Source organism: Anolis carolinensis, chromosome 6 (genome assembly GCF_035594765.1).
Source record: "Anolis carolinensis isolate JA03-04 chromosome 6, rAnoCar3.1.pri, whole genome shotgun sequence".
In the NCBI taxonomy this organism is placed as follows: Eukaryota; Metazoa; Chordata; class Lepidosauria; order Squamata; family Dactyloidae; genus Anolis; species Anolis carolinensis.
The window spans coordinates 38535510-38739238 of NC_085846.1; the positions used below are offsets into that span (position 1 = coordinate 38535510).

Genomic DNA, 203729 nt, shown 5'->3' on the forward strand with positions numbered 1-203729 from the left:
AAAAATGGCATTTGGCCAGAACAAGACCAGTATTGTAATAGACTCTGAGAGCAGTAGGTCTCCAAGGATTAAAGCATCAGAAGAGCCTAGGATATGAATTCAATGTAAGTCAGTGGTGAGTTCTTAAAGCTTTTCTAAAGCAATAAAAACATTAACCATTTAATGCCTGTATAGTTCTCAGCATCAAATTCTTCTACTCTAGTTTGAATAGGCCCTGGAGCGTAATCTTACCAGGGCTCTGTTACAAATGGCTTCAGCATACTTTTTCCTTCATTGTCCTTAAAATTAAGTTTCCTAGAGGAACACAGCTCAGGATGAGAGTATACAAATAGGACCAAAAACCAGAAAATACAAGTGGAACTATAGAGATCCAATTTCAGGAAAGATTTTATTGGCAGGTAACAGCACTCAGCTACGCATTTATTTTTTTTGTTCTAAGCGTTTAATAAAGCCCTGGAAACTCAATTTCTTCTACAGTCTACGATTGCCCCAACCAGACCTGAAGCTTCCCCACCACTTGTATCTATAGTAAACATTAAGAAGAGCTCTCTAGCATTTTGTCTAGTTTGATCCTTAATTTTCAGTGACTAAATGTACACAAGAGGGGAGTCGTGTAATTTATTTTCCCAGCCAGGGTCATCCTGTATGTATCTTCATTGCTTTCTCCTATGTACTCAAGGCAGATATTGCCAAGCATTGCTGCAAGAGGGAAGTCCACAGTGCTGCAAGTGGAGACTCAGCAGTGGTGTGTCTCTTGTTCCCCTATTACAGTAGAGTCTCACTTATCCAACACTCGCTTATCCAACATTCTGGATTATCCAACGCATTTTTGGAGTCAATGTTTTCAATATATTGTGATATTTTGGTGCTAAATTCATAAATACAGTAATTACTACATAGCATTACTGCGTATAGAACTACTTTTTCTGCCAAATTTGTTGTCTAACATGATGTTTTGGTGCTTAATTTGTAAAATCATAACCTTATTTGATGTTTAATAGGCTTTTCCTTAATGCCTCCTTATTATCCAACATATTTGCTTATCCAACATTCTGCCGGCCCGTTTATGTTGGATAAGTGAGACTCTACTGTACTTAAAATTGTCTTTCACATTCTCTCTCTTTAATGGTGAACCTAGGAGGTTTGTTCTTGAAGAAAAGGAGTTAAAACATGACCACTGAAAAGCAAGAGGGAGGTTGCCATGCTGAGATGTGCTCCTCAGGGGAATTCAAGATTTGCAAACAACAACAACAACAACACCCCACTTGCATAAACAAGAAACAGGATTAAAAAATATTTTGTACCTACAGAATGTGGCACAGTGAGTTAAACCGCTGAGTTGCTGAACGTATTGACCGGAAGGTCAGAGGTTCAAATCTGTGGGATGGGGTGAAGTCCCAATGATAGCCCCAGCTTCTGCCAACCTAGCAGTTCGAAAACATGCAAAGGTGAGTAGATTAATAGGTACTGCATCGGCAGGAAGGTCATTCCAGCCACATTGACCTAGGAGGTATTTACAGACCATGCCAGCTCTTTGGCTTAGAAAATGAGATGAGCACCACCCCACAAAGTCAGAATCGACTAGATTTAATGTCGAGGGGAAACTTTTACCTTTACCTCAGTTTGTTGGGGGCAGTTACATGCCCTGCACGAGCTCTTTGCCAGACCTTGGACAATTTATTCCAGGAGACTAGAGCTAACCAGGAGTTTTTGGAGTTGTAATAAAAAAGAAACTTCTCCAAATGTTGTTCCTAACATTGTATGTTATCCCGGGGAGTGCACAGCTGGCTGTTATGAAACCTTAACTAGAAAACTTTTTCTAGGACGTAATACAAAATATGTCCTCTTAATACAAATTACTTCCTAATAATTATTAGCACCACTAAGAAGTGGGCAATATAGCAACATACAATATACAAACTTTCTTAACTTTCATTCTCACCAATGTACACATACTTTGTCACAAAAATGAACATTTTGCTAGTAAAAACAGTAACAGATAATCTATTTTTTAATTTTACCCCAAGGCAAATTGAATTGGCTTGTCATGTGCCTACATCCAGCTGATAGTAATTATTGCCAATTTGCTCTTGTACAATTTGGATGTAACTGAATCTACCCGACCCCCACTCTCAAGTATTGCCTCCAGGCCCCAACTCATTCTCCGCAGCTGGAAGTGAGCCCCTATGCTGACCAAAATTATTTGGAAAATGTAAGCACATCCCTCCCCTATGAATTATAAATTGATTGTAGCCAGAATTCAATGGGTCTTAACTCCCAGATAAGAACTACTCTGCTGGTTTTCTTTTATCTGGATTAAATGTACCTTTTCCTTACAGACTAGAATACTTCACATGTTTCTTTCAATTTTTCATGTGTTCTAGAGTTGCAAATTTTGAGTTGTAGTTTTCTTGTATTAACTTTCTTATATTAACCTTCATGTACCAGGAAGAGGAAAAAGGATACACTGTGCCTAAATTTGGCTTATAAAACCTACACAGCCTGACCAACACCTATCTAATGCCTCGTGAGGTTTCCCCATGTATATCAAATTTAAAATGTATGAATAACATCCAGCTTCAGGGTCTATTGTGATCTGGAACAATGGAATATTATCCCATTTTCTTTATTGACTGCAATTTAAAAGCAGGTAAAATCTTTACTGCTCTGAGTCCCTTTGGGGAGATAGGACGAGATACAAATACAGTACTATCATCATCATAATCATCTTTAGGATTTTGCATTCTTTGGGAATGATTATGGGGATGGGCTTTCTATTTTTCTTAAGCCGGCTTCATTTTCTGTTTTATTTTAAAACGTAACTTCTTGCAAAACTGACAATCTGGAAATACTGTTTGTGAATAAACAAGCAAACAAATCAAGGCAGCTGATCTGGCTAATTAACCTTTGGAACATGTCTAAGAATCTTGAGGATCAAGCTGAGCTGCCCAAAGTCCAGAAGCCAGTTTCAAGTCCAATTGTTATGCAGGGAGGCAGAGAGCCCATGTGGCACGGTCCTGGGCTTGGGTAAACCAGACCCTTGGCTGTGAACTTGTTGTGCTGCATAAAATTAGCAACCTTTTCCCAGACACAGCCCATAAAGAGAAATACTTGTGTCAGTGTTTATATGTATGTTATGTATGTGTTTATGTGGCAGTTTTCTGATTAGATCCCACTTCCACAGGCCACTGGGACCGCCAGGAAATATGGACCTGGCCCAAACTTGGCACCCATAACCCCCATGACCCACTTTACGGCCTGGTGCAGTTTGTGGGATGATGGACCACGGATGATAGGATCTACAGTACTTTCAATAACTTCAGCTCCCACAGACCACTGTGACGCCCACCAGTGAAGGAACTGGACCAAACTTGGCACACAGAACCTCCATGACCCCCTTTACATCCTGGTGCAGATTGGGGGAGGATGTACCATGGATGATGGGATTTGCAGTACCTTCACTCACTTCCTGAGACCACTGCAACTGCCAGGAATGACAGAACTGGACCAAACTTGGCACACATTTCTCAAATGACACACTTTACATGCTGCAGAAGTTTTTGGGAAGATGGACAAAGGATTATGGGATTTTCAGCTCCTTCACCCGATTCACCTCCCACAGACCATTGCGATGCCCACGAATGATGAAACTGGACCAAACTTGGCACACAGATGCAATATGGCCCACTTTATGCCCTGTTGTAGTATGGAGCAGGATGGACCATGGATGATGGGATTTTCAATACCTTCACCCGATACGGCACCCACAGGGCACTATGTCCCCCATGAATGATGGACCTGGACCACATTTGGAACACAGACACCCCATGATCCATTCTACATCCTGGTGCAGTTTGGAGGATGGACCATGGACAATGGGACTTGCACTACCTTCACTCACTTCCTGTGACCACCAATGGCTGATGAAGACCAAACTTGGCACACAGAGCCCCCATGACCCACTCTATACCCTGGTATGGATGGACCATGGACAGTGGGGCTTGTAACACCTTCACTCACTTCCTCAGAGCACTGCGACTCCCACCAATGATGAATGAGTACCAAACTTGGAACATAGAGCACCCATGACTGACTCTAAAGCCTAGCGCTGTTCAAAGGGGGAGTGGACCATGGATGATTTATTTCCGGTATTTCTACCCCGCCCTTCTCCCCTGGGGGACTCAGGGCGGCTGAGTCCCTCAGGGGACTTTCAGTATCTTCACTCACTTCCTGAGACCACTGGGACCCCCAGCAATGACTGATCAAGACCAAACCTGGCACATAGAGCGCCCATGACCAACTCTACATCCTGGCGCTGTTTGAAGGGGGATGGACCATGGATGATGGGACTTGCATATGGGAGTTGTAGTTCACCTGCACCCACTGAACCCAGATGACATTGGATCTAGACTACACTTGGAACACAGGAAAACAATGCCTTTCTCAAATAACCCGGGTACCGCCGGGGCCCCAAGCTAGTTGTTTATAAAGGTAAAGGTTTTCCCCTGACATTAAGTCTAGTTGTTTCTGACTCTGGGGGTTGCTGCTCATCTCCACTTCTAAGCCTAAGAGCCGGCATTGACCGTAGACACCTCCAAGGTCATGTGGTTGGCATGATTGGATGGAGTGCCGTTACCTTCCCACCAGAGTGGTACCAATTGATCTACTCACATTTGTATGTTTTTGAACTGCTAGTTTGGCAGAAGCTGGGGTGAACAGCGAGAGCTCACCCCGCTCCCCAGATTCAAACCACTGACTTTTCGGTCAGCAAGTTCAGCAGCTCAGCGGTTTAACCCGCTGTGCCACTAGGGGCTCCACTGTTTATACCTTTGCAAATGCATTGTTTATTGCTTAAATGGGGAACAGCAAGAAAGTTTGGAGTGGTCAGTCAAGGATAGTGTGTGTGGCTACATGTAAGTTTTGCTATATGGGTTGGACCTCATATAGAACTTGCCTTTGGGAATTGTTCAGTGCTTTTTACTGTGACAAATTAAAGAAAGGACACGAGCCAAGAGGAATCATAGCAGGAAGCTAGGCTGAAAATAAAGACTGGACACAAATCTAAAGTATTGATTTTTAAATACTTCTAGCACCATCTGCTGTCCATTTAGATCCACAACCTATGTGTTTCTACAAAACTTTGTTAATTTCCCGTAGATTTGGAGAAGATAATAAGTGGATACGTATGCATAAAAATAACCCCCTAAAATCAGTTTAACACAATCTAAGCAAACCACCACCCAAATTTATTGTAATACTAGTGTGATCCTCTGATAGATTTTATGCTCTGCATAAGGATAAAGCAGCACTCATAGAAGTCATAAAAGAACGTCTGAAGATGGAGAAAGAATTTGGGATAAACTAGAAAGATGGCAGAAAGAGTCAAGATATGATGAAAATGCACCACTATCACACACACACACACACACAAACACACACACACACACAAAACCTTGACCCAGACATATGCCAGATAGTTGGGGATGAAATCTCTCCTGAGTCTCCCTGAGGCAGAAAATGCAAAAGATTTATTGGTAGGCATTAAGGTAGATTACAATGGTGCATTATATGAGGGGCTGCCTTCTTGGAAACATCATTTAATATAAATCAGATTCCTCCACTTGGGTTACATACTGGGAACAACTGCACCTATCTTATCCATTCCTAGTCGGTTACACATACTGAAGGGCTGTTTCTGGGCACAATTCCAAGTGCTATAAAAATCTAAATGGCTAAGAATCTAAGCATCCAAACGACTATCTCCTTTAGGCGCTTAATTGGCCAGATCATGCACCTACCTCCTTTGTGTGCATTATCTTTCCAGAACATGGCATTCATCATTGGGTTCTGCTTTGACTGAAATTAGATGGCTAACTTCAGCCAAATCAGAAAGAGGTCCTTGGTAATTGCATTGCTCTATTCCGAAATGTTCTCATGAGGAAGGCTTGTTTGTTATCAAATGTTTTTGGATTGGTGAGTACCAAGTTAATGTTATCTACTCAACTGAATTTGTGTGTGTTATACTATTTTTCTGCTTTTGCTAATTTTAATTGCAGCATATTAATATTTGGATTATTATGTAGCTTTATTTGGCACTTTCTTGATATTTTCCCCTCAAGGGCAGCCTGACCATCTTTCTGTTGGGAGTTCAACCCCACACTGCCCAGGTCTCTAGTCCTCAATGAGAAGTAGTTAGTTCACTTAGAATAAGGTAAAGGTTTCCCCTGACGTTAAGTCCAGTTCAGAGCCGGCCCTAGGTATTTTTCAAGTATAGGTGAACAGAATTTTGCCCCCCCCCCCCCCCCAAACCAATCACTGAAAAATAAAAGGGTTCGATAAGCGAAAATGTTGGATAATAAGGAGGGATTAAGGAAAAGCCTATTAAACATCGAATTACATTAAGATTTTACAAATTAAGCACCAGAACATCATGTTTTAGAACAAATCAACAGAAAAAACAGTCTCAACTGTGCCCCTGTATGTTTTGCGCCCGAAGCGACCGCTTAATTGTTGGACCGGCTCTGAGTCCAGTCATGTCTGACTCTGAGGGTTGGTGCTCATCTCCATTTCTAAACCAAAGAGAAAGTTGTCTGTAGACACCTCCAAGGTCACGTGGCCGGCATGACTGCATGGAGCGCCGTTACCTTCCTGCCGGAGCAGTACCTATTGATCTACTCACATTGGCATGTTTTCGAACTGCTAGGTTGGCAGAAGCTAGAGCTAACAGCGGGCGCTCACTCCGCTCCCGGGATTTGAACCTGGGACCTTTCGGTCTGCAAGTTCAGCAGCTCAGTGCTTTAACACACTTCGCCACCGGGGCACTTAGAATAGGTAAAGGTCAAGGTTTCCCCTGACGTTAACTCCAGTCGTGTCCGACTCTGGGGGTTGGTGCTCATCTCCATTTCTAAGCCGAAGAGCCGGCGTTGTCCGTAGACACCTCCAAGGTCATGTGGTCGGCATGACTGCATGGAGCGCTGTTACCTTCCCACCGGAGTGGTACCTATTGATCTACTCACATTTGCATGTTTTCGAACTGCGAGGTTGGCAGAAGCTGGAGCTAACAGCAGGTGCTCACTCCGCTCCCGGGATTTGAACCTGGGACCATTTGGTCTGCAAGTTCAGCAGCTCAGCGCTTTAACACACTGAGCCACTGGAGGCTCCACTTAGAATAGGCTGAGGGAAATCCTTTCTCATCTGTCCCCTGAATGACAGTTGGAATGTATCTATTTCTTGTCTTCTGTTTTTGCTTTCATTCTTATTGGTTGTGTAGCATGGATACTTTGCAGGTGCATGCCTTTTGTCTTTGACTTTCTACATTTACATCTTGGTGTGTGCTGTGTGTATTGAGATCTCTTTCTGCTTGTGAGTCAGGAGAGATGTAATGCCTGGATATTTTTCCCTCTCTTTTGAACCCTAGAAGAGATGGAGTTTAGAGTAGCTAGGACCCAGATCTTTACTATTAAGAAATGTAGATATTATTTTTGTAAAATAAATCTTTTGTGATTTTAAAGACAGACCTCTGCGTTTTTGTATCCTAAGCTCTAAATTCTTTACAGCCACATGGCACTTCACACCCTGCTTGCTGTGAACTGAATACTCAACTAGAAGTTTCCTGTGTGTTTGCATATTTATGGATGCTCTGCTTTTTTGGGGTAGTTTTTCCCTAACACCTAGAAAATCTTAATACTTTCAAATGCAAATCAATAACTATATTTTTCAACAAAGTTAGCCAAAACATGAGATAACTTGGACAACAGGTCACTAAATAACTTGAGTTATTTGAGTTAACAATGAAAAACTTGCTTTGTACAGATAATGTGACTGGGAGTTTAGACAGCTATAGCAGCAAAAGAAACAGGATATGAGAAAACATAAGATATTGATGAGTTTCATTTTAAGTCATCATCATTCTGCACTGGGCAAAACAGTCTTAGAAAAGTATGAATGGATGTGGGATGGCTTTGGAGGATCACTGCACACCCCACACTAATTTAAAGAGAATACAAAAGTGGTAATAAAAAGTTTGCCACTCTTGCCTTAAGCACAACACAGTTTTAATCTCTTTGTTGTTTTCCTTCCTTGGATTAGAAAATACCTTGCTGTAGGGTTGCCAGAGTTGTCAATGACAAAGCTATTGAAAAAATAAATAAAAGTTTAGGCTGAGCTCCAAAAGTGTACTACAGTGTGCCCTCGCTACTTTGTGGTTCACGTTTCACTCCCTCGCTGTTTTGCGGGTTTTTAGTTAATATTAATGTACACATTTATTGTGGAATTTTCATTGTTTCACGGGTTTTTGCAGTGTGCAAAGGGTTTTGGAAGCGGGGGAAAGGGAGAAATAAAGGGGGAGGGGGAGAGGATGGGGAAGGGTTGGAAATAAAAAAGGGTTATTTAGCTTCCATTCTTCTTCTCTGCGGGGGTACTGTATATTGCAACTGCTAAAATTAAGTACAGACTGCATTGTAGTAAGTGGTCTGTGGTTTGCTCTCCACCACACATATAATAAATATACCATAGTACCCCTACTTCGGGGATTTTCACTTATTGCGGGTGATCCTGGAACGTAACCCTCGCGGTAAGTGAGGGAACACTGTATACAAAATTTACATCGTATTTCAAAAATAATTTTCTGAACCTTCTACACCGTCTTCAATTCATGACCAGCCCCACACCTTAAAAACCTTTTGATTTAGCCCACAGAGTAAAGCTTAAAATACCTCTGTGAAGAAAAAGTGAATTGGTAGAATTAATGCCATTTGATACCACTTAACAACCATGCTCAATGCTATGAAATCCCAGGAGTTGTAGTTTTACAAGGTCTTTAGCCTTCTGGTTTGCCTTGCCAAATTACAACACCCAGGATTTCACAGAATTATGTCTGTTCAAGTGGTGTCAAACTGCATTAAGTCTATAATATAGATGCACCCAGAGACAGAATACTATATATCATCCTCTTTGCTTTATCTTTCACTGTTTTAGTATTGACAAGAATCATTCCACGTGAGCTGAAATAAACTCTGCAAATACTAGAGGCATCTTTTTTGTCATTATTACTTTGTCCTTAGAGCTCGGTGATGCCTCTGGCACCTTCCACACAGCCATATAAAATCCCACATTATCTGCTTTGAACTGGATTATATGGCAGTGTAGATTCATATAATTAAGTTTGAATTAGGGTCCTTCCGCACAACCACATAACCCAGAATATCAAGGCAGATAACCCACAATATCTGCTTTGAACTAAGTTATCTGAGTCCACACTGCCATATATTCCAGTTCAAAGGAGATAATGTGGGATTTTATTCAGTTGTGTGGAAGGGACCTCAGATTGATAATCTGGATTATATAGCAGTGTAGATCCGGCCTCAGTTAATGAAAACTTGCAAATGTTCAGAAGTATGTTAGACCCCATCTACACTGCCATAGACAATCCAGATTATCTGCTTTGAACTGCATAATATGTCAGTGTAGACCTAGGCCCCTTCTACACTGCCATATAATCCAATTTATCAAAGATAATCCACATTATCTTTGAACTGGAATATATGAGTCTACACTGCCATATAATCTAGTTCAAAGTAGATAATCTGGATTTTATATGGAAGTGTAGAAGGGGCCTCATATAATCCTGTTCAAATCTGGATTATATGGCAGTGTTGATCCAGCCTTAGGCTCCTTCTACACTGCCATAGAAAATTACCTGCTTTGAACTGGATTATATGACAGTGTAGACTCATATAATCCAGTTCAAAACAGATAATGTGAATTATTTGCTTTGATAATCTAGATTATACGTAGGGTTTGTGTGCTCTTCTACACTGCCATATAATCTGGTTCAAAGCAGAAACTGGATTATACAGGAGTGTAGATGGGGCCTCATATAATGCAGATCGAACCACATTTAACTGGATTATATGAGTCTACACTGCCATATCATCCAGTTCAACACATACAATCTGAGTTCAGAAACTAGATGATATGGCAGTGTAGGTGGAGCCTTTCTCTTAATTTTGCAAAAGGCCTACATGCTGTTGATACTCCTGAAACTGAGGAATGGTCTACCTTTAAGATGTGAAAGATTCTGAAGCTACATTGTTTCAAAGGGTATTGAAAGGTCACCAGTTCTGCGTCTTTTGCTATCAGCCTTATCGCACCACTTTAAATCTGGTTTCCTGCCTCCTGCAGCATTCTGGGGTTTGTAGTTTAGTGAGTTGAGTAGTTTTAAGGCCCCGCCCTAAACGACAAGCTCCAGAATTCTGCAGGAGGCACAAACTGGATTTAAAGTGGATCCATACTCTAGTGCAGGCATGGGCAAACTTCAGCACTCCAGGTGTTTTGGAGTACAACTCCCACAACCCCTAACTGCATTGATCTGGGTTGTTTCAGTCTGCACCACTTTATAATCCAGATCAATGTAGTTAATCCACATTCTGAAACTGGGGCCCTTTGTACACTGCCATATAATCCAGATTATCAAACCAGATAATCCACATTATCTGCTTTGAACTAGATTATATGAGTCTACATTGCCATATAATCCAGTTCAAAGCAGATAATCTGGATTCAGAAACTGGATTATATGGCAAGGTAGATGAGGCCTCAAACTAGGGTTTAGCACTGAAAAAAAGTTTACGGGGTTTGATTTTAGTCCATTTCATCCTCTCAGGCTCCTTGTACACTGCCGCATAAAATCCAGATTATCTGCTTTGAACTGGATTATATGGCAGTGTAGACTCATAATCCAGTTCAAAGCCTACATGGATTATCTGATTTGATAATCTGGATTATATAACAGTGTAGAAGGAGCCAAAGTAGAATTGACTCTTGATATCTTGGTTTCCTACACTGCCATATAAAATCCAGATTATCTGCATCAAAACTTGATTATATGGCAGTGTAAACCCAGGCCCCTTCTACACTGACATATAATCCAGATTAACACATCAGATAATCCACATTATCTGCCTTTAACTGGATTATATGAGGCCCCTTCTATTGGCCCTTCTACACAGCCATATAACGCAGAATATCAAGGCAGACAATACACAATATCTGCTTTGAACTGGATTATCAGAGTCCACACTGTCATATAATCCAGTTCAATGCGCATTTTATACAGCTGTGTGGAAGGGGGCCTCATAGGAAAAGAAATTCTCCTCAGAACCACCCTTAGTCTCCCCGTCAGCGTTGTCAGAAGAGCTATTTCTTCCCTTTGTGTTGAAAGGATTTTCAAGGTTTTGTTTCTGTATTTTTTTAATTAATTTCTCCTTTTAGAAATCCATTCGGTCTCCACCCCGCCCATGTTTAGGGCTCTTATGGTGTTTCGGGCGGGAAAAGGCTCAGAAAGCCACCGCAACCGCCCTTTTGCTTATCACCGGGGGAATAACCCCTTCCCCCACACCTGATTGGGCAGGAGGCATGATGCCCAACTGCGGGGCTTGCAGAGTCGCCCCAGCCCTTATAAACAAGTGGGCGGGGAACAAGAGCAAAGACAGGTTACGATTGGGCGCGCGAGTCTGATTGGCACAAGACAAGGCACCGTAGGAGTTTCCCATTGGCCCATCCCTATCGAGACGGGAGGCGATATCTCCGACCAATGGGCGTGGACGGAGGCGCGCTGAGGAGAATAGATTAGGTGTTCTGAGGCGAGGCTTGTCCTCTCGAGACTTGAGAGTCTGGGGGAAAACCGTCGGTTCTCATTGGCTGCCTTGCGAAGAGCGCTGTCCAACCGTAGGGCGGCATGAGCGAGAGGGGCACTCCCCTCCCCCCTGTCAAGCCTGGTAACGGCCGCCTTGGTCTTTCCTCCTCCTCCCCCTCCCCTCCTGTCAGAGCCAGCCTTGGCTCCCTCAGTGATGGCGGGGACCCTGCGACGCCTCTCTGTGCTTTCCCTTGGCGAGAGGGAGTGAGAGGCACCTTTAGAGCTGTGTAGGGACAGGGATGGAGGTGAGGGGGGTGGGAGAACGAGGGGAAGGAGGAATAAGGGCGAGGGGAAGGGGGAAGAGGGCATGAGGCAGGCAAATGCAGCTGCTGAGGGAAAAAAGGTCTTCCAGTGGGGCTGTTTCAATTCCTAGCCCATCTCCCCCCCCCCCCCCCCCCCCCCAGTGAGGCACTGTCTTGATTCTCATGGCCCTTCCACACAGCCATATAACCCAGAGTGTCAAAGCAAAAAAAATAATAATAAAAATCCCACAATATCTGCTTTAAACTAGAGTCCACACTATCATATATCCCAGTTCAAAGCAGAAAATGGGATTTTATTCAGCTGTGTGGAAGGGGCCTCACAGCAATTTTATGAGGCAGGTCAGAAAAGGGGAAGGGTTATGAGTCAGAACCAGTAGTCTCTCAGGGCTCTTCCACATAGCTCTATATCCCAGAATATCAAATAATATAATAATAATAACTTTATTCTTATACCCCGCCTCTTATCTCCCCAAAGGGGACTCAGGGCGGCTTACATGGGGCCAAGCCCGAATAAAAACAATAGCAATATAAAACACAACAATAGACAAAAGACATGCACAATTATAAAAATTTAAACATTAGCCAATAAAAACAAATGACAAGAACTAATAAAAACATGGATTAAATCAAAGCAGAAAATCTCACATTATCTGAGTGTGGACTCAGATAACCCACTCCAAAGCAGATATTGTGGGATTTTCTGCCCTGATATTCTGCGATATAGGACTGTGTGGAAGGGCCCTGAGTTTACACTACCACATATTCCAGTTCAAAGCAAATACAGTAGAGTCTCACTTATAAACAGGTCGGCAGAATGTTGGATAAGCGAAAATGTTAGATAATAAGGAGGAATTAAGGAAAAGTCAATTAAATGTTAAATTATGTTATCATTTTACAAATTAAGCACCAAAACATAATGTTTTACAATAAATCAACAGAAAAAGCAGTTCAGTACATGGCAACATTATGTAGTAATTACTGTATTTACAAATTTAGCACCAAAACATCGCAATGTATTGAAAAGATTGACTGCAAAAACATTGGCTATTGACAAATTGATTACAAAGTAAGATAGAATTGCATAAAATGAACTTATAGAACAACATTGTTGAGAGTTAAATCCATAAGAAGGACCCTAGGAGATATGGAAATGTACACAAATTGTAATAACTATGTATGGGGACACAAAATCTTTCATTTTCTATTTTAATTTTTTTATTGCTTATTTCACATAGGGATCTTCCACACAGACGTATAACCCAGAATATCAAGGCAGAAAACCCCACACTATCTGCTTTGAACTGGGTTTTCTGAGTCCACACTGTCATATATTTCAGTTCAAAGCAGATAATGTGGAATTTTATTCAGCTTTGTGGAAGGGGCTATAGACTCAGAGATTTTTTGTGTTTTCGTGACATGCCTACACACTGCAGCTGACACACTAACATGTCGCAACACAGAGTTTGGAAAGCTCTGGTATATAGAGAGTAAAAAGGGGCAAAACACACTGTGGCTCATGGATTATAAAATCTAAGCAAACAAGAGTATGCAGGGTGTAAAATTACAAGGAATTACTTTTGCATCTTTTGCATCCCCACAGTACTAGAATTTGGCTTGGTTGTATGCATCTTTGAGACAATGCAGTTGGCAGCATACACTTTCATAAACTCACACTATTTCATTAGAAGTACAGGCAGTCCCCGGGTTACAAACATGATAAGTTTTGAACGTTTGTTCTTGAATGTGCATGTAAGTCATAAAAAGGTACATTTTTAAGTGTAATTCCAATTTTTTAAAGTTTTTGATAGAATAAGGAAGGGTTAAAACCCCCTGTAATGTTTGTTTTGCTGCCTATCTCTGTTCAGAAGATTTCACCACACTTTCTGTCCTTGTGTCAATTGGATGTTGAAAATTTTGGGTTGTCGTGGAAACAAGATTAGTGAGAAAGCTTCAGTGGAGGCTCCTTTTCTTTATGATAGCTCTTACAGGAGTGAATTTCCCTTCTGGGGTAGATTTCATCACATTTAATGTTGTCTCAGGTCCCTTCCACACAGCTGTATAAAATCCACATTGAAGGACTATATGGCAGTGTAGATTCAGATAACCCAGTTCAAAGCAGATATTATGGATTATCTCCCTTGAAATTCTGGGTTATATGGCTGTGTGGATCCCTTACCCTGTTTGTAACTAGGATTGAGGGCAGTCTCCAAGTTACGAACATGATAGGTTCTGTAGGTTTGTTGTTACAGTAGAGTCTCATTTATCCAATCTAAACGGGCTGGCAGAAGCTTGGATAAGCGAATATCTTGGGTAATAAGGAGGGATTAAGGAAAAGCCTATTAAACATCAAATTAGGTTATGATTTTACAAATTAAGCACCAAAACTTCATGTTATACAACCAATTTGACAGAAAAAGTAGTTCAATATGCAGTAATGTTATGTTGTAATTACTGTATTTACGAATTTAGCACCAAAATATCACGATATATTGAAAACATTGACGACAAAAATGGCTTGGATTATCCAGAGGCTTGGATAAGCGAGGCTTGGATAAGTGAGACTCTACTGTAATTTGAATTTATGGAAGTCTGAACAGGTACTTTTAAAGTTTAATGATAGATATAGATAGCATAGAGAAGAGTTAACACCTCAGTGATGTTTCTTTTGCTGCCTGTTCCTCTGTTTAGAAGATTTCTCCTCACTTTCTGTCCCTGTGATAATTGGATTTTGAAAAATGTGGCTGGATGTGGAAATAAGGATTAGGAATAAAGCTTCAGTGAATACCCCTTTTTCCCATGACAACTCTTTCAGGAGTGAAATTGTCTTCCTAGGGGTAGATTTCTCTTATTTTCATGTTGTCTCACCCCGGTTCTTAACAATGAGTAGTTTGTAAGTCGGATGTTTTTAATTCGGGACTGCCTGTACTTGTTTTGAACCAACCTTTTATTACACTTTCCTTATTTGGTCTTTTCAGTGGGTGTTTCATTGTGATGTTTACTGTACCTTCTGAGATTATATGAGTATTTGAACAAAGGTTTGATTTTTGAAAAAGTACAGTTCACTCTGTGAAATACTCTCAGACTACTTATCAAGTCTCATAGAGTTTGTGCAGTCTGGATGATGTGAAGACCAGTCTGTAATTTTTAGTCCATTATTCATGGACATTACTATATAATATACAGGTTTTTCACTTAATAAACTAGCTCCTGAAAATGTAATATATTGCTGTGGCCTGTCAGGCAACTCTAAATATATATATACAAGTTTCACTGTAAGGCATGCAGTTTAGATGCAGTTAACTCTGTCTTTCTACTCTTATTGTTTTGTCTTAGCCTAAAGTAACTTTCAGAGGCACCAGCCGCTATTTGAATAGCGCAGAGCCCAGTGGAAGACTGACGGATGTGTTCAATAACATTATCATGACAGGTTGCAGCTCCTTCTATGATTGCTACAAATTGCAGGTTCAGTCAGATTTTTTAAATAAGAGTTAATTTTCTCGTGGAAATACGCTAGAGAGTAAGCATAATGAAACAATGCATAACCAATATGGTTTATTTGGTAATGTTGTCTTTATATAGTACACACACTTGATTTGAAATGCATTAGCAGTTCTCATACAATTTCTATGTCAGAACAGGTTGCATTTGCATTTAGCCATATTTCGAGTAGATCTGTTGAAATCAATGGAACTCACATGAGCTGTTATTAACCTAAAACTATTGATTTCATTCAGTCTACTCTAAATATGACCAAAATTGGATGCAACCTCAGGGTAATGTATAAAGTAGCCTTCCACAGCATGATGCCCGTGAGATGTCTTAGAACAGTGGTTCTCAACCTGTAGGTCCCCAGGTATATGGCCTATAATTTCCAGAAACCCCAGCCAGTTTAGCAGATGTTAGGATTTCTGGGAAAGCCAAAACATCTGGGGACCCACAGGTTGAGAACCATTGTCTTAGAAGGTTTCATGGTGATCTAAAATACCACATTTTTGTTTGTTGACACAGTTCCTACAAAATGAGTTTATGACCTACATTTGTATGTGATGCTATCCCAGAAAGCAGTACTCTGTGTACAATCTGGTTTTTTGTATGTAGAAATGCTAGGAATGAACCTACATGAAATGCCTCCTCTCTATTTTACCATTCTTCTACTAAAGTTTTATTCTTAGAAGAAGAAGAATTTCTCAGAGAATTTGAAAGAGATTCAGCAGACTTGAACTTGAAACATAGTTTATTATTCTTGAAGAAAAAATAGATGTAAAAGTTATTTGGGCTTTAATATGGGAGATAAATGAGCATGTGAGCAATGAGCATCTCTTCTCCTGTTTGAAGAGAACATAACTTCACTGACAGGTTACTTCTGCAAAAATTTTACAGTTGTTTGTATTGTTTACCAAAGTACCCAGAACTGTTGAAGGCCAGTCCTCACAAGGCATCAATAGTAGAAGTAGCAAATATTTTAGCAAATACTTGTTTTGCTTTTGGCCTTTACATTTCAGTGAGCTACTTCACCAGAAGTTGCTGTTTTATTGTTTCATGTCCTCTGCTATAATGAGACACATAGGCTAATGCTAATAATAATAATAATAATAATAATAATAATAATAATAGTAATAATAATAATTATTCTGCAGTTTGAGGCAATATGCAACTGAGTATTGGTGTCTAGACACAGGTCACAACACTAAGGAAGTATTATTGCTTTTCTTCCCCAATTGCGGACTTACTTGGCACATCTAGTCAACCACTGCATAAAATTGGACATTTCCGGGCTGTATTACCGTATTCTAGAAGCATTTTCTCCTGACGTTTCGCCTGCATCTATGGCTGGCATTTTCAGAGGATCCTCTGAAGATGCCAGCCACAGATGCTGGCAAAACATCAAGAGAAAATGCTGCTAGAATACGGCCATATAGCACAGAAACCACACAACATCCCAGTGATTCTGGCTGTGAAAGCCTTCGACAATACATTCATAGGGACTTTATTATACCCTATTCTACCATTGGGTTGGAACTGTGTAGTTTTCCTGATACATGGAACTGTAATCCCCAGCATTCTTCACAAGAATGTGCTGACTAGGTCTGCTGGAACTGCAAGCTGGTGACCTCCAAAGGACCATACAGTTCCCATCCCTGTTTTACAACAATAACAGCTGTCACAATATACTGTATTTCTTCCATTCTAAGAAGTACAGTAGAGTCTCACTTATCCAACATAAATATCACGATGTATTGAAAACATTGACTACAAAAATGCGTTGGATAATCCAGAACATTGGATAAGCGAGTGTTGGATAAGTGAGAGTCTACTGTACTTTTCTCCCATATATACATCTCTAAACATTGGGTGCATCTTAGATTGTAGATGCATGTATGTATGCGTATATATATTTCTGTTGATGACAGTGAAATTAGTGTGTGTCTTACAATCAACAAAGTCTTAGAATCAAAGAAATGTATAATTACACTAAGCATTCAAAAATAAAGCAATAGAGCTGGAAGAAAGGTATATGTATGTGATAATTGCAGTTTCTTGACTACAGAGCCTTTCTTTAAACATGACGCTTCAGGAGAACTAACATTAATGCTTCATAATCTGTTTTACAAATTGTCATACAGTTCTGGTGAAACACTCTTTGTCTCCTAACTTTTGAAGAGATCTTTTAAAAAGTACTGGTCTAATAAATCAATTGTTCGCACAGTCAGTGACATGAAAATACTAGCATGCTCACATGTTGTAATAGTTAGAACGTACATAATGTGGATGGAGCAAGTAGATCTATGGCAGTGGTTCTCAACCTGTGGGTCCCCAGATGTTTTGGCCTCCAACTCCCAGAAATCCTGACAGATGGTAAGCTGGCTGGGGTTTCTGGGACTTGTATTTATTTATTTATTATTTACTACATTTATATCCCTTCCTTCTCACCCCGAAGGGGACTCAGAGCAGCTTACAAATCATGTACATACAATATATTATTAGCATAGCACAATATTAGCATTAAATTACTATATTGTGCTACATCACTATACTGTAATATTACATGTAATATATATTATATAATTAATATTATTATATTGTATTATTATTAGTATAATATTGTATTACATTATATTTTTATATATTATTGTATATTATATTGTATATTATAATATATTATTAGCATAGCGTGTTACTGGGGAGAGGTGCCCCCAGCTGATGGCACAGGAGACAAGATGGAACTATCTTCCTGGCTCCCCTCTTCGTTCTGGTCCTAGAGCATCAGTTGGTGATAGGGGGAGGGGTCCCCAGCTGATGGCAAAGGAGACAAGATGAAACTGCCTCCCTGGCTCTCCTTGTTGCTCTGGTCTTAGGACATCCGTTGGTGATGGGGGAGGGGGCCTCCAGCTGATGGCAAGGGAGACAAGATGGAACTGCCTGCCTGGCTCTCCTCGTTGCTCTCAGATATACCCCATCTGCACAGAGTCTTAATTGACCACCTCTAGTTCAAAGTCTAGTGTAGGCCAAAAACACCTGTGGACCCCAGGTTGAGAACCACTGATCTATGGTATATTTGTACCTTTTGCCAGATGTTGACCATATAACCACACTGGAAGAGCTACAAATGCCTAGAGCAGTGTTTCTCAAATTGTGCTCCTCCAGGTATCTTTGACTTCAGCTCCCAGAAATCTCAGTCAGCTTCTCAGCTGTTAGGAATGGTGGGAGCTGAAGTCCATGACATGTGGGGAAGCACAACTTGAGAAACTGGCCTAGAGAAATGTTTTCTTCAGGAAGTTCTAGGGGTGCATCTACATTGTAGAATTAAGGTAGTTTGAGACCACTTTAACTGCCATGGCTCAATGCTGTAGAATTATGGGAATTGTACTTTGGTGATGCACCTGCTCTCTGTGGGAGGGAAAGCTAAAGACCTTGTAAAACTGTAACTCTTATAATTCCAACACATTAAGCTGGACAGTTAAAGTGGAGTACAGTATAGATGCATCCTGTGTTTTTCAGCACAACTCAATGGTGGAAATTGATCATAGAGTCATGATGAAGGACCTGTTGTCTTTGCATTATGGCATTTGTGCAGAATTTTCCCACGGAGGTCTTGTGAATATCGATTCAGCCCTCCTTAAGCCAAATGCCATAATGTAAAAACCTTGCATTTGCTCAGGAGACAATATTGATGTCCAGAACTAAAGCACTGTGTTAAAGAATATGTTCACAATGCCCAGTTTGTGCTATGGCTAAGAGAGGGTAGGAGGTAAGCCATCAGGATTGATAATAGCCACTAAAGAGTCCCCCTAAACCATTATGGAGCATACTCTTTATATATACATACATACATACATACATACATACATACATACATACATACGTATATACACACACACACACACACACCATAAGCATAAGGACATACTGAGTATAAAAGCATAACAGGTCCTAAGCATAGAATCCTGATACCTAGAGATTCTTCAAGAGAGCATATTAATAAAATCTACATATGTGAAGAGCCAACTGTCATCCAAAATGCTATGTAATGTACTTTAGGCCAATGGTATACAATCTATGACCCTTCAGATGTTTTGAACTTCAGCTCCCAGAATTCCTGAACTTTGAACAAACTGGCTAGGGCTTCTGGAAGTTGGTGTTTCACAGGGTGTGCACCATTGCTCTAAGCAAGCCATTCATGTTCTCTGCCACTATGCAACCTTTTGCTAAACTGGAAATTGTTAACTACGAAAGCTATTCAACTATCAGAACTAATTACTTACTCAGAAAACAATTTGAAAACTAATTATATTTTCCTCTTACGTCCTTTTGAGAGAAAAAGAAAATCAAAATTTGTAAAACATTGGAATATTGTCCATGGAATTGTGGGTATAAATAACAAACCGTTCTAAAGTAAGAGTTTCATTCACTGAAGACTGGTGAGTTAATGTGAACCATTAAGATCAGGAAATAATTATTTGATTTGAGTTCTCTTCCATTCGCGGTATCTGACAATGTATTTGCACCAGTCACGATCAGATGGTTTTATTTTAGGAAACAAGGTGTGACATTGGTGTAATGAAATAAATAACGATTTTGAAATTTCTTATTGCATTTAAAATACAGACTGAAGAGAATTTAGACTTGCGTCAGACATACAGTACTTCATTTTCTCCAGCTTCTGAATGTTCCAACCATGCTGACTCTTCACTTTTTTATGTGCCATGGTCTACATATGCAGATGATATTAAACAACCCACTAGTTCTCAGGTTACTGTAAAGAGCAGGTACATGATTTTGCTGTTAAAGGGAAAGGGGAATTTATGTGATAAATTAGTTGTTTGTTTTGATTGTGTCACTAGTAATCCTCAGAATAAAGAGCTTAATTAAAAAAACACCTAAGGATAAAAAAGATTTTTTTCTCGAACCACTTTGCGGATTGTTTTTCTTCTTTAGAAATCACTCTATATTTGAAAGTAGTATGCCGTTCTTTCTTAGGCTACACTGACCACCATTTTGAAAGGTTTTGTTTGTTTTCCACCTAGCAATACAGAATGTGGCTCTATCCAGTTCCTTTTGTTGTCAGTTACTTTTGTTACCAAATTTTGGTTTTATCAACATTTTCCTTACATTGTGCAGATTATAGATGAGCCAATTTGCCATGTTCGTGTCAATCTTGTACTGCTAGATCAGCTGTGAGGTACAGAGATGGACGAACTCTGCCAATGAATTTAGTATTTTCCTTGGCTGTTCAGGAAGAAACAGGAGAATCTAGACTTTAAGCAAGGTTCAGAAAGCTATTGTGCCATTATTCTGCAAAAATGTATTATCACTCACCTTCCCTTTTCATTGGCACACAAAAGTAGTGGTGCAGATAAAATTGGAAGGTTTCTTATATATACACACATTTATGGAATGTGTTTCCAAAAGGTACCAAATTTCCCATTTTTTTAAAAAAAAGAGTTATAGGTAGCAGCACAGCTTTTGGCTAGGAGAAGATATTATGTACAAATCAAAACAATCAAAATGTATCAAATCACTTTAGTACAAGGCTTGGAAAACTGCATTTAAAGCAAAATAATGCATATCCTTGACATGTTTTTTTCAATTGCTTTGTTCAATTCCTTTGTTTCAATTCATTTGTTGAACTTTGTTCAAATGGATTTGGTACTGGGTTGTTGTATGCCTTTTGGGCTGTGTGGCCATGTTCCAGAAGTATTCTCTCCTGACGTTTTGCCCACATCTATGGCAGGCATCCTCAGAGGTTGTGAGGCATGGATAAACTAGGCAAGGAAAGGAAAAAATATATATCTGTGGAGAGTCCAGGGTGTGACAAGAGTCCTTTGTCAGTTGGAAGCAAGCATTAATCAGTTAATCACCCTAATTAGCATTGGTCAAAAAAGAAGCACAATCAAAGCCCTGACAGACCGTGCACAAAGAATCTGTGAACCTCACCTCCTCCAAGGTGAATGTTTCAGTTAATCACCCTAATTAGCATTGGAAAGGTTTGTCTCTTGCCTGGGGGGCATCCTTTGTTCAGTCATTAGCTATCCTTGGGGCTCCTCTGCCCTTAGAGTGTTGCTTCCCATCTACTGTTTTGATTTTTTAATACTGGTAGCCAGATTTTGTTCATTTTCATGGTTTCCTCCTTTCTGGTGAAGTTGTCCACATGCTTGTGGGTTTCAATGGCTTCCCTGTGTAGTCTGACATGATAGTTGTTGGAGTGGTCCAGCATTTCTGTGTTCTCAAATAATATACTGTGTCCAGGCTGGTTCATCAAGTGCTTTGCTGTGGCTGATTTCTCTGGTTGAATTAGTCTGCAGTGCCTTTCATGTTCTTTGACTCTTGTTTGGGTGCTGCGTTTGGTGGTCCCTTTGTATACTTGTCCACAGCTGTATGGTATCCGGTAGACTCCTGCAGAGGAGAGAAAATCCCTCTAGTCTTTTGCTGACCGTAGCATTTGTTGGATTTTCTTTGTGGGTCTGTAGATAGTTTGTGAGTTGTGCTTCTTCATTAGTTTGCCTATTCAGTCAGTGGTTCCCTTGATGTATGGTAAGAACACCTTTCCTCTGGATGGATCTTTGTCTTGACTCTCATGGCTTGTTCTTGGCCTTGCAGCTCTTCTGATGTCTGTGGTGGAGTATCAGAACTGTAGAGCCCAGTTTAGGTGGTTTAGTTCACCTTGGAGGAAGTAAGGTTCACAGATTCTTTGTGCACGGTCTGTCAGGGCTTTGATTGTGCTTCTTTTTTGACCAATGCTAATTAGGGTGATTAACTGGACTCTCTATAGATATATATTTTTTCCTTTTCTTGCCTAGTTTATCCATGCCTCACAACCTCTGAGGATGCCTGCCATAGATGTGGGCAAAACGTCAGGAGAGAATACTTCTGGAACATGGCCACACAGCCCGAAAGACATACAACAACCCTGTGATCCCGGCCATGAAAGCCTTCGACAACACGGATTTGGTAGTTTTGGTACTTTTTGGAAACAAAACCCACATTTGTGTGCAACTAAAGTTCTTCTGTTGCTCTGACACTTTCTTTTGTATTTTGTATCATTAATACGTATATACTTTTAAGATATATTTTATCACAATCACTCTGTTTGCTTATTGGCTATTGATACAAGACAATTTTGTTATTACTGCTGCAATTCACAAAGTGATTGTAGATGTAGTCATATTAGTTGTAATGAGGTACCTTGCAATTTAAGAAAATTGTGTTTGTTTAGGCACATTACCTTTGGAACTTTTTTTGGAAAATAAAAATAGAAGGGGCATTCTTACTCTTGGAGTATAAGCGCATTCATTTTATACAATCATAAACTTGGAAGAGACCACAAGGGCCATCCAGTCCAACTCCCATGCAAGAAAATAAAATAAAATCACTCCTGACAATGGCCATCCAGTCTCTGTTTGAAAACCTCCAGAGGAGACTCCACTAGACTCCAAGGCAGTGTATTCTACTTCCAAACAGATTTTATCATTAGGAAGTTCTTCCTAACGTTTAGGCAGAATTCCTTTTGCTACCATTTGAATATGTTGTTCTATGTTCTAGTCTCCAGAGAAGCAGCCTTCCTGCTGGTGGTGTCACCCAGATGTTTGAATTACAGTTTTCATCTTCCCATCTCTTAAGCACATTGGTGAAGCATCATGATGTTTAAAACGTCTGTGAGAATTTTGAGATTGGGGAAGCTAATTTTTTTTAAAGAGCTGGATTACCATTGCTGTGATTTCTCAAGACATATCTTTTCCAAAATCTCTGAATTCTTCCAGAGATTTGCCTATAAAAGAGATGAATATGTAATATGGACTCAAACTCTAGTTGTAGTCAGACAAATATGAGGTGGAACATGTAAATTATTTAACCATTTGTGAATTTTGTTCATGAACAAATGTTGACATTCATACTAGTCTGGAAACTAGTATAACTTGAGGTGACAAAATGCTTCTTGGTGTCCAACATATTATAAATATTGAGAATTTCCAATTATGGTTGTGAAGAGGGTCTTTGGTTTATAGGGAGCAAGGTCAGTCAAGTGGAAAAAAGCACTTTGTATCTTGTTTCTTCATTCTTTTTTTACTAGTTGGACATATCCTCATAATCCACACCAGTATTTTTAAACATCTTACAAACCTGTGAGATATTATGAAAAGCTGTAGTTCCAGAATATATGCTTATATACTTTATGCAAATATAGCCAAAAAGATTTGGAAAAGTAAATCCTTGAATGTAGACAAAAAATCTTTACAAAATCTTTGTTTATTTATCTTAGGATTCAAGCAGAAAGAAGTGACTATGGTAGTGAAACAGACTTATATGGACTTGTATCTAACATCTTGGAAGAACAAGATAAATCACAATCATATTTTGCTGAAGGGTTAGTACATTAGATATAGATTGTACTGACATATTACACACACACACACACACAAACACGGTATATATCCATTTTCCATTGCTCTTGTGCAAAGATGTGGTTTTCCAAATGTTTTCATAGAATCATAGAATAGTAGAGTTGGAAGAGACCACATGGGCCATCCAGTCCAACCCCCTGCTAAGAAGCAGGAAATCGCATTCAAAGCACCCCCGACAGATGGCCATCCAGCCTCTGCTTAAAAGCCTCCAAAGAAGGAGCCTCCACCACGGCCCCGGGGAGAGAGTTCCACTGTCGAACAGCTCTCACAGTGAGGAAGTTCTTCCTGATGTTCAGGTGGAATCTCCTTTCCTGTAGTTTGAAGCCATTGTTCCGTGTCCTAGTCTGCAGGTCAGCAGAAAACAAGCTTGCTCCCTCCTCCCTATGACTTCCCTTCACGTATTTGTACATGGCTATCATGTCTCCTCTCAGCCTTCTCTTCTGCAGGCTAAACATGCCCAGCTCTTTAAGCCGCTCCTCATAGGGCTTGTTCTCCAGACCCTTAATCATTTTAGTCGCCCTCCTCTGGACGCTTTCCAGCTTGTCAGCATCTCCCTTCAACTGTGGTGCCCAAAATTGGACACGGTATTCCAGGTGTGGTCTGACCAAGTCAGAATAGAGGGGGAGCAGGACTTCCCTGGATCTAGACGCTATTCCCCTATTGATGCAGGCCAGAATCCCATTGGCTTTTTTAGCAGCCGCATCACATTGTTGGCTCATGTTTAACTTGTTGTCCACAAGGACTCCAAGGTCTTTTTCGCACACACTGCTGTCAAGCCAGGCGTCCCCCATTCTGTATCTTTGATTTCCATTTTTTCTGCCGAAGTGAAGTATCTTGCATTTGTCCCTGTTGAACTTCATTTTGTTAGTTTTGGCCATCTCTCTAGTCTGTCAAGATCGTTTTGAATTCTGCTCCTGTCTTCTGGAGTGTTAGCTATCCCTCCCAGTTTGGTGTCGTCTGCAAACTTGATGATCGTGCCTTCTAACCCTTCGTCTAAGTCGTTAATAAAGATGTTGAACAGAACCGGGCCCAGGACGGAGCCCTGCGGCACTCCACTTGTCACTTCTTTCCATGATGAAGACGACGCATTGGTGAGCACCCTTTGGGTTTGTTCGCTTAGCCAATTACAGATCCACCTAACCGTAGTTTTGTCTAGCCCACATTTTACTAGTTTGTTTGCCAGAAGGTCGTGGGGGACTTTGTCGAAGGCCTTACTGAAATCCAGGTACGCTACATCCACAGCATTCCCTGTATCGACCCAACTCGTAACTCTATCGAAAAAAGAGATCAGATTAGTCTGGCATGACTTGTTTTTGGTAAATCCGTGTTGACTATTAGCAATGACCGCATTTGTTTCTAAGTGTTCGCAGACCACTTCCTTAATGATCTTTTCCAGAATTTTGCCTGGTATTGATGTGAGGCTGACCGGACGGTAATTGTTTGGGTCGTTCTTTTTTCCCTTCTTGAAGATAGGGACCACATTCGCCCTCCTCCAATCTGCTGGGACTTCTCCCGTTCTCCAAGAACTCTCGAAGATAATTGCCAGTGGTTCTGAAATAACTTCCGCTAGTTCCTTCAGTACTCTTGGATGTAGCTGATCTGGCCCTGGGGACTTGAATTCGTTTAGAGTGGCCAGGTGTTCCTGGACAACTTGTTTCCCTATTTGGGGTTGGATTTCCCCCAATCCTTCGTCCATTCCATGTTGCTGAGGTTGAAGATGGCTTTCTTTTTGTGAGAAGACCGAGGCAAAGAAGGCATTAAGTAGTTCTGCCTTTTCCCTGTCCCCTGTCGCCATCACCCCATCTTCTCCTTGCAATGGCCCTATCGCCTCCTTTTTCTTCCTTTTTCTACCAACGTAAGCAAAAAAGCCTTTTTTGTTGTTTTTTATGTCCCTGGCAAGCCTGAGCTCATTTTGTGCTTTAGCCTTGCGAACCTTTTCCCTACAGGTGTTGGCTATACGTTTGAATTCTTCTTTGGTGATTTCTCCCCTTTTCCACTTCTTGTGCATGTCACTTTTGAGCTTTAGCTCAGTTAGAAGTTCTTTGGACATCCATTCTGGCTTCTTTGCACTTGTCTTATTTTTCTTCTTTGTTGGCACTGTTTGCATTTGCGCCTTGAGTATTTCACTTTTGAAAAACTCCCATCCATCCTTAACTCCCTTGTTTTTTAATATCGGCGTCCATGGAATGCCGCTCAGTGATTCCTTCATTTTTTGGAAGTCAGCTCTCTTAAAGTCCAGAATGCGTGTTTGACTTGTCTTAGTTTCAGCATTCCTTTGTATTGCAAACTGCAGGAGCACATGGTCACTTGCCCCTAAGGATCCAACCACTTCAACTGTATTGATCAGGTCTTCCACATTTGTTAAGATTAGATCAAGAGTTGCTGATCCCCTTGTTGCCTCTTCTACCTTCTGGACCATAAAATTATCTGCAAGGCAAGTGAGGAATTTGTTGGACTTTGTACTCTTGGCTGAGTTTGTTTTCCAGCAGATATCGGGATAATTGAAATCGCCCATGACTACTATATCTCTTCTTTGTGCCTGTTTTGGCCTACAAATTCTATCAGTCCTACCCAGCATGACTCAGTGATAAATAAATGTAACTTGTATTGCAAAATATCTGCAGGGTCAAAGACTTTACACCCTTCAGTAAAACAATATTGCATCTACCAATGATAGAAGCCTGCAAAGACAATGATGTACATTTTTCTGAAAGTTAAATTTTTGACTGTTGTATTTTAGACAGAGTATTACATCATTCAAAACATTATATTAAGCATATTAAATAATACATATCAACAATATAGAGTTTTCAAGGATTTTTTAAAAGCCTGTCATCCTGAATATATCTGATCTGAACTAGCTTGTCAGGAGCAACGAGAAACTGCAAGTTTGAGAGAATTGGCCATCTGCAAGGACGTTGCCCAGGGGAGGCCCAGATGTTTGATGTTTTTACTATCCTGTGGGAGGCTTCTCTCATGTCCCCCTATGGGGAGTGGGAGCTGACAGAGGGGAGATCACCACGCTCTCCCTGGACTCAAACCACTGACCGGTTGGTCAGTAGTCCTGCCAGCACAACGGTTTAACCCATTGCGCCACTAGGGGCTCCAACTAGCTTGATAAGTATATGTGAGTCTCAGTTTCTGATTTAAATGACACTAAAGTGGGCTTTAGAGAGTGCTGGTGATAAAGTATTTCAACAGTAAAAGAATAATGGGATATAAACCAAGTAAGAAATTGCACAACTATTTGTTTTTCATTCTTGTAGGGCGTGTGCCTCCAATTTAAAATCTGTATGGCCTGTGAACACAACCAGATTTGCAGAGCATCCTGACTTGTCAGAAACAAAGAGGCCAGTAGATGGAGTCATTCCTCAACAAGCTTTTTATGGAGGAGAAACCTTACCAGTATCTGAAAAGCAGTATTTACATACTGGTACTATAAGTTTGCAACAGAAAGTGGATGACCTTTACAATGGGCTCACTAATATAGACCTTGATGAGCAATGGCTGTACCCTTCCAGGAATGATCATGTCAGCTGTTACAATATTCAGACCAATGAGAATTCAAAAGCATCACAATTTCAAGACTACTCATATGCAAAACCATGTTTTACCCCACAAACCAATCTTCTGGAAACAATAAAAGAATCAGGAGCAGATACTTATCCTTATGGAAGAGATAAGGTGAGCCCGAAAGGACATGATGCGCAGATGCAACAAAAAAGAGCTGAAATGCTTCTTTCACAATTTACTAGATATGGTGAAAGTGCTGATTTTGGTAGATACCTGGATTATTCTCATTGCAATAAAGGGAAACATAGTAAAAATGCAACTTACAGCATCCAAGAGAATAAAAAATTACCAGCTGGAACGCCTGAACTACCAGCATTAGACGCAGATAGTTATAGCAAACTTTTTCAGAATAAAACAGCTATCCAGAAGAAAATGGAAGATGTCTCCTCTGAACAGCAGAATTTTACATTTCCAAAAACCCCAGGACTCATTTCAGAAAAGCAATTTGTGAATGAAAATTCATTTACCCCCGACTTTGGTTTAAAAGCAGATTTTCCCCTAAAGTCTCACACAGTTTCAGGGAGTGGCGATTTTACAAATGCTACAGAAAATTCAGAGTATTTCAAATCACTGAATATCTTATCAAGTAATCCTATATCGACTTCATCAGGCACAAATATAAGACCAACATGGATCAACATACAGACTAAAAACAATTCATCTGTCCCTGTTCGGAATCAAGGTACCTTGATAAAGTTGAATAATCATTTATCTACTTCAAAAGGTTCCAGTCATTATGATTTTTCTCAGTTGCCACCAACCAATGTTACTTTAAATAATAATTTATTGCTTCAGAAATATTGTCAAGAACCCCCCACAGTATTTTCCAGTTTTGATTTCAACGATGGCAGTACTACAGACCAAGTTCAGTCCACCAGCCATACAGAAGGACTGAGTAAGGTAGGAGAAGAAAGCCTTTTTGAGTCCATTATTGACAAAAAAATGAAGACAGCAAATGGCTTTTGTGATAATTATTCACAGCAATATGGTATCATAGAAAATGTAAGCAAGCACAATTTTCCAATTAAGCCACATAATGGACATTATGATGCAGATGAAGGGCAAAAACATGAAGGACTGTCACAGAATACTTACCAAGACTTATTGGAGACTCAAGGCCACTTCACTAGTCACAGGCAAGGAAGTGGAGACAATAATATTGTCAGCAATCGCGTGAATCGTGCTCAGACTTCTTGCTTATCAAACAGCTTCATGATGGGTGACTTGAGACACAGCCCAAGTGTTCCCCAACTTAATTCAAATCGATTTCCTTTGAAATCCACCCATCCTTTTGGACATTCTGTCATTCCTATGATGGATTCCTATGATTTGTTCTCCTATGATGATTTAAGCCACCTTTATCCTTATTTTAATGATATGATGTATGGAGATAATTCTTTCACTGGCTTCATGCCAACATTTGGATTTCAAAGACCAATGAAATCTCGGAGTGGGTCAGCCAGTGAGCTTCATATTAGATTGGAAGAATGTTATGAACAATGGAGAGCCTTGGAAAAAGAACGGAAGAAGGTAAGAGGGAAGAGTTGTGCAGGTTAGAAGGGGATTAATTAGAAAATGTATTGTGACTTTATTTTGACAGCTTCAAAGGTTTTATTATGCTGAGTGGGCTATGACACGGAACCCAGAATGAGGTTCTGCTAATAGCACAGGCTTCATTATCAGTGAGTGGCCTCAGCAGATAAAAGGAGCACAATTGAACTGTTAACAATTGCTCTTATACACATCTGGAAATAACATTAATTAAACTTATATTTCAGAGTAAGCATTTATAATATGCTGCTGCTATCATCCACCCTATCATCATCAATTTCCTTTACTTTGTGGAAATGGATGGTACCGGTGAAGTAGGGATCAGTAAAGTATTGATCGTGGAATAATGTGATGAATCCAACACATGCTTTTCACTAAGACGTTTGTCCATAGCACCAGCAAAAATCCTTCAGGAAATTGAAAACATGCACTGGTGTGTGTGTGTGTGTACACACACACACACACACACACACACACACACACACACACACACAGAGAACTGCCGTTACAGTGAGTCAGATAGCTGACCCCATCCAGGTCTGCATTATTGATTTTGATTGTTTAGAAATAAATCTCTTAGATAGGAGATGTAAAATTTCTAGAAATGTTAAATTCATGGAGAGGAAATGCCAGAGGCTGTGGATAGCTTGTGGAAAAATAATCCAAAAATAAAAGTTCGGGTGGGGATGTTTTGATTTTTCTCTCAGTTGAAGACCAGCTGCCTCCCTCTGTCCTGTCTTTAAAGTGTCTGATTTGTTTTAATTATTTTCTTAATGTTATTTCTGATATGCTTCACCCTGGTTTTTAAAAACCCATTAACTTTATCCTGTTGTACAATATTTTATTGGAAGGTTTCAGAGATAATTGTTAAAAAGAGGACAGAACACTGAAAATAGGGAGACCTCCCACTTTATTCTGTGCACTTGTGAAATATTGTGGACTGGACATCTGCCACGAACAGCTGCACAATTTGACAGGAATCCTGTTCATATTTTTTCATTAAAATATTACATTAGTTTTAAATGCCATCACTCTGTTAGTTATGTCAGCTAACTGATGTTCTATAAGTAGGACCTTCCATAAGTACTAAGAAAGTTATCCGATCATTTTAAAATAATTAGTGGCCATCTATGGAGGTATATAATCTTATCTTCTTTTCCTGTAGCAGGTGTCTTTCATTTTTAGAAGTATTTGTATTGAAGCAATGGTGAAGGTAGTGATCAGGAAGGAACTCATTTCATCTTGTGAAGTATACATAGAAGGACAGATTTTATCTTTGAGATGGAGCATGAACAACAACTCTCCGACTATTGAAAGTACCTAGCACTTTAGAATCTCATATGCATGATCATATGATTGCCCAAGAAGTAGCAAGAACAAATTAAATACCAGTAACCTATTTTTTAAAAAGCGAAATAAATAATCAAATTAAAACCATAGTTAAAAGCTTCAGAATTCAGCTTCTTTGGAAAGATTCAGAGCTTGCATGTGGGGTCTGGTGAAGAACACAATATCTAGATGCAGAAAAGATTACTGCCTTCCATGTTGCCCTTACTAATGTTAACTGCTATAAAGTTGACTTCAATTTAGAGCAGTCCCATGAATGAGACTTCCTAGTCATACTATCATCAACAGCCCTGCCCAACTCTTGTAGATTCAGGGCTTCCTTGAGTTTGTCTAGAACAGGAATCCTCAAACTAAGGCTTGTGGACCAGATGCAGCTCTCTTGGGTCATTTACTTGGCCTCTGCTCTAAACTTTAGACTTAGGGTTTCTCCAAGTCTGAAACAACTTGAAGGCACACAACAACAACCCTAATTAACTATTTCATCAGCCAAAAGCAGGACCATACTTCCCATTGAAATACTAGTAAGTTTATGTTGATTAAAAATGTTCCTCATTTTAAATATTGTATTGTTTTGTAATGGTCTTTTTTTGCACTATACATAAGATATGTGCAGTGTGCAGTGTGCATATTTATGTTTTCTTCAAACTATAGTTCGACCCCTCAACAGTCTGAGCGACAGTGAACTGGCCCTCGGCTTAAAAAGTTTGAAGACTCCTGATCTGGAACGTGGTCTTTCTCTTTTCCTGTTGCCTTCTACCTTACTAAGAATTACTGTATTTTCTCGCGAGTCATGTCTTGCCAAAGTATGGCAGTCTCATTTTACTCATCTTGGCTTCCAGTAGAGTTCAAGCTTGATTTTGCTTTAGTATTCCTTTGTGGAACATGTTTTACAAAAAGGTACCAAATCCATCTGAATCAGTTTATTTAGCATCATCAAAAAGATGAAGTACTTTGGACACATAATGAGAAGACAGGAAAGCTTGGAGAAGATAATGATGCTGGGGAAAAAGGGAAAAGGAAGAGGGGCCGACCAAGGGCAAGGTGGATGGATGGAGTCCTTGAAATAACTGGCTTGACCTTGAAGGAGCTGGGGGTGCTGACTGGGAACTCTGGCGTGGGCTGGTCCATGAGGTCACGAAGAGCTGGAAGCGACTGAACGACTAAACAACAAGCATCATCTAAATTCAAGAACAGAGTGGATTATTTTTGTATAAGACTAACATTTTACCATAAAAATGATTGCTTTCTTTTTCAGACTGAATCAGCTCTTGCCAAGAACTACCCAGGGAAGAAGGTATCCAGTACTAATAACACTCCAATTCCAAGACTGACATCAAATCCATCCAGAGTTGATCGTTTGATTGTAGATCAGTTACGAGAACAAGCCAGAGTGAGTTATTAAATATCAAATATTATTAAAAATATTTTCTTGACAGTTTTTAAAACCCTTCCAGATCCAAGTTTTATCTGGCTGTTCTGCAAACTGCCATATGTGTGCATCTATGCCTGCTTCTCCTGGACATCAGAGGTCTGAATCTGAGACATCTCAAACAGAGCAGAAAGTGTTTTTCATACCATGGAGCAAGGAATCTTTGCAGTGGTTGTTCCTCTCCTTCACTTCTGTAAATGCACCAAACCTGTTGTGTATATTTCATTCTGGTTTCAATCCTGCCTAAATCCCAAGGAACAGGACCTTAGTGGACTTCTACCAATTCCCTTTAAGACAGGCTGACACTTTTTCTTTCACTTCCTCCTTTGCGTTAGTCAGCAGCAGAGAAGGGATTAGGAGAAAGGCATTTGCCTTCTTCATGACACCTCAGAAAGGTCTGTTTTTGTTTTTGTTGTTTTTTAAAAAAACCTAGGAGACATTAACAGGACCCTTTAAATCTTTTTGAGAGAAATTGATCATATCCACACACACAAAAATTGATTACACACAGTATTTTGTGCCTTGAATGTTTAGGCTGTCGGAGAGAGAAATGAAATGTGGTATAAGACGAATTGACAGCGGGAAAAGATTACACAGAAGAACTGAATTAAAAAAAGGCCAAACATCATTGTACAATACATACATGAAATGTAAACCTTTTTCCTTTTTTTTTTTAACATGAAAAGCTGTCTGGTAGAGAGGGATTGTTTAATACTTCCCATGGTTGTTTAGCTAGTTCAAATTACAGGGCGTTTCAAAATGATGGATCCTGTTTCAAAGCATATTTCACGATGGCAACATATTATATTTACACCAAGAATTACAAACAGGTTAATGAGTTATCAAGTTTTACTAATCACTTTTGAGCCACAGACAAATCTAAAGAATAACTCTGCAAAAGAAGAATATGTCATTAGCCTCATGTTGTGGAGTTGCCATCTTGTGAGTGACTGAGGAAAGGGGCTGTTTATGCGCTGGGAAAGGCATCTAGTGATAATCGCAGCTCTACGCCTCACCCTTTCAAGGGATAAGAGTTTCATTCATGAACGGATCATAGTTGCAGAGATATAGCGATTTCAAATCGGGCCCTTCTTTTTAATGCATGCTGTACATTTCCAAACAAAATTGGTCACTCACATTTTTGTGATTGTATCATGTCCTCTACTGTTTGATAGCCTTTCATCCTCCTCTTCTGATTCATGTGGACCATTTTGCCAGCAAAAAAAGGGTATATGAATGGCTTCTGGAAGCTTCCAGGAACAGTGCTTTGGCCCATTTTTGACAGTATAAGCAGGCCTGAAGGATTATGAGGCAAAAAATGGGTTCCAGACCCAGTAAAGTAAAAATAATTATCCACTAGTTAAACTATGAATCAATGCAACTAAATTAAGATTCTGTGCTGTATTATATTGCTTGGGATAACCTAAAATCTCAAATATTTATAAGGGTTCAGTTCAGTCAAAATCAAATTTAGGTTGTCATTTTCCAGTTTAGGAAGAAATTAGTAAACTCTAGGTATGCATTTAAATAATTATAGTTTGACGTTTTTAAACAATAACTGATTACAGGAAAAGTAAATATGGATAGAATTAATGGAAATCATTCTTATTCAATAATTTAGTTACTATCCATTTTTCTGTGTTCATTTAGAAGTCAATTCCATCTAAGCCATTTTATAAACTATTATGAAATTCTTCCTAGATAAATAATTCCCTCTGAGAAATATAATCAGCCCTCTACATTAATGGGTGTCACTTTTGTAGATTTGATTAACATGGAACCTCTAGATCTTCCAGTGAGACTCTATTGTCAGCTTCCAGGGAAATATTCTTAAGGGAACATTTCTCTAGGTCTTTGTAGGGTCACACTGGAAGACCTCGAGATGTCTTCTCTCACATAAAAATAAAGTGGTGTATTTTATTTATTCATTTACAGTTTTTCCACTTTTGTGGGAAGGCCCACTGTACAAATTCAAGAGCTCATGTGGCCCCACTGACATATTTTGTATATTACTTTAAATAAGTATTTCTAGTTGCAGATTTATAGCGAGGTGCTTTAGCAATACCTGCATATTACAGCTACCTTGGAAGAGCCATCTCTTTTCCATGACAAGAGTAAAACCGCAAACATTTTGTCTTTTAATATTTTCAGGTTGTGACTCTGTTGGGAAAGATGGAACGTCTTCGAAGTTCTCCCCTTCATGCCAATATCTCTACTGCTCTTGATAAGCACTTGGAAGCAATTCATGTTGTACAATCCCGTAGAAAAGATGAAATCGTCAATGCTTCACATCGGCAAAGACAAGGAGCCCCCCGGTGTCAAGATGACAGAGGTGCACTATTCTTTTAATACTTGTCCCTCAAACAGTGGTACTCAACCTGTGGGTCCCCAGATGTTTTAGCCTCAACTCCCAGAAATCCTAACTGGCTGGGATTTCTGAGAGTTGTAGTCCAAATACCTGGGGACCCACAGGTTGAGAACCACTGCTCTAATAGCAAAAAAACAAACAAACAAAAAAAAACCCCGTTTTTCTTTTTTCAAAAAAGCTTATGCCCATCCATACTTCGAAATCACAGATCAGTCCTATTGTGTACAACTGTTGTGCAACATAGCTAACCAACTGGCAACAGAATAAATAGCAAACAGAAGGAGATCCCCCAAGTGGTGCCTTTGATCTTTTGAAGTATAGGGATGCCATTTTGCGAGGATAAATCACAGGGTTTGCACAAGTTATAAAACTCAAATAAATTGATGTTGAGTGTCATAAAACTATTAGCAGCTATATACTGAAAAGGGGACTATGGTTTGCACCAGACTAGAAAAAGGGGTCTGTGGTACCAAAAGAAAAGGGGACTAAGGACCCCATTTTCAGGGTACAGCCTTACTGAAATGGATCAGAATCAATTGTATTCCATGTACTATAGAATAGAAGTTCTGTGTATTTACTAACAGCTTTATGAAGAAGTGTTAGATTACAGCAGCATGTTGGCCTCTTTGGAGCAGATGGTTTGAAGTCTGCTGGGCAACTGTGTAAGGCTTGCTGTGCTAGCAAACAAATTATTTTGGCTAGCTTATACCACCTGATTACTGAATCAGTTCATCATCACAAACCACAAGACCTTGATGACATTTCAGGGATTTCACCAACTGGATTGATGCAAAGTCCACTGTCGAAGTGCCGCCATTACTTGCCATAACAATTTCATCTGGATTTTGTATGGAATTAGAATGAACATATAATGTTGCATCATATAGCTTGTTACACATAGACTGGTAGTTCCTTGCTTGTGCCTTTCTGATCCATTTTTGGAAACAATTTAATTTTTTTTTTAATTAGAAAAAAATGAGACAATCAAGTGTCTCTAAGATGCTTATTCTATGAGACAAGATAGCTAATGCAGGGTGGGGGACATTTGCTGAAGACTTTTTAAAATGTGACATTCAGAATTCAGATATTTTATAGTTCTGATCCAGCATCCATTCTGGTAGGGATTCTTGAATGAGAGTCACTGGACTTAACAAAAAATTATGCATCTTTGTCTCCCAAATGACATAGTTCATAAAATGTCTTTTTCTCCCATCTCACAGATGTTTTTGCTCTAGCAATGGCTATTAAAGAGATGTGTATAGCAACACGCAAAGCTCGCACTACACTGTGGTGCGCTCTACAAATGACCTTGCCAAAAACAACCCCTACACCAGGACCAACTGAGATGGAGAAAACTTTACAGGAGGTTGTCAAGCCTGAAGATAGGACCTATGAACATATGAGTAACAGCTATACTATGATCCAGAAATTAGAATCCAAAAAACACTAAGGAAAAATAAAGATAAGACAACAGTGTTCCAGAACACTGTGAAATATAGTAATTGAACTTTCAAAGCTTGTTGTCCAAATTTAAAAAGAAGAGACATAAAAGTAACAGTCTGCTTGTTTTCAATGCAGCAGCAGCTAATTGATAAATAGCTGTTAACATCATTGGCTTTTTAGCCTGTGTTAACAGCTGTCCCAATTGCTATACTGATGAGGTTAATCTAATGTTAGGTTAAAAATTGAAATATTTTGAACTTCTAAAAATAGCACTTAAATCCATTCCGCAACGCAAGTATATGCAATGAGAATTTTGCCTGTGTGATATGTTTTTAGATTATATTAGTAAATGTTTTCAAATAATGAATTTGAATTACTGTCACACAGTACTGTGTGCAGTCTATTAAGACAGTTTTGATTGCAATAGAGGGAAGGTTCTCTTTACACAATGAGTACCTGGAGATAGGAAGAAAACAGCTGAATGTACCCAATAAGAAATATTAAAAAATGAACATATTTAAAAATGCTTATTTATGGATTTGAAATCTTAAACTAAATTTAAATAAATAAATTGACCAGATTTTCCTAAATTAGTGATATTATTGTAAAGCCATTATCCAACCATGCATGTCTGGGAATATAAAAACCTTCTGAAATCATTTGTGCCTATTATTTTAAATAATATCAATAAAATATTGTCAGTTTCAAAGTATTTAAGTGTAAGCAAAATTATAATTATATAATCCGAGCCTTTTAACAATTGTCTTACAAACTGAAATAATGAATATTATTTTAATACCCTTAAGTTTCCTACTTTTAAAGGAGGGTATCAAGTAGTTCTCAAGCATACTTCCTTTGACGTTTAGCCAGTTTGGTTTGAGATTGTTTGGTATATATTTTGTTTTCTTAGTTTGCTTCTGCATACTTAAGCATGCACTGTTGGATGCTTGGTTTTTTCCCTTAAATCTTATTAATTTTTATTGGCTGTGGGTAATTTATTAAATCAGCATGTTATTATGTGGCTTAGGAGATCTTGGGTTTTAACAATCTAGCATGAAAATAAACTGTATAATGTCTGGATAAAATTTACTGATCTGCCTTTGGCTAGGTACACAGATATTTCAAATATCTATGTTCTTCCAGCTTTTAGAATGTTGGTATGCTACAATGTGTAATCAAACCACATAAATTGTCTTTAGATGATGTAAGAGACTGATTGAGATTTCAGGAACTGTAGGGACCATTTTGATCACTGATACGACTTTCTTTGCTGCCGAAATACACTGCATAGGGCAGCAGATTCATACCATCATACCATAGTAGCCACTGCACAAAGATGCGCTGAGGTTTGACATTGATATGTTTCATGTTATGAAAACAAACATTATACTAATTTTACTCTCTCTTAATAAACTAATTTTTGTTGAAAAAAAAAGATTTCGAGTATACTTGCTACCCAGTACAGTTGCACAGCCATTATATTCCTTCAGAGTATCTTACAAGTCTTGTCATAGCTTCTCTTGACACAGTGAAATCCTGTTGACTCTTGCGTGCACAACTACTAGGTGTTTGCAGAGTATATTGACTGATAATGGAGTGCCAGACATTCACTTTTTTTTTGGAATAGATGCAGTTTCTTCAGCATTTTACCTGATGATGTTTAACTGGAAGACAGTGTCAAAATGTTATCTGAACCTTTAGGAAGGATATGGTTACAATCTAAACATCTATTTGAAGCTATAGACTGCAACATAATACCTTTTGCAGATATTTGTCCAGAAGAGTTAAATTGCCCCCTCAAGGCACTAAATATCAGTTTCTCAAATTGAATGTCTTTGACAGAATGTATGTCCAACCTTCCTTGAAAAAGCCATGTTTTCAAGAGAGAAATAAATATGTATTTTTTGAACAAAACAAATCTTCAAGTTTTCCATAAAACAGAATGTAAGTGGAGATTCCTTCACTATTTAAATAATTTGTGCCACCATAGAATCTCACTTCAGTCCTTTTCTTTCATATTTATTGGCCCATTCCTGAATTTACAGCAACTTGCAGTTCTTCAGACATTTGTTCGAATTCTATCAGCCTTTAGCCAGCATAGCTAATGGTGAGGGATCATGGGAGAAATAGTCCAAAATTATATGGCCATAAGGTTCTCATCCCATGTTTACAGGAATCTAATCCACTGGGGCCTGTGGGCACATCTAAAGTTTAGAAAGTACTACTGGCAATAACACAAAATTACTGCAATGGGACACAAAGGCAAGGTATTGGCAGCACCACTTCAAGCGTAGAGAATACCGTTTAAAATTATTTTAACCTCCTACGTTTATAAAAATAAGATCTATTAGGACATCACTCTTAGCACTGTTCCAGCACATCATTCCATCATAATTCTATGTAGGGACAAAACTAGAAAGGAGAGGTGGAAAACAGATTTTGCCAAACAAGTTTCTGAGAGAGTACGAAGACAATGGGAAAATGATATTTGCAGACAGCATTTTCAAAGGCACATAAGAGGAAGAGTTAAGGCAGATGCAGAGTAATTATCAGGAAAAAGCAAAGATACAACCATTTAAAAGAAAAAAAAGCAAAGGGCTAAACGGCCTATCATCAAATGGAAACTCAAATTGAACAATCATTCAAGTCTCACCGATAATCGGATGCATCATGTTATCCACAAACATCCAACAGAAACCAAATTATGGATGACAGCCTGTTAAAGAGGAACAAGGGTCTCCCATTCTAGAAAATGCAATTACAAAAAACAACTTGAGAGATCATTGAGGAAATTTGCCTCTCTTGAGATCCTTATACAAAGATAAGGCAACAGAACTGGGAAAAGGAAAGAAGCTGGCTGTATTTTGGAAACACTGGCTTAAACTTCCATGAAGATTTTAGGAAGCCATTCTTGCTTTGGCTGAAATGAGCAAAACACTGGCTTCAAGCTGCTTTCTTCCACAGCGATGCACAGGTTTTGACAGGAATCAAATAACTAAGGCTGCAACTCCAATGCTGAGACTAGGCACATGTTGGTCTTTTGAGTACCTGAAGGAATAGACTGAGCTTTTCTGTGGCTGAGCAGCACTGCTGACAATGACATTGTCTATATATAGCACATTACTTCAGAGAGGGCAAAACAATAGGAAAATTAACACAAGTATCAGGAAACACGACAATATCACTATGATTTGCCACCAAACTGAAACAAATCATAGCTGTGACAGCACATGCCACCATAGCCATATATTTGACTTTTGAGTTGATATAAAAATGATGTAAAAAGTCAAGAGGTCACACAGAGGACTTATTTGTTTTTTATGGACGTCATTCAGTCTCCCAAACACAGGAAGTAGGGATGATACAGAATGTGATCCACACAAATGGGGTGCAGTGAACGCAAGAACAGATGTAAGCATGGTGGAAAGAACTGGCATCCAACACAGTTAACAGAGATGAAGCAATAGTTTCATGCTGCAAGCTGGTTCAGAGATGACATGCCACATCATGTGGCCCATTACATCAATTCCAGAATCAAAGAAACCAACATCTTTGTTGACAGAGAAGACAAAACCGAGGTTGTAAGGGAGTCATTGGGTGGGAAGCAGAAAACAAAAACAGATGGCTGGGATCAGCTCCTGCATGAAGAAAAGCACAGGCAACTGCTGAGTAGCTGATAAGAGGAGTCATGTCAACAGAGACATCAATCTCTGTACAGAGCAGAACAATCCCAGCCGGTCAGCCGGATGAGGATGGTTCCTATAGGGAAGCTTCCCTATTAACTGTGAAGGCTACAGTAGCAAGTGTGGATGGAGGGGGAAGGGTTTTGCCCCTTCAACAATCAGTATTCCAGCCTTGATCACAACTCAGAAACATATTCCCCACATCCTGCTCTTCTGAATTCCACAGAACAGCAGGGATGTGGAGGAGAAATGTGAATAACTGCAATAAGGTGGATTGTTTAAAAGATGTTTTTCTGTCTCAGTGCTGAGATGCAAGGAAGACGAGGGAACCTGAAGCAGTACTAGAGGTAGGCAATCCATTTATAACCAACTAAACAGTCCTCAAATTCAGTGCTGACTATTCATTTGGAAGCTGGACCCCAGCCAGGGGAAAAGAGTCCAAAATAACAGAACATCATATTGGACAGCTCAACTACAGAAGAAATCCAGATCTTTTCCTATTGGATAGCATGTTCTGAGTCTGTTTAGTGAATTGCAGAAAGTGAGTCCAAGAAAGCAGTATTCGTGACTGCTAGGAGACTTTTGCACCCACAAACAAACATTCTTTTGCACAACAACTCCCGCCAATATCAACTCCTGCCAATATGACTCTTATGCTAGCTGTCAATTCGAGAAGTGGTGAGATAAAAATGAACAGGCTCTACAAAAACAGTATTTCTCCTCTCTCTTTTGTCCTGCCCAAAAGGTAAAGAGACTGGAAATATAAGAAACTGCATTACACTCAATTGTATCAATGGTCTATGTAGTTCAGCACTCACTACATTTCACCGCAGCTCTGCAGGACTACTGACTGAAATCTTTCCTAGCCTTTCATGGAGATTACTTAGAAAAATAAACCAGTGAAAAGATACACAAAATTTCAAACAATTGTTTTTTTGGGATTACCAGAAAAACCCCTTAATCTTGTTTATTTACAGTTTAAGCCCAGTTGAATTTACCCACTTTTGTCTTTATGGAACAAAAAATACAGGTGATTTTTCCTATTAATCCATGGTCCCCCAAGCATTTTCCTTTGCCCCATCCATATACCGCATTTCTGTCATTTTCACTTAGCTTCCCAGCCCTGGATGTAATTCACCTTGGCTTCACTATCTCCTGAAAACTCCCACCCAATCAGGTTTTCAGTATTTAGCCTGCTCTAGGAAGTCCTCCTTCAAATCAAACCTGTTGTATATACTGTTCCACAAAGAGTTGTGGATGTGAGTTTTTTGTTGGCAACAGCTTTTGTCCTTAAGTGGCTTCTCCACCGACACATGATAAAGAATTGCATATAGATGAAAGGCTCAAACATGGCTCAGATTGAACTAAGTCAACAGAGCTTTATTTAAATGGCAGTTAATGTCCACAAGTAGAGCATAGATTGAATGGGAATTTTGAAGCCACCTGACTAAGGCCCCTCCCAAGTAACAGAGTAGGGAAAGAAAATAAAAAAATATCTTAGTAACTACCATGAGAAGTAGGAAGAAAAACTAAAGAGGAAATGAAAGCGAAAGGAAGTGCTGATAAAAAAACTCAGCTACTGAGAACGTTCCTAGAGGTGAAAGAAGTATGGCAAAAAGAACTGAGGAGAGGAGCTGATATACAGTGATGCAGGCACAGCGAGGGTCTGGGCAGGATTCTTGCCAAAAATCATTCCGCTGTAGAATGTTTCAAAATGCCAAGACCCAACTATGAATTCCCAGACAACCATTCAATTCAAAAAACCACTGTTACAGGCAACCTGTCCTTCCTTGTTCCATTTCAGCCAGTGGCTTCCCCATCATACTTTATAAAGAACTGCATAGACCAAAAAGTCAACGATGCCTCAGACTGAATTAAATTCACAGAACTTTACTTAAATGGCAACAGCACAGCCTTGTGAAGAGTACACAGAGATGCATTAGCCCAATCCCAACAAGCAGCAGTAACTCTGGGGTCAATTTTAGCTGTGGAAGATGAAGTGTGTGGTGCACTTAGTTCATCTTCATAAGCTTGTCAAGGGGTGTTTCCTCCCTGTACCTTGCATATATGAGAAACCAGATTTTGCTCTAATAACTCCTCCAACCAAAAGCAACCTTTGGGCAGAGTTTATATACTGAGGCATAAGACAACTTCCCCTTGAGTGGTTAATAAAGGTAGAAAGTGTCAAAAAAGTGGGGAAGGTGAGAGGGGAAAGAGCTATCATACAGTTCTTTGGTTACAGAGGTTGGCCACAATTACTCAGTCCAACAATTGGACAATAAAAGGATACAGCACTGTTTTCTTTCAGGGGAACAGTAAAGAGGATTCACCCATCATGCTCTCCCCCAACCCTTGCCTAAGTCATACTGCTGAAGGATTAAAAAAAAAGACTCCTTCTGCTGAGCAATCTGTGTGTCTGCATGCTGTGCCATATCTTAGATGAGGGAGAAGGGTCCAACTACACTCCCTGGCTACCGCTTTCTCTCGCCTTTTTGTGTCCTCTTCTTCTCTTTCTCCTTGCGCTCTTGCTTTGTCAATTTGTCCTTCTCCCGCTGGAGTTTATCTTGTTCTTTCTTACGCTGCGACTCATCCCGCTGGTGCTCCCTCTCCAATTTCCGGGCATTCACCAAGTCTTCTAGATTGGTGTTTTTGAATAAAGCTGGGAGGGAGTTGAGGACAATGGAGAACAAATACAAAGAGGCTGCCAGCTTGAAAGGGGCATATGTAGGCATAGGGCCACGTTACATCCCATATCTTTTTTGTTGTCGTCGGTATTCTCTTCAACTCTTTACAATGACCAAAGCCCCATCCCACTGACTTACTATCAAACCAACAGTCTCCCCAACAGCTGGCAGATGGAGAGCAAAAGAATTAAAGAAGGTTCTAGTTATGTCCTCATAGCTAGATTTTAATTTTTCATTAAAATCATTGGAGGATCCCAGTAAATCACTATCGATGCTGTAATCATTATTAATCTAGGTACAGGAACACAGTCAGGCACTATTCTGACCCCCCCGCCCGCTCTCTACCCACAATGTAGTGGCTGCGGAGGTGGGCTGCAGCGGCTCAATAGTGAGTACCATTAAAATTGTTCTGAGGAGACATATACTGTTTTCAAATACGAGGGTACTATATAAATGATCACAACCAGCATCCCTTCTTGTGTGTTCATCTAATTTAACTTATCATGGAGGGATATAACAAAGTTTTCTACAACAGTGTATATCAGTGGTTCTCAACCTGTGGCTCCCCAGGTGCTTTGGCCTACAACTCCCAGAAATCCTAGCCAATTTACCAGCTGTTAGGATTTCTGGGAGATGAAGGCCAAAACATCTAGGGACTAACAAGTTAAGAACCACTGGTGTATATGAAAGAGGGCCCCACAACTCAAAATCCAAGATAAAGCAGTGAGACTGTATTTCTTCTCAGCCCCACCTTTAGGATTCTATCCAACACATGATAACCCTATTTTTTGGTCTTGAAAGGACCCAACATCCTCTTTCTCACATTGCTAATCAAGAGAAGTCTCAAAAGGATACTTCTTTCAGAGCTGACAGGCACTGCTGCTGCTCCAGCATCGTCTTGAACATCTACTTCAGTGTACTGAGTTAAGGGTATTTGAATATTTTGTATATCAGGGCTTTCTGAAACACTTATTTTTCTTTTTCCATTTGGTATCAAGTTGAACAAGATGAAGATATCCACTCCCTGCATGTTCCCAGCATCTGGCAATCATATATGCACTACCTCTGAATGTAGAGAATTTTCTTTCCTAACCATCCCAGTTAATAGGCTACAACATACCTGTCCGTTGTGACTGTGACTGAGTATTAGCATATCTCTCTTAATATACACCAGAACACCTAGCCAGCCCACCAGCATTCCAAAGGACCATTGATGTTATCATACTTGTTTCAAGATAATGAAACACTATCTGTTTCAACATAATAAAACATGTTATTTAGCTGATAGAGAAGTGGGACAGTAATCTTTTCTGATTTAGGGGAAGATTCAGAACTTTAGATTTCCCTTGAGAACTCATTATATACATACATTTGCTCTAATTCCATGAAGACTTTTGTATGTAGGCCCTGAACAACATTACAGCAATGGCAGCTTCTCTAAAAAAATAAGCATGCCCCCTGAGATCAACCCAAAGTCCATGGAAAAAAGAGCACACTATAAATAAACAGGAATCCTTTGCAGTCCCCCCAGTGAGATGAACATAATCTATATTTAACTGAATCTCAAAACCTGCAACATAGAAAGGATATTCTTCCTCATCAGTCACATTGGCATATTGTGCCAAGAGGGCAGCCTTCTGCAGTGTGTCCTCCTTGGAAACCTCCTTTGGCTTCACCACAATCTGTGCCTGCTTTTCAATTATGCTGGCAATGGCCTGCACCTCATCTGGAGAAGGAAAGGAACAGACCAAGGATATCCATGAGCAAATAAACAAGAGAAATCACGGCTCACCCTACATCTTATCCATCCTGGCTACAGCCCAGCTTCAGAGTGCAGCCTCAGGCTATTTTGCTTGTGTTTTTGTGGGAGGGACATTTATGGCTATTTTGAACTCCAGAGTGAAGTTGAGTTTTAATCAGACTGAACATTAGAAGAGATAAGAACTCCTAGTTCATCTCATTTTTTGCCCAAATAAACTCCTTGTCTAGATAACAAAAGATAGCGTGCCACGTTCAAAATATGGTCCCTGATAATATGCAGAGTGTATCTCTGAGATGCTGTTCAGTCAAAGTTTTAGAGACTGTCAAAAAGGGAAGTTCACACTTGAGAAAGAGCATCCCCCCTTTAAAAAAGATGTAAATATTGTTACATACAGTTAAGTACAACACAGAACAAAATTGACGTTGAACCAGTAAATTAAATACCTGTTTTGATAGCTCCTTAACTTACAGCTTATTAATGCAGCAGGGAATCAAATAGTGAGAGATCAAGGATAGAAGCACCATTATGTACTCATGTATAAAATATCCTCATCTACATAGAGAGGACAGTTTTGAGGGCAAAATTATGGATTTTGCTCCTACTAGTTAATAAATTAAGTGACAAGTAGTAGAGGTGAGAAGCTTTTTGGCATGGTGGGTATGGAAGCAGCCCTCCCATCTCATTACCCTGGCCTCCCTCTTCCCCTGCCTTCTTTTTAGGTCTGAGAGGCATTGAGCAGCAATGTGAGAGCGCCTGAAGAATATGGCGCACCAGCCATTTCAGACATTTGAGGTGGAGCACAGGAAGCCATTTTTAATAGGAACTTACTGCTTAAGCATCACGAGGCTTCATAGTGTCTCTGCAAGTTTAGTGATACGTGGGTAAGTTGATTTTTTGTATCAATGTTTTTGTCAAAAATAATTATACACAGGTATAAGCAGTATAAGTAGTTTAATTAAGAGAAAGAAAAAATATACAGAATAAAACCCTTAAAGCTTCAAAATAGGAATGTATAAGTAAGAAAGCACCCATAAGTTACTGCAGTGCTGCCAAAATGGAATGGAATACCTTCTTTTTTCTCAGCAGCCCCAGCATTTTGGGCCTCTGACCACTTTTCAATTATTTCCCTGCAAACATCTTGGAGAATATCTTCATCCTGAAAAAGTGAAGAGATATATAATTTTTTTAGTTGATGAATGTTTCTCCATAATCATGAAAGATAGCTCTAGGTACTTTTTATAGGGATTTGCTATAATTTAGGAGGAGCCCCCGATGGCGCAGCAGATTAAACCTCTGAGCTGCTGAACTTGCTGACCAAAAGGTCAGCGGTTCGAATCCAGGGAGCGATGTGAGCTCCTGCTGTCAGCCCCAGCTTCTGCCAGCCTAGCAGTTCAAAAACATGCAAATATGAGTAGATCAACAGGCATTGCTTCAACGGGAAGGTGACAGCGCTCGATGCAATCATGTCTGCCACATGACCTTGGAGGTGTCTACGGACAACGCCGGCTCTTCGGCTTAGAAATGGAGATGAGCACCAACCCCCAGAGTCAGACACGACTGGACTTAACATCAGGGGAAACCTTTACCTTTACCTACCTTTATCAGTAGTAATTATATTTAACATATTAGTAAATATTTCTAAGCCGAAGAGCCGGCGTTGTCCGTAGACACCTCCAAGGTCATGTGGCCAGCATGACTGCATGGAATGCCGTTACCTTCCCGCCGAAACAGTACTTATTGATCTACTCACATTGGCATGTTTTCGAACTGCTAGGTTGGCAGAAGCTGGAGCTAACCGCGGGCGCTCACTCTGCTCCCTGGGTTTGAACCTGGGACCTTTCGGTCTGCAAATTCAGCAGCTCAGCGCTTTAACACACTGAGCCACCGGAGGCTCCTACGGATAAAATATAATAATATATAATGATATACTATTTTATTATTGTATATTTGTATACTTGAAGTTTTAATGTTTCTGATTGTGAGCCGCTTTGAGTCCCTGTATGGAAAGATAAAGTGGGATATAAACAAATATATAAATAATCTAGTTCAAAGCTGATAATGTGAATTATCTGCTTTGAAAATCTGGATTACATAGCAGTGTTGAAGAGGCCATGGTTTTGAGATTGTTCCTTCTTTAGCAGTGTACTTCTTGAAAAGTGTTGTTTTAATAAACAGGCATTCAGATGTCCTGAAACCAGGAGGGAGGCCTGATCCCAGCCTGAGGCCCCTTCCACACAGCTGAGTAAAACCTCACATGATCTGCTTTGAACTGGAATATATAGCAGTGTAGACTCAGATAACGCAGTTCACAGCAGATATTGTGGGATTTTCGGCCTTGGTATTCTGGGTGACATGGCTGTGTGGAAGGGCCTTGTGGCCCCTGGTGCTGCAATGCAGGGCAAGGAAACAAGGAGAAGAGTCGGCTACGGGGGCCGACCAGGGCTAATTGCGAAGCGTTCGCCATTCTCACCGGTTCCCCCGCCGCCAGCGCCCCCGCCAGCCCTTCCAGCCGCTCGGCGTCGCATTCGGCTTCCCTCAAGACGCCTCGGATGTATCCCCCGTAGACGTCCCCGTCGAGGCCCAGGGCCTCCAGGCGCCCCTCCAGCCAGGGCTCGAACGCGCAGGGCGCCGCCATCTTAGGTCACGCCGAGCCCCGGCTCCAGGGCGGTGTTCCACGCGCATGCGCAGTTTGTACTCAGGCAACCTGAAGGTGCGAGGGAGGGACAGAACACACTCTGTCATCAGTATGAATGCAGTTGGGCCTCATGGCTCAGTGCTATGGAATTCTGGGAGTTGGAGTTTCGCAAAGTCTGAGTCCCCTCGGGGAGATAGGTGCGCGATAGAAATAAAGTTTTTATTATTATTATTATTATTGTTGTTGTTATTTAGACTTCTCTACCAAAGCCCCCTGGTGGCACAGTGTGTTAAAGCGCTGAGCCTCTGAACTTGCGGACCAAAAGGTCCCAGGTTCAAATTCCAGGAGCGGAATGAGCGCCTGCTGTTAGCCCCAGCTCCTGCCAACCTAGCAGTTCGAAAACATGCAAATGTGAGTAGATCAATAGGTACCGCTCCGGCGGGAAGGTAACGGCGCTCCATGCAGTCATGCCGGCCACATGACCTTGGAGATGTCTATGGACAACGCCGGCTCTTCGGCTTAGAAATGGAGATGAGCACCAACCCCCAGAGTGAGACACGACTGGACTTAACGTCAGGGGAAACCTTTACCTTTACCTACCAAAGAAGGCCTCACCAAACTACAAATCCCAGTATTCTGTAGCATTGAGCCATGGTAGTTAAAGTGATGCCCAACTGCATTCATTCTAGTGTCGCTGCACTTTAAGGCTGGATCTTCACTACCCTATATCCCAGGATCTGATACCAGATTTGCTTTGAACTGGGTTATCTGAGTCCACACTGCCATATAATCCAGTTCAGTGTGGATTTTATACACCTGTGGAAGGGGGGCTCATAGGACAAAAAAAAATCCTGAATACCACCCTTATTTTCCCCTCCAGCATTGTCAAAGGAGCTATTTTTTCCCCTTTATGTTGAAAAAGGATTTTCAGAGATTTGTTTCTGAATTTTTAAAATTACTTTGTTCAATGTGGATTTTATACAATTGTGCGGAAGGGTCCTCAGGCCTCATCTACCACGGCATATAAAATCCAGATTATTTTTGAAATGGATTTTGTAACAGTGTACTCATATAATGCAGTTCAAAGAATATAATCTGGATTATCTGCTTTGTTAATCTGATTATATAGCAGTGCAGATCCAGCCTCAGGCCCCTTCTACACTGCTATATAAAATCCAGATTATCTGCTTTGAACTTAATTATATGGCAGTGTAGACTCAGGCCCCTTCTACGCTGCCATATCAGGCAGATTATCAAAGCAGATAATCCACATTATCTGCTCTGAACTGGTATATATGAGTCTGCGCTGCCATATAATCCAGTTCAAACCAGATAATCTGGATTTTATATAGCAGTGTAGAAGGGGGTGTCATATAATCCAGTTCAAAGCAGATAATCTGCGATCAGATCCTGGGATATAGGGCAGTGTAGCTCCAACCTAAGTCTCCTTCTACACTGCCATATAGTCCAGATTATCAAAACAGATAATCCACATTATCTGCTTGAACTGGATTATGCTGCCATATAATCCAGTTCAAAGCAGATAATTTGGATTTTATATGACAGAAGGGTCCAAGGCAGATAATCCACAATATCTGCTTTGAACTGCATTATCTTGGAGCTCTTCCAAACAGGCCCTATATACCAGATCTGATCCCAGGTTTTCTGCTTATCTCAGATTATCTGGCAATGAGGACCCATATAATTCTGTTTAAAGCAGAAAAACTGGGATATAGGGCCTGTCTGGAAGGGTGGAGAATCCACATTGCCGTATAATCCAGTTCAGTGTGGATTTTATACAGCTGGGTGGAAGGGGCTTCATATTATCCAGTACAAAGCAGATAATCAGGGTCCAGATCTGGAGATATATAGCTATGTAGATTCAGACTAAGGAAGGTAGTCAACTTCACAGACCAGGCTGTCCTACTTTTACCAATCTTTTCCCAAGAATGCTGGCACCTCACCAAACTACAATTCCCAGGGGTTTTTTTTCCGTGTCAGGAGTGACTTGAGAAACTGCAGATTGCTTCTGGTGTGAGAGAATTGGCCGTCTGCAAGGACGTTGCCCAGGGGATGACTGGATGTTTTTGATGTTTTTACCATCCTTGTGGGAGGCTTCTCTCATGTCCCGCGTGGAGCTGGAGCTGATAGAGGGAGCTCATCTGCACTCTCACCGGGTTGGATTCGAAGCAGCAACTTTCAGGTCAGCAACCCAACCTTCAAATCATCAGTCCTGGAGGCACAAGGGTTTAACTCACTGTACCATTGGGGGCTCCTTGGCAGTTAAAGTGACATCAAACTGCTTTAATTCTGCAGTGTAGACACACTCACTATTTGTACAGAAAAAAGAGCAATGTGGTCAATTAGATAACGACATAGGTGCCCTACAGTATAGGTAAAGGTAAAGGTTTTCCCCTGATATTAAGTCCAGTCATGTCTGACTCTGGAGGTTGCTGCTCATCTCCATTTCTAAGCTGAAGAGCTGGTGTTGTACATAGGTTATGTGGCCAGCATGACTGCATGGAGCACCGTTACCTTCCCGCTGGAGCGGTACCTATTGATCTACTCACATTTTTTAACTTCTAAATTTGCAGAAGCTGGGACTAACAATGGGAACTCACCCTCGCTCCCTGGATTCGAACTGACTACCTTTTGGTCAGCAAGTTCAGCAGCTCAGCAGTTTAATCCTTTAATCTGTTGCACCATCTAGGGCTCCATCCTACTGTATGTGGCCTTCTAATTGATGGTACAGTAGTCTCACTTTTCCAACACAAACGAGTCAGCAGAACATTGGATAAGCGAAAATGTTGGATAATAAGGAGGGATTAAGGAAAATCCTATTAAACATCAAATTAGGTTATGATTTTACAAATTAAGCATCAAAACATCATGTTATACAACAAATTTGTCAGTAGTTCAATACACAGTAATGCTATGTAGTAATTACTGTATTTTCGAATTTAGCACCAAAGTACCACAATGTATTGAAAACATTGACTACAAAAATATTGACTACTAAAAGGCAGACTGCATTGGATAATCCAGAACATTGGATAAGGGAATGTTGGATAAGTGAGACTCTACTGTATAATGAATGCAGATTGACACCCCTTTAAACTCAATGCTATTGAATCATGGGAGTTGTAGTCTGATGAAGGCACCAGCACTCTGGCAGAAAATAGATCATGTAAAATTACAAACTCCCATGATTGCTTAACACTGAGCCATAGTGGTTCAAGTGGTGTCAAATGGCATTCATTCTTCTACAATGTCGATGCAGGCTTCACCCCTTCTGCAGGGAACAGAAAGAAAGGTATACTTCCCCATTTCGAAACACCTCCCTCCCACGCCACTGTTTTGGTCCCTCCTGCTTACCGTAGCTCCCAACCTCTTTGGCTGTAATCATTGGCAGAAAATTTAAACTGGGTTCTTTGGCAGTTTCAAGGAAACCCGAGGAGTTGCGGCTCGGCACCAGAAGCTGAGGGAAAAGGTTTTATGTGTAAGTAGAGATTTTGAAGTTGTGTAAAAGGATACTTGATTATCAATAGTTGCTCAGTTCTTAATTCAATTCAGTCCAGTTATATCTCATTCTTTTCAGTTCTTAATTCAATTCAGTTCAGTTGAAGAAGGTGTTTGTTCACTTCCTGAGAGTCTAGGGGTCCTTCCAGGCAGGTTCTATCCCAGATTATCTGGCAATGGGGACTCATATACAATAGAGTCTCACTTATCCAACATAAACGGGCCAGCAGAACGTTGGATAAGCGAATATGTTGGATAATAAGGAGAGATTAAGAAAAGCCTATTAAACATCAAAATAGGTTATGATTTTACAAATTAAGCACCAAAACATCATGTTATACAACAAATTTGACAGAAAAAGTAGTTCATTACACATTAATGCTATGTAGTAATTACTGTATTTACAAATTTAGCACCAAAATATCACAATGCATTGAAAACATTGACTACAAAAATGTGTTGGATAATCCAGAACGTTGGATAAGTGAGACTCTACTATAATCCAGTTTAAAGCAGAAAACCTGAGTTCAGATCCTGGGATATAGGGCCTGTTTGGAAGGGCCCTAAATTTTCCACACAGCCCTTCTTTCACATTCACATTGTGGACTTTTAAAAGAATAATCTAAAATATTACAGTTCTGCTTGAAATTGTTTACTTTTGAGTTTGAAGTTCCTGTGTTTGACCAACCTTCTTTTGTGTTTAAAAGAGAATCTTGCAAATGTGAGAAATAAACCATAGGTGTCATTTGTGTTTGGAGGGGGTGGGGGAGGAATGGCATTTGGGGACCTTCCACACAGCTATATAACCCTGGATATCAAGGCAGAAAATCCTACATACAGTAGAGTCTCGCTTATCCAACATAAACAGACCGGCAGTACGTTGGATAAGTGAAAATGTTGGATAATAAGGAGGGATTAAGGAAAAGCCTATTAAACATCAAATTAAGTTATAATTTTGCAAATTAAGCACCAAAACATCATGTTTTACAATAAACTGACTGAAAAAGCAGTTCAATACATGGTAGCGTTATGTAGTAATTACTGTATTTATGAACTTAGCACCAAAACATTGCAATGTATTGAAAACACTGCCTACAAAAACATTTATTAATAAAAATTGAATACAAATAAAGATAGAATTGCATAAAATGAACTTACAGTAACAAAATTGTCAGAAGTTAAATCTGTAAAAAGTTCAGTCCTTGCTGCTTAGAGAAACAGCTGTGGATCCAGGTGGGAGGCAGACTGCGTTGGATAATCCAGAACGTTGGATAAGCGAAGGTTGGATAAGCAAGACTCTAATGTATCTGCCTTGAACTGAGTTGTCTGGGGCTTTTTCCACACAGCTGAATAAAATCCCACATTATCTGCTTTGAATTGGAACATATGGCAGTATGGACTCGGATAACCCAGCTCAAAACAAATATTGTGGGATTTTCTGCCTTGAAATTCTGGGTTATACAGCTGTGGAAGGGCCCTGAGTCCACACTGCCATATTCAGCTTAGCTGAAACAATTGGAGGCCATTGAGGTAGAATTGCCCAAGGATTAATCAATCTCTTTCTAGAATGGGCTTTGCTTATATTTGTAGGTAAATAATATTTAAAAACAAGATGTATCTCTATAGCATATACTCATCCAATGAAAATAAAGCTCTCTAGTTCCACATGCCCCACGGGGGGCTCATTTTATTTTTAAGGGGGGGCATACAAGAATGAGTTATTAGCAGTGAATATTTTGCATTTCTTATGGTTCTAGGGACTTCCTATACAGTATATAATTATATATTGTGACATACACATTTTAAAAATTAAAATCAGAATGTACACGGTGGTCAGTTCTGACAATGGAGAAGGGGAAACTTTCTCATAGATAGGAGTGGAGGGAGCATTGAGTTAACTAGAAAGTGCATGAGCACAGCAAAGGGGGACACTTTCCATCCAAACACCCTGCTCCTCACAGTTTTCTTTTCACATTACAAACTACAAAATACATAAAATGAGAGGAACAGGTTGTTTTTGCTGCAAGGTTCTGTTTTAACAACAACAACAACAAAGGTTCAACGATATATCCATCCTGGAAGTTGTAGTTTGGGGAGGCACCAGTACTCATTGGCAGAGCAGATTTACAACTGCTACAATTCCACAACATGGCAGTTAAAGTGGGGTCAAATTGCATTAATTCTACAGTGCAGATGCACTCAATGTATGTCTCCTCATATGTAAGAGGATGCTTGCTGGCACAAACCAAAGATCCAATCCAATATCCTGTTTTCCAGAGTGGCCATCAAAATGTCTCTGGGAAGCCACAAGCAAGGCAATGACAATAACATGCTCTTGTTGCTGTATCTCAGCAAATGAAGGAAAATTATAGCCCTTATAACCATAGTAGTAGTTAACTGGTTATATTCTTCATTAATTGATCTAGTTTCCTAGTTATAAAGACATCTTCGGATAACAAATTCTGTATGCTAGTTGTGACCTTTCTTCACAGGGCAGTTGCCATCCTCTACACCAGCCATGGGCAAATTTTGGCCCTCCAGGTGTTTTGAACTTCAACTCCCACAATTCCTAACAGCCGATAGATCCAAAGTATCTGGATAAGTCCAAAACACCTTGAGGGCTAAAATTTGCCCATGCCTGCTCTACACTTTCTACAACTCTGTCATGTCCTTCTTGAACTTTGGTAGTCAGTGGTGCATACATTATTACAAGTATAGTTCCATATAGTTTCATGTCATAGCATAAAAGCATTGGTAATTTCAGCCCTTTCCCTAAGTCATTAACATGAGATCTGCCTTTTTTCTTAGATCAACATTTGTGGGTGTGATATTGGCACCCATAACTATTTTTTCGAGGAGTTTACCCTATCTCAGATTGTTTAGGTATGTATAATGCTATGTTGTGATATACATAGTGACAACAACCCAGAAATATTCCTTGTATCCTATTGGTTCTCTCCCATTCACAAAGTTCCTCTATGCCTGCTTAAAAAAAAAAGCACACCCCTCCTCTAATCGTGACTCAGAGAATTCTGCTATTACTATACAACAATTATACATGGCGTATCTCTTCTAAAAGCTCTAACAGGTACATTTGCCCGCATAATCCTTTGATCTTTTTGATTGGTTGCCATGCTTCTCTGTAACACTCGCTGCCTAGTTCTAGACAAGCCTCCTTTGGATAATCAGTGTTTTCACACAATTCTTCTAGGGATGAGTCATCTCAAGCTGGCTACTTCCCAGCTCATGTCAGTGGTTCTGCTACCTTGTTGATATTAAAATTCAGCAGCCCTTCGGTTTAGATTTTTCTGGATCTTGCCTCTTCTTTAGCTTTGTGTCTCTCAAACCCAATCCCTTGTGTTGACATTATTATCTCACTGATACATCGAAACCTCTTGGCGCCTCTTAGGGGGCTGCAGTGCATCCTTAGGCCCTATTGCTCACTACTGCACCAAATTATAATTTAGCAACCTACATGGTGTTTCCAAGAGCAAATGCGGTCACTATATTTCGCTGCATTCTGGCATACTTTGTGATTGCTGACCTTGATCCCAAAGTGTCTGCTAGCCTCTCTAAACAAACCTTTGTAGCAGGTAGACACAAGCTGATCAATGTACAATTGTATCTCAGTAAACACAAATTCAAGTAGCCATGGCTTAAAATGTATTAGGCTGCTGGTATTGGCTGGAGTTCAGTTCCAGGCCCCTCCATGGATATCAAATTCTGTTGATGCTCAAGACCCATGATATATAATGGTGTAATAAAATGATACCAGTTATATAAAATGGCAACATCAAGGTTTGATTTTTAGTTTTTTGGGGGCAGCAGGAATGGGATATCTTCAAACAGGAAATTTCATGGATGCAGAATCTGTAGATACAGAAGGCTCCCAAATTCCAAAAAGTAAACACTGATTTTCTATTTTATATAAGGCACACCATTTCACTGTGTATTATATAATGGAACCTAAGCACCCAAATTTTTGGTATTTGTGGGAATCCAGGCTCCAAATCCCAGTGGATACTAATGGACCACTTACTTATCCCAAACTAGTTTTTCTGCATCTTTTAATGACCAACTTGGCCTCTTCTAGGAGCTTCCTGCACTACCTTAGAGATTACCAGAAATACAAGAGGATACAAAAATGCCTCCTCACAGTATTCCTTTCTGCCTTAGAGTGACATCCTCAAGAGGAGTCATTATCTTGGGGCAGGGACACCACTGTTAGATCCTTAAAGATCTATCAACTCTGTGCCTCTCTCAGCTTCTCCAGATCTGCTATCTTGGCACCCAGAAAACTAATTACCCAAGAACTAACTAACAGTAATGCAGTTTGATTCCACTTTAGCTGCCATGAACTGTTATGGAGGCCTGGGAATAGTAGTTTTATGAGGTATTTAGCTTTCTCTGACAAATAGTGCTGGTGCCTCACCGAACGACAGCTCCCAGAATTCCACAACATTGAGCCAGGCAGTTAATCTGGAGTCAAACTGAATTAATTTTCCAGTGTAGATGCATCTCTGGCCTCTGCTACAAAGCTTTCACTTGAGAGACTACATTTTACTATATGTTCCTAGCTGTTCTTTCCCTTAGCCTGCTGAACTACATTAGCAAAAAGATGCTTGCAGTTAGCATGTAATAAAATTTAGAACTGCGCTTGTCTTCTGTGTTTGTTTAAGTGGTGGAAACTAGGGAACCAGGTGAGCAAATATTATAGAGAATCAATAGCTCATAAATTTCTAGCTTTTATTTTGTATTTGCTAAAATAATTTTGCTTGTATTTTAGGAGCAACAATTTTGGTTGAGAATCCTTTGGTTCAGTCCTTCTAAAATGGCTGGCTGGGAACTTTGTCACAATCTTGGTGAGTATATGAATCCAGGATTTCTAGGTGACACGGAGTATCTTTGCCAAGTGAGAAAGACTGCTCTGTTCTAAAAATGGAAACTTGTTCATAAGATCTTTCTGTTGCTCAATTAGTCCTTGGCAGTTGTTCTCTAACTGTGTTCTAGGACATGTTAATGTGACATGACAGAAATGATAAAATGATTTTTAAAAATGAATTTCAAGCTCTTGTGAGTTTCTTTTAATTATATCTCTTATCTCATATTCTTAACTTGTTCCAGAACATTTAAAAAAAAACCCTGAATATATGTTATAGGTTATTATTAGAAACAGTTACATTTGTACATTTAACTTAATATGTAATGGCAATACATATCTTTTAAAATGCATGACAAAGACAAATAGCTCTAGTTGAATCTAATTTATGTTAAGAATTGTGTCCAAGGTGACCATATCGCATATGCTTTATTGGTTTCCTATTTTCCTTCATTCTCAGATAACTTATATATTTAGACATTTGGGTTACTTTGGATGAACCTTTAACACTCTTCGGCTCTTAGAGAGTATCATCTTATGTCTATTTTTGGCATGCGATATCCACACCGCAGAAGTCTGTGAGATGAAAGTACTGGCTGATAGAGGAGGCTAGCTGCAGCATGACTGACCCCTTTGGCCTTGCTCCTTTCAATTTATCTTTATTGTGCTTGTTAATTTTCCTTTTATCTTTATCTATTGTGCTTGAATAATTTGCTCCTGTTGCAGAAACAAAGCAGAATTCTCTGTTGGCTTGTTGCAACTCAAAAGAAATGGCTTCTTTTTGGTCTCATCTCAGTTGAATTTCATCAAAAGTGAGATAATGCCTTCTCAATTTTTGGCACCCACATTCTTTCTGATTTATTTGCAGCCTTTTGCTACTGCCCGTTGCAAAATGTTCCCTGGGTGGTTCAAGCAACAGACATCTAAAACCATGAAGTATAAAAATAAACCTGACTGTGGGTGGGCATGGTGGCGTTGCAAAAGGAGACAGTGTTTTTCCCAATCATAGCCACCAGATTATCACACAAACAAATTCTGGTTACTGGAACGAAAGCAAACACTGCAGAAAGTTATCATCAGAAAAGTGAATCAGGATCCCTTGGGAACCAAAGATACCCTAGTGGGAATCTATTTTGGGTAAAAAGCGGGGGCTGGTGAACAACATTGACAGTCTGATAATGGAAGAAAAATGACAGATGGGCTCCAAAGGCAATACCGACCGAAAGGATGAAGTGGCTGAACAGATCAGATGGCTAAAGCAAGAGTTGTTGAAAATGAGTGGCCCACTCAAGGTTAAGGAAATGAAATATCAGGGAAATGGGTTAAGATTAGCAGAAATTGTTAATTTGTATTCTGTATTTTGTATTGTATTTTTAAAGTCCTTAAAAATATGGATGCACCATCCACTCGATTTGCTGACATGTCTCAAGCAGCTCACGAATGGAAATAGAAAGGTGAACCTCAGGACCAGAGATGCTGAAATCAAAATAAAAATAGCCATTTTACAGAAAAGCAGCAGAATAAAACCTGCAATGAAAAACAATGCTACAAGGAACTGTAAAAGTAAAAGACCTGGAAAAATAAAGTAGTCTATGCCAAGTGCCTCAAAAGGCTACAGACTACATCAGGAAGTAATTTTGGTCCTTGGGTTCCAAAAACATACTTTTAATGCAGTGGGCAGCTTTTAGTCCTTGAGACATTGCTGGATTCAGCTCTTTTCAAAACTTATCTAGTCTGAAGACACCTGGAGGGCCAAAGTTTGCCCATGCCTGATCTAGAGTAACCAATGATGAGGAATCATGGAGATTTGAGGCCACCAACATCTATAGGGCCACATTTTGTATTTTATATTGGTATTGTTTAGTGATTTGTTATTCTATGATGCTGGCTTTGGCTTGTGCATATGTTCAACATAGAAAGGTAGGGATTTATTTACAGATAATGTAAATACAGCATGATCTATTTTGTTTTTATTTTTTCCATAAAATTTCACAGATAAAATACCGGAATAGAAAAAGTACTATATGGCATGTCTAGAATTGTTATTAAAACTGATGGGCCCTTCCACATAGCCCAGTGGTTCTCCATGTGTGGGTCCCCAGGTGTTTTGGCCTACAACTCCCAGAAATCCCAGCCAGTTTACCAGCTGTTAGGATTTCTGGGAGTTAAAGGCCAAAACATCTGGGGACCCACAGGTTGAGAAACACTGACATAGCCATATAATATCAAGGCAGATAATCCACAATATCTGATGTGAACTGGATTATCTGAGTCCCCACTTCCATATAACCCAGTTCAAAGCAGATAACGTGGGATTTTATACAGCTATGTGGAAGGTGCCAATGATGTGTTTATAGGGCAGTTGAGGACATCAAAGATTTGGAGTGCCTTTTTTGTATAGTAAAGCTGAAGTGTCTAGACCAGTTTTTCTCAAACTCTGCTCCTCCAGGTGTTTTGGACTTCAACTCCCATAATTCCTAACATCTGGTAAGATTACTGGGATTTGTGGGAGCTGAAGTCCAAAACACCTAGAGGAGCAGAGTTTGAGAAACACTGGTCTAGGGCATTTTAGTTCTGAGACTATGACTCTGAAGAGAAATAAGTTAAACTGGTTGTTGCAGAACTACAGATTTGAACAATATAAATGAATCACATTCTACTAACTTATATAATCAAAAGGGGAGAATTACTAAGGTGGTCAGACTTATTCTTAGAGAGTGATTGGATTCATTACATTGTGTACCATGTTTGATTGTTCTTGGGTTATAAATGTCATTTTCTAATTGGTTCTGTCATAAAAACATGGAAAAAGTTTATTAAACTGCAAAAACCTTGTTTTTGTGGGACATCCTGCAGCACATTTTGCTATAGTTTTTCCGTGAATACCTCATCGAGTCTCAACCAATTTAACATAGCTTGTGGCAGCCACAAAAATGAAGTTTCTGGAGTATAACAACTACTTTCAAAGTAAATACCGCACAGTTAAACACAATTATGGTAAACATATTCTAACCAGGAACAATTTTTTTTAAAAAAAATGTTACATAGTGTTATCTAGAACTTAGAAATATATAACAAATAAGTTTGAAGATGAATTGGGTTGATGTTGAACTTGAAAAGTTGAACAATTGTTTGTCTTGTTACGAATTAAGAATTTATGGTGATTCCTTATTGCCAATATTAGAGAGGGGTAAAATACACTATAAAACAAATGTTTGAGACAGTATCTGTATGTTTTTTCCAAAGGGGCAACATCTCTCTTACATTGAAAGAACATAGAGGAGCCAGATCAAACCTACAACAAAACGACCAAGCTATGAGTTCACATAGAAGCGTTCCCTTGGTTGGGAAATCTTTCTACTTGGACATCCCCAGTGGCAAAAACTTGGATTATTTGTCAGAAAATGTGAAACGTCTTGGAGGGGTGAGTAAGGGGAATTGTTCCTCTTGTAGGTTTCTCATGAATGGAAACTGCAATTATGGTCCACAAAACATCCCATAACAAAGTGGTAATGATTGTGGTTTTCCTTGAACTAGAGCCAGTTTAAGAGAGAATGTCTCAGCTTAAGAATATATGAAGTTGAGATCAACAGTAGCTAATGATAATTTACCCAATCTTGACAATTATTATTTATTAATTTTAAAGTGTTTCTTCTGCATCGCCTTACAGTCCATAGGCAAATAAAAATTAATTCAAACAATATTTTAAAAACATATTTAAATGCAATCTAAAATAATCCTAAAATTCAATTTTAAAACAACAGTTTCAAACCTAGTCACAACTTAAGCACAGGAAGAGCTGGGATGTACAGTTTTCTTTGAGGCCTGTTTTAATTCAGTATGCTTTTGGAAGTGGAAGGGAGATAGTTCTACAAGAGTGTCAGCTGTCCCAAATATGATGAAAACTGTGTCTCTCTGCTTGCAGTTACTGCAGCTGCCAAATCTCCTGGTGAAGGAATCTACTTGTTCTTAAATGAATGGCGTGATGTGTGTTTTGCTGCTTTCCTTGGACAGGCGGAACAATTCAATTCTTTTTTTTTTTTTATTTCACCCAAATCGCTTAGATAGCTTGCTGGCAAAGTTGTATCTTTCTGAAAGAAATGGCTACCATAAATAATAATAATAATAATAATAATAATAATAATAATAATAATTAATATCTCTCTTTTCTTCCTCACGAGACCTAAAGTGGCTTACAACATATTAAAAAAGCATAAACAGCAATAAGAATACATCAATAATAAATATAAGCATCATAAAATAAACAAATTAAGAAAAACAACTACAATATACATTCACATTCATGTGGTATCATATCGAGATATATATTACACTTTGCCTCAGTCCATAACATATGATATTCCTGTCACTCCTGATTAATTTTCTTTGCTATAAGCTTGTTTAAACAGGAATGTTTTTAGCTGGTTCTTTAAAAAACCACTCAAACATCTGTATATAGGGGTGGAGTGGGAGCAATATGTTCTCTACATGTTTTAAAAAAACGTACCTGTTTTGCAGAGCTTGGAAGAGTTACTGTTTGTGACTGCACCTCGGAGAACCCCCATAAACTAGGCTGCTAGAGGGAGTAAGGAAGCTGTAGTTCAAATGCTGTATATATATATAAGATCAGGGCAAGTTTTGGAGTCAAAATTATGAATTTTAATATGACGAGTGGATAAGTTGAAGGTCATTCTGTGGAAAGGGGAAAGCACCAGTACAATTTCAGTAAGCCAGCCACCTTTGGCCACCTCTGCCACCATTTCTCTACCCAGGCATTTTAAAAAGCCAGAAGCAGCACCACAGCAGAGAGAGTAGAGGGGGTTGGTGTTTCTTTTCGCTTCTCCCAGGATGGACTAAGCTCTCAGCTTTTGCCACTACTCAAGAGATGAGGATAGTTCATTTCTTGACAAGAGTTAAGGGCCCATACTCACATTGATCCCAGGATTTTTGGGTTCATTATTTGACTAAAAAATTCTACATTTTCCATGAGCATGTAGCAGGCATCGGCAAAACTTCGGCCGTTCAGGTGTTTTGCACTTCAACTCCCACAATTCCTAACAGCCGGTAAGCTGGCAAGGATTTCTGGGAGATAAAGTCCAAAATACTTGGAGCGCCAAAGTTGGCCCATGCCTGGAATATAAGATATGGACATTTCCTATTTCAGCTAATTTATACATCTCATACTAATACACAAAACAAGATATGGCTGTCCTTTGATAGTTGATACTCGTCATACTTTCCAGTTGTAGTTATCATGTTGTAAATATGTGTAAAGGTGTGCATATTTCAGGAATGTTTGCACAAAATTGATACATCTATGAAAATAAGATATAGCAGTGCATTATTAGCCAAAATGGTGGGGAACTGCTTATCATAGGATTAATATTCACCAGAAAGCACAAGAAAGATATTTTCTTGAAATAATTGCAGACAAATCCAGAAACAGCAAAATAACAGTCAAAAAAATCATTTTCTGTTTTTCTTTCTTTGTTTCCCATTCCAGGTTATAGAAAGTTTTCTGAGTAAGGAAGTGACCTATGTTGTTTCCAGCAGCCAAGAGGCCAGACGGGAGATATGGGCAGGGAAGCACGTGAACAGTGTGTTGAGGGATACACACACCGGAGCCCTACCTTCTGCAAAACCCCAGCAGGATCGTAGACGTCCCTTGCCAAAGCCAATAGACACGGTAAGCGTCACAAATCTTGAATTGCGGAAAACGTATCCCCTTCTTTAACAAGGAATGACTTATCATTGGGGGGCCATTGAGATAATGGGGGTTGCAGCCAAAGATTAAACTTTCTTTTTCCTTCTGCCGACATCATATTGTCCAGATACTTTCATTTTATGACATGAAAAAGAATAGACCAAGTGCTTAATCTTTGCCTTTATATCCTCCCATCTCCACCCTCATGCTGGTAGCTTTCAGATACCTGCTGTGTCGAAAAACCCTGCCCAATAAAATATAGTTACCCATGCCAAACTTCCCTAACCATGTTTACTTCATAGCATCTCCAATTAGAAATTGCAGTTATGCATGAAGTGGGAAAAGCATGGTCAGGAAGAGTAAATGGGGAAGACAACCACTTATTCCTTACAAGAGATAGGTAATCTGCTAGAGGAGTACCCTATATACCTATGTATAAATCTAGAAACGTTAGGCTTTTTGGGTTGGTTTTTTGACTATTTTGAATTATCCATGGGTCATGTGAGTACTCTACCTGAACTCTAACCAACAAAGGAATCCAGAGTAGAGGGATAAAAGGCAAGAGATTAGCACATCCCGGGAGAACCTAAAGGAAGCACCAACTCTCTCTACTCCACCTCTTATGTGAATATGTGCTGGCTAGGAAGAATAGCTGCAGCTGCTAAAAAGGATAATAAAGTATTCTGTTGGTGTTGGTCCAGATATTCTCACTCCAAATCACCATTTTGGTAGATCAGGGTTCCTGATATTGCACAGCATATCATAAAAACCAACCTATATGATTATGATATCTGATCAAGAACGTTGGATCAGGAGTCCAGTTATTAGATAGGAGACTTATGCTCCATCTTTCATCATAGCTCCGGCTCTCTTTCCGTGTGCATTCATAATTCTTCCTCTATCATTACTGATTTAAAATCTCAAAACTGAATACAAAGACGCCTATCTAAATAAGAACATATGTGTAACTTTTATGGGGAATTCTTCAATGATTGTGAATATCCTTTCTCATATCAGATGCTGTGAAGGTTTTATATATTTGCTGGCCCTTCTTTCTGTGCTCAACTTTAAAAGGGCCCTTTTCACTTTGTCTCCCTTTCTGCAGTTGCTTGTGCTTCAGCTTTCCTTCCAGGACAAGGATGGGGAACCCCTGGCCCTTCAGATATATGGGCTACAATTTCATCAGATTCAGTTGATCAGTGAAAAAGAGCTGCTGGAGTCTTAGCCCCATTAAAGACCAGGGGTTCTTTAGTCCTGCTAAAGACATTACCAGGACTAAATTGACATTTTGAGTTTCTAAGCAGCACAGGAAAAATCAAACCCAAGAAGAATCCCAAAGAAAAGTTACCAGGCCACTTGGCTTCTCTTGACTTGACAATAATAATTGAGGCAGAAAGAAATCTATACTAGAAAACTCCATTAGTGTATTTGGAAGATGATTATAGTTTGGCACAAATGTCCTGAATCTGGTTTCATTCATTTTTGCACAAATTGGGAATGAAAGGGACTGGCTCGATAGAACGAAAGAGACTGGCTCGATAAGGTGGCAGGAAGTCAATGAAAGAATTTGTTCATAAGAAGTAGTGCCTATGGAGTGATAATGAATGGAAACCTCCTGGGCCCAATGCCAAGGCCAATAAAACCTGATTCTCCATCTCCTCCTGTTTTGATATTGTCTGTGCTCTGTCCTGATCTCAACTCACCCTTCTTTTCGCAGGCCTTGAACAGTCGTGGGAAAAAGCTTTTGCATAAAGCTATTGGCAGTCAGGTGAGCAAACATGTTATCAGTTTGCTGATCCTGTGGAGTGTGTGTGTGTAATTGAACATGGGTGTGTGTAAAAACAATTGAGTCGACATTAGCACTTCGAGATCAGCTAGTCCATCGCTGTCTTAGAAAGTATAATCTCCCAGGCAATCCAGAGAGCAAGGACACTGAACACAAACAACAAACAGTGAAAGCTACAACTAATCAGCAAGAAGCATCAAGGCAGGAAGTATCCTTTAAAGGAGATGGGAAGGCTTGGCATTTTATCCAAAAACAATCTTGTAGGTGTGCATATGAATTAAACATCAATCAGCTGATACTCCATAAAAGTGGGGAGTGAATGCAGATGGTTTTGTGGGATAACAGAATATAATTGACAAAATTCATGATTTTTTTGTGTTTTCTATTTTGAAATCTAGATGGTTATCTTAATCCCTCAACTGTTCCATGAGAGCTAGACTTCTCCCCCAAGTAAGCTGTTTTAGCAATTGCAATGAGTAGCGTCAATCTTTTTTATTTCTCTACCATTTTTTTTCTTTCAGGATAACATCCCTGGAAACAGCATCCTTGCCAGCGCACGATTGTGGGGGATACAGGTTGTACATGCAGATGGTATCCTTTTAAAAATGTTGTTGCCATTGCCGTGAGTAAACTTTGTCTTGAAAGGTAGAATATCAATTCTTTATCAAAATAAATAATTTAAATTGGCCTCCTTTCTACATGACTTAAGTTGCCTGATGTTTTCATTCCTTGCATTCTGCACTAACAAGCAACCTCTTTTCTGTCAAAACAGTGTAGTACGTCAGTCTTGCTGGAAGGTGGCAGACCAGAGCAATGGATCGAGGGTCTTCATGAGTATGCATGGTTGCCAGCAGAGATTCACACTTCTGCATGAGTCTTGATTATAATATTGCAGACTCTTTTGTTAGCCCTAATCTCTATGCCTTTAACAGCAGCATAGCATGTAGACATTACTATGTAATAATGCTCATCTGACATAGAAAACCTTACTGTTTTTTTAATTGGAGAAGACTCCTATTAAACCTACAGAGATGTGTTCTCTTATTTGGCCTCCTTAAACTTAATTGGATGGGCAAATCCATTTTTAAAATATACTCTTCTTTGCCAGAGAGGGTGCAGTCCCATGAATATAAGAAATTGGATATTTCTGTAATTATATGAAGGAGTATATATAGTTGGCCCTCCATAGCCATAGATTCTGCATCCATTGATCTGGAAAATACTATTTTTTAAAAAATTGCAGAAGACAAACTTTGCCATTTTATATTAGGGTCATCATTTTTCTATACAATTGTATATAATGGGACTCAAGCATCCTTTGATTTTGGTATCCATGGGAGGTCCTGGAACCAAACCTCAGTGGACACCAAAAGCCCAGTGTACTTCAATTTCATACTGCATATGTACAATACATGAACACAGCATTTTAAAACTATAGAATATAGGACTGCAGCTACAGATGCTTCTCAAAAAGCCAGTAACTTAATGGGGCTCAAAGAAAGGGTAGCCATGAACCTGCTCTCTTCCTTTCCCTTAGTGTCCCCACAAGTAGAAATTTGCTTCTCTTGTTTCATCCATCTACTGCTTTCTAGAACACATAATGTAATATTGATTCCTTAATGGTCCTCCTTCCTCAGAAATGCTGACCTATATACGACGGTTATCTAAGAAGTATCCTTCCAAGGCAAAGGTTGGTACTGCTAGTGGGACTTTGAGGTACAGAGTAAAGCTTATAAAGCATGGCTGGGAAACACCGTACCTAAGATATGCTGTTTATTATGATCTCCTGCCTTCAAGTAAAAGAGGCATTTTGGAATTCTCACTAACTGGCTGTTTGGCACAATGTGGTTTGAAGACAGAGTCCCTATATAAATAAATGATCTCGATTTGTTTCCCACAAATGGATCTACTAATGCTCAGCTCATAGATCTTTTTTGTTCTGCTTGGAGGCAGGGAGCTTAACTGAAAGGACTCCTGAGGATCTCTTCCAGCTGCACAATATTACATTATTTACTATCAGCTGGCAAGGAGATTCTCTAATGAACATGGTTTAGTCTAGTAGACACACACTTAATTTATTCTCCTTTTCCAGTTTACATAATTTGCCAGAAGTGCAAGCTCATTCTCAGCATTGGAGGCAGGGGAACACCAATGGTACAGGTCAGCTCCAACTTTGCCCACCATTGGCATGACTCTTTTGTCAGGCAAAGCCAGGATCAAATTGCCCCCATCTATGACAACCTTGGGAGATTCTGGGACTTGCAGCCCACACAAAGTTATCTTTGCCCTAAATTATGGGATTAATTTCCATTTTTGTGGCCTGATGGATGTTTACATTTATGTGCCTGATCCTTTGTTCTCTCAATTCTTGCCCTTCATGATAGATTTGAGTGTGCTAAGCAGAACTGACCAGGTGGATTCTTGGTATGGCATATGCATCCTTATGGGGGGAAAAGCATTTTGAAAGATGCAGTGGTGAAACGGCTCCTTTAGAAGCCTGTTTTGGACCTGGTGGTTTTTGCCAAGCCCTAGTTACCTCCTTTCCAGAAGTTCTAAAGAGTGGTGGTAGGGAAATGGCTAACATTCTTGGCTCAGGTACAGGCATTCTGAACACTTGTATCTCTACATAAGCCTGCTCAAGGTCTTAAAATCTTCAAAGACAAATCTCAATCCCACATTTGGTGGGACCAAGGAGGAAGAGCATCTCAGTCGCTTCTCCAAAAATTTGGTGCTCTTCTTCTTAGTGAGGTTAGAATGAGTTTCTTCTTGCTGTCCTTCCACCAGCAAGTGAAAACAGTTTTTATTTAGATAGGTTTTGACAAAATAACTGTCATGGACTTTTAATGGTGTGCTGTTTTGCTTGATTTGTATCTTTTGTCATTTAATGGATTTGAAGTTGTTTTAATTCTATAGCAGGTATGGGCAAACTTTGGCCCTCCAGGCATTTTCGACTTCAACTGCCACAATTCCTAACAGCCTACTGGCTGTTAGGAATTGTGGCAGTTGAAGTCCAAAACACCTGGAGGGTTAAAGTTTGCCTATGCCTCTTCTATAGACTATTTAATTGCATTTTAAATGAACTTTTCTTTATGTTTACTGATGTTTTTTGTAAGATGTAATTGAGGAAAGACAAGATACAAACAAATGCATATGTAGCAGCAGCAGCAATAATAATAATAACAATAATAATTTTAATATAGATTATCCAGAGACATTTCATTCTAACTTCAGATTACTGTTGTTATTTTGCTTACTCTGATAGATCGTCTTTGCTGAGAAATGTACAAATTAGACATCTTGGATTTTTTTTGTATCTATTGCCAAATTCCTTGTTTCAGCAATCTTTACAAGAAAGATTACTTTGTTTTGATTCCATGTCACTTTAACGGATTGTACTGTGTTTTAACTGATTCTACTTAGAAATGATATAATTTAATATATATTTAAAATAAATAGTGAAAGATTTTCTTTCTTTCTTAATGAATATTTGAAGGTGCAATAGCTTGTTCTTTCTCATTGTGTTTTTTGATTGATCTAGATGAAATTGTGTGTTTCTGGGTATCAGCCTCAAAAAGGTGAGTATGGTATTCCAGCTAGGTTTAGACTGCTGGCCACTTGTTTGTCTCTATTGCCCTCTATTTTACTGCTTTGTGTTATATCATTTCCAACTTCATATTGTGCCTTACTAACATATCCTTATGTTCAGTGTGTACCATAGGCTCTAATGAGAGTGAAAGCAAAGGGTTAACCAGTGATGGGTGCCTCACTTGAACATACACCATATTTCATCACACAAAGTCACCACCGCATAATAGTCGCACTCCCATTTTTGGAGTGCCTAAATTATATTTTTGTTTTCCTCGCATAATAGTTGCACCCCCATTTTGGACTTATTTTCCCTTCCTTCTTTCTCTGAAGGCACGGCAGTTTAAAAACTATAAAACTGAGGTCTCTGGAGCTGCACTCTTCCCTCCTTGAAGCTTCAAGAAAGGAAAAATTAGCCCCAAGTGACTTCAGTTTTTTAAAAAACAAACAAAAACTGAGCTGTTTATTTGAGGCTGTATCATCCCTCCTCCCCCCCCCCCTTTTCAGAGGTAAAATATTTAATTTAAAAACAGATACTGGAGAATAAATGCAGGTTTTCTTGTGTAATATTCACACCTCCTTTTTTGATTAAAAGAATTGGGGGAGTGCACTATTATGTGATGAAATATGTCTTTAACTTCAAACAAGGACAAATGTTTGGCTGCAGACAACAAAGTGGGAGAAACATGGTGTATTTTCTTATAAAATGTTGGGTAGCCTTCTTTTACTGTGAAGGGTCTGCATGTTTCCAAGCTCTCCTTGAGGTAATGTTGACGTTTAGGAATTTTGCACTCTGTTTTGCTATTGGAAATTTCAGCATGGACCTTGCATAACTAAGTGTGTGAAGTTTTTTCTTCTTCTTCCACACCCCCACCCTTCCAGGGGAACCTTAATTGTTTTTGGATATTCGAAACTGCTGATAGATTGTGTGTGTGTATCTCCAACAAGGTCCAAGCCCCATCTCTTGTTCCCCGGAAATGTGCTCTCACGGCTGTCAGCCCTGGACGCTTTCCCATTTGCTAACAATGCAGCCTTGGCACAGTGCTGGCATTATGCCTGTTCATGAGGAGGGCTGTTGTTCTAATATAATAATCGCCTTGTTGCACGATGTTTAAATAACAGTCACCTGCAACAGCTTGCTCAGCCTTTTTTTTTTTTTTAAGCTGGCTGCTTAATAGTAATTCTTTCTCCTCCTCCCCACCTTACCCTCCTATCTGTCATGGCAGTGTTTAACTTATAAAGAGAGGTGCTGGAGAGATCCAGGCTGCCTGGCTTCCTTTGACCTTTCTGTTTATCCCAAATCAGTGATGGCAATTGCTGTGTCTCTGTTTTCTCTGATACTTAAATAATGATCACTGTTGAAATTTTTTTTAATACCTCTACTTTTCATTTCTAGTAGTCAAGCTGAGACCACATTTCCTAAAAATTGAAGATAAAAGAAGGTAAGAAACGTAATGTACCATCACTTACTTCTTATATTGGGAAACAAAAAAGGGGATGCAAGGGATCAGAACACTAAAGTAGCTAAGAAGACCCCAGAATGTGTGAAATATGTTGAAAATGTTTGCACACAATGAGATATTTTTGAGTGAGTGCAACCATGCAAGGTCTGCATCTCCCTAGCCTTCCACAGTTGCCCTATGATAGATGCTGAAACACAGTGTAAGAACCTCATGGGTTTACATGATATAGATTTGAAAGGCTTGAGGAAAGAATAAGACATTTGCTTGGCAGCAAAATGACATTGATGTAGTTGTTAAGTGAGGCTTGTTAGGGAGAGCATTCCATATTGGAACATTGCTATTGAAAGATGTTACCTTTCCTTCATAAGCATCTGCTTTATCTTAGGGCCAGCCTAGGGCCAGCTTATTCAGGCAGGTACCAAATAATATTTAGTTCTCTCTACTCAAGTTCAGAAATTCACTTCTTAAAAGTTTAAAGCCAGGATCTTAGTTTTGCTTCTGGGTCCAAGGTTATAATAAGAACAACAAACAAAGAATCACAGTTTAGAGGTACAGTAGAGTCTCACTTATCCAACCTTCATTTATCCAGCGTTCTGTATTATCCAACGCAGTCTGCCTTTTAGTAGTCAATGTTTTATAGTCAGTGTTTTCAATACATTGCGATGTTTTGGTGCTAGATTTGTAAATAACAGTAATTACTACATAACGTTACCATGTTTTGAACTGTTTTTTCCCTGTCAATTTGTTGTAAAACATGATATTTTGGTGATTAATTTGTAAAATCATAAGGTAATTTGATGTTTAGTAGGCTTTTCCTTAATTCCTCATTATCCAATATTTTTGCTTATCCAACGTTATGCTGGTCCATTTATGTTGGATAAGCGAGACTCTACTGTAGCACAAAGTTTTTCCACTCTGGTATGATCTTGGTTAGTTTAGCCCAGAACTAGGGAAACTGGCCTCCAGGTTTTAACATAGTTGAGATCCTCCACCATCAGTTGGAGTTGATAAGAATTGAAGGCCAGAAATGATTGGTAGACTCTAGGTACTTCTGTCTGAGATAGACTCAAACGGAGTCACAAGCAGAGCACAAAGGCGAAGTTCAGCATTATGCTTTTCATAAACAGTCCAAGTTTCTGAAGAACTATGGCATAGTGCTTTGTAGATCTCGTCTTCCCAAAGTTCTCCCATTCTTCTCAAGATTGAGACAGACTGTTTTTCTTCTGTCTAGGCAACTTCGTCCATTTTTTAAACTCTTCAGTTATTTTCCTCAACTATATTTCCTACCTCAGCGAAGACAGAGCCCCTTTAAACCTCCACAGAAATCCTCCATCTCAAAGTAAGTATGTACTTGTGTGTGTGTAAAATGATAGCTAGCTAGCTGATAGTGGCCATGATAATTTTTGCGGCTTGGAAAGCTCCGCAAATAATGTTGAGTGTCTTCAAGTCATTTCAAACCAGTGGCGACAATAAGGCAAGATTTGCTCAGAGGGGATTTGCCTTTGACATCCTCTGATAGCGAGAAAGCATGACTTGCCCAATGTTACCCAGTGGGTTTCTGTGGCTGAGCAAGAACTCTGACACTGGTCTGTAAAATCAGTCCCAGTGCTCAAACCATGACAATATATTTGCTCTGCTTAATAACAGTACAGTGTTCCCTCACTACTTTGCGGTTCACTTTTTGTGGATTCGCTGTTTTGCGGTTTTTCAATAAACTCTAAAAGACTATTATAAATCATAAAAAATTACAATTTACAGCCTAAGGAAGGGAGGAAGGAGAAGCCAAAGGGAATGAAAAGGAGCCCAAGAGGCAACGGGATGAGTACAAGGTGATTTATCAACACATGATTCGTTGATAAAGACTTAAAATAGTGTATAACTAGTAAAATAATGTATATATATTAAAAATATATATAGTGTCCCTACTTTGCGGATTTTCACTTATTGTGGGTGGTCCTGGGACCTAACCCACGCGATAAGTGAGGGATCACTGCATACAAGACTAGAAATCTGTCTGTGTGGTGAGGAAGCCAGGTAGACAGCTGGAATCCTGCCAGAGATTTTCACAGTATGCTAACAGGAAAAAGCCACAAAATATTGATATACGAGCCATTCTCTTTTTACGTTTAGAAACCAAAGGCCAGCATTTAGATAGTGGGGAAGATTGGAATGGGGATAATGGATTGTAACACTCTCCTTGCTGGTTTAGGATTTGGGAATTATAGTCCAAAACATAATTTTTTTCCAAAAGGAGGCCAAGATGGCATTCCAGCATGATCCAATTGTATCATTATGTTTTGAGTTGGAGAATAAGTACAGTCAGACTTCTGAATTTGCTGAGATAAGGGGCACAGCATGCCTGTGAAAAATTTTAAAATGCAAATAAAAAAATGGGTTTTTAAAAACTCTAGGAATTTCTTGATTCTCCTTCATAACTCTTATGGTCACCTTACGCTGGAAGCTGACAATAGAATTTCCCTGGGGGACCTACAGAGAATCACTAGGTTCCCCCAATGTGACTCCATGATCAACTTCTGGAGGAGGTTGACCATGGAACTTCATTAGAGAAGTGAGAGATTCCTATAGATGACATTTTAATCACATCCATGAATGATCACATCTGCAAAAGTCAAACCTGAAAATGTGGAGAGCCAACTGTAGAAGATTTTTGCAAGAAATAATGGAAGATTCAGAAAATATTTGTGCTGGTTCCATTCTGCAGGGAATCTAATAGCCGCGGTCTAGCCAATGGAGCAAGCCCCCTCTCTGATGGCTGTTTCGTGCCCCAGATGCAGAAAGGCTACTGCGAATGTTGTGATAGACCCTTTGCAGAACTGTGGATGGTAAGGAAGTTCTTCACCTTAGCCCTGTTAAAATGTCTAGGTTTTCCTTGAGAAAAAAGCAGAATTTCTGATAGGGTTGAGTTATGTATCTAATTTCTCATTTTCATATGCTGTGCTACACCAGATTGCCTGTAATCTTGTTTGGGGGGGGGGGATATAAACATGATGTCACCACAGCTGGATAGTTGAAATTTGGTACAGTCATACTTCTAGCTTCAGTACTACCAGCTACACTAAAAATATAAAGCATTTTTTTTTACTTTTTAAGTAAACTGAACTGGCCAGAAAGGTGGATCCTATGACTTTCTGTACATTCTTCTGTACTCCTATAAAATGTTTGTATATTCTCATCTTTGGGCATCAAGTTCTGCTGGATTCTGTATGCAAACACCACTGACGTACAACTGCATGCAGTGCCTCAGAGACCTCAGGGGAGTTCCATGACTGTGTTTGCTTCTTCTGTAGAGACTACAGAACTCATCAACTTCCACTAGAATTCCATGGCTTTCTGAATAGACAGGGCATATTGTTGAACCTTATGGCTATGGAATGAAACTTGGAAAGAAGACCTTTGCTGAATAGCTACTTAAGCAAATTCATTTGTATAGCTTTCTTAGCATTAGGGGAAAACCTACTTTTACATAATAAGTTGACCTTATTGGGTACGCTCCTGAAATCATTGGAAGGCACTTGACTCATAAGCAGGAGATCTTGCTGTTCTTTGGGAGACAGAAAAGCTGTAAGACAATCAATGATGTTTACCGGATTGCCATCTTTGCCATCTTCACATTTCTCTCACTGTTTAATATCATCTAATGTAGTTGTCTTGTCCTCACAGCATCTTCACAGCCCACAACATAAGGAATTTGTGTCAGATCCTTCCCACTATGCTGTTGTGGATAGCATCATTTCCCAGCTGACAAATGAGTATGTTTTCTTGGGCACTCCATCTCCAAGGTAAAATTTTAAAATTTCCCCCATGGGCTTTGGACTGGGCAAAGATGAATTAAAAGTATTCCATTCTCTCCAAAATGTGAAGTTAAATGTAAATTGAATATAGCATGTATAGAAGATACTTTGTCATATTTTGGCTTTCCTTTTTGTCTTCTTCCAATATGATTAAGAGAGGAAGCCCAGAGCATGGCTACCTAGATATTGGTTATGTTTGCATTGTTATTGTTTGGCATATATCCATCCTACCCTTCACCTCACAAAGCGGCTCACCATATGTCTAGCATCATGTAAATGCAGTGTGAAAACAAAATGATTCAACGTAATAGCAATCAAATCAAAACTTCCTCAATTCAAAGCAGAGGTCCAACAACAGATAGTCACAAAACGCCTCCAAATTTAGGGATGATATTTCCAAGTACATCTAAAATTCAGAATTAAAGCTTGATCAATCCCTGGGGCAAAAGGAAGGACATTGTCCCCCAAGTAAATATTCTGCCCACCCATTAAATTTGCTTTCATTCCACACTTCAGTTCAACATTTAGAAATACAGATTAGGCATCCAAAGGAAAGAGGCAGGCAAAGTTCCACAGGGGAAACCTGAAAAGTTGTACCCCTATCACATCCTCCCTTGTAAGGAAATCACATCTTTTTACTTCCAAGTGCTCCCTAATGCATCTTTTCTTATAGGCCCAGGAGAGAACATTATTACAACTGGAAGTAACATCCTAGTTACTTTTTGTATTTCAGTAAAAAGACCCCCCGGATGTAACATCTCCAAAACATGAAAAAATGCCCCTAAAAAGCATTTGGAAGCAACATTTTGTTATCCACTGAGGCCACAAAAACTGCTTTCTTGATGTAGAGGATTCTATTCCATTGCCAGGATTCTGGTGGCAACTTGTTATGCAAGCATTGTGCCTTGGATTAGGCTCACAAAGACCACTGCTACTGCAAGGTGTTGGCACAGTAAAGCTTGCAGTTGTATGTACATATGTAGGCAAAAGCTTCATTCAGCAGAGGGGAAATAAATCTGCTTAGAACTGTACAGTAGGAGTTATAAAATGTCAGCAAATAAAGCCATGAGCTTTCACGGGTGATGATACATGACTTAAATCCTATGTGAACAGAACTTTCTTGGTGTGGGAGGTATAGTGGTGAAGAGTCTGAGCTATGATTCTTGTCTCTGTCATAAACTAATGTTACCAGTGTCACCAAGATCGTAGGCAAGGCACTCTTTCTCCACTTGCAAAGTTGTTATATTACATCCAAATTATATATGCAAAGCACTCAGCTTTTGAAAGTGTTACCTTTCTATCTGTTTTTTTTTCCCCCAGGGTGCCTCCAGCTGCTGGTGATGGAGAGTCCTTTGGATTGCTAAAGGAGGTGAATGAGAATGCGATAGTACCACCTTTAGATCAAGCACTTCAATTTTGCATGTCTGCTGAGGGCTCATCAGGACAGTTTGGTACCCCAAAGGACTCAACCCACTTCTTTGAGGACCAAGGCTTTCTTCAGTTAACAGCTCTGTCCCTGGAGGTGTTTGACAGCACTTTGCCCTTTGCCTTGCAGTCTCCAGGATCAGCTTCTAACCTGCACGAAGAGGCCAGCATGGTGGCAAACAGTGGCTCACAGGCCATTGGCCCTGCTGAAGACAAATGCATTGCTGCACCTGAAAAGGAGAGGATCTTAGCAAAGCCCGCTGCACTGTCTCACAAACGGAAAAAGTCCTGGAGCCCGTTAAGGCCAGCGAAAAAGAAACAAGCACTTACATCAGACAAGAAGCAGTCAAGTTCAGACTTGGCCACTAAGGAGCAGCAGGTTGGCACACCACAATATGCTTTCCCAAATTTGAGTGACAGCCAGGCAGCTCCCAGACGGCCTGGCCTGTGTGCAGCTCCATCACATACCCCCATCTGTCTTTGTGCTCACCCACATTTGCCTTTGGAAAACTGTTCCTGTCACTTGTCTGAGTCCGTTGCTATAGACACTGAATATCTCAAAAGCCCAATGCAGCAGCTAGACCAGGAGGAGGAGGAATCTATTCTAAGGAATGGGACATGTGCTGCCTCACTCCCTTGCAACTCTTCCATTCCTAATATTGGATTTAGAAGCCCACTTGACTTCCCCCCAGGCAAGCAAATAGCCCCTACACTACAAGGATCAGTGGTCCAGCACTCTCTACCTGAAATAACTGAACTAGCTCAGCCTGTGTTGCCACAGCAACCAGGCCTAGGACCTAGCCCTTGCTTGTGTCTGCCTTCCAATCAACTGACTTGTATTTCAGCTGAAAAAAAGAGCTCTTCCTTCCTTTCAGAATGGGATGGACCACTTCTTTGTGCCATGGCCGCGGCCTCCCACCTCCCTTCTGAGGCGCTGGTGGATACTGCGCTGCTGGGGACCTGTGTCAGTATGCAAGACAGCAACTATGAAGCCCATCTTTACTCTGTGCTTTGGCAGACACCCCAGCAAAACTTGCCCTGCGAGGAAAACAATTCAGATTTTCAGAACAGCTGCACAGAATTGACAAGAGCTCCTTTTGCTACTGTGAGTGCATGGATGAGCTAGGCTGTTCCTGTAAACATCCAATTGTTTGCCTCTCTCTGCTTCCTTCACCAGTCCTATCCGTTAAGAGAACTGTGTTCTTTTCCATGTTGGGTGATAGACTGGGTCATTTGCTTTCATCTGCTGTAAAAATGAACTGTGGAGGGTGCACTTTTTGGAGATGTTAAGTAAGCATTCAATGACCCCAGTGAAACTGCTGCATTCCATTGGGCCTGAGATGAAAAATATACCTTGGGGCACAGGGAGGCAGCAGTAGAAGTCATTTTCAGTATCTAATAGAATATATATTTCCACCGGAACATCTGCCTAACAAAAAGTGGGGAAGGGAATACTTTAGAACGGGAACCAGTCTAAATATTTCTTATGTGGTGGATTGGCTCTTTGGGTAATGAGAGATACAGATGGGGAATGTGACCTTTCTGCTTTCCAGACTTCAAACAAGGTTGTTCCTTTCTTTGGCAACCGGCGGTGGTTCATCTTCCGGAGGTGCAGGAAAAGGCTCACTCTTGTGCGGAGGAGTTCGGGTGATGGAATTCTTTGGCTGGAAGATCTCTTGGTAATCCTCTGCATTCTGGATTTCGGCGGTGGATTCCTTCTCTTCCCGGTCGTCTTCGCTGCTGGGGCTGCGCCTCTCGCTCTCCGAGTTGTGTTTGACTCGCTGAGGTTTGCTGCATGCAGCGGAGGGCCGTTCGTAGATGTGCCGCAGGGAGGATCCGGTTGCTGGGAGCTGCTGTGCGAGGGGTCGGTCATCCCGGATCAGGCCCTGGAGGCCGGAGCCAGATCTGGTGACGCGGTTGAGGTCCACCACGAAGGAGGAGACCACGCTTTGCGAGAAGGAGACACCGATCAGCTGGTTGTTGCAGATGGAGAGGTCGGCCACTTTGCCCCAGCTGATGGGCACTACGTCAAAGCAGCGCTCCGGTTCCCAGCCGTAAACCCGCAGGGTGTCCTGGCAGCCGGCAAAGAGGCAGCAGCCGTCTGGGTTGAAGAGGACGCACCTGGCAGGTGTGGCTTCTTCCTCGATGCAGCTCACCACCTGGAACTTCTCCAAGTCCCAGAACCTGATCATTCTGTCGGAGCTCCCCGAGGCCAAAAGGTATTCGTTGGGATGGAATTCCACCATGTTCACTGGCCCCATGTGTCCCGCGAACTCAAACATGATCTTCCCAGCAGCCAAGTCCCAGAGCTTCACCGTGTGATTGTCCGAGGAAGACGCCAGCCATTTCCCATCTGGGCTGAAGCGGAGGCAGCGGACGGCCTGCGAGTGGCCTTTGTACCTGAAGATGCAGCCTTTCCTTCTCACATCCCAAAGCTTAATGTTGGTGTCCATGGATCCCGAGGCCACGAAACCCCCGAACGCATGGAAGTCCAGGCTGCAGATGTTGGCTTTGTGGCCCATTAAGGTGCGGAGAATTTTGGCAGCCTCCAGGTCCCAGATGCAAATAGAGCCGGACTGAGACCCGGCAACGATCAGCTCTTCATTGGTGTTGATCTTCATGCTCTCCACCAGCGTTGTTCCTTTCTGTATATTCATGATCCAAATTCTTACACTTCCCCTAAAGAGCAACACATGGACATGAATTTATATAGAGGGACACTTAAACCATAATATTTGCTGTTTGTTTACTTTTCCCTTGTGAGAAGTAAATCTAGATTAGGGTGGTCAGAAGAATGTGGGTCTCTTGAGTAACTGAAAATTGTGGATTACATTTCTGGCTTGTTAGCACTTGCTTGTTAAGAAGCCTACAGTGACCCATCTCTGCTGATGAATATCTCTGTAGACCTTTTAACAATGGGATAGTACTGACTTCTTGGCCTAATCATTATTATCTGATCCTTGTTTTAACTCCCATTGTGTCCCAGGTTTCCCTATGTGTGTTTTTTTAAGTTAGTGCGTGAATCTACAGAAATTTGTAGTGGTATATATTTTGATTGCTTTAAAAAATAAATATGTTTCTTGACATTTGCCTAGGAAAGAGGATATGATTTAAAAATTCCATGGTGTGAGCATACCTGCTATGTGTGCAAGGTAGTGATGATGATCATTATTCCCAGGTGCTGTACAAAAATGTAAAAGCAAGATAGCAGCTCCATGTAGGCATTCAGTTTAATCCAGGCTTGATGGATGATGGGAGTGGTAGTCTGTTACTTCTAGAAAACACGGGGCTGGGGATGAGTGATTGGTTGGATACAAAGATGGTGGGCAGGCAAAAGTGACACAACTAAACACAAGTACCTACCAAATAATTTAAATTCCTGAGTCTTACCAACCAAACATCTTTTTGTAGCCTGCCTAGGAAATTCAAAACACCTATTCTGTGAGCCTTAGGTGCCTGTATATTGTTCTGTTTGCTCCATAGTGGAAAGGGCGGTTTCCAACCTTTTGCAATTCACCAGGCCTGCTCCACAGCCCTGCTGGGAGAGTGAGAACCTAGTGAGTTTATTTTGTCCTGCAGTCGTAAAGGTAAAACTAGTGATTAATGGAGAGACGGAAACACATCAGACTGGTGAAAGAAAAAGGGCAAAAAGCAACTGAACTGATTCCAGTGAAGGTTGAAAGAAGGTTAATAAAAATGTTGAGGGTGCAGAAAGAGTGGAGGGAAGGTCAATTGATGAAATGCAGGGGCTGTGAAACTTGTGGCTGGATAAGAAGGGTGTTCAGAGATGGTAGTGAGTCTTTTATGGCTTTTGTCTGATGCCAGAGAGTGGCTAGTACCTGGAAGAGGGCTACAAAAGAAAGCCAAGTACTGCAGGTTGTATTTCAAAGGAAGGCAATGGCAAACCATCCCGGAATATTCCTAGTTGAAGAAAATCCTATAAAATTTAAGAGATTGCCACATGGTGTCAGGTGAGTTGAAGGGAGAAACGTGTGTGCATAAATATATATATGCACAAATATGCACACATATATACACATAAACACACACTCACTGGTGGAGTCTGTGAGTTGTATTTTAAACAGTTTTCCAAAACGAATAAGAAAAATTTAGTACAGTCAGCCTTCCATATTTACTGGGGTCAGGGGCAGATGACCCCAGCGAAAGCGAAACAACAAATGAAAAAAATTGTTTTCTTGTATGCTGGAATTATATGAATCTCAATAAATATATATTTTATTTTATTTTTGAAAAACATAACATGAGAGAACAGTTCTCTAAAAATTTCTAGGTCCTCCAGCAAAACACTGGTCATCTTCCGTTGCAGGCTAAGCTGAAAAGTGCGCTGGAGAACCTAGAATAGGCTATGCATTGGCTAGAGAAAAGGATCAATAGGGAGCCCATGTACAAAGACAGAAACCTCAATGAGCAATGTTCTAAAGCCATTGAGATTTAAAAGACTTCTGACAGCATTTTACTAGTCCACCTGATCACCCTGCTGAAACCAGAATTGCATTTTGAAGTGTGTGGTTTTTTTTACTTTGTTTTTTGTTTTTTGTATGGGGCGCTGTTACCTTCCTGCTGGAGCGATACCTATTGAGCTATTCACATTTGCATGTTTTCAAACTGCTAGGTTGGCAGAAGCTGGGGCTAACAGCAGGAGCTCACCCCACTCCCCAGATTTGAACTGCCGACCTTTCAGTTAGCAAATTCAGCAGCTCAGTGGTTTAACCTGCTGTGCCATCTGGGGCTCCATAGATATATATATCCTCAGGAGGATGCTTGCCATAGATGTGGGCAAAACATCAGGAAGGAATGCTTCTAGAACATTGCCATACAGCCCGGAAAACTCACAACAGCCCTGTGATTCCAGTCATGAAAGCCTTTAACAACACAGCAACAAAAAAGGTTTTTCAGTTTCAGTATAGGCAAGAGGAGACAGTGTGGCCACTATTAAATAAGAATGGCAAAATGCTAATGAAGATGACTGTTCTGGGACCATCACACTGTAACATTTTTATTAATGACTCTTAGATGAAAGGGTGGAAGGAATCCTTATCAAGTTTGCAGATGACTCAACTCTGGGAGTGGTGGCTCAAACATTGGAAGATAGGAATAGCATTTAAAAGGCTCTAGATAAGCCAGAAAGGCAGAAATTAATGACATTTAATAGAGGCAACTGCAAAAGTCTACATGTTGACCACAAAAACTAAATGCAGAGGTATAGGATGGCTGAGGAGTACTGCATGTGAAAAGAACCTTGAGATTATTGAACAAGAACTAAAGGGGGAATGCTGCACTTTGTGAAGAGAAGATTGTGGTAGTTAAAGAGTTCAAATACCTCAAGAACTGGCACACAGAAAAGGGTAGAAGTAGAACCAGGTCTAGTGGTTTCACGTTACAGGAGAGTAGACTGATTGAATATTGGAAGGAACTTCTTGACAATGAAATCGGATCGGGAATGGAATCAATTACTTATAAAGTTATTACGGCCTCCTCTGGACGCTTTCTAAAAGAGTCTGGATAGCTATCTGCTGGCGATGCTTTAGCTGGAGATCCTCCATTAAGCAAAGAATTGGACTAGATGGCTCATAAGACCTATTCCAGCTCTATACACATAATAAAAGTTAAAGTGTGTATGTGGCACGGGTATCTGTTCACACTGGCAGTCTCCAGCCTCCACAAACAGGCTATAGTTCCCAGTGCTGAGGAGCCACCAAATCACTCTCTCACAGGACATTGCAGATTACAGCGGGCACATCCCAGTGTTCCTTTCTCCACTTGCATGACTCCACCCACTGCCTCCCCGAACCGTTTCCTACCATTTTCTATGGCACACAGCAAACAGAGGAATTGATCAGCAACTGAACACACTAGAGAGAGTGGTTTGGGGAGAATTCACCATGATTTCTAGGAGTAGTAGGGACTGGGATGTATAGTTCACTTTCAGTCTAAGAGCCCTCTGAACCCCACCAACAATGGATCTGGAACTAACTTGGCACACAGGCCCAAGGTGGCCAACTATAAATACTGGCAGGCTTTGCGGGTGATTGACCTTGGAATCAGAGACTTATATTTTACCCATATTTAGAGAACACTGAACCCAACAGATGATGGAGCTGGACACACAAACCTAACATGGCCAACTGTGAATACTGGCAGATACTGACCCAAGATTTTTGGGAATTGTTCTAATTTTCACCCACATTCTTATGCATTTTCTAATGGGAACATTCATAAAAAAACAAAAGCAAAGACTGAGTTTTTTCAAAGAAATAGCTTAACATGTGACCAAACTGATATTACCTAACATCCAAAAACAAACAATGCCTTTTCAAATAATCCAGGCATCGCCGGGGTACCCAAGCTAATAATTATAATAAAGGCGAGTTCTTGCACTTGAATTTTCTGGCTTTTGCATATTTCAATTCCCTGCTAAACTTGCTTGAAACTAGGTGAACATTGGATTTAATCCCAAAATGACACTAGAAGACATCTAAGGATTTTAGTTCATTCCTTAATCTCTATGCCTACACTGAAAGACAGAATCATCCAGCTGTTAATATACACAGACAATAAAATCTCATAAATCCAATTCCTGACTATGATATATTGCAAGTTGATATCTTCCAGAAAAAAGTACACTTCAGGGCAAAAAGCTCCCAATTACTCAAGCAAGCAAGGAAGCAAAGCTTTAGGCTGCAAGAGTTTACGTACATACTCCCAGTATCTGTCTAGCTAGCCAATTTGACTTGGCACAGACAAACATAAATAGCATCAACACAAGATCACTCCTAACATAATTGGCCGGGAATACCTTGCAACAACGGCAACCAATTTCTCCTATATGGGCTAGCCTTGCTCCTTAATCCTATAAATGGAGTTTAATCCCATAAACAGGTGCATTAAAGCACAAGGTATGAGTTATCCAGTACAATAATGGACTTTTTGGGTTCTTAGAGATATTTTTTACTCTTCTGCACTTTTCAGGGAAAAACACAATGCCTAGTAACACTGACACCCTGCCCTATGTTATCCAAGTGAATTAGATAATGTTCCATTATCTGGGTGGAGACCACTAGGAGGTGATAGAGAGAGAAGGAAAGTCCATTTTATGGGACGGTGGTTATCCCCCCTCCCCACTTCCCATTTCATAAAGGAAGGTTGTTTCCACAATGGCGACATGAGTGGGGGGAATAACAGGAAAACAGGGGAAAATGGTTTTCCTCCTTCAACCCACCCTCCACCCCCATAAAATGGACTATCCTTCTCTCTCTAGCACTACCTTGTGGCCTTTGCCCAGATAATGGAGCGGTACTATTAATTATTCTAAGTATATTGATAAATACATTTTTAAAAAGCTTATTTTATGTGTATGTTAATGTGTCTTCAAGTAAGATGGGTAAGTGCCAATGAATACCAGGTGCTGGAGGCTATATTTCAGAAGAAGGAACCGACAAAACCACCTCTGAGTATTCCTTGACTACCAAAAGTGTGCTTGTTAGAGCAGACAAAAATCAACATCAGACCTCGTGGCTGCTTCAATGGACAAAACACATTAGAAGTTGTGGAATTCCAATTCTATGTCCTTCTGGGAAAGAGGTCTAGAAATTAATAATAATGATAATAATAATAATAATAATTACTTTCATCCAAATCTCCCAGAAGAATTAAATCAAAAAATTGTTGCACAACGAATACTGGATATAGGTAAAGATAAAGGTTTTCCTCTGACATTAAGTCTAGTCATATTCAACTCTGGGGGTTGGTGCTCATCTCCATCTCTAAACTGAAGCGCCAGCGTTGTCCATAGACATCTCCAAGGTCATGTGATCGGCATGACTGCATGGAGCACCGTTACCTTCCTGCCAGAGCAGTACCTATTAATCTCACATTTGCATGTTTTCGAACTGCTAGGTTGGCAGAAGCCGGGGCTAACAGTAGGAGCTCATTCCACTCCTTGAATATGAACCACCAACCTTTAGGTTAGCAAGTTCAGCAGCTCAGTGGTTTAACCCACTGCACAACCAGGGGCACTGGATATAAAAGCTCAGAAATACATTGCTACCCTCGGTAAAGCCAGCTCATTAAAATTGCTAAGTCGTTGTAAACATACTTTTCCAATAGCCCAAAATCTGAAGACAGAAATTCCTAAACACCCCAGGAGGGCATTTTCCAGAACTGGAATTGAACAGCTGGATACAATGGTCAAACATGGAAGGTTTAACCAAGTCCCATATAATGAACGATTTTGTATCTGTGAAACATCAGGGGCAGAAGATAGCACACATGTACTGTTTAGTTGTAACTTGTATAAGAAAGAAACCAATACCTCGGACCATAAATTATACAAAAGACACACTAATATCCTTATATTAAAACGACATTTTAATTGGCTGGCCAGAAGGCTAAAATAACATACAAAACAGCCCTTTTTCTATATAAAGCAGTGGTTCTCAACCTGTAGATTCCCAGGTGTTTTGGCCAACAACTCCCAGAAATCCCAGCCAGTTTACCAGCTGTTAGAATTTCTGGTAATTGAAGGCCAAAACACCTGGGAACCCACAGGTTGAGAACCACTGATATAAAGCAACTCATTTGAGGACTGCATATTTGGAGTTGATTGGGGTAAACTGTAGGAGTGATGCAGATATTTGATCTGGATCTTGTTATTTATGTATTTATTTATTGTGTCAGAAGCGAACCGAGGGTACAAGTTGTAATGTACCTGAAAACACAAAGTTTTTTTTTAAAACAACAACAACAACAACCTTGCATTAAACCAAATGTCCTTGGAGTACCTTTGGTGTTGCTGTAAGGTCTTCCACTGTGCATGTGGCAGGGCTCAGGCTGCATTGTAGTAAGTGGTCTGTGATTTGCTCTTCTCCGCACTCGCATGGCATAGACTCCACTTTGTAGCCCCATTTCTTAAGGTTGGCTCTGCATCTCGTGGTGCCAGAGTGTAGTCTGCTCAGCGCCTTCCAAGTCACCCAGTCTTCTGTGTGCCCAGGAAGGATTCTCTCATCTGGTGTCAGCCACTGATTGAGATTCCGGGTTTTAGCCTGCCACCTTTGGACTCTCGCTTGCTTAAGTGTTCCTGCAAGTATCTTTGTAGATCTTAGAAAACTATTTCCTGATTTAAGGCTTTGGCATGCTGGCTGATACCCAAACAGGGGATGGGCTGGAGATATCAATGCCTTGATCCTTTCATTGCTGGCTGCTACTTCCTGGCGGATGCCAGGTGGTGCAATGCCGGCTAAACAGTATAATTTCTCCAGTGGTGTGGGGCGTAGGCAGCCTGTGATGATGCGGCATGTCTCATCAAGAGCTTGTTAACAGCTTATTTTAGCTTTTGTTGTACTATGGGTTGTGTGCTGTATGTGTAAGTATTTGTCAAGCGTTTTGATATGGCTGATGGGTTAATCAATAAAATGTCAATTTGACTTTGAAATTCATGGCCAGATGCTTCTTTTGAAATATAGCCTCCAGCACTTGATATTCATTGGTGCTTCCCATCCAAGTGTTAACCAGGGCTAATCCTGCTTAGCTTCCAAAATCAGAGGGGGTCTGGTGCCTTTCCTGTTCTTTGTAACTGTGTTCGATAATATAATACATCTAGCTTGGTCCCTGTGGAGCAAAGGGTATAGTTTGACCATATGCATATGTGGAGAGGAGAGTGATGTAGAGACACACACGAGTTTCATCCTTTGCTGGTTCTTGCTGCATACTCTGATGCCTGCCTATATATATATTTTAAAAAACCTCTGTGTGAGTGTGCCTCTGTGCGTGGAAAGTGGGTAGAGAGAGCTCTTCCATGCTAAAAAGGCAGGAGGAGGGATCTTGGAAGCTCACGTGTCCTGTTTCTCCTTTGCCTCCCCCCTCCCCAACTCTCCACATCTCTCTCCCTCACATCATGTTAGCCTCTCCTATCCATCACTGCAGAACCAGGATGGAGAAATCCCACTCGCCCTCCTCTTGCCTCTACCTAACTCTTCCTTGATTTTGATTCCATTCTGCAAAACCCCTTCCCTTCATCTGTGTCTCCTTTACCCCTCCTCCCCTTCTCTTTCTCTCTAAGCAACAATTCAAAGAGGAAAAAAAAGGAGGGAGAGAAGAAGGCAAGGAAGAAAGAGGAAAGGACCAGTGAGAATCCCAGACTTTCAATGCAAAGCAAAAGGAAACGAAGAAAGGGCACCACTGCGAGCTGTCTTCCTTGCACGCTGTACCAACTGGTGCCAGCCCGGGTTCCTATTATGAAGACATTATGAGCTGCCCGCTCCAGACTTGGGTGTTGACTGCTTGCCTCTCTCTGCTGCTTTGTCATTCAGGTGAGCGGAGTCTGCTTTTGCTTTTGGACCCTCCAACTTTATTCCCCATTTAACCTCTTTTATTGTGCATGGTTTTGAGATGAAGGGGAGGAACAAAAGCACAGGGTTACAATTCCTGCATCCTTTCAACAGCTGGCCGGGAGCATCTTGCTCCACCGCTGCTTCCTCTCCAAATAAATGTGACTTACTCCACATTGCCTTTTTTGAATGGGGCATGTGAGGAGGGAGGCTGATGGAAATGTACTACTTCTAGGACTCTCCCTCTATTTTTTCTGGACATTCATCCACTCCCTGTGCCCACGTTTCTATACCCACCCCACCAAAGCAAGGACTGCAGCCTTTTCTGCTGCATAGACACATTTTTCTGCAGCTCCTTCCAGCCTAAGGTGGAGCAACAGCTGTGGTGGATAGCCTGAAAAATATCATGAGCCTGGGATGATTTCGGGGAGGAGGGTGAAAGTGGTCCCCCGGTTTATGGAGCTGAAGCTTACTATTTTTAAAGGGAATGTAGGGTTCAGGGTGGTTTAGGGTCATCAACAAATGGTGATGTTCCGGTTCCAGGAACCGTTGAGCCAAGGGTCTGTATGCTAAAGTTCAGCCCAGAAATGACAAAACAAAAGCAGATGATGGGGACCCGAGCACAGGGCCCAGATGATCACAGACTGCCTATAGCAGTGGTTCTCAGCCTGGTCTACAACTCCCAGAAATCCCATCCAGTTTACCAACTGTTAGGATTTCTGGGAGTTGAAGGCCAAAAACATCTGGAGACCCTAGGTTGAGAACCACTGGCCTATAGCTCGGGCTGTGGCGTAGGCTGGAGAGCAAGCCAGCTGTAACCAGCTGCAATGAATCACTCTGACCAGGAGGTCATGAGTTCGAGGCCCGCTCGGAGCCTATGTTTGTCTTGTCTTTGTTCTATGTTAAAAGGCATTGAATGTTTGCCTATATGTGTAATGTGATCCGCCCTGAGTCCCCTTCGGGGTGAGAAGGGCGGAATATAAATGCTGTAAATAAATAAATAAATAAATAAATAAATAGCAACCTCACATCCAGGATGGCAGGACGTGGTTTGCAGTTTGGGATTCTAGGAAGGCTCGAGTCATCATATATTTCTAGAACTTAACCATTTCTAGAATTTGGGAAGGCTCAAATATGGGTCAAAGCTAAGTGGAAACTTCATAAATAGTCCATCTCCTTGGCTTTGTGGAAGGGCACTTAGACATATAGACGTTTTCCACCTAAGACAGGGAAATTCAGGGAAAGATGTGGCCCTCCAGATGATATTGGACTGCAACTCCCATCAGCCTTATCCATAATAGCCAGTAAGGATGATATGAGTTGCAGCTATGTAATAGTAGGACAACACCTACAGGGCTGCATCTTAAGTCTTTTTAGAGCCGGTCCCAGCATCCATCACTCTTGTTGGCTTTACTGGTTAGGTTTTCTGGGAGATGCAGTCCAACTACATCTGGAGAGCTGCACTTTATCCGCCTTGGTATAGATCTTTGTGCCTGTGTCAGTTCTCTTTGGCTTGACCTGAGTAAGAGCTTGCCAAAATTTCCCCTCAAGGCTGTACAGAGGCACAGAACTGAAAGACTTGACGTCTCCCCAAAAGAGTACTCTTGAGCATGTCAGAATAGATTTCCTTCAGCAATGAGTACCACAACTGGCTTTTGTTTCCCTAACATCTCTGGTCTTCTTCCAAGGACTTCCCGATCAGAATGGGAGCCAGGGCAATGCTTAGTGTGTTGGCCCGGGATCTGGGAAACCCAACTTCAAGCTCCCCTGAGCCACGAAGCTCACTGCATAACCTTGAGCCAGTAATTTTCTCTCTCTTGACCTGGCCTTCCCTCAAGGTGCTGTTCTAGGGAAAAGACAAGATAGGAAAGTAGTTAGCTAATAAAAGTGGAAAATGGTAACTTCCATGCTGGCTAATGAAAGCCCTTAGCTGCTCATGAGAGAAAAGGCTCTGCTCACTAACTCTTCCTGGCTTTATTACATTGTGGTTCCTAATCTCCCTCTCCCCCACACCCCTTCTTTCTTGGAGCAGGTTTTGTTAAGGCGGACGCACAACCTGGCGATTTGCGGAGGCATATCCCAAATGTCAGCTGGCGCAAGCGATGGGGGGCTTCGGAAGTCACCTACCCCACTCGGCTGGTGGGGCAAAGCTCTGGGGGAGAAATCCAGAGGCCTCAGTTGGACACCCGAGTGAGAAGAGAGACCAGCAGCCATGGAGAAGGAAGAGGAGATGGAAAAGGTGACAACCCTGTAAGTCAACCCTAAAAACCTTTTGCCATTCCACCTGCTCCCTTTTTTTTCAGGCACTTTTTTTTTTTGTCACGTTGTGTTTTCCAGGGCATTGTGCTCAGGCTCTTCATGTTCGAGCGGGGGTGGCCGGGTGGGAAGAGCAGGCTCCAAGCTGTTCTGTGAAACCAGATGGCATGCAGGCACAATGGTTGGGTGACAAGGACAACTTCCAACTTTTTAATAGGATCCTCTTCTTTGGCAATACAAAGCGACCTGGAGACCTGTTACAACAGGGTTGGGTTTTTTTGCATTTGTCCTGGAAGCTGAAAAAAAACCATGCCCGACCACACTTCTACTGACACCGTCACCACCACTCTTGCTGCTCTGAAGTAGTTATTGCTGTTTTGTGTCACTTCTGACTCATGGCAACCTTATGTTGATCTATAAGGGGTTTTCTTGGCAAAGAGAATTTCTATTGCCTTCCTCTGAGGCTGAGCGAGTGTGGCTTTGGCTTTCCCAAGGTCACCCAAGGGATTTCCATGGCTGAGCCGGGATGCGAATGCTGGTTTCTCAGAATTCTAGTCTAGCATACAAACCACTACACCGCTCTGAAGGAGTGTCTGGATGCATTTGTTCCTCTCGCTTTGGGGGTGGTAGTCAGGACTGAATGTGCCACTTGTACTTGGCAAACAGAATATGCTCACTCCAACCAATCAGTTGCGGATAGGATACACTCCTGAAGTTGCAAGAAATGTGAATTCTGCAAGTGATATCTGCATGGAATTGACTAGTAACATACTTAGTAGTTGTTGTCAAGGGTGATGGGGCAATATAGCTAATCTGTTGCCTCCAAAGTAAGAGATGGGAACAACTGAGCCTCCTTCTATACTGTCATATAATCCAGATTCTCAAAGCAGATAATCCATATTGTCTGCTTTGAACTGGATTGTATGAGTCTACATTGCCATCAGAATTTTACTTACAAGGTAATTGTGCTGTAACAGTGCTATTCAATACGTAAGTTGTGTAGTGTAAGCATAACATTACCCTGCTATTGGATATTTACACTATGCTGAGATTATATACTATTTTTTCTCCAGAGTTATTGGTGGCTTCAGCATGTCACTTCATTCAGTTCTCTTAAATGAAAGGTTCTGGTCTCCTGACCACTTCTAGGTCTTGGGAAAATTGATGTTAGGCTTTTTCTCAATGTCAGCCATATAATCCAGTTCAAGGCAGATAATCCAAATTTTATATGGCAGTGTAGAAGGGGCCTGTGTAACAACTCAGCCTGGGTTAGGTATCAAATCTGGGACGGAAGGGAAGCAGTTCTTTTAGCATCTAGCCACTGAGAGCCAAGGAATACAGAGATCATGCAGAGAGAAAGCGGCTAGTATTAATTGAAACTCGTTAATGGCGCAGATCTGCCAACAGCTATAGTTTCAACAGGGGAACGTTGGCATTTGCGGCTGATATTCCTCTTTCCATTGCAGTAATCTGGCTTCCTTAATATTGTTTTTACCAAATTTAACTTTTGCCAAAGTACCTTAAAACAACATAACAAGAAGAGCTTTGCAAATTGTGTGAAATCAAAATGTTTTCTGCATGTCATACATTGCGAGAGATAAATGGGAGGAAGAGTGAAACTGTTTGAGTGGCCCTCACACACATAGACAATGGTGCCCTCCAAATATATTGAGTCATAGCTCCCATCATACCTAGTCAACATAGCTTCAATTGGACTGGATGGGAGTTGCAATCCCATTCGTTCCTGTTTGAAAGCACAGTATTTTGTACATCACGGGTTGGAAAAGGCTGTCCGCTCATATCAGAAGCTACTTGTGAGACTTTTCTTGCTGCTGCTGGAATAATTTTACTTTTATCAATGAACTAAGATTGAATTATCTAAAACTGAGTAGATAGGGAATATGATTCAGTGGTTTTGCCAGCAGACCATCTAAGGCCACCATTCAACAGGGAGCAAACCTACTAGAGGTAAACAAGACCTAGATCGGAATGTATAAGTGAGGTGGAATAATAAAAATTTCAATCTTACATCATTTCGCCTTCTGATTTAGCATAGCATACTTTGAAACATAATCATCTGCTGAATTAGGTCAACACGCTTGCTAGTTTTGGATTGACTGGGATGAGCTGAATGGAGGAGTTTTGATATGATTGCAACTTCCCAATGGTAAATTGCAATCACTCCATTGAATATCAGTACTGTTTGGAGAGTAGGACTGAGTGAAGACCATGGGAATGGAGAGACCCCAGAGTCAGTTCTACATGAAGCTACAGAGCTTTTAAGAAGAATAAATGTAATACTACCCAGAAATGAGCAATAGGAGGATGGCGTTCTGTATTTCCAGGCAAGAATAATGTCGGTGACACATGTAAGCATAGTTTGCCCTATGCAGGCTGACTGGCTTTTTTGGGGGCAATATGGGACGAACATGTGGCGGAAGAATCAGAATTTTACTTACAAGGCAATTGTGCTGTAACAGTGTTATTCAATGCATGAGATGTGTGGTGTTAGTAAGCATAACATAACCCTGTTGATGGATATTTATTTACACTATGCAGAGATTATATACTATCTTTACTCCAGAGTTATGGGTGGCTTCAGCATGTCACATCATTCAGTTCTCTTAAACGAAAAGTTCCAGTCTCCAAACCACTTGGGAAAATTGGTTTTAGACTTCTTCTCAATGTCAGCTTTTGGTGGCAAAAATTTACATGGAAAGTTGAGGATATTTGAATGTCCTACTATGAATTAGTCCAGCATTTCTCAACCTGGGGGGTCAAGACCCCTCGGGGGGCGGCGGCACGGGGGGGGGGGTGTCAATGGGGTTGCCAAAGACCATCAGAAAACACATATTTCTGATGGTCTTAGGAACCCCTTTGGCAGAGAAGGCTGAAGATCTCTCCGCCTGTTTGGCCCAATTCTATCAATGGTAGGGTTCAAGGCACTTTTTGATTGTAGGTAAACTGTAAATCCCAGCAACAACTACTCCCAAATGTCAAGGTCTATTTTCTCCAAACTCCAACAATGTTCACATTTCGTCATTTTGAGTATTTGTGCCAAGTTTGGTCCAAATCCATCATTGTTTGAGTCCACAGTGCTGCCTGGATGTAGGTGAACTACAACTCCTAAACTCAAGGTCAATGCCCACTAAACCCTTCCAGTATTTTCTGTTTGTCATGGGAGTTCTGTATGCCAAGTTTGGTTCAATTCCATCATTGGTGGAGTTCAGAATGTTCTTTGACTGTAGGTGAACTATAAATTACTGCAACTACAACTCCCAGATGACAAAATCAGTCCCCACCCCCAATCCCACCAGTATTCAAATTTGGGCGTATTGGGTATTTGTGACAAATTTGGTCCTGAATATCAGATATTTACATTACGATTCATAACAGTAGCAAAATTACAATTATGAAGTAGCAACAAAAAATAATTTTATGGTTGGGGGGTCACCACAACATGAGGAACTGTATTAAGAGTTTGTGGCATTAGGAAGGTTGAGAACCACTGAATTAGCTTATCTCATCTTATTGAAGACTTCTAAAGGCCCTTCCATACAGGCCCTATACCCCAGTATCTGAACCCAGGTTTTCTGTTTATCCCAGATTATCTGGCAGTGTGGACTCATATAATCCATTTTAAAGCAGAAAACCTGGGATTGGATCCTGAGATATAGGTCTGTCTGGAAGGGTCCTGAGTGTCTCATAGCAATTAATTCCATGAGTTTATTGTTGGGAAGCATAGAGATCCTTAAGTATTTGTTTCCCAGCACATCTTGCTTCTCCAACCATGATTTAATGGCTATCCATTGTAGTTACAGAACTCAAATAGAAGAATGTTGGACCAATCATATATCTGAGGTCTCTCAGATGTGTCAAACTACACTTTCATGAACATATGCTATCACTCGCGGCCGAGTATGATTGCCTTCCAAGTATTGGGTATTGGTAGTGGGTCCGTAAGCAACTGTAGAGGTGTATTCTTGATCTGCATGTTTTTTCACAGTGAGGACATTGGTTTCTAGATGAAAGGGTTGGTTTGATGTGCCTTCCTCTTGCAAGTTTGAGATTATGTAAATTATGGGCCCAAACTTCTGGAGAGAGTCTGGTTGGAGAAAGCCAGGTTTCCCAAAGAATTCTATATTGTAATGTCAGTGTCATTATCCTCCTGGATATGTAGCTTATAGTCATTTCCTTCAGCTTTCCACCACCCATAATCTTACCTGTCTTTTTTTGGTTTATTTCCTTGGAGTCTCCTTCCAAACTTCTGCATGGTGTGTGAGTCTCTCAGGCTAGATCAGTGGTTCTCAACCTGTGCATCCCCAGATGTTTTGGCCTTCAACTCACTCCTACATGGTCTCGAACTCATGACCTCTTGGTCATAGTGATTTATTGCAGCTGGCTACTAACCTGCCTGCGCCATTGCCCTACTCAAATCTTGATGATGCGGCATACCATTTGATCTGATTCATAAAAGCCACCTGCTGTTTTGAAGCCAGGAGATGTTGTATACCCCATACTCTCATGATACATATTCACCAGGGGGTTTTATTGGGGTGGGTCGAATTATGCAAGCAGAGTTTTCCTCTGCACCAAAAACTCTCTGGAAGTACATTGCAGAAATGCAAGCTCTTTCTTCTAAAGAATGGAGATTCGTGGAGTTATTTTTAGTGTCGCTTTTTTGGATGTTTCATTATTCGAAAAAGAAGTGACAGTTACATGTAGGGAGACATTCTCAATCAGATCCTTTGCTTCCAAATATTGTGCTCCTATGGATCCATTCTGGATTTCAAAAGCTATATGTCATATATATTTGCAATCCATGTTATAAATATTTACCAAGCATTGTTTCAGCTCTGGAGTCCCCTGGTCTTTTTTATGCCACCTTTAATGGAAGCTGTTTAAATATTATTTTGTGTTGCTGTTGTAAAGCAACCTTCTTTAGCCTCCTTCATCCAGATGTGCTGGATTACAACTCCCATTGCTTTCCAAAGGGCATGGCTGTACAGGATGGAATGATGGGAGTTGTAGTCCAACATATTGAGGGGCTGCTGCATTGGAATAGGTTGCTACATGCAACTACCTAGTTTGTCTCTCCTTGTCTCAAACACATGATGATTTCTGGATTGTTTTTGCTCTCTGTAATGTTTGGCACGGCCTTCTTGGAGCGGTGAGATGATCCAGGTGACTCCAGAACAAAGGCTGGAGATTCATCACCAGGCAAAATGCCTCTGAAGGATTTCTTCCTTGGCTGATTTAGATTTCTCCTTGTAACAAATGGGATCCACCCAGAGCAGCTGTAGAAGAAGTTGGCAGCTGGAAACCTGAGGCCTCTACAGAGCTCTCTGAATAGGGAAATGGAATACAAAGAATGGACAAGCTGTAGAATTTTCTGGCAGGACTTGGGATCTTGGCTGAGTTCCTTGTGTAAAGCAGCCTTCCTGCAAAATACGGGATACTGCTTCTAAATGGTACGTCCCCTTGTACAATGTGGATACCTAACAAAAACAAGTATAAGCAAGGTTAGCCCCAGTTAGCATCTGGATGGGAGACTGTCAATGAATACCAGGTGCTGTAGGCTATACATCAAAAGAAGTAATAGTCAAAAACACTTCTGAGTATCGCTCGCCCAAGAAAACTATGAAATTTATGGTATCATCATAAATTGAAGGGCAACTTGAAGGCATATACACAAGATACTGGTACTTAGGTAAAGCTTTTCCCCTGACATTAAGTCTAGTCGTGTACAACTCTGGGGGTTGGTGCTCATCTCAATTTCTAAGCTGAAGAGCCGGCGTTGTCTGTAGACACCTCCAAGAGCAGTACCTATTGCTCTACTCACATTTGCATGTTTTAAAAGTGCTAAGTTGGCAGAAGCTGGGGCTAACAGCTGGTGCTTACTCCGCTCCCTGGATTCCAACCTTTTGGTCAGCAAGTTCAGCAGCTCAGCGCTTTAATATTCTGCACCATCAGGGGCACTGGAATTTGTCCGGTACTTACACGCACAAAATCAAATACATAAGCAGATGGAGAATAGAGAGGGAAAAGAAAAATGATTTCAGGTTTGAATGATACAGGAAGAGAGAGGGTAACAAAAACAGCAACTAGGAAATCACCATAATACAAATTAATTGGTATCAACGGGCAAAGGTTGCTAATTCTAACTAGTATCATCCGGATGGTAGATGATACTAGTGGAAGAGCTACCTTGCATGGTGCATCAACAACAGTGGTTCTCAACCTTCCTAATGCTGCGACCCCTTAATACAGTTCCTCATGTTGTGGTGACTCCCAACCATCAAATTATATTTGTTGTTACTTCATAACTGTAATTTTGCTACTCTTATGAACTGTAATGTAAAGATCTGATATGCAGGATGTATTTTCATTCACTGCACCAAATTTGGCACACACATACCCGATACGCCCAAATTTGAATACTGGTGGGGTTGGGGAGGGGATTGATTTTGGCATTTGGGAGTTGTAGTTGCTGGGATGTATAGTTAGCCTACAATCAAAGAACATTCTGAACTCCACCAATGATGGAATTGAACCAAACTTGGCACACAGAACTCCCATGACAAACAGAAAATATTGGAAGGGTTGGTGGGCATTGACCTTGAGTTTTGGAATTGTAGTTCACCTACATTCAGAGAGCACTGTGGATTCCAAATAATGACGGATCTGGACCAAACTTGGCACTGATACTCAATATGCCCAAATTTGAATACTGGTGGAGTTTGGGGAAAATAAACCTTGACATTTGGGAGTAGTAGTTGCTGGTATTTATAGTTCACATACAGTCAAAGAGCCCCTTGAACCCCACCAACTGTAGAATGGGGCCAAACTTCCCATACAGAATCAACAGAAAATACTGGAGGGATTTGGGTTCCTAAGGCCATCAGAAATATGTGTTTTCTGATGGTCTTTGATGACCCCTCTGAAAACCCTTTGCGACCCCCAAGGGGTCCTGACACCCAGGTTGAGAAACACTGGTCTAGACTGTAGAATCAATGCAGTTTGATACCACTTTAACTGCCATGGAATCATGGGCATTGTAGTTTTACAAGGCCTTTAGCCTTCTCTGCCAAAGAGTGCTGGTGCTTCACCAGATTACAAATCCCAGGGCCCTATAATATGGAGCCATAGCAGTTCAAGTGGTGACAAACTGTATTAATTCTATAGTGTAGATGCATACCTAGTTTCCCTGTGTGCAGCCAAAAGCAATGGGTCTTGTTTGGCCCCTTCTACAGTGCCATATAATCCAGTTCAAAGCAGCTAATCTGGATTTTATTTGGCGGGGTTGAAGGGACCTGTGTCTTCCCTGCTTGTGATCGCTGTTTAAATTCAGACTGGTTAAATGTGTTGAGACATAGTAATTTTTATTGCTCTGTTTACTGTTTATATTTCCAAGAGCCAAATGCCCCAATGCATTTCTTAGGCCCCTTCTACACTGCCATATAATCCAGATTATCAAAGCAGATAATTCATAACTGGATTATATGAGTCTACACTGCGATATAATCCAGTTCAAATCAGATAATCCTGATTTTATATGGCAGTGTGGAAGGGGACTCAGTAACACTTGTCCATTACTGTAGCTTTTTACTCCTCAGCTGAATAAGACACTTCTCTCTGTCCTCTGTATGTCAATACATTTTGAATTCCCAATCCATTTACAAACCTTTCTATAGCTCATTTTGATTTTGATTTGAGACAGCTCTTTAGTGTGGAGTGCTGTGGGCTGCGGATGTCAACTTTCCGTGTTTTTGACCTCCATTTGAAAATTACCAGTTTCCTGCTTGATAAATCCAATGCTCTCTTTTATCATTTCCCCTTTTATTATTTATTTTCTACACTGTTAATTTAGTCCATATTATTAGAATGTTTGACATTAATAAGACAATATCCCTTGCTAGATTGCTTAAGTTGTTCTTGTAAACAAAACTCAAACATTCCTGCATGCCGAAGCTGTTTTCTCTTTTTCTCCTTTATTTCTCCTTATTTCATTTTCCATACCGTGTGTCAAGTGTTTGAAAATTAGGAGAAACAACCTCTCTCCTGAACTAGAGCTCTTGAGTTCTATTTTTGGAAAACTCTCCAAATTCCAACAGAGGGTTTGAAAGCAAAGGAGAGCAATATCCAAAAAAAGGGGAAAGCTGAAAGGATAAGGTGAAAATAGGGAAAAACGGATTTCACCCTCTCCCCCCAAGCATTTGCAAGTGGGCATGAACACTGCATTTGCAAAATCCCATTTTGAAAACAGACATAACATTGCTCATATTTTCATGCAACAGAGAAAGCTAATATGGAGGATAATATGGAAGCACCAACAAGCTGAATTTGTTTCCTCTGAATTGAATACAACCAGCAAGTAATGACATCAGCTAGCCAAGGCGGTAAAATGGTTTGAGTATTAGACTATGACTTTGGAGACCAGAGTTCAATTGTCTGATCAATCCTGGAAGCCTATTGGGCTCTTAGCTCCAGAATAGGCAAACTTTTTTGCCTTGGGGCCACATTGTGGGCCCGACTGATATGGCCTTTGAGAGGGTGAAGGTGGGGCTGGGCCTGGGTCATTCTCAGGTTGTCCTCCTGGCAAAAGAATGGGTCTGCTTATGCCAGGAAGGAAAATGAGACATGCGGTGACTACCCTGATCCTCCTTCCCGACCATCCTCCCCTGATCTTTGGGCTGTATTCTCGGCATTATGTCAGGAGGAGGATAAGATAGGTGACGATCAAGAGCGCTCCAGAGGTCGCTCAGCTACTGCATGCCTTTGTCGGGTCGTCCTCTCAGCATAAGGACTGGGCAGCTCGCACTGTCCTTATGCCAGGAGGAGGGCAAGACATGTGGTGGCTGAGAGCGCTCTCAGCTACTGTGTGCCTTCCTCCCTCGTCCTTTCTACATAAGGATTTGGCAGACCACTGTGTCCTTATGCTGAGAGGACAGGCAAAATGAGGAGGGTCTGAGTTAAGTCCCTAGGGGGCCACATCCGGCCCCCAGGCCTTGGTTTACCCATGCCTGCCTTAGGGCAATAATCCCTAAACTAAGGCCCATGGGCCAGATGCAGCCTTCCAAGGTCACTGATCTGTCTCCTGTCCTAAACCTGAAATGACTTGAAGGCACACAACAACAATCTCAATTAACATGTGCAGTGTACTTAGGAATTTGTTCATGTTTTTTTCAAACTATAGTCCAGCCCCACAACAGTCTAAGGGACGGTGACCTGGCCCTCTGCTTTAAAAGTTTGAGGACCTCTGCCTTAGGGTCTCCATGAACCAGAAACAATGTGAAGATACACAATGATGTAATGATTTCAGGGAGTAACACTCTTTTGAATGGAAAATTGGTTCATTTTATGTGACTCCAGGTATATGAGTATATAAAGTAGGTATAAAATCAAACATTGCAAGGCTAGCTAAACAGCCTGATGTTTCCTTTTATGATATACAGTTGAAGCATTTCCTCCAGAGTCTTCTGTAAACACTTCATGTTATTGCTAACAGATTTGTGCAAATGGATGGCATTTAGAAACCCTTTACTGTTGCCAGATTCTTTCAGAGCTAAGGGTACGTTATTTGGGGTCAGGACCCGTAGTTTAAGAAATGTAGCTCCATATGCCTTGGTATTGGCTGAGATCAAATAATTCAATCCGTTCTAATATGCAAAACCCCAAGCATTTAGCAAAAGAAGGCAAGGGCAGAGTAGTAAATCATACAGATGTTGTTGAACACATCACCCTTTACCTTGGTGATTTAGTTCTCCAAGGACACCCAAATGAAATAAATGCTTTCCTTTCCCTTCTCAACGGGACTCCCGCAACCCAACCTTAGACTGTATAGCATGTTATGCTTGTGCGTTTTTGGCACCAGCTGTACTTTCATCCTTTCCGGCTGGATTGCTAATAGAGCTTTGTAGCTGTCTTCACCTGATGAGTGTGTTCTTCAGTCAGGAATTTCAGGCTTTACATAAATGCACGGACCCTCTGTATCCGCAGTACTAGTCTAAATTCGACCTCATATAGATGCATTGGGCAGCCTCTTCTGTGAATGGGTGATTTGGGTTTATCGGGATGTTTAATGTCTTCATCGATATCTCCTTGTATACAAACAGTTCCTTCATGGCACATCGTTTTGAGAGTTTCTGGCTTAGGGCCAACCGAGATGAGATGTGACAGATCCATAATTGGATCTCCTAACCTTTGTATTGATTGTCGTCTTAATAGGAACTTAAAAGGTTTAAGGCCTCTGAATTACTGGATTAGATATCTGTGCGGGCGGTATTCCAGAAAAAAAGGGGGACACGATCCTCCCTGTGGCTGTTTTCCTGTGAATTTGAGACCGTGTTCATTTGAAGTGTTTAAAATAGAATCTTATCCGCCTTTTTGGGTGCAGAAATTGACAGGAGGCCTAGGAAGTCAAGAAGGAAAGGTCAGCAGGGCTTGGCTGAGAGGACTTCCTTCCTGCCCTCTCCACATAGCGCCCACTCAGAAGGTTTAACCTCTAAATGTTTCCATTCCACGCTTTCTCTCCCCATGTCTCTCAAAACCTCTTTAATGGATTCCACTAAACTCTCTCTGCCGTAGGTGTATGCAAGTGTTAAGCTAGATTAAATGGGAGGCATGCAGAAGATCTCATCCATAATGAATAAGATAATCACTCAGCCACGGTGGGAGCAAAGGTAGAATTGCTGCTGGTGGCGGATAGAGGTGTTTGTGCACCGAGGGGATGCGGCACAATGCCGATAAGCACAGACAACTGCAGTGGGGAGGTGGTTCAAACTACAAATCTTCTTTTGTGATTATTGATTCCTTCTCAGTGTTGAGTATCCTTTATTTGAAATGCTTGGGACCAGAAGTGTTTTAGATTTCAGATTTTACCTCAAATTTTGGAAATACCTGATATCTTAGAGATGGGACCCAAGTCTAAATATGAAATTCATTTAAGATTATATATATATATATACATCATACACATACTCTGAAGATAATTTTATGCACATTACTTTTAATAATTTTGTGCAAAGGTTTCGCTATCTAGCCATGTGGACATTTGCAGATTTTCGAGTATTTTGGATTCTGCAATTACGGATAATGGATCCTTGCCATGTAGTTTTCTCCAAAACCAAGTACAGTAGAGTCTCACTTATCCAACACTCGCTTATCCAACATTCTGGATTATCCAACGCATTTTTGTAGTCAATGTTTTCAATATATTGTGATATTTTGGTGCTAAATTCATAAATACAGTAATTACTACATAACATTACTGCGTATTGAACTACTTTTTCTGCCAAATTTGTTGTCTAACATGATGTTTTGGTGCTTCATTTGTAAAATCATAACCTAATTTGATGTTTAATAGGCTTTTCCTTAATGCCTCCTTATTATCCAACATATTCGCTTATCCAACATTCTGCCGGCCTGTTTATGTTGGATAAGTGAGACTCTACTGTAAATTCAAAACCAGATGAAAAATCAAGCAACCTATAACTTGAGAAATATTCCATTTTTCTTACAACTCCCAGAATCAGTCAGCCAACAGAAGCCTCGGGTGGGATGTTGTAGCAGTGGTTCTCAACATCTGGGTCTCCAGATGTTTTGGCCTTCAACTCCCAAAATTCCTAACAGCTGGTAAACTACGTAGGATTCCTGGGAGTTGTAGGCCAGAACACCTGGGGACCCACAGGTTGAAAACCACTGCACTAAAGGAACTTATACTGTATATATTTTTAATGAGGCTGGAAATTGCAAGGTTCTATTGAAATTCATATTTAGTACATTTCGATATAAAATACTTTACAGTTTTTACACTACTGTGTGAGGACTGAACTGAGATTGTGAATTTAGAAGCTTCCTCCCAGCATATTTATTTTCTGTTCAGCATGGTTCAGGTGAAGTGTCCCTTAATTCCCTTGGGTGGGAGTCGGGTTGACTATTGCTTCCTTTTATTTTTGCTATAAATGGGACAAGAAATTAAAAGCAGACTAATAATTAATTCTGCTCCCTCTTGGGAATGGATTAATTGAGGGTAAATCCATAAACAATCCTGAACTGAACACAAAAAATTAAAAGGGATAGAAGCTGCAAGGAAGAAGTATTAATTTATGGTGCACAGGGCTCACTTCTTAACAGGGTTGGCTTTTCACATGTTACTTTGCATAAAGTATGGGGGTAAAGGAGAATTTGCAAATGTGCCTCTGTGATGGATGGAGAAGCTTCACCCTGTGAATGAAAACATTTGGCTTAATGTGTGCCATGAGGAGGCTACAGTTTGCTTTTTTGGTTTAATCTGGAGGCTGAGACACTGAAAGAACTATCCAGAAGGCTGTATCTCATTTCCAATGGGCAGTATCCTGCTTTGGTTTGCTTTCATTAATGCCACACAAACTGTTTAAATCTGAATTTAAAGTAGTCTCAAAAGCCACCTTCCTAAAGTTACCTTGGTATAAATGGCATGTCCAAATGTTCACAGTATTAGATTATTTTGGGTCACAAAAATGAAAGCTGCTGTGCTTTTTCTCCTTCTTGTCATGCGTGTGAATATATGTTTAATTGCATATCCATATCAACCGTCAGCATGTCTTGTTTTCTTGACATTCTGCCTGTCCACCTGTACCCCAATTAGATGGTTTTCTCACTTTTTCCCTTTCCCTTTTTCCTCTGTAACAACACAAGAAGAGACATCTCCCTCCCATGTATGTCTGGAAGTGTGTGTTTATGTGTCTGTCAGGAGAATTAAACACCACCTGATTCAGTTTAGGACATGACATTTAAAGTTTCCTTGCTCACTCACTTGGGCAGGAGGGGAAAGAGGATGGGATGGGGGATTAGGGGGAGGGATTGTAGGTCTCCATACTCTGAGAGAATGGGCTACAGTGGGCTACTGTGGTAGAAGGGAGATCCTCCTTGAGCCACGCAAAGTGACAGGTAAGTTAGGAAGGAAATACTTAATGGGGCTAGGACTCAACAAGCCAGGGGTTTGTGTAAAGAAACCAATAGCAAGCCTTCACACGTGGGCCATGAGCTCCCTCTCTCTGCCATGACTTCCTTTGCATACTTGCCCCAAAGTCCATGTGCTAAACTCAATGCTGTCATTTGGCTGGTTTGCCCTGATTCTTCAAAATCTTTTGGAAAGTCAAGTTAATTCAGAGGCTGGGTTAAGGATTCCTGTCTTACATCACAATAGCTTCTGCTTGACATTGGGTCCAAAAGTCTTTGAACGACACAGCCAATTTCTTGGTTGTTTTCGTGGTCTGTTCTCTGTCTCTTGCTTGCCTGTGGAAGATTATTTGTGCATTAATCCATCTCTGTGGTAGGGTGACATTGTGGCAGTTTTGAGCCCTTGATTCTCTATCCAAAGTAGAATTTGAAGCATGTTCCTACAAAGCTGTATTGACTCTCCAAAACCAGTTGGACGGAAAAGTTCAAACATTTTCCTTATGTTTTCACTGTATAGACAAGATGTCTTTTTTGTCACTCATTCATTGCATCTAAAAATGTTCCTTCCATCTTGCCCTTTCTCTGCCTTTTCCTTCACTCTCTCACCCACTTTCAAAACAGAAAGAGTTTTTGAAAAGGACATAGCAGCCAAACCAGAACTAGCCTTAATGTATTGAGTAAATTTTGTATTTGGTCTTAGTCACTCTCATGTTCTCCATGCTCTCTTCCATTATAGAGCCAAAAATCGCATTAGCCCAATTTGTTCCTGAAGTATTTGAGCAGGGCTTAATTTGAGCCAGGACTCCGTCCCAAAAGCTTTTAGGCTGCTGACTACTTTGCTCTCCTTCCTTCAGTCTTTCTACTCAATGCCAACCTTTCTGCCAAGTTCACACACACACCTCCTGCCTGTCCCTTGGCCTCGTATAAGGTTATTTTCCCGGCTGGATTGCCTTTATTTGTACTTCACAGTAGTCTTTGTGTGTATCCTGCTGATCTAAAAATCCACATTGTCCAGCTGGAATTTGGTCCTAGATTACATTAAATCAGTAATGGTACATTTCTGACAGATAGAAAAATTTTCCTTGGCAAAATATCTGTTTATGGAACTCACTGTCACAAGATGTGATGATAATTAGAAAGTTTTAATGGGGATACGAGCAGAACATTTAAAAATAAATTGTTACTTGCTGTCCATTTTTCCATTCAAGGGGCCCATGAATGGCATTCAGGATGAAAACTGGTACATACTTACCTTAACCTTCATAGAATTACTTAATAGAGACCACTTCCAGATCCTGATTGAGAACTATGCTGTATCTGGGTTCTGTTAGTCTATGTCAGCCCATTTACTACCATAGGCCACATAATCCAACCCACACAACTTTGTTGAACTTCAGTTGGCTTTTGTACATTACTGCGAACGTTTATTTAGATTTTATGTCATTATATAATTCTTGTCTGATTCTGTCTGACTATATTGGATTAGGTTATTGATGTTATACTCAATTCACCGATATTAGGTTTAATTTGATGTTACGTTTTTAATGCTGTATTCATATGTGGGGTCTTGTTGGGATTTTATGCCAATATTTATCTGTTTTTGAAAGGCATTGAATGTATGCCGTTGTTTGTTGGAATCCGCCCTGAGTCCCTTTGGGGTGATAGGACAGAATAGAAATAAAGTTGTTGTTGTTGTTGTTGTTGTTGTTGTTATTATTATTATTATCGAACTGTAGGTCTGTTTTCATCACCAGCCAGTCTTATACATTTACTGCCCTAACCCTCAGCAGTTTACCCTATTCCTGAATCTCATTGCCTCGTGTTTTTGCACATACCTGCCTTCCCTGTAATTTCTTAATACCCCACCATTTAGTCCTGATGCTCGCTATGTATTTTATGAATGTTATTTTACTGTTGTTGTTTTAATTATATATGCTGTTGTATTATTTTATCTGTTGATCGGGCTTGGTCCCCATATGAACCGCTCCAAGTCCCGTCGGGGAGATGGAAGCAGGTTATAAATAAAGTTTTATTTTATGACACAGCAAACAAGATAGATATGCTGGATTTCGTTTCACAAAATCACAAGTCGAACACTTCCCAAGTGTCTAGGACTGTGTGATGCATGATGCGTGCAGATCCCAGTAGGGTGGCCTTTTGCAGTTGACAGATCGTAATTTTGTCAATGTCTATTGTTTCCAAATGCCAGCTGAGATCTTTTGGCACGGCACCCAGTGTGCCCATCACCACCGGGACCATTATTATTATTATTATTATTATTATTATTATTATTATTATTATTATTATTAAAAAACCAGTACAAGAAAACCACACTAGAGCTGACAGCTGGCACAACAAAACATTGCATGGAAAGTTCCTTGACAAAATTGAAGGAAAAGCTGACAAGGAGAAGACCTGGCTCTGGCTCACGAATGGGACCCTGAAGAAGGAGACAGAAGGCCTGATCCTTGCAGCCCAGGAGCAAGCCATCAGAACAAATGCAATTAAGGCCAAGATCGAAAAATCAGCTGATGACCCAAAATGCAGACTGTGCAAGGAAACTGACGAAACCATTGATCATATCCTCAGCTGCTGTAAGAAAATTGCACAGACAGACTACAAACAGAGGCACAACTATGTGGCCCAAATGATTCATTGGAACTTATGCCTCAAGTACCACCTCACAGCAGAAAAGAACTGGTGGGATCACAAACCTGCAAAAGTATTGGAAAATGAGCACGCAAAGATACTGTGGGACTTCCGAATCCAGACTGACAAAGTTCTGGAACACAACACACCAGACATCACAGTTGTGGAAAAGAAAAAGGTTTGGATCATTGATGTTGCTATCCCAGGTGACAGTCGCATTGACGAAACACAACAGGAAAAACTCAGCCACTATCAGGACCTCAAGATTGAACTTCAAAGACTCTGGCAGAAACCAGTGCAGGTGGTCCCGGTGGTGATGGGCACATTGGGTGCCGTGCCAAAAGATCTCAGCCGGCATTTGGAAACAATAGACATTGACAAAATCACGATCTGCCAACTGCAAAAGGCCACCCTTCTGGGATCTGCACGCATCATCCGAAAATACATCACACAGTCCTAGACACTTTGGAAGTGTTCGACTTGTGATTTTGTGATACGAAATCCAGCATGTCTATCTTGTTTGCTGTGTCATACAATAAAATAATAAATCTGTGAATAATCAAATCTCCAAAAAATAACTGGGCTGACAGTATACTATCTTAAACCTGAGATCCATGTTCTTAATGTACTCCAATACACACATTAAAAAATAAATTCCATGGTCTCATCATGCTTTGAATGTGATTTCCTGCGTCCTGGTAGGGGGTTGGACTGGATGGCCCATGAGGTCTTTTCCAACTCTATGATTCTATGATCAGTTTGGGTGCCCATTCACTGGCTCTTGCAGCAAGCAAAGTCCTAAAATATTAACTCCATCCCTCCTTTGTTCTGCTTCCTTAGTCGTCCTGAAAATCCACATGCCAATTGGTATTCCACATTGGTGTGATTGTGAGAAGAAGAGATTGTAGTTATGTCCTCTTCCAGCTTGTTCCCTTGACCCTGCATGTCACTTGGCCCTGTTAGCGTGCTGTTGATCTGGAATTGGCACGGCTACTGCTTCCTTGGAAGAGCTGCGCCACTCAGTTCATAAGCAAATCCATCTGGGAAACTATACTGGCATGGGTCCAGAAATCTATTAAAATTGAATGTATTGAAGCTCAAAGTCACCTGGATTTCAGGCTTTATGAGTTGTTTTTCTTTAAAATTAGATGTGGGGCTCTTGGCAATGAGGTGGGGGCATACAATAGCATGTATAAAAACTATCTCTTGGTTGCTATTACCTGATATTTTGATAACAAGCTCTGAGCCTATCCTAGAATTAGCAACCCTGTTTTAACAAGGAGGGAGGAAGCATAAGGAGGGGAAAAGAGAAGCAACACAAATATTAAAAGAAATTAATATGATCAGATGCATTTGCATTTAGATTTGCAAAGCAACACGGCTGACTACTGTGGTTGAAAAACCCTATAACATCAGTACAAGGTATATAAGAGCTATGTAGCCAGCAATCTTAACTAAAGGCAGATACAACAGAAAGACCAATTCTTGTCTCTCTTTATTCCCTTTAGGTTATACATTTGGCCCAAGTGAGCTTCCTCATCCATGCCTTTGGCTCAGCCTTCACCCTGGACCTTGAACTGAACCAGTAAGTATTTTCTGTGGTTGTGATTTGCCTTTGGGAGCCAGTGTGTATGTGTTTGTGTAGCCAATGGTCACAATGGTCACAATGTGTTTGTGTAGGCAATGGTCACATTAATGACCACAAATCTGTGGTCATCAATGGCAACGCAGGCCAATGGTGGCAACTGTGTGTGGCTTCAGGAACTGTATTACTTCAGACTATGTGTAAATGCACATATATATACTCTTAATAAAAAAAAATTGAGCATGTCACATTCTAAGCTTAGATATGCTGGCTTGGGGATTCTGGGAGTTGTTGTAACCTGAGCTGTGGCCAGATCACAGAGAATGCTACTACATAAGAGAATTTATTTAAAATATGGGACAACATTATAAACATAAACCCAATTTAAATCCCTAGCAACGAGTGATTCTGATTATTCAAAGGAATGCTCAGGTTATTTTCAAAATTACCTTGATGGGGTAGAGAATCCATTCCAGGTATTCACCGACTTTAGCAGAGCTATCCAGGGTGCTGAACTTGTTTGGAAAAAGGGTTCAGTACCTCGGAAAACTTCTATAAAGCCAGGAGTATTTTCATTATCCCAGTAATATGGGAGCCATGAGCTATTCAAGGAATATTGAATAGTAAGGCTGCAAATGACCCTGTTTGAGACTCTGAAGAACTGTTTCTGGTGAGTGTATTAATACTGAGCTCGGTGCACCAACTACATTATGTAACAAAATTTGAAACATTTTCTGTTCCTGGTTTGAAAGTGTTATTTCCTATTTAATTGTGCAGTACTGACTTTGAAAGTCATTTTTATACTCCAGAAATTTCGTTTTTGTGCCAGCCATAAACTATGTTGAATTGATTGAAGCTCGATAAGATATGCATTAAAAAACCACAGTGAAATGTACTGTAGGATGTCCCGCAAAAAAAAAAAAAGTTTAATAAACTTTTCCCATGGTTTTTTTTTTTGTGAAAGAATCAATTAGGAAATGAGATTTATAACCCAAGAACAAAAATCGTGTTACATAGTGTTATGTTATTCAAAGATAGAGCTACGGTTTGGGACCCGCCTACCTTCGTGACCGTATCTCCTACCATAAACCTGTCCGATCTCTCCGATCATCAGGGGAGGCCCTCCTGTCGCCACTACCTATATCTCAGGCCCGCCTTGTGGGAACAAGGGAGAGGGCCTTTTCTGCTGTGGCCCCCCGTTTGTGGAACTCACTGCCCATTGAAATCAGGCAAGCCCCCACCCTTTTAGCCTTCAGGAAAGATTTAAAAACATGGCTCTTCCGGTGTGCTTTCGGAGAGTAAATGTTCTTTGCTACTCCCCCCAACATTTATCCTCTAGACTGGTTCACTATCTGATGTCCCTGTCCCTCGAGGTTTTTATTCTGATCCCTTTCTCACCCAGAGTTTTTGTGAAGAAGTGTATAATTATATTTTGTTTATAGATGACATGTGTATTTGATTTTGTTTGAACAGTCAGGTTTGGCTAAGTTTAAAATGGTGAGTATTTGAGTTGATGATGTATGGGGGAAGGTAGCCATCTTAAGGCAGGTTACCATAGCAACAGGGGCGGAGCCACCCGCCGTTTGGAAAGAAAAAGGGGGAATGTTTTAAAACCCGGGAGTCTGTGATTTTCTAGTCACAGTGGAGGATCTGGTTCTTGTGAGGAGAATCAGGTTGGCTCAAATAGAGGGATTTGAGTCAGATCTAAGTTGGACCAGACTAGGCAAGTTAGGTGACTTGTCTAGGGTCATTTATAGAGCCTGTGGATTAGGGAAAATTAATCCCAGGGGATCCAGGAGGATCAGGGTTTAGCGTAATCCAGAGAAAGAAATATTTTGAAAGTTTGACCACCTCATATCCGTTTGTAACCATTAAGCGAAGTGCCTTTAACAAGTTATATGAAACCATCAAGCTCTGTACCTGCAATAAACTTATTTTGATTTTATTCTAACTAAGCCTCTGTCATACTCTTATATTAAGTTAAGTAACAACAACATCTGAAGTAAAACAAATAGAGACAGCTTAAAAGAACCAGTGCCATCTGCCTGACGTCTCCTCCATTGGTGGCAGCGAAGAAGATAGTCAAACAAATAATTAATTAACATCATCTCTCATAAAACATCTTTATTAATTGGTGGTATCTGTGTGTGTGTGTGTAGGATCAGAGGGATTCCATCTCTGTCACACATTCATGTCAGACACCTCACCTCTGCACATATTGGTGGCAAGCGGAGGGGATCAAAAGGATTCCATTCCCTGTCACCCTCAGTTCTGTACAGTTTTTAATTTAGTTTTTAATTTAGTTTTTAATTTAGTGTTCATGCGGCCCGCCCTTGTTATACTGCTGTTTTGATCTTATGTTGTACTGTTTATTTTTATGTATTGTATTATTTAATTGTATTATGATATGGTTATATTGTATTTGTCCTGGGCATGGCCCCATGTAAGCCGCCCCGAGTCCCCGTTGGGGAGATGGTGGCGGGGTATAAATAAATTATTATTATTATTATTATTATTATTATTATTATTATTACTTTATGTGTTCATATTTGATTCTTGTGCTTTAAGAGGGAAGTAGAACACATTATCTAACACAGAGCTTTCTCATGAGGCAGAATGAGGCAGCCAGTTAAGGCAGCTGATTTTTATTCTCATGACAGAACCAGCATATTGTTAGCTATTTAATATATTATTACTGTATTTTTATTATTGAGTGGAGAAGAGATACTTGTGTGAGCTTGGATTCCCAAAGACCTTGACAATAGGAATCTTGACTTTGAGGAAGGGACAACACTGGCTATTCTGCTCAAGATGGCAAAATGATATGGGGCAGCCCTGCTTGTTGGAGCTGCGTTGTGTCCTCCTCTAGGCTCTTACTCGAGAAGTCCTCTTACAATGCTATCAGGACTTCAAAACAACTTTCCTTAGCTGGCTCTGACCAGTGAGGTACTCTGGGCCCTTCCAGACAGGCCCTATATCCCAGGATCTGATCCCAGATTTTCTGATTTAAATTGGATTATATGAATCAGCACTGCCAGATAATCTGGGGTAAACAGAAAACCTGGGATCAGATCCTGGGATATAGGGCCTGTCTGGAAGGCTCCCAGGCTGTATCTACACTGCCCTATATCCCAGGATCTGATTTCAGATTATTAGACAATGTAGACTCATATCATCCAGTTCAAAGCAGATAATCTGGGATCAGATTCCGGGATATAGGGCAGTGTATATCCAGCCTGAATCTTGGCTCAATCTGGCAGGCAACCTACAGTAGACATTAATACGTAGCAGTAAAGCAAAAGGAAAATCACGTGTGAGGCATTTCTGAGAAGGAAACTGGAACTATAAATACTAAACTGCATATCATCATACACATTTATGGTCCTACAGTATTTAGAATGCTGAGTTCAGTTTGAGTTTCCTTGTATCAAACACCATTAACATATAGATTGAAAAATGTGGATATGTGGAGATTAGAAGTATCCAAAGATTATTGGTAGAAACAGTAGATCCTTTTTCTTTCACAACCACACAGTTAGATTTCGGGATCATGCGAAAGAGATAGGCAAAAGGACATCTTTTCACAAAATATAATTAACACCAGATCCTGGAAAAGATATGTTTGGTCCCATTGCCAAATTGGCTCAGTGGCTATGCTAATTCTGTGAGGGATTCTGGGTTTTGCAGATAACTGCTAGGAATTGGAATTAACTGACATTATTATGCTCATTAATACAGATGCTTTTTAAAAGGAATGATACACATTTGTCATGGATACATGGTTAGGATTCGTGATTATGAATGGAACCCCCCTTAGTGGATCTTGACTAAAAATAAGACATTATATTCTTTCTGCCTGTCCCTATGTGTGGAAACAATACTGGATTAATTGAACTAATGATGCACAGGGATTCTTTGGTTATATTCCAATCCCTGGGCATGTAAATAATACAGGCAATAACACTTCTGACCATATAAAAAATGCCTGCATTTCAACACCATGAACCCAAGTCCATGGAAGACTGGTAGAAAGTGAGCTGCCTTGATCCACTTTGTCTTTCTGCTTAGAAATCTGTTTTTTTTAATGTACCAATGAGACATTTTGTGGAAACCATAGCAGAAAACAGGGAAATTCCAGACAGGAAACAATCATGGCCAGCTAACACCTCCCAACAAAAGATCCCCCAGGCAGGAAGCAGCTAGGCTTTGAAGCTGCAAGGCTATTCAATGCTAATCAAGCTGGCCAATTGCAACATTCACACTTACCTCCAACAAGCAAGAGTTCTTTCTCCCACCCTGGACATTCCACAGATATATAAACCCCACTTGCCTAGTTTCCAACAGACTTCACAATCTCTGAGGATGCCTGCCATAGATGAAACGTCAGGAGAGAATGCTTCTGGAACATGGCCATACAGCCCGTAAAACTCACGGCAACCCAAAAGAGCATTGTTTACCTCCGTAAAGATGAACAGATGGCATAAGTGTTCATGGACTAGTGTTCATTTCAACATATGCATGGAATATTAACCACAATTTGCAGGTATACACATATGGATGTATGAACTAAGAAAGAAAGAGAATGGGCCTGTTGCATTCCCAAGGATTCAGTTCCAGAAACCACTGTGGATGCACTAAAAATGAAGACGATCATACCTGTATTATTAGATAATAACGCAAGTGCACATACTTTAGTGTGTCCTTATTCACATTGCTGCTATTTAGCAATATGGGGGTGTGGCAACCTGTGGTGGCTGGAAATCATGTGTCTGGACCCCATAGATCCAGAGGGTTCACTGTATAAAAACATGATAAAATGTGAGATACAGCTTTAAGACAAAGCATGGGTGACCATTCACAACAACAACAGTTTGCGGTGATGGAATTATCCCAATTTTGCTTTCCTCATTAACATCTGTAATGGGACAGAAAACCACGGGAGTTGTTCAAGCTCTTGTTGCTAGAGAATGAGCATAGTATAAAGAACATATTTGCGGAAATCATAAAGGACAGGAAGCCTGCTGAGCTGCCACATGAGGATGGGTGAGATGTGCACGGTCGGACTCCTTGGTTTGGCAGGAGTTCAAGCTTATAAACAAATGCACGTGACTGAGCATAACTGGACAGGGGCAGCATTGACTGTGTAGCTGTACTGTTGAATTTGTATTCCTTACGGCCTTATAGGGGAAAGGACTCTAAATGCTCAGCTGCTTCTGCATAAATATGAGGGAATGCATACGTTTGCACTATGTGGAATGGCTGCTTATGGAGGTGATGAAACATTTGCATCTTCAGATTATCAAAGCAGATAATCCACATTATCTGCTTTGAACTGGATTATATAAGTCTACACTGCTATATACACTGCCACTGCCAATTCAAAGCAGATAATCTGGATTTTATATGACAGTGTAGTCGGGCCTAAGATTCCTCACTGGAGAAAGGAAGCGAATCTGTCCATGCTCCAAAGCACACTGTGGTTCAGGGCACAGTCCTAGCGATGAAAACAGGTTCTTAGGACTGAGCCTTAGTTCAAGTAGACTCTGCCACTCAGAAACTATAATACTACTACTACTACTACTACTACTACTACTAATAATAATAATAATAATAATAATAATAATAATAATAATAATAAATCTTTATTTGTACCCCGCCACCATCGACCCGAAGGGACTCAGGATGGCTCACAGAAGCACTCCAAGTACCGCATATAAACAACAATATATAAGTATATACACAGTGACATAAGTATAAAAACAACAACACATAAAATTCCAGATAATAAAATTGTACAAATTGTAAAAATTATAAAATTTTCTAAAACACAGTAGAGCCTGTGAATAAAGCTGGCTATCTGCAGTAACAAATCAAAGTGCGAAGTGACATAATAGGTGGATCATCAGGCTGACCACAAATTACACAAGGTTAAAGGCCTGTCTGAAGAACCATGTTTTTAAACTTGCCTGAAAAGCTTGACTAGGGGCTAATCTAATTTCTTTAGGGAGGGCATTCTATAACTGGGGAGCCACCACCAAGAAGGCCCTCTCTTTCATCCCCACCAGCCATACTCGAGAGGGTGGTGGGACCAAGAAAAGCCCCCCCCCCAGCAGATTTCAATGCCCATGCTGGTTCATAGAGGAACATGCGGTCTCAAATATAAGTTGGACCCAAAGTGTATAGGGCTTTATAGGTAATCACCTGCACTTTGAATTGGGCCTGAAAACTTGTTGGAAGCCAGTAGAGCTGCTTAAAAGGGGGCATGGTATGCTTCCTAAAGCTTGCCCCAGTTAATCTGGCTGCCGATCTTTGCAATAACTGCAGTTTCCAAGTCGTCTTCAAAGGCAGCCCCACATAGAGTGCATTGCAGTAGTCCATTCTAGATGTAAGTAAGGCATGGACCACTATGGCCAAGTCAGGCATTTCGAGGTACAGTTGCAGCTGGCAGTTTTAACTATGCAAAGGCTCCCCCAAGCTCCACCGGCACCTGAGCTTCAAGCATCAGCAATGAATCCAGGAGGACCCCAGACTGTGGATCTGTGTCCTCAGGGGAGTCCTCAGGGGCAATTGCCACCCTATATCCGGATTGACCTCACAGCTGACCAGGAAAACCTCGGTCATGTCTGGATTAAGCCTCAGCTTGTTGACCCTCATCCAATCCATCATGGCTGCCATACACTGGTTTAGGATCTGGGGAGCTTCATTGGAATTAGGTGGGTCTGATATATTGCAGAAATGTCTTGATGAGGAGTAATAGGTTTGTCTCATTGTGTGTTCTTGGTGTTCGGGTTTCTCTGTGTGTAAATACTGCAAGAAGTGGTTGCATGATTAAATTTATGGACATTTGCTGGCAATCATAAGTGATGATGGAATTAAAGTCCTGTTAGTATGTACACGCAGGACCATGTGGGTGAGACTTGGGTTCATCTACATTGTAGAATTAATGCAATTTAATACCACTTCAACTATTGCGGTTCAATGCTATGAAATCTTAGGATTTGTAGATTGGTAAGTCACCAGCAGTCTTTGCTAGAACTACAGCTCCCGTGGTTCCATAATACTGAGACATGGCAATTAAAGTGGTGTCAAACTGCATTCATTCTACAGTATAGATGCAGCCAGTGTGCTTGAGGGCATGCTCACTGCTCACAACTGCAGAGCATGGGACACCATTTCAGTATTTCTGCCTGTTTTGTGAGCATGGATGAATAATGTGCAAATATGTGAACAGCTTTGTGACAGTATTGCGAGAATGCCTGGGCATGTGAGTGCACTGATTTGCTGTTCCATGACCTGCGTGGTATTGTGAACACATTTACCACCCCCACTCCCTCCCAAGTAGTTACCAACAATGTGTGAATAGCTGTGTCTGTGGGAGGTGGTTCTTTTTTTATCTTTCCATGCTCTGTGATACAGCAGACTCTGAAAGCTGTGATTAGGTGAGTGCCCTTGAATATTTAATGGGGCATCTGGAATCATTTCTGCCCTCCTGGCTCTATCCTGAAAGTAAATTAAGCTCAAGGCACTGGGTTACCGTAAGACGAGGTGGCTGATGATCATTCTTGGACTGTAACTAGAAACTGTGTGATTCACCAGCATGTCAGGTAATTGAGTTTCACCCCTTGCCATCAGTGCCTGCTTTCATTGGGAGCCCAAATGCCCCAATAATTAATTTGAGACACATTTTCACATCTGAACCTATTTTCAGTGTTGGGATTTGTCTTGGGACTACAAATTAAGAGGAGAAATATACTGCCAATAGCCAAGGGACCAAGGCTTGCTGCATTCTCTTGTGTATATATCTGTGTCTTTGGCTCCTATATGTATCTTTGAACATTATTTAATTGTAAGGTGGGGTATACTAAATAAACCAATAAAATGTGTCTAATGAATAATGGCATCAGAGATGTGTAGAATGGCTTTCCATCACAACAATCCCAAGCAGTCTCCATACGTCTAGAGCAGGGGTCCCCAAACTAAGGCCCGGGGGCCGGATGCGGCCCACCGAGGTCATTTACCTGGCCCCCGCCCTCAGTTTTATAATATAATATATTGTATATAAATATAATATTGATAATAATATTATAATGTAATACAATATAACACTAATAATAATACCATATAATAATATTAATTATATATTCTATATTACATATAATATTACTAATAATATTACAGTATAGTGGTATAGTTCAATATAGTAATATATAATGCTAATATTGTGCTATGCTAACAATATATATTGTATGTACATATAATTTGTAAGCCACTCTGAGTCCCCTTTGGTGTGAGAAGGGTGTGATACAAATGTAGTAAATAAATGCAGTAAATAAATAATAAATAAATTTTAGACTTAGGCTCGCCCAAAGTCTGAAATGACTTGAAGGCACACAACAATAACAACAACAACAACAACAACCCTAATTAACTTGACTATCTCATTGGTCAGAAGCAGGACCACACTTCCCATTGAAATCCTGATCAATGTATGTTGGTTAAAATTGTTTTTATTTTTAAATATTGTATTGTTCTTTCATTGTTCTTGTTGTTCTTATTGTTGTTGTTTTTGCACTACAAATAAGACATATGCAGTGTGCATCAGAATTTGTTTGTATTTTTTTTTCAAATGATAATCCGGCCCCTCAACAGTCTGAAGGATTGTGGACCGGCCCTCGACTTAAAAAGTTTGAGGACCCCTAGTCTAGAGTGTTATTTCTCAGACTCAACTTGCCAAGGAGATACCGGTAATCTCAATTCCCAGTAGTTGTGGGTCAAACTCAGTGTTAAGCAGAATGTGTGTTTCCAATGAGCAACAAAATTTTCCATTCACAATGAGATTTGCCTCAGCAGTTAGATTTGCAAATTAAGCCTATGTTTACTGTCCACCTAATCTAAATGTAAGATATGTAGGTAAGAAGAAGTGTGTGCTGTAGCTAATAATCTTTCATAAATGCTCCCCCTCTGAAAGAATTCTCCTTGCCTGAATATTCAGATGGAGGTTCAACAGTAGTCTAAAAGAGACCTGGAGGTTGCAGATGGCAAACTTGAGGGAGGAACATAAAAAGTATGATGTCCAAAGACTTTGTGTGCCACTAAGCTCCCTTATGATAATGCGCTTGTGCATGCACTCAAGACAACTGTCAACTAGAGACTAAATGGTAGCAGCTTTCTAAGCAAAAGTGGCAGGGCAAAATAGTGATAGGAAAATGCTATAAGAGAAGTGGCATTGACCTTTGTGGCAGTAGTAGTGGTGACAGACTTATTATCTTTATGTATACCTTGCTTTCCCCCCCAAACTGGAACTCATCTATGGTTTGATTGCTTATTAAAAACTTGGTCTAATCAATCTATATGATTCTGAGTGCATCTACACTGTGAAATTAATGCAGTTTGTCCACATTTGTTGCACTAGAGCACTGAAATACCTTTTCACCACAAAACACTCTGTCCAGGTAATCCAGTAAAGCGATATCAGTTCTCATGAGATTTGCCAGAAGTGCAGGCGGAGAGAAATGTGGGAGACAAATGTTTGTCCAGATCAAGGCGCATGGAACTTCAGAGGCAGAGCATACATACAACAGAGACAGACTTGCTTTTCCCAGCAGTTTGGAGATAAGGAGCGGAAAAGCAGGTGTGTGAGGAATGATGTCATGGGAGGGCTTGAGGCCTTTTAAGTGGGTTTCTGCTGGTACAATCATTGTATTCAGGTGAACAGCTCTCAGTTCCTGATCCTATGTTTGTATATTCATGTGTTCAAGTTTTTCAATTTGTTCCTGGTTCCAGTTTCATGTGTAGCATAGGTTGCCTGCCTTAGATTCGTGTTATCATGTTTATGGATATATCTGCAGATTGACTCTTGAAACCATATCTAAAAGGATTTTGGAATCTTGGCTATCTTGGAAATAACTATTTGAACTTTGTTTCTCTTGATTTGCTTATTTTTATATATTCTTCTCTTAATAATTTTTCATTTCTCCAGTCTCATGGGAACTGCCAGGAGATTCCAAAACAATTCTCTCCAGGCCACTTCTATCTTCCTCTGAGCCCTCTGAATGTGTCCCAGCATCCCCTTCCTTATCTTCTGAGAATCTGACCAGGCTACAACAACATTTTCGCTACCATGGCTCAATGCCATGGAATCATAGGGGTTGTAGTGAGGCACTACCACTATTTGCTAGAGAAGACTAAAGACTACATAAAACTAGAGCTTCTCTCAGAATGCCATACCATTCAGTCAAGGAAATCAATGTGGGGTCAGACTGCATTCATTCTCTGTGCCACTGTACCTTAAGAAGGGAGCGGAAATTGGAAGATGGGAATAGAATATAGTCTCATCTGTCAGTGCTGTCTTCATGTTTCTTTTCTCTTTTCTTCTCAGCCACCTGCTCTCGTCACATTACGTGGAACGTCACTTTGGTCAGGATGGAAATGTCAGCCACACCACGGTAAGGGGAGACACGTTATAGGGATTTTATTCGGTTTCCTCTCTGAGCTTTTTCTGGTTTTCTAATCAGAACCAATGACTCCAAATCTCATGTTTTCAGGAAGCTGCAACCTAAATCCTATTGTTAGTCATGACTGAAGTAGACCCAATCAATTAAACAAGTCACCTATGTGTTGGTTCATTTGCTCCACTCCCTCTCTCTCCCCTGGCCCATATATCTTAATTTATTGTGCCTGGTCAATTCCCCCCCCCCCCCAAAAGCCCGAGTCTATCTATTTGTTGTTCCAAGCTAGATGTGTGGCTTCTGATGCCCTGAAGCATGAAAGGTGAAATCTGGGTGGGGCAGCAGGAAGGCTATGGCCAACCGGAGGGCCTCTTTTGCTGTCTGCAGCTGCTGAAGCAAAGAGCTGGTTTGCAGACGCTGAGTCTGAAAAAGAATGAATGAGCGCTCCAGAAATAGCTCGGCTCGCAAAGCCAGGCATCGGTGCAAACGAGCGCCTCACAAGTAGAGCATCAATAATGCTTAAGTGCTTGCTAAGTGGTTGGTCACACACACTCGCAAGCGACTGCAGTCAGATCCTCTGAATCTCCCTCCGAGTTGCCCTCCCCATTGTCTTCTTGCTCCCCTGCTTTGCTGTGAGCTCCGGCTTCCCCCGTCCCCAGCTGAGCTAACCTGAACCATACTGTTTTCTATAAATAGACATAAAAAGGAGTGGGAGGGGGCTGGCTGGCTGGCTTGCCAGCTCCCTTGCCTATCACACTGCAGCAACTGTGAACACCAGCCTGTGCAGTGACACACACGTGAACTGGTTCATGGAAAGATGCAGGAGAGAGACCAGGGAGAAAGCTGGTGTGCCTCCTCCTGAACAGAGGGTAACACTGCTGCTCCCTAGTTCTGTGCTTCAGTGCACATGGGCTAGAAGAGGCACATGCTGACCTATCCTACATCAGCCACATGGCAGCAGGTCATGGAAAGTGCCATCCCATGTTTTGTATGCCTTTTAATATCTACTGATTAAATCACTTGCAGCTCAGCTAGGGAAGGGGAAGCTGGGCTTGATTTTTGGTATTCTTTTCTTTAGTCCCTCAACATTTGATCTCTGACTAAGGCTTGTTCCTCTAATTTGATAGCTTTCCCCAACCCACATCCTCCAGATGTACCAAACTATGTTAAATACCAGCATCTTCTACCATTATAACCATGCCACCCAAGGTTGATTAATGTTGTAATGCCAGGGTTCCATGTATCTCACTGAAAACTTGCCCTATCAGGTACATCTTGAGTTCATACTTCAGTCATTTCCTACCTGAGCTCTTCTCTGGCTTTTTGCATTTTTCTCTAATTATGAGTATCTAGAAGTGGTTCCCAACCTTCTTTTGACCAGGGCCCACTTTGACTAGGGTCCACTTTGACCAGGGCCCACTTTGACTAGGGTCCACTTTGACCAGGACCCACTTTGACTAGGGTCCACTTTGACTAGGGTCCACTTTGACCAGGGACCACTCTCCAACATAGTACCAAAAGGATTATGAATCAGTTTTTGGTCAACTTTAGATTTGGTTTGTTTTTTAGGGTTCTGATTCAGAAAGCTGCATTGGATAGACCACATCAGCTCTAGTTTCTGATACAGAACGTATACCATCCTGTAGTTATCATTTACTCGCCCACAGAAAACCATATTTAATAATCTAGAGCTGATGTGGTCTATCCAATGCAATGGTCAGCTCTGTGCAAAGGAGCGGAAATAAAATTAATAAAATAAAATAAAGAGGAAGGAGGTTCACAGACCGGATTTTCGTTCTGGGTCACGGCCCACTGGTTGAGAACCACTGATCTAGAATCAGAGGTCAGTGCCAAACTCATTTGCTTCTCTTGTTGTTCATCCTATGCTGTGTCCTTCCTTAAATCCTTTCACCAGCTTCCTGTTCCCTTTTGTATTTAACAAAAAAAATCCTTGTTGTCCTTCACTTTAGAACTCCTTCTATGTCCTTGCTTGACCCACACTTTCAGCTCTTCTCATTCAACCTATCCTGGCTCTTCCATTTCTACCAGCATTGTCGTTTCTGACAGTCCCTGGTTCTCTTTAAATGCCTTGCCTAGTCTTGCTGGCTTGGAACTCCTTTAAATAGTGCAGCCTCTCTCCTTGCCTTGCTTCAGTTCCAGCGTCAGACCTTGGGAAGACTTCATCTCCCTTGGATATTCCTGACCCACTTGATAGTTCTCCTGTCTGTGAACTCTTGCAACTCCCTCGACTCCTTTTTTTTGTTGCCTCCCCTGCTGTTGAAATACAGTAGAGTCTCACTTATCCAAGCCTCGCTTATCCAAGCCTCTGGATAATCCAATACATTTTTGTAGTCAAGGTTTTCAATATATCATGATATTTTGGTGCTAAATTCACAAATACAGTAATTACAACATAACATGACTGCGTATTGAACTACTTCTTCTGTCAAATTTGTTGTATAACATGAAGTTTTGGTGCTTAATTTGTAAAATCATAACCTAATTTGATGTTTAATAGGCTTTTCCTTAATTCCTCCTTATTATCCAAGATATTCGCTTATCCAAGCTACTGCCAGCCCGTTTAGCTTGGATAAGTGAGACTCTACTGTATAGGGCCCTAGTATTAAGGATGGGAAAAGCCTTGCAGGGCAAGAGTCAACTTTAGAGAGAACAATTTTCTCTTTGGAGGCTTGAAGCAATGTCTAGTCTCAGTCCGGCTTGAAGTCAGTGGTCAAAAATGGCCAAAAGAAGCGAGAACAGGGTTCTCTCAGTCGCCTCTTAAAAATGAGTATCCATTTAAGAACTGGGTTGGCTAATGTAGAATCATCCTGAATTTGGTTGTTAGCATCTGATGCTTGAATGGGCACAGGCCAGTTTTTCCAATGTAGTTTGACAGACTTTATTTCTTTTTTACTTTATGGCAATTCCTATATTTGCTTTTGTATATGGAGCTTAACTTATGTAAATCTGCATCGTTGGTCTTGTTTTCAGGGTGAAGCATTCCCTTTTTGTTACAAAGTGTCAGGTGTATGCAAACACCCTGTGTGTCTGGAGGTTTGGCTCTTTACATAAAAGGATGAATACAGAGTTGAGAAATGAAGCTCCCCTTCTTGACCCCTTTCTCCAACCCAAATATAATATCTAGCTATATTCCTATGCTGTAGTCAGTAGTTCTCAACCTGTGGTTCCCAGATGTTTTTGGCCTTCAACTTCCAGAAATCCTAACAGCTGGTAAACTGGCCGGGATTTCTGGAAGTTGTACGTCAAAAAATTCTGGGGACCCCAGGTTGAGAACCACTGCTGTAGGTAGTTCTGCATCCTGATTCACTTCTGACACTGGACTCGATTAAGATGAAAAACTGTTTAATACTCCTGGGCAGTGGTTCTCAATCTGGGTCCCCAGATGTTTTTGTGGCCTACAACTCCCAGAAATCCCAGCCAGTTTATCAGCTGTTAGGATTTCTGGGAGTTGAAGGCCAAAAACATCTGGGGACCCCAGGTTGAGAACTACTGCTGTCGGGCATATCAAAACAAAATAGGTTGAGGGTTTGCATATTCTTTATTTTCCAAAGTTGATATTAGATTGCTTTGATATGTTACTATTCCAAACTAATGATTCCCAATGTTTCCCATTCACTAGCCATGCTGGGCAGTAGAGTTGTGCATGGAACCCGTTTTCCTTTGTTTCATCCGTTCTTTCGTACTTTCGTTACCTTTGGGAGCATGCAACGGGAAGCCCCCCAATGAAAATTAGCTTGACATGAAAGCAAGTGGGAACCGATCATTTGACTCACCTTCTGCTTTCGTGAGCACATGGTGCTCCATTCCTCTTTGCCTTGGAAAGAGAGAACACATATGGTGTGCAGACCCAGCACGGGTGCCAGCCAGCAGGCGAGTGCCTCCCTTAAAGTAAGTAAGTCAGAACATGCCTTCTTGCCTTGAGAGTGTGTGTGGTGTGCAGTCCCAGCACCCACACCTATATGCAGCCAAGCGTCTCCTCTAGAGTAGAAACAGGTAATAAGTCTCCTTAAAGCATGCACCTGCCTGCAGCTGAGTGCCTCTCCTCTAGAGTAAAACATCTTAAATGCCTAAAATGACGGGAAGGGCAGCCTGGGAAGCCCCCTCCCCCCAATAAGGTGCCAATAGAAAGCGAATCTTTCAGCACCCCAGAGCGAAAACAGATACCTGCCCTCCCAATTTTGGGAGGCTCCCAAAAAACGGGGCCCCCACCAAAAGCCAGGACACAAAACAGATCAAGGTTTACCCTGAAAACACAACCCTGCTGCACCTCAGCCTTGATTCACCTTGCTCTAGCACAGAAACTCCACAACAGGTTTGAGTCTTTGTAGTTTATTAAAGAAAGATAGTAAAAAGTTCTTCAAAAGTAAAAGTAAAACATCCAAAGTCAGTTACAAATATAGTCTTGAGATACAGTAGAGTCTCACTTATCCAACATAAACGGGCCAGCAGAACATTGGATATGCGAATACGTTGGATAATAAGGAGAGATTAAGAAAAAGCCTATTAAATATCAAAATAGGTTATGATTTTACAAATTAAGCACCAAAACATCATGTTATACAACAAATTTGACAGAAAAAGTAGTTCAATACGCAGTAATGTTATGTTGTAATTACTGTATTTACAAAATTAGCACCTAAATATTACGTTATATTGAAAACATTGACTACAAAAATGCATTGGATAATCCAGAACGTTGGATAAGTGAGACTCTACTGTAAAAGTCCAGAGCTTACCAGGAATAAACAAGATCCAAAGGAAACATGGCAAAATCCAAGAAACATAGATACATGGCCTTCAGTATAATCCAAAGCACAGCAGGGAAACTAGAGCTTGCTTCTCCAGCGAGGAAGTTGCTTTGACAACAGCTCTTCCCCAAAGCACTCCTTTTATCACATCACTCTTTGCAGCACATGAAAGTATTTCTTTGCCCTCTCACCTCCCCCCCTCCCCGTCTGTTTGCAATCCTTACACAACAAACCCTACTGGTTAGGGGGTTCTGGTTTCTGTAGTCCAGGAAAGTGGTATAATAGAGTCTCACTTATCCAACATTCTGGATTATCCAACACATTTTTGTAGTCAATGTTTTCAATGCATTGTGATATTTTGGTGCTAAATTCGTAAATACAGTAATTACTACATAGCATTAATGTGTAATGAACTATTTTTTCTGTCAAATTTGTTGTATAACATAATGATTTGGTGCTTAATTTGTAAAATCATAACCTCTTTTGATGTTTAATAGGCTTTTTCTTAATCTCTCCTTATTATCCAACGCATTTGCTTATCCAACGTTCTGCCGGCCCGTTTATGTTGGATAAGTGAGACTCTACTGTATTTCTAAGCTCTAGGAATATGGCAGACATATGAACCTCATTGGCTGTAAATTTTTGGAAGCAGGGATTGGGCTGCCTTCTTGGGATGAATGGGTAAAACTTCTTCTCAGAAGTTTCTCTGTAAATGGTAGGGACAATTTTTAAAATCCTGTGCTTGATCGCAACAATCCCATTCCAAAAGCATCTGGGGAAGTATTAAAACTTGGGGGAGGGAAAGCCTATTTTCAGCCCAGTACAACAGCTTAACTGTGCAATCCTATGCTTGCTTGCTCAGAAATAAGTCCCACTAAGCTCAGAGGGTAATAGTGTGCTTTGGGTTGCTGACAAAAAGCCAAAGCAGGCATTACCCCCTCAATCTGTGCTGTCTCATTTATTTTCCCAAAAAGGACCTGGCAAAGGCTGGCAATTAAAAAGAAAGAAGCCCCCAAATCTTTCAATTATCTGTTCATTTTCTCTGACACGTGCATAATTAACCAGGTACATTACTTTTGGTGGACTGGATCTATATCTATATCTCAAATTTGCAGGTCATCTATTCTAACCTTCTGCAACAGCATCTCTGCAAAGTAACTATCCAACCTCTACAGTGATACTTCTATTTAAAAATTAGTTAACAGCAGAAGCAAATATTTTTCTAGCTAAAGAGAGTTGAAATTGCACAAATATTTACAGGCAGGTTAAATTCAGTTTTCAAAACCAGGAGAATTTGTAACCTGCAAGAATCTAAAGCTTGGAAAAGTTACTTTTGGGAACTAAAACTGCCAGCATCCTCCATGGCCTCTTGGATGTACTGTTGTTATCCTCACCTTTACTGTAAATCTGCAGGTTCATGGTCACAGTGCTGTTGTACAAGTTTCTGTATGCAAAAGAGCCAAACTTCACTATGGTCTCTATAAAAGGGGGTTTGTGGAAGGTGGAATCTACATTGCCAAATAATGCAGTTTGAATAGCATCATATGGTCAGTTCATACATGATTTAATGGGTCAAAGCTTGCATTTGAATCAGAGTAAAAAATTCCAGTCTGAGGGCCCGTCCAAACAGTACCTTTATCCCAGGAGCTCCTGCAGCAAACAGGAGGGTGGCCAGATGCCGTTCCTTGTAAACCTGGAAGCAATTGCTGCAAAAGGCAAAAAAACACGAGATTATCCGATATCTGGACCTTCGAATGTCTGTATGGCTCTGCAATTGGAAATCATGGATTTTTTAAATCTGGGTTTGTTCTCGAGTTTTAGATGCTTGTTTCTGATTGATCCGTTCCCAAAAAGAAGTTGAACTTCAGTAGAAGACAAAAATCTTGTCCTGGAAAGAGGAACTTTGTCCTTTACCTGAAGTTTGTGGCAGAAAAATGAAGTTCTTGGGGTGCAACAAATATTTTCACATTAAGTAGTACACAATGAAACAGGAACAGACACTTTCAAACCAGGAACAGACTGTCATCATTACTGTAATTAGTCAGACCTTGTTGTATGGCCATCTGTGCCTACAAGTTTCATGGTGTACTTGTGCCAGAGAACAACATGATGATTTTGGCTGGTTATACATATTGGTTCTTCATTGGATGTATGCTGACAACATGGGTGCAATTTAGTAAATGGCATGGCAAAAACTTACTACTTGCTGTTGGGACATGGATGTGCTGGAGAGGAATGTAAATATTGAGAGCCAAGGTCATGCAGGTGGATAATAGAAACAGCCATATATAACCCAGGAACAGCACCCTATTGCTCGATGCCACTAGTACGCAACCAAATATGCCTGGACAGATGACCAGGCAGCCAGGCTCTAAAAAGTGTCAATAATGATCAAGTTTGTTCTTGGCTTGAAAGTATGTGTTCTTGTTTGATTGTGCAGTGCTGACTTGGGCAGAAGTGTCCTATCCCATTAGGTTTGTTTGTGTGGCAGTTTCTCTGGCCAGAACAGAGAACGGAAATTTTGCAGAGATCCGTATATCCATATATCCGCATCCCAGGGCTTAAAATAAAGTTGCTGAGGTTTCTAGCAAAAGTCTTGGGGTGTCCATCTTGGGAGCCTCTAAATCTCGGAACAAATCAACAAGTCTGGACAACGGGGGCAGAAATCCCAGGACTAACAACAGGTCTGTATGTGGACCTCTTCTAAAGTTCTGGGGTTTTTTTACCCCTGTTTAAAAATTTACCCTGTAATTTAGTATTGTCTGGAAGCACCCTTAGAGATAATATAATTATTACTTGCAGGATCTAAATTGTGAAAGCTGAGCCCCAGAATCAGTCTGCAGTGTCATGGATAAACCATGTGAAATAAAGGTTATAATGCTTCTGAGAGTAAACAGACTGCCTTGTAGAAGTCATCATGATAGTGCAGGGTGGCCTTGTACATCTGGGTTTGGGGACAAGACTTGAAAATATATTTTTTAAATGGTTGAAAAACATATTTTTGAGTATTGAGAATTTCCAATGAGAAGAATCCTGGACTGCCTTGAATCTTCACTGATGAGAACTTGTGTACAAAATTCACGTGTGGTTGTTTTGTGCTGAAAATGGCACTTTCTGAGCAGAAATAAGTATTTCTGCATTTAATTATTTTACACAGAGAAAAATGCTGTTTTTTGTGTGCAAAATGACCATTATGCAGAATGACCATGTAGAATCATAGAAACATAGAATAGTAGAGTTGGAAGAGACCACATGGGCCATCTAGTCCAACCCCCTGCCAAGAAGCAGGAAATCGCATTCAAAGCACCCCCGACAGATGGCCATCCAGCCTCTGCTTAAAAGCCTCCAAGGAAGGAGCCTCCACCACAGCCCCGGGGAGAGAGTTCCACTGTCGAACAGCTCTCACAGTGAGGAAGTTCTTCCTGATGTTCAGGTGGAATCTCCTTTCCTGTAGTTTGAAGCCATTGTTCCGTGTCCTAGTCTGCAGGGCAGCAGAAAACAAGCTTGCTCCCTCTTCCCTATGACTTCCCTTCACATATTTGTACATGGCTATCATGTCTCCTCTCAGCCTTCTCTTTTGCAGGCTAAACATGCCCAGTTCTTTAAGCCGCTCCTCATAGGGCTTGTTCTCCAGACCCTTAATCATTTTAGTCGCCCTCCTCTGGACGCTTTCCAGCTTGTCAACATCTCCCTTCAACTGTGGTGCCCAAAATTGGACACAGTATTCCAGGTGTGGTCTGACCAAGGCAGAATAGAGGGGGAGCATAACTTAACTTAACTTCCTTGTAGCACCTTAACTTCCTTCTTTTTTACAAGTTCCACTCAGTGCACTTTGCCCAGCTCATTTTAAGTTTTTATTGCTGTGTTTTTCATGTGTTTTATAATGATTGTGATTTTTAATGCCTTTTAAATTTATTTGTGTGTTTTTGTATTTGATATTACTGTATGCTGGTTTTATATCTGTAAGCCGCCCCGAGTCCCTCTGGGGAGATGGTGGCGGAGTACAAAAATAAAATTATTATTATTATTATAATTTGCGTAAAAAAAAAAATCTCAGAAAAATAAGTCTTGAATTGCAGCTAGCTTTTGGAAATTGCAGTTTTTTGAAGACTTTCTCAGCGTAGGAGGAAAATAGGTGAAATTATACATTGCTACTTTCGAGAAGAAACTTTCGGGAAGAATTCTGTCTCTATGGAATTCTACCTGGGCTTTGGACCCACATAAAAATAAGTCACACACATGCGATTTCGCTTTCTCAGTGGTTGTGTAAGTGTAGTCCCTAGTGCAGCTATTTTTCCTGCAAATATATCTCTTCATGCCTCTCTTTTGATGTGGTCAGCAGCTAATTAGTTGCTGTTCAGTGGAGAGCTTTTGGGCATGATGCTAGTTGTCTATTTGATCATGAATAGAGATATGTAAAGGTACTTTGAGACTCATTTTCTTACCCACTGAGATTTCCCCGTTGTCCTAAAAGCCCTGAGATCAGGGAACCCTGCCAGCTATGCATCATCCAAACAGGCTTGAGACCTTCACCTGTGATTATAGAAACTTACTATTGCCCATATTCATTTATGTCAAGAGAGGCCTTTTTTGAAGAAGTGATTGGGCATGGTGAGCAACAGCTTCACTTTTCCCCAATCCAAGTGGACTGTTAAAACATATTTCTGATACAGCCATCACCCATTCACCATATTCCTATTGGATTTTATCACATGGGGTGATATATCACAGTTATGACAGGATAAAGGTGCCTTTGGACAAAGCTTACTACATGACACTGTGTCTCTCTTGTACTTGCATTGTGCTTGAATCGTGATTGGATCATCTCTTTTCATTTACAGAAAAAAAATTGTCAATGAATCCCATTTTTTTAAGAACTGTTTAGAAAATGGTATTCATAAGGTTTTAGAGAAGAGCCAAAAACCTGTTTGAGTAGAATCTTCTCAAGTGGTATACAAACAAATGTAACTATGCAAGGCAATTGGCTTCAGTTGTTAGACTGAAAACCTATTGTCTCTGATCTGTTAGGAAAACAGAGGAATATGCCAGTGCATAAAAATAACAGTTTTTCAGAAATGTTTTTTAGTACTCAAAATATAAATATACTAGTCATGTGCATTCGGGACTTACCTTGATCCATTTTGTGTCCCGACTTTTGGTGGGGGCTCTGATCCATTTTCGTCTGAGCCTCCCGAAATGGGAAGGTCAGACATTTTGTTTTTGTTTTCTGGGCCGAAATATCCGTTTTCTTTTGGCCCATTATTGCGTTGGGGGGTGGGGGGGGGGTGGAGACTTCACCCATAGGTGAAGCAGACTTTGGGCCTATGCACCCGGGCCTTGCAGGGCCTGCAGGCGATTGCCAAGTAAGGAGGGTTCCTTAATCAGCGCTCAGCTGCAGGCCCTCAAGGCAATCAATCCGAAAAGCAGACTTGGAGCCAGTACTGGCTCCTGCCTGCCTTTTGTTTCGATTGCATTTTTTTTCCAGGGGGGTGGGGCTGTGTGCATTGTAGGTAGGAAGTGAGGCTGTGCAGATTATTGATTGCAGGAAATGGCATTAGCAAATTGCCGGCATTGAGTAATTTGGTATGGTATAAAACTGATCATTCCAATAAAAGTGGGTTTCCATTTGATTGAAGAATGCAGTTGTGATGGGACAACAGGCTGGTATGACAAAGTCCTTTGGGTAGGAAACCATTGGAAGATTGCTTTGACCCAAGGGCAACCTGTTGCTGATCTCTGTCCTGTTTTATGTGAGATCTGTATTATATGGACCTTGGGAAGATAAGGAAATTCACTTACCTCCATGCTTCTTCTATGCTCTGTTTCAGGGTGCTGGGGAACACTGTTACTACCAAGGCCATCTCCGTGGAGAAGTGAACTCTTTCGCTGCTCTGTCCAGCTGTCATGGCTTGCAGTGAGTAGCAAATATTGGGCTGGGAAAAGGAACCATCAAAGGAGCTTTCAAACACACACACAAGATGAACATGTCAACATGTTTCTAACTTAATTGTGATTTTTTTATAACATTGCATTTGCTCTTACTATGTTTATGCTTACTATTTGGGAATTATGATGACTTAAAGTGTAGCCTGGAGCCCCTAGTGGCACAGCGGGTTAAACCGCTGAGCTGCTGAACTTGCTGACCAAAAGATCAGCGGTTAGAATCTGGGGAGCGGAGTGGGCTCCCGCTGTTAGTCCCAGCTTCTGCCAACCCAGCAGTTCGAAAACATACAAATGTGAGTAGATCAATAGGTACTGCTCTGGCAAGAACGTAATGGCGCTCCATGCAGTCATGCCGGCCACATGACCTTAGAGGAGTCTATGGACAATGCCAGCTCTTTGGCTTATAAATGGAGATGAGCACCAACCCCCAGAGTTGGACAGGATTAAGCTTAATGTCAAGGGAAAAGCTTTACCTAAGGTGTAGCCTGAACATTTTAAAGCAAATAATGATTGTAATTGAGGGACTAAATTAGATATAGTGGACCCTTAGTATCCACTGGGGTTTGGTTTTAAGACCACCCTTTGGATACCAAAAACCATGGATGCTCATGTCCCATTATATACGATGGCATAGTAAAATTGCTGTTCTAGTGAAGCTGTGCTGGTCTGTGTGTGTGTGTTAGAAATAAAGCCCACCGCATGACTGATATTGTCAAATTGGAAGTCTCCTTAACATCTGGGGATGTAATTTACTAAGTAGTTCCTAGGGCTTTGTAATGCATTGATGCTTTCTTGTGCCCTTTTATACTATGCATTATAGCACTATGATGCCCCTTTAACTGGCAACATTCTATACGATCTTAAGATATGCACTTTAGGGAAGAGTATTTCACAGGGTGAATTATGACCGAAAGTGGAATAGTGGTGCTTTTAACTTGGTAGTTGTAAAGGAACCTCGACTCATGCTTTGATATAAAATATTATTTTTCAAACTAGTGCCAGAGAACTCAGCAAGTCCTAATAACAGAGTGTAGCATAGTTACTTTTTTTTGGAATACAGCAATCATTCCCTATTCTGGGATTATGGTCTTGGAAAATATGTATTTTCCTGTTCCAGAGCCTAATGGCATTGGCAAGTGCTAGGATGTTGAATAAATATGTCTGAAACATTCACTTCTTTGTGTTTCTTTGCATCCCTCCCTCAGTGGTGTTTTCTCCGATGGAAAAGCCACGTACCTACTGGAGCCTCACGACTCACCTGAGCACCAAGAGGTAAGGAAAGGCTTGGCTTAGGCTGTAATTCCATCACTGCCACAGAGACGCTTCACTTGGATTTCATTGGCAGAGGTGAAAGGAAGGCCAAGGGAAACAGTATGTGGATTACTTTGCCTTTTTAAGAATCCCCCCCCCCCACTCACCTCTCAATGCCTCTACGTTCTTGCAACTTGTTTTAGGGCACAGGTAATAACTAAAGTAAAGGTCAGCGTAGGTTGTATGGGATAGAATGTTGGATTTGTGATATGGAGCCCTGCGCTCAAGTTCTTGCTTAACCGTGGAGCTCAGTAATTGATTTGAGGGCGTTCATAACATCACATGCTACTCTTGTCTCACAAGGTCGTCACAAGGAAAAATCAGCAGAATCCCATGACTGCTGCTGTCATTTGCTTATTGGAAGATGAAAGGGATATACGTATAATAAAAGACTTTTGACACCTTGCGTGGCTGTCCCAACAGTTACCTGCTCTGTTCGCCAAAAACAGACACGGATTGGGAAGATGAGTAAAACAAGGATTTATTAAAACATTTCTGTGCAGAAAAGGGACAGGCAATGAGATCAATCCACAAAGACTACATTTCTGAGAAACAAAGGAATTATTTGTATTTACATCCCTTTCAAAGTTGGAATTCCTTTATGACCCTCCCCCCACCTCTCTTTTCCAGCAACTGATCATCAATACATTGGGTTGCTGTGCGTTTTTCGGGCTGTATGACCATGTTCCAGTAACATTCTCTCCTGATGTTTCATCTGCATCTCCGGCAAGCATCCTCAGGTTTCTTGGAAATGAGGAAAGTGGAGTCTATATCTATATATATAAAAGAGTGATGGCATCACGGCAATTCACAAAACAACACAAGTACAGGCCCCCCAACCTCAAAATTTGACAACACAACCGATCATCCACGCCTCAAGGTTGATACAACAAAAAGAAAAGAAAAATAAAGTCCTAATTAGAGGGAGAGCAATAATTTTTTTTATCCAATTGCTGCCAGTTTAGAGGGCTAATCTCTGCCCACTTGGTTGCCTAGCAACCAAGGGACAGCCAGGTTTCAGTTAGGGGACAGGCCGATTTAGGCCTCACTTAGACTTCTTCCACAGATTATCTAATTTGCACTGGATTATATGGCAGTGTAGACTCAAGGCCCTTCCACACAGCTATATAACCCATTTATAATCTTATATTATCTGCTTTGCACTGGATTATCTTGACTCCACACTACCATATAATCCACTTCAGTGTGCATTTTATACAGCTGTGAAGAAGGAGCCTCATATAATCCAGTTCTGAGCAGATAATATAAGATTAGAAATATACAGTAGAGTCTCACTTATCCAACGTAAACAGGCTGGCAGGATAAGTGAATATGTTGGATAATAAGAAGGGATTCAGGAAAAGCCAATTAAACATCAAATTAGGTAATCGTTATACAAATTAAGCACAAAAACATATTATACAACAAATTTGACAGAAAAAGTAGTTCCATGCGCAGTAATGCTATGTAGTATTTACAGTAGAGTCTCACTTATCCAACACTCGCTTATCCAACGTTCTGGATTATCCAATGCATTTTTGTAGTCAATGCTTTCAATATATCGTGATATTTTGGTGCTAAATTCATAAATACAGTAATTACTATATAGCATTACTGTGTACTGAACTACTTTTTCTGACAAATTTGTTGTCTAACATGATGTTTTGGTGCTTAATTTGTAAAATCATAACTTAATTTGATGTTTAATAGGGTTATCCTTAATTCCTCATTATCCAACATATTCGCTTATCCAACGTTCTGCCGGCCCGTTTATGTTGGATAAGTGAGACTCTACTGTACTGTATTTACAAATTTACCACTAAAATATCACAATGAATTTAAAACACTGACTACAAAAACATTGATTATGAAAAGGCAGACTGCGTTGGATAATCCAGAACATTGTATAAGCGAATGTTGGATAAGTGAGATTCTTCTTTAATATGAAATAATTACTGGGATAGAATAATGCAGAACAATATAATCTCTAAAACCAGGACAGTAAATAAACAGGGGAATTCCACACAGGAAAGAATCAGGGCCAGCTAACACCTCCCAACAAAGTATTCCCATCATCAAAGTCTGGAAAATCCTCTGTTTTCTCAGGGCCACCGACAGTAGAAGCACATAAAATATCGCAAACAACACCACTCTGAAAACAAGGGAATTCCAGACAGGAAACAATCAGGGCCAGCTAACACCTCCCAACAAAGTATTCCCATCATCAAAGTCTGGAAAATCCTCTGTTTTCTCAGGGCCACAGACAGTAGAAGCACATAAAATATCGCAAACAACACCACTCTGAAAACAAGGGAATTCCAGACAGGAAACAATCAGGCCCAGCTAACACCTCCCAACAAAAAATTCACCCAGGGAGGAAACAGCCAGGCTTTAAAGCTGCAAGGCCATTACATCCTAATCATTTTTCCTAATTGCAGTATTCATACTTGCCTCCAACAAACAAAAAAAAACAATCAGAAATATTGTATATTCACAACCTTTAGGAAATAATATCCCCTGATGGCGCAGCGTGTTAAAGCGCTGAGCTGCTGAACTTCTGGACCGAAAGGCCACAGGTTTGAATTGGGGGAGCGGAGAGAGCCCCCACTGTTAGCCCCAGCTTCTGCCAACCCAGAAGTTCGAAAACATGCAAATGTGAGTGCATCAATAGGTACTGCTCCGGCGGGAAGGTAACGCTGCTCCATGTAGTCATCCCACATGACCTTGGAGGAGTCTACGGACAACGCCGGCTCTTCGGATTTGAAATGGAGATGAGCACCAACCTCCAGAGTAAGACACGACTGGACAATCTCTGGGGAAAACCTTTACCCTTGACCTTAACTACCACCAATTCCTCAATACTTTATTTCCCATACCACCAGACTTCGCCACAGCAACGCGCGGCCGGGCACAGCTAGTAGTAATATATATATCTGTGGAATATCCCAGGTCTACATAGGGACCACCAAACACAACGCTCAGACATGAATCAAATACATAAAAGGCACTGCAGACTAATTCAACCATAGAAGTCAGCTATAGTGGAGCGCTTGATGAACCAACCTGGACACAATATTATTTGAGAACACAGAAATGCTGGACCACTCTGACAACCATCATGTCATACGACACAGAGAAACCATTGAAATCCACAAGCATGTGGACAATTTCAGCAGAAAGGAGGAAACCATGAAAATGAATAAAATCTGGTTACCAGTATTAAAAAAACCCAGAATCAAGACAGTAAATAAGGAAAACCACTCACTAACAGGGGAACTCCAGAAAGCAAACAATCAAGTGGCAGGTATCACCTCCCAGACAGAGGATGCTTTCAGGCTACCTCTATGCAGATACCTTGACTGATTGACTTTGCAGCTTAATGGCTACTCAATGCTATTCAAGCTTGCTAATTGCAGCATTCACACTTGCTTCAAACAGACAAGGGTTCTTTCTCCCACCCTGGATATTTCACAGATATATATGCATTTGGTGGTCCCTATGTAGACTTGGGATATTCCACACACACACACACACACACACACACACACACACACACATTCCACTTGCCTCATTTCCAACAGACTCTGCACAAACTTCCGAGGATACTTGCCATAGATGCAGGAGTAACGCCAGGAGAGAATGCTACTGGAACACGTCCCTACAGCCCACAAAACTGGGGTCCCCGGTGCCGCAGTGGATTAAACCCTTGTGCCAGCAGGACTGATGACTTGAAGGTTGGGTTGCTGACCTGAAGATTGCCAGTTTGAATCCAACCTGGGAGAGCGTGGATGAGCTCCCTCTGTCAGCTCCAGCTCCATGCGGGGACATGAGAGAAGCCTCCCACAAGGATGGTAAAAACATCAAAACATCTGGGCATCCTCTGGGCAAAGTCCTTGCAGATGGCCAATTCTCTCACACCAGAAGTGACTTGTAGTTTCTCAAGTTGCTCCTGATACAAAAAAATAAAATAAAAAGCCCGAAAATAAAAATAAAATAAATAAAATAAAAAGCCAGTGATTCTGCCCATGAAAGCGTTTGACAACAGATCAATACATTCTTTCTTAGTTTATTGTCATGTGGTGACCAAATCCCTGGAATTCTTTCTATGAAGCCTCTTACTTTCCTGGCATTTTAAAACTGAGGTAAGGCATTAATGACCGCAGGGATAGAATATTCACACTGCCCGTTTGCTTCAAACAGTTTTTTGTTCCATCCTTCTCATTTAATGTGCATGCATATTGTTCAATTTACCATTTCAGTGCATGCAAATGGTTTTGTTTGCTTCAAAATGTGCTGTATTTCTACTCTCCGAGGCAACATTACGTTGCAGACTTTTTCAATCCTACAGAGGGAAATTAGGGCCTGCATTATAAAGTGTTTCAATATTTGGGTGGAGGTTTAACGGCTTAACACACACAACGTAAACCTCTCCCCAAAGGAACAGAAGGCCTCCCAGAGCCATGAAATTGGGTGCAGTGGGTTCTTACCTGATGCTCAGGAATCTTATACAGATGCCCCCCCCCCCCTTCCGCCCAATTCAGCCTGGTATATTTCCATCCACCTCTTTGCATCCTTTAAGGAGTTTCCCAGGGTGCCTCCTTTTATCCCTGTTGCCATGACAGCAAATGGAAGGAGATTCCAATTGCGTCTTTTCCCTCTCCTCCTTGGAGAGCCCTCAGCCTCCACTCTCGCCCCTCATTTATTCCAACATATGTATATTAATTTCACACATTTCCCTCCAACTCAGTGTGTCATTTAAAGCCTGGTATGGATAGACCGGGGGGAGAGGGGACGACGACTGCAGGGAAGCGGAATTTGGCAGAATAATGTACAGGCTATACATTTGGAGCTTGGGGGAAAAAACCCTCAAAGTAATATATAATTGAACTGGGGCTTCCCATTGGGGTCTGGAATTCATTTCCAGCTCCAGAACATTTCGTGTTATAACATATGAATCAGCAACGGAGGCAAGAGAGCTCCTCTGAGTTGGAGCAGGTTGTTTTTTCCTGCAGCGCTGCCAAATAACTCCAGAAATCTCAAGCAGACATGAATGGTATCGAATGTGCATGGATCTTACTCACCTGCAAGAGACTTCAGTGGCTATTCAAGAATGACTGCTGACTTGGTTGGTTTGAAAAGGAAATTAGACAAAGTTGTGAAGGATAGGCCTATCGGTAGCTAATAGTCTTAATGTCTATGCAGTAGGACTTTTGCAGAGGTTAGGGATGCAGGACTACTGCAAAAGTGGGAAAATGCATATTAGATACATATTTCTTTATCGTGTCATAAGTGAATTTAGAATATAGTTATAATATATCAAAAAAGCCACAAAGTTAAAAACTTGGCATTATACTAAATTTCCTTTGACTAGAAGCTGGCCACTTGGAGTGCGTCTGGTGTTGCTGTAAGAAGCTCCTCCATAGTGCAAGTGGCAGGGCTCAGACTGCATTGTAGTAAGTGGTCTGTGGTTCTCCACACTTGCACATTGCCTACTCCACTTTGTAGCCCCACTTCTTAAAGTTAGCTCTGCATCTCGTGGTGCCAGGTCAGTCTGTTCAGCGCCTTCCAAGTTGCCCAGTCTTCTGTGTCCCCTGGAGAAAGTTTCTCATCCGGTATCAGCCACTGATTGAGGTTCCAGGTTGTAGCCTGCCACTTTTGAACTCTTGCTTGCTGAGGTGTTCCTGCGAGTATCTCTGTAGATCTTAGGAAGTTATTTCTTGATTTAAGGCATTGGCATGTTGGCTGATATCCAAACAGACGATGGGCCGGAGATGTCAATGCTTTGGTTTCATTACAGGCTTCTACTTCCCGTCGGATGCCAGGTGGTGCAATACCAGCTAAACAGTAATAACAGTAGTGTAGAGCGTAGACATCTTGTGATTAAGTGGCATGTCTCATTAAGAGCCATATCCACTGTTTTAACGTGGTGAGATGCATTTCCAGCAGCAGCAGAGTAGCAAAGTGCAAGGGCAGATGTCGTCACTGTATCTGGTTGTGATCCCCAGGTGGTGCCAGTCAGCTTTCATATGATATTGTTTCTGCCAACCACTTTTTGCTTGATATTCAAGCAGCCCTTCTTGTAAGTCAGAGCATGGTCCAGAGTAACTCCCAAGTATTTTGGTGTGCTGCAACGCTCCAGTGGGATTCCTTCCCAGGTAATCCTCAGAGCTCGAGATGCTTATCTGTTCTTAAGGTGAAAAGCACAGGTCTGCATTTTAGATGGATTAGGGATCAGCTGGTTTCCCCTGTAACAGACAGTAAGAGCACCTACAGCTTCAGAGAATTTTTGTTCAACCATTTGATGTTTAGAAGGTCCTAGGATCAATCCCTGCCATCAAAAACTAAAGGCATCTGCTGTTAGATAATGAAGATGTCTTCTTCTAAGGCTGGTGCTACACTGCGATATAATCCAGTTTCTGAATCCAAATTATTTTCTTTGAACTGGATTATATGAGTCTACACTGACATATAATCCAATTCAAAGCAGATAATCTGGATTTAGAAAATGGATTATATGGTAGTGTAGATGGGGCCTTAATCTCTGGAGAACTATTTCTGAACTGGGATAGTAAGTTTCCTGTCTTCCTTTAGGGGTAGGGTCCATTCATACTACACAATATAGCACTATGATTTCACTTTTATTGCTATGATCCATCCTATGGAATCCTGGGTTTGTAGTTTGGCAGGGCGGGAACTAGACTTCTCTAGCAGAAAATTCTAAATACCCCTCTCTGAACTGCATATCCCAGGATTCCATAGAATAGCATTTAAGGCAGAATTATAGCACTGTGCTTGCATAGTAGGGATGAACCCCGTTGATGGTTCCAAGAGCGTTAAAATTGTTATGGAATGCAAATGGTAAGGGGGTAACATGTGTTTCTGTCAGATGAAAAATAGAGCTAGATTTGAAAGATGGGGTTGCAGAAATGGGAGACCAGTGAAGGATGGAGAGAAAAGGGTGGGTGATTGAAATATGGGGCCTCAGATAGGTTTTTTTTTTAGTATAGGGAAGCAAGAAGTGGAATAAGAGAGTCAGGGATTAGGCTGCAGACCTGCAGTTGTACACAATGTGTGTGTCTGTTGTCCAATGGAGAAAAGAGGAAAGGCTACTTGAGGTAGTCCAACGACAAGAGACAGAGAAAAAAGGGCTAATCGGGACTGACTGGGTATAATTTTCAAAGTCTTAAAGTCATCTGAATTAGTCATAATATAGGATTAGTCATAGTGTAGATTCTGCCACCCCTCCAAGCACTGAACAGCTCTTTGAAGGTCTGAAGATGATCCATACCCATAGGATTATTATACAACTAGGAATTCACATTTGCTTGGGATTTCAGCCGCATGGAGAAATCTTGCTATAACTTATCTCAATGTTGGGTTCATTCTGTCCTTATTGAGTATCTGAAACTTCAGATACTTTTCTCAGTGTTGGGTTCATTCTGTCCTTATTGAGTATCTGAAACTTCAATAAAAACAACTGTCAGAGTGATATGAACTGTGCCCTCTTGAGATGATGGAATATAGAATATGTACTTCTGGTTGCTATTCCTTCATTGCAAACAAACTAGATGTAAGAAAACCATGTTTAATGTGTCATAAAATGCTAAACATATTTGTATCGTATTTAAGGGTTTACTTATGTACTTTTTTCTTTTTTAAAAGGATGCATACTCGAGCACCTTCTAATTCCTTTCTCTTGCCTTCATTAGGGGCCACTCCCTCACCAAATCTACCAGACACCTGTGCCTCGCACTGCCCAGAACTGCACAGAACCAGGTAAATATGACTTATTTTCTTTTTTTTAAAACTTACCAGTGCATCACACTTACAGTCCCATCCCCCACCCCCAATTTTACGGGCAGCTACTGTAAATTTATTGGGAGTCATGGTGTCTTCAGATGACTTCCGAGCAGAACTACAGAGCAATGATGAAACTAGACAGATCTGTAATCATGGGGAGAAATAATGAATTTAGCCAAAATAGTGCTAAGGACTTGTTATTTTGACTCAAAATAACATGTGATGGGATCCATGATAGTCCCCGCTCTGTTTTGGAGCTTGCCATGGTGAAGAGGGGCGTTCTGATGGACAGTCCTTAGCAGTGAGCTTGAATCCAGCCTGGGGAGAGCGCGGATGAGCTCCCTCCATCAGCTCCAGCTCTGTACCGGGACATGAGAGAAGCCTCCCACAAGGATGGTAAAAACATCAAAACATCCAGGCATCCCCTGGGCAACGTCCTTGCAGAGGGCCAATTCTCTCACACCAGAAGTGACTTGCAGTTTCTCAAGTTGCTCCTGATCCAAAAAAAAAAAAAAAAGCGGCAAGCTGGCACCTTTTTTTACATAGTGCATGACTACTTCCCTTCACAAATTTCTTTTTTTAAGTCATTAGATGACATATATCACATAATAGAGGCATTGTAGAAGAGGGAACAGGCAGTTTTCCTTCGATGGTTTGTTCCAATTATAATTTTGTACTTCGCTGAGAGCTGTCATCCCTGTTTATAGAAATGCATGATTACTCCTTCCTGTGGAAAGAAGTGGTTTAAAACGGCATCCCTGTCTCAAGAGTCTTATGGGTTTAGACACAGAACAATTGGATCCGATGGAAAGCAATGGTGTAAAACAGCACCCTCTAATAGGTTTAGACTCAGAACAATTGGATCTGATGGAAAGCAATGGTTTAAAGCAGCAACCCTGTCTCAAGAGTACGAGTTTAGATAGAGAACAACTGAATCCGATGGAAAGCAATGGTTTAAAACAGCTCCCCTGTCTCAAGGTTCCAATGGGTTTAGATGCAGAACTATTGCATCCCATGGAAAGGGATTCTGGCAGATTTGAATGAAGAAAAAAGCTCCAAAGGAGACTTATTGCCTGCGTGATGAGGAAGATGGTGGGCACCTTCGAGGAAGCACTAAAAATCTGATGAGAGTTGAACGCATGAAAATGAGCGAGGAGGTACAATCAGCTCCTGATTCCTCTCTTTATTCAACTCAACTCTCAATATTGCTGTCTGATAAGGTCCTTGGTTATTTATGCTGTGGAGAAAATGGACCAACTTTTTACCTCTGTATGTTTGTGTGGATTACCTCCAGTTCTTCTTTCTAACTCCCAAATGTTTTCAGGAGGACGAAAAAAGTTTACATTTCTTTTTGCAAACATGGTAGAAATGCACCTCCCACACCCCAGTAAAGGTCAAATAAGGACATTTTGAATTTTCGTTCTCTAAATTAAAGTGACTGAAAGTAAGACAGCACTACATGTGCAATGGTTATGCATGGAGCTCTAATAAGAAAAGGAGCTTTGCTTTAATTAAAGCTAAAGTTAAATCTCGTACAGTTATCGTGGTTGTCAAACGTGCTTGATGACGGTGTCCTAGCCCCTGAGTCTACATCCGCCAAGGGCAAAAGGTCTCACTCCTTCGCCCTCCTTGATTTCTAATTTCTAAGAAAAACACGGTTCGCCAGAGAGAAGCTGCAATGATCCAGATGGCCGTTGAATAGCCAAGATGCTCTTTCCCTTCGAGCAGTAGGTCAGCCAATCTGGAATGTGTTGGAGAGCACAGGTGCAGCCTGGAACTGCAATCTGGAGTTTAAAAACTGCTTCGGGGTCAGACTTTTCATACGTTCTATTCCTTGGGACAGTTACAGTCAAATTGTACTTATGTAGGTACAGTGATTTACTAATGTGTCTTTCTTCTCCCTTTTGTTCTAATTATCAACTGAGTCTTTCCTAACAATCTGTTTCTCAGCTTTAGAGTTCTGTTGGCAGCTGTTTGACAGTGATTAGACACAAATAGAAAGAAAGGAAAAGGAATGAAAGGAAAGGAAGACATTCAGTCATCTTTTTTAGATTTGTGTTGTTGAAGGCTTTCATGGCCAGAATCACTGGGTTGCTGTGAGTTTTCCGGGCTGTATGGCCATGTTCTAGAAGCATTCTCTCCTGACGTTTTGCCCACATCCATGGCAGGCATCCTCAGAGGTTGTGAAGTCTGTTGGAAACTAGGCAAGTGATATTTATATATCTGTGGATTGTCCCGGGTGGCAGAAAAAACTCTTGTCTGTTTGAGGCAAGTGTGAATGTTGCAATTGGCCAGCTTGATTAGCATTGAATAGCCATGCAGCTTCAAAGCCTGGCTGCTGCCTCCCTGGGGGAATCCTTGGTTGGGAGGTGTTAGCTGGCCCTGATTATATCCTGTCTGGAATTCCCCTGCTGTTTGAGTGTTGCTCTTTATTTACTGTCCTGATTCTAGAGTTCTTTTAATATTTTGTTCATTTTCATGGTTTCTTCCTTTCTGTTGAAATTGTCCTTGTGCTTGTGACTTTCATTGCCTTCTCTGTGTAGTCTGACATGGTGGTTGTTAGAGTGGTCTAGCATTTCCGTGTTCTCAAATAATAATCTGTCCTGGTTGGTTCATCAAGTGCTCTGCTATGGCTGACTCCTCTGGTTGAATTAGTCTCCTGCAGTGGTGAGAGGATCCCTCTTAACTTGCTCTATGAGAGACATCGGAAGAGCTGCAAGACCAAGAACAAGCCACGAAAGCGAAGACAAAGATCCACCCAGAAGAAAAGTGTTCTTATCATACATCAAGGGGACCACTGATTGCATAGGGAAGCTGATGAAGAAACACAACCTACAAACTATCTACAGACCCACTAAGAAAATCCAACAAATGTTACGTTCAGCGAAGGACAAGAGGGATCCTCTCGCCTCTGCAGGAGTCTACCATATTCAGTGCAGCTGTGGACAAGTCTACACAGGGACCACCAAATGCAGCATAGCCCAAACACGAATCAAGGAACATGAAAAGCACTTCAGACTAACTCATCCAGAGAAGTCAGCCATAGCAGAGCACTTGATGAACCAATCTGGACACAGCATATTATTTGAGAACACAGAAATGCTGGACCACTCTGATAACTACTGTGTCAGAGAAGCCATTGAAATCCACAAGCATGTGGACAATTTAAACAGAAAGAAGGAAACCATGAAAATGAATAAAATCTGACTACCAGTGTTAAAGAACTCTATAATCAGGACAGTGAATAAAGAGCAATACTCAAAAAGCAGGGGAATTCTAAACAGGAAACAATCAGGACTAGCTAACACCTCCCAACAAAGGATTCCCCCAGGCAGGAAGCAGCCAGGCTTTGAAGCTGCAAGGCTATACAATGCTAATCAAGCTGGCCAATTGCAACATTCACACTTGCCTCACTCAAACAATAGTTCCTTTTCCCACCCTGGACATTACACAGATATATAAATCTCACTTGCCTACTTTCCAACAGACCTCACAATTTCTGAGGATGCCTGCCATAGATGTAGAAGAAACATCAGGAGAGAATACTTCTGGAACATGGCCATACAGTCCGAAAAACTCACAGCAACCCACTTTTTTAGATTGCTCAATAATCTCATTTGGCACCTTAACAGTGAAGTTTCTAATTTGGATCATAGGCTGGATCTACATTGCCATTTAATTCAGTCTGGAACAGCATTATATGGTCCGTGTAGTAGATCCATGTAATGCAATTTAACTGCATTGAACTACATGATACAGTTATATGTTTATTATTGCAGTCATCAATGCCAGTATTAGATTCAGAAAAAAAACCCAACTGATTTATTAGGCTGGTCAGAGCTCTAGGAATATGTTTCTCATGAATTCATTGCTCCCCACTCACCCCATAGGCATGCACTCCACTTGATATCTGATATGTACTACCTTTTCTCTGCAGGGTGTTTATTTGCTGCATTAAACAACTACATTCCTACTGGGCTCCCCAAACTGCGGCGTCGGAGGCAGGTACGAATGTTGATCATTCACTCAGTAGGATCTAAATAGGTTCATGGATAGAAGGAGCGAGAGTCTTAATATTGTATCTCAGTAGCAAAGGATATATTTTTGTATTTTTATGATTCTGGGTTAAATTTTGGAGAGTTTCATAGTCTGGATCTGGACAGAAGAGAATGCTTCTTGTAGATTAGACAGTGCAAAATGAAATAAATGAGCAAATAAAATAGTTGTTTGCCTGTCAATATATTTTAAAAAGAACGAAGAGTAAAAAGGTGTTTTCCTGAAATGTATAACGGCATATATCTATCTCGCTCTCTGTCTGTCTGTCTAATATTCCACTGATATCCAGTTTTCTCCAGTGGAGTGTTAAGGAATTATGGACAAGGAATATACAACCTGTTTCTGTGGAGGGCTGTTGTAGGGGTGAGAAAGAGAAGGTTTTAAAAGTGCCAAGTTGTAGCCTTGTCCTCTTTCTCCCTTCCCCAGGTTCACCGAGGTCATCGGACCGTCCACAGCGAGACCAAATTCATTGAACTCATCATAGTCAATGACCACCAGCTGGTAAGTAATGGCTATCGAATGTTTACATGTTGGGCAGAAATAGAAAGTTGGTTGAAAATCCCTTACAGTTTCTACACTGTGATCAAAGCAGATAATCCACATTATCTGCTTTGGAGTGGATTATATGAGTCTACACTGCCATATAATCCAATTTATAGCAGATAATCTGGATTTTATATGGCAGTGTAGAAGGGGCCGGAGTCACCATAGATGCAGATACAGTCAGTGTTTGTCCCACTCTTTCAATTTCACACCAAATCTAATTTCCCAACTCTTTTTTAAAATGGCCAATTTATTCTCTGTTAGCCTATCCAATACTACTGACAATTCAAAGTGAATTGCTTATTACTTGAGCTTTCTGAATCAATGCAGAGCAAAATGTAACTCTGATCAAAGTGAGACCTATATACAAACAGCATCATATGTGATGTTCTAGCTAACAGACCCCTGCCCACTTTCCTCCGTAGTCCCAAATATTGTAGTGGTGTATATGTACCAAACCTTTAGGTCAGTGCAATGAGGCAATAATAGGAAACCTACTCCGCTGACCGGAGCCAACATGGTGTCCTGAGTTAGTTTAAATAGCTGATTTCAAAGTAGATATAACTGATTTTAATGATTGTATATATTTATAATTATTTTATGTCCTGGCATGGAGTGTTTGCCGTATATATGTTGTGCTCTGCCCTGAGACCCCTTCAGGGTGAGAAGGGCGGAATATAAATGTTTTAAATAAATAAACACTAAATAAGCATGTATGCACTGAAATTTGTATCTGTGTTGTGCTGAACTGTGCAGCTAACTCTGAATATTCCTCATACAGCTGTGAAGGTTGTATATCCCGAATTAGGTCAAACCAGAATTCAGTTCACGACATTGGCTTCTTTACAAACTAATTAAAATGAGACTTAGAGTATCCATGTAGCTCAATCAAGTCTGAATGCTATACAAGTTGTCAGTTAAGAGGCTAGACAGATGTAGCACACAAAGAGAAGTCACAGCTGTTTTTTCACTGACATCATGAACTTGGCTTTGCCATTTGCATTAGAAGCACGCTGCCAGCAAGTCAAATGCTGGCTTCATGAACTGTTTCCCACTTCAAACAGATTTGAGTACCTTTGTGATTCTTTTTTTGCAGCAGGCATGAATTTACCTTTTGGCATTTTTTTAAAAAAGAATCCAAAATGCATGTGTTTTACTATATAAAAATAATTTTCAGCCATTCTTAATAAACATTACAAAATCGATCAGAGGATGTTGGTTGGAATGTGTTTACTCAAGAATAGTAACCAATAGAAGTGTGCAACGTGGCACATTTCTTGGGTTCAAAATCAGAAGCAGTAATGCTTTTGCTGTGCCAGTTTTAGTTCTTGGCTAAGAAAGGTTTCAGTCTGAACAGTTTAAGGAAAACAGATTATTGGTCTGTTGCAGCAAAACAACTCACAAAGTCTTTTGACATCTGAAAGCCAAGCATGTTTTATTTGGACTAAGCTTTCACAGATAGCAGGTCACTTGCATCTAATAAAATGGGCTGCAGTCCACAACAACTTATGCCAAATAAAACTTACTAGACTTCAAATTGCCACAAGGCTCTCCAAGTGCTTTGGGACCCTATAACACAAGGCTAGAAAACTATAATTACAGCAGGATAATACTATCATGGGCTGGAACTTGTAACATTATATTTGTGTCTTTCCTGATATTTATTTATTATTTACTTATTTCCAATATTTATATCCCGCCCTTCTCACCCAAAGGGACTAAGGGCAGCTTACACCACTGGCACAATTAGGTGCCTATACAAAATCAATCAACAATTCATAAAATCAGTTAAAAACTATTAAATACAGTATAAAATTACAGTATATAAATTTTAAAAATATGTATATTACTTTGCATTTAAATTGTTAGTGGAGCACATCTTTTCATTGATGGGAAAAAAAACATTAGTTGGTCTCAACATTGCTGCTTTCTAATAATAATAATAATTATTATTATTTATATTCTGGCCTTCTCCCCAAGGGGAGTCCCCATTGGGGAGATGGTGGCGGGGTATAAATAAAGTTTTATTATTATATTATTATTATTTAGAGCAGATTACAGCATATCAACAGACATAGGCAAACATTCAAAAGTAAAAGTAACAATGTGACTTCTTTTATAACTTGGGGGGGGGGGGAATTATATCCCCCTTCCTCTCCTTGCTTCCGGGACTGCTGTCCCAAATGTGGGGAAGCAGGGGGTCAGTCATGCCATGGGCTGGTTTGAGTACAAGTGCTTTAAGGCAAGAATGAGAATGCCCTCTCTGAAGAAAAGTAGAGTATATATTCAATACAGTAAACGAACAAACTCCATATTGTGCCTCATTTCTTTCAGTTTGAACAGCTGCGCCGTTCTGTTGTCCTTACCAGCAACTTTGCAAAGTCAGTGGTGAATCTTGCGGATGTGGTGAGTAAAGGTTACATTGGTACTCTTTCTAAAATGGGACACTGTGCCCTCCCTCCAGAAGCTGGGATTTGCAGAGGTAGAGCATTACCTGTTACCTGGAAGGAGGTTTCAAGTGCATGTGGGACCTTTCCAACTATTATTGGACTAGTCAGACTGTTTGGTATTTGTGACAGTTTTCTATGTATTCTTTCCTCACTCTGTTCCTTCCACTTTCCCAACTGTTTACAATCACACTGGGTCCTTTGTAGCATCTGGGATTTGGTCCCAGGATGCCTAGTAGATATCAAAATCAGTGAATGTTCATGTCGTATTATATACAATGGTGTCCTTTATATAAAATGGCAAGATCAAGTTTTGCTTTTGTGATTGAAAAAAAATTCAAGGCATGGATGGTTGAAGGCATTGATGGATACAGAACCAGTGAATATGGAGGGCCAATTGTATATTTTTAACTGAACCACAATTCATCTCTGTTTTACTATCCTTTAAAAATATTTATTTATTTTGACATATATAACTGACTACACATTCTTTACACATATATATTTATAGCTAAAAATAAAACTGAAACAAGTTACATGGCACTGCACTAAACTAATAGTCTAGACTGCCTCATTCATGTGGTTTAGTGGTGGAGGAGCCCTGAGAACATGTAAAATCTGTGAATATTTCTTAGACCTTTTTGAGGGCAGTAGGAGGGCATGGAGAGGAAACAGTGTGGCCACCATTACTCTGATCCCCAGGGACTTTGCTTGCCCTATTTGCCTCTTTAAGCACCCTCCCAGCCCTGTTTCCTCCTTTTCCCCCTGCACCTGAATGTTGAAAGGAGTAGAAGGAAGTGCCTTTCTGACCTTTTCATTCCTTCCAAAGGCAGAAGCTTATAGCTAGCAGGCAGGTAGAATAATAGAATCATAGAGTTGGAAGAGACCTCGTGGGCCATCCAGTCCAACACCTGCCAAGAAGCAGTAAATTGCTAGCCGGAAGATTGGTTCCACAGCAATGTTTAAAGCTTTTTCCTGAAAGTCAGGAGGGAGGGGGCTGAACTAATTTCACTAGGGAGGGAGTTCTACAGCTGAGAGGCCACCACTGAGAAGGCCCTGTCTCTTGCCCCCACCAACTATGCCTGTGAAGGCAGTGGGACCAAGAGCAGGGCTTCCCTAGAGTATCTTAACCTCCTAGCTGGCTCATAGAGGGAAATAGATTCAGACAGATAAGCTGGGCAGGAACCATTTAGGGCTTTATAGGCCAAAACCAGCACTTTGAATTGTGCTCAGTAGCAGATGGAGGGCATCTAAAATGATCAAAGGTCTGGAGAACAAGCCCTATGAGGAGAGGCTTAATGAACTGGGCATGTTTAGCCTGCAATAGAGAAGGCTAAGAGGAGACATGATAGCCATGTACAAATACAGTGGCTTCTAACTACAGGAGAGGAGATTCCACCTGGACATCAGGAAGAACTTCCTGACTGTGAGGGCTGTTCGGCAGTGGAATTCTCTCCCCCAGACTGTGGTGGAGGCTCCTTCTTTGGAGGCTTTTAAACAGAGGCTGGATGGCCATCTGTCGGGGGTGCTTTGAATGCGATTTCCTGCTTCTTGGCAGGGGGTTGGACTGGATGGCCCATGAGGTCTCTTCCAACTCTACTATTCTATGATTCTATGATTCTAGATTGGCAGTCAGTGGAGCTGACGTAATAAGGGAGTTGTATGCTCCTTGTACTCCGCTCTGGTGAGAAATCTGGCTGCTGCCCGTTGGACTACTTGCAGCTTCCGAACAGTCTTCAAAGGCAGCCCCATGTAGAGCATGTTACACTAATCTGTTTGTGATGTAACAAGAGCGTGGACCACTGTGGCCAGGTCTGACTTCCCAAGGTACAAGCACAACTGTCACACAAGTTTTAATTGTGCAAAAGCTCTTCTGGCCACCACCGAAACCTGGGGTTCCAGGCTCAGCGATGAATCCAGGAGAACTCCCAAGCTGGTTGTAGTAGCTAGCAGAGGAGGTTGGGCAGAGACCCCAATTTGCCTGTACCCATTGTCCCAGACGCCATCCCAGGCATTTCCCTGCTGTATCTCACGCCCACGGTTGAGAGGGAGAGAAGCAGGTGGAGACCAAGGCAGCAGCTTGGTGGCAGCTAGCAGAGGAGGCACGGAAGAGGTCTTTCCAACTGTCGCTCTGGCCAAGTGCCCTCAAAAGCCCACAGAGCATCTGCCTCTGGCGGTGGTTGGCAGTGGCCATGCCGATTGCTGATGCTCCCACCACCTAAAGCCCAAAGCTGTTGTGTGAATTTGCAGGCGGCAACGTTGGGCTTTGAAGGGGTGGTGGCAAACCCACAAAAAAACAAATCTACAAATATGAAACCTGCGAATGTGGAGCACTAACTATACAATACATTGCTAGAGCACAATAATAACAGCCCAAGTGAAGGCTAATTATCTAAAGCACAAAAGAATTTTGCTCGCCCACAAACGGCAATGAGAAGAACCAAGTTAGTTAAAAAAGTATTATTCTACTCTTCAAGATTTAAATAGGCACACTTGCTAAAATTGCAATAAACCATCACCCTGTTTCTTTCTGATGCCAGATCTATAAGGAACAGCTGAACACACGTATTGTCCTCGTCGCCATGGAGACATGGGCCTCCGGGGACAAGATCCAGGTAGACGAAGATTCCCTGGAGACTTTGAGCGAGTTCATGAAGTATCGTCAGGATGGCCTTCCGGAGCACAGCGATGCCGTACACCTCTTCTCGTGAGTTACAAATGGGACCTTGGACACTTTTATCCTAGAAACACAGTTTCTAAGTTTCCATTTAATCTCTGATAAGATTTATTTATCATATCAGAAGTGAACTGAGGGTACAGTTGTAATGTATTTAAAAGCACAAAATTAAAAAGTTGGCATTATACTAAATGTCCTTTGACCAGTAGCTGGCCACTTGGAGTGCCTCTGGTGTTGCTGTAAGAAGGTTTTCCATTCTGCATGTGGCAGGGCTCAGACTGCATTGTAGGAGGTGGTCTGTGGTTTGCTCTTTTCCACATTCTCATGTCTTGGACTCCACTTTGTGGCCCCTTTTCTTAAAATTAGCTCTGCATCTCATGGTGCCAAAGCACAGTTTGTTCAGCGCCTTCAACACTACTCAGTCTTCTGTGTGCCCAATTGGGAGTCTCTCATTTGGTATCAGCCATGGATTGAGGTTCCGGGTTTTAACCTGCCACTTTTGGACTATTGCTTGCTTAGGTGTTCCTGCGAGTGTATCTGTAGATCTTAGAAAACTATTTATTGATTTAAGGTGTTGGCGTGCTGGCTGATATCCGAACAGGGGGTAGGCCAAAGATATCACTGCCTTGGTCCTTTCATTGCTGACTACTACTTTCCGGCGGCTGTCAGGTGGTGCAATACTGGCTCAACAGTATAATTTCTCCAGTGGTGTTGGGCGAAGACATCCTGTGATAATGTGCCATGTCTCATTAAGAGCCACATCCACTGTTTTAATGTGGTGAGATGTTTTCCACACTGGGCATGCGTACTCAGCAGCAGAGTAGCAAAGCACAAGGGCAGATGTCTTCACTGTATCTGGTTGTGATCCCCAGATTGTGCTAGTCAGCTTATGTATGATATTGTTTCTAGCACCCACTTTTTGCTTGATATTCAAGCAGTGCTTCTTGTAGGTCCAGGGTAACTCCCAGGTATTTTGGTGTACTGCAGTGCTCCAGTGGGATTGCTTCCCAGGTAATCCTTGGAGCTCGAGATGCTTATTTGTTCTTAAGATGAAAAGCACATGTCTGCATTTTAGATGGATTAGGGATCAGCTGGTTTTCCCTGTAATATGCAATAAGAACACCTAAAGCTTTGGAGACCTTCTGTTCAACCTTTTTAAAGCTCCCTGCTTGGGCAGTGATGGCATGACCGTCAACATAGATTAAAAACTCTGTCCCTTCTGGCAGTGTTATTTATTATTATTATTATTAAACTTTATTTGTACCCCGCTAGCATCTCCCGAAGGACTCGATGCAGCTTACAAAGGCCAAGGCCTCAACACACAATATAACAATACAAAACAAAAAGCAAATTAAAAACAATTAAACAGTGGCTGATCATTTGTGTAAATGTTAAGCATTGATGGAGCAAGCACGCTACTCTGAGGCAGGCTGTTCTTCTGTTTTTGCCTTTTTCTTCCTTGGCCCTGGAATTCAACAAAAAAGCTCCTGTTATGTAGCAGATTTCCTATCAAGCGGGTGAAGGGTAGTCTTTTGTGATATTATAATTCATCATCTGTTATCATTATTGTTATTATTGTTATTATTATTATTATTATTATCAGATATCATCTAATAAGATGATAGGGAGACATTAAGAGGTGCCTAGAGCTGATCTCTGCATCATTTAAAGCTTGGCATGTTGATTTCTGCATGTTATGTTGCTGTAAAGCAGAGGTATGCATCCAATTTTCTATACTTGGGACTCTCCAGAGGTCATCTGGGCTGCCAAAAGTGCTGAAAACAAAGCTAGGCAACAGTGATGTCACTAGGGTTGGTGTCTTCCAATGCGGTAACTCATGGTGCCATCACATTGACGTCCTCCTGTACAAGACCATACCATGATATTCTAGTTGAAATACTGAAAAATTGAGAAAATCAGTCACTATTTTAAAAGAGCAGCAATGAAAACAACAGAATGCAGTTTTAGTGCGTGCAGATGAAATCACGTGAGTCAAAGCACCATCGTAATTGAACTATGACAAGTCTGACTTGAGTTAATGTGCATTAGAAAGATCCAAAAGTAAATCAGTATAGAGTGTTATTTACCCTTGTAGGTATACTGATATAGTGCATGTAAACTGGGCTTGGGAAAAATGCCTTTTGTGGTTATATCGAATCACAGGGATATTTTTTTAGAACACTGAAACACTGCACAATTTTTAAATAGATAACATTATGTAACAAAAATCGAAAAAGTTTCTGTTCCTGATTTGGAAGTGTTATTTCCTGTTTCATTGGGGAGCACTAACTTTGAAAGTAGTTGTTATACTCCAGAATCTTCATTTTTGTATGTTGAAGACTCTGTGAAATATTAATTGAAAAACTATAGCAAAATGTACTGTGGGATGCCCCAGAAAAACAAGTTTTTGCAGTTTAATAAACCTTTTCCATGTTTTTATGATAGAACCAATTAGGAAATGACATTTATAACCCAGGAACAAAAATCATGTTACATAGTGAAATCATTTTGGTGTCACCCACCCAATGGTGTCCAGTGACACCACTGTTTTGACAATAAAAATAAACCAAAAGTGGCCAGACGTTCACTATCGGTTTCAGATATTTTTAAATGTTCAAATATGCAAGGAGCAACTGTATCTATTTAAAAATAAATGCCAACTGTGTAGGACAAAGTCATCTCCCCTTTCCTTCCCCTGTTCAGTCAACGGTTCTTCTCTTTACTCTTTTCAGAGGCCATACTTTCCGAAGCAGCCGCAGTGGTACGGCTTACATTGGAGGGATCTGCTCTGTTGCCCGAGGAGGTGGGGTAAATGAGGTGAGTCGCGCATGATAGCTGGGCCTGGGCTTCCCGGGAGCTGAAGGTCATCACTGCATGCTCTTCCTCCTGTCCCAGCCCCAGTTGCCCAAAGGCTGCAAGTTCCCTTGCCCTTTCTCACTTTCTAGCCAATGTTTGTGGAAGCTATTCCTGAGTGCATAAGTGATGCCACCACTCTATTCAAAAGTTCTCATTTCTGTGATAATACAGTACAGTATGACCTCTGTACCAATGGGACTGGTATCCATGGTTTCACCTACCCACAAAATAGGTCCTGTCTAAGAATTTTTTGGTTGTCCACATTATTCGTTGGTATGCTTCCCCCAGAAGATAGTATAGCATCTCATTGGAGGACCTAGGAAATTCCTCTCTTGGAAATTTCTAGGTCCTGCAAGTGGTTCTCAACCTGGGGTCCCCAGGATTTCAACTCACAGAAATCCTAACAGCTGGTAAACTGGCTGGGATTTCTGGGAGTTGTAGACCAAAAACATCTGGGGACCCCAGGTTGAAGACCACTGTTCTACGCTAACTTTGTGGAAGCCATTTGTTTCCATAAGGTTTTCTATTATCCACCATTTTCTGTTTCCATGATAAGTTCATGAGGGATCATACTGTAATGCATGGTATTTTCCCCCTTCATTGCATTTATTCACATTAATTTATTGTGATTCTTCTCCTCTTCCATCCCTTTCGCACCAGATTTTACATTGAAAGGTCCTTGGGGCAGAAGCTGATCTTGTTTGTTTACATTAGTCTGCAAAGGCCATATATCTTAATAGATAATAACCTCACGTAGGAAGACCATTTGTAAAGTACTGGTCTCTACAAGGTTGTGAGTCTGTTACCAGATGACTCCAAAACTTCAAGATGAGTTCCTGCCCAAAATAACATAGCATGCTAGACTATGCCACTTCACTCCCTCCCTCCTCCCCAATAACGTGATTTCCTCCTCCTCCTTCCCAAAGTATGGCAACGTGGGAGCGATGGCAGTAACATTAGCACAGACCCTGGGTCAAAACATTGGTATGATGTGGAACAAGCACCGAGCCTCTGCAGGTAAGCAACTGGGAACTGGGACTAGTCAAGTAGCTTTCCTCTTTTCCTGGTGACAAGAGAGGAACCCACGAGTAGCAGATTAAACACTGGAGGGTAGTTTAGGCAGGATGATAAGTAGCCTAAATCAACCATTTGGTCCAACATGGTCTTTGTGGCCCTCAATAACCTTTTTATTCAATTTAAGTCATAGGCTGTCTCCTTTTTGAAGAGCCGAGTCTTCAAGGAGTAGTTTGCATGGGACAATTGTGTGTTTTAGCTTTGAGGACCTCATCCCACGAGCGAGGAGAAACTGGGGAAAAGCAGGGAAAATTGTGGGGAACCATCTTACTTTGCTTCCTATCCTTGAAGTCCTTGAGACAGAGACTGATCTTGTTTGTTTACATTACTCTGCAAAGGCCATATAACTCAATGAGGATATATAGATAATAAACTTGCTTAGGAAGACTTAGCCATCCCATGTTCTTTCCTTGTCTTTCCTTGTCTTTCGATGCTTATAAACACATTCTGGGATCCGTTTCCATGCGCTGTGGAAATGGAGTTCCACAGAGTCTCATCGGAAGTGCCTCCATGGGACTCGGTTTCTGAAGCACATGGAAACAGAGCTCTAACTGCGTGGGATGAGGTCCTGAGTCAGCTCCTCCTGGGCTTTGGATGAGCAGAAACTAGCAATGAATATGTGGCTATTGAGAAAAGGCGACTGTTCCTTGGGAGTTTCTGACTCAGAAAGTGTTCAGATTGAGCGGTGAAGAGAGACTAAAACAGGTCAGGAGTGTAGTTACAGGGTGGCAAAATGAGGGCATTTCCCTCCCAGATGAATTTTTTCTTTAGCCCTCAAGTTCTTAGCATTGTAGAGATTGAGATATTGAAAATTGTTCCTAGTGAGAGCTTGGCTTGTGTTATGTTATTATTCTCTTAGTCCAGGCATGGGCAAACTTTGGCCCTCCAGATGTTTTGGACCTCAACTCCCACAATTCCTAACAGCTACTGGCTTCATAGAATCATAGAATCATAGAGTTGGAAGAGACCTCACGGGCCATCCAGTCCAACCCCCTGCAAGAAGCAGGAAAATCTCATTCAAAGCACCCCCGACAGATGGCCATCCAGCCTCTGCTTAAAAGCCTCCAAAGAAGGAGCCTCCACCACAGTTCTGGGAGTTGGAGTCCAAAACACCTGGAGGGCTGAAGTTATCCCATGCCTGCCTTAGTAACTTTGCCTCCTTGGATGCCTCAGTAGTATCTTGAAATGCACACAAATTAGCTTGCCCTATGTAAAAATGCATAGCACTTTGTATACTTTATACAAAGACAAACGGGGCACAGGCTGAATGGCTAGAAGAAAAGGACTACAAGCAGATATTCGGGGAGATGCCAAGCCTTCTTGTTTCTAAAGCTTACAGACTAGAAATATGGAGGACAGAACAGGTGGCAGTTTGAATAACTCACAGATGTTGAAGTGTAACCACAGAAGAAGGGACATATGAAATATGCCCCCCACATCCGGGTGCCATAACAAGGCATTTCCACTCCCCCCCCCCCCCCCTTGTTGCTCCATTTTTCTGCAGGGGATTGTCGCTGTCCTGACTCCTGGCTGGGCTGCATTATGGAGGACACTGGGTGAGTGTTGGGAGGAGGTGAGCATCACAAAAGAGCAAAGCTGATGAAACAGCGCACAACTCCTGTCAGACACATTGGACCGCAAGCCCCAGAATGGAGGATTCTGGGAGTTGCAGCCCAACACATTTGAAGGGAGTGAGATTGGGAAAGGCTAGATTAGTTCTTCATCCAGACGTAAAGAACAGATTCTTGAAGTCCTACTGTTCTTAAAAAAAAACCAGTGTTAAATTTCCACGTGCATTAAAACACCACTGTTGCAGTAGTTTTGTTTATTGCAGCACTTTAATATGTGTTTCTTCTTCCCTTGGAATCAAGTGTAAATACCTTTAATAATGAGCTAAAATAGGGGATTTGGCCAGGTGTGTAGAGGAGTGAGAAAATATGCATCTGCTCAAATTGTTTCTCCTTTACTATTCCTCATAATATTGGAGCCTAGATATCTTTCATTGCATCTAGTCACCTATCACCTATCAGATAGGTCAGTGATTCCCAAAGTGGGCGCTACCGCCCCTGGTGGGCACTCAAGCGATCCAGGGGGCGGTGATGGCACCTATTAGGAGACGGGGGCGGGACCAGGGGTGGGGCGGGGCCTCTTCCCAAGTACCGGAGATAGGGCTGAGAATCTATACCTCTCCTGAGGCGCCTGTTAGGACACAGAGGGCGGAGCTAGGGAAGGAGGCGGGGCCTCCTTCCAAGAGCCCAAGACAGGGCTGAGCCTCTATACCTCTCCTGAGAGCCTTTTAGGACTAAAGGGCGGGGCCAGAGGCAAGGGCGGGGCCTCTTCCTAAGAGCCCAAGACAGGGCTGAGCCTCTATACCTCTCCTGAGAGCCTTTTAGGACTAAAGGGCGGGGCCAGAGGTAAGGGCGGGGCCTCCTTCCAAGAGCCCAAGACAGGGCTGAGCCTCTATACCTCTCCTGAGAGCCTTTTAGGACTAAAGGGCGGGGCCAGAGGCAAGGGCGGGGCCTCTTCCTAAGAGCCCAAGACAGGGCTGAGCCTCTATACCTCTCCTGAGAGCCTTTTAGGACTAAAGGGCGGGGCCAGAGGCAAGGGCGGGGCCTCCTTCCAAGAGCCCAAGACAGGGCTGAGCCTCTATACCTCTCCTGAGAGCCTTTTAGGACTAAAGGGCGGGGCCAGAGGCAAGGGCGGGGCCTCTTCCCAAGAGCCCAACCAGGGCTGAGCCTCTATACCTCTCATGAGAGCCTTTTAGGACTAAAGGGCGGTGCCAGAGGCAAGGGCGGGGCCTCTTCCCAAGAGCCCAAGACAGGGCTGAGCCTCTATACCTTTCCTGAGAGCCTTTTAGGACTAAAGGGCAGGGCCAGAGGTAAGGGCGGGGCCTCTTCCCAAGAGCACAAGACAGGGCTGAGCCTCTGTATACCTCCTCTGAGGCGCTTGTTAAAACACGGGGGAAGGGTATAGAGGTTCAGCCCCATCAGGCACTTGGGAAGAGGCCCCACCCCCTCCTCTAGCCCCACCCCCCTCCTCTAGCCCTGCCCCCTGTGTCCTGGCAGGCGAGCTCAGCCCTGCCTCAGAGCTCATAACTCCGCCCATCCCAGTCCTGGCTGCCCATTTGTGGCCCCACCCACCTCCCCTCCCAGCCCTGCATCTTAGACTAGGGGAGAGGCTCAGCCCCGCCCCCTTGAGCAGGAGCCACGCCCACCCCTTAAGCCACAAACCCCTTTCCAGGGGGTGCTGAATCATATTTTTTCTGGAAAGGGGACGGTAGGCCAAATAAGTTTGAGAACCACTGAGATAGGTAAATGAGGCACTCAAAGCCCCTCATTATAGGCTACCTTGGCTTGGACAGATTATTGTTGTTGTTATTATTGTTACTGTTATTGCTATTATTTTATTTCTTACCCGCCTCTCCTCATGGCTTCAAGTGGGCCACAACATTGCCAAACACACACACGCATTAAAACACATTTCTATAAAATACATATTAAAATATACAGAGCAAAGGCTGGATCTACACTGCCACATAAAATCCAGATTATCTGCTTTGAACTGGATTATATAGCAGTGTCGACCCATATAATCACATTCAAAGCAGATAATCTGAATTATATGGTAGTGTAGAAAGGGTCACAGTTGAACAGCCTTGCCTTAAAGATAAAGAAATAAATTATACACTTATATAACCCATTTGGGGTTAGAACATATTCAGGTTGTGCGTTTTGACCCACAAATGGAAAATAAATACCATCTTACCATTTATGAATGAGGTATGCTTCCAATCCCTGGCTCCTTGAAATTCTTCTTCCTTCCTGCAAAAGCGATTGCTCTTGGACATTTTCTGTCTTTTAAATCTTCCTTCATGTTCGCTTTCCTGGCCCACAGTTACTACCTGCCACGTAAATTCTCGCGGTGCAGCATTGACGAATACAATAGGTTCCTGGCTGAAGGTGGTGGGAGCTGTCTCTTTAACAAGCCCTTGAAGGTAAATAATAATAATAATAATAATTTAATAATTTAGTCTTAATAATAAGGACTTTAGGGAGGGTACTGCATTTGATTTAATTGTACTGCCTTTCACTGCTTTTTAGTATTTTAATTTTCTGTTTAAAAATTTAATACTATTTTAATATAGACATTTGATATGTTTTAGCTACCTTGTATTCATTTTACTTTGTAAGTCGCCTTGACTCCCAGTTTTAAGGGAAGGTATAGGTACAAATAAAGATGATACTCATGCATCATTTATGTAAGTCGGATTTACATCCATATACATTTCATTTGCAAACATGGATGCTGGGCTTGACACAGTTCTAGAGTCTCCTGTAGGAGTATTTGTGAGTTGTTGTTATCATCATCATTATCATCTTCATCATCATCACCATCATTATTATTATTAGCCTTATTATTATTATTATTTGCTATCACTATACATTGTGTTTTTGAACTAGTTCCCTGCCCTCAGTCTTTGTTACTGTTGCTATGTGTTGTGAACATGGTGGCTCAGGTCTCACCTTCCCAACTACAGAGCTAGAAGGAAATTTTTTAGGTTACAATGTCCCCCAATTGTTGTCTTTTCCCTCTCTCGAAGTCTGTAGGCACATTTGTGAATACACGTTTAAGTATAGTGCAAGATCCCTTTGGAGAAGTGGTTAAAACATTTTATCCTGTTGTTGTTGTTGTTGTTGTTGTTGTTGTTGTAGCAGTAGTAGTAGTTGTTGTCACTGTTGTCATCATCGTCGTCGTCATCATCATCATCATCATCATCATCATTATTATTTGCTATCACTATACATTGTGTTTTTCAACTAGTTCCCTGCCCTCAGTCTTTGTTACTGTTGTTATGTGTTGTGAACATGGTGGCGCAGGTCTCATCTTCCCAACTACAAAGCTAGAGGGAAAAGTTTTAGATTACAATTTTCCTCAATTTTTATCTTTTGCCTCTCTTAAGAGCCTGAAAGTGTGTGACTTATCCAAGGTCGCTCAATGCATTTCAGTGGCCAAGTGAGAATTCAAATCCTGGTCCCATAAGCCATAGTCCAATGCTCAAACCACACCTGAGATACAACACAAAAGAAAAGGCCACACACACCGTTCTTCATGGTAGAATTCCAAGACATAGCCACGGATCAGTATGTTAAGGCATCTTGTTACACCTTAGGGTAGCATAAGCTTTCACAGACTTAAGCCTACTTCATCAGATGCATGGAGAGAGGTGCTTAGGAACAAACTTTTATAGCTATGAATGAGCAAGTGGTATGTTTAGTGGCAATGCAAACCTATGGTTATGGTGGCGAGGTGTGGTTCAATATTAACAGTGGCCTTTGGAGGGGAAAACAGAAGGAAATATGCTATCTAAAGTCTCTGTGATAGATAACCATATCAATGATGGAGATCGGAATATTGGAATATAAAGTGAGGCTGGCTGGGAACCAGAATGGAAATGCAATAAACTGACCAAGAGAGCCCTCACGAGGTTGAGGTGTTGACTAATGTTTAAATGTTTAAATATTTTGCCAGGAAGCCATTGTCTCTGTTCAACCCAAAGTCCTTCATTCTGTGAATGGAATCACATCCATTTTGACCCTCAAGAAAAGCATCTCATGGTTGTGTAAATCTCGGGAGTAGCATCCTCAGCAGCCTCTTGAGATTGTGATGCAGTTGAGGAAATCTGCAAAGCAGTCATGTTTACATAACATCCTAAATTCTTAAGATAAGAGAGAGCCCTAGAAATCTTCCCAGGGTCACTTTTGGATTTATTGGCTTAAATGATGGTTGTAAATTCTTGAGCTCTCACATGAAGCATCATGTTATTCCAAAGGCAACAACATCTGAAAATATGATGATATGAGATATGTCAGTTCTGCTTTCCTTCACTTTTATCATGCTGAATAAACATTTCTGAATGTTAGTTAATTTTTGGAAAATTATCCCAAAGCAAAAATTGCCCTATTTGCATCTACCAGATTTAATTGGTTCAGGTGTTCCCAGTATGGAAAGGATTATGTTGTGCCCATATTAAAAATTATGTTATATAAATTATATAAATGTTAATAAATTTGTTATCAGTTGTGAAAGGCACTGTCACCTTCCTAAAATTCCTATCCCAGAATGAACTCATGGAGATTTGACATTTTTCTAGCCCAGCATGAGTTAGATGTGAAAGTAGAATATAAAGTAGTGTGTACCTCTCTGATCTCAACTCTCTGATCATTCACTCTTTGCGCAGCTCCTTGACCCGCCTGAATGTGGCAATGGCTTTGTGGAGGCAGGTGAAGAATGTGACTGTGGATCCTTAGCGGTAAGCAACAAGTGGGGCAGAACTAGGCATGTAGCTATGAGACATAGAGTCCACCACACACACAGCCTTTATTGGCATACAACAACAAAATCACAACACGGGCATATGCAACAAGAGGAAGTCACAGATAAAAAGGAAAGCATAATTAAGAGTTGCAACAGCCTCACAAAAGAATGCATCACAGTTGTTCAGGAGACAAGGAATTTTATGATGCTCTTGCCATTGAGAACACTATGATAAAAATGGAATTCCTGTATTTCATCATTCATCATGTAGGGCAGGCAAACAAACAAAGAATGCTGAAGTTTTTCAACAGAGACCAAAGCCTCTTCTACACTGCCATATAATCCAGTTCAAAGCAGATAATATTTTTTTTTCTTAATCATAATTTTGTATGGCAGTCTATAAGGGGCCCCAGTCACAAGAACAAACCCTTTTGGAACATTCCACATTTTTATATCTTCCATCCAAATGAGCTGGTGGCAACATATTACATCTTGTAGTTGCCAAAGCTCTCCTCTGGGTGAGATAAATCAAAATGTGAAGATATGCTTCCTTGACTCAACACTTGTATGGAATTAATGATGTGGTAGGGGAACAAGTTGTCTTTGCTGCGAGAGTCAGATTATGAAGGTTAAGCACCAAAAGTCTGCTCTTGACTGAATTGCAGGCTTCCACATGACCCTAAAATTGACATTAGACTTCTTTAGACTCAGCTGGAAGTGTCTTTGAAATATATATATTTCTGGTACACATTTTCTAATTGTTAAAGCATTTGTGATGGGAGACAACATTCTATGGAAACATCTTGCAATTCAAGGAATGTGATATTCTCAGTCTCAGCAAACTCATTTCTGAAGCCAAAGAACCTAATATTATTGTGGACTGTATTCCACTTCTGATTCTAAACTCCAACTGATTTTGTATCTGTCTTCTCTGTCTTATTCTCCAAGGAATGCTCCAAGGGTGGAGGAAACTGTTGCAAGAAATGTACGCTCACGCATGATGCTATGTGCAGTGATGGTTTATGTTGCCGAGGATGCAAGGTAAATGAGTGAGAGCAGACAGATCCGGTAGGAAGATTTTCTCCTGTGGACATTAATTGGGGTCACCAGCTTGAAACCTGGAGAGCACTCCTGTACCTTTAAGGGTTGTATAGGAGTTGCTTATTATCTGGTTGTACGACAAGCAATAATGTACTGCAATTTCTTCTTCTAAGGAGCACTCCCCAGTTTTCACTCTGGAAGTCTAGCATTCACCCCAACCTGTTAATTTTATACCTTGGCCAAAACACAGTGAGTATTTTTTTGCTTAGACTGTGCAAAATTTTCTACAGGAAGCTAAAAGCATCATATTTTATCCATGTATATGAGAGAAGAACTCCTGACAACTCTTCTCCTTCCAGTCCAATTTTTCAGCATTAGCTTTTCCCAATCCATCCATGGGGCCTACATGTTTTAAAAAAATATAAACACCATAATGCCATGTTACACAGGCTCTCAAACCAATTGATATGTTCCTTAATGGCATGGCATAGGCCAAGTTCTTGATATTTTTGCTGGGCTTTAGACCAAAATAAATGTTAGGCTCCTGACTGATACAGTTTAGCCCTGCTATGAAGTTCCAAAATGTTGTCTGTGGTTGCCAGAGGAGGGCAACTAAAATGATCAAAGGTCTGGAGACCATGACCTATGAGAAGTGACTTAAAGAGCTGAGGATGTTTAGTTTGCAGAAGAGAAGGTTAAGAGGAGACATGATTGCCATGCTTAAATATTTAAAAGGATGTCATAAGGAAGAGGGACCAGGCTTGTTTTCTGTTGCCCTGGAGACTAGGGCTGTATAAGATCCACATTGAATTGGATTATATGGCAGTGTGGACTCAAATAATCCAGTTCAACGCAGATATTGTGGATTATCTGCCTTAATATTCTGGGTTATATGACTGTGTGGAAGGGCCCTAGGAGTTGGATCAATAGATTCAAAGTACAGGAAGGGAGATTCCACCTGAACATTAGATGGCCCATGTGGTCTCTTCCAGTTCTATTAATCTTCTCATTTGCTTAATAAAAAGAGGTGAGTAAGCAAGGAACACTGGTGGCAGTCCAAGTGAGGGCTGATGTTGTTTCTACACCAACAGTGGTGGGGCATGAAAGATGGGATAGGCTATGAAGCTTGTCTGCTCCCCACTTTCCAGTATGAGATGTGGGTGGAACAGAAGAGATTTCATTCTGATTGAGTCCTTTGTCCACTGGTCCATATTCAAGAATTCACTCTCCCATCTTCCTTTCCACAGTATGAGCCACGAGGTGTTGTCTGCCGAGAAGCTGTGAATGAGTGTGACATCCTGGAAACCTGCACGGGTGATTCTAGTCAGGTGAGAACTGGGTGAGGCCATGATCTGGTAAAGATGAGATGCACCCTAGATTCCCATTCAAGTCACCAGCCATGTTCAGGTGATAGGTCTTCTGCTCCATGGCTGGTGGGATGAACCTAAATTTCCTGGAATGAGGAGGTACCAGTTTGTCCCTTTTACTTTCTTCTACGTTTAGGTTTTTAAAATGTCAATATTTCCCGATTCCATTTGTGAAGAAATTTGCCACTGTGTGTAGAATCTTGTAAGGACTTCCCTTATGTCTACTTTGTTCCATGGAGGATAATCATCTCCCAGTCTGTATCCTATGGCTAGCAACGATTTTTTTATTCATGAAGGATTGAGCCACTTTGATTAACCTTGTGGAGAGAAAAAGTAGGGTATAAATAAATAGGGTATAAATAAATAAAATAAATATAATAATTCTGTCAATTTAACAGATGTTGAAATACAGTATGATCCCATATCTGCAGGACCAGTGGTTTCATTTGCCTCCATTTGAAAAAATGTGTCCTCTCTAGGTATTTCCTAGGTCCACCAATGCAATTTTGTGACATGTTTCCACTGAAAGTTTATCAGTTATGCCTAGCGAGGTGTTCTCGAAATATTTCTTGCCACTTCATCACATGTACTAAATTCCACTGAGTGCTACACTTAAAATCCGGGAAGCCACTGCTCCCACCACATTAGTTTGGCTTCAAGTGTAGGAGAGAGCATTCCTTGTGTATTTTTAAGCTTTTTCAACATTTCAGAAGGTGGTGGGGAACTGGATTTTTTGAAATCAGCTGGAAGTTTGGCCTTTTTTGTAATGTAGTGGTCTTCATTGAAAATGTGGGAGGGGGAGTTGTAGGAGGAGCTAAACTCTAGCGCCTTTCAGAGCTGGGTAGACAGTGTTCCAGAAGCATTATCTCATTATTATCAGAGGCAAGAGGTAATGTTGCAACTGGCCACCTTGATTGGCATTGAATAGCCTTCCAGCTTCAAAGCCTGGCTGCAATTCTGCAATGATCCAAGTTTCCAGATCTTTGGGATTCAGAAGCTGGATTATATGGCAGTGCTGATCGGGCCCTTGATAATGTCACTTCAAGATAAAAATTTTTTAAAATAAGGCCCACTGAGTTGAATTAAACTCCAGCACCTTTCAGAGCTGTCTAGCAGTGTTCCAGAAGCATTATCTCAATATAGACAAGAGGGAATGTTGCAACTGGCGACCTGGATTGGCATTGAATAGCCTTGCAGCTTCAGAGCCTGGCTGCAATAATGCGATCATGCAAGTATCCTCTAGTAATTTGTATATGATTTTGAAAGTATTATGCAGTGTATAATACTTTGTTCCCAGAGCACATACAACTAAGTTGCAGAGTTTTTCCCTCTTCTCCCATGTCAGAAATGACACTGAAATACCTATTTCCTTCCTTCCCCAATGGTACAAACTAAGCACGCTCAGAAACTTCTCAGCTCTCACATTAATACAGAGTGAGACTGAGATTTCAAGGAGAGGATTTCTTTCAACAAATAATGCGGAGGGAGGGATGGTGGTTAGGGCCTCAGATCTGTAATGTGGTGAGAAATTTACTCAAAGAAGGCAGAGAACATACTAAGTTGCATGAAAGTGTGGTGAAGGTAAGGAATTCATAGTTTCATAAGAAAATGGAACTCTACTGAGCTCTACTGAGCCAAACATTTTTATCCATTTCATTGCCTTAATGTGATTAAGTCCTTAGATTGTTAGGCTAGAATATGGAAGCAAAAGGAGGTACCGTCCATCAACGATTGGATTCTAAAATTGTTTGATATAATACAAATGGATATGTTAACTCAAAGACTAAGAGAAGTCAAAGAAAAAACAGACTGGCTGGGCTTCAGAGACTTCATTCAGAAAGAAGGATATAATTTAACAATAGACTTATTTGGTATGTGATATACACCAAAACTACAAGACTGTTAATACCTGAGATGAAAACAGACTACAAGATTTTGAAACCCTCAAGAGGTCAATGGGAAGTCATCCACATTTTTTTTGTTTATTATTATTATTATTATTATTATTATTATTATTATTATTATTTCTCTCTTTTTAATTTTTTTTACACCTATTTTTTTAAGTTTATTATTTATTTATCTTTCCTTTGCTGGTGTTATCTTCTTTTGCTTTTTTGGTCTCTGGTCTCTACTTTCACCCCACTGTCTACACACAATTGTTTTCCTCGCTTTCACTGTAATAATAGATAAAAGCACAATAAAAACTATTATTAAAAAAAAAGTCCTTAGATTGTTTAGTGCAGTGGTTCTCAACCTGTGGGTCCCCAGTTGTTTTGGCCTACAGCTCCCAGAAATCCCAGCCACTGTTAGAATTTCTGGGAGTTGAAGGTCAAAACATTTGGGGACCCACAGCTTGAGAACTACTGTTCTAGGGAAAAGTAGCTATCCTGCCTTATATTGCTTAATCTTGTTTTTTTTTCTTCCTCTCTCTAGTGCCCTTCCAATATGCACAAGCAGGATGGCTACTTTTGTGATAATGAGCAGGTAAGACTGGTGTCATAGCTTTCATAGTCAAGGACCATGACAAAGGTATCTGGTGTTGCAGACGTGACTGCATTCATACTCTTGCTGGGATGTACCTGGATCTTTGCACTCTGAGGCCCCATCTACACTGCCACATTACCCAGTTTCCGAATCCAGATTGTCTAATTTGAACTGGATTATATAGCCATGTACTCATATAATTCCAGATAATCTGGGATCAGATACTGGAGTATAAGTCAGTATAGAAGGGTATAAGGCACTGTTTTATTGGCTGCTTCATAAATAATAGTTTATAGTTTTCAAGTTGGCATTTTCTATGTGATATAGGTCCTTTATACACTGCCATATAAAATTCAGATTATCTTCTTTGAATAGGATTATATGGCAGTGTAGACTCATAAAGGTAAAGGTAAAGGTTTTCCCCTGACATTAAGTCTAGTCATGTCCAACTCTGGGGGTTGGTGCTCATCTCCATTTTCTAAGCCAAAGAGCCAGTGTTGTCCGTAGACACCTCCTAGGCCATGTGGCCAGCATGGAGTGCCGTTACCTTCCCACAGATGTGGTACCTATTGATCTACTCACATTTGCATGTTTTTGAACTACTAGGTTGGCAGAAGCTAGGGCTAATAGCAGGAGCTCACTCCGCTCCCCGGATTCGAACTGCCAACCTTTCGGTCAGCAAATTCAGCAGCTCAGTGGTTTAACCTGCTGCGCCACTGGGGTAGACTCATGTAATCCAGTTCAAATCAGATAATCTGGATTATATGGCAGTGTATATTGATAATAATCATAATAATATTTTGTTTATATTCCGCCCTTCTCCCCAAAGGGACTCAGAGGATTACAACATATAAACAGATAAGGCAAACATTTAATGCCTTGTTACAATACAATGGCACACACACACACACACACAGACAAAGGCAAAGCCTTCTCATTTCACTTCTGGCTCTGGAGGCAGTGCTTATTTCTGGCTTTGGGGAAAATATTTCTGGCTTCTCCATTTCCATTGGCAGGAGCTAGGGCTAACACCAGGAGCTCACCATGTCCTACCGATTCGAACTGCCAACGTTCAGGTCAGTCGTTTAGTAGCACAAGGGTTTAACCCATTGCGCCACTGCAGCCTCAGTCTGAATGATTGAGGCCACAATCTGAATGATAGTTTGACATAATTATAAGTGTTGTCCAATACATCTGGAAACTGACAGGTTAGAAAGGTTGTCCTGAATCATAGAAGCTAACAAACAATTAAGTAGCCCTGCATTGTGCTTTTCTTCTTTCTGCTATCACTACTATGTACACTGTTTATGATGCTATGATTCCATTTAAACTGTTTGTTTCATCTTAAAATGTACAGTTTAGAGAGGGATACGTAGTATTCCTAGCTAGACACCTCTAGTACCTCACTAGGGCTCCTTCTACCCTGGCCTATATCCCAGAATCTGATCCCAGATCTGATTTAAACTGGGTTATATGAATCCACTGCAAGATAATCTGGGATAAGAAAATAATCTGGGATCAAATCCTGGAATATAGTGGCAGTATAGAAAGTGCCATAAATGCAGGTACCAGACATTATCTTTTTAAAAAGTTAATTAAAAGGAACAATTTTATTCTTTAGGAAACAGTTGGAAATATTTTTTATTATCTTTGAATATGTTAATAAACCCATATGCACCCGGAGTGCTCAGGAAAGAAGAGCTATTTTTAAATATAACCATGAACTTCTTAGAAAATAAGAGAGGCCAGCAGAAGGAAGAGGGAAAATTGTGTGTGTGCACGTTTGCATATATCACGCATGGAACTCTTGTGTAATGAGTCAGGATGCAATCCAAAGCAAAGTGCAGCTAACTATATTTTAAACCAACCTCTCCAACTTTTTTCTCTTTTTATCCATCTTTTCAGTGCTGAACTCTGATAAACTTTTTAAAAGTCCTAGTTTGGAGTGATTTATCTCTCCCTCCCTCCTTCCAATAAGAAACACATGGAGCCAGCAAATCATGTAAACCTTTCACGATATGAAGAGAAGGCTGCCCAGCTTGAGGCCTTGAAGCAGAGGGCGTATTGAATGAATAGTTGATATTTAAAAATTTGTTTAATGTTATCTGAGTCCCATATGGCAACTTGTTGTGTTACATTTCAAAAGGAACTGTATCAGGAGAATTCACGCTTCTTTAGACCACTTTAGAAGAACTCATAATGTACCATTTTTAACATGTTATCCCTCTTTAGTAGTTCCAATTAGGCTCCTTCTACACTGCCATATAATCCAAATTATCAACGCAGATAATCCACTTTATCTTCTTTGAACTGGATTATATGAGGTCTCTTCTACACTGCTATATAAAATCCACAGTATCTGTTTTGAGCTGGATTTTATATGGAAGTTTAGAAGTGGCCTTAGTAATGCAGGGAGAAGAGAAACAGGCCCCATCTATACTGCCATATAAATCCAGATTATGTACTTTGAACTGGATTTTACGACAGTGTAGACTCATATAATCCAGTTCAAAGCAGATAATGTGGATTATTTGCTTTGATAATCTAGATTATATGGCAGTAGATCTAGCCTGAATCTGTACTCCCAGGCCCCTTCTACAAATGTTGCACAATCCAGATTATCAAAGATGATAATCCACATTATCTACTTCAAACTGGATTTTATGAGTCTACACTGCCATATATAAGTCTGCTCTGTGAACTCTGCTAACTTGTCTTTTTTACCTTAATAATAACTCTGATGTTGCTTGACTACACTGCCATATAAAATCCAGATAATCTACTTTGAACTGGATTATATGGCAGTGTAGACTCGGATAATCCAGTTCAAAGCAGATAATGTGTATTATTTGCTTTGTTAATATGGATTATATGGCAGTGTAGAAGGGGCCTGGGAGAGGTATGATTTTAGATCTGTGTGGAGACTGGGCTTCAAATCCCTATTTGGCCATGAAACCCGCTAGGTGACCTTGGGCAAGTCACTCTCTCTCAGCCTCAGTAAATCTCTTCTGAGCAAATCTGGCCAAGAAAACCCTGTGTTTGGTTTGCCATAGGTTGGAAATGACTTGAAGCCACACCACGACAACAACAAGAAGTCATTTTGCTTGATCCCCTTACAGATCTCTTCTTTTTTTCCCTGCAGGGCCGGTGTTACGGAGGTCGCTGCAAAACCAGGGATCGCCAATGCAATGCATTGTGGGGACGGGGTAAGCAATACTCTTGGTGATTCACCTTTTGAAGAACTGACCAGGGTTAGCTGCTGCAGGTGGGAGAAAAGGATGGAGGAATGGATTGGTTGAATTACACCCGGATGCTCTAAGCCTGAGAGCCTTAGGAAGTGTGTAATTGCTTGAGTCAGTGGGGGCAACATAAAGTGATCCTGGGAAAATGCCAAGGGCTGAAAGGTTGATCAGAGTTCAGCAGCAAATCTAGTGATGATCTGATTGCAGCTCCCTAATCAGTCACCTAACTCACATTCCAAAAAGCCGGGTCAGTGGAGGACATTCCTATATCACAATAAATAAATAAGCAAACAAATCAATGAGATTTTCATCTCAAGCCTGTGAAAGCACTAGCACCACCTCCCGACCAAGAGCAAAAATGCATCTCATTCCCAGAATCATGGAGTTGGAAGACACCATAAGGGCCATCAGGTCCACCCCCTGCCATATAGGAAAAGCATAATAATAATAATAATAATAATAATAATAATAATAATAATAATAATAATAATAATAATAAATATAATTATATTAAAATTATATTAATTATATCAAAAATATAATCTGCCTGTGACAAAGAACTGGTGGGATCACAAACCGGAAAAAGTTACAGAGAATGAACATGTCAAGCTACTCTGGGACTTCCGAATTCAGACAGACAGGGTTTTGGAACACAATACTCCTGACCTCACAATCGTGTTAATAAATAAAGTATGGATTGTCAATGTTGCAATCCCAGGTGACGGCAGGATTGAGGAGAAACAACTGGAAAAGCTGACACAATATGAGGATTTAAAGATCTGGCACAAGCCAGTCAAGGTGGTCCCAGTTGTGATCGGCACACCGGGTGCAGGACCTTGGCCTGCACTTGAACACAATCGGCGCTGACAAAATTACCACCTGCCAGCTGCAGAAGGCCACCTTACTGGGATCTGCACACATTATTCGCCGATACATCACACAGTCCTAGACACTTGGGAAGTGTCCGACGTGTGATCCAGTATAACAGCCAACAGAGTGTCTGCTGTGGACTCAACTTGTGTTTCTAATAATAATAATAATAATAATAATAATAATAATAATAATAATTTATTTATATTCCGCCCTTCTCCCCGAGGGTACTCAGAGCAGATTAAAGCATATAAACAGACATAGGCAAACATTCAGTACCTTATTACAATGAAATCCAAAGAAACACAAATACACAGGCAAAGGCTTCTCCTTCCTGCTGCAAGATGTGCCACCATGTTCCTCAAGATTGTTTGCCATTGGGGAATGATTTGCTTGTGTCCTTTTGCACAGAAAAATATGGCATTTTCTTGGCATGAAATATTATTTTCTGCTCAGAAATTCTGTTTGTGCTAAAAATCCAAGTGAACATTTTTGCATAAATGTCTCAAACTGTGACGATTGTTGTCTCTCCAGGATACTTCTTGTCATGGTTTCCAAACACTTCTTTGATCATTTTTAAATATTGTCAAATATTCTTTATGAAGATCTTCTTGAAAAGAATGTTTGGTCCAAAAAGAAGCCAACCCAATATTTCCAATATTTATTTCCAATATTTCTACCCCGCCCTTCTCCCCGAGGGGACTCAGAGCGGCTTACACAACTGGTAGGATCACTACCATTCCCACAATCTGATGTCCTCTATTCCCACAATCTGATGTCCTCTAATGTGGTGGAATGCAACCTCCGTAATACTTTATATGGCTTGGATATTTGCCGTAATGCTATCCAAATGTTATGAGAATTGTGTTAGATCAACACACCAAGGAGGCAGTGGTGTGTTGGAAAATGTAATGAATGTATTGGGAAATGTAATACTAGTTGGGCCCTCTGGTCTGTCTTTAATGCCTTCTCTGTCTTGCCTGTCTGCATGGGACCTAAGCCTCCGCTGAAAGGTTTTGCTATGAGAAGCTGAATGTAGAAGGCACTGAGCGAGGGAATTGTGGCCGTGAGGCAAACCGCTGGGTGTCCTGTGTCAAGCAGTGAGTAACCAAAACATCATGTATTATAATGTTTTGATTTTTTTAAAGTTAACTCCGTAATTAAAACTTGAACTGAAATCTAGTACAAAAGAAACCACGGGATCTACATAAGATTAACTACATTCAGTAACTAGTCCAAAGAAAACAAACAAAAAATAAGATTGAGTGATCATTTAATAATTGATTCAATGGGTCCACTTTAGCTGGGATCAGCAATTGGATTTAATTTCCCGGTATTGCCTTTCTTAATTATTATATTTATTTGAATCTAATGCTCACCTTTTTTGGCTAAATTATTTTGCCAAAATTAGTGTGTACATTAGATTCGTTTGATACAGGAGTCTTAGTGCTGAGCCCAAGCAAAAGGGGAAGCTGCTTCAAGTGCGCCTGGAGCTTCTCTTTGAGGGATGTCACCTCAAATTTAATGCCCAGCACTCAATGGTATGCAGTCCTGGGATTTGTAGTTTGGTGAGCTGCCAGCATTCTTTGGCAGAAAAGGCTCAAGATCTTTTAAAACTACATGATTTCATAACATTGAGCCAGGGCAGTTGAAGTGGATTCATTCTACAGCATAAATGCACCCCAAGGTTTTCTTTTCCATTGCTGAAAGCTTTGGTGTTCCAATACTTTTGTTTTTAAATAATGAATTTTAAACAGCCAGCAACTGTAATGCACACCTTTTTTGGCCAAATTACAAAGTCCCCACTTTTTGCTACTGTACATTACATTCAACAGCAAATACTTTTTTTAAATTTCAGGGTTTTGAAATTTGAGGTGTGCATCAGATTCATTAGACCTGAGTAAATACAGGTGCTCTACATTGTATTAGAAGTATATTTAAGCATAAACAATTTTGAAATGTTTACTATCGAGCAGTATGTAAATAACATAATAAATGAATTGAGATTTCCTCCTTTACCCCAGTTCACTGTATTCTCTACCTATGATTCACTGCAATAGACTACTGTGGCAAGTGACCACTGTGCTATAAGTAGGTAACTGGCTGAGAAATCCACTCTTTTGTTATTCTGTGTTTGTGTCTGTGTTTCCCGTGTCCATTCAGGGATGTGTTGTGTGGATACCTCCTTTGCGCCAATGTGACGGGCCCTCCACGTATGGGTGAACTTCTTGGTGAAATCACCACAATGACTTTCTACCACCAGAAGCGTTACGTTGACTGCAGGTTAGTGAGATCATATTCACTTGAGAGTAGTTCTATACAAAATGATGGTCCACAAACTGTTGTTTGTCAGTCTTTGACAAATCTACAGTAAAGAAAGAAACAATGCTAGCCAAGAGGCACAGATATGATATCAGCTCCTGGGGTTGGGATTGCTTGTCTCTCACATCACTGCTCTAGAAGATTCCTTTAGAATTGTTTCTCCCAGGTAAATGGATACAGGTGATCATGAAGATAAAAAGATTTTTTTTACAGAAAGTTTAGAGAAAACAAAAGAACTGTGCATGTGAGGTTTCTTCTACTATCTATTGCTGGAGGAACAATGGGCAAAGTTAGAACAATGGTTTTATACTTCACCTTATCTCTAGAATCTAGCACCATCTCATGACCTTTATGGCCAATGATTAATTTACACCTCTTTTACTTTGACACAATTGGTGACAAGGCATGGACTTTGCTCAGCTTGCACTGTTTCCTGTTGTTTAAGGAGATATCATACAAAAAGCAACTTTTGTCAATGCATTGACCACTCCAGGAAATGACCAATCCCAGAGCAAAGTGTTCTTTGGGGTTGGGAACCTACACAATATTTTCTTGGCCAGGCAGGTCTAGCAACAGTGAGGCCAAAAGTTTAAAGTTTTGATGAAAGGATCACACTCCCATATCAATTTGATGAACAATTTCAGACATTATGATCAAAGGATGTGCAAGTAATGGAGGAGGATTACCAGAATGGCCTCGATATTCCTTCCCTAGTCAAATTGCATTGTGGCCTCTTTAAATAATAATATTTGCTCTGGTTTTGGGGGAGATTATTATTTCCATTCATTTTCAAATAATTCCCCCTTAAATCTTGAAGTGAAGGAATAATGTGCTGGGGAAACCATCTTCTTAAGGTGGTCCTTTGTTTCGCCTTCCCTCTGAGGCCTGAAGTTAAAATTTCCTTTCCTTCTGGAACAAGCAGCTGCTTGTATATGTGTGAAGAGATTGTGAATATGCTTAAGTGTCTTTCCCCTGATGTTCTCTCATAATTAAATTCAGAACATCTGTCTGCCGCAGCCCTCCAAACACAGAACTACCACTTCTGTGTGGATTGCGAGTGTTTTGGAGAGCAAGATTGATGGAGTTATCAAATGTGTTGGCTGACATGCTCCAACCACGTCATTGTCAACATGATTAATTTCTTAATTACCGTAATCTCTTTCATTTCTGAGAGCTGTTCAGTATTGCAGCCACCTGACAGTGCTCTTTTTTCTTTCCTTAGGGGTGGCCATGTACAACTTGTGGATGGCTCGGATATAAGTTACGTGGAAGATGGGACACCCTGTGGGCCCAACATGCTGTGTCTGGACCACAAATGCCTTCCTCTGTCGGCCTTTAATTTCAGCACCTGCCCAGGCAGCTGGGGTAGCCAGATCTGCTTTGACCATGGGGTAAAACATACAAATTAAGCAACCTTTGTGTTACAAACATCTGACTTACAAATTACTCATAGTTAAGAACAGGGGTGAGACAGCAGGAAGTGAAAGAAATCTATCCCCAGAAGGGAAATCATCGCTAAAAGAGTTATCACGTGGGCAAGATGTCTCCACTTAGTTTTATCGACAACCCTTGTTTCCGCAACAAGCCAATTTTTTCAAATTTTTCAAAATCCAATTATCACAGGACATGCAGTGAGGAGAAATCTTCTGAACAGGGGCATAGACAGCAAAACAAATACTACAGGAGTCTTTACCCCTTCCCTAGGCTATCCACAGTTGAAAGATATATATATATATTTGGCTGAAGTTATTATTTATTTATTTATTTACAGCATTTATATTCCGCCCTTCTCACCCCGAAGGGGACTCAGGGCGGATCACATTACACATATAGGCAAACATTCAATGCCTTTTAACATAGAACAAAGACAAACAAACATAGGCTTCGGGGGGCCTCGAACTCATGACCTCCTGGTCAGAGTGATTCATTGCAGTGATTGATTGCAGCTGCTCTCCAGCCTGCGCCACAGCCCGAGCTTTTAAAAAGTCCCTGTTCTGACTTACAAACAAATTCAACTTCAGAACAAACCTTTTTGTAACTTTGTGGCTGCCTGTATAGTATGGCAAGAAGTCACGTTGTCAATGCCTTGATCTTAGCAAATGTTAAGTGAGATCTACATCAAGGTGCTTCCCAGGAGGTATCTCCAGCTACCCACCCTGATCTGCACAGATGGAGACATTGAACTATTTACTCTGGTCTTATCCATATTTCTCTAATACAGTGGTTCTCAACCTTCCTAATGCCGTGACCCCTTAATACAGTTCCTCATGTTGTGGTGACCCCCAACCATGAAATTATTTTCATTGCTACTTCGTAACTTTAATTTTCTTACTGTTATGAAACGTAATGTAAATATCTGATATGCAGGATGTATTTCCATTTGCTGCATGAAATTTGGCACAAATACCCGATATGCCCAAGTTTCAATACTGGTGAGGTTGGGGCGGAATTGATTTTGTCATTTGAGAGTTGTAGTTGCTAGGATTTATAGTTCACCTACAATCAAAGAGCATTCTGAACTCCACCAAAGATGGAATTGATCCCAACTGGGCACACAGAACTCCCATGGCCAACATAAAATACTGGAAGGGTTGGTGGGCATTGAGTTTTAGAATTGTAGCTCACCTGCATCCATAGAGCACTGTGAACTCAAACAGTGATGGATCTGGACCAAACTTGGCACGAATACCCAATATGCCCAAATTTAAACACTGGCGGAGTTTGGGGAAAATAGACCTTGACATTTGGGAATTGTAGTTGCTGGGATTTATAGTTCACTTACCATCAAAGAGCCCCTTGAACCCCACCAATGATAGAATTGGGCCAAACTTCTCACACAGAACCCCCATGACAACAGAAAATACTGGAGGGATCTGGGAGGAATTGACAGTGATTTAGAGATGTAGTTCACCTACCTCTGGAGAGCACTGTGAACCCAAACAACTATGGATCTGGATCAAATTTGGCACAAATATATGATACACCCAAATTTGAATACTGGTGGGGTTGGGGAGGGGAATTGATTTTGTCATTTGGGAGTTGTAGTTGCTGGGATTTATAGTTAACCTACAATCAAAGAGCACCCTGAATCCAGACCACAATGGATCTGCACCAAACTTGGCACACTATCTACATGGTCAACATTAAATACTGGTGGGGTGGGGGGTGAATCATAGCAGGAGGAGGGCTTTTAGTGGGAGGATTAGCTGTCTGATTCCAAAAAGGAAGAGAAGGACAGACGGAGAGATCTTCAGACCCTCATGTTTAGAAACACTGCTCTAACAGACCAAAGCATTAGAAATTTTGAAACTGGGTCATGAGGTGAAGTCTTTATTAAACTTTTTCCAAAGCTGACTTTTCCTATGGGCTGTACTTATCCCTAGGCCCATAGGAAAAATATTTCACAACCTAGTCCATATGTTCCTTACATCAGTTAGATGAAAATAATGTGTACAGTATATTATGTAAGGTCAACATCAACATCACTGAACATGCTGATTTGTTTTTACTGCAAGCTTCTTCAAAATTAGCCTTTAAGAGGTTAGAGGAGTATTTCCTAGTGACTGTTCTATTGCTATTTATTTTTGCTATCATAGTTGTAATAATATCTGTACCATATTTGTGAAAAATAATGATGCAGGAGGGAAGTAGCATGAGTGGGCATTTTAAGGTTTTGGATAGGACATCATAAAATACCTTCTAGTGTCACTTCATCCATGCAGCTTCTTTTTTGGTTGTAGGTGTGCAGCAATGAAGGCCAGTGTATCTGCTATCCTGACTGGACAGGCAAAGACTGCAGTGTCTATGACCCTATCCCGGAACCTAAACCTACTGGGGAGACAGAAAAATACAAGGGTAAGTTTGCAAGATCAGACTTTTTTGATGTAGTCTGCTGGAACTTTCTTTTTTCATAATTACATATCAGAATTTGGGTGAGTGGGGCAGTCCTTGCAGATACTGCAGCTTGTAGCAACAGTACGTTTAGTAGAAGTCATTTTCTTATATTGCCAGTCAAGTCAGTTCAGCCCCTTGCTCAGGTTACTGAGGCCAAAGCCTCAGTAATGGCAGTCTGGCATTCTCTGGAACAGCAGTTCTCAAACTGTTAAGTTTATGTTAGTCGAAAAGTTTGTCCATGCCTGATATATCTATCTATCTATCTATCTATCTATCTATCTATCTATCTATCTATCTATCCACATAATAAAAGTGAAAATATGCATGTGTGTGGCTGGGATGTCCACTGACAGATAAGCTCCCACTACCACAAATAGCTATAGCTCCCACTACTCAAGAGACACTCATGGCCACCCTCCAATGACACTGCAGGTTATAGAGAGTGCCGTAAACCTGCCAATGTCCTCCACAATCACCATAATGCCCACCATCCAAGTGAAAGCTTTCATACAGGGACAATTTCATCCTAGATTTTTTTGTTTTTCCTACACCACAGACATCCCAGTGTTTCTTACTCTCTTCATTGATGTGGAATTTGCATAACCCTGCCTACTGCCTCTCCCATAACCCTTTCCTACTCTTTTCTATGCCACACAGCAAACAGAGGAATTGATTGGAAACTGAACATATTAGAGAATTTGTAGAGAATTCACCATAATTTATAGGAGTTGTAGATACTGGGATGTCTGGTTCACCTGCAATCTAAGAGCATTCCAAACTCCACCAACGATGGAGCTGGAACTAACTTGGACACAGAATCCCCATGACCAACAAAAAATACTGGAGGTCTTTGGATGGATTTATAGGAGTTGTAGTTCAACGGCGCTCCATGCAGTCATGCCGGCCACATGACCTTGGAGGTGTCTATGGACAACGCCGGCTCTTTGGCTTAGAAATGGAGATGAGCACCAACCCCCAGAGTCATACATGACTGGACTTAACATCAGGGGAAACCTTTACCTTTTTTTAGTTCACCTACATCCAGAGCACACTATGAACCCAAACAATGATAGAGCTGGACCAAATTCGAATGCTGGTGAGTTTTGAGGGGAATTGGCCTGGACATTTTGGAATTGTAGGTACTGGATTTATAGTTCACTTGCAATCAATGAACACTCTGAACTCCACCAAAGATGAAATTGGACCAAACTTGGCACCAGAGCCCCCATGACAAGCAAAAAAACCTGGAGGTCTTGGGGAAACTTCACCTTAATTTGTGGGCATTTTAGTTCACCTACATCCAGAGAATACTGTGAACCCAAACACCAATGGATCTGGACTAAATTTGGCACACATACCTGATATGTCAAAATTTGATACTGGAGGAGTTTGAGGGAACTCACTTTTCTTTCTGGGAGTTGTAGCTCACCCACAACCAGAAAAACTGTGACCTCCACTGATGATGGACCTGGACCAAACTTGGTATACAGAACCCCCATGATTAACTCAACCTACTGGAGAGGTTTGAGGGGACTGATTCACCATAGTGGGAGTTGTACAGCCAGAGAGCACACTGAACCCCACTGATGATGCATATAGAGCAAACTTGCCCAACATAACAAACTTTAAGTGCTGATGGAGATTCTGGGGGTTAACCTGGCATGATGTGAGTTGTAGTTCATTCACAACCTTATGCATTTTGTACAATAAAAATGACTTTTTCAAATAACCCGGGCAACACTGGGTACCCAAACTAGTATATAATATAATATATAAACATTTCTTGGGGCTCCATGAGAAACTTTTGCCTCAAAAAGGATTCTGCAGTTGAAAACGTTTAAGAACCTTTGCTCTGGAAGAAGGGAAAGAGGAATGCCACAACTGTATAAACTTGAGGGAAATCTGATAGGAGCGTACATCATAGAGAGATTTTTATTCATTTTGCCCATTCTGTTCTGAACACAGCAAGTCTCTCATCACAGTTTTTTGGGTAGTATCTCCCTTCTTCTAATAGCCAGTCTCAATGAAGCAGTTCAAAAGCTTTTTACTCTCTCTAATTCTTAAGTCTGAAATGAATTTTCCCATTGCTACCCTGTCAAATAGCACTCTGGGTCATCGGGCCACACCTGATACTTGTTGTCTGCTTTTCTTCCATAGGTCCTAGTGGCACCAACATCATTATTGGCTCCATCGCTGGAGCCATCTTGGTGGCTGCGATCGTCCTTGGTGGCACCGGATGGGGATTTAAGTAAGCAGCGTTGACACACGCATGCCACGCTTTCCAGACTGCTGTGTTGTCTTGGGCCTCTCTCTTGCATGCTCTGCTCCAGGTGCCCTTTGCCACGGGCCCTTTTGGCACCTGCACTCAGCTCTGTGGAAGAGTGGGCTGAGCCAGTGCGTGGCCCACTAGTTCCCCAATTTCAGCTTTTGCAGTTTTCTCTAAAGGTGGATTCATACAAGCACATTTTTCAAGAAGCTATTTTAAGTACTTACGCAGCAAACCAACCACCTGCAAGGTGGTTTCTAGGATTTGTAGTCTTCTCCTGTGGCAGTGTAGTGAAGGCTTGGGGATCCCAAAGGCTTTGCTGTCTGGAATGGTTCTTGTTTGGAGACAGAGAGCCAGTTGGCCTGTAGGTTGGAAGCCCAGTTCCCTCTTTCTTCCCCACAGAGAGTGCTTCCAGACAGCATCAACATTCGGATTAAATAAGTGGGTTTAAAAATTGTGGGACCTGACATCAAGTCTAGACCGACCTGCCAGTTCCAGGAAATGGTCCTCTGGCATCCTGACACCTTCCTTTGTAGCAGATTTTACAAATCTGCAAGATGGATGGGAGACATCAGGTGGGAGTTAAAAAAAAATTCTCTCCCTAATGTGCTTGATCGTATAGGCACTTATGTGAATATCTCAATGTACACACAAGCAAATTTTTTATTCTCTCAAGTTCTGTTTAACATCACAAAGATCAGAACAAAGGAATTGTTGCAGAGAATTCTAATTGTAATTGCTTTCCAACTATGCTTCCATTTAGCCACTTGTGTGTCCGTGGCTCTATTTTTTGACAGTCCTGATCAGCTGTTTCGGGCTTTTAAAACATGAACATGCTCTGGAGTAGTCCACACCAAGGGATAGGGAGGAAGTAACATGTTTTCCATGACTTCAGGGATATACAGTCATGCGACTATGCACATTTTTTGTCTGGAATCAGGTTTTAAGCACACTTTTTAAACACGTGCTTTTCAGTTGTTAACCTGATATAGTGTACACTTTTGCAAAACGTCATTTATTCACACACACCTTTTATGCCAGTTTCTTCCGTGTTTTAGAGCATATGTAGAAGGGTCTGAAAACTGCTCAGTAAAATGAGCACATGGAGACTGACTGAGATCCTGGCTAAGATTGTACTTCTGGAGCACCATACTCCTCCTCAAAGTCATGAGTTAATAGGGAGATGTGGCAAAGGTAGTGTGTATTGCCGTGCCACTGTTAGAAGTCTGTCTGTATCCACCCTAAAGAAAATTAAGGGTTTGCTGCAGGAAGAAAATATGACAAACCTGGGCTGCAGTTTTAGGGAAGGTAGAAAGAAGCATCAAATGTTTGCATGTCAATTTTATTAAGCCATTTTCGACTCCAACTCTTGCTCAGGTGTGGCTAACACAGTCAAAACTAAAGTGCTTACTACAGGTCTGCTTGGAAGCCCACTTGTTAGGGTTACCCTCAAAACATTTTGCATGGTGCATGTTAAGGAACCTCAGGGCATCCCTTTGTGGTAAGAGTCACACATTTACCACATTTGGGGGAGGGAGAATGTGGAATGCATAGATTTTGCTTTGATACGGAACATTTCAGTGTTTGCCGTATACAGACAACACTGGGACAAAAAATTGCAGTGAATGATGTGCTTTGATTGTCTTAAATGTGCAGTGTATGATGTGCTTAAATTGGAATGACTTGGCTACCTGTAAACGGAGTATATGACATGGGTCTTAAGAGGCTTTCTAATAGGATACATGTCAGCAGAAGGAAACTAGAAACTCAACAGGATGTTCTTCCTTGTCAGGTACTCCCAGCTGCAAGCACTCACTGATAACTGTTGGAGCTTTCATGTATCAGTATGCCGTAATTGGTTAATTTTTGGACTACAACTCCCCTACCAGAATGGACATTCCAAGCTGGTTGGAGAATTACAGGCGTTGGAGTCCAAAAAATAACTTTCCCAAGCTCTGACTGTAGTTTACCTCCCATAGCCAGTGGTGCTGTTCGGGTATTGTGGCAAGAGTTAGAACATGTTCTGTGTGGAAGTAGTAGACGGGAATCTTTTCTATATTGCCCTTTCCTACAAATCAGTTCTGCAAGTGCCTGAAGCTTCAGTTGAGACACCCCCTCTCCACTAATAAACATGGCTACATTTCTAACTGCAGTCTGCATAAATCTGGTTTTGGGATTTGTATTACTGTCTCATTTCCTCTTTTTAACATCTCTGTCCCAGAGCTCAGAGAAATTACTTGTTTTGGACCTTTACTGATGGAATATCCAATCCAGCATGACTTGTAACCATCCAGAGTTGAGACATTATGGGTATTACAGTCAAAAAATTATAGTGGGGCATCTGAACAAATGACAGTAATCTAACATGGTCTCTGACCTTCTTTTGTCCATTTGATGTTCCGAGGGAAGCCTAGCCTTTCCCCAAACTCTGAGGCCCAGTTTGACCAGCTACTTTTCTGATGAATGCAAATAGGGTAAATATATCTTTTTTGGACTACATGGCGGCTGGCTGATGGCCATCCTAGCTCAGTGATTCAGGGAGTTGTAGTCCAAAAAGTATATCTTCTCCTTTGAAGAACTGGCTGCATATCCACTGGCAGGTTCTAGCACTGTATGAAATCATACAGTGATTTCACCATAGATGGGAGAATGATTTGATATTGGACCATGCACGTTTGGGTTTGCATGATAGATAGCCATGTCTGATAGGGCTATTTAAAGGTGAAAGTTAATTTAGTTGGATAACTGGACAAAGATGGCACTCAGGAGCTGTGTGGCAGGGTAGTGTTAGATTATTTGGAAGAGACAGTCTATTCTAAACTAGAGAGAATTGGTTCCTCTTTTGATTGTTTTGCATGGAATGGCACTTGCATGGATGAAGAAGGAGTGCCGCATGACTCAAACCATGGTAGTGGGAGAACGTTGGCATGAATGTGGAGTGGGATGTGAAGTACACAGCTGATGCCATCCTCTAGGAAGTTCCAAAGTGAATTGTATCCCACTTCAAGCCCCAAGATCTCCCTCTTCCATAGAATTCATCACTAGTATGGTATGGTATGTTGTAAGCGCCTGTCTCTCTACAGTCCTGCGTTGGAAAGCAAGGCACTTCTGACTCAGCCACTGCTGCTATTCTGAACACTGGAAGGAGGGAGAGGTTTGGGGGATAGCAAGGGAAGGAGTTTAAGCCCTTTGACTTCTACCCCAAATAAATGATCACCTTTGTTCCTGATTTGCAACGCCTTCTCTGGAATTAATCAGCATCTTTGGATTTCCTTCTTTTTGAATTCTCCCATTTAGGACTCTGTTTTTTGTAATGGTAAGGTATGTCACAAGTTTAGGAAAGTGTGCTTTGAGGGAACGATTAGTTGTAAAATTGAGATTTTTTTTTTGCCTATTTACTTTTTTCTGTTGGGGAAGATCATCCAGAAATTTCTAGAACCATGGCATAAAGGAATTCAGAAAAAAATAAACAATCTATGCAAAGGAAAAGTATTCTAAGAACATGGAGGCGTGAGGGAAACAGTGACCGACATCTTGGCTTCGTAAACTGTTGGCAAATTCAAACAGCTTTCCTCTAGCTTATCCATAGATACCATGGAAATGTTCAGCAGGGAAGGCCCAGGCGAAGCTGCCCCTTCTTTCTTGACGTTGCCAGCAAACCTCCCCCTCCCCTCCTGTTCCAAGCCTGCACACCCTTTAAGTTCTGGCAGGAGCTGTGATGGCACGCCCCACGAGACAGGGGTGGTAGGACCTCTCTACGCCAAGGCTGTCCTGGATGGTAAGAAGATTTTGCATGCGTGGCTGGGACTTTGCATCGCCGACCATGGCATGTGGCACAGAGACTTGGAGATGGTTAGGCCAAGAGGTTCCCAGCTGAAGTGACCTGCTAACCCCCTTCCCCCTCTCTCTTTCCTTCTCTCTTCGGCTTGCAAAGGAACATTCGCAGAGGAAGGTACGACCCGGCTCAGCAGGGCGTGTAGCATCACTTCTCACCACCAGTATCGCTCCATCACCAACACCTCCTCCATCAGCCGCCAACTGCTTGTTGCCTCCTTGCCCCGCTCTCCCTTGCTTGCGGCACTCATGCAGCTGGCAGGGCCAGATCCCCTGCAGAAGCCCTTCTTCACAAAGAGGATCTTGCTTATGCCGTCGCTTCTCCAGCTTTACCCATCCACCTGTTTGTCCATCTTGCCAGCAACAGCAACTGCAATATTTCATCCTCCATTCCCTCTGTTGTTTTGTGTTGTGAGGAGGAATGTTTGGAATATGAGCAAATTACAAGAGGAGTTTATCTCCTTGGATCCTGAGGATTTTCCACCATTCACTGGGTACCTGGCCTGTTCTCCTGCATCCAATATCTCGAAGCTCAGTTATTGACTCACTACTTTTCTGACATGGTAAAGCCAACTGTTAGGAACGTTACACTTTGTACTATAATTTCCAGAATTCTTCAAACATTCTGGCCATGCTGGCTAGGAAACTGGGAATTGTAGTCCAAAAACAAATTGCAAACACTACCACTTCGAAAAACCTTTAATTTCAGTTTCAGAGACTATCATAAGAGTGAGAAGAACCTCACTTCCACCCGTCCATCTTGGTTTGGCTTACACTTATTATTCCTTTTCACTGACTGTGTTCAGTGAGGTGAATGAGAGTAGTAAGCCAAAACATCTTGAGGGTTAAAGGGTCTCCACTATGATTACAGCTAATAGTATAATATACTTCTTACAAAGTAGACCGAATCTTCAAAAGCTCATACTACAAAAGGATTTCCGTTAGTCTTACCAGGTCCCATTATGTAGTGCAATTAGCATCTAAAGCAGTGATTCTTGGCTCTTCCATATATCTAGGTATTGACTCCCAGACACCTTTGTTATTGATTATGATGGTGTAGGAGACTTCTGGTAGCTGAAGTTGAAAATTTCTAGAGAATTAAAAATTAAGAAGCTCTGTTCTAAAGTGTATAAGGCAGTCCATCCTTGGGGCATTTTGTTTGAACTGAGGCTCAGATCTCACCTGCTCCTTAGTTGCAAGTGGCCTCAGTCCTGTTTTTAGCATCAGTCTGAAAAAATACATTGGATCTGTGGTAGATCATTAAGCCATCTCTTCCATTGATTCAATTGATGTATACAAGTTGGGACTAACAACTAGAGTCAGGCCAGGATCTCCATGCAGTTTCTGAGGCCTCCTTCCTCTGCTGTATTCCCAAGTATGGATACCCCTTGCCCTTCTCCCATTGGGGAAAACAATTCTGAATGGGAAAACAAACCAGCTTGCACCAGAGCATGGATCCACTTTAAATTTGGTTTCTGCCTCCTGCAGAATTCTGGGATTTGTAGTTTGGTGAGGCTCAGCACCTGGCCGAGCTGTTTAAAGGCCCCTCCCTAAAGTGGATTTAAAGTGGATCCAAGCTCTAGTGTGATGAGGTCTGTTGCTGAGACTTCCCAAATTCGGTAGCTGTTTTTGGAAGGATGAAGGGAAATATATTTATATGACTGAATGTCTTGCACATGTTAAGCCTGAAACAGCAGGGCAGAAGAACCCATTCAAGCATTTGCTGTCCCTAAATGGAATGAGTCATAAAGCAAGTATGGGTTATGTGCAAATATACATGCACAATAGAACAGAGGTTGGAAAAGTTGCTTTTTGACACACAAGATCCTGCATTTGGAAGAACTGTAATCCAAAAATTTTCCCCAAATTCTGTATCGAAGAGGAGGAGACTTGAGCCACCATGTGTAGGATGTTGGTGTCTTGTATGATGGTGTCTTGTATAAATAAGCCATCTATATAATTTTAAGAATAGTAGAGGAAGACAAAATCAAACACTTTCTGAACAAATCTCACCAAGAAAACCCCACAATAGTGTCACCATAAGTCAGAAGGCACACGACGACAACAACAACAATGTAGTTGCATTGGTAATCATGGTTCCCATGGTTATTAAAAAAAAATCCACATGAAGAAATATGTCTTCAGGAACATATCTTTCATTACATTACATAAGTCCAGTCTTCTCCAACCTGGAGTCTTCCAGATGTGTTGGGCAGTAACCTCCAACTCTCATTGGCTATACTAGCTGCAGATGATGTGAGGTGTATCTGCCTTAGCTGAAAAAAAAGTTCATTCAATACCACAATGCTACTTCCCCAATTTGATGCTTTTTAGAGGTATCTTATTGCAATCAACAATTACCTCTGCTGGCATGGCCAGTGGTTAGGTTTGCAAGTTCCTTACTCCTACCACATCTGAGAGTGAACTAATATATACTTGGACATACCATCACTAAGTCCTAGTTTTGGTACACAAAAACTAATGTCTTACCATGTTGACTGCTGGAAATTAGGGTTTTCATGCTGTACATAGAGAGCTAGACACCAGACAAAGACTTGGCTAGAATCATTCCCTTTTTCAATGTGTGTACAAAAAGATATTTTATTTTGGTATGAATTGGAAGAACATTTGATTCTGTGAATGGATGACCCATGGTTACACCCATGCTTCTCCCTGCTAACTGTCCATTGCAAATTATCATTTTGTGAATGTGGCCTGCCCATTCTCCTGGCATTCCCATTTCATGGCTTCCTTGTTCCTCGGCAGTTTAAAAGAGCCAGGGTTTGGGGAGGAAGGTATGTGTGTCTCAATTCAAATATTTCTTAGATGGAACACATGAGTGCGGTTTTGGTTTACTATAAAAAGCAAGCTCCTTTTAAAACAAAAGATAAAACTGCACATTATTTTCTAGATTGTAGTTATATGCTCCTATCTCTATTGCTAAATCTCATCCTCAAAGTATATCAAACGGTAAAAAGAAGAAAGTGCCTCTGATACACATCAACTTTATTTCACAGGATAATGAAAGGATGTTCTGCCTAAATTAGATGGGAGGAGGTGTTCTTATTAAGAAATGTGTTTTTCAGGGGATCGGTCAATATCTCTGTTTAAATAATTTGTGTGCTGGTAATTATTACAAGGTCATTTTTAAACTCGAAAGCTGCTGGATAGATGCTGTCATCCAATGTGAGTTGAATTGCTCCGTTTTTTTCTCTTAACATGGCTCCTTTAAAGATAGTTGAGCAACTCATATTTTCCAAAGTTTAGAGATGTAGAAGGAGGAGGCTGTACTTGATGGATTTCTGCCAAACAAGGAGATGCTAAAACAGAGGTGGAAATCATGTTGCTTTCCAGAAATAGTTGGACTGCAAATCGCTGAAGCTCTCACTATTGTCTATGGTGGCAGGGATTTGTAGCTAGGATTATGCACAGATTTTGTTTCTTCCATTTCCTCGGTTTCTTTCAGTACCTTCGGTACTTCAGGAACCCATAACAGCAAGGGCCCTCCCGGCACGAACACCCATTTGACACAAAAGCAAATGAGAGCAGATCTTGGCTCCACCTTCCTTATTTTTCTGGTCTGAGGGACAGTGGGTGGGGTGCACATGTGCGCGTTTGGGGGCTTTCATCCTTTTCGCTTCTTTTTCTCCTTCCCTTCCTCTTTTCCGGAAATACTTCTAAAAGATTCTTATTAATAATAGCAAACCCAGCAAACAAAAAGAGAAGTTTACCTCTCTAGAGTAGAAAGTAGAAACAGCTTTAAGGAAGCAAAACTCCAAGCAAACAGGAGATTGCAGCCTTGCAGACAAATGAGGGGATTTTTAAGGTAGCCCAGGGAGGATAGCTCGACTGAGCTCCAGGTCAAGGCCTCCTTAAAATGCCTTGGAAAGCTGTTGGTGCTGGGAGACAAGAAAGTGTGCGTGCCTTCCTCTCCTCTAGAGTAGAACAGCTTTAAGAAGCAGTAAACCCAGTTTCCTCTACAAACAGAAGGGAAAAGATCCAGAAACTTAAGAGAGATAACTGTGATGCTTTTTAAAATTCAGGTCTTAATAAAAGATATAGAAGGGGAGCCTGTCGGAAGTTCCCCCCATAATGGGCTGGATAGACTGCTTTCTTAACCCCGTTGCTGAGGTTCCCTTGAAGGGAAGAAAGAAAAGTTTCCCAGGGGAAAGAGGAGCCTTGCAAGTTTCCTATTGCTGCCAATGGGGCAAAAAGAACATGTGTTTTCAGATGCTGAACAAAAACACCCATTTGGCAGTGTGCCAGTTTTCGGGAGGCACTGGAAAATGGATACAGGGGACATTCGGTATCCGATAAGCAAAAGTGGATAGCGATTCACCCAAAATGCACAAGCCTACTTGCAGCTCAACATCATCTGGAAAGCAACATGATTATTTCCATCTGCACTAAAGGTTCAGGAATAGGGTATTTTGCCACCTGGGTCTGAAAGCAAACCATGCCCATTCCCAAGAGCTCAAGATGTAGCATGCTCATGGCTAGCCTAGTTACTTTGTCACCTAAAGTACAAAAATCTATAAGCACCTCTCCCTGAGGATAAAGATGAAGTCTAAAAATAAGTACCAGTAAGCAGTCGGGCCTCCACATTTGCCCATTCATTATTTCAGGGAAAGCTACCGTAAGTAATAAGGAAACCAAAGCCATGAAATTAATTTATAGCTGATTTTAATGCCTTGGTAAACAATATGCTTGGATGTTCATCTTTGAATGTTTCTCCGTTTGTAATACAAATCTAACTCTTCTAAGGACAGGATTTTTCCGTGTGCAAAACGGTCTATTTGGTTTCAAGTACATTCTCTGCAATCTACATTTGCACTTTGGATATTTTTTGTGAAGTCCATAAGATGTTGACTGTTACAATGGTGCCTTTAATAAGGCCAACCTAAGCCATTGGGTGGCCTATGGTGAGGATGGTATTCTTTCCCATTATATGCATGTAAAACAATTCAATCTAAACATGACTAATGTTTGTAATGGGAGCAAACATTAGCAAATTGTTTAGCAAATTTAGAGGGAGCAGACTGCTTTGGGATGCATAGCAGGCCACATCCAACACGTAAAGATTGCCCAATAAATAATAATAATAATAATAATAATTATTATTATTATTATTATTATTATTATTATTATTATTTTATTGTATGACACAGCAAACAAGATAGATACGAAATCCAGCATATCTATCTTGTTTGCTGTGTCATACAATAAAATAATAATAATAATAATAATAATAATAATAATAATAATAATAATAATTTGTTACCCACCAGTCCTCACATTCTTAAGATGCTCAAGGCAGATATCCTGTTCTCAGTCGCAGCTGCCTCACTTTGCCTAACTACACAAATATTGCAGAAGACCAATTGTGCCTTCATAGTCATCATGCCTGGAAAAGACTGCAACATGCAACACACAACGTGAAAAGAGGGCAGCCATCATGGACAGGTGATTTTAGAGAGGAAATACTTCCAGGTGTTTCAGTAATGTACTAAAAGATGAGGGTGGCTACATTAAAATATTACTCTTTTGGACGACAACTTCCAAAATCTCGTAACCAACTTGTCCAATGACTGGTTGGTTTTGGAGGTTTGGTTGTTATTCCCACCAAAAGGAGCATTTCTCAGTTCTGGTGAAGAAAAGGTCCATCTGGCTCTTTTAATCTCATTGGGGAATCATTGCAATCACCTCCATTTTGCCATCTTCTCTTACTCATGCACTGCCACTAAACTTCCCCCTTGCTTCTGTGTTACAGGTCGGGAGGGGCTTAGCCCCAACTCATTGCCCTGATCTTTGCGCTGCTGGGTCTGTATTCTCATGCCGTAGGGTGGGGAGGAAGGTCAACATGCCTTCCTTTCCCCTTCCTGGTCAGCAAATAACCAACATCCCACGCCACCAAGTCTTCCATTGCCTCTTGGATGGATGTGGGCAGGAGAGATGCCCTCCCTTTCGGAGGGGGCAACATTGCACTGCCTTGCCCTGCCCCACCTTGCACTACGGGAACAAATTCCCCTGGACAGCCTCTGGCTCTGCCTTTCTCTCTTGCAGAGTGCTCCATTTGTCGTCTCAAGACCACGTTTCCTAGGGGATGCAGGGCCGAAACGGGATACTGCTTCTACCCTTAACGGTTTTACGTCTGTGCCTCACTTTGCTATGCCCACCAAGGAATGTTCCATGTTGGATACACCAAAAAGCCGTGTTACAATCCAGGGGCGCAGCGTTGTTCCTGTCCTCAGCTTCTGTGCCTGGAAGACACCCTGCCTGCTCCTTCCCTTGGAGTGAACTCAGCCTTGGAGGCCATGTGGATATGAGTATAGTCAATTGACCCACCCCCCCTTCTCTACAGCCCCCTCCAATGCATCAGTGCCACCTATAGTTCTCATAGATCTTACTACCTATAGTTCTCATAGATTGATTGTAGGCATGTGTCATCTAGCATACCTAGTTCTGGTGTTCTCGAGCCACAGCAGTGACATGCGGAAATTCACATTTATGACTAGTATTTGCAATGATTCTACTATATATTTGCCAACTAGAACTACTCCCCTCTTTTTATATTTTGGTTTCTAAAGCCTTGAAAACAGAATATATTTCCGTGGTGCTATCCACAAGATCAGCTGTAGGAGTCAGCCATCCTTGATTTAGGGGGCAAAATATTACCTTCAGAAGCTATACATGCACCAAGGCAGTGTTCCAGCACGTCTGTTTTAAAGCTAAGCAGAACTGCAGATCAGTGAGTGGATCAATAGTATAAATCCTTACTCCTTCCATTCCACTATGTAATGAAATTTGAAACATTTTCTGTTCCTGGTTTGAAAGTGTTGTTTCCTGTTTAATTGTGTGGTACTTACTTGGAAAGTAGTACTTATACTCCAGAAACTTTGTTTTTGTGGCTGCCACAAATAATGTTTGAACTGGTTGAGACTATGAGATATTCATTGAAAAACTATAGCAAAATGTGCTACAGAATGTTCTACAAAAACAAAGTTTTTGCAGTTTAATAAACTTGTTCCATATTTTTATGATAGAACCTATTAGGAAATGACATTTATAACCCAGGAGCAAAGATCGTGTTGCATAGTGTTGTACTATCCCTCCCAAGGTATTATATATTTTCATATCTTTGCATACACTCCTTTGGAAAAGCCCCACCTAAAAGAATTGCTTATATCCGAATGTGGTCCCTGAAGACAACTGAGGTTTAGTGGTTAGAATAGCTTCTCTGCATATTGCATAGGCCAAACCCCTGGAATGATGGGAACCAGATTAATGGATTCAGATCAGATGTTTTTAAAAAAATCCTAGGTCTCCTGAATCCATTGATAAATTTTGGCTTCCCTTTCAAAAGAGAACCCATAGATACATCTACCTTTGTAGTTTTTTTAAAAAAAAGAGAGATTTATGTATGTAAAAGTGGCTTTGAGGCAACTAATGCTAATACATACAGCAAAGGGACAAGTTACCATATGGGTTTTTTATATATATATATATACGATACATACTTTCTCATGCAAGCACATGAATGGCTAGATACCACCAAAAATAATAATGTAGGCATTTTCCGTCCTGGAAATGATGGGTCTTTAGCACACATTTTAAGCATAGCCTTACTGTATGTCCAAAGTCTTATTTCTTCATCACTAAGTAATCCTGCCTCTCCTCCCGCATGCATTTCAGATTGTTTTTTGTTTTTGTCATGTTAGTCAATCATATCACAAAAAAGAAAAGGTGAGAGGATGGGGGGAAAAGAAATATAGCAATACTGATTTATATTTTGGCCTGAGCTTTGTGGACATACATCCACTTCTTCAGATGCAATGCGATAGGGTGATATTAAAGCTTCAATATCAGTCCCTCGTTTCATCTGAGGCAGTGAACAGATCTCCATGAAAGCTCATGTGAATACTTATATCACTTATGACCTTATCACATATGAAAAAAAAATATGCATCTTAGGATGCTTCTGCTCCACTTCACTCACAGAGCCCTATGCCGCTCATCATACAATGGCAGGACTTTTGGCAGGGCTTCATGGGTGAACTGGGGCAGCACTGTGGTAGGACGTTGCACCACCAACATGGTAGCCTCCCCATGTTCCATTAAGAACAACGGGGCTACCGCCAGATTAAGCCACACTATGACGCTTCCCCATGTGTGATGGGGAAGCATCAGCTGCCAGCTGAGGTGCCAGGATTGTCCCACTACTGCCCTGATTCACCACAGAGGCTGGTGAACCACAATGATGGACCTCATCCATGTGATGAAGTTCTTAGTGTTCAAAATGTTACTTTTCCAACTCAGGGCAAAACTAGATTGGAGGCAGAAACAGCAAGCGTCAAAGTATCTGCTTGTCTTTCTATTCTGCAGCTAAATATAGCTGGAGGTGGTTAGAGAGATAGAATAGGATTGACTTCCCTTTCTCCATTATTGTGACTAGGATCCCAAAACATACCCAGTGGGAGTTTTTCACAGCTTGGATATATTACAAGGGTTATCCAGAAAGTAGATTACGTTTTGGAATTAAAAATGAACGAAGTATAGGAGAAAACATTTACCATATGCAGTTGAAAGCCACACCCAAATACCACTTCTCAACATAGTCACCATTCAAATCTAGGCACGTATCATAGTGATGAATGAGCTTGGCAACTCCTTCCTCACAAAACTCTGCCGCTTGTGTCCTCAACGCAGCGTTTTGGCAACGATGCGCAGCTGCAGGAAGGATGACCGGCTGGTTGAGGACGCAAGCGGCAGAGTTTTGTGGGGAAGGAGTTGCCAAGCTCATTCATCGCTATGGTAAGTGCCTAGATTTGAATGGTGACTATGTTGAGAAGTGATATTTGGGTGTGGCTTTCAACTGCATATAGTAAATGTTTTCTCCTATACTTTGTTCATTTTTAATTCCAAAACGTAATCTACTTTCTGGATAACCCTTGTACTTTTGGGACTGCAAGTACCATCTGCAGTCACTGCCAAATGCCCATCTGGACAAGGAAATGTGCCTAATTCTGTGATTCACACAGAAATGTCATCATGGGGTAGGGGCATGGCCATGTAGCTTTTTGAAGGGTGGTTACTTCCACTCTCTAAAACAAATATGTATAAGTATAGGAAAGAAGAGTGTATGAAGTGGTTCATGTGTTGGACTGCGGAGTCTAAGGACCTCATCACATTGGGAAATATTCTGTTTTTGTCGGTATGCATCACATGGTTTTTTAAAGTACAAGATACATACTACATTCAGATGAGATGCATACTGACCCCATCACACCTGATTCTTACATTTTGAAAATACTGTGCTTTGACACGTCACATCAAGAAAGGCTGCCTCCTTCCAATCTGATCAAATGCCCCCCTTATATGGCTTTTAAATTAATTTTTCTTCCAGTGACGTAGCCTGGAGGTCTCAAATTACCAACCTCTTGAAATTTTAGCTGATGGAATGCATACTGATTTTACATTCACATGTAAAAACAGTGCATCAAAATCATGTTAAATCAAAAAACCACGATGAGAATCCCATGTGCTCTTACTCCATTTCTGCAGCTCTTTGCAGACAAATTCCAATGGATTACTGATGGAAGTGGACAAACGGCATGTTTGGAATTGCATTCGTAGAGTCTCACAAATGAAGTATATTCCAATGTGATAAGGTCCTATCCTTTGATTCTCTGCTTGTCTATGTAAACCCATTGGCTTACCATAAGTGAGCCATGCACTCTTAATGCCAGTACATTGTGATAGATTCCCTCTAGGGTCACCATAATACTGAAACAATGTGAAGGCACACAACCATAACAACTGCCTAAAATTGCCGTTTCTGAAAATTAGAACAAAGTGGGCTTTGACTAGGAAATCACTGAGAATCAACACTGTAAATACAGCTTCCCCCAGACTGGTGACCCATTCAGATGCATTGTACTCCAACTTCTCTCATTTCCAACCAGCATCCATATTGGTTGTGCAGGTGAGATGAAAGGAGGTATAGTCCAAGACGTCTGTTGGAGTGTGAGTCTGGCCTAAATTTAGAGATCTACTTACTACAGCTTCTACCATATAGCACTTCTCTAGATGTCTTCATCTCTAGTAGATAATCAGGGAATAGTTGATTATTGTGTCTGAAAATTACAGGCCAATTAAGAAGGAATTAGCATGTCGGAGTGGCTAATAATCCCGTATAGGCAACTCTTTGCAAACTTCCCTCCTTCCAACACTTTCGGGAAAGATGCCCATGTAATTTGTTTTAGAATTGAGTCTCTTAGGGATTAAAGGGGTAGAGGTGCTTTCCACTCTGGTGGGGAAAGGGATAAACCTCCCACCTCTATATACTTCAATCACAGTAATTATGTTCCTTCTTGCCACACACGACTACCAAAAGAAAGAAAAGACATAGTCCTCAATGAACATTCTGCATTAAGTGGAACTCTTAGGAGAGTTGCTTGTTTAGATTACAGTTGCCATGCTGAATAGGGGGTTGCGGGACAACAAGCAATGTAGAGTAGATCCTTGTGTTATTGGTTTTTCGTTTCACCTGCAGACCTACAGCCCATGCAGAATTCTGCAAAATTTCTCAGCATCTTGTTTATTTTTTATCATGTTTCTTCCTCCACAAAGTATATTTTTATCCATTTTTCCTCTCAAGCTGCAGAAACTGGCAACCCAACGAGGGCTTCTTCCCAGAAACACATGTCTTTTCGCACAACCCAATTATAATACTTGGTTGGGTTAACTACCATGGATCTGTTCCATAGAATTCTTGGATTTAGCGTTTGGTGACAGAATTCTAGAGATCCCACCCCAAGTTTAACTCCCAGAGTTTCATAGGATGTATTCATAGGATAAGGATCCCATTACAATACCTGAGTAGTGTAAAAAAACCCCCCAAAACCCTGGTACTGTAATTGCAGACCAAAAAATGTCTTCCCAGATTAACTCATCGCCCAAGACTCTCCCTTATCTTTCCCCATACTATCCCGTTAGAGCTCCACAACTTCATAAAATAGAAAATACCGGACAGATTAAGGACCAAACCTATCCTGCCACACTTTGTCACATTTACTGAAGCTCTTCCCTCCCCACCCTGTTGAGGTTATAGATGTAGAAAAATAATATTATTCTGATGTATAGTTCCTTTGTCCACATGACGGTCTACAGGTTGGCAAACTGACATTCAAACCAGGTAAGGCATTTTTCTCCTGAGACCAAAAGGGTTTTGTTTTATTTTGTTGGGAAGAGCAGACAAGTTTGCAGGTTGCACAAGAATGCAGGTTACTAAAAGTCTGGTTGAGTGATTTTGGAATTTTGGGGCTTTGCTCAGGTATATCTGTTTTGTTGTGAAGTTATTATGGGTGTGGGTTCAGCTTAGAATGCTTTCTAAAATGTGTGTGTGTGAGAGAGAGAGATGATTGTGAATATATCTGTGTGCTTGAGGTGCGTGTATGTGTGCATCTGTGTGTGTGTATGTGTGCGCATGCACACAAACGTCTGTAGCTGCTGGTGCAATGGACAACTTGAACCCTTTTTTAACATTCGCACAGTAGCAAGGATCAAGGCTCCTAAAAGCTTCCAGGCCGCGCCGTGAGGAAGAGGAACAGCGGACGGTGTCGTCGCAAGAAAAAGCACAACCGCAAAGGAGGACATTGACTTTTGTGCTGTGGCTGTGCTCGCCTCGGAAACCTGCCATCTCCAGCACTTGCTCCAGCCTGGGGAGAACTAGAACTCTAATTTCTGTTGCACATGGGTTGTATATATGGGCCTCCTTCTGAGCAGGGTGCCCTTGTCTGCATATTGACTAACTCCAGTGCCGCTTCGGGGCACTCCTGTAGATACACATTGTACCTTCATTGCACACGCTGAATGTTGAAGTTTGGGCAAAAGGGGAAGGGGTTTCTAAGCCACCGAAGGAACCATTTGGGGTCTTCTGCTCAGGCCAATGCCACCGGCTAGATGCCAAGCCTTCTCGTTTTGTGTTCCCTGCTACGCTGCGCACATACCTGCCGATGTTTGCTCCGTTTCTTTCTTTCTTTTTCTTAAAGGGGAGCTGTTTCAGCTCTGCTCCTGACTCCTGAAATCCTGGCCATCAATAAAATAAGGGCCAATGTTTGAAGGTTTGAATTCCGACAGAATTCTGTTAATCCTAATGTATACTACAAGGAAAAAACACTTAAGATGCATCCTACTGCCATTTCTCAAGACTGAAAAGTAAAATCCTTTCCTCCTCTTTTCTTGATTCAACTCTTCTTCTTGTTGATTTGTGTATGGTGACAACTTGCAAAAGTTTTATCTATAGAGAAAATATGTTCCTGGAGTAATATCTCGACTGAGCTAGGTTTTGCTTAGCTTGACCAGCTTGTTGATGAAAAGATTTTTTTTCAAAGGGTTATACTCTAAATGGTGTTAGATTTGTGATCCAGCTTTCAGGAAAAATGGGATTTTGTGATCAATTTTGACATTTATGTCTGGGAAAGCTTATTGATTGATGTGCACTCCAGACCTATGCATGTTTAGTTTACACAGGAGCTACTCTCACTGTATTAAATGGGATGTACATCCAGGTACTTGTACTGGCATAGGATCGTCACTCTCCTAAGTGCAGTGTTTCTAAAACATGGTAATCTTAACGGTAATTCTTTCTTTGGCAAGGTTTCTTCTGTTCAGCTGTTGGGACAATGATTGAAGGTATTTTGCACTATGATAAATGCTGACTGTGTAGTGTATTTGCACTCACTGTTCTTATGCTCAGAGCCATGGTCGTTTCATGATTATATCAAGTGATGTGGGTTGAGCTCTTGCAGACACAGAGCTTTGATACACAGAGCTCTCAAAGAAATAGGCTCAGGGCTAAATGAAACTCCTGTACTCCAGTTTCCTTTATTTGCCCCATTAACATACAGATGAACCTACCACTTTTCTTTTACAAAGCCTTTCTGGGACTCTCCTTCCAGTTCTGCTTCTAAATAGGGTTTCCATTCCAAGGATCTAGATTTCCTTCCATGGCGAATACTGTTGTGCCAGACTCCTCAATTGGGGAATACTAGGATTGTCCCTGCCCCATAAGTGGGCACCGGATTAGAAAGATCTGCCATGCTACAGTGCTCAATAGCACACCAACCAACCATTTGTTTGGCATTGTTTCCTAAGGATGTGTTGGATTTCTCTCAAGTTCTTCTTGAAATAAAAAATTACATAGATGGGTGTATCTATGTATATTTGTATGTTTAAAAAAATCCTATTTCAAGTTACTCACAAAGCTTGAAAGATACCGTATATGGAGAAATGAAATATCAAAATTTGGAAAGCGTTAAAGCGGAATAATGCATTTAAAAAGTATGACCATTTTGCCTGGGAGGCTGGATCTACACTGCCCTATATCCCAGGATCTAATCCCAGATTATCTGCTCTGAACTGGATTACTGTATATGACTCTTCACTGCCATATATTCTGGAATAAACAGATAATCTGGGATCAAATCCTATATAGGGCAGTGTAGAAGGGCTGGAGATAATTAATTCCAGTATCCATTTGCTTTGATGATATTCCTTTTTAATTTGTCTCTCTACTAATCATTAACAGTTTTCTAAACCATGCTGGTAACTTAAAGGAAAGGTTTCCAAGAGCTGGTCTGGTTAACTTGATGTTGAACAGGTAGCAACAGAGCTCAGCTCCTTTACAGGTTCCAGGTTTCAAATTTGGGATTTATTGCTGCATTTACATTGCCCAAGTAATAGTTCATAAAGTAAGGTAACCCAACCCCCCCCCCCCCCAAAAAAAAAAAAGGCTTGGAAATACAATAAGCAGAACATAAATTCTCAGAAAAATGAGGATAGTCAAATAATAACACTAAGTGAAAATACAGGGTGTTTGAAAAAGAACTCCCTAGTTTTAATGTAATTTACATTATTAAATTACAGTATTAAAAATTACTGTCAAGTTTTTCTGATTTGTTCATTAGGAGCTATATTTTAATTTGCTATAGATCTTACCAAGGATCCCCAGGTGGCGCAGCAGATTAAACCGCTCAGCTGCTGAACTTGCGGACGGGAAGGTTGGCAGTTCGAATCCGGGGAGTGGGGTGAGCTCCTACGGTTAGCCCCAGCTTCTGCCAACCTAGCAGTTTGAAAACATGCAAATGTGAGTAGATCAATACTGGCAGAAAGTAACTGCACTCCATGAAGTCATGCCGGCCACATGACCTCGGAGGTGTCTACGGACAACGCCGGCTCTTTGGCTTAGAAATGGAGATGAGCACCAACCCTCAGAGTTTGATATGACTAGACTTATGTCAGGGGAAAACCTTTACTTTTACCTTATAGATCTTACCAAGCTTTGGTTCAAAAAGTATACAAGCAAAGAGAGAGGAAATCTCCATAATATATGAAAACAGAAGGCAGTTGCCTTTATCCAGGGCTGGGCACTTCAATCTTAGATTAATTGCTATTAGTGCATCCACACTGACATCTAGCACTACCTCACTATTGTTCTTGTTCAGTAACCTAAACCAGAATTGCAGTTGACTTGCTCACCAGAGGGAACAAAGGATTTTTGGGGTGAGTGCAATTATGATCACATGCATACTTTGGGTTCATTTTGCCTCACAGACAGTGAAAATGCCCTTCCTCTTTCTATCACTCCTTCCGATAGTTGCTTGACTTTTTTCAGATGCCATTTTAACTAATGATTTCATTATTTTAAGAATTAAAGATCATCCTTGAAATAAGAAAAAGCATTGGTCAGCCCTGACAAGGGGTATGTACTATTGCCTACCTGTTATCTGTAGCTGCAATGGCTTTTGTCCAGTAATTTATTCTCCTTTTCCTTATTCAATTTTTCCAAACACTCCAACCTCCCCAGTTTGGCATAAATCACTCCACTTATTCTTTCCGTTTTTCCAGATGCTTTTAAAATGCTCCAGTTACTTTCTCTACCTGCCACTTTTTCCTTAGTTTGCTACAGTTCAAAGTGCAAAAGTAATTGGCACCCAATTCAGGTGCATCTACAACGTGGAATTAATGCAGTCTGATACCACTGGAATCCAGCACTCTTTGGCAGAGAATGCTAAAGATCTTGTTAAACTACAGCTCCCATGATTCCATAGCATTGAGCCATGGCAGCTTAAGTGGTGTCAAAAATGCATTAATTTTGCAGTGTAGATGTATCCTCAGCATTCGGGAGAGGAGAGAAGGGGAAGAATCCTGCCCTTCCCAGGGCCCTTCCATACAGACATATAATTTAGAATATAAAGGCAGATAATCCCACAATGGGGAGCCCTCGATGGCGTAGTGGATTAAAGTCTCGTGACTTGAAGGTTGGGTTGCTGCCCTGAAGGCTGCCAGGTTCGAATCCCACCCGAGGAGAGCGTGGATGAACTCCCTCTATTAGCTCCAGCTCCATGCGGGGACATGAGAGAAGCCTCCCACAAGGATGGTAAAAACATCAAAACATCCGGGCATCCCCTGGGCAACGTCCTTGCAGACGGCCAATTCTCTCACTCCAGAAGCAACTCAAGTTGCTCCTGACACGAAAAAAAATCCCACAATATCTGTTTTGAACTGGGTTATCCAAGTCCACACTGCCATATATTCCAGTTCAAAGCAGAAAATGTGGGATTTTATTCAGCTGTGTAGAATGGGCCCCAGTGTGATCCATCCAAAACTGCAGCCTCCCCCAGCTTGTGTGTTCTTCTTTATTAGCAACTTTTGCCAGTTTAACTATACTTGGGTGTTGCTTGGGCCTACATGTCTCAGTTTTCATCTGGGATATGTTGGAGGATATGTACTCTCTTGTTCAACATTTAGCACAATAACTTCAGAGAATGGTTTCATAGGACCTTATCACACAAACCCTCTCTCCTTGTCATTTTGCCAGCAAGCGTGGTTCCCCCATCACATGGGGGAAGTGTCACCCAACTGTAGCAGAAGAGTGCTGGTTCCATTGGAGCCAGCACAACATAGTTTTCCCATGTTTACGAGAAAGTGTCCTAGGACACTTTCACACCAGTCGGAGGACAGGGCCTCGGCCAAAAGTTGAGGAACGTCTTGTGATAGGCTGCGTGCCCATCTATCCCTCAACTAACTGGCAAGTGTCCTAGAACGCTGAAATTGATAGGTGTGATGAGGTCCTTAAATCTATTTGTCCCTCCTCCTTTGGCACACCGTCCTTTCCCACAACATCATTTTAATACCACAGTCTCTTCCTTGAACTGTCATGGAATCCTAGATTGTGCATTTTGCTGTTGCTATGTGCATTTTCTTGGTTCCAATGTATGGTGACCACCATATTCTAGGGTTTTCTTGTTTAGGGAGGAGTATTTAGAGTTATCTATCAGAAAGCTCTACAATCCAATGGCACTATGGTGTCAGATGGGGCTACAGTCCAATTGTATAGTGTGACGGAGGATTTGCAACACTTACATTTCTTTCAAAAAACTTATTTGTACTTTTTTTTTTTTTTTTGCAAAAGTGAAATCGGCTAAATTTAAAAAAATAGAGACTCCACGTTATGAAAATAAGAGACCATAAAATTGGGGATGAAGAACATGGGGCTCACTCTCTTTATCATAGGAGTATATAAATAATAATACTATTAATAATAACTTTATTTTTATCCCACCCTATCTCTCCGAAGGGAGATATAGGACATACATATCACACCAAAAATCCTCATGAGAATCAGTACTACCAACTGCTGCCCAAACACACACATTCTCTCTTTTGTTTTGGTGGATAGGGAACTAACAGACTGTAATGCAATGGGTGGCTTCACAACCATGATGCCTGTTACACTGTTGACTCCACAACTGTGGGATTTGGTGTAATTACAGTGGTGTGGAAAAGATTATCATCTTCAGTAAAGTTGAAAGCTGTAGAAAAAGTGGAAAACTACTACATTCCACGTGGATGTGATTCAAAGAAGCACGCTCAAATTTGCAAAAGTTTTGAAGAATTGTTAATTACGGTAAGGTCTTTTGAGTGTCTCCTATCCATAGCGTTGTCATAGATTGGAGTTGATGTGATGGTACGTAATAACCAAAAGAATGTATAGGATTTTTGCTAATAAATGATAATAGAAGTACTCAGAAATGTCTGTGGCAACCATTCAAATATTGTCCATTTGCATCATGATTTATTTTCTTTAAATCTCAGGCTGCTTGCTCAGGGGCAAAATACCAAAGGTGAGGGGAGGGAGAGAAGGGTACAGTGAAAAATCTCAAAATGATTGTAACCATCTTATCTGCTTGCTTTTTCTTAGTTTGTGTTACAGTTGTAAAAAACTAATAAAGGAAAATTAAGAACTCATTGCCAATATGTGATAAGAAAACGTCCGGAGAGAATGATCCTGGAACATGGCCATACAGCCTGGAAAACTCACAGCAACCCAGTGATTCCAGCCATGAAAGCCTTCAATGCCACAAGAAACAACATTAACCTTAGAAGAAGTCAAGGGATAGTGCAAAAGTCTACTTCCACCTATCCAAAATCTCTATCCTGTCAATCTAAAGACTGGTATTTGCATTACATGAAAATGTATAAAAGAATAGAACTCCATCCTAAGGTTGCATTTCCTGACATAAAAAAGAACCACTAGGAAGGGGATTTTGTTACTTTCTATTTGCATGTAATATATCCCCATCATGGAGTTTTCAGAAGAGTCAAATTTAGAATTCGGGATTTGATGTAGGTGGTTATCCACTGACAACATTGGCTGGAATTCTGTTGGCATCATCCACATGGATGATTTTTTCCACATTAGGCTGTTGTACAATGGATGTATTTAGTTTATGGTTGCATAAGCAGTGCTCTGCAGGAACAATAACTTCACATGGAGTTGCCTGGTGCATAATTGTATGTTGTTGACTATTTCTGTACTGGATGCTTAATCCAGGACCATTCCAGAGGATTATGCTCTAGACTAGGCCTTGATCAACAACGATGACAACCATATGCATTGGCCAAATCTTCTGTGATCTTACATTGGTGGGTCCCTCTTTTTGTCTTTGCATTATCCCCACCACGTCTCGCCAGCCACAGAGCTCCCTGCATGAGCCTGATGGTTACAGTCATATCTGCTTAGGTCATAGTAGAGTGCCAGTGTGATCAACAAAGAGAATTAGTTGTTGATAGTATACTCACCACATTATGATCTTGGCAAACACAACTGCAATAGTCAGGCTCTTGCAGGGAGCTCCGTGGCCAATGGGGAACATTGATAGCAACATGAGGATAACTCATCCCCTTCCCTGTGCTGATCAGCACAGGGAAAAGGTAATCGGAATATAAAGAGTGATTTCAGGTAACTGCAAAAAATAGGTTTGAACCCGGCATGCTTTGCTACTTCCAATGGGCCAGATTCAAGATACAAACTGGGTTTGAAGGCAATGAACAGAGGTTTATTTAATTTGGCCAGATAGGATGTCAGTACACAGTCTGCATTCAAAAAGAACTGTCATAAAGCATACAGGGAAGTACAGAGCATTTCACCTACTTTAACAGCCATTCAGAATATCCACACCCTCCCCAGATTGGTTGAAAAGCCAGCCTGGTTTCAATCCGGGCTCTTGTTGGATGGGGATTCCTCCTGATGTCACCGACTGGAGGAAGTTTCCCCCATGGCAGGAAAGAAGAACAGCTGTGGTTGGTAGGTTTTAAAGTCCAAGTTCGTTTAGAGATTCACCCCCATGAGGGGTTTGAGTTCAGGAATTTGTTAATGAAAAAAAATTATTATTATTATTATTATTATTATTATTATTATTATTATTATTAATGTATTTTTATCCCGCTTTTCTCTCACAAATGGGACTTAAAGTGGCATACATAAGACTGCAACAGATACATAATACATAATATAGAATACAAAACCCCTCATCCCACAACCCAACATATAGACAATAAAACACACTTTATATAAGCTCGAATTACAAAGGTATAAATAAGCATAAAAGACACATATATCATTGTCATTTTAAAACTCTACACCTCCGGCCATTGAGGTTATTTTACATTAAAACATGAGCAGCACAATTTAGAGCACCATAACTCTGGCTGTATAATAGAGATGGGCCCGAAATTTGTTTCATCTGTATTTTTGTTTCATGCCATTCATTCGTTTGGCAAAATTTTATTCCATCTTGTATCATTTGTATCAGTTCACAAAAGTGGATTTCATCTGCAGGAGGTGATATAATTGGCCTGACTTCTGGGCAACTGAAGTAGAACGACTCCTTGGAATTGCAAAGTTTGAACAAAGAAAAAATAAAATAAAATTATATTTAATATATCTCTGTTCAATTATGTTTAATTGGGATTTGTGTCAATTTTTCAAGAACAGCAGCAGTGTGCAAATCAGGCCAAATGGAGCCTGATCCAGTGGCCTAGATGGTTATAAACCACAAGAATGCTCTGGAGTTGTTGTTGTTGTTGTTGTTGTTTTGTTTTGTTTTGTTGTTTTTTTTTTGCAAATTCTGGAATATCTTCTAACTTTACTTACCATGGAAGAAAGTTGAGTTAAAAAGTTTGGATACTTTCTGGAAGTTGTCGTGCATTGTGAAAATGGTCTCTCTCAACACTATTACCATCAAAGAAATTTCGGCTAGAAAAGACAATGGAGAATAAATCATGAAGCATTCTTCTCCCTCTCCTGTTTAGGATACGTTACGATGCCAATGGCTTCCCCTTCCCATTCAATTTCTACACAGGGTTTAACTGTTATCCCCCTCAACCATGCATTTATGTATAATTTTCTTTGGTGCTTTCCTCAGTTTTTCCAAATGTCTGCTTTCTGGGGAGGTAATTGACATAGGAATAGTGGCAAAGGTATTTGGATATGCCATTCCATTAACAGTTCTATGGTGTTTCTGAATCTGTTTCATAGACCAGCCCCTTTAATATAACTCATCATCTTTGATGACTTCTGATGCATGTCTGTATCTGTTTGCCTTGTTTTCTGATTTGACAGTCATTCGAATAGGAGAATCCCTGAAGACGAAGAGTGCCTTTGGAAATAAACAGATGCATGATTTCCCCTAGTAACAGACCTCTCTGAGAACTGAACTGCCTACAGTAAAGATTAGCAAAGGATTAGCAAAAGACACCATAATGTCACCTTCAGACTTCATATTCGGCTTGATGGAGTAATATGGCTTTTAATAGACTGGGCTCTCTACTTTATTTTTGGACTACTCCTGCACACACCGGTAATGAGTTTATGTTCATAGCCAGCACCAGATTTACATGCAAGTTATGTAAACGATAATTTAGGGTCTCATATTATATGCAACCTCAAAATGAAATCAAACAATTATCAATACTTATGGGCCTCTGAAACCTGACATAATTCAGGGCTTTGGTAGGTCCATATAATTCTAAATAGGCACTTTTTTTCAAACTTGTTTTGGTTGATTACATTGAGCGTTTGACGATAGATTTTCCTATATTGTCTGGTGCTACCTGTTTTTCCCAGGGTTTTTTACACTATTTTTACACAGCTTTGTCATCTATTCTTACACTATCCAAAAGGAGAGGTGGAAGGAGAATCTTGAATCAAGATGCACCTACATTGTAGAATGTATGCAGTTTAGCACCATTTAACTGCCTTAGCTCAATGCTGTTCAGTCCTGGGAGTTGTAATTTGGCAGAGAAGACTAAAGACTTTGTAAAACAACTTTAATGATTCCATAAGGTAAAGGTTTCCCCTGATGTTAAGTCCAGTCATGACCGACTCTGGGGGTTGATGCTCATCTCCATTTCTAAGCCGAAGAGCCAGCATTGTCCATAGATATCTCCAGGTCATGTGGCCGGCATGACTGCATGGAACGCTGTTACCTTCCCACCAGAGAGGTACCTATTGATCTACTCACATTTGCATGTTTTCGAACTGCTAGGTTGGCAGGAGCTGGGCGCTCATTCCTCTCCCGGGATTTGAACCTGGGACCTTTTGTTCCACAGGTTCAGCAGCTCACTGCTTTAACACAGTGTGCCACCAGGGGCCCCACAATGATTCCATAGCTTTGTAAAGTTAAAATGGTGTCAAACTGCATTAATTCTACAGAGTAAATACACGCTTAGTCACCAGCCAACCATTGAGGAAGTTGACGTTGCAGTGGATGATGAAGCAGCTGTTCCCCCTTTGGCCGGAATCAAGCATACCCTCAGGAAGCTGGAAGCTGGAGAAGGATTAAATTGCCTCTGCGTCTGTCTCTGTCTCTGTTCTATGTTATATGGCATTGAATATTTGCCTTATATGTGTACAATGTGATCCGCCCTGAGTCCCTTTTGGGGTGAGAAGGGTGGAATATAAATACTGTAAAAGAAAGAAAGAAAGAAAGAAAGAAAGAAAGAAAGAAAGAAAAGAAAGAAAGAAAGAAAGAAAGAAAGAAAGAAAGAAAGAAGGAAGGAAGGAAGGAAGGAAGGAAGGAAGGAAGGAAGGAAGGAAGGAAGGAAGAAAGAAAGAAAGAAAGAAAGAAAGAAAGAAAGAAAGAAAGAAAGAAAGAAAGAAAGAAAGAAAGAAAGAAAGAAAGAAAGAAAGAAAGAAATTGGTGTACAACAGGCAATTTAGTGTGCCTGATGAGGTTGATAGTTAAGAATGGGGCTGAGACAATAGGAAGTGAGAGAAGTCTATCCCTAAGAAATGAAATTCACTCTTGATAGAGTAATCATGGGGAAAAAGTGTCTCCACCGAAGCATTCTCCCCAATCCATGTTTCTACAACAAGCCAAATTTTTCAAAATCCAATTATCACAGGGACAGAAAGCGAGGTGAAATCTTCTGAACAGGAAGAGGGGCTGACCAAGGGCAAGATGGATGGATGGTATCCTAGAAGAGACTGGCTTGATCTTGAAGGAGCTGGGGGTGGCCACGGCCGACAGGGAGCTCTGGTGTGGGCTGGTCCATGAGGTCACGAAGAGTTGGAAGCAACTGAACAAATAAACAACAAAATCAATACATTGTGGGTGGAGCAGAGATGGTCAGGAATGCTCTTTTTCTTCCACCATTACCGTTTGGGTACCACAGAGGAAGGATCAGTAATTTATTATGTTCTTGTCATTTCCCCAACTGAGCAATTTCGCATATATGCTAATCTGCTGCACTTATATTTCCCTTTTTCACAAGAAAGGTATTCTAATGTAGCTTGTGTTACAGAAGTGAAAATATTTTTAAAGAAATTGGGGAGAGGACAGTGGGAGGACAGATATATCTCTCCCATGTACAGCAAATGGATAATTTCTAAAGAAAACGGAACAGCATAAAACGTGTCATGGGCGTAGGATAAACATTCATTTAATTTCACAATGGGGCTTCCCAAAGTACCACAGCAAAATTTCAATCCCCTGCCGCCCTGACTTTCCTACTGGAATATAGATTTAAAAGGGGGGGATGGTCTGTTTGTCCATAATTTATTGGTGTCGCAGGGAAAGCATTGGTCTATTTATAAAATGTATATCCTGGGTTTTGCCCAAACTTGGATTCAGGTAGTTCAGCTGCAAATAAAGAGGAAAAAAATCTAACATTCTGCCATTGCTAAACAATTTATAATATTAAAATATAACACTATGTAACATGATAGTCCTAATCAGTTCTATCATAAAAACATGGAAAAGGTTTGTTAAACTGCAAAAACTTCATTTTTGCAGAACATCCTGTAGCACATTTTGCTCTAGGTTTTCAATGAATATCTGTTAGAGTCTCAACCAATTCAGCATAGTTTGTGCCAGCCACAAAAACGAAGTTTCTGGAGTATAACAACTACTTTCAAAGTCAGTACCACACATTTAAACAGGAAATAACACTTTCAAACCAGGAACAGATTTTTTTTTCAAATTTTGTTACATTGATTAAGAACCAATTGTAAAAGTTTATAATTGTTTATTATAACAATAAACTTTCTGTTTGGTAAAAGCCCCTTCCATTCCTATGAGTGGAATGGAAGTACGGTTTAAAGCAGAGATGTCAAACTCATTTTCATCGAGGGCCACATCAGCCTTATGGTTGCCTTCAAAAGCCTGTTGAATTCATTGATGGAGAATCCATGGATACAGAGGGCCAAGGTTTTGACATAGTAGCCATTGCTCTTCAGCTTTTACCCAGTCTGAGTTTACAGATGTTATTGACAACTCCTATCATTGTTATGATAGGAGGTCCCAGGTTCAAATCCCGGAAGCGGCTTGAGCGCCCGCTGTTAGCTCCAGCTCCTGCCAACCTAGCAGTTCGAAAACATGCAAATGTGAGTAGATCAATAGGTACCGCTTCGGTGGGAAGGTAACGGCGCTCCATGCAGTTATGCCGGCCACATGACCTTGGAGGTGTCTACGGACAATGCTGGCTCTTCGGCTTAGAAATGGAGACGAGCACCAACCCCCCAGAGTCAGACATGACTGGACTTAACGGCAGGAGAAACTTTTACCTTTACCTATCCTTGTTATTATCCAACATGCGGACTGGGGATGATGGGAATTGCAACCCAACAGCACTTGTGGCTCTGAGGTTGAAGAATGTTTTAAAGGACATTTTAAAGTCAGACATTTATTTATTTATTTATTGACTATATTTATATCCCGCCCTCCTCACCCTGGTGAGAATATGGACATCATATCCATAAGCCTTGGATCTAAGTTCAAACCACACTATCCTGAATAAATTTCAGACTTCAAATTGTTCCAATATCACAGCTCTCATCAGCTCTAGTGATGTTTAATGAGAAATATAGGAATTGTAGTCCAGCATCTGGAAGGTCACATCAAATATCATGGTGGGCCAGATTTGACTTCTGGGCCTTGAGTTTGACACATGGATTTAAAAGATTTGCACTACTCATCCTGTAGGAAAAGTTCTGCTTGGAGCACTGCAGCTCCTGTTATGGAGATGGGCCTACATAATAGGCAGTTACCTCCTGTTATAGAGGTCCACCTTCTTTCCAGAGGCCTGTGAATTGTATTTTAGCTCTGGGGTTAAAGTCAATGCATTCAAGCCTTGGTTTGAATCTAATGGTTGGGAAACCCAGCTGGATTGACTCAGATGTAGGCTTCACTTTGGTTTGGTTGGGGGTACACAACAGGCTCCTTAAGGGCAAGTTCTTTGGTACCCCTGGAGTGTCAGTATCGCACCCTCTTGTAGTCTTTTACTATTTTATATTTTGGGTTTAACATGTGTACGCATTTTCTGCTTGTCACAGCTCTATGAGTTCTGGATTTGATTACCAGTGTCTTCTAGGCATTGTTAAACATATTTTAGGAGGACGGGGGTCTCCTTAATGAGACTTGGTATGTGGCGGTGGAATGGAGTCTTTTCTGCACCTCCTGGTAGTAGGGGGATAATGTCTTGGGGCTTTGGCACATGTGGATCTTTTCTTACTATGGGTTCTAGCACAGGGCTCATAAATCAAAAAGCAGGTTAGTCAATGCCTGGATCCGGAAGCCATGTGTACAGGCCAGCGTTGCTTACAGCTGTAAGCAATAAAGTTGTGGCCTCCTTTTTTCTCAATTTTTCCAATGTGTGCATCTGGTATTTATCAAGTGCACCAAAGCTCACCCTCAAACACACAAGAGGAAACGTCATGTCTATTCTACAATTGAATTTAATTGCGTTGCTTGTACCGACACACTCTCCTATACCAGTGCCACTTCTGCTATGAATTAGGATGTAAAGTAGAGTCTCACTTATCCAACATAAACGGGCCAGCAGAACGTTAGATAAGCGGATATGTTGGATAATAGGGAGGGATTAAGGAAAAGCCTATTAAACATCAAATTATGTAATGATTTTACAAATTAAGCACCAAACCATCATGTTATACAACAGATTTTACAGAAAAAGTAGTTCAATACGAAATAATGCTATGTAGTAATTACTGTATTTACGAATTTAGCACCAAAATATCACGATTTATTGAATACATCGACTACAAAAATGTGTTGGATAATTCAGAACGTTGGATAAGCGAGTGTTGGATAAGTGAGACTCTACTGTATCACTCGTCTGCCGGATCTACACTGCCAATATAATGCAGTTTCAGAATGCAGAGTAACTGCATTGAACTGGATTGTGTGGGAGTGTGGACCCATATAACCCAGTTCAAAGCATTTAATCTGTATTCTAAAACTGGCAGTGTAGATCCAACCTCGGATATCTGTTCTATTTGATCTGAACGTCATAGAAAGTTAGCAAAGTGCCCATTGTTTACTTTATTTTTCACTGCATTTTTATTGCAAGGGTATACAGGCAGTCCCCTTGAGGTTTGTTCTCAAATTGAATTTGCATGTAAATCAGAACAAGTACATTTTATGGCAGTGTAGACTCATATAATCCACTTCAAAGTGGATAATGTGGATTATCTGCTTTGATAATCAGGATTATATGGCAGTGTAGAAGGGACCTGAATTTCAACTGTTCTTTGACTATATAATTATCAGGAAAGTGTTGTAAAGGAGAAAAAATAAATTTGGGAAAAGAGGGAAAAAATAAAGTACTGGGTGAACCTCAGGGTGCCTGTGGATGGCACTGTGATCCCATATCCCTCCATTGGGTCTGATATTGGATATATCAGTAAGAATGAACGACATCCTTGTGTCTAAGTAAGGAACAACCAGGGGAAACTGGGCACAATCTTAAGTTTGCCTGAAGCAACAAACTATCCAATAATTTTCTTTTCACTTGCTATCTTTAATTCCTTTGCTGAACCTAACCAGTGGGATTTTGGGGGGCCCCAAGGGGTCAAGGTAAGTTAACCAGAGGTTCAAGAACAGAGTTTGGATTTGAGTCACAGCAGGACAGGAGATTTACCTCTAAACTGTATGAAGTAATAAATAGTGCCTCCGAATATGTGTTTGTGATTTTAGAGCACCATTTAGCAGCATATTAGGTCAGTAATGGAACTTATGACTGAACCACTTAATTCTATTTATTGCATGAAGATTAAGGATTCCTTAATAACTGAAATAAAAATACTTCTTGTATCTTCAAGAACATTTTTATTGAAACATGACCTTTGTGGGGCAAGAGCCTATGCATGGCATGGCATGTTGAATGTTTCACTTTTTACAAACTAAGGTTTAAGTGAAATTAAGGAATTATGAATTTGACTGGAACAGCGGAGGGGTGATGTGGGTAGTTAACCATTCCTCCACTGGGTATTTTCTCCATCAAAACTACTTCAACCTCACTTTGTTTTCTTTGGAGGGAGATACATGCAAAATAATAATGTTTCCATAGTTTCTCCTATTTGCCATTTATAATACAAGTGAAAAGATGTATGGATGTGTGTGGCTGGGATGTCCACTGACACAGGCTCCCAGTTCCACAAACAGCTATAGTTTCCACTACTCAGGAGACACCAATGGTCCTCCCTCCAATGACATTGCAGGTTATAGAGAGTGCTGTAAACATGTCCAAGAGCCCTGCCAATGTCCTCCACAATCACCATATTGCCCAAGTGAAGGCTTTCATACGGGGACAATTTCATCCTACATTTTTTTATTTTTCCTCCACCACAGACATCCCAGTGTTTCTTACTCTCTCCATTGGTATGGAATTTGCATGACCCCGCCCACTGCCTCTCCCATAACCTTTTCCTACTCTTTTCTATGCCACACAGCAAAGAGAGGAATTGATTGGCAACTGAACATACTAGAGAGGTTTGTGGAGAATTTACCATGATTTATAGGAGTTGTAGGTACTGGGATATATAGTTCACCTGCAATCTAAGAGCACTCTTGAACTCTACCAACTAACTTGGAATTAACTTGTCACACAGAACCCCCATGACCAACAAAAAATACTGGTGGTCTTTGGAGGGATTGATAGGAGTTGTAGTTCACCTATATCCAGAGCATACTATGAACCCAAGCAATGATGGATCTGGACCAAATTTGGCATGCATATCCAATATGCCCAAATTTGAATACTGGTGTGTTTTGAGGGGAATTGGCCTGGACATTTTGGAGTTGTAGGCACTGGGATTTATAGTTCACCTGTAATCAATGAGCACTCTGAACTCCACCAACGATGGAATGGAAACAAACTTGGCACACAGAGCCCCCATAACTAGCAAAAATACTGCAGGTCTTTGAGGGAAATTCACCTTATGAACCCAAACACTGATGGATCTGGACCAAACTTAGCATGCATACTTAATATGTCCAAATTTGAATACTGACCTTCCTTTCTGGGAGTTGTAGTTCACCCACAACCAGGGAAACTGTGACCTCCGCCGATGATGGACCTGAACCAAACCTGGCACACAGAACCTCCATGACTGACTCATCCTACTGGAGGAGTTTGAGGTGACAGACTCACCATAGTGGGAGTTGTAGTTTACCCTACAGTCAGAGAACACACTGAACCCCACTGATGATGCATCTAGAGCAAACCTGCCCAATATAACAAACTTTAACATGGCATGGTGGCAGTTGTAGTTAATCCACAACAACCTTATGCATTTCTGGACAATTAAAAATAGACTTCTTCAAATAACCTGGGCAATGCTGGGTACCAGTAATATTATAACAACCAAGCTGCTTGCCTCTGTTATACCAAACTGTTACTGATACAACCTCAGATATTCTGGATATAGTAATTTGTCAGAGCAGCATAGGAACTCCCTGGAATTATGGAGAAATTAAGTACTTCTGTGGCTCCTTTTACACTGCCATATAAAATCCAGATTATATGTTTTGGACTAGATTATATGGCTGTGTGAATTATCTGTTTTGATAACCTGGATTATATGGCAGTGTAGAAGGGACCATTGTGGATTACCTGATTTGATCATCTGGATTATATGGCAGTGTAGATCCAGCTCCTGAAATTTTATTCACTCTAAACCCATACATGCTAATGCATATATTTATACAAACAAATCAATGTCATGAGATACACAGTAATAGGAAGAATTAAGGAAGAGATGATATACAAATAGTTTCAGGTAAGTTTAGAATGATAGAAGCATAGAGTTGGAAGAGACCTCATGGGCCATCCAGTCCAACCCCCTGCCAAGAAGCAGGAAAATCGCATTCAAACACCCCCGACAGATGGCCATCCAACCTCTGCTTAAAAATCTCCAAAGGAGCCTCCATCACACACCTGGGCGGAGAGTTCCACTGCTGAACAGCTCTCACAGTTAGGAAGTTCTTCCTAATGTTCAGGTGAAATCTCCTTTCCTGTAGTTTGAAGGCATTGTTCTGTGTTTTTGGTCCTGAACTCATCTTGCCACCTATACTCAATTTTATGGTGTTTCAAACAATTCTACTACTTGTTTTTTTCTATCCCCTTCTCTGTCTTTTTCTCCTTTTTCTCAAAAGCACAAAAATACTGAATAGATTCACAGTGTTTTCACAATGTTATCAGGACTAATAATGAAGAGAATGGACTCACCAGGAACCTGTTCACACTGCAGAATTATAGAGCTATTATTCCACTTTAACTCCCTTGGTTCCATCCTGTAGTAGCCTCTGATTCTGAGGCAGAAGCAAGGGACCACCAGAACTACATATTATTTTCTAAATATATAATTTGAGGAAGAGAGTTCAGGATTAGCTAGGTGGTGGCCCATCTGTGAAACAGTCAGACTACACTGGGTTTCTTCTATTTTTGGTTACCATGAAGAATCATCCATCTGGAAATGCCCCAAAAGTGACAAGTGATGGGAAGAACAAGTAAAATCTGTTAGTCAGTAAGTTCAGTAAAGGAATAGTCACCCTCCAACATTTTCCTGCTTTGGCTAGTCGTATTCTGTCAAGACACAAGTGTTTTTAATAAAAGCCAAATATTACTTTGCTGATGAACTACCAAGTTCCATCTCAGTTCCATCTCGGAGTTTCCTGGATCTGCCATGAGCTGTTTTCAGTTTTAAAAAAAGGGTACACTATACTACCACTGGAAGCTGATTGTTTATTCATGTAATAACATCTGAGTAGATGTATTAATGGATACATATACTTACAGATGTTCACATATTCAATAATTTGGAATGACCCAGATTTTTCTGACTGTATTCTATAAGGCTGGGCTAAACTAGGTCAAACCTTATATACCTTCACATTTTTCACAGATGAAATTCAGAACACATGTGATGAGTAACAGCAGAGCGTGTGGCCAAAAGGGTTTGATCAGGCAATAAGAGATCAGATGTTTGTAATGATGAAAAATGCACAAAACTAATTACTTCAAGCAGAAAACACCTGGAATGTTGATATTGGATTTAGGAAAGTCTGAAAAAAACAAAATAGAAGAGCCCACTAGGAAGAGCCAAAATCTTTCCTTTCCTATCCGTCCTGCTGAGTTAATTGAGTGCAAACTACTTTTACACTTCTATCTATAGCTTATAATGACTGAAGGGGGCAAAGGGTGAAAGGTGAAAATGGGAGGACAAAGCAATTGGACATTTTCAAAGCAAATAGAAAGGAAGATTAATCAGGACTGCCCCTCCCAACTGGACAGTCGAAGAGAACATGTTCATCTTTCTGTCTGAGAAATCTTTCTGCCTGTTGAAATGATCAGTGTAAAATGGGGAAAGTAAAATAGGACAAACAGCATCAAAAACAAAAGTGAGATTTAAGTCATCATAAAAAAGCAATCAGAACTGAAGTTCCCAGGCCTATGCATGGCTTGCTTTCCTATGCTTTAAAATGGCAGGGCTTCACTCAATCTGTACTTCAGTGTTATCAGAGAGTTGAAAATAGTACTTAAAAAAAAAGTTGAGACCCAGAATCTCCAGCTAGTAAAGTCATTAAGAGATTCTTGGAGCTGCAGTAATCCAAAAGTAGCATTTTCAAGCTATTGTTAAAGGGGAAAGGTAAAGGTTTCCACTTGACATTAAGTCTACTCATGTCCGACTTTGGGGGGGGGGGGTGCTCATCTCAATTTCTAAGCCGAAGAGGTGGTGTT

The 203729-nt window shown here is 40.9% G+C and overlaps 5 protein-coding genes across 13 annotated transcripts; 3 read left to right on the forward strand and 2 right to left on the reverse strand.

Annotated features, from left to right (window-relative positions):
- The first annotated feature begins 11625 nt into the window (after positions 1-11625).
- Positions 11626-37398, forward strand: meioc (meiosis specific with coiled-coil domain). 3 transcript variants are annotated; one of them, XM_016994522.2, is made up of 8 exons: positions 11626-11777; positions 15292-15420; positions 20065-20225; positions 23717-23821; positions 27125-28961; positions 31585-31719; positions 33910-34090; positions 35347-37398. In XM_016994522.2, the coding sequence occupies exons 2-8, from the start codon at positions 15379-15381 to the stop codon at positions 35574-35576; spliced, it is 2691 nt and encodes an 896-aa protein (XP_016850011.2). In that variant the 5' UTR covers positions 11626-11777; positions 15292-15378; the 3' UTR covers positions 35577-37398. The 3 variants fall into 3 exon arrangements, with proteins under 3 accessions (XP_016850011.2, XP_016850010.2, XP_062839925.1); XM_016994521.2 differs by lacking the exon at positions 11626-11777 and adding an exon at positions 11785-11922; XM_062983855.1 differs by lacking the exon at positions 11626-11777 and adding an exon at positions 11791-11940.
- Positions 37399-40606: 3208 nt separating this feature from the next.
- On the reverse strand, positions 40607-46386 carry ccdc43 (coiled-coil domain containing 43). The gene is made up of 5 exons (XM_003222512.4): positions 46169-46386; positions 44767-44854; positions 43527-43662; positions 42792-42850; positions 40607-41911 (listed from the first exon to the last, which is right to left on the reverse strand). The coding sequence occupies exons 1-5, from the start codon at positions 46331-46333 to the stop codon at positions 41724-41726; spliced, it is 636 nt and encodes a 211-aa protein (XP_003222560.1). The 5' UTR covers positions 46334-46386; the 3' UTR covers positions 40607-41723.
- Positions 46387-49705: 3319 nt separating this feature from the next.
- dbf4b (DBF4B-CDC7 kinase regulatory subunit) lies at positions 49706-75592 on the forward strand. 3 transcript variants are annotated; one of them, XM_016994523.2, is made up of 14 exons: positions 49706-49832; positions 52661-52735; positions 54639-54714; positions 57978-58155; positions 60235-60417; positions 62153-62203; positions 62743-62812; positions 63859-63911; positions 65760-65796; positions 67203-67248; positions 68501-68608; positions 69992-70112; positions 70951-71069; positions 72402-75592. In XM_016994523.2, exons 4-14 carry the CDS (start codon positions 58048-58050, stop codon positions 73630-73632), a joined length of 2127 nt encoding a protein of 708 aa, XP_016850012.2. In that variant the 5' UTR covers positions 49706-49832; positions 52661-52735; positions 54639-54714; positions 57978-58047; the 3' UTR covers positions 73633-75592. The 3 variants fall into 3 exon arrangements, with proteins under 3 accessions (XP_016850012.2, XP_008111420.2, XP_008111419.2); XM_008113213.3 differs by having other exon boundaries at positions 67206-67248; XM_008113212.3 differs by lacking the exon at positions 52661-52735 and having other exon boundaries at positions 49712-49832.
- On the reverse strand, positions 71441-75163 carry LOC134299874 (katanin p80 WD40 repeat-containing subunit B1-like). The gene has a single exon (XM_062983857.1). It carries the CDS (start codon positions 75161-75163, stop codon positions 74063-74065), a length of 1101 nt encoding a protein of 366 aa, XP_062839927.1. The 3' UTR covers positions 71441-74062.
- A 6788-nt stretch (positions 75593-82380) lies between the features above and the next one.
- Positions 82381-187781, forward strand: adam11 (ADAM metallopeptidase domain 11). 5 transcript variants are annotated; one of them, XM_016994520.2, is made up of 27 exons: positions 82382-82834; positions 84885-85102; positions 102208-102284; positions 112663-112729; positions 123330-123415; positions 124650-124716; positions 132465-132531; positions 136493-136560; positions 137038-137112; positions 139489-139560; positions 142142-142308; positions 145011-145095; positions 146061-146151; positions 147713-147764; positions 150103-150202; positions 152447-152518; positions 153472-153564; positions 154812-154892; positions 157365-157415; positions 160558-160621; positions 162528-162627; positions 163691-163810; positions 165072-165240; positions 167590-167704; positions 169901-169991; positions 173944-173961; positions 179614-187781. In XM_016994520.2, the coding sequence occupies exons 1-27, from the start codon at positions 82771-82773 to the stop codon at positions 179627-179629; spliced, it is 2346 nt and encodes a 781-aa protein (XP_016850009.2). In that variant the 5' UTR covers positions 82382-82770; the 3' UTR covers positions 179630-187781. The 5 variants fall into 5 exon arrangements, with proteins under 5 accessions (XP_062814048.1, XP_016850009.2, XP_016850008.2 ...); XM_016994519.2 differs by lacking the exon at positions 179614-187781 and having other exon boundaries at positions 173944-178668; XM_008113210.3 differs by lacking the exon at positions 173944-173961 and having other exon boundaries at positions 82383-82834; positions 185396-187781.
- Positions 187782-203729: the final 15948 nt, after the last annotated feature.

Excerpts from the sequence above, each read along its gene's own strand:
- meioc (XM_062983855.1), top strand. Across the intron at positions 20,226-23,716 it reads CAGGTTACTGTAAAGAGCAG|GATTCAAGCAGAAAGAAGTG; the intron begins GTACATGATTTT and ends TATTTATCTTAG. Across the intron at positions 23,822-27,124 it reads CAATCATATTTTGCTGAAGG|GGCGTGTGCCTCCAATTTAA; the intron begins GTTAGTACATTA and ends TCATTCTTGTAG.
- ccdc43 (XM_003222512.4), bottom strand. The coding sequence starts at position 46,333 with ATGGCGGCGCCCTGCGCGTTCGAGCCCTGGCTGGAGGGGCGCCTGGAG. Across the intron at positions 43,663-44,766 it reads GGCTGCTGAGAAAAAAGAAG|ATGAGGTGCAGGCCATTGCC; the intron begins GTATTCCATTCC and ends TTCCTTCTCCAG. Across the intron at positions 42,851-43,526 it reads AATGTGACTGATGAGGAAGA|TGAAGTAGATGTTCAAGACG; the intron begins ATATCCTTTCTA and ends AACTCAGTACAC.
- dbf4b (XM_016994523.2), top strand. The coding sequence starts at position 58,048 with ATGAGTTCACATAGAAGCGTTCCCTTGGTTGGGAAATCTTTCTACTTG. Across the intron at positions 60,418-62,152 it reads TGCCAAAGCCAATAGACACG|GCCTTGAACAGTCGTGGGAA; the intron begins GTAAGCGTCACA and ends TTCTTTTCGCAG. Across the intron at positions 63,912-65,759 it reads AGTATCCTTCCAAGGCAAAG|ATGAAATTGTGTGTTTCTGG; the intron begins GTTGGTACTGCT and ends TGATTGATCTAG.
- LOC134299874 (XM_062983857.1), bottom strand. The coding sequence starts at position 75,163 with ATGAATATACAGAAAGGAACAACGCTGGTGGAGAGCATGAAGATCAAC.
- adam11 (XM_016994519.2), top strand. The coding sequence starts at position 82,771 with ATGAGCTGCCCGCTCCAGACTTGGGTGTTGACTGCTTGCCTCTCTCTG. Across the intron at positions 102,285-112,662 it reads CTGGACCTTGAACTGAACCA|CCACCTGCTCTCGTCACATT; the intron begins GTAAGTATTTTC and ends TTTTCTTCTCAG. Across the intron at positions 123,416-124,649 it reads TCCAGCTGTCATGGCTTGCA|TGGTGTTTTCTCCGATGGAA; the intron begins GTGAGTAGCAAA and ends TCCCTCCCTCAG.